At 49.7% G+C, this 210,321-nt stretch overlaps 8 protein-coding genes across 15 annotated transcripts in view; 4 read left to right on the forward strand and 4 right to left on the reverse strand.

Moving 5' to 3' along the window:
- The window catches only part of PLBD2 (phospholipase B domain containing 2), a 20,589-nt gene extending 18,460 nt beyond the window's left edge, over positions 1 to 2,129 (reverse strand). The window contains exon 1 of the mRNA XM_019493633.2: positions 1,887 to 2,129. Within this exon, the coding sequence (XP_019349178.2) occupies positions 1,887 to 2,092 (206 nt within the window). The 5' untranslated portion in view covers positions 2,093 to 2,129. The remainder of the gene's footprint in view (positions 1 to 1,886) is intronic.
- A 16,926-nt stretch (positions 2,130 to 19,055) lies between these two features.
- Positions 19,056 to 36,267, forward strand: SLC8B1 (solute carrier family 8 member B1). Of its 2 annotated transcripts, none has more exons than XM_019493745.2 (15): positions 19,056 to 19,457; positions 24,235 to 24,387; positions 24,876 to 24,928; positions 26,002 to 26,059; positions 27,142 to 27,247; positions 27,879 to 28,046; positions 28,264 to 28,371; positions 28,497 to 28,556; positions 29,017 to 29,147; positions 30,135 to 30,276; positions 31,113 to 31,234; positions 31,618 to 31,771; positions 32,583 to 32,663; positions 34,297 to 34,361; positions 34,864 to 36,267. In XM_019493745.2, exons 1-15 carry the CDS (start codon positions 19,302 to 19,304, stop codon positions 35,059 to 35,061), a joined length of 1,755 nt encoding a protein of 584 aa, XP_019349290.1. In that variant the 5' UTR covers positions 19,056 to 19,301; the 3' UTR covers positions 35,062 to 36,267. The 2 variants fall into 2 exon arrangements, with proteins under 2 accessions (XP_019349290.1, XP_019349289.2); XM_019493744.2 differs by lacking the exon at positions 19,056 to 19,457 and adding an exon at positions 19,487 to 24,113.
- Positions 36,268 to 37,951: 1,684 nt separating this feature from the next.
- TPCN1 (two pore segment channel 1) lies at positions 37,952 to 102,124 on the reverse strand. Of its 4 annotated transcripts, none has more exons than XM_006265835.4 (27): positions 101,879 to 102,123; positions 75,669 to 75,793; positions 72,803 to 72,979; positions 71,308 to 71,421; positions 69,889 to 70,019; positions 68,281 to 68,369; positions 66,139 to 66,173; positions 65,412 to 65,470; positions 64,552 to 64,651; positions 62,471 to 62,587; positions 61,720 to 61,844; positions 59,159 to 59,207; positions 58,889 to 58,952; positions 57,462 to 57,506; positions 55,787 to 55,843; positions 55,652 to 55,705; positions 54,423 to 54,495; positions 53,641 to 53,748; positions 51,629 to 51,700; positions 50,011 to 50,100; positions 49,391 to 49,506; positions 46,898 to 46,944; positions 45,888 to 45,956; positions 45,335 to 45,419; positions 44,584 to 44,720; positions 42,758 to 42,838; positions 37,952 to 41,117 (listed from the first exon to the last, which is right to left on the reverse strand). In XM_006265835.4, the coding sequence occupies exons 1-27, from the start codon at positions 101,985 to 101,987 to the stop codon at positions 40,995 to 40,997; spliced, it is 2,451 nt and encodes an 816-aa protein (XP_006265897.3). In that variant the 5' UTR covers positions 101,988 to 102,123; the 3' UTR covers positions 37,952 to 40,994. The 4 variants fall into 4 exon arrangements, with proteins under 4 accessions (XP_006265897.3, XP_019349269.1, XP_019349270.1 ...); XM_019493724.2 differs by lacking the exon at positions 101,879 to 102,123 and adding an exon at positions 81,682 to 82,138; XM_019493725.2 differs by lacking the exon at positions 55,652 to 55,705 and having other exon boundaries at positions 101,879 to 102,124.
- Positions 102,125 to 102,469: 345 nt separating this feature from the next.
- IQCD (IQ motif containing D) lies at positions 102,470 to 112,238 on the forward strand. The gene is made up of 4 exons (XM_019493634.2): positions 102,470 to 103,073; positions 107,009 to 107,242; positions 109,081 to 109,152; positions 111,399 to 112,238. Exons 1-4 carry the CDS (start codon positions 102,513 to 102,515, stop codon positions 111,675 to 111,677), a joined length of 1,146 nt encoding a protein of 381 aa, XP_019349179.2. The 5' UTR covers positions 102,470 to 102,512; the 3' UTR covers positions 111,678 to 112,238.
- An 822-nt stretch (positions 112,239 to 113,060) lies between these two features.
- Positions 113,061 to 115,541, reverse strand: RITA1 (RBPJ interacting and tubulin associated 1). The gene is made up of 2 exons (XM_059713574.1): positions 115,297 to 115,541; positions 113,061 to 114,068 (listed from the first exon to the last, which is right to left on the reverse strand). Exons 1-2 carry the CDS (start codon positions 115,503 to 115,505, stop codon positions 113,519 to 113,521), a joined length of 759 nt encoding a protein of 252 aa, XP_059569557.1. The 5' UTR covers positions 115,506 to 115,541; the 3' UTR covers positions 113,061 to 113,518.
- A 99-nt stretch (positions 115,542 to 115,640) lies between these two features.
- On the forward strand, positions 115,641 to 130,936 carry DDX54 (DEAD-box helicase 54). Its single transcript, XM_014593625.3, has 20 exons — positions 115,641 to 115,800; positions 115,926 to 116,052; positions 117,492 to 117,562; positions 117,719 to 117,907; positions 118,943 to 118,992; positions 119,591 to 119,632; positions 121,326 to 121,421; positions 121,850 to 121,971; positions 122,379 to 122,440; positions 123,198 to 123,329; positions 124,722 to 124,932; positions 125,540 to 125,674; positions 126,533 to 126,754; positions 127,110 to 127,183; positions 127,743 to 127,934; positions 128,942 to 129,084; positions 129,187 to 129,300; positions 129,642 to 129,746; positions 130,161 to 130,261; positions 130,520 to 130,936. Exons 1-20 carry the CDS (start codon positions 115,669 to 115,671, stop codon positions 130,762 to 130,764), a joined length of 2,565 nt encoding a protein of 854 aa, XP_014449111.2. The 5' UTR covers positions 115,641 to 115,668; the 3' UTR covers positions 130,765 to 130,936.
- On the reverse strand, positions 130,910 to 146,955 carry CFAP73 (cilia and flagella associated protein 73). Of its 3 annotated transcripts, none has more exons than XM_019493713.2 (8): positions 146,668 to 146,948; positions 142,021 to 142,126; positions 139,731 to 139,835; positions 138,982 to 139,182; positions 138,015 to 138,236; positions 136,346 to 136,504; positions 135,715 to 135,849; positions 130,910 to 134,404 (listed from the first exon to the last, which is right to left on the reverse strand). In XM_019493713.2, the coding sequence occupies exons 1-7, from the start codon at positions 146,877 to 146,879 to the stop codon at positions 135,751 to 135,753; spliced, it is 1,104 nt and encodes a 367-aa protein (XP_019349258.1). In that variant the 5' UTR covers positions 146,880 to 146,948; the 3' UTR covers positions 130,910 to 134,404; positions 135,715 to 135,750. The 3 variants fall into 3 exon arrangements, with proteins under 3 accessions (XP_019349258.1, XP_019349259.1, XP_059569556.1); XM_019493714.2 differs by having other exon boundaries at positions 130,910 to 134,661; XM_059713573.1 differs by having other exon boundaries at positions 130,910 to 135,849; positions 146,668 to 146,955.
- Positions 146,956 to 152,604: 5,649 nt separating this feature from the next.
- Positions 152,605 to 206,402, forward strand: RASAL1 (RAS protein activator like 1). Of its 2 annotated transcripts, none has more exons than XM_019493611.2 (21): positions 152,605 to 152,908; positions 163,273 to 163,329; positions 168,839 to 168,952; positions 170,369 to 170,430; positions 171,181 to 171,310; positions 175,223 to 175,304; positions 177,080 to 177,229; positions 178,715 to 178,803; positions 179,891 to 180,008; positions 182,598 to 182,751; positions 185,766 to 185,830; positions 186,298 to 186,410; positions 189,523 to 189,715; positions 190,561 to 190,698; positions 193,532 to 193,676; positions 195,739 to 195,911; positions 196,308 to 196,445; positions 197,593 to 197,728; positions 198,410 to 198,530; positions 199,874 to 199,953; positions 200,931 to 206,402. In XM_019493611.2, the coding sequence occupies exons 1-21, from the start codon at positions 152,844 to 152,846 to the stop codon at positions 201,062 to 201,064; spliced, it is 2,457 nt and encodes an 818-aa protein (XP_019349156.1). In that variant the 5' UTR covers positions 152,605 to 152,843; the 3' UTR covers positions 201,065 to 206,402. The 2 variants fall into 2 exon arrangements, with proteins under 2 accessions (XP_019349156.1, XP_019349157.1); XM_019493612.2 differs by having other exon boundaries at positions 195,742 to 195,911.
- The last annotated feature ends 3,919 nt before the right edge of the window (positions 206,403 to 210,321 follow it).

The following is a 210,321-nucleotide window of genomic DNA, read 5'->3' on the forward strand; positions in this document are numbered from 1 at the left end:
CTTTGGGATGATGGCGCACACAGTGACAAAAGGTTCCTGCAGAACAAAGACTCGGAGGACCAACCTACAGGTTTGCTGCCATCCAAGACCAGCCCATTGTCTTCCGGAAAAAAAGTTATTTCAAGCTGCAGATAATAAGCAACCAGGTGATCATCTGACTGAAGTCTCAGTCTACCCAGGGCTTAATAACAGGCACTTGAGGGCAGCGTTCTCTCTAAGCTGTGCAATGTGCGCGGCCACGCAGGCACGCCTGGCAGCGCAGCATGAGAGCGCCTGCGCGGCTGCACACACCACGCAGCTTAAAGGAAACGCTGCTTGAGGGTGCTCTGCATTCAAACAGAATAAATGACCCTCCCAGCTAGGCTGGCTGTAAAGGAAACCATCACACACCACTAGAACGATCACTCCTTCACAGCTTGGTCTGCAGGACACCACAGCACTGAGCCCACAGCCACATGCTGTGGCAGGACGCTGTGGAAAGAGCCCAGTGTACTTCTAGAGGGATTTGATTTGCTTTAGAGTTATATGGGATTTTTTTGCCAAAACAAAGGCCAGGGCAACATTCCCCAGCTGTGGGTCTGTGTCTATCCACAGAGATCAAAGTGCCAAGAACAGGGCATTGGTTGGGTCTGTGTCCCTCCCCATGACACAGCTGAGTCAGGAAGTCACATATGCAGAACCAGAGTCCTATGAGCAATGCTCACATTGAGAAGGCAGCCGACTCCTGCCTGCAGCCAATTAGTTCAGATTTAAGTGAAGGGCAGAGAATAAGCAGCTGAAGTTTTAAAATAAGAAAAAATCTTGACAGCAGCAAAAATCCAGGTTTCAGTTCCTTTGGGCCAGTCTTGTTCTACAGTGCAACGTCTTCAGAGTAGGACCAATCTGTTATCATGCCCGAAATGCAAAGTGTTTGGGTGATGGGTGGCGGCCTAAACCTTGCAGCTAGCTCACTGTTAACTGAGGCTCTCTGCACCCTTGTGAGGTAAATCACAGGGTATGAAACCCCAGGAGGACAAATCACTTGGGAACGTCCTTTATGTGAGCTCAGCTTGCTTCTCTGCCTCTTCAAGGCTCAGATCAAGTGTAATGGCTTCTTAACCTGGCAGGGGAAATACCATGCATCTGTGTCCAAGAAGGCAGTTTTCTTGAACCGCCTCACAGGAGAGCTGCTCTCGTGGCGTGGTTCAGGACCCACCGAGATGCAGCGGCTTGAAGCCCAGTTTATGGAAATGGGAGTCTCCTCCCTAGCTTGCTCGGAGGCCTTATGGCTGAGGGCAAGCAAAACTTGGGAGCATCCAAGCCCCGAGCCCCCGGGCTTGGGCCTGCAAGCAGGATGCCTGCCATAGGTTTTGGAAGCATCTGAAGCTGCAGGTGCGGGTGGAGGATGTTTGCCGGTAGTAGGGCCACTTACGGCTCTGGACTCTTGGATTTGGAATTAGTTTGGGCTAATTTGGCCTCGGATACAAATTATATATTAAAAAAAACAAATAAATCGGAGCTCAGCTGAGAGGCACAGCCAGGCGGCTGGCAGGCAGACCCGTGCCTGGGAGCTACACACGACAACGAGCACTCTGCATGTCGCAAGATCCCACTCTGTGAGCCCGCGAGCATTTATTCGTGCGCAAGAGGGGCAGGTTTCGTTTTCCCGTTCCTGCAGTCAGAGGCATAAACAGGCACGGCGCAGCCAGAGCGCACAGGCCGGCAGGAGCACCAAGCCTGTTGCGGGGCGGAGGGAGCCTGGGGACATAAGGTGGCAAATGAATGGGGAAATGTGATTCGAGGCCGAGGGCAGGGGCAGGATTGCAGCCAGAGCCCGTCCCGCTGCCAGCCCAGCCGCTCTGCAGGGCGGGGAGGGAGCCAGCCCCGCGGAGGCCGCCCGCGCCTACCCGACGTGCTGGATGTGGTCCGTGAGGTTGGCCCAGGCCACGGCCGCCGGCTCCCAGCCCTGCACGACCCGCAGCTGCCCCGCCGCGGCGTCCAGCACCACGGAGCTGCTGCGAGGGCCCGGCTCCGCCCGGCACGTCCCGCGCCCCGGGCCGCCCGCCGCCAGCGCCAGCACCAGCCCCAGCGCCCGCAGCACCGCCGCAGCCATGGCCCTGCCTGCCCTGCCCGGCCCGGCCCGGAGCCGTCACGTGGCGGGCGGGGGAGGGCCGTGGGCGGGGTCGTGCTTTGGCGGGATTTCGTGTCACGCAGGGGGGAGCTGCGGGAGTCCTCCTGGGCAGTTGACTACAAACAGCTCAGCAGCTGTCAGAAATGCGAACAACACGCTTAAGAAAGGAATGGTAAACAACACCGAAAGTCTCATGATGCCCCTCTGTAAGTCCAGCGTGCGCCCCCGTGAGCACAGCACTGCCCGGGCTGGGCCTGGGCCCACGGCTCCAGACACGGGTGGCAGCAGGAGCGGGGTCGCGGAGACGAGGACGAGGACGAGGAGCAGCGGGGGGGTCCGTACGAGGGGAGACGGAAGAAGCGGGGTCCGCGCGGTTCAGAAAAGCGACACCCGAGAGGGGACGGGACGGAGCGTACAAAATGTGACATGCTGCAGAGGGAGTAAAGAGGGACTTATTTAGTCTCTCACAATACAGGAACTAGGGTCACAAAATGAAAGTAGTGGGCAGTAAGTTTAAAACTAACAAAAGGAAGTTCTTTTGCTCGGGCCCAACCTAGTAAATGGCAAGTCTTATATAGATGGTAGGTTCATCTGGCCCAGCCTCCCACGTCACACCGTGGCAGGGAGCGGGTGCTGAAAGGGGGAGTGAACTGGACAACAAAATGAACATGAGCCACCAATGCAATGCCATAGCTGGCAGAGCTAACCAAACGTAGCATGCATCCACCGGGGCGTCTTCCTTCCACTTTACTCAGTCATCCTCCCACTTTACTCGGCCTTGGTGAGACCGCAACTGGAGTACTGCATCCAGTTCTGGGCGCCACGCCTCAGGAAGGATGTGGAGAAGCTCGGGAGAGTCCAGAGGAAGGCCACAAGAATGATTAGAGGCCTGGAGACCGAGACGTATGAGGAGAGGCTGAGGCACTTCGGATTGTTCAGCCTGGAGAAGAGAAGACTCGGGGGGACTTGGTTGTAGCCTATAAAGTATATCAGGGGTATACATCAGGGTTTGGGGGAGCATCTATTCACCAAGGCCCCCCAGGGGAGGACAAAAAGTAATGGGCACAAGCTGATTGAAGATCACTTCAAGCTAGACATTAGGAAAAACTTCTTTACAAGCCAAGTGCTGAGAGTTTGGAACAGGCTCCCTCCAGAAGTGGTACAGTCATCCACCCTGGTGATCTTCAAAAAACGCCTTGACGTCCATCTTGCTGGGATCATTTGATCCCAGCAGTCTTTCCTGCCCACGTGCAGGGGGGATGGACCCAATTGTAAGGTCCCTTTCAGCCCCTAACAACTGTGAAACTAAACTATAACAACCAGGTATGGCCAGGGTTTTTCCTCTGTTCCTCTCTCATTTGCAGCCTGCAGCATTTAAGGCCTAGGAGGCTCTGATTCAGAGGCGGTAGCCCTGACTCCCATTCTCAATAGCTATGGATGCCCCTTTCCTCCAACACTTTGTCTAGTCTCTTTTTTGAATCTGGGTAAACTGCCAGTTTCCACAGCGTCTGGTGGCAGTGAGTTCCACACTTGAATGACATGCTGTGTGAAAAAAAAACTTCCTTTGAAGCTTACTTACTACCTCCTCGTCTTATTCTGTGACCTCTAGTTCTTGTAGTTTTCCATCCCTTCTAAAATAGCGGTGTGGAGTGTGGAACCAGGCAGTCTGACTCTGTTTCGGCAGCTTTATGAGCCTTGATAACATGGTGATGTAATAAGCCCGGTGTAGCAGGCAAGCGAGTGTGCTGTGTGTCCCATGGTCCACTACTGTCTAGAATCAGAACTTCCTAGATGTGTGTCCTAAGTCCTATAGTGCTTGTGGTGATTCTCCCTTTACCCAAACAGATGGGGCCGGATCATTTGGGGCAGAAGGACATACTATTATGTCCCAAGTGAGGACCAGAAGTTCATGGAAGCTGTAGTATGATTGTGGTCAGTTACTTTATTTTCACAATAGATAAATGACAGCAGTGTTAAAAGATATGTGACTTTTGATGAGACTTACGATCTTACTAATTCTGTCTGTTGCGCTGTTATTAATGGAAATAGATTTGAGAAAGAAATGGCTTGTCTACACATAGGCTCCCCATGCAGATCCTTCTGCTCCACACAGACAACACTTGGTATAGTTTAACATGATCCCCTGCCAAAGTAAATTAAGGTAAATCCAGTTAATGCCCTCTAGTTCTGAACAAGAGCATTTTCAGAGGGCTTTCATGTAGTGTAGCAAATCCTGATGAAAGGTTCATTTGGATTTATTCTCCCAGGTGTTCCCATTCAGAAAAGTGCAAAGAAAGAGAATAAATTCAGACCACCTCCACAGAGCAACACTGAAGTAGCATGGACAATTTCACTTGATTTGTCAGCCTCCAAATACAAGGGTTCCTCAAACACTGCAGGGCTGAACAGATGCCTTAAATAAATAAAGAGCAAGTGGGAGGCAGCAAAGGAAAAGAGCCAAATTATCCCTGAGAGAGGGAATTAGTGAAATCCAGAGGGTGACAGGTGCAAAGCAGGAGACCCTTACATCACCAGGGGATTAAAAATGTATCATCAGATCCCTAGAATCATAGAAAGTGAAAGTTAGAAGGAACTTCAGGAGGTCATCTAATCCAACATCCTACTCAAAGCAGGACCATTTGCCTCCATTTTTCTGAGTAGGGACCTGGTCATCCCCCCTACTGGGACCCCCATAGGCCCTGTGGGAGGCACACCCAGGCCTAGGGTCAGCGAGGACCTAGTCGGGGAACTTCTAGAGGGACTGGACGTATTTAAATCAGTAGGTCCTGATGGTCTCCACCCCAGAGTGCTGAGGGAACTAGCAGAGGTTATTGCAGGACCCTGGCATGGCTTTACGAGCACTCATGGTGCTCTGGCAATGTGCCGGAGGACAGGAAAAGGGCCAGTGTGGTTCCCATTTTCAAAAAAGGGAGGACCCAGGAAACTATAGGCCCATTAGTCTTACCTCGGTCCTGGGGAAGCTTTTTGAGAAAATTATCCTGGCGCATGTCCGCTAGAGGCCAGCAGGCCAGACTATGTTTAGGGGTAACCAACATGGGTACATTAGAGGCAGGTTCTGTCAGACCAACCGGGTGGCCTTCTATGACCAGGTCACCAAATCCCTGGATGCAAGTGTCGCGGTGGATATAGTCTTTCTGGACTTTAGGAAGGCCTTCGACACAGTATCTCACCCCATTTTCTTTAAAAAACTAGGAGACTGTGGTGTCAATGCCTACACAGTCAGATGGTTCACGAACTGGCTAGAGGGCTGCACCCAGAAAGTGGTGGTGGACGGGTCATTTTCACCCTGGAGGGATGTGGGCAGTGGGGTCCCCCAGGGCTTGGTCCTCGGGCCAACATCTGTTCAACATCTTCATCAGCGACTTGGACAAAGGGGTAAAATGCACCCTGTGCAAATTTGCAGATGACACTAAGATGTGGGGTGAAGTGGGCATGCTAGAAGGAAGGAATAGGCTGCAATTGGATCTGGACAGGCTACAGGGGCGGGCCAATGAGAACAGGATGTGGTTCAACACTGACAAGTGCAAGGTGCTGCACCTGGGGAGGAAGATCCAGCAGCATACCTACAGGCTGGGGAACTCCCTTCTCCTCAGTGCAGGGGTAGAGAAGGATCTTGGAGTTATTATTGATGCCAAAATGGACATGGGCCAACAATGTGGGGATGCAGTCAGGAAGGCCAACCATACCTTGTCATGCATTCACAGATGCATCTCAAGCAGGTCCAAGGAGGACTGGAAAAGAGCCAGTGTGGTTCCCATTTAGCATGGAACAATCCCATGCACCAGAACAAGCTGGGGGCTGACTGGCTGAGCAGCAGTTCTGGAGAAAAGGACCTGGGGGTTACAGCAGACAATAAATTGAATATGAACCAACAGTGTGCAAAGAAGGCTAATGGCATACTGGGCTGCATTAGTAGGAACATTGCCAGCAGATGGAGGGAAGTGATTCTTCCCCTCTATTTGGTACTGGTGATCCTCCACCTCTATGCGACACTGGTCAGGCTGCAGTTGGAGTACCGCATCCAGTTCTGGGCACCGCACTTCAGGAGGGATGTTGACAGCATGGAGAGGGTCCAGAGGAAGGCCACCCGCATGATCCGAGGACAGCAGGGCAGGCCCTACGAGGAGAGGCTAAGGGACCTGAACCTGTTCAGCCTCCACAAGAGAAGGCTGAGGCCCCCCATCTAGTGGCCATTTACAAACTAGTCAGAGGGGACCAGCAGGCTATGGGAGAGTCCCTGTTCCCCAGAGCACTCCCAGGAGTGACTAGAAATAACGGTCAGAAGCTGGCAGAGGGTAGATTCAGGCTAAATATCAGGAAGCACTACTTCACAGTCAGGGCGGCTAGGATCTGGAACCAACTTCGAAGCGAAGTGGTGCTGGCTCCTACCCTGGGGGTCTTTAAGAGGAAGCTGGATGAACACCTGGCCGGGGTTATTTGACCCCAGTACTCTTTCCTGCCAAGGCAGGGGGTTGGACTTGATGATCTGCTCAGGTCCCTTCCGACCCTACCAACTATGAAACTATGAAAACATCCCCACCTAGATCATCACAGCTTTGTCTAGCCAGGTCTAAAAAACCTTCAAGGTTGGAGATTCCACAACCTCCCTGGGTAACCTGTTCCAGTGCTTTACTACCCTCCTGGTGAGAAAGTTTCTCCTAATATCTAACCTAAACTTCCCTTGCTGCAGTTTGAGACTGTTGCTCTTTGTTCTGTTACTAAGAACAGTCCAGTTCCATCCTCTTTGGAACCCCCTTCAGGTAGTTAAAGGCTGCTGTTAAATTTCCCCTCAATCTTCTCTTCTGCAGACTAAATAAGCTGAGTTCCCTCAGCCTCTCCTCATAAGTCATGTTCCCCAGCCACCCCTTAACCATTTTCATTGTCCTCCACTGGACTGTCTCCAATTTGTCCACATCCTTTTTGTAATGGGGCATCCAAAACTGGACACAGTACTCCAGATGTGGCCTCACCAGTACCAAATAGAGGAGAAGAATCACTTCCCTCGATCTGCTGGCAATGTTCCTACTAATGCAGCCCAGTATGCCATTAGCCTTCTTTGCACACTGTTGGTTCATATTCAGTTTATTGTCTGCTGTAACCCCCAGGTCCTTTTTTCCAGAACTGCTGCTTAGCCAGTCAGCCCCCAGCTTGTTCTGGTGCATGGGATTGTTCCATCCTAAATGCAGGACTTTGCACTTGTCCTTAATGAACCTTATGAGATTTCTTTTAGTCCAGTCCTCCAATTTGTTGAGGTCTTTCTGAATCCTAGCCCTACCCTCCAGCATATCTATTGCTCCCCGCAGGTTGGTGTCATTTGCAAACTTGCTGAGGGTACGGTCCACCCCATCTTCCAGATCATCAATGAAGACATTGAACAAAACTGACTCCAGGATTGACCCCTGGTGCACTCCAGTTGATACCAGCTGCCAACTAGACATTGACCCATTGATTACCACCCTTTGAGCCCGATGGGCCAGCCAGTTTTCTATCCACCTTATAATACATTCATCCAACCTCTACTTCCTTAGCTTGCTTGCAAGAATGTTATGGGAAAACGTATCAAAAACCTTGCTAAAGTCAAGGTATATCAGGTCCAGTATTCTCCTGCATCCACCAAGCCAATCATCTTGTCATAGAAGGCAATCAAGTTGGTCAGGAATGACTTGCCCTTGGTAAATCCATGCTGACTGTTCCTAATCACCTTCTTCCCTTCCGAGTGCTTAGCAATGGATTCCTTGAGGACCTGGTTCATGATCTTTCCAAGGACTCAAGTGAGGCTGACCAGTCAGTAGTTCCCCAGATCATCTTTCTTCCCTTTCTTAAGAATGGAGCTAGACTGTTCCCAGTGGTGACAGATGACAGAACAAGGAGCAAAGGTCTTAGTCCGTTTATTAAAGATGGACACTATATTTTCACTTTTCCAATTGTTTGGGACCCCCCTATTCATCACAATTTTTCAAAGATAGTGGCCAGCGTCTCTGCGATCGCATCAGTGAACTCCCTTGGCACCCTTGGGCACATCATATCCAGCCCCATGGACTTGTACATGTCCAGTTTTCTAAATAGTCCCTAACTTGTTCTTTTGACACTATCGGCTGTTCATCTCCCCCCCAAAATTGTACTGCCAGGTGCAGTATTCTGTGAGCTGACCTTACCTGTGAAGACTGAGGTGAAAAAGACATTGAGTACTTCAGCCCTTTCTTCATCATCTGTCACTAGGTTGCCTCCCCCATTTATTAAAGGACCCACAATTTCCCCAATTATCCTTTTGTTGCTGACATAATTGTAGAAACCTTTCTTGTTACCCTTCATGTCCCATGCTAGCTGCAACTCGTATTGCACTTTGGCCTTCCTGATTTCATTCCTGCATGCCTGAGCAATACTCTTATACTCTTCCCTAGTTGTTTGTACAAGTTTCCACTTCTGGTAAGCTTCATTTTTGTGTTTTAGCTCATTGCAGAGTTCCCTGCTAAACCAAGCTAGTTGCCTGCCATACTTGCTAGTCTTCCTGTGAATTGGAATGGTTCATTCCTGTGCCCTAATAAAGGTTTCTTTAAAATACAACCTGCTGTCCTGGACTCCCTTCCCTTTCAGACTAGGCAGAAACATGGCCATGGAGTCATCTTCAGGAAAATCACCTAGCCATCACCTGGATAAGTTATTCTCTGAGAAGCATCCACCTAACAATTGAAGGGGGCTTGAAGTGAATTATCTCATGCCTTGACCCTGTATGAGAAGCTCCTTGGGAAGTCCTAGCCCTCTGCTGGCAGAGCCCAACTGACTGAATTTCCATGGTACTTAGGGAGGGAAATCACACCTTTTTCCCCAGCATTTTTCAGGGGAACAAAGCAATGGGGAAAGCGCCCAAGTGAACTGTGGGAGAGGAAGGGCATAGTGGGAACCCAGCCAGGAAGCAACTGCTTTGAAGAGTGAAAGAGTGGTATGACTACTCTTGTCTACCTTGGTAAGGGGTGCTTATGACACAGATCCAAGAGAAGGAAGAGCTACATTGCAAAGGAGGAAGGAGCCAGCCCTCCCACAGATGTCCTGGGACCTGTCAATGTGGCCTTGCTTGGAAACCAGCAGATTCCATATGCTTTAAGGACCTGGACCCCTTATGGGAATCCCCCAGCCCCTAAAGCAAGCAAACCCAGGGAAGAGAAATCAGTCCCCAGCAGAACTTTTGAATAAATAGGATGGGCAGGGTGAATTGTGAATGTGATTGGCTGGAAGAGATCCCAGCTGGACAGGTACCCAGTGCAACCACATGGGTCAGGGTCAGTTCAGATGAAGCTGACAAACCAACAGCCACAAGATGCCCCATAGGCAGTGGGAATCAGATAGTGGTTACTTATACTCCTATGTGCCTGGAGTCCAAGGTGCCTCATGCTGATGGGACCTAGGGAGTTGTTATCTAGAAAACCAGTGGAGGGGAGAAGGGAGATGTCCTGAGTGTCCACAGCAGCCCTGCAGGGCTGTTTGGGTGGGGGAAGGTAGCACGTGGCTCAGTGGGTGAAATCCTAGCTCGTTGAAATCAATGGAAATTTTGCCTTTGACTTTAGTGGGGTCAAGACTTCACCCCAGGCTGGATCTTGCAGCTGAAGCACAGGTGGATGGTTTCAAAGTGTGCCTGATACTGCCTAGGTCAGTTCTGTCAGCTCTAACAAAAACATAAAGCAGAGAGAGGAAGTTAGTCATGTTAGTCTGAAATCAGGCAGAAGTCAAGCTAGAGGTACACCTTATAGGCTAACTGAGTCAGAGATGCATAAGCTTTCAGGAGCCAAATCTCACTTCAGCAGATGCATAATGGAAAGGCTGTATCCCTTCTAGAGTGGAAGAGGCCATAGACCAGTGATTCCCAACAGTGTGCCAGGGCACTCTAGTGTACCATGAGAGCAAGGGAAGCATGCCACGAGTTCCCCCTGTATGAGGAGGTAAATGCCCTCCTCCCCTGTCCAGCACCTTGTGCCTGCCCCGACTACTCCAGCAGCACCTGTGGCTGTTCCTCTAGGGAATTACACTATTGCTGCTGCCTTCCCCTACTTCTAGGGATCCCCTGTGTCAATCCCCCCATACTCCCAGCATTGCACTCTGCTGCGAGCAGGTGGGGTTGGGGATGCAGAGATAGAGCTGCATTTTGCAGCCTGGCTTGTCCCCTCCATTTCTCCCATCATCCAGGAACTAGCAGAAGTGGCCATGGGGGTGGTCACCAGCATTTGAGACCCCACAAGAACAGCCTCACCAGCAGCGGTAGCCCCTGCTTCCTGAGGTACAGAGAAGGGATTGGGAGGGGAAGATTGTAGAAAGAGCAGGGCATAGCAGGGTGAGGTCCTGTCCCCGCAGCCCTTCAGTGGCACCAGCTAGATCAGCAATTTCCAGCTTTTTTAGCCTCAAGGCCCCCCTCCATTTCTATTTTGAATTTAGATGTATCTCAGTGATTTTCAACTGAGGTGCTGCAAAATTCAGAAAAGTTATGGAAGGGTGGTTTGAGGCTAGAAAGGTAGAAAACCGCTGGCAAAGAGACTAATCCTTTGTTTAAAGAAAGATCAAAAGTTTGGGAATACTGCCCTAGCCACTTTAGTCCGGCTGAGGGCACATGATGTTCACCCTCTTGAGATGTCCTTGAGATGTAGCTCCAAGGCCCCCTGCTGGATAAAGTCAGTATAAGGTTGGCACCCAGCCAGGTGAGGGAGGCCAGGACTCAGCAGCTGCAGGATCTGCACTGACTTCCAGCTGGTTTCCCAGGGGAGGTTTCAAAGTTTGGTTTTAAAGTCTATGGTACCCTGTGTTCAGGTTGTCTGATTCCAGCTGTGTAGCTGTAGTTCGTATAGACACTCAAGCTGTGCCACAATACAATTTGACCAGCCCATGCCAGGCATGTTGACATGAGTTGCCCATCACAATAAGCTGTGCAGTTCTTCATAACAAGTCTGATCCAAAGCCACCTATAGTTGGCAGACAAACTCCCATTGGTTTCACTGAACTCCAGCTCAGGTCCAACATGACCGTTCTTATTCTTTTGTATTCATGTGAATCATTGACAAAACATTTAATCATACTGACCTTACAGTTGTTGTCTTTATGATCCAGAGTCATCACCGAGTGGGCGCTTCTACACATGCAATTAATTTTCAGCAATAAACTCTGGTACAGTTAATGCTGGAGTTTATTGCTCCTGGGCACCACATTTGAACGTACACCTGGGACTGCAGCAAGTTGAGGTGGGTCAGAGCTGCCCCAGCTAGTTGGGGCATGGGAGGTCAGCCTGCCAGCCTGGTGCTGCTCCAACCCAACTCAACGTGCTGCAGAGGTGCTGGCTGGGGCATGAGGGTGTCTTAGTGCAGGGCTAGCCAGCAGGCAGCCCCCAAACTGTAGCACCCTCAAACCCCAGCCAGCTCGGTCAACATCTGCATTTGTGTTGCTGCTCCCTAAAACACTCCAGAGTAAAATAGTACTTGTATTTACAAGTACTAACCTGTGCTGAAGTTCATTAGTTTATTGCAGCTTAATAGGGCCACACGTGTAGATGTTGAGACATTTACTACACAGCTAATTAGGCAGCTCCACAGTAAACATCTCATGTAGATGTGCCCAGTAATATGAATAGAGGTGTTCCGGTCTAGAGTTAATATTTTAGGCTGTCTGCAGACTTGGAAAGGTCAATACTTCAAACGTCATCTTTGGCACCACAAGGTTTAGAACTATATTTTTAAATTTATAATTAAAGTTCAATTCTGGAGGACAAGATGCTGTCATCAGCCCTTAGCTCATTTGTTTTCTGTGAGCCTTGATAGACAGACCCACCCAGCCACCAAGCCACACGTCATCACGTCATGCTTTCTCATGGAAACTTCCATTGCATTTGGTATTGTTTTTCTGTGGCTCTAAGATAAAGGCTGTGCTGACAGAAAGCATCCCTCTGCACTTTGAGCCCAGGGAGGACCACTGAAAGAGCTCTAGAGTTTATCCAGTTCATAGATTCATAAGCAGTAAGGCCAGTAAAGCCCCTTACACATGAATACACGTGTCAGAGGATTTCACTGTAATTCCTGCTCTGTTTGCAGCTTATGAAACAGACAGACTTGTTTTGTTTGCTCTCGTCACCGAGGTCCTTCAACCGTTCTTAGTTCATAGCACTGGGCAAAGTCCTAAGTGAGAAATTGGCACTGATCTTGTGCCTGCCTGGGCAGAGTGGGTTGGCAAAGGGTACTGCTAAAGCTCTCTTCCTCAGATGACCTTATTGTCACAACTGTCTCCTTTTAACAGCCCTCATATACAGGACTTGTCATGATGACCTGCATCCCTTGACTATGAAGGGGTGTCCGTGGCCACGTAGCTGTGCCCCTGGCCACAAATGTGTATCTCTAGCCATAAAAGCAGGCCCCAAGATCAAGTTAGACAATGTGGCTTTTAAACTGCCACTGACAACTGAAAAAGTGAAACTAGGAATAGCCTCAGTGGGTACGTCCAGAGGAGCAGAAACTAGGGTGACCACCTTTTTAAAATGTAAAAGTGGGACACATGTCTAACTCCTCCCCCACCCACCTACAGCAGCACAGCCAGAGCAGAGCTGAGTGGGGCAGGGGCAGGTGCAGGCTTTGCTGCCTGCTGTCCTTGCCTCAGGAGCCCCCACCAGCCGCATGCCCCCTGCCCACCTGGCAGCAGCGGGGGGCACAACTCCATGCTGGAATGCTGCCAGCCTGCAAGGGGAAAACCAGATCCCTGCATGATGCTGCAAATCTGGGACAAATGCTGTCCCAAAGTCATGAAGCCTGGGACCGGAACTTGATGATCCCATTTTGGGACTATCCCACCCAATTAGGGATGGGTGGTCACCTAGCAGGAACGTGGGTTTCTCTGGGGACAAGTAGCAGTGGAACACCCATGCCACATGCACTCTGGCATGCAGCAGGTTACCTGAGGTGAGGTAGGGGGAGCTGCGGCCAGCAACTGTGCTGGCCCCAGCAGCCTGCCCTGGGAGCCTCTAGGAGCCCCAGCTGCAGCACTCCTGCAGCAGGAAGCCTGGCCAGCAGCTAGAGTGGACTCTGGCTGGCCAAGCTCCAGTTTTGGGCAGTGCACACTGCCACTAGGTGTGCCGCCCTGCTTTTTTTTGGTATGGGTCTTTTTGGATCTCCCCGGGTCAAAACCTCCCCCCATGCTGCAAAGTAGCATGCCTGCATGTTGTACAGTGTGTGGCACCGCAGACAGGTCTGCAGTACCACATACCGCATGTCCGCGCTCATCTGGACGCACCCTGTGGGAACATTTTCTGACAAGTCATTGTGTAGACATAAGCTACAATGACTGGAGAATTTGTGACACGGTAACAAAATAACGTGGCAGGAGGGTGAAAGATGAGCAACTGCCAAGGAAAGGAGTTTTTTATCCAGACTCTCTGTTTTTACTAACCATTTAACTCTGACACACAATGAATACTTGGGGGAAAGGATATATTTGTTAAAATCACATCATTAGGCTGGTATAATTAAGGAATCAATTAAGAAAAACCAAGAGGAAGCCATTTGATATCCCTGCTATTACTAAAGCTAACAAGCAAGCAGAAAATAAAAACTTTATTTTTCCCAAGAAGAAAATACAAAAGACCAATCTTTTGTTCAAGAAGCTGGGGGAGGAGGGAATAAAACAGTTTGCATTAGCTCTACTATTATTTTAACCATTAACAACAACAACAACAATAACAGTAATAACAACAATGGTGATGATGGTGGTGATTAAGCTCATAGCGCAGCTTCTTTGAAAATAGGCAAATATTCTTTGTACAAGAATATAGCAAAAAAAAGTTCCCCTCCCAAAAAGACAGGACAGGCAAATAGTGGAAGGGGAAGCAGAGGCACATTTAGGGAAATCAATTGCCCCATTCCCTAGCAGATCAGTGAGAAAGCCACAATTAGAAACCCAGATTTCACAGCCTGTGAACCACACACAAAAAAGATGTACATCAAGATGGGAGAAAAAGTGTCATTTCCACAGGGTGCAGGGGTTATAAAGGATTTCTGGCACATATAAGTATATTTTGATGCTCGGCACATGGAACAAACAGTGTTACTTTGAAATCATACCAGTGATGATGTCTGCTTGGACATCTCAGCTAGGCACTGGTACCCACATTTACAGCTCTGAGCCCTCAAGGATATTATACACTGAAAAGATGCATTTTTCGTAGACACAACAGCACTGTGATCCTGACCCCATTGCCCTGGGGTGGCTGGGTTCACTGCTGCGCAGTAATAAACAAGTTTATTTTTTCTTAAAGGCATGTGATTTTAGTGGGCAATTTAACAGGGTGGGAAATTGACCCTTTAATCTTGTAAGGCTCTTATGTTGCTAACAGTCATGCTTCTGTTTTCTCATTATCAGCTCCCTCAGCTGAACTGAGCTGTCTCTTATTCGATCAGACCACTGTTCCATGAGCACTCTGGTAGGGTGTAGGGTGGGAGAGAGGCAACATTAAAATCAAAGCCAAGTGCAATGACTTTGCATCATGTTGAAAATATAAAAGAATCAATTCTGGAGGATGATTTTCTTCTCAGCCTTGTAAAGTGGCTGGCTGAGGAGTAGATGTTTTAGGTTTGGTTGCCAAGGGAGAAGGAATAGGGATGGCTTCAGTGTCTCCTGCTAGTATATCCAGGAATGGATGTCTTTGTTGGAAGACCTTCCTCCTTCTCATGGGGAAGGAAAGGAAGAAGGTGATATTTGGGGTCTGTCAGCTTGAAAGTACCTCCTACACCCTCCCCACCTTATCCACTGAACAGGGGTAGAAAGCTGGCCAATTCTTGCTGCAGTCCATTCTAAAGCAAAAGTCTCCCTAGGACATGGGCAGACAAGGTTCTTTGGGTAAACCTGGTATCTTTTATTAAACCAATTAAAATAGTTGGAACAATTCTTCTTTACAAGTTTCGGGTACAAACACCCTTCTTCAGGCAGAGGGAGTGTCTGCAGTTGTTTTGTGCTCTTCCTGGATGGGAAAGAAGCCAGGAGCTAGCATGCAGGAATGCAGGTCAGTGAAAATGCAAATGTGGCAGTGAGAGTCAGAGGGGGTGAGAGATAATGGGTGAGAAACAGGTGGTGGAGTGAGGGAGGGAAATGGTGACTTAGAGATAAAATGTAGCTGGTAAATGGTAGAGAGATTACCTGGAGTATCAGATGGTAGGCAGATTATAATGTCCATTGGGCATGAGCACTCACAAATACTCAGACCCAGTGGTAAGAGCTGAGGTTGGGAAATGGATCAAACAGCCAGGGTCAAGGAGCTTGGAGCATCCTGTCCAAGAAGACAGTAGCTAGCACTTGAATAAAATCTCTTGGACAACCTGCTGACTACTGCCCCAGGTCAGCATAAGTGGGGGCCCTGCTGTCCTCAGCCAATCAGGAGGTATATAGGAGTGACCAGCCTGATGCAGCACAGCTGTAATCAACCCAAGTCATGCTCTCTGTTATACCTTCTGATAGTTTCCTCTCATTGCATCCCAACCCCACTCATTGTGTAAATGGTCCGTTGGACAATGCCAGAGCAGACAACCTGCCAAGTGCCTAGATGCCAGAACAATGAATGCAGCACAGAACCGGAATGGAATAGCACCAAAGAAACCACTGGAGATGTACACTAGTGCCCCTGGGGACGAGGTCTTAGTCATTTAGTGGCTACTGGATGGACACCCAGGGGGGCAGCATTATGTGTCTCACTAGCAGGTCTTGGGACGGATGTTTCTAAGTCCACCTCAGACTGCGTGTGCATATGAATTGCCTTTGTGCAGCACCTAAGACAATAGCAGCAATGGTCTCATCAATGCCAGGTCCCTAAGCTTGGTTCTAACTCTGTGGCTTTCCAGAGATAGGATGAAACCCAGCTGTCCTGCCTGCCTGTCCCTGACACTCATTACAGGGGATGTTTTCTTCCTACCATGGCATCCCGTTCAGTTCTGATTAACGAAAGCTTCAGAGTCAAGCCTGGGATTGCACTGAACGGTCCTGTAAGGACCGGGCAGAGGCCTACACCTTGTCCTCCAGGAACAGCAAATCGGGGGCAAAGTGTGGGAGTGGGCACTGGAATGGGAAACCAGTTAGTGAAGACTCCCCAGCTGGTGACTGTACTAGATGCATGAGTATCCTGTACATCACCATCACCAAGATGGCAGTCAAATCCTCAGGGCTGGCTGAGAGGAGCCACACTCAATAAGCTGGAAAAGCTGAATGTGGCAGGGCTGTGTTGCTAACCTGGATGAGCTGGAAGTCAGAGCTTAGCCTGATGCCTGCATGTTATCCAAAGGGGGCACTGGCTCTCTAAGGCAGGTTTGTTTATACAATCAGCTTGGAGGCACCTTAGCTTTATCTATGTGAAAGATTTATCTCTGTGACAGCCACTGGAATGTAGCTGAGCTGATGCAAGCCCTTCACGGAGACAGGCAAAGCCCCTGTAAAATTGTGATTTATGCTCATAATTACCCTGCTTGAACCCAAACTGTCTAGCTATTGCCTAACTGCAGAAGACGGTGATATCATGTAATAGCAGGGACACTCCCTCCCAAGCCAGATTTCCAAGGGTAGGTATGGACCTGCAGAAGCACGAGGTATGTGCGACGTCTTATTTACATATTAAATTGCTGTAGCCGAGCACGTAAAAGATCAGAAATGGCCCTTTGCAGTGTAGTGACCCAGTTGCACAACCCCATCACAGTAACTATGATGGCAAAAGGGCACATGCAGTAATCTACAGTTGTTGCCTGGCTTAACTATTTCAGGCAGGAAGATGAGGAGATGATCTATGATCCCCAGGGCTGTGCCTATAGAAGCCCCTCACATAGACACAGTTATGCCAGCAACACTGTGCTTTGGCCAGTAGAAATTGTTTGATTTGGAAGGGAGACTGGAAAGAACTAAGCAGGGTAAAGTGCTGGTTTGTTATCAGCAGCACACACAAAGACAGTATTTTGCTAGTGTTGAGTACAGGTGTTTCTGGGCCAGCCAACTGGTCAGAGTCTTTGAAAGTCAGCTCCAGGTAGGGCTCTGCAGTAGAGTCTGAGGCTGACCATTGATCACTTTAAGGGGCTTGGGCTGGGGACCTGAGGCCAACCTCAGAGCTTCATGCCAGGAGTGTAGGGCTGGAGTACCAAGAGACCATGTTGTGTGGAGTGATTCAGCAACTCTCTAGACCTGCAGGACACAGGATAGAGTTTGAGAAAACTGGGGATGCTTCAGGAATGGAGTGGAGGCCGGGGCTAAGAGAGGGCTGAGTTAGTAACAAGCTGACAATAGCACTAGGTCTTAGTTCATTTTCTCTTCCCCAGTTTGGTCAAATACCCAAGGCAAACGATTCCCTTCACAAAGCAAGCCACGGCAGCACTAGCACCGCCCTGCTCTCTGGAAAGCACCTCCCTGAGCCTGAGGCAGAGCCCTTGAACAGCAGGTCAAGTCCAGCGAAAATCCAGCAAGCTGGAGGAAGGTTGAGAGCATAACTCTGGAGCCCAGAATGGGGAAAAAAGGCTGCCTGTCCTGAGCTGAGACAGCGGCTGAGGAACACAGGGGCGAGGGCAGGCACACGGAGGGCTCTGTAGGTTCCTATGTCAGTAATATTTTTGGCACCAGAAAGCTGTGGGTGCACTGGCAGCCACTAGCAAGCCTTCCAGGCCTCCCTCCACCCTCTTAAAGGAGACACCCTCATTTTGGCTAACCCTCATTTGGGATGACCATCCATGCAGTCTCTCAAGCACCTCTTGAGTGCTCTCTCAGTATATTTCAATGAGACAAGGATTTCTTAGGGTGAACATTGGACCAACAAAGTAGCTGGAATAAAGTTAGACAGGGTTTTAAATGTTCATCTGTTCATTAAAACGCTTGTCCAACTTTATCCCAAAGACATAGTTGGTCCAATAAAGACATCACCCTAAGAAATCCTCCTCTCTTGCATCATTTTTAGGCTATCACAGCTACAACATTACACTTGCATTACTATATTCTAATGAGACACATCGGATCTTTCTTGTTCTCACATATTTTGGCAGCGTGGCAACCCATGTATATATCCCCATGCAGCTGCAGCTACCTGTAGCCATGTGGGGTTGTGGTCCCCAGCACTACCACCCTACAAAGAGTGAGTTGTGGATGCACATGCTATGGCCCCGTGGGCAGAGGTGCCGCACCCAGCACTTGGGTGAGGTGAGAGAGGCAGAGCCCAGGTCTGCACGCACCCAGCCATCCCAGCAAGGACAGAGGCCAGGATCACCACCCCTCGGGGCTGTCCAGGGGAGTGGCCTCTTGTGCGCTCACTGCAGCTAGATCTAGGGACAAGGCAGCCAGGGGTTATAGCGCAGACGGGGCCCCAGTCTCAAACAGTGGGAGCCAGCCGTTGTGGAAGGCATGCCACAAATTAGCCCCGCACCCTTCCTGAGTGCCAGCATGGTCCCTTTCCCCTGCCTGATCTGCTGCTCTGCTTTCTGCTCCCTGTCCAATCTGCTGCTCTGCTGTCTGCTCCCTGTCCTATCTGCCTGGTTCGCTGCATGCCCTGCACAGAGGCTGCCCCGGGCTCGTGCTCTGAGCCCGTTACTTAGAGAGGGGGCTCGGGGCTCCCCTCTGCTCCCACAGTCCCGCTTGAACGGGTCTGGCCCGGAGGTCTGGGCCCCCCCTGCAAGAACACGAGGCAGCTCTGGCAGGACCTCCCCGTGCCTCAGTTTCCCCGTGATCAGAGGACCAAAGCCTGCGGAGATCATTTACTAGACAAGGGGCAGGGCCCGGGGCTGCAGGCGGCGGCAGCTCCTCCGCCCGGCCCCGTCTCCGGCCACACCAGCACGATCCTTATTCCTTCGGCACCCTCCAGCCAAAGGGACGCGGTGCCTTTAAGAGGAAAGGCGCGCGGGCCCTTTAAGAAGAAGGGGGGGGTGCCGTCTGGACACGGAGCCCGGGACGAGCCGCGGCGCCGATCGCGGAGCCCCGCGCCGGTCCCCGCCTGCAGCCGCCGCGCGGCGCTCAGCCCGCACCCAGCGCGGCCCCGCCAGCCCCAGCGCGGCCCCGACACTTCTCCTTCGCCGCCGCCGGCCGGAGCCTGCGACCTGCGGAACTGGCTCGGGGCCGCGGGGATCAAGGGAGCCCGGGCAAAGGAGCCGGAATGCCCTAATTCCCGAGATCGCGACCCTGCGGCTGCGGCTGCGGCTGCGGCATGGGCGGGCGGCCCGGGGGCGCGGGGGCCCTGTGGGTGCTGAGCGCCCTGGGGGTGCTGCGCGGGGGCGCTCGGGCCTCGGGGGCCGCGAGCCTGGCTCCGCTCCCGCTGGGCATCGGCAGAGAGCACCGCGGCGTCCGGGCCGACACTGTGGATGTAAGTAGCCGGGGTGGCCGGGTACAGAAACGGCACGATGGACAGCGCCCAACGGAGGGTCGTCCATAGCATTTTAAGGCGCTCAGGCTGGGGTGAGCGGGTGTCATGCCATAGTGTCCGCTGAGGAGACTCTCCAGGGCGTGTGGAACAGACGTTTGATCTCTCTCCTCCGCCAAGGCAGAATCAGCCCCTTGCTGGTACTGTTGAGCGCTCCCACCACCACCAGTAAGACTTGCCCTGCTTTTAAAGCACAGCGGGGTGTCGAGCTGGAAAGGACAGCCGAGACTACACAGAACAGACCGAGAGACTTTGCAGCCCCAAGACCCATCCAGCAGGTTGTATTTTGCCTGCCCCTCCCAGGGGTTGCCGTGGGAACGCCCATGGGGACACTGGCTGCATGTTACATGTATGACATCAGTGTTAGCAAAGGAAGTGAGCCCAGGACCCAGACCCATGGCAAGCACAGAGCGTTATGTCCCTCCTTTTACTTCTAAGTGGGGGGGTCCTACCTGCTGCCCATGCTCTCCCCACCCAGGGAGAGGCCTGGACCAAAGGAGTAGCTTTTTCCAGGTTCTTGATCCATACGGGTCCTGCTGGACCCACTCTCCTCTAGGCTATGGCACCAGCCCCTCCCTGCTGATTCACCTGGCTGATTTCATAAGGCTGGCAGACGGAGGGAGCTGCTGCCAGGAATCCCATCGGCTGGTTGAGAGTGCTGTAATAACAACACCACTGAATTGTGCATTGAGTGGAAATGTCTTGAAACAGGCTGCTCAGAGCAAGGCCGCAGCTTCCCCACAGCATGCCATGGCTGGGGCATTAACAGTGCAATGGACCTCTGAGCCAGGGCTTACAGATTCCCAGGTGGGCCTGGAAGGACAGGCCCTGCGCCTGGAGCCCCTCCCTCAGCCTAACTTTTTTTTTCCCTAGGGTTAGCAACTGGGGAAAAATTTCCTGATCCCACAGGTATTTTCTGCTTGCTCAACAGACTTGTGCGCTGCTGTCTCTTCTGTTTGATTGCCGTTTTGCTGGGCAGGAAGTTGCTTTGAAACTGCTGGTACTGGAGGTGAAGTGTCTTCCTTGCAGCAAGGCAGTGGTTAAGGCTAAGCAGAGCTTTCTGTTTAGAGCTTGTCAGAGTGCTCTGAAAGCCGCATGTTTACTCCGAGGGGCTTGAAATGTGCTGTCCTGAAATGAGACCCAGGGGAGGAGTAGAAGATCCAGTTTGAGAAGGGTTCCCCAGATACAGCTCACTAATATAACCACATGACACTACTAATGTGGTTCTTGTAACTTCTCATGCATGTATTGCACTGAAGGCAGCTGCAACCTGCTGGGACGGGCAGTGCTGGAGGAGCACAAGGCATTGGGTGTAGCGCCCAGCCCACTAGTTTACCTCACCAGCATAACTCTCGTGATTCTTCCCCCACGTGTGTGGGTATAACAAGCGTCTCTGGGGACACTGAATGGGGACGACAGGGTCTGGTTTAAACATTAAGTATGTAACTGAAAATCAGCTGTAAAGTTGAGAGTCCACACTGGGAGGGAGCAGAGCACGTGGTTTCAGTGGTAACCTCTGTAGTAACTTTGAGAGAGTTGAAGTGGCAGGAAGGAAGTCAGATTGCAATCAGGCTGAGGTGATGAGTTTCTCCTTGCCTAGGTTAGCAGTGAATGCTTATATGCCATTGAAAATCCCACAGCCCATTCTAGCTGCACCCCACCCCGCCCCCTGTTAGTGAGATGTGACATCTTTCTATGCTGAACTGTGGCAGAAGACGTGCTCTGAACCTCTTGACTTGCTCACTGTGCACAGTCCTGGAAATCATTCATCATTTCACCCCAGCCAGCTTTTCATGAACCCCAGCCGAAACCTGATGCACTGAGCAGTGAGTGCTTCCTTCTGGCCTTATGTTGGAGAAGGGAATTGGAAATGATGCCAGGATCCAACAATAGATAGGAGTTTCCTTGGGGAGTTTGAGGATTTTTTTCCTTGCAATTCCCTTACTGGGCTACCCAGTGGGTTCAACTTCTGTCAGTTTTCCAGCACTGGTCAGGGCTGATTACACAAAGCTGCCTCTCTGCTATGAGACCTCAGTACAACTCCTTGTGATTTGTGATGTTATATGGCTTAAAGGTCAAACCTTCAAGTTGAAACCTGAGAGCCACAGATTCAAATCCCATATAGCCTAGCTACAGGATGGCCTCATAGGTAGAATGGGACTTAGGCAAACTGTATTCTTTTCCTGACTTTGCCTGTTAGGGAACCTCAACAAATCATTTTGCCTCTTTATGTCTTGATTTTTCCCTGTGTATGATGGGAACATTGATTAACCTGGCTGAAAATCCTTTGATTCAGTTTGTCACTGAAAACTATTCATTTGTCAAAACTGAAAGTGTTCACAACACTGAACCTCGTGACTCGAAAACTTTGGTGGGAGAAAGGGATAAATATTTTGGAGTTGTCAAAAAAATCTGTTTTTAAAGCTTGAATTTCTCCTCTTCCCCGAGACAAAAGCATTCTTCATTTAGAAATGTTTGCTGAGGTAGACTAAAGGATTTTAAAAAAGAAAAAATGGGCAAAATCCAAGGGGAGCCTCTAGGAATTACCCAAGCAAAATATTTTGATTTGATCCAAATCTGATTTTTTTTTTTTTAATTTAATTGTTGGTATCTAGAAGCTTTTTTGGTTCTTGCCCCTTTGGCTTGAACATGTTGCTCTTTTGATACCTGTAAACAGGACAAGCTAATCATTTCCTGCCCAGTTCTTAGATACCCATTCCTCCTTCGAAAAAGCACTTTGAGTTTTGCTGATAAAGAGAGCAGTCTAAGAGCTTCTGGTATTGTGTTTGTCATTCTGAACTCTGCTGCTCACAACCATTTCCCAGTGGAGACAAGGTCATCATGTGGACCCTGTTCTGGAAACCTTGTTTTCAGTGCACTGATTTCAAGGAATCTTTATTTCATCTATGACTTTTCAGGACAGCAGCAAGCCTCTAAGATACTGGATCAAACAGAAAGACAGACAAAAAACTAGAACTCTTGGTTCCAAAATGATACCTTTTATTAGACAAAAAAGATATCATTTTGGAACCAGGAGTTCTAGTTTTTTGTCTGTCTTTCTGTCTCAGACCAACACAGCTATCAAGTACACCCCTAGATCAAACAAAACACGCACGATGGGCTGGCCAACGATATGCAGAGACAACATTGTACAACAACCCTTCAGAAGCACTGCACCTCAGGAAGTGTTGGGTGTGTCCAGCTCAGTGGACCATTGATTACATCTCCTGAGTGATTCTGAAATGGTATCAGCACTGAGGTCTTTAATAAGTTTATTGAAATAGGGAATAACTAGGCTGCAAGGTGAATGCCTTGTCATGTATACAGCCCTTATCTCTGTGCTATTGTGTCTAGCTGCCAGACTGCTGTAGGGCAGTTGTGCTTTGATTACACTGAATAAGTGCTGTGTCCATACTAACTGAGAGAGCCTGGGGCTTCTCTGCGTGGGGGGTTAATTAACAGAATAGTTATTTCAGAGGAGATCCATCCTGGAGTAATTAACATGCTTCAAAGCAGAGGAAGTGTTTTTGAATTAAATCATTATTAGTCCAGAATAGTTCTTGCTTTGTTGGAGAATATGGATGAATATTCCAAGGACATTAGGTACTGCCTCTGGCACAGCAGCTTTGCTGGAGGATTACTGGTCCACATTTGGCCATTGCAACTGGCGTCCCATTTTAAGATCCTCAAATGTGTATACCTGCTGCCACCACTGTAAAGGTCAGATGCCATGTTGATGAGCACAACCCAAATACACAGCATTGCCTCCTCACCTTATGTCATCAGGAAGCTGACAAAGAGGTTGGGCAAGATTGCAAGGCCCATCTGAGGTGTAGGGGAAGGAGGAATGTATGTTGATACCCGGGAGAGCAGCTTGAGGTGGGAATACTTTGGGTCCCATCAAACTTTGTCCTGGTAGGGCTTTGGTCAGTATGCCCTGCTGAGCTGTGGCATTCATGCCTCTGTGTAGTTATGGCTCATGGCTGGTTCAGAAATCTGGGTGGGAGGTGGAGGAACCTTGCTGTGAACCTCCAGGTGTAGACAAGGGACACTGCAGGGGGAACTGCCAAAGTCCTGGCTGGGAACAGTACCCTGAGGTCCAACTCCAGCCCCTGAGTCTGTGCTGCCTGAAGGAATGAGACCCCTCAGGCATGCTACAAAGGAGCAGGCCCTGGATGATGGACCATCATTCCTCTCTCTGCTTTCCCCTTGTCTGTTTAGGTTATAAGGTCTTTGAGGCAGGGCTGATTCTCTTCTCTTTTTTGGTGCTGTGGCTGGCGTAGTAGGGCTCCACTTTGGTTTGGGGCCTGTGGTTGCTATTGTAACACAAACAATACCTAGCTCTTATGTATCGCATGTTGGGTCACTGTCATTATCCCCATGTTACAGGTGGAAAACCTGAGGCACAGGGCAGTGAAGTGACTTGCACAGGGCAGTGAAATGACTTGCTCAAGGCTGCTCAGCAGGTCCATGGTGAAGTTGGGAAGAGAACCCAGGTCTTTCAAGTCTCTGTCTAGTGCTTTGCTCACTAAGCCCCACTGCCTTCTAATGATAACCCTGAGACTGGGCAACCCTTGGCTCAGCATGTGCCACTCAGCAGTGAGTCTCCTTTAGCCATTTGATTTCCAATTCAGATTGCCAAAGAGTGATCATCCCTGCCTGGCCTTCCTTGTGTTGGTGCCTAGAGCCAGCTCTCTCTGACCTATTGCCTGTCATTTAGTGCTGGGAGGTGCGGAAGCAGAACAGCTCGCAGTGGTGCTCCTTCATCCGCACCAACCCTGACTGCCAAATTGATGGTGGCTTCCTCGACTACCTGGATGGGGTCTTCTGTGTCTTCCCCTCAACACTTCTACCGCTGGCCGTGACGCTCTATGTGAGGACTGGGGGGATGGGATTGTCACCCTGTGGGATGCTCTTGGTGGGAGGTCAAATGGGGAAAGCCCAAGGGAATGGGAGTGATGAATGCTTGTTCAGGGAAATCTGGAGGGAGAAAGCTACTTGGAAGGCAGCAGGAAAGTGAGGACAGGCCATGATGCATTACATGGAGCCCCAGGAGAAGGACGCTGCCAGGGATGGAGTGAGCAGGGTAACCTAGGTTGGGCTGAGGTCATACAGATGTGGCAGAGGGTCATTCAGGGGAGCGGGGTGAAGAGAGTGGGGGTGCAGGGCTCTTTATCCAGCCCAGACCACTTGACTTGATTTCTAGCTTGGTAGGAAACTCTTTCTATGGTGGTTTCTTGGCTCTCAGTAATGACCATCCCCCTTCCCCTGCCCTGGTTTTGGGGAGATTGCCCAGAAGCCCTTGGGATCTCTTTTTAGCTCTTAGCACCGAATTGCTAATTCACTGTTGGGTTATTACAGGCGATGTGGCTGCTGTATCTCTTCATCATCCTCGGAGTGACGGCTGAGAAGTTGTGAGTATCTGTTCAGAGTGACCAGGAGCAAAGGACATCAAAAAAACCCAGAGTCTTGACCTCTGTATTCATGGCCATTTCAGTTTCCCTTGATCTGGCCTGTGCCACAAGGTTTTGGTGATGGGAGTAGTCTCTGTCACCACCTATGTGCTGGCATCCACATGTACATTAATGGACGTTGGCGGAGCTGAGCCTTTTACAGTCAAAACACCTCCCCAAACATTGCAGGCTCCCAGTCGACACACAGCTGCCAGCAAAATGCCAGCCTGGATGCAGCCCAGCAGTTGAGTTGGCAGCTGTGTGACTTGGGCACCTCTCCATGGCTTCTGCTGAGTCACCCCCTTGCATGATGAGAGCACTGGTGAAAGCAGCTGAGTGTGTCCCTGCTCTGCTGATATTAGCCACAGTGGCAACTGCATGCCAGGAAACCTTGTAGGAGAGGACTGGGCTGTACGGTCAAACTGCCTGACCCTACATTGTGGGGCTGCTGCCAACCACTGCTTTGCCAGAGCTGGAAACACAGTGCAAGGCAGCAGGAGGGGTTTTTCCTTCTGGTTTAGTTCCTCTCCAAAGGATGGGAACTAAGCTGTGTCTAGATGAAGGCATTCTGCCAGCAGAGCTAGGTCAGTGAGGGGGCATGATCAATTTTACAATATATATCAGACCTCAAGGGCCTGAGTAGTTACCTTCAGAGGTGTCGGCTTTGGGAGAGGTCACAAATGAAATTACTTTGATGGCTAAGTCCAGGATTGGGTATTTAGGGACCAGGCTTCCACTGTTTGATCAGTATCTGTTGGTTTACATTACAAAGCCAGTGCACAACTAGGAGGATGAAGGAGGGGGTGCAGGTCAGGGAAGAGGGGCACTGGCAAAGCTGTGTATGTTGGGAGGCTGGGACTGGAATAGCAGGGGACTGTAGGTCAGGATTGAAGCCCATTATGAAGAGAAGAGGAAACAGTTTGTCCAGTGATCCCTGTTCTGTACAATACAATCACTTCTGCCCATTCGTTGGCTCTGGGAATGGGGATTATTACCTACTTGACTTTTTCTTTGTCCTCTCTCTCTCTCTCCAGCTTTTGCCCCAATCTATCGGCCATCTCCACCAACTTGAGGCTGTCCCACAATGTAGCAGTATCCTTCCAGTAGATACCTTTGCAAGGAGGCAGGGCTGGGAGAATGGGCAGTGCAAAAGGAGCAGGAAGCTTCATCTGCACAAAGAGGGATGGGGGCAGGGAGTTGCATACCCGGAGCAGCACGGAAGCTGCAGGGGAGGATGTGGGGGAAGTGAAAGCAGCCTGATGTGCTGGGACTGTTCTGAGGGCCACACGGGCTGTTGTCATGGCCTTTGGATCCTCCAGATGCCTAGCTGCCCTGTGGTATTAAGAAGAGGGGGTATTCACTGTATCTGGGAATATGTGCAATGCCGCGTCTAGTAGCTACCTTGTATGTTTCCACATCCTGTTTCACTTACTGTCATTGGAACTGAAACATTTGCTACCAGAGCCTAAAAAACATATCCCCTAGCCCAGGACTGAACCTACAAGTTAGGAGCTGGCATGAGAGACTGGGAGCAGGGGCTGGATGGACTGCCAGACTATTGCTGGACAGACTGTTGCTGTTCCCCAGCTTTGGGAAGCTACAGCCAACAAGTGCCACAAAGGAGCTACTGGTAACTGTTGCTTAGAGGGAGTTTTCAAGAGCTTGTGGGGCTGGTCTGACTCTGCTCCCATCACCATCAGAGGAGCTTTGCCATTGACTTGAGTGAGAGAGAAGCCAGGCTGGTGCTTTCAAAAACCTTGTCTGCTGTTGTAGATGCTGCTCTGAGCAGGGAATGGAGCCCCCTGGGTCTGTCTTGCTACAGCAGTGTCACTCTCCGATCACTTCTCAACATATTTGTCATGCACTGGAATGCTTCTGAAGGAGGGCAGCAGACTCATGACCATTTTACAGATGGGAAAACTCGGTCATGGGGAAGTGGGATGTCTCAAAGGTCACCTAGCAGGCCAGTGACAGCAGAGAAGGGAACCCCTGGCTCCTGATTACTGCGCTAGATCGAAGTCCTGCCCACTAGCTCCCACAAGCTAGGCTGTCCCCGTGAGGCTTGCTCAGCAAGGTGGCAGGAGCAGGCGGTGGCCCTGTAGATGTGTGCCCAGGAGCCTCTGGGAGGGAGGTCAGGCCAACCTGGCCAACCCTTCCTTAACATTCCTCTCCATGGCGTCACTTTCCTCGCCTTTGGGAATGGCGCTCCAGATGTCTTCAGTGCTGTGGTGGCCTTTTCTGACCCCAGGACTGCGGGGCTGGCAATCGGGGCCCTCTTTGGTATGAAATATTCCCAGACACAGCACTGTCCCTCTCCCAAGATACCTCATGTGCTTGCTGCCCCCACTCTGTCTGTAAGGGGGTGGCTAGGCATGTCAGTCCTTCTCCCCTGCCTATGCCTTTGTCCCCTGCTGCGTTTCCCCTATGTCCATGTTGGGGTGAGGAGTTCAGAATACCACTCATGTGCCAGGCTTCTAAGAGCAGCCTCCTCATCACTCCTGGCAGGTCTCTAGCTGCCTGCGGTGGGAAGTGTGCCCTGGCTTTTCTCTCCCCAGTGTCCATCTCTTCTAGAGAGGATGGCCTCCTTCAACTTAATTGTTGGGGCTGCTGTGTGCCTTGGCCAGCAGGAAGTGCTCTGTAACCAGGATGTCTCACTGGGTCCTGCCAGAGCGCTGTGACATGGCTGGTCACCCCCTCCCCATCCCACCTCACCTCACCCAGATTCACAGCACTCGCCCTCTGTCCTGTGTCTCAGGCCTACCCAGGGCTCCAGGTTCTCCTTCCTCCAACCTGTCCAGGTGTGTCCAGGGGGATGGGGAGCAGGGAAGCCATCAGTTGAGGTCCAGGGTGCCAGATGAGGGAGCCACCTGCAAACCAAACACCGACCCTGCCTGACGGTGTCTGTCCATAGGTGCTGGCATCTTCGTGACCACCGTGCTGGCTGGTGGGATTGCCCTGGTGAAGCCCTTCACAGCAGCCTCCCGGCCATTCCTCAGGGATGCCATCTTCTACATGGTGGCTGTCTTTGTGACCTTCTTAGCACTTTACTTTGGGAGCATTTCCCTGCCTTGGGCTCTTGGTAAGTCACGTCAGCCAGTTGTGAAGGAGGAGCAGTAGGGACATGAGGGAGCCACTGGGAATAGCTTACCCTGGTGGGAGTGCTTGGAAAGGACTGCTGTAGGGGTAAATAATGGGGTTGTGGAAAGGCAACTGAGGGGGTACAGGGAAAGCCTGCAGGCAGAGCAGACAGATGGAAAAGCCAGAGAAGTCTCCACCTCTGTGTTGCTCCATGGTAGGCTACCTCGGGCTGTACATATTCTATGTCTGCACTGTGGTGATCTGCACCTGGATCCACCGGAGACAGCGAAGGGAAGGGTCATCCACTTCCAGTTCCAGAGAACCAGGTAAGAGAGCTGCCAGAGGAGAGCTCCAGCCTCACGGGACTGGCCTGACACTGTTTACCCTCGCAGGTGACCTGGCCCCTCATGGTCTTTCTGTGGCCCCATTGCCCTCTTCTCTCTCCCTGTAGAGCTTGTGACAGAGTCTGAAAATGGTGGTTCCACCTCAAGCATGAACGGTGCAGATTTTGGTAGGTCTTGCCTTGCGCATCAGGCTTAGGATGTACACAGCTTCCTCACTACATGGCATGAGGCAGGGTCTAGTGGGTGGAGAGCACTGCTGGGACTGTAGTTGTTCACTCAACTGCCATGGTCACAAGTTTTGTTGGGAGTCTGAAGAAACAATGGGCATAGAGAATGAATTTTCCTTCTGTTTTGGAAGGACTCGGCACTGGGCTCCATTGATGGAGCCAGGTGAGGGACAGATACTTACCTGCATAGCTATTGACTTGGAGAAGCAGACTCCCAGAACACTTGGTGTAGTCAGGGAACAATTCCTGACTGGTTAAACAAAGAACAGGGCATGGGCTAGGGAATGGCAGCTGAGGATGGCACTGGGGGACCCTAGGGGCCTCTGTAGACTGTGGACCCATGAAGCTAAAAAAACACAGCAGCCCTATGTCCAACTCAATCTTTGCTCGTCTCAAACAGGTGAAGAATATCGACCCCTGCTCCCACATGAGGAGAAAACGCTCCACATCCTGACCAAATCCCTGAATACCCTGGATTACAGAAAGTGGAGGAGGAAGCCCTGTTGCTGGAGACTCTTCGAAGTTTTTAAGGTAGCTTGGTTGCAGCCTTGTGACATTCCCTTTTTGTGATGTGGGCAGCTGGGCTGTGTTCCTGGCTGCAGACTGAGGCAGGCAAGTAACATGGGAGACCAAGGGAGCAGAACAACCTGGTTGTGTCTTAAAAAGAATAGGCCCATCTAGATGGGGATGGGAATTGTTCCTTCCTCTCTACCTGCCAACCCTGATACCAAGTGGAGAAATACCCATGATCACAGTCCAAGGGCTCTCTGTCTCACTGAGCAGGACCTGGCTCCAAGGCCAGCATCTCAAAGGGCAGGGAGATCCTGGAGCACAGAAGCTAGAGACCTTGCTGTGATGCCAGGAGCAGGTCCAAGTGCATCAGACATCTCTAGAGTATTGTGGCAAGGGAATGTTGCTAGGACAGGCTAGGAACATGACTGTGAAGCTACTGAACCTGCAGGCAGGTCTTTTGGACCCGACCTTAGCTGTGAACTGGTAACACCAAAGTGAGAGGCACCAGCTCACAACCTTCCTGGTCTACCTGGTCCTCTAGGGAGAGAATTGGCTCTCCACATTCTCTAGCATCCAGACCAGGTCCAGGGATGCCAGGAGTGGTTCAAACTGCTCACCCCACAAAGAACATGCCAACCAGGAACAGGCCAGGGCATAAACAGTGGCCAGACCCGTGAGACTGGACTACTGAAAGCACCCAGTGTCTATGGTCCAACACCTGAATAAATGGCCTGGCATGTTCAGAGGTGGTTTTAAGCACTCTACCCCGTTTTGAGAACAGGCCATTCCTGAGCTATTGGTGTAAGACACTGGCTGGGGTTTTGTGGGGATCATGTGTCTGACAACCTGGAGCAAAGATGTGGAGTGCCATTGGTGAGCATGTGGCATCGGAAGGCGAGGGATCTGTAACTAGGGGGGAGGGTACGTAATGTGTCTGTACAGGAGGGGGGAGTTATGGGGGTGGCTGTTGTTGCAAGCCTGACCCCTACAGCCATCTGTTCCCAGATGCCGATTGAATTTGTGCTGCTGCTCACCGTTCCCATCGTGGACCCTGACAAGGAGGACCGGAACTGGAAGAGACCGCTCAACTGCCTGCATCTAATCACCAGTCCCCTGGTCTGCATCCTCACACTGAAATCCGGTGCCTGTAAGAACCTGATGTTCACCCGGTGCCCTTCTCTGGCCCCTACCTGTGCCCAGGCATCCTGCACCCAATGCCCAGCAGAGCACAGCTTACTACTGGCTTTGCAGTGGGAGCTGCACTACACGGCTCCACTGGCCTCACAGGTGCCTGAGGCTCAGGTCATTACAGTTGCCACCCCTAGGAGTGCAGCCATTTCAGGACTGATCCTCAGCCCCTGGACACACTTCCTCCTCACCAAAGGGTGGGGGGGAGGAAGCTGGCCAAGAGCAGCTCTGTGATATCTGTGGCAGGGTCCTACTGAGCCTTCTGCTGCCATGGGTAAGAGGAACTGAGCACTCTGCAGGCTCCCGCTGGGTGTGCCTGGGAAGCAGCGGCCATATCTGCTCAGCAGAGAGCAAAAGCAAGAAGAGCGTTTCTCCCTTGTCTTTCATGGGCATGTAGCACTGCTGGTAGCTGGCTGCTGCTCTTTCCCCTCCCCCTCAAGGGGGGCTGCATTTTAGTTCTGGGTGAAGTCCTCAGCTGGTGTCCCAACCCTCACCAGGGGAGAGGGAAGAAGGCATGCACTTCAGCACGTGCTCTGCTTTGGCTGTCCTTGCCAGCAGAGCTACCCCAGGGAGCCAGCACAAGCTACATTAACTTGTACCAAGGCCTGTTAGGATCCTGCCTAGCTCCAAATTGGAGACCTTGAGCCCCCTCTGCATACCTTGGATAAAGAGCAAGCCCCCCGATTGATCCCTGAGGCTTGCTGAGGGCTGTTGGTTTGTACCATGCCAGGCTTGACCTGACCTGAGGCACTCTGTGTACTGACATTCTCCCTTCCCCATCTCTCCCTCCTGCAGATGGACTGTACAAAATCCAGGGTGTCTTCCCCATCTGGGGCATGGTGATCCTGACTGGGGCTTTCCTGGCCCTTGTCATCTTCTTCACTACAAAGAACAGGGAACCACCCAAGTACCACTGTGTAAGAACCTATCGTGACAAGTCCCCTCCCCTTCCCACCTAGTCCAGCCCTGTGCAACCCCTCCCTACTCACCACTCCCGTCTGTCCAGTGCTGTGGCAGTGCTGTCCCCTTCCCATCCAGTCCAGCTCTGGGAAGAGCTAGAGGCTGATGATGATCAGATGGTTCTCATCAGCTGGGGTCCTGAGGCTGCCCTGATGCCTCCAGCTGCCTTTGGGGAGAGGCTGGAGTCTGATTCGCAGCTTGGCCAACATTGAAGCATCGGGGAGGGTGGGTGGCCTTGCCAGGGCCCCTAGTTTCCCCAGCTATGGAGCTAGGGAGCTGGATCTCTCAGGTGCCCCAGACACATGATTACACTGCGGTGCCCCTGCTCTCTCCCTGACAGCTCTTTGCCTTCCTGGGTTTCTTGGCCAGTGCCATGTGGATTAAAGCTGCTGCTACTGAGGTAGTCAACATCCTACGGACCCTGGGTGTGATCTTCCAGCTGAGCAACACTGTGCTGGGCCTGACACTGCTGGCCTGGGGGAACAGCATCGGTGGTGAGGGGACGTGTGTGTGTGTGTGTACAGTCCAGATGTGGTAGAGCCCAGATGCCTAGAAGTGGATACTGAGGAAGACGACATTGTGGATCCTCCCTGGAGAACAGGGAACAGCTTGGCCCACCAGTGGCAGTAGCTTTGTGACCCTTATTGCCACCAGTGGCCAGAGATTCAGACATCTTCACCACTGTCAGCTAGAGAACCCACAGCTCTGTGCTGCCTGGCTCATGGCTCTGGTGCAGGGTGGGGTGGGCTCACTTCCTTAGGTAGAAACTTTATCCACTTTGGTTCTCTCCGTACCACTGCCCCTCCTTTCCTCGTCTGGCAACAGCATGCAAGGCTGATTCCCAGTCGCATATGCTGGGCTGCAGGGCAGAGAAATTGCACATCGATGGCTGTATTCGATACACATCGATGGCTTGCTATTCTGCCCCCTTAACAGTCGCTGCTATATGGAAACATGTTGACCTGGAGGCTAGGACAAGCAAGCTGCTTCCAGTGTCTTGCTGAGGATCTCCTGGGGGCTGCCACTATGTCAGGGTTTGCCATCACAGTTGGCCAACGCACACTGCATCCAACCCAAGGAGACTCCTGTAGGACGTCCTGTTAGGCATGTAGCTGTGCCCCTGTGAAACTGGCAGCTGAAAGGACTGCAAAGTCTCTCAGGAGCCCAGTTCCCAACCACAAAACCTTTCATCTTCCACAGATGATCCAATTTCACCACCTGAGCTTTCCTGGGGCAAATGTCATGAGCTGGGAGGGAGTTACCTGTCCAGAGGGGCTACTCTAACATGTTCTTTGTCCCTTGCAGACACGTTCTCAGACCTCACCATGGCGCGGCAAGGATATCCCCGCATGGCTTTCTCTGCCTGCTTTGGGGGCATCATCTTCAGTATCCTTTTAAGCTTGATCTGCACTGGACAACCTCTTCATCTGAGGCAGAGCAGCCGTATAGACTGGTTGGGGCTACAGGAATCTTGGCTCCTATGCCTAGCCCTGTCACAGACCTGAATTGACTTTAGCCAGTTCATTTGCCCCTTGTGTCTTTTGCCTCTCTCTCTCCATACCATTTATCCTGCTTTGAGATCCCTGGATAAAAAGTGGTAGAGAAGAGCTAAGTGGTGTTATTCAACTTGAAGCTGAGGAATCTGTTGCTGATTAATTCTGTAGTGGCAAAAGATGGGATTGTATGAAGCCCCAATTTTCCCCCCTGTAGATTTAGATCTTCACATCTCCCCACTGAGGGCAGATCAGCAGGGTCTGTTCAGGACTCTGTGCATAGAGGGTGCTTTTGTAGGTAGGATTGCAGGAGGTATTAGCCCTTTGTTTCCAGAACAAAGGCCAGATCAAAGAAGAGGATTCTGGATGGGATTAAGTTGTCTTGGCAGAATGGTGTGGAAAAACTTCAGTAGCCATGATTGTAACTTGCCCTTCATCACTGGGTGCATCTACACATGCGCTTTACTGCAGTTGACCAATTAGCTCCACAATAAAGTGTCACAATCTACACATGTGCTCATTTTAGGATGCAGCAAACTAATCAACTCTGCTGTAAGACAGTACTGCCCTAGTAGTGTCCTACAGCAGTGTACTTGCATGCTTTCAAATGCACATGTAGACTAATCAGGGCTGGCTAGGACATGAGGGTGCTACAGTGCAGGAGCTGCCTGCCCTCATGCCCCAGTCATCCCCTCTACTGCCTGCCACCACCTGAAACCCAGGGCTGACCCCCCCCACTCCCCACAACGCCAGGCCCCCTGCTTCGGGTCAGCTGCTCCCAGGCATGTCTTCAAGTTCCCAGATATGCCTTCAACCCAAGACCACCCCAACTCAAATTGCTGCAGTCCTGGGCACATGTGAAAACGTTATGCCTGGGAGTAGCCGACTCTGGCACAAATTGCACCAGAGTTTATTCAGGGGCATTAATATCATGCATTAATGCACCCACCGTATAGAAAGTTAGCCTTAGGGTCTGGCTTAGAACCTAAATCAGGGCAATTGGTGCCTATGCTGCATGCACTATCCTACACTGTTTCCATGGACATTTAGCAAAAGGATCATGTTCACCTATGCTCTGACTTGCAACTCCAAGTAAGGCAGGAACACAGGAACATTGCATTCAGGGACTCTAGCTACGATGCTACAACTGTAGGATCAGGAAAGCCCTCTTGTCCCAGGTAACCCGATAGGTGCTCAGATACCACATCAGAGCTGCCAGTTACTGCTGCTGAGAAGAGGAATGATCATCATCCTCAGTAGCTGTAGGTCTGCTGTCATAATGAATGAGCAACATGTTCCTGGACAGTAGCCTTGTCTCTGAGCCAGCAACTAGCTCTGCCACATCTAGGCCTTCCAGCAGTAGGACCAGCGTGACCAGCATCTTTCTCTTGCTCCTCTTTAAACAGCTTGTATGAGGTAATCCCATTTTTTAGCTGTGAAAATCCAATTGTGCTTTGCCCCAGCTGCTCACCCTCGTGGCTAGTTCTGTGTCCTGCAGGGTTTATTGTTCCTGAACTTGGCTGCAGATATCCTGGTTGGAGTGGGGTTGGGCTGCTTACTGCAGATGACAAGCAGCCAGTCTGTGGTAAAGGTAAGGCTGCCTGCAAGACTTAAATTGCACCTGTCTGTGAGGAAGAGGGAGACTTGTTTGGATTGTACTTACCTCCTCTAAGCAGTGTTAGATAGCATGGGGAAATGTGTCTATATTAAAGCTTCCACCATGACAGAGGGGGGACAGTGAAAGGCTGTTTTCCCTCAGGGTGTGAAGTCAACACAAGTCTATTTAACAAAAGCAGATGAAGTTACAGCTGAAACAGGAAGGGGAGGCTATTTCTACAAGTTAAACAGTGCCTGGCATTTGCTAGAGGGATCATAGTGGCCAGTGTGTAGAATCCCTTTTCATGGAGCCTGGCACAGTATCTGTTTCTGGCAGTTGGATGTGGTGTGGAAACAGAGATCAGTGGTGTAGTTTGTATTGTCAGCCTTTCACTAGATGGTACCACTTGCTTCTGGCCAACAGAATAAACAGGGACAGTGACAGTGCTGTTTTTAATAAGTGATAAAAACTCACTAACTCTTGTCTCCCTTCTCAGCTGGAGCCAGATGGCCTTCTAATGTGGATCCTGGCTGGGGCGCTGGGGCTTAGCTTAGTATTTTCCTTTGTGTCAGTGCCAGCACAGTGCTTCCACCTGGGCAAAGCATACGGCATCTGCCTCCTCATCTACTACCTGGCTTTCCTCACTGTGGCTTTGCTGACAGAATTCAAGGTGATTGAGCTTACCACCCTCTGAAAGCAGTGCTGTGAGAGGATGTCCAGTCACTTGATACCACCTACAATGAGGAGCTTGGGATGAGTTTCAGAGCTCGCAGGTCTCAGACCGAGTTGCTAGTCATGAAGAAGCAAGATCTGGAGGTGGGGAAGTCCAGTCCTTGTGCTGCCATTGCCGGATGCTCAACTGGCAAGTGTTTTGACATTCCCTGGCTGGACCCATTCAGTTCCTTCTCCAAATCACTGAAGGACACCCCACCCGAAGAGGACTCGGACCAAGTAACCTATCTTCCTTGTGAACACACCACCAAACCTAGCATTCATTTTCCTATCCTGAAGGCATTACGACAATCTGAATTTACTGCTAAGATGTAGCACGCTTTGGATGTTAAGCCAGAAACAACCCTTCCACCCCGGGGAACTAGAAGCTGATTCAGCAGGGGAAAACAAAACAATGCTGCTCAATCCACACATCCTCCAGCTCAGGGGCTGCCCAACCAAATAAGAACTGGGAACCACATGTCAAGCCATCTCGCTGGCACTCCAGTCAGTATTAATTGTTCCCATTCATTTTTTATGGAAAGGGATTGGTCAGAATAGGAACCATTTTTAAAGAGACTGTTTTAAAAGGAAGGTTTTGAACAGGGATCATTTTTAAATGACTGTGGTCCTCAGAGGAATTTTGCAACTGCACAGAAAGGAGTTTTACACACAGGAAAATTACGTTTTTATAGTTTTTTATTCCTTCCATTGATTTTATTTCCTCCTTCCCTTTAATACCTCACTCCAGCTTCCCCTGTGGAGAACAAAGCAATCAGTATTCACTTCACGATAATGCAAACTTGTGAAATAACTGTTTCAGTGCAACTTTGGGCATGTTTTCACTATACAAAGGGTATGTTCTTAACTTGGGTTAAAACAGCAGCAAAGAAAGTAACGTGGAATTAGGCACTTGAGTTCCCATTCAGGATCCCCGGTATGTCAATGTGAATATTTTCTCTATGGGGAAATACTTGGTACTCTATTGGTTTACACACACAACCTTTTTGCCTTTGGAATCCGAGGCTCAGATGCTGTATGAAAAAGTCAAATAAAACACAAGTCAGTGATCTTTACCTGGTGTCCAGTGCTAATACAGTGTATAGCACAATGGACTCTTGGTCCATGACAGGGGTCTTCTAGCAGTCACCGCAGTACAAATAATACTGAATAAACAGGGTTCATCCATTGTTGTTGTCTGGATTTGACTTGAACAGTCTGCAGCAGTATTAAAATACACGAGAGCAGAACATGCAACAGGGTGGTGCCAGAAACAGGCCAAATGTCACACCACACAGCACTAATTACACTGAAACTGGCTTTAGTGCCAATGGGAAGAGAGCAGTCCTCTTTTGATTTAGTAAGAGATTCCTAAAATAGCAGCCACATACGGAGAAGTCTGTCATTAAAAAGATTTCCCCCCCCCTTCTCCTGCTCAGTACAATTTCCACTGTCAGGTTTTTTCAGTCCTGCATCAGCACACAACTGCATACACTAGTCATCTTTCCTTGTGTAACAGCAGTGGCCGGAAGCCTGGCAAAATCAACCAGTCAGACCACAGGCAGCGCAAGCTGAAGAAAACAGGAAGCAGGGAAGAAATGGTTGAGCCGAGACAGAAGCACTTTTCCAAAGGGAGGAGTCCCAGCTGCTTCCACTGCTTGAAAATTAACTGCACAGTTAGAAACTGTCAGATCCCAAACGCTCACAAAAAACAGAAATTTAAGAGTGATATTTCAGGACATTTTTGGAAGCATCTGACTAGGGAGCCTAGAGATCATTTTAAAAAATGACTGAAGTGCTTGGTTTTTCTCTCAAAGTCAACAGGATTTGGGGTTGGCAGTCATTTTTATAGATGTGACTTAACTGTGTTTGAAAATATTATGTTAGTTGTCAAGGGACAGAGTGAGGTCAGAAAGAGATCTGGGAGTCATCACTGATTCTAAAATGAACATGGGCTGCCAGCATGAAGACACGGTCAGCAAGGCTAACCGCACCTTGTCATGCATCCACAGGTGCATCACAAGCAGGTCCAAGGAGGTGATCCTCCCCCTCTATGCGACATTGGTCAGGCTGCAGTTGGAGTACTGTGTCCAGTTCTGGACACCGCACTTTAGGAGGGTTGTGGCCAGCATTGAGAGGGTCCAGAGGAGGGCCACTCACGTGGTCAGGGGGCAGCAGGGCAGGCCCTACAAGGAGAGGCTACAGGACCTGAACCTGTTCAGCCTCCACAAGAGAAGGCTAAGGGGGGGATCTAGTGGCCATCTATAAACTTACTAGGGGGGACCAGAGGGGAATGGGCGAGACCCTGTTCCCCCAAGCGCCTCCCAGAGTAACAAGGAACAACGGCCACAAGTTGATTGGGATTAGGTTTAGGCTAGACATCAGGAGGCGCTACTTCACAGTCAGGGTGGCCAGGATCTGGAACCAGCTTCCAAGGGAGGTGGTGCTGGCTCCTACCTTAGGGGTCTTTAAAAGAAGGATAGATAACTACCTAGCTGGAGTCATATGAGCTTAAACATACCAGGGGTCATATGAGTCCAGTATTCATTCCTGCCCAGGGCTGGGGGTCAGACTTGATGATCTGCTCAGGTCCCTTCCAACACTACATCTATAAACCTATGAGGTCGGGGGAGAAATCTTGGCAAGGGAGTGCACAAGATGTAAGATTACAGGGCAAACTAAGGATTTTGAATGCCTCAGTAGTTAAAATTACTACAGCTTTTAGAGTTAGATGTGTGGAGGGTTCAAGTGCTAGCATCTGCCATCTGATGCAGTATGGAAGAGTCTCCCCCAATCCTGCTACTCAGATTTGGTAATAATTCAACCACAGATCAACTCAGTTCTTCAATGTAGGAAAGAGAAGTAGAGGCTGCTGTCATTACAAAGCAGAGGATGTTTTTATTAGTGTGCCAGAAAATCTATAGAACCATGTACAGACATGTCCATAAAACCATTTATAAACAAAACACCATCGTACAAAATCCTACCATACTTCCTCCCTTGTCCCTACAAAATGATTGTCTTCTTGGTTAAGAGTAAGTCTCTGTCTACGAAGGGTACGTGGAGGACAATTAGAAGGGGATGCCCCGTACTCAAACTTCCTTTTCCTTTCAGACTAAGTCATTTGGAAAAAGTAACCTCTTCGAACCTTATAAGTTCAAATAATACAGTGCATAATTTGGGGGCAGGTCAGTTTTTCAGCAATAAAGTCATGGAAAGCAGGTGTGGCAGTTTAGCTCCAAAACAGATCTCAGAGCATCAATGTGAATCCTTCAGTTCAAGGCTCTTATGGAAAAAAACTTGCCTCATATTAAGCAGGCAAATCCATGTTTCATACAGCTCAAAGCCGTTAGCTCCTTTCCCACCCAGGAGTGAAAAAAACCCTTCAGTGATCAATAAGAGAAGAGTGGATTTTCCCACACTGCCAGATTTGATTTTAACCTGTACAATTCTGGCACATTCCATCCTGCAAGAAACTGAGAAGGGGAAGCTATATACTTCCATAGCATCCAAAAATGACTAATGGAGTGTAAAACGCTGGCACTTGGGAGTCCATGTGTAGATGTGCTCAAGGATGTTCATTACTTAGTGATCTGGGTGTGTTTGGACACCAGTCCCATTCTTCACAATTAAGCTCAGAAGTAATTGATAACCCTACAATCCACTGTACCCATACAGAACGTGAAGACATTGAGCACCCAGATGAAAGAATTCAACAGTGCAGCACCAAGGATAGGTTGCACGCTCTGGATACAGGTGAACCGACTACTGTGTAGACCACCCATCCCTTAAACTGATCAAAATGTTTCTGTCCTCTACACATGCAGGAAATTTTCAAAGGACATGTGCTTTAGTCACTCACAAGTCACTGGGACTTGTGCTTTAAGTCATTAAGGCACAGTTGAAAATCCCATCATGGTTCTCAGTAGCAGCGAGACAATGGCATCTAGATGTCCACTAGAGCCACGCTGTGGAAATCTATCACCCCCTTCCCAGTACACTCCACATGTTCTTTAGTTTAGGGCAGGTGTCTTCAGCCAACAAGTGATTGCATCTGGCCTGTGCAAAGCAGCATAATTGGGGTAGATGACAGGCTCATCTCCCTTTGCTGTCCAGTTATAGTTTTTTTTGCAATGCCACTTGCTCTCTCTCTCTCTCTCACCCCCTTACTGCAGCCACCACTTCTTTTACCAAATTTGTTGCTTGAGGCAGTTGGTGACAGGGGCAAAGGGTGGAGGCTGCAGTAGCAGGTGTGAAAGCAAAAGGTCAGTCCTTGGCATACATACAGCAGGGAGGGCTGGGGCACAGGGGGTGGCAGCATTGGCTGGATCTTGCCTGGTAACCTTCCTCTGGAGCAGGCTATCTTATTTTTGGCCCAGCTGCTCCTTAAAGTTTGCCGAGCCCTGACTTAGGGCAGTGGGTTGATAGGCAACAAACTCATTCAGAGAGTGAAAGGAGAATTAACTTTGAAAGCAAACTTATGCCCTTTGGTTTACCTAGAGGAAAGAGGCAGTCTTTTATCTGGGTATGGCTTAATTTGGAGAGAGCAAAAATTAAGGTGATGGGCATGGCAGCTTCTAATATACGTTTTGCCACTACATCCAATGCGCAATACTTTCCAGAGATCCAAAAAGAGTGCTTTATTAGAAGTGACTATTCCCAATATGTGGGCAGAACAGCACATAGAGATTAAGGAAATTGCTCAGGGTCAAGAAGCAACTCGGTGACAGAGCTGGGAATAGAAGATACTTCATTCAGCCAAGAAGTCTTCCTGTATGATACAGAAAGGCATACCACACATTTTTCCCCACACTGCTCTGAACTAAGGATAGTAGGAACAGCAACGGTCCCTGCCAGGTCTCTGTCACCAGGTCAGTCAATGTTTGTCACCTTTGGGAATATTATTGCCAAGTGAGCCAGGGAAGAGTAAAGTGCCCATATGTGGTTTTGTCACAACTCTGGTGCCATAAGAACCCCTCCATCTGCAATGCCAAGGCCAAGAAGAGCACAGGACCAGGCACGGCTCTTCCATTACAAAGCGGACGGTTCAACAGCCAGGGCTGAGAACCGCAGAGAGTGCTGTGGATCTCCCATCCCACCTCATAAGACAATGAGTGTTTTGGGCTCTGGCAAATTGCTCCCAGCCCTGGACAGCCCAGATAGTCAGTACTGAACCCCAGGAGCACACTACTCCAGGAAAAATTTCTCCAGAAGTTGCATCAAGTCTTGTAATTTTTAGTCATGTCCTACAGACCTGCTAGAGTGCAATTCTGGTGCTCAGCCACCACAGAAGGGGCTGGATTAGATGCCCACGATTGGGCTGTTATCAGGACTGCCTCAAGATGCATCAGTAAGCACAGAGATTTAGACATGGATTAGTTATGCATTTAAGTGCTAAACTTTTCATCCAGCCCATCTGGCTTTATACCAGAGGGGGAAAGAAATACAAACTTACTCCCTGATTTTTTGAGTCAAGAATTAATGATTCACTGAAAGAAAAAATATTTTTAAAGAGGCAGGACTTGAATATTAGCAGGTGAGTTCAGCATTTTTTCCAAAAGATTAAGCATCCCTTCCTTCTGGTTTCTTTTTTTATTGGCATGATGAACTGTAGGCCCGTGCCTGGAAGATGGAGAGGTACCATGACTGAATACTCTGTATTAGATGCTCACAACTGCAGTAATTTGAGCTTGCTGAAGAAGGTTAAACATGATTCTTGGGTTCCAGCAGTCCTAATCCAAGTCCTCTAGGTTTCTCTTTGTCTGTTATTTAAACTCATATAGCCTTCTAAGGGAAGGGACACTTAAACCCTAAACCCAACCAATATACTGAATAGATCTATATACATTATTTTAATACATTGTAAAACAATACTATATGGTTATTGCATAGAAGAATGGCTTGCATTAGCTCGGCCTAGATGACAGTCTGGGACCGTTGTCTGAGGCCCAAAGGCTTCAGGGGGTTATTGGAGGAGGAGGGCAAAGCTTCCTGCCGCTGCTGATATTCTTCTTTTCTGGAATGTTCTTCATACCATTCCTAATGAGGGAGAAGATTACAGGCACCAAGATCAGCCTTTTGCCCACACAACACCCTCCCCACCACAGCATGAAACAAAAGGATACTGAAAAGATTCAAAAGGTTAAACAGTTAATTTCAGGAGTGAATCATATTAGTCGTGACAATCCTAGTAAGTTTGCCCCTTTACTCGAGTGGGAGTCTTCTGGTGCACCCTTCTCACTCAGCACATGGCCGACGGTACCCCAGTAACCCGATTTATTCCTCTGTAGTATCACTGAGTCTACCACTATCTGAAAAGGCTACTCATTTCTAGAACTTGCTGGCCTTTTTGATGATGAGACATTTCTTCACTGAACTGGAAACTTTTTACAGGAATCCATTAGTTTTTAATTAGGCAGACAAGGTTCCTTGGGTGAATTTGATATTTTTTATTAGACCAACCCAAATAGTTGGAGAATATTTATTAAGCAAGCTTTCAGGTTCAAAAACCCTTCGTCAGGCTAAGGAAGTTTCAGCAGTTGGTGTGTGCTCTTCCTGGATGGAATGAAAAGTTTTAATTAAACATTCATCAGGGAGAAAGAAGCACAAGCACCCCATTGTAGCCAAAAGGCTGCTGGTTGTTTGCCTGACACATGGGAGACTCCAGTTTGGGTATTAAACAGAGTAAGGACTTGAACCTTTTCTTTTCTATCCCAGATGGGTGACCTCACCATCAGGTTACTGACTATAATGGAGGCTTTGCTTCAACAGTTGGATGTTGAGTAGTTTCATTTCATATCAGAACCAAAATGTTAAAACCTCAAGCGTTTTCCACAAGTTGAATTCTAATTCTCCAGCCAGTCTTACTGAGTTGCCTGTGCCATACCTATATTTATCAGGCAACTGTCACACTGCCCCTCCAAGGGAGGAGAAAGGCACCATGACCTACTGCAGTCAGTGAACTACTACAGTCAGTGAGCCCACCTGACTGACGCGGTGGGGGGGGAAAGAAGGGCAAGAAGGATTCTGCTGCCCCCACCTGCTCACATGATGCAAGAGTACAGGGATACTGCCTATCAGACTGGCAGGGGACGCCCCTCCATCAACATGCCTCACCCTGAACACAGCAAACTTCTTCTCGGGGAAGATGGACGTTAAGCTTCCATAAGCCCTAAGGGCATCTAGACCAGGCTATGGTATTTAGCATAGCAGATACTGAACTGTCAAAAATGAATACTCATTTGCGTTCCACATATTTCCAATGCAGGCAGGGATAGTAAAATGACTAGCAGAGGCCTCCTACATTTGAAGGCTCTCAGGATCTTGCTAAAAAAATAAAGTGTTTCTAAAACTTATTCTTCAGGTGAACTGTCAAGTGGTGCTGCTGGCACCGGTAAATGTGTACCATGTTCTACCCTGGAGATTTCCTCATTTCAGTGGTGTATGCACAATCATAAAGAACAGTTTGTGATGCATGTTGATATTTATACAAATGTGAGGTTATGAATATTATAAACAGATGCTTTATAAATTGTAAACACACAGCAGAGCATTCTGCTGCACCTGTGTCTTCTGGGTAGAAGACTCTAATACTTAAAGGATGATTAAGTATTCCAATTAAGAAAGATTGTTCTGCTAACCAGAGACTTAAGGATTTTAAACGCCTTGGCATTCCCTACCTGTATCTCTTCTTCATACATTTTTATACTTAAATCGCTTTTGGTTCTTGATCTCCGTCCCAGAAACAGCATTGATGGTTGCTAAGGAAAAAAAGAGAGAAGACATGCAACAAAAAATAGGAATAAAAAAATCCCAGGTCTTCTGAGCCTCTACCCCACTAAGTCATAGTGAGCTAGTTTTAGTAGGAAGATGTGAACCAACACCTCCAGGAGGAAACTCCATACCTCATTTTCCTTGACAAGCACTGTCAAATGTACAGTTGGAGAGGTCTGTCATTTGGCCTATGGGGCTCCTAAGGGTGCCACTGAAATCTGGGGTAGAGCCCTGCTGGGGATGTATGTTGGTGGCCAGAGGTGAGTAATGGCTTCATTAACCTTCACTGCTCCTCAATGCCCCTTGCCTTGCTGCTGCGACTGGGTCCAGCTCCAACCCCCAAAAGGGCTAGGTGGATTTGACTCTCCTGCCCTAAACCATGTAATTTACTCAAAAATCCTCAATAGCTTAGACCCACTCAAGAAGAGAACAACAGCTTAAGTCACTTTATGACTGTATTAGGTTAACTGATGAAGTATTTAAAAAAACCCTTAAAGTCACCAGTTTAGCTGTCACTTAAACTGTTATTAGAATTTCTCTTTCAAATGGACAAAGTTGAGATTAGATCAGTTTTTAGACTCTGTATCTTGAAAGCTGCCTCTCCCAGGAGGCACAGTCTTCCAGATTCCAGTTCCAGATTTTACCTACATGTACATGCACACAATTACTCAGCATTTAAATGCTCAAGCCAATAAAAAGCACACTAAGCCAACTAATGCAAATATGAAGTTATTTATTATAGCTTTGTGTCCCCTCCTTAGGCAGGATGAAAGGAATTTGAGGTGGCTACTATGGAAAACAAATGTGATCTCTCTTTTTTGTACCAACATGAGGTAGATAGGATTCTCACAGCCAAGACCAGATTTCCAGGTCAGTAAATTTGTAAGCTTGATAATATCCCTTTAGTGTTAATGAAAGTGGTGGGAGAGGGGGATGGGTAAAGCTCAGCCATGGTTAAGAGAAATTTATATTGTTATGCCTTGCATAAACATTCCAGTATTGTCTGTTCCTCACTATACAATATTGCAAGGGCATCAAGACTCAAGGTCAAGGTCTGGGCCTACAGACTGGCCTCACATACCAGAACCAGCATGCGGAACTAGTCCAGTGTAGGAGCCACGTGCAGTGAGCACTCCTGACTGGCCCCTTGTGCCACATGTAGTACATGGGGCTAGAGCTGATGTGTGCAGTCTGTGGCACGCAGGCCAGTCCAGGGCATGCCACATGCTGGTCCAGTCTGAGACACACAGGCAACATCACGTGCCAGATGATAGGGCTCTGTGGGCCAGATCTAGTCCATAGGTCATGTCTTTGACACCCTCGCAATACCAGGTAAAAAGAAACAGGTCAGCTCTGATGTTTTGATGGGCCAGTAGTTTTAGTGCAAGCAACTCGTGAAAAATAAAATGCTCCTTCTAGTAAGACTCCAGGCCAGGACAAGTTTAACCAACATCTATTATGGATGGTGACTTGTCATCAGCATTCTTTGGAAGGCAGCAAGAATTCAGTCTGCAAACTGAGAGTTCAACCATCTCAGTGAACAGCAGTGTCTGTGCACTGACCCAGAGTCCCTTCAGAAGATGCAGATGCTGACAAAAAGTCAAAGATGTATAGAAAGATGCTCTCTGCATGATGCTAAAATAACTCCTGTAAATCCCAGGACTGTAGCATTGGGTTCTGCATTCCAGAAGCAAAGGAGCCTTGTGATTTGTATATCAACTTCTCTCCTTACCTCATATTTATCCATCTGCACAATGATCTTCTGAAGCTGCGCAACTTCAGAAGTGGCACAATTTATTTTGTAAAGCTCAGTTACAGCAACCATTTCCTCCTTGAAGATCTCCTTCTCCAGGACAATGCCATTGTCTTCTAACAAGGGAGGGAAACGTAGCAGTGGGCAGTCATTGAGAAAGTCAGTTTCAATCAGCAATGGCTATTATTCTAGAGTATGAAGCTCAATAAACACACAGTTGGCTGTACAAGAACAAACAAGAGTCCTGGCAAGGAGCTGCATTAGTATTCCAGAGACATATACCAACACTCTTCAGACTGATAACTGGCAAAAAGGAGCCACGTCTTCCCAATAGGTTAGAAAAAAAAATGATCCAAGAGGCAGCAAGCATGTTAGGACAGGAGGAATTTTCTAGTTCCTAAGAAGTCCAGGGACTAATTTAAAAAAAAAAAAAAATGACCTAAACTTTGTGACTTCTTTTTGTTTGGTCCACTGAAAATGCAAATAACCACAAATTGTAACTACTGTTTTTTCACATGCAGCTACCCGATATTTAAATACTGGAAAATACAGTTATTTTCCATCTACAGAATTGTAGGTGCCAGAGATGCCATTTTAAAAAAAAAAAAGAGAGGAGAAAAAAAAAAAAAACCAAAACCACAAGGCCTTTTCTGTTGCATCTTTTTATCACAGGGACAAGGAGGGCTGAGGGCAACAACAGAGTCACATGCCAGACAGGCTGGGTACTGACCTTCAGAATCTTGGTTCTTTCTCATGTAATTCATGCGGAACACAAAAGCCTCCAGAATAAAGGCTACAATGATAGTCATCACCACCTAGGAAGGAGGAGAAAACAGAAGATCAAAGAGTTGCACCGACAGCATCTCTCAACCCCAGTTCAAACTAGGCAAGAGTTAAACTCGTGCAAAAATTCTTGGTGTTTTCCTCCATGCCTTCAGCAGAGGGAGAGGGCAAGTCCTAATTCACAAGTCTATGATACGCCTGTGTGACAGTCTGCCAGCAATCTGGAGACAGAAAGTTGTCCAATATGGAGGCACTATATGAATCCAACACCACCATGACCCTTGTCAACCCAGATACTTTGCATATCATCTTCGAAAATGCTTGTGTCACAGATTTTGCTGCTTCATTACTGAAAGCCACTTGGATGACTGCCTATTTCTTGCACACTTTATATCGGAGGAGAGCTTCTCTAATATAGTCATGGACTCTATCGCCAGCATGTAGCAAAATCGCCTTTTGAATTTAATGCCCTGTTGATGGAAAATAATCTCTGGACCTACCATGGTCACAATATAGAAGGTCATAAAGTAGAGGCGGCTCCAATGAGAGGTTTCTGATGTCACCCCTTCCTAGGAACAACAGGCAGATGTTAGTGACATGCAAAGAGAAAGGAAGGTGCTATCAACTGCTTGAGATCAGAGAGCAGTACATGCTCAAAAAACAAACCCAACCCATAATTTATGAGATAGAAGTGCAATCCTTGTATCTAATCTCAGGGCCTGGCTCTACAGTGCTTAAAGCCACATCTGGCCACAGGGACTGAAGTACCTTCCCTAGAGAAAGGAACAAAGATTCCTATATAGCACTTCGATGCTTAAACACTGAAAAATTAAATACAATGATAATGAGCGCTACAGAAAACTACTTTGCTAGTTAGCAATACATAGTCTGCTGCCTAGGACAAAAAGGCCTGGGGTACAGAAGTACCTGAAGAATGAGATTGTTAACAGCATTTCAGTGAAGGCTGGCTGTATGCCAGTCTGGTCTGACACATTCAGACTGGCTCATTATATGAGCAACTAAGGTCACTCCTAAGCACGTTGTATTGTGTAGCACTGGAAAGATTGGCTACCTTTCTGCCAGGCTAAGCAAGGGCACATATACCTGTGTATAATAGGAGAGGAGGGTGGGTGAAAAAAGACTGTTCAGAAACATCATGAGAACCACATGAAGTAAATGAGCAGCATCCAGCCATCTCCATCTTTCCCTAAAAATACTCAGGATTCCTTTCTAGAAGTCATTTTGTCATACAAGAGTCAGAAAACCAGCACTGAGCCAGCCACTAACAATAAGCTTATAATAAACCTGAGAGATGTTACCAGGGAGAACAGCTCCTAGCAGGCCACCTGCATTGCCATCTCCTTACCCAATCCATTTTGGCCAAATCTGGCCATTACTCATCACACTGAGACGAGTTGTGCTGCAGATGATCTGGCACTGCAGCCCAAGGATAAAGTGATGCCAGGAGCCTGGCATTAACTATACATTTGATACCCCAAGATCTACTTACCATAATAATGTACCAGTCATTGACAACAGTCAACTCGAACAGTGTAACTGCATGAGAAAGGAGAAACCAAATAGGGCAGCCTGGATAATATGCTTATTTCAAAAACACTTATGCCTCAGTTTCCCCTGTTAACTGTGATCACACATTCTAAGGTACTTCATTTCAGTTTAGCCAGTGTAGGTTCAGTTATGTTGAGGTTAATCTGGAGTCATACCATCGATGACAACAGAAGGTTATACTGATGTAACCCACAGCAGAGTTTGGCTTGTTTCTTAGTTAAGATACCAGCCTATACTAACCAATATCCAAATAAAATCTCACTCTCGTATTTAAAGACAGAAGTAAAAAAAGAAAAAAAATCACTGCATTAAAAATTGTTTTTAATCAGAATAAGTTTTAATAGTATCATCAGTGTTAGACTCAGGAGAGTAGTGGATAAATGACCTTCAGCACCTGGAAAACGGGTTCAAAACTGGCTTAGATCACAAATCAAAACAAGTCTGTTGGCTTCATCCTGGCTTTTGGGAGATGAGTGATAATTTGGAAATTAAACAGAACAATTTTTTCACTAGGATACACCTGGGAAGATGCTGACGATTAGAAACGTCATAAGACGGGGTAGGCAAAATACGGCCCACGGACCAGATCCGGCCTGCAAGGCCATTCTATCCAGCCTGTGGGACCCCTAAAAAAATTTAGAAAATGAATATTTCTCTGCCCTTTGTTCCTGTCAAAAATAACAGGAACCAAAGGCAGTAGGACCTAGGGGAAGCCCCAGCAGGCTCCCACATCAGCAGGGCCTGCCCAGCCCTGCAGAGGCCCCAGCAGGGGCTTCTGGCCTGGGGCCACGTGGCTGCCCCCACTGGAACCAGGGTGGGAGCAGGTAAAGAGCCCAGGGAAAAGTGGTCCAGGAAAAAGCTGGGGGGGAGGGGGGCCGGGGGGCACAGCCCCTCCCCTGTCCTGTGCCCCGCGCTGCAACAGCTCACAGCCCACCTGCTCTGGAGAGCCCTGTGTGGGCTGCAAGCAGCTACAGCAGGGAGCCCCAGCCACAGGGTGGGGGAGGGGCCACTTTCCCCGCACCCCGTGTTCAGCTTTTCCCAAGGCTCCTTCCCAGTGCAGAGGAAAGCAGCCCTTCCCCTCCCCATGGCTGACACTCCCTGCTGCAGCTGCTCGCTGCCTATGCAGGGCTGTCTGGAGCAGGCACAGGCAGCCCCAGGTGGACTGCAAGTGGCTGCAGTGCAGGGCGCCACGCATGGGGCGGGCGAGGGGCCTCTTTCCCCCCCCCCCCCCCACAGTCAGTGCCACCTTGTAACCCAGCCCCCCAGCGGCTCTTGGCTTGCCCGTTGGAGCTGCTGTGCTGAGCAGCGTTTGTCACCGCCGCCTGTGGGCTGCCCAGAATGCAAGCTCCAGGCAGGCAACAGCAGCCAACATTGGCCGATGAGGCATGCAGGGGCACTGCAGCTGCTGCACACAGCCCCAACGGGTGAGCCCAGAGCCGACTCAGAGCCCAGGCTGGCAGCAGGGCTGGGTTACAAGCTGGTGCCGAGTGTGGGGAAAAGCGGCCCCTCAGTCGCTCTGTGGTCAGCGCCCCACACTGCAGCTGCTTGCAGCTCGCGTGGGGCTGCCTGTACCTGCTCAGGACAGCCCTGCAAGCGCTTGCAGCAGGGAGTGCCAGCCAGGGGGCGGGCAAGGGGCCACTTTTCCCTGCACTCAGCACCAGCTTTTTCCCTGCTGGCGAGCAGGGGGTCAGGACTGTGCACTGCCCCCCACCTGTACTGCAGGGCTGGGGGGCACAGAGTGAGTGGGTGGGGAGCCAGGGGGGAGCATAGGGCCTGCACCAGTGTCCCGGGGCCAGTGCTGGCAGGGCCCAGAGTAGTGTGGCAGGAGCACAGGGTCCCAGCTGGCAGGGGCTCTATGGAGCTGGGCCAGCTCCCCCCTCTCCCTGCTGCTGCAGCCCAACTTTGGGGCCCCACTGCCAGCCTGTGCCCAACTTTGGGGCCCCACTGGTACTGGCCCTGGGACATGGGACCAATGTCCCAATGTCTTGGAACCAAAGACATTGGTCCCATGATGGTGATCAGGGGTCAGGGCACCTGTCAAGGGGCGGGGCAACCCATGCAGCCCTCGACAGCCTGCCAAAACTGGGTAAGCGGCCCTCTGCCCGAAATAATTGCCCGCCCCTGCCTTAAGAGAACTCTGTTAGGTGGGAAGAGCAGTGGTTTCACAGATAAACTGGCACAAGTGAGTGTGTAGGGAGGGTTGCTGGAACTGGGAGGGTGCTGTGGGTTAGAACTGACATGAACTGGTAGAACTCTCAGGGCTAGGAAGAAGCACAGGTAACTTGTATGAAGCAGTGGCTCTTGATTTAAGAATCCCAACCTTACATTTGCTACAAATTCATGCAGTGTCATTCTGCATTAGGCAGAAGTAGATGCAAGGGGTCTGGTAAAATATAATCTTTCATAAAACACCAAAAATATAAACGTTTCTTACCAAAGCTGTTCAAGACGTTGTCAAAGTTATTGAGATAATAGTAACCTTCTTCCACTACTGTCTTGTTGCCAACTGTGTGGTTCAACCACCGATAGGAATCTGCCACTGTACTTGTGCTGATAAGCCAAGCCAGAACAAACAGTGAGAGGGGAGCTGAAAAACTATGCAGTTATGGATGCTTATGGATACCAGCTCATTTCAGAAGCCTCATTACTTTGACCACCACTCTCTAAAACACTACAACACACCCCAAAAGTGACACTGCTGGCCAAGGCACTGCACAGTTAAATGCTATCTGGGCGCTCTGCTAGGACACTATTATGGAAAAGTCCTCCCAGCCCAGATACTTCAGGTAATAGCAAATATAGTTTTGTCCATCACTACCAGTTTGACTCTAAATGAAGAGCAGAGTATTGTTTTTCAGTTGGAGAAAATGTGAGCTTCCATGGATTTTCAAGGTATATCCTTTCAGCTGGGCACCCAAATTTGAAATCACCCACTCAGATATAAATAAAAACAGGTACTAGGCTCTTTCTTCCAGAGAAGATATTGATTTGAGAAGCACTGCTTCTTATTATCAATATTGCAACTTTAGAGGACAGTAGATGCTAGGTACTCACTTGCAACAGTTTGGATACACAACCCCTGCAAAAAATTCCATGCCTACAATGGCAAAGCAGTAGTAGAAGATAAGCAGAGTTAACCCCAGGCTGGAGGAGAGGAACACAAAGAAATATATTTGTTAGCACATTGCTGGGACAGAGGAAAAATACAATCTCCTCAGACAGATTGTTCGGCAAATTTACTAAAACTGTATTGAATAATCTAAACTTCCTCCCTGCCGCCGTTGTTTGCAGTGTTTTGTCTACTTCAGTTTAAGCCTCAAGTCATGGAGTGCATACCGCTCCTCAGTGCAAGAATGAAGATCTAACAAGCTAAAAAAATAATTATTTCCTTACAGAGTTTATATTTCTTTCTATGAAGCAAAGCTATCTCTACTGAAGCACAAAATATTCTTCTACTTCGTTTTAACTTGGCTGGCAGTAATGATGCCAAAGCAGCTCCCCAAAACAAAGCTAGTCAGTGGCATATCTAGCTAGCTGTTCAGCAGAGGAATAGAACATTGCGTCGATGCTGTTTCACAATGATGTTGCACACTGACAACGGCTCCTTTTTTCTCTTGGGTTGAAAGAGCATTCTTTATCACTTTGCAATGACTGTGACAAGTTAGATGTCTCTCCTGTACTTAGTAGGGGTGTGTGAAGCAGGCAGTATTCAATTCAGACTTGGCCCAATTCGGGGAACAGCAATTCGAATTACTGTCCCAATGCGATTTGGCCAAATCTGAAGATTCGATTCCGATTCGGAGAATCAGTGATTCAGGCATAGACACAGCTTTATATGTTTTTTCTATGTACCTTGAGGTATCAGGCGCGGCTCGTGAATGCCGAGATGGTGGGGCATTCCCTGCACACTTGGCGGTGGACCCGGAAGTGGACTGCAAGTACTTCCGGTCCACCACCAAGCGCACAGGGGACCCCCCCCAGCTCAGTGATTGGCCACTGGGGGGGGGGGGGGAATGACGACATGACTACTCTGGGTGCCCCCCCCCAACTCAGGAGGCACCAGTTGTTGAGCTGGGGGGGCGGGGGATGGGGTCTGGAAGTACTTCTCGCCCACTTCCGGTTCCACTGCCAAGTGGGACACTCCATCCGGCCCACCATCTCAGCATTCACGAGTAGTGCCTGGTACCTCGAGGTACGTAGAAAAAAAGCCCAAAACAAAGCTGTGTCTATGGCCGAATCATCGAATCTCTCCAAATCAAAATCGGAGGCTGCCGATTCGATTCAGAGAGATTAATGGGTTACTCCGATTCGATTCGGAGATTTGGCTGCCAAAAAGAAAATCGGGCCAAATCTCCTCCAAACAGAATTGATAACTGAAGCTTCGTGCAGCCCTAGTTAGTACAGGAGGCAATATCTGGCTATATTAGAACAGGGTAAGAGGATGAAGAGACTGACTGCTCTCAAGATCAAGGCTATGCTATGGCATATGGCAGAGTCAGTACCTATGAGCTAGTGGACTGCTGCACAGAGTACCCTAGAAGGGTGGGGAGGGGTTCCTGCCTGGACTCTAGCCACAGGATGTGTTACACTGGACATGCCAGAGTCAGCATTAGTAGAGGCTTCTTTGAGGTCCTGTCCTCCTCTTCCCAAGCCTGTGTGTGTTGTTTAGTACCTGGCCATACGGGGAAACAGCTCAAAAATGGTGTCCAGGACATTTCTGTAGCGTTTCTTCAATTTGAAGAGTCTGAAACAGTAATGAAAACCTTGCAGTCATTTACACAATAATTCCATCCTGGTGTTCTCATGATTGTGTTGAATTTAGCTAAACAGATAAGCAGCTCATAGCAGCAAAACAAGGTCATGAGAGAGGCGCCTTTGGAATGCCAATTATGCCATGCCAGACCATCTCCCACTCTCAGATTAGGCATCACAATAGTCAATCTAGTACACTGAATCCAAACACTGCACACTGCAGTTTAGCTAGGGAAACACTGAAATGGTTTGGCACTTGAAAAGTGATTATTTTCTTCAGGGATGGAACAAAAGAGGAGTGATACTGAGTCTTTGGACACATTAAAGGTGAACTGACAGGTAAGATCACATAACCTGGATCCAGGCCATGTTTACTTATGTGAGACACTGGGGCCTATCTACATGAAAAGAGACTACTGGAGTAAGTAAAGACAATGTATATGAATAATGGTGCTCAGGATTTGACTTCTCAGGTCAGAAACCGTATCTTGTCTATAGAGCATCATGACATCATTATTCTTGCACTTTTAAATCACAAGATCCCAAATTATTAAACACACATCAGAGTCTGGCTTGAAACTCTTCTGAAAACAAAACGTCTCAATTATTCCGCACTCCAAGTGACAGAAGAAAGCTGCACTCTTCACACTGATTTCATTTTTGATGCTCACATCAACCATTACAAAAGAAATAGTTTGTCTTTCTATTGCAACTCCATTTAAGGATCTCAAAGTCCTATATAGGCAATCAGGACTCGTAATAGAGATGATATCTTTTATTAGACCAACAAGATTTTTGCAAAAAAAATTATTTAATTGCAAGCTTTCGGGCACAAACACCCTTCATCAGGCATTGGAGAAAAGATTGTAAAAGTTCTCCTGGGTAGAAACGAAAGTTTATATATTTTATAACATTTCACAGAGGAGTCAATAGATGGAAAACTCCTCTGAGCAGTCAGTTCATAGCCAGTATGGAGCCTCTCCCCTTCTGTGAGGATCTGTAGTGATGCAAATTACCCTGAAACAAAGGCAGGAGCAGGATTCAGGTGGTCACAGTTGCTTCTTGCTATGAGCTATGAACTGACTGCTTAAAGGAGTTTTCCATCTATTGACTCCTCTGTGAAATCCTATGAAATATATAAACTTTCATTTCTACCCAGGAGAACTTTTACAATCTTTTCTCCAATGCCTGATGAAGGGTGTTTGTGCCCGAAAGCTTGCAATTAAATAATTTTTTTTGCAAAAATCTTGTTGGTCTAATAAAAGATATCATCTCTACTACAAATCCCGATGGCCTTTTCCTCTAGACCAATACGGCTACAACCTGGATACCTGAAGTCCTATATAAATGTTTACAAATCTTCACAAGATTCTCATTATGTGGATTTGATTAAACCCATTTCATTAAGACAGAGAGATCAAAGGTTTTGATCAAAACTTGCTGTAGATGTCAAAACTAGAGTAGAACCCAGACCAGTCAGTGTACTAGAAAACAGCTTCCCTTGCAACTGGCATTTCCAGAAGTTAGTGTTCCTCACAGACGAACTGCCAGACTAGAAAACATCAGAGCTACACCTGATTCAGTATACTGTATCTGATAATGGCCAGCACCAGGCATTTCAAAGCTGCAAGAACCCCACAGCAGGGATAACCTGCCCTTATATTAGGTTTTATCCCCTTGTCTCCAAGAAACTGACTTAAGCCTAGGGCACGAGGTTTCAGATGCCTTTCAAAATTAATTTTAAATTTTGATAACTTGGGATATTGCATCACCTACAGAAATGTTAAGGTCCTTTGTGACATGGTCAAACTCTTGCAATTCTCCCTATTGTTTTCTGCCAATAAACAGATTGCACTAAAACGATAACGACCTTGGCTACCTCTATTGCATTGCATATATTGCCCATTTGTTCTTTGTGCCCCTCTGTCTTACCTAAGCAGTTGAATGGGTCGCAGAACCACGATGAAGTAGAATGGCTCCATGTTGAACGCCAGTGTCAGGAGACCCAAAAAGGCAAACAGGGTGACTAAAAAATCAAAGCTGAAGAAAAAAAGAGAGAGAAAAGCAAGGGAGTTACTAGCTTCCAAGGGAGAAGGCTGCTTGTGGTGCTTTAGCCCTGTAGAAACCATAGGGACTGGTGGAAAGGACACAGTAACTGCAAGCAGACTGGCTACTGAAAATGTAGTTTTCTATATCAATACATCCAACATTGTTAAAAAATATATGTTTCACTGGCACCTCAAAGCCCTACAATTTCAAACTCTCTCACTGGATTTGCTCATCTAATTAAACCAATTCAAACTTTGCCGCTGGATCAGATTACCACCATGATGTTGAACAAACACCAGCGTAGAGAAAAACTATTTAAGGTAAAAGACAATTCTGGCACCAGACAGACTGTTAAACTGGCTATAAATACATTTAGGCTGGAAATAACAAGAATGTTCCTAGCCGTTAGAGAAATATCTAGACCAGTCTCCAGAGTCATGGGGACAAAAACTCTAACTCCTTTTTAGAAGGAGCTTGGCAAGTTTATGGAAGAGGTCATATGATATGGTGCCTGCAACAGTAGGGTACTGGATTGGATGTCCCCAAGGAGGTCTCTTTTAATGCTCTGTTCTTAAGTAACATGGATTCTGTGCCAGAAAGCACAGGACCCTTGAGATTTATGCCAAGGCCAGCCCCCATTCACGGTTTACTAGTTGCAAACTTACAAATTCCATCCGGAGGACAGATATTCAATGGGTCCCAGTCCAGTGGTTTTCAAAAGCAGCTCCACCCCATAGACTGTAAAACAGGACCATCATGCCTTTAATCAATCAGCCTCATAACCAAATCCAAACTAAAGGCTTGCTACATGAATTGCTGCATGAACATATGGGTTTGCCGATCATAGGTTTATTAAACTCTCATTCTCCTCCTCCTGCTTATTCTCAGTGTAATGCTAAAGGACAATATTCTTCCTTCAGGTCACCAAGTATCTCCCATAGGTTTGTGATGATTTGTCTCTACTGCTGCTTCACGGAGTCCAACTTGATAGTGGGCTACACATTCAAATCACAAGGCATTATTCCTTTGGGTAGGAGCAAACTAGTCAGTCACCTAGGGAAGCTTTATGGCAAATGCTCATTCCTGGCTCCTTTCTCTGTTCTGATGCAATGAAGCATATCCAGCAATATACAAATGAGTTCAGGGGGCCACAGAAACCCAAGTGGGAAATGACAACCTTCTTATTTGCTGCCATGATGACCTTTTGTAAAAGCTCTTTGAGTGACAGCAGTTTTAGAATTGTATATTTCAGTGATCCAGGAACTTTTACAATTACCCCAGGGCAGTGAGTCAGCATAACAATACCTTAAATTAAAATGAGAGAAAGGCACTCTGCCTTCAACTCTTGTAAGAAGTATTGGGAACTGTAGCCAGATCTACCCACACAGTTAATGTAAGAGATTAGCAAAATGTTTATTGGGTTCTCTTTGAGTGTCAGTTTTACCAACTCAGGGCTTTAGATTTGATTAATGGAGTTATTCAAAGGCACCAGCAAAGAATAATCACCACCTACAGAGAGGATGCACCCACTCAGATCAGCAATTAATTCCATAGCAGCATAATGCACTAGCACTAAGTTTAATTTAGGATGAAAAGGGAAAAGCAAGATGTGTATTTGGGTTTGGGGAAAGGACATGTTTGCAAAACTTAAAACAGAGCTGTATTTCTAGTTACATCTCACAGCAGAAGGGTTATAAGTTTTGCAAGAACTTTCCTCTTCACAACCAAAAAAATACCACCATCTGGTGGTCAAAGCTGAAGTCATTGTGAAAAATGGTTACGGAAAATTAGACCTTCTAATCTCTTAAATGACTGAAATTAGAAGCAGAGAAACAAAAACGTACCCTATGTTGTTATAGAAAAGTGAAATGCAGTTCCGGGTACAGCAACTTACTTGTGAGAAACACTATGTAACTCCATGGGACATCTCTGGGGAGGAAGTTCCCACCTGCAAGACGCATCTTTTAGGAGGGTTGATCAAATTCATTAGAAATTGATGCAGTCAAGAAAAGAGCTGAATATTTCCTACCTTGTAGCATGAATGTCTCCACTAAAATCCAGATCCCATTCACTGCCACCACAGTATCTGGAAAAACAAAATGCCACTGCAGTGTAAAATTGCTAGTAGGACATAAATTTTCTATATAGAGGGTACGTCTACACATTGCCATATGGTGACATTGCTTTAGTACTTCCAAAAGGAAGTACTAAAGCGTGGCACAGTACAGGTGATTACTGCACCGTGCACATGGTGCATGGGTAATTTTGCCGCTATCTTGTTGTAGCAGCACACTATACCCAGGGAGTGCACTGCTACAGCGATGCAGCTGGCAAGCATGTGTAGACTCGCGATCACTATGTCACTGTAGTGCACTGTACAGCAACATAGCACATTGTGCAGGTGCGCTGGGAGTATGATCTAGAGTAGTGGTTTTCAAACTTTCTAAAGTCAACGAATCCTCTCATATCACTTCTTCTGTTAAATCCCTGACCCCTATCCTAAAGACTGACATTGAGTCAGGCAACCTGACCCAGCAATGGCAATGCACTGCCTCCCAGCCCACTCATCTGCTACCCTCAGTCTCCTTGAGGAACCCCAGATGACTTACTACAGAACCCCAGGTTGGACAACAGTTTGAAAACCACTGATCTAGAGGTTAGGATATAGAATGGAGGAGGGGTCAAAAGATCTGAGCTGTACTCCCAACTCAGTTAATAAACATCACTGAGTTCTACGCACAGAAGTTTTCTAGCCTATAAAACATGTAATACTTTAACTATTTCCATAAAATGCTTAGGGTTCCTTAGGAGAAAAAGTTTTAGAGTTGCTGAATCTCAGTATTAGTATTAGAAAAAGTATTAGAGTTGCCAGGCCAACATTCTCCCTGGTAAATTATCCCCTACTTCACCCTGATAATTCCTATATATAATCCTCTTTTTCCACATCTGAAGGATTGCTTCAGACTATTCTGATATCTTGTCATCAGTAGCATAGGGTGGATAGAGTACCATTCTCCAGCCTTTCCCACACCATTTTGTACCACGTGTTACTAAAGGATCATATACAGAGAGTCCAAGATGTAGGCTCTCTCTCCATCCCTTCATTCTAGCATCAGATTCAGCAAAAGTGGCATGTCTCTTACAGAAGAAAAGCAATTCAGAATGAAGGAAGTTTAATGTAACACCAGAACCAGGAGTGGAACATTCTATCCTCCACAGAAAAGCAGAGCAGCAGAATCAGCCTCCCCTGCAATGCAAGCTCCCTAGCATTTTCCAAATGCAGTACAGCACAGGACTGTTGAGTGCTAAGTCACTCCCTTGCAGCAACATCCCTCAGCAACAGAATCAAAGCCGAAAGCCTGTAAACAAAAGTGACTATGCACCTTCTCCACCAAAGCATTATTCACTAGTTGCCTTCCTTGGAAACTATTCCCATAAGCAGACTAAGAAGTATTTCTTATGAGAATTCAGCCAGGGCAGGATTCAACACCTGATAATCAAAACTGCTTTTGGGTTGGTTGCAAATTCATAACTGCCGTCCTCCCAGATGACAAACAAACAGGAATTACTTGTTTTGTGGCTTCAATCAGAGACTGAGTCCCATTGCACTTGGCACTGTACGAACACATAACAAAGAATCTCTGACCCAAAGAATAAAGAAAGCACAGCAGATGGAGTCAAAGGAATTGGACTTTCATACTCACACATGGCATACTGGAATGCTTGGGATTTCACCAGAATGTTAATGCCTGTATAGAGAAGGGAAACAAGTAGATTTTTTTCATAAAAACAGAAACATATTAAATGTGCCATCTCCTCCAAGCCTAGGAGCATCCACCCCTTTAAAAGGCTAATTTCTCCCTGGGAGCTAATTAGGTTTGTTTTCCATACCACTCTTTAGTATGGGAGCACAAAAGGCTCTAGTGCCATTACCCACCTTTCACTTTTTGGGCCTCAATTTCAAATCTTGATCTATAAAAAAAAACTCATGTGCCAGGGAACTGGCCATTCTTACCCTACTGGTGTCCTGCCTTTGCCCACATCATTGAACTAGCACACAGTTCAAAACATATGGCTGCATGAGGAACGTGGACAGTAGCTGCCTAACCTCTACCTCCACTGGTTCAAACCAGGGATCTGTGTTCCCCACTAATCTACAAAGTTTTAAAATAAATCTACTCATTCAGTTTATTCTTTTTTATTTACACACACAAACTATAGTGTGTGTGTGTGTGTGTGTGTGTGTGTGTGTGTGTGTGTGTGTGTGTGTGTGTGTGTGCGCGCGCGCGCGCGTGGCACAACTGGTCAGGTGTACGACAGTGGCAGATGTAGGGGAGATTACAAACAAAAACATTTCTGGGCTCTATTATAACTTCTCTCAGAGCAGGGATGTCAAACATATGACTCAAGTCAGATCTAGCCTGTGGAGCCCCATAATTTGGCTCCTGGTGCTGCAGCAGACTATTGCCATGCACAGTGCCCAGGATGTGTACAGCTGGCAGTACCTGCTTGGGACTGGTCCTAGGCTGTCCCACCTGCAGTGGATACTGCCTGCACTGGATCAGGCATGTGAGGGAGTCTGATTTGGCCCAGTGACCAGCCTTATGCCACTTATTTGGCCCATGGGGCTAGATGAATCTGACATTGCATCTTAGATCAGTTGTACATGCTCTGCAAACACTATCTACTCTGTGACTATAAAGACTTAGATCCCCTGGGGCTACAAAATCTACCCTGCAGACAGCTGCTGTTAAACTTGAACCTCAGAGTGTCTGCAAGTCCCATCAATCAGGAAGCCTGAGCTGAACTCCTTGGCAAACTGTGATAGAAAATGACTCAAGCTTTGGGTGGGATCAAAATTTGGCAAAAATTTTGTAGCAGACTACAAGACTTCCTTTAGTTTACAAGTTGTTTTTAGGTCAGTTCACCGAGAATATTTATGGAACTCCATTTCTAACAGGTCAGCGTACTGTAGCCTTTGAGCACATTGGAAACTTGTTACTCTGCCTGTCATGGCTATTTATCAGGAGCATTTTGTCTGTTGCCATACATATGCCTGTAGTAGCATACAAAGAAAATGTTCTTTCAAAGGGCTTCTGTATGTATGCCACATTTAAAAACAGCAGGCTACCTTTAAAAATAAGGAAGGCTGTCCGTGGAAGCTCATCAAACCAGTGTTCACGATTTCGTTTTGCCTACAAGTGGAACAGACAGGATCAGCAGGAGGTGTGCAGAGAGATCCCTCAATCTACAAAAATATTACATCCGTAAGAAAACGGAGCAAGGGAAGGAGATATGTCCTCTACTGACATCTCTTCTCTCTCTTTCTACAGTATCTTTGTTTTCCTCCCACCTTCTTCCCTTTGGCTGCTTTCCATCTATCCCTCCATTTAACACTTACCTTCCATTTTAAGCCAACAACTTCATAGAAATTGTAAAAATCCTTTAGACTGCAAGAAAATGATAAAAAGATGAATCAGATCAAAAGTTCCGAGACTCAGATTTTGCAATCAAAGCAGTGACTGTTTACTATTCTCATACACTGAATGTCTGTACACAACACATGATTGTGAGCAAGGGAATGTATCCAATGACAGATTTTTCCAGTGAAGTTCTTCTGAAATTTTATCTTGTTACTGGCTCCCATGGCTGAAGATCAACATCCATCTCATCCATTGTTTGCGTGAGGGTTTCCCAAGTGCAAGTACTCCTTAGGAACTATTACAACTACCAAGTTTCTGCAACAGGCCTCAAAGACACTGATGGTGAAACACTGGTCCCATTGACTTCTATGGGGTTTTGCCAAAGATCTCAGAAGGCCTTCCTTTCATAGAATAGAAATCATAGAAAGTTAGGGTTGGAAGAGACCTCAGAAAGTCATCTAGTCCACCCCCCTGCTCAAAGCAGGACCATCCCCAACTAGATCATCCCAGCCAAAGCTTTGTCTAGCTGGGTTTTGAAAGCCTCCAAGGACAGAAAGGTTACCCAGAGAGGTGGTGGACTATCTTGGTGCTTTACTACCCTCCTAGTGAAAAAAATTCTATCTAAACCATTCTTGCTGCAACTTGAGACCATTGCTCCTTGTTTTGTCATCTGCCACCACTGAGAACAGTCTAGCTCCATCCTCTTTCAAACCCCCATTCAGGTAGCTGAAAGCTGCTATCAAATCCCACCTCAGTCTTCTCTTCTGTGGACTAAATTAACCCAGTTCCCTCAGCCTCTCCTCAGAATTCATGTGCCCCAGCTCCCTCACCATTTTTGTTGCTCTCCACTGGGACTCTTTCCACCTTGTCCGCATCCTTTCTGTAGTGGGGGACCCAAAACTGAACACAGTACTCTAAATGTGGCCTCACCAGTGCTGAATAGAGGGGAATAATCACTTCCCTTGACCTGCTAGCAACACACCTACAAACGCAGCCTGGTAAGACGTTAGCCTTCTTTGCAACAAGGGCACACTGGCTCATATTCAGCTTATCATCCACTGTAACCCCCAAGTCCTTTTCGCAGAGCTGCTGCCCAGCCAGTCAGCCCCCAAGCTGTATTGGTGCTGGGATTGTTTCACCCCCAGCTTGAAGATCTTTGATACAGAAATTGTGCTTACTTGTATTCTTGCATGATACTGCAATGTAAATCAATTAATTAAAATGTCACCAATGTAAAGGGTCTGCATAAGCCTCACAATGAACCGACAGGGTGATCGATAACCTAATTATTATATTATAAAATGCCACTCAAGCCATAGGACTTAGACCATCCAAGACAACCATCTTAACTTGTCATTTGTCAACTGCTCCTCTCCTGCTTCATTTGTTTTTAAAATATTGTTTCAACTTCTGAATAAAAATAAAGATGGAAGGGGGCCAGATTCTACTCTACCTATTAGGCACTTGAGTAGATTTGGAACAATGCCCAACTGCAGTCTTACTGCACCCTGCTCAAGTCCCTGAAAAATCTATTAATGCATCATTTTTGGTAACAGACTCATCTAAGCCTTAAAACTATTTCCAAAAAAGCATTGAGGGGGAGGACCACCCACCTTTGGTGTCAACAGTTTTTCAGGAACCCTAGCAGCATGAAATAGGATCACACTTAAGCACAGGGAAGATCTGGCCCATAGGACTTTTTACTTATAAATGCATGTCATAAAAGGGACCCCATGAACAGTCTCCAGATCAGATTTAAAAGGACTTAAGTGAAAAACAGGCACGTAGACACCTTTAAGATGCAGATCCTTGGGACCCAACCCCTTTTACCAGACATCCAGACTCATTTCTTCCAGGAGCTTGGCTTCATGGAGAAGTCAAATTCACCACACAAATGTCAGCCTACGTTTTCACTTTGAGCTTGACTCTGCCCCCCTGCTCCCCTTCAGGTTTTCTTGTTTCTATCATCCGAGTTCTTTCACCCCTTTATATTTTGCTTGGAGTTAACTGCAACCTGACATGGATTCACCAATAATTACACAAATATTAATGCAGAGTTCTATGGTTTTTGGGGACCGAAGAGAGTTGAGCTTTAGTCAGTGAAACTCCAGCCACTGTTTATGTTTGCTAGGTGACTGGGAGCCTGAGGTTACGTTGCATATGCAGAAACCCTCCACTCTTCGCTCATTCCAAAGTCTAAGGCAGTTCCCAGTTTTCCCACTCCTCTATTCCAAGGGCCTCTGTTTTTCACTTCTGTTTAGTGGCTGCCACAAAAAAGCACTGTATCTCTACAAAGACAGAAGGGAAAACCACCCCTTCATGAACAGAATGTAAAACAGAGCAATCTCATATCTGAGAACTCCTTTAAAGCACAGGTTCACCTCCAAACACCCCAAGATGTCAAAGGCTCCTCAACCCCAGGAGCTGCATTTAAGCCTTTGTTCTGGATGAATCTCCTTCAGGAAACCACACCAACCCCTCTAATGCATGGTTCAGGCACACAGTGCCAAGAATCCAGGACACAGCAGTATTTTCCTACCTGACTAAAGGTGTATTGCTTTGATTCAGTGCTTTGAAAGTGAGATAACGATCTCTGGCACACATTCGAGGCTTGTAAAATCGTAACAGCCCTTCCAAATGCTTGAATGAGATTCCAGATGGATTCTACAAACAAAGAAAAGGGTTGCCATAAGTGAATCAGGAAGGAGGAAGCTGAGAAGCACATAAGCTAGGGCATGCAATTATCACTTAGATTCATTTTTAGACAGGATTTAAGCATCAGGATAAGAAGTCACTACTACCACGGTTAGCAGGCACGCTCAAGCTTTTATTTTAGTGTACTCAGATTAGCCCAGGTTGGTAAATTCTCCTGGGATTATGGACACTGGCCATCACAGGATCATTCTCTGTCATGTTGTGTCCAGCCAAAAGTCTCAAGGCACTATGCTTTTCATGGCTTGTTTCAGGAATTTTCCACAGCCTAATACAGGTAAGTTTCCCACATTTAAATTAATCTCTTTACTCTCTGTTATCAATCTCTTCACTAGGCTAAAAATCATTCTTTTTCCTTGCTGGTTACACCCTGCAAAATACCTGTATGCTTAACCCCCCGCCACTTCACTTGTCACTTAGCCATTCTATGTCTACTTAGCTCAAGTTTCTGATCACAGTAGGCTCCGTCATAAGCTCTTTTTAAACACAACAAATCCTCTGATTCTCTTAAGGATGGTATCATCAACCTCTTTCTAGTGGTGTAGGCTATGTTATTCCTACAGAGAAAGCCCCCATACCTGTTTGGTGATGAGCAGACGGTAGGCATGCTGGATGGCTGTGCGTTTGTGCAGCAGCAAGGACTTGAACTTCTTCTTTTCAATATCATTGAATGTGTCAAACACGACAGCCAGAAGCTAGAGAGATGAGACAAGGTGGAAGTCAAGCTTTGATCTTTAGAACATGTCCTGCTAGGCATGCAGCAATGAACACCACACATAGACACAGGCACAAAAGCTGCTAGCAGAAGAAATTCTGCTGTGCCAGTGTGAGATACAGTGGACTTGGGGGTTTCTAAGATAGCTGGACACCACAGAATTAATAAAACCAAAGTTACATTTTCCAATTGGTGCATAAGTATTTGGCTACACAGTTCTTATAACTACTGAGTCATTGTGTGACTAACTCTACAAACCTGTGCATAATTTCAAATGACATGTGGAGTGCATGATCATTTCAGGGTAGCAGACTCAAGGAAGCAGGGGAGAAAGGTATATTTTCTGCTTTTATACTTTCAATAGAAGCTGTCAAATAGGTCCCCACACAAACCAAACCTCTGCATAGGACTTTACATCAGGTGAGTCTGGTTTAAGATATGAATGTCATCAGTACCCATCAGCAGACAAGGTTCTTTGGGTAAATGTGATATCTTGTATTAGACCAACTAAATAGTTGGAAAATGTTCTTTGCAAGCTTTGGGGCACATCTGCAAAATTAAGACTGATTGCACTCCAAGGCTACAGAGTTACTGTTCCTACGTATTACAATTAATGTGTAGTACATAGGCATACAAGCACCCAGTAAAGAGGCCTAACAGTATAGCTGCTGTATAGGGTTGCATACTAGGCCTGTGCGAAGCAGCAAGTATTCGATTCTGATGATTTTTAGGGACAGTGATTCGAATCACTGTCCTGATCCGACTTGGCCAATTCGGATCTGGAGATTCGGCTGCCGAATCAGCTACCAAAGCTTGGGATAGCCTTAACAGAGATACGTTCCCAGGTGGCTAGGAAGGGAGTGAGGCTGGGACTAGAGAAGGGGCCGGGGTGCTGTTCCTGGGGCTGCATCATGCTCTGCCTGTGTTCCCTTACCCCAGCTCCTGGGCTGCGCTGTGCCATGATGCAGGCAGCTGGTGTTGGCTGCTCCCGGGGCTGCTGCAGCAGGGGCTGGGGGGAGTGACAGCAAGGGGAGCCCCAGGTGGCCTGGAATGCAGCAGAGCTTGTCTGCACTCACCCTAGCCTCTGCTGCAGCAGCCCCAGGAGTGACCGGCACCAGCTGCAACAGGAACCGTCAGTGGGTGCAGGGGCAGGGCTGGACACGCCTCTTGCTGCTCCATGCCCCCCAGGAGGGCTGCAGACTTGGGGGGATGTGTCAGGCTCTTCCCAGGGGGTGAGTGCCCCCAGATCTGTGCACAGGATTACAGCAGACTGCCGCTGCAGACCGAGGCTGGCGGTGGTACCAGGCTCATTCTTCTCGGCCATCGGGCTGAGAGCTCCAAGTGCTGGGAACAGCCCAGTGCCACCACTGGCCCCAGCCTGCAACAGCAACCTAATGTCATCCCACGCATAGATCCAGGGGTATGTGTCCCCAGGAAGAGCCCAGCAGCCCTCCAGAGGATGTGGCGCAGCAAGAGGCATGGCATGCCTCCCCCCACCCCCCCGCACAAAAAATTACAGAGATAATGCCAGAGCTGCTACAATTAAACTCTCATCAGTATTACTCAATTTAACCATTTCAACTTTAGAATTCTTTGCTAACTGTCCACCCATATTGACCAAGAGAGCAAAACACTTTTACAACATGATACATTAAGATGAGGGAACCCAGTACTGCAGGCAGGTTATTAATAGGCAAAAGCTTGAAAAAAGAAAGATACTGAAAGATATTGGGACAGTTTTTATGAATGATTACAAAAATAACTTCTTTATGACTGATAGTAATATTCACTGTCACAAGTATAACCTTTTTAAGCCCAGTAAATAATTGTTAGCATGAAAGAGTCCAACAAGTACCCTGCTACGAAAACAATGCAAAAAGTGAAGAATCCCACAGCAAGATCAAACTAGAGAAAAAGAGGTTGAGGCTTTTGGAAGAGACTTACCAAATTCATTATGAAATAGAGCTCAATGGAGAGATACACTATGAAGAAGACACAGGACCAGGGATTTCGGGCGTAAGATGGCATCATCACATCAGGGAAACTGTCCCCAAAAGATACAAGCCAATGCATCATCACCTACAATATTTGTATTCATGCAGCATTTCCGCATGATTAGATGGCTGCCCTATGTACATAGAGACTCTGTTTAGATATAGGCAACCCAATGTCCTAAAAGTTTTCTGCAGGATGTAGTGGCTTACCAAATATGCAGATTATAGACCTATATACTAGCTGTACCTAAAAAAACTAACAGGCAGCAAAGATTTGTAACATATCTACTGCTAGTTTAAAACAATAAGTGTTTTCAACAACAGCAGGACTGCAGTTCTACAGAGCCCTTACTACAAAACTATGGAAGCTTGTATCATTATTAAACATCAGAACCCCCTTGGAAGATAGGCATCAGCTCACAAGTATCATTATCCCCATTTTCTAGATGGGAAAAGTTAGGCACAGAAATATGAAGCAACTTCCCCACAGCTGCACAGTATGATAGGAGCAGACCAAGGGGAACAACTATGATTTCCCTCTTAGAACTATGCTTCAACAAAAAGGTCATCCTAAAAATTGGCTTTACCAGACTTAAGGGTGAAAAATAGCAGCTCCTCAGGGATAAGGAGCGGGGGGGAAGTGCATAGTCGTGTCTTTAAGTACAGGTTTCTCTCACAATAGCTAACTCTGTGCTGAGAAAAGAAAGTGTCACATCTGCAGACACCGAGATTTCAAAAATAAGTTTTCTGCTGTGCAAAACTCATTTGGGGAGCAAAGTAAAGTCCCAATAAAAGCAGGCATACACTTACTTTGAAGTGGTCAGAAGGACAAAAAGATTCACGAGGCTGTTCTCTAAGGTATTGAAATACTGAAAGACAATAAATTCACAACTAAATGCAAGCCAGCCCCATATTGGCATCAAGCAAGCTACACTTCCACAGTGAATCAACTTCCCTTCTAAGACTCCCTGGATCTCTGACAGTGCTCTTGATGTGCAATTGCTGATTTTTCTAAAGCCAAACGTAGAGAAGTTCTATGTGAAGGATTAAACAATTAAATCCTGCCTGCACATTCTTATAAATTACTCAATTTCCTTATCATCCTGCTATCAGACTTGCTGAGCAGGAACTTATAACTGCAAGATTTTTAAGGGGAGTTTTCCAAGACTATTTGTTCACCTATATTTTTCGCTGCAATTCCAACCATCTGCCTCCCACAGGACAGCCAGAAGCCATGGTTTGCTTTGAACTGTGAAATACCAAGGGAGGAGAGAGTGATAAATGTAGCACCCCTTTGGAATTTCCTGACTGTTTTATTTACTGCTTCCCATGAGGTTTTACCCTTAGCTAACTGTAAAAAACCTGATAAGTCTAAACCCTTTTTTATTGCTAAAGTCAATTAAGATCTGCCCTCCCAGAAATGATGATTCAGGAGCCAATGTATACCTACATCCTAAAACAGACTGTTTGGATTTGATCTTTAAAACTGATCAAATGGAACTTAAAATCTAAGACTGACAAATCTCTTGTTACTTACAGGATCCGAGTGGTTAGGAGAAAACAAATAAAAACCTAGAGAAAAATAGGAAGAGGAAAGGAGGGAGGGAAAATAAAAATGCCATTTAATTCCAAGCAACAAAAAAGGCATCCTCTAACTTCAAGCCATCTAGTTAGGTGACGTTGCTTTTATTTCATATTTACATGCAGCATAGCTGGTGTACACCAGCTTCGGAGAGGATGATGTTATGCAAGTCTGATTCTTTATCACCTTGACATCTTGTAAAATCTATGCTAAATGCGGAGGATCTGATATTACTACTGCCAATGTGAACAACAGAACTTTACTCAAATTATAAGGCCTGCAGTCTCAGACACTGATGAATCTTGTGAAGAGAACCTTGGGAAAACTAAATGACACCCTATACTGGGGTGGGCAATTATCTGGGCCCGTGGGCCACATAAGGAGTTTTGGTGAGCTGTCACTGGCTGGGTCAGCCACTCTCCCCCAACTGCTCACCAAAACTCTTTACGTGGAATGGGGCAGTGGGCTGGTGTGGAGAGGTGTTCAGGAGCAGGATAGGCAGGAGGAGACAGCAGGATCGTGGGGTTGGATCACAGGGTGGTGACAGCACAGGGCCGGAGCCAGGGCAAAGCCACAATCCTCTGACCATGCCCCTGCAACGAGCACCGGTTCCACAGGCAGCGGCATGCAGGGAGCAGATCACAGCACTGCCCCAGGCCCTGGCCCCACGCTGTCACTGCCTCAAGATGCCTCCCAGGCCTGGACACAGCTCCCCACCCACCCGCAGCCCCATTCTGTTCACCCAGCTATGTGTCCTGTCTATACGGGTCTCAGCTAGTCTCCATGAAGACCCCAGGATTGTGGGGCGGTGACAGTGTTGAGCAGGGGCAGAGCCACGATCTACTCCCTGCACATCCCTACCCTACCCACAGAACTGGGGCTTATCCCAGCCCTGCTGTTGCTGCCCAGCAATCATGGGGTGTCTTCACAGAGACCAGCCAGGAGCTGCATGGGCATGGCCTAGAGCCAGATGGATAGGATGGGGCTATAGGTAGGGGAGGAACTGCATCCAGGGCCACGATCCTGGGGTGGTGACACTGCAGGGTCAGGCCAAAACAAAGCCACAATCCACTCCCCACATGCCCATGACCACAGAACCCATCACTGCTGCAGCAGTGTGCAGGCAGAACGTGGTTGTGCCCCAGGGCCCTCCTCCCTCTTCCTGTCTCGTTCCCGGACACCACTCCCCGCTCACCCACAGCACCATCCCAGCCACCTGGCTGAGTGTCCTGTCTGCATGGGTCCCACCAGGGCAGATGGGCCAGGGCACCTGGGCAGTAGGGCCAGGTCCAGAGGCTGTGGCACCTGGAAGAAGCCACAACCACTGCCAGGGCTGTCAAGTAACAGTCCAGTTGCTGTGCTGTCCCAGTCCCACTGCATGCCCAGGGGTGGCAGGACTGGCTGCATGCAATGTGGTCTGGGCTGTCCCCCCCCCCCCCAAAATGCCTGGGCGCAGGGGGACTGGGGGACCTGCTGGAGGCCAGAGAAAATCCCTTGGTGGGCCAGATCTGGCCCATGGGCCATATTTTGTACAGTCCTGCTCTATGCTCTTCTCTCCAACTTCACACATACCTCTAAGACCCCAGTTCAGAACAGAGCAAGATTTGGCTCTGGGGATTTTCTTCTTGGATTATATTCCACCCCCTTTTTTCACTTTCATTTTTCCTTTCACCAGACAATGCTCTCCGTTCTGATTAGATTCACTCTCTCTTCCCTTTTGTGAGTCTCTACTTCCTTCTCATCTTCCTTTTCCCCGTTCTCCATCCCCAAAGCAGCAAAACAAACATCAGCTGCCTGCCCATATCCCTGAAGACCTTCCTCCATTTTCACAGCCATTCCCAGATGGTGGTATGAAGAGTCAAGAAGCCTAACCATCTTTTGTCATTCTACCAGGTCCCTTGTTTGGCATGCCAAGTGCTTGGACAGACTGCCTGACCGTAGACAATAGCTGTTCTGCTAACAAGGCATTGAACATCAGAAATGCCACAAGTTTCCTTCCACCCTGTCATGCCAAATTCTTTTGTCGCACACTGCCAATAACGGTTGGAAATTACTGTAAGAAGGTGTTTAGCTTAACCCACCATGAAAGAAACTTACCCAAGATGCCAAAGATCACCATGAAGAAAAGCAAGAGGGCAAGGATGTCGATGAAAGGAGGGAGAGACTGAAAGATCTGTCGTAGATTCCTGAAAAGGAGGAAACATTTACTCCATGTGTCAACAGTGAAATATTGTATGTGTGCGTCTGCATATATGCAGTAGAAAAACGTATGGGGATCAATCCTGCATGGGCAGGAAAATATACAGATGCACCAGCACACTGTCTTCTCACCATCTCTGCTACTACAATATGCATGTGTTCAAGGTTGGGCTGGACTGACCCCTCCAAAGTTTCTATCCCCATAACTCTTCCAGCATGTTTGCATATCTCTAGAATCCATATATATCCTATCCAAGTTATGTTAGCTTCAAGAAGTGAGTATGTCAAATTCATTCCCGAGATCTGGCTCCCATGCAGCAGCACAATGCTACGTGGCTCCGTAACATTAATTTTCCAAGACATTTCTTTTCTCTAAAGTTAGTCTTCAGGTACTACAAATAAAATTATTTCCATTATGTTACTTTCTTTGGTAGCCTTTAGGCTCTCTAGTCACTTCTTATACGATCTCCCTAAATGAGCACAGCATACAAGTTTTAGAGTACACAACATTCCCTATCACAGGTGCATTCCCCAGATCACTTCTCTGCAGTGCTACTAGTCCAAGGAATCCCCACAGTAAATCTGAAATGCATAGGAACCAACTGGATTCACAATTTTCACACAAGTTGAGAATTTGGTTGGTCTCTGTGAAAAAGCCTAGTCCCTACAAGGACTGAAATCGTTGAGCAAGCAGAAAGTGGCAGGAAGCCCTAGCATCCTGAAGCACAGGAGCAAATTAGAGGCTGAGCCCCCAACATAAGCTCAGTCCAGGAGCCAGTCACAAGGCTTGCAAAATAGCCCAACCTCCCCCTTTTTTTCCTGCTTTTCTGCCAAGCAAATGCCCAGCCCAGTGCTGCCTGACTACCCACCCACTGGGGCACCCATGTGTTTTAGCAGCACTGTGCGAGGAGCTGCCTCCCTTCCTGGTGTGTGGTCAAGCCCGCGGAAGCCATTAACTGCATCCTAGACTGCTTGCTAACACACTAATGGCTTCTATGGGCTTAATCCCCTAATCAACCCTATAGAAGCCATTAATTGACGCATTATTAAGCAGTCTAGGATGCAGTTAATGGCTTCCATAGGCTTGATCAACCCCACAGAAGCCATTAATCCCATTCTACACTGCTTAATAATGAGTCAATTAATGGCTTCCATGGGCTTAATTAGGGGATTAAAGCCCATGGAAGCCATTAATTGATGCATTAGCAAGCCCCAGTTTGAGGCTGTTTGTCTATCTTCTGGGAGGGGTGGGACTTCTGGGGCCCCTCAGCCAATTGGGGGGGGGGGGGGGGGAGAGGCACCGTGCTCTGCCACAAAAATGGCACTGGGCACCGTGCTTGGGCTGCAAAGTCAGATGGCAGCTGCCCCAATTTTGGTAGGTCCCTAGAAATGCATCTGTAAAAGAGAAAATTGTTTTTGCAGGCTGCCTGTAAAAACAAAGCTTTAGCTGGATTTCTGTTTCATGAACAACTAAGGACATAGCCAAGTAGGCAGGTAGCCAGCCACCTTCTAACTGCTCCGCAGTAACGGCAATCCACTAAGAAGATGCACCGCAAAGCTCTTGTTACTCGGACGTGTGAAGTCTGACGTACTAAGACCACTATGGCCTCTATAAACTGCACAAATAGGACAAAAGTCTGCAAGAGAAAAATCAGAGGAGAAAACAATGATTATTACAAGGCAAAAAAACAAAAAAACCACAGTCACCCTTCCCCACTGCCAAGATGCATGTCTTCTGCATGTTGGCTAGACTGTGCATTTAGCAATCAAGAGATAAAAATACAGAAGAGGAGTAACATTCAGGCCCAAATATAGAAAGTATGTCCCATACCATTCCTGTCTTATCTCCCAACAGCTGGACAACAGAGCCACATTCACAGGGCTGCGCTGTCCTAAACATGCTTCCACAAGTGAGCACATCGCACTGAGGGATCCCAACCTCTTCCAGAATTTTGAAGTAGTGTTAACAAGGGAAAGATACTTTTAAAGGCTTAATTCTAAGTGAGAAAGACTCCACAATTCATTAATGGGAAACAGCTCATATACCATATTTACTTGAATCTAAGATGACCCTGATTTTAAGACAACCCCCAACAAGTAAGATTCAATATATGGAAAATGTATATTTTAAAAATAATTTTCCAGGTATAGAATCTAATTACAAGATAGATGTTTGTCTTGAGTTCATCTCCCTCCCACTGCTAAGCAAGGAAAATAGTGGCTGGGGGGGGGGGGAAGGAATGCAAGTGACCAAAAAACACACAGATTTTGAAATAAGCATACTTGTAACTTGCATATATGCAAACTACTATGTGTACTTACAGATTTAGTTCATCCAGAATTGATGCATTTCACTTTTTTGCAAACTGCTTTAAGTTTTAATACAGGTACTCCATAAAAAACACATTTGAGCAGCACATTTCTACTACTTATACATAGTACAAACTATGCATATTAGTCCAAAGCCTTAACAAGGCTCCTGATTTATCATGTAGTTCATTGGGCTGGCTGGGCTGGGCCCCAGATAGTCAACAGCCCTTCTAGCCATAGTGACCCCCCAGCCCAGCACTGCTCAGTATGCATGTGTACTCCAGATACCCTCCCACAAAGGATCCATATGCTAATCAGCACCCCCATTCATGACTGGAACCAGGTGTTCTTGTCAGGAGTCCTGGGACCCTTCAAAAATGTATATGCAGATGAGGCATGGGGCTGCCTGATCTGGCTCTAGGCCACAGAAAGCAGGGCCACACCAGTCGCATGCAACAGGCTGAGAGAGGGAGCAACACAGCCTCTCATCATACTACTATGCAGCTGGGATACAAAAAACTGACCATCTCTATTTAACAGCCCAATACTTTATCAGTAACCAAAGAACCACACTGAGAAAGAGCACTGAAGAGGGACAAGGGATAGGGAACTTACCTTCACCATGGTCCTTTTGTGTCTGATGTACGTGTGGAAGCCTAACCATCTCATCTTCATAGATAGTTCAAAGACCACCACTACTAATGCAAACAGCTCCAGGGTTGCATGGACCTGTAATCAGACACCCACTACATTTGACCTCTTATTTTCTACTAGTAACAACCACTTCACAAGCCTCAGTTTTGTCTTCAAGAAGCTTACTGTGGCTTGTTGTCAAAGTCACATTGTAGAGGTCAGGGTTTAGTTTGGTTTTCTTTGTTTGTTTGTTTTGGGGTTTTTTTTACAGTATGGCAGGAAATCCTGAATGTTTACTGAATTTATGCAATTTTTTTCAGTGTACCATCCCCTAGGATTTAAACATTGGCAGCATGAAGTTTTTGGTACAACACCAATATCTTTAAAATGTTTGGCATCCCTTTTTAACAGCTTCTAATTAAAAAGCACTCTGACAATTTATTCCTAATCCTGACAAATCATTTTTAGAAATTCATTTTGAACTGTTTGAGTGCAGCAAATATTTTCTGTAAAATTACTTCAGTTTTTTTATCTCTCTCAGAAATAGCCTGTTTTGAAAAATTCTTAAACAGTACAAGAGGAAGACCCAAAGACAAAGGAGATTTTTCAAAGATGCAGACATGTTTTGTTTTGAAATACAATTATGGACGATTGATAAAAATTCTGGATGACTAAAAATAGCATCTTTAGCATAAATGGCAATAATAATTAGCTCTTAGATAGCAGACACAAATACATAAGGACCAGATTTCCTGTTTTCAGGTACAATCGTTCACAAATTGAAGTAGACAAGCATCCATCTATATCCATAATTAGGTAAAGACAAATTCTGCAGTCTGCACCCATAATTTGTTTGCAGATGTGAACTTTAGCAAGGAAAGGTGAACCTTCGAAAACTTATGACTGTTTGCAAAGTGCTTTAAAAGCCATTAATGAACTGTCACAACACTGAGGGGCAAGGTAAATATACCCACTATAGATTGTGATATTGTAGATTCCTTCTTTAATGACTTGCTGAAGGCCATGGCAAGAATCAGTCTGAAATAAGACTGGTGCTCCACTCCCCTCAATGCATCACAGGAGGAGGATTTAAACCATTTGTATTTTAAAGGGCTGCTAATGACTCTCTCCCTGAATATACCATGGGCAGCAGAGATGGAATCTTTCTAAAACACCCAGGAAGTGAACAGTTCTCCTGACAACTTGATGGTATCTGAACAGTTTGCAATGTTTATTCAGGATAAACAATGATCAACCACACTTTCTTCCTATAAACAATTTTAAATTAAATTCTTAAATCAAAAGGATATGCCAACACACAAGATGGAAAACACTTCTGTTGTGCAAGCACATATTTGCTGCAGAAGAAATATTGCTGCTACTCCCCCTCAACTCCCAACACAAAGCAGTTACTCCTTCTGGCACTGCTTTCTTCTATGTCCAGCCACCCAGTTCATTCTGCCCTTGAAGTACGTACGTAGATGCCAAGGCGGAGCATAGGGACAGCAGGGGCCTCACACAGAGACAGCAGGAGGAGAAGCAGTGCTGTGGTCAGTTCCATTAGGTAGAAAAGGTGATTGTGTGCAAAGAGGTAGGCAGCCAGCGCTTTGGCATTTTTGGGGTGGGTGAAGAATTTATCATTGTTTTCCCCTTCCTATTAAGAAAAACAGCAGCATTAGTTATGTTTTGCACTAAAATAGTTCTGTCCATCTAAAGAGCATTAAGCATTTTAGAAGTGTTAAGTAACACTTGCAGTAGCTCTGTGATGCAAGTTGTATTATCACATTTTACAGAGAGGTAAGCCTGATTTTTTTATTTTTTTGGGGGGGGGGGGGGTGGAGGAAGTTAGGTGTCACTTGGAAAAGTCAGAGCCAGGACCAGAACTCACAGGCTTTGACTTGCAGGGGCATGCTAGTTAGGAGGTGACATTGTGTATATGGTTGTAAACACCAGGCATGCACCTTATATGCACTGTAAGTATACTTCAGTAGTACACTACACATCTATGGTATGCCTGCTTTGAAAGCCAGCAGCCTGCAAACGAAGAACTGTATTGACATAATTTTGGAAGATAGGCAAAAACTCAGTGAATAGAAGCCCTCTGGGATTTAATTTTTTTTTTTTTTTTTTTTTTTTAAACTACTTGCACATCTTCCCAGATGAAACTGCTCACTTCTCTGGGGCAAAACTTGAAAGAATGCTGATAAGTTCAGGGCCAACTGGTTAACAGTTGTGGCTTTTGAAGGCCAAGATAAATGCTGGGACTGGCAAAAATCACTGTGGAGGAGCCACTATTTGGTAGAACACAAATACACTATGTCCATTTCATTCATAATAATTATGTAAGAAGTGGAATCCATGAAAAATTGAAAAGGTCTATGCACTGATCTGTCATTCCAGCTTGCTTAGGCCTTTTAATTTACGTAGAAAAGGTCAGTTACTACACTCCAGTTATTGGCCAGCAACTGATTAACTGCAGTGGCTTCATCATTTATGTAACCTCTAGGAATAAAATTATTCAGATTCCACTGAGCTCCCTTCCCTCCCCTTGACTCTGACAGTTAAATATCTGATTCTTCCTTAACATAGCTTTTCCAAGAAACCAACTGCTCTGGTTGTCATAGGGATTTTAAGATACTGAAGAAGGGTGGGTAGGTACTCATGGTCAGAAGGAGATAGTGAAGACAGTGCAGACAGGATGGGGAAAAACAATTACACTGCTTTAACGAAGACTTGCCACCCATTAGAAAGCGTCACTTTTTCTGCTGCAACCATTTCTTCCGTCTACTCCTACCTCACAGTATGTAAAGCTAATTTATATCCTGTGGCATTCAAGAGGTAAAACTACTGCAGTTTGGCTTTCACTTAATGCAAGATAAGGAGGACAGAAAAAACGCTTCAAAGTGGGAGAATTGTTTAGTACAGGGGTGCTCAACCTCCAGCCTGAGGGCCAAATGCAGCCCAGAGCCTTGGAATCTGCCCTATGGGACTTCCCACAAGTTAGGAAATTTGGTGGAGGGGAAGCAGTAGCCGTTAACACTGGCATCCCTCTCCATTGCCAAAAATCCCAAATCCAGCATAGCAGGTTGGAGCCAGGCTGCAACCCTCCTCTGCTAGCTAAATCAGGGCCTGGCCAAGCCCCCTTTCCCCATGCAGCTGGATCAGGGTTGAGCTGCCCCCTTCAAAAACCCGCTATTGGACCTAATGATCTGACCTCACTTAACCACCTCATGAGGAAACATAGTCAATTCTAAATAGCAAGAGTGCCCTCATGTTCTGTTTAGCTGTCTAACCAGTTTTGTAGCAAAACAGAATGGTCAGGCCAGTGATCCAGACTGCAAACAAAACAAAGCAGTGAGCCTCATACAAATGATTGCTCACTTAAAGATGGACCTAACTTCACACCACTAGGGAAACTCTCTTACTCATGCCTCACAAAACAAATTTGTAGCAGGAAAAGCAGCAAAGCAGCCCAAATTCTGCCTGTTGGTAACTAACCAATTCAAAACACAGTTGGACAGCTAAGCCCTCTTGTTCAGACAGCACAGCTGTGCCTGAAGCTGCTGTTTGACTAAACAATCTGAGAGATATTTTAAGTTATGTCTCTTCCACTTCAACGACATCATCAATAAAGCCACTGCTGTTGCCTTGACCAATAACGTGCATATCTGAAGAACTAAACCTACTATATGCATTGCAATGAGACACTATTAACTCACTGTACATTCACAGCACCTTTCCAAGTTAAAAAATGAGTTCACATTAAAAAAACAAACAAACAAACAAAAAACTTAGGAGTGTCCTGAGTAGCACTTTTGGTTTGTTATTGTCATCACTTTACTGATGAAGACCTATTGCACAAACTAAGTACTAAGGTCCAAGCCAGGTAAGCAGAAATGCTGTAAGAAGCAAAATGTTTAGCCTGTTGGGACAAGGAACAGAAAGGAAGGAGCACTTTGAGTAACTCATTAGTGATTGAATGATGGACTGCACATCCATTCTCTTCACTGGAGGGAAAACTGCTGCACTGGAAAGTCTTTTCGAGGGGTGGAGAGAAATAGAAGAGATACAAAATAGTCAGGGACCCAAGAGACACTTTTCACAGAAACAATTATATTCCAGCTACTACCTAGATCTGTGTCACAGTTTCCTGTTCTGACTGTAAGGAGACAGTCCCTGGCAAAGAATCAAGATTCTAAAATTGCAATAGCACCGATATAGTTTCCTGTATTTAATAATCAACATGATTCAAAAGTTCATTTTACCAAATTACATACCAGCAGGTTACTCTCCTCCCCAAACATGGGGCAGATGCTTACACTGCAACACTAAGCAGGGCTCACCTGGAGGTAGATTGCTGCTTCTTGGTAGTTCATTTCCCAGTTGTGTCTGGCAGAACTTTGCCGAGAGCAGCAGTCCCCTGCTGCTGGGCTGGACACATCATTAACAATATCATAGTTGCCTCCATCTGTTTTGGTAGGACAGGGTGAGAGAAAGGGAAAGGAGGTCAATTTACAATTGAGCAAGGCAAGTTTATTCAGGAAGAATGTACCAGCCATTGATCTGAAATACAAGCAGATCAGGTACCAAGTGGACAGTCAAGAGACACTGGAGCAGAAACTGACAATTTATACAAAGTCAAATCAACACTTCGTATATAGCAGTTTTCAAAAGGAAGAATGTTACTAAGACCAGCTCCACTGTGCTCTGCACACCTTATAACAGAACAAGTTATTCTATCTATTTTGGTAGAATCCAATATTTATATGGTAAGAAAGTCACCTGGCAAACGATACCAGGAGACACCATGCATACTTGAGATGGTGATAAGTGACTTGTATTATATGAGAGAGATGCACAGAAAAAAAAAATCTTTCAAAATACATTTTGGTCAAAATGATCTAAATAGAACCATATTTCATTCTAGCTTTTAGGACTCAAGTTTTAATCCTACATGTATGTTACATCTCTGCGAAACAAAACCCTCTACTACAGGGGGTGGCAAAATGCATCCTATGGGCCAGATTCAGTCCATCAGGCAATTTCATCCGACCCGTGGGCAGGTGCCTATCATTCACTGCATCTAGCCTGACCCCAGGCTGTCCCTGTTATGCTCACATGGGGCTAAGCCCTGCTCACTGCCATGGGGGCAGCATGTGCTGTGCTCCCAGGCTCACACATGGGACAGCTCTGACCCCAGTCCCACAGGTAGGGAAGTGATGGTGACAGACAGGAGGGAAGTGGTGGCGACTGGCCAGCAGGCAGGCAAATAAGGGAGTGACAGGGGAAGAGCAGCAGGTGGGAGAAGTGGTGGCAGGAGCAGCAGTGGGTAGGAGGGCAGTGGTGGTGTGTGTGTGGGAGTGAAGTGGCAGCTGGGCGGGAGTGTGGGGCCCGTGCTGGTGCCCTGGAGTCAGTGCTGGTGAGGACCCAGCGTGGGGCAGCAGGAGCACGGAGCCCAGACCACCGGGGGGCAGGTCCCCCTGGCTTCATCATGCAGGGCTCACTCGCATGTAGTTCCCAGGTTCTCTGTCTGAGCCGCGCACCTCTGGGGGGAGCCCCACAAGATGGAGCCAGTGGCCCAGCCCCACTCACTGCTACACACAGGTCATAGGAAACAGTGTGGAGCCCTGCACTATAGAGCTGGACTGGCACTGCCCCTCCCCCTGCTACCCTGACCGAGCCCCATGATCTGCACTGCCAGCTTCATCATGTGGGGCTCCTCACAGTGACACAGGGCTCAGGCAGAGAATCTACTAGGTCACAGCCTAACACGGGTACAAGTCCCACTTGGAAACAAACACACACCATAGTAAAAGTCCTTTCCCTGAAGAGATTATAGTCTAAAATGACAAAAATAAAGGGTGGGAGAAAGGAAGGACTGTTATTCACAGAAGTTTAGGGCTGGAAGGGACCTCATGAGATCACTGGGTCCAGCCCCCCTGCTCTGGGCAGGAAAGACTGCTGGGGTCAAATAACCATTGCAATCTCCCTCCACAATCACTTGCACTGTTGCACTTCCACTTCCTCACTCTTAAGCAAAATCGTGACTCCAGTCACTTTGTTTACCTCTAACCCTGCTCACTGTCATTATACAGAGGGAGAATTCAGGCATAAAGGCCCAGATCAACAAAGGTATTTGGGCACCTACCTCTCAAAGAAAGTAAGTTCAAATTTTTCCAAGAACGACAACTAGATGTAGACTTCCATTTGTGTAGGTGTTTCATCAGTACAGATAGACTCTTTTAAAGACTAGACACTAAAAACAGAAACACCTAAAACATACCAGTCTTTTTTTCAAAAAGCAGAAAGTCTTAAAAGAATTGCGCTAGGTCACACAGACAGCCTCTGGCCAGTGACTCTCAACCAAGGTGCTGCAAGATTCTGCACAATATTAGCACTGTTAGGTGTGCAAACAAGGTGCAACTCACAAGATAAACCCTGAGTTTTCAAATAGGAATCCAAAATATCCAAACCATTCTGACCTGTTGTGGTCTTTCTGAGTTCCTCTCAGTAGGATTGCTCCGTTTTGTTTTGGTTTTTTTAGCATCAAAAAACGAATGAAAGCTGAGCTGGCATTTTCCAAGGGTGCCTTTAGTCTAATGAAATTGATAACTACTGCTCTAGCAGAACAAGGACAATCTCAGATTACCAGAGTGTCAGTGTCTTAACCACATAACCATTGTTCTTCCCCGATAGTTTCCTGAGAGTGGTATGATAAGGCCAGTTCCTGACAAGTTTCAGCCTGCAAGGAAATGGCTTTCCAACATAAACAAGCTTTGTGCCATTATTTGAAAGTTGTTATGCAGAACTTCTTAATCTGCATGTTCTGAGAAGTTATTTGGGGCAAGAGGAAGTTGTAATCGTGCTTTCATTTCCTCTCTGATACTTTCACAGTCTGCGTGTGTACCACTACCAGAAAGTAAATTCTATCTTACTGCTACTCCAGATTGGATACAGACATTTTTCTCATTGTACATCACAGCCTGCTCACAATGAAACTAGACACTGTTACATTAATATCCTTGTGAACATATCTGTTCTAGCAGTGTTGCTCCTGCTAGCGAAGGTATGGTGGTGCAAGACCCTCAAATACGCCAGTGAACATGACCTTTGGTTTGGCCTCTGATCAGCGAGATAAAGCAAACAGGCAAAGAAGGAACCCGTCTTGGAAGGGCTTGAAGGTCAGTCTCTTCAAATAGTCCCAGGACAATCCTTCCTTGTTACCCCACAGCCAAACACAACATTTATTTTAGAGGTTCAGAGAAATTTTGGAGTAGCTGGAACACAGACACTAGGGCTGAATCACCGAATCGAATCACTGTCCCAAATCGGCCGAATCCAAATACAAAGCAAATACTAGCTGCTTTGCACAGGCCTAACAGACACAGGACTGATACACTGCAGGGAACAAGGGACAACCCTTTATCTCCTAGTAGCAAATGGTTCAGCAGATGCATCTTCTTACTAATAGAAGCAGCACATATATTTATCTCCAACCAACACAATTATCATCAAAACACCCATGTATAACAGTCTTACTTTACTTTACAGCAAGGGTGGGCAAAATACAGACCATGGGCCACATCTGGCCCGCCAACTGATTAGATCCGGCCCGCAGGCAGGCACCCAACAATTAACTGTATCCAGCCCTGCCTGCGGCTGCCTTTGCTGTGCTCTGCTTGGGGAGGAGTCCTGCCCCAGGCAGAGCATATTGTGCTCCCAGCCTCCCCCACCAGCAGGCACAGCTTCTGAGCAGGGCTCCTGCTGCTACCACTGCCCAGGGAACTGCTGGGCTCCCTCAGCCTCCAGCAACTCAGGAAAGCAGCTGCCACCACTGGCAGCAACAGAAGCCCCTGCAAGAGGGCGGGTGACGGACGGACACAGAGAACTGAGCCTGGCATCACCAGCTCCCTTAGAAGCAACAGCAGCAGGAGCCAGTGCAGGTTTGGCTGCAGCCCTACTGTGCAGGTGTGGGACACAGACTCTCTCACCTGCCTGCCTGGCGGGGCTGCACCAAGCGCACACTGGCTCCTGCTGTTACTCCCCCATCCTGTCTGTCTGTTCAGGCTTTGTAAGCAGCCAAGCTCCTTCATTCCCCTCCCCCAACTCTATCCACATAGTCCCCTGCCCCGCAAAAGTAGGACCAGTGAGGTGCAGGCAAAGCCCCATTCCCTCAACACTGCAGCTTCCCCTCCCTACCTGCTGCCCAGAGCACTGCAGCAGGGACAGCTGCCGCTGCCCAGGTAAGTGCGGGGCTCCCCCAACCTCCAGCAAGTCCTCCTGTCCCTGCTGCCCTCCAGGCAGCAGGTAGGGAGTCAAAGCTGCAGCATTCAGGGCTCTGCCTGCAGCTCACTCTGGTCTTGCTTGTGCAGGGCAGGGGAGCATGTGGATAGAAAGGGGAAAAGAGGGAGGGGGTGTGAAGGAGCTTTGCTGTTCACAAAGCCCAGATGAGCAGGCAGGGACAGACAGGAGGGGGAGCAGCAGCAGGAGACAGCGTGTACTTGGTGCAGCTCCACCAGGCAGGCAGGTGAGAGAAGTGACAGCAGCAGAAGCCAGCACAAGCTTGGCTGCAGCCCTGCAGGACAGGTGTAGGACAGAGACTAAGAGAGCTGGCGATGCTAGACTCGGCTCCCTGCCTCCCCTCCCCTCTTGCAGGGGTTTCTGTTACCGCCGGTGGAGGCAGCCTCTTTCCTGCCCTTTGCAGTACACTGGAGCCAGGCAGGCACCCCTCACCTGCCCCCCCCAGGCTGGGCTGTGCCACATCACATAGAGCAGGTAGGGGGGAGGCCCCCCACACATGCACAACCAACCTACCCACACCCCACACATAACCCCATGCTCCGTCACACACCCCACCCCCCTCCATACCCACACACACCCAACACTGTCCCACATACCCCACTATACACATCCCACACACATACACCCACACCCCATATATACACACACACACACACACACACACACCACCAACATACTCCAACCATACCCCACACCCCCTACATACATCCCACACATATACCCACATCCCACACATGCACCCACACTCCCTCACATGCACCCACACACATCCATGTGATACCCCAAACACACCCCACCTGCACCATAACCACACACCCACCCAGAAGTCCCCTCCCCCCCACACACCCTCCTCTTTTGCCCCCACAAACTGCATCTACTCACACCCCACATATCTCCCCAACCACACATATCCCTTACCCCCACACACACTCTACAAGCAAACTACCCACCCAGCCCCAAAAGGAGTATTTCCTGGGCAAGGGGAGAAACTCTGTGGCAAAGGTCAGGTGTTAGGGGGCAGGACTTCTGGTCACAAGATGGCAACCAGGGGAGGGGACACCTGCCAAGGGCCAGGGCTACCCTTGCGGCCTTCGACACCTCATCAATACTTGTTAAGTGGCCCTCCACCCAAAATAATTGCCTGCCCCTGCTTTACAGGTTACAGCTTCTCCACCTGCAGTCTTGTAGGTAACTGCCTTGTACGCTCTTGGCCCTTTAAAAAAAAACAAACAAACAAACCCTGGACTCACCGGGTGCTGCCAAGCGGGAGGGTGATCCCTACTGTCCCTCCACACCCCCAGACCAGTTTGATGCAAGTACTAACTAACAAATGACTGGAAAGCCAATGAAGTATTAACACCAATTTAATTACTCTAGGTTAAAATAATTTTACTATTACTATAACCTGACAGCAACCTGCAACATTTAAGAGCAGCAAAAACAACACAACAAAAAAAAAAAACCCTTAAAAGTTAACAAGCGTTTGTAGTTTTACAAACATTTTCTTTAACCCATACCATTATGTTCTTAGGAAAGATACCTTTTCTAGAATGGAATCACATCATTGTTCTTCACAAGAAAAAACAAGTCATGCTAGGTTAAGTAAAAACCTTTCAGCAGCAAGCATCCTGTCTAGAAAATGTTGAAATATAAAAGAAATGTCCCAAAGGGACTAAACTAGATAGTATGAAAACAACTTTCAGAACTGCGACCCAGAAACAAAATTTTAAATACCAATATGCCTTCTTTCTTCCCCAAACCAAATGAGTTTCTGTGCTAGTTGTACAGAGAATGGGAAGCTTGTAAGCAAAGGGTTCCACTTATTTATAGGACTATATTTATTGTACATGCTCATCCCAAAGGGGTACCAGAAGGTTGATCTAGGACCCCTAAGGCACCAGCATCATCTGGCTAATAAATAATAATAAAAAAATAATAAGTAGTTTGGCAGCCATCCAGGTAGCTAATAGCCTTAGCTGGTCCCAAGATAACAATGACAGATGAATGCAACCCTCCACTCAGCTCATCCTGTAGAACATCCTCAGTGGCATTTACCATTAGCATCAAGTTCAATTAGACAGCAAGATCTCTCCACAGGACTCTCACAATCTTCTAAGTGCATGGCAGGCAGCTCCTTCCTTTGCTTTGGGAAGCAGATGCACAGTATTTGGAGATGGTAGCAGGTGAAAAGAGAAGAGAAAACAACTGGATAGTCTCTTTCCTCCTCTTAAAAGTTACTACACAGTTTCAAGGCTCACTCAAGGGAAAGCCAAAGAATGAAAAGTTTACTTCTGACTTTTCACAAAACAAACAAAAACCCCCCAAAAACCCAAACCCCACCAAAGAACATTTTGTCCCTAAGGGGAACTTAGGTCAGGCAGTTAAAATTCTGCCTTAAATTTGTCAAAAGCAGGATGCCCTTGATTTTTCAGTTGTTTGAAGGTTGAGTTACTGGATACAGAGCCTCTGAGAAGGATTCTGGCTAGAGAGCCCTTGGTTCAGCCTTCTTTTATTTTGACACACAGCACAATCTGCTCAGTCCAGCAAGCACTAGTCAATCCTTTCCCATTAGCTGTAATGTGCTGACTGGTCAACTAAAGAAGTCCCAGCCCTCTTCTCCTCCCCTCCACACCCCCACTCCAAACAGAATATTAAAAAGATATTAGTGGAGTCCACAGTACAAAGGGTGTGAAGCAGTAAACTGGCTGAGCCATTCGCAGATGGTAATGTTTCCTCCACCCTGATGCAACTTATCCCAAACGTTCACTTTAAAAACACAACAAAAAAAACACAGCTGGCCTGCTTACACAAGTCAACCAAAATGATACTGCAGGGATTCCAACATTTCCATTCACTAGAGCACAGCATGCGCCTGTGTAAATAGTTTCCATATGCCATCATAAAAGAGAGGGATGCAAACTTTCCTGGACCGAAATAGCTCCCTTTATGAAAAAAAGGGATGCCATCAAGGAAACATTCTCTGTGGGCTGACATGGTAAGCAAACCTCTGCTGCCGAGATCTGTGGGAAAGGTGCACTGTTTCCAGAACTGGATCAACACCAACAGAGTCACGCATAATCTATCAATAAAAGGACTTTCCTCTTAGGGGGAAAAAACACTTAGAAGCAAGTCCCATGGAAATTCAGCTGGAAAAAACAGGCTCACTAGAAATGAGGGTATCAGCCTTAAGAAGTAGAGAACACACCATAGGCTTAAGGACTGCAGTGAGATGGGGCTTAATTAGGTACAAATAGCCATTTTAAATCTCCATTTCATTCGAGGTTTGTTGTTAGTGCCTGCATTTCTACTTTTTGCCAATACATGCATTTCTTTAGCCTACATTCCTCCATTAAGCTAGAATACTTCACTGCTGGGGTTAACTGCTGACAGCTCAGTAATGCTTCACTAAGTGAGGGCAAACATCCAACAGCTCCAAACAGGTGCTTAAGAAGGGAACCAATTCCAGAAGCGCATACACTTTCTGCAAGGATTCAAAGACAGAGCCAGCCAGGCACTGGTGATCATGATGGAGGATGGAAAAAAAATGGAGACATCCTCATCTTGCACTGTTGATGGCTTTACATCAGCTAATGACTTGGTAAGGAGGGAAGTGATTGTAGGAGGTAGACTTCATTTGTTTCTTTCAGAGAGAAACAGGAAATGGTTTTCCTTCTCCAGATGTCCTTACATGCTTGAGAGCCACATGCTACTCAATCCTATTGTTTAAAAAAAAATAAAAAAAATATGGAGCCACCGAGAGGAGACTGAAAAATGACTGGACCTCATAACAGATCCACATCCTTCTTAAAATATGAATACTCCAGACTCTGGGACAGATAGGAATATGTTCCACAGACCTGAATAAAAACAATTTGATCCAAGCAAAGCAGAAGCGATGGTGACTGATGGAGGGAAGGATCCTAAAGAACTGGTCTGGAGCACTTCATATCAGTATCACCACCTTACAATTATCAACACAGAGAACAGTCTCAGGATCACAACAGATTCACTTCTCCTGCACTCATCAGGCTAAACAACTGTGCCCTCTCTTCACACATGCCAGGTCACGATAGTCTACAATCAGGGCTGTCCAACTTTTGAGTGCCAGTTGGACATTTCTGGACTATATCTTTGTCGCTTTGGGGCTGGACTCACTCTGCAGGAAGATAACCCTGAAAGCCACATGGAAAATGCAGCTGATTTGATATAGATAAAGTAGGCCAATGAAAACACAATCCACTGATGCCTTACCTGCTTTGAAGAGGCACAATTTAACTGGCAGTCTATTTAAATATCTCAGGCTCCATTTTTAAAGCTCCATTACTACAGAGACTGCTTTTGTCAACATCTTCTTTCTCACTCACTGTTTATTGTGACAGCTTTGTTTGACTGGCATCCTGTGGCTAAGAGGACTCCGCTTCAAGCCAGGAGAAGCCAGTAGAAAGATGTCATCACTGAAGTGACCATAGCTGTGAAATACACTCCTACGAAGACACTGCACATTACTAGCTTTATTTAGATGGGTAGAATATGTCCATCTGTCCCCCACCCCCACCCAGTGATGGGCACTGAAAGACCACCCCCTGCCCCCAAGGGAATAATGTGCCATTACATACCTCAAGCAAACATGGTTCCTTCAACTTTCCCATTTAATACAGCTGACAAATATTTTTGAGCTCTCTATATCTATCTCTCTCTAAACCTATATCTCTGTATCTAACAATAACCAAGATTATAAAACAGCCTAGACTTCTGCTTTAGCATTTAGTCCAGAATGTAGTTATTACCTCATAAACATGAGGCACCCTCACGTTATCATCATGCAAACTACAGGGAGCTGAATATGCATGAAAGCTGAACAGATGTCCCTCAGCATGGTAAGCCACTTGTATATATAATCACCTGTTTTTATCAGCCATGTTGCCTAGCTCATCTTATCAAATACAACCCAGTAAAACAGCATGTTTAACCAGATGAGTACAAAACTCGTGCTACCATCTCTTGTGATATATATTTAAAAGCTGGTGTACTAACTTAGCGTGCCACAAATCAGAAATCTGAAAGTTATTTTCATTTGTGGAACAACAGTCCTGCTAATATACTGGTGCTGTGAGAGGTACATGGCAGTTTGATACATCTTACACACAAACAACACTTAATCAGTCTGTCCACTAGCTTGTTATTTCAAATGTCAAACTAAGACAAATCCTTTAAAAATCAAATAAACAAACCTCACATTCCTCCCGAAGTCATTTCTTTGCCTTCCATTTGGCATGTACAGGGCATTCTCTAAACTTAGATGTAAAATGCACCAGAGAGCAAGGATGAAGATAAATTTCCCTCAGTGCAGCAACAGAAGATGTGCACTTACAGACCCCATTTTGCATCTGTACTCTATAATCTTATCCTAGGCGCTGGACAAATGCTTGTTAATAGAGAATTCCATCTGCTACCTGTTCTCCAAGGGTCTCTTCTCCCCGTTTTATTCTGTCACGTGGTTTTGCCTTGTGCATTGGTTTCCTACGTTGCTCCTATTACAGGAAAGCTTCATCACTGCAGAATTTTCAAATACCTTTGATGTACGGTAAATACACAAGGCACCTGGATGCGTTTTTTCTCTTCAGCTTAGTTTGTCTAAATATCCCTACTAGTCAAATTCAGGACACTTTAGGATTCCAAGTAGTCAAGAGCACCATTGATTGAAAGTCCAGGATTCTTCACTATGGCTCAAAAGCCACTGAGTCGGTTAATATTTTTGGTATAAGTATATGAAGACCATTTGTCAATTTATAAATGCTACTTAGCATCCCATGAAAAATAAGTTACTTATCACCAATACTTTGTTTTCCAACTGCATTACTCCCAGAGCCACACCAGGAGTCATGTACTCAGTACCCTCTTCCACTAAACTTTTGTCAGTTTGGCATGCAATGCCTACAGAGACGTGTTATGGAAGCAACAACATAAAGGAGAATTTAAACTGTTATAAGCAGAGAAAGATTCAAACATTCTTAATAACTGAAAACTGTACCTGCTCCTTTTGCACTGATGTAGCTAAAGCCAAATATTAATATAATTTCAAAGGCTTTTTACTGGCTAAATACAGAGCCGCATTTGTTTCTACATGCTGGAATTCAAAAGAAAAGGCAATTTCAATTTCTTGTGCACAGTTAAAATGTCAAAAGCGCAACTAGTTTCACATCGTTCATTTTGTCCTTGACAAATCAACTTTTCTACTGCAAAGAGGATGAGCCAAAACCACAGTAAAGACAAAAACCACTTTGCAGAAATTATTGAATCTGATTTTATCAATTCTTTTCAATATTTATGATTATGTAATCTTGTTAATTGTCTGCCATAACTATGATAAGGGTATTGTATATACACAGGTAAGATTAGTTCATTACAGGAATTTAACTACTGACACACAGATTCCACAAAACCGTGTAATATTAATTTCAAACAAAACAAAAAGAATTGGGTTCAAGTTTCCAGTTCTACAAGCTAAACAAAGTATTGCCTTATGGTTTTGAACAGGAGAGACAAGCAGCCCTTAGTGAAAACTGCAAAAAGGCACTGTATCTTCTTGCATACACCACCACCCCCCTATAAAAACACAACCTTATTTTTTAAAAGATGGGGTGGGGGGAGGGGTCCACAGCCTGCAGATTTACTTTCATCTTCCCCTGGCAGAGGATTAAGCAGCAAAAAAACTGCTGTTACCATATTTCTTTCCTTATAATGTACATTACAATTCCCAGCAGCTGAATTTTGGGAAAAGGTGCATGCTGTATGCTAGAAAAATATGGTTAAAAACAAAACAAAGCAAAGCAACCAAAACCTGGAAACTTTACAGGAAGAAATCTGAAAAGCAGTATCTAAGTCCTTGAACTAATGCATTTCCTTAACACACCCTAGTGTTAAGCCTAGACATTTAATTTCCATATATGAAAAAAAAACAAACAGAAAGAAAGAGACAGGAAAGGAATGTGCCACTGTTTAAAAAAAAACCTGAAAGTGTATGATGATCATTTGCTAAATGAATCTAATTGTTTTTCCCCCAAAATGATGCCCACTGGATTTTCCTGGTAGTTTGGGAAGATGTTTGATTACACTACAATCTGGTGTTTTCTGAGCAGCAATTCTGCCAAGAGAGAAACCCAAGCTTGATTTCTAACTGCAACCACCAGTGATTGTCTGGGTGAGTGACAACATGAGTGGATGAAGAGCTTTGCTTATGCAGGGATCCAAAACAAGCTGATTGCACCACTACTATTCACCAATACATTATCATCTCTGTTACTTTCAAAACAGGCTGGCCCCTGCAAAGTGTAATACTACCTTAATTACTCTCATATACTAGCGTTTCCACAGTATATTGTCTTAAGGAAACTAGTTAGACATGTTTAATTTTCTTATGGTGACACAGCACAACGTATATGTTCATCAAATTCTTTTTTTAGACAATTGAGACTATGGCCCTCGATGGTCAAAGTATGCCATGGGCAAGCCTACCAACTCATCTCAGCTGAACAGCCTTCAAGCCACCACTAGCTTTCCAAATGGTTGCTCCTTCCTTATGGCTTTTTTGGAAGGGTGCATTCCTTGGAGTTTCAGAACAGCAGAGACTCCCTATCCCTGAAGAAGGGCGATTGCACCCAAAAGCTTGCCAAGATCTTTTTTCCAACTACGCAGTTGGTCTAATGAAAGATATCACATCTACTCAAAGAACCGTGCCTGCCTACGTCCTTAGACCAACATGGCTGCAACCAAAAATCCAGCATACTAAAGAAGAGGATCAAGTCTAGAACAGCTGCTGTTTCTCTGATCATTTCTTTTCACTAACAGTTTAATCTGTATACCAACACACACACAAACACACAAAAATCCCGTGGGAATATTTACACCAGAAAGACACCAAAATAAGTTTTTCCCCTCACCACCTCTTGGTGGGAACCACTTGTACCTATGGGGCTCACTCTACAGGAAACATTTGCTGCAATCATGTTACAGATGCCTGAAGCACGAAACACGAAACAGCACGAAAGCAGGGGGTCGACATGTGGTATCACTTTTATATCAGCAAAATTGTTCTCTGGAAACTATTTAAAAAGGGAAGAACAACCAAAAAAAAGCTGGGGGAGAAGCAAACATGCATGTTTAACTGCGTGTGTTCCAACTGCTGATGAAAAAATAAAACTGGAAAATATTAAATTAACAAAATGTAATAGTAATTTCATGGCAGAATTTGAACTGAACACAGTGGGAACTATATATATTGAATTAACTGCAAAACAGCTTACAAAGTGTGTACTACACTTATTGTAGTACAGCTTCATGATGTTGAAAAACTCAGTTCTATTCACATTCTTCAGAAAAACCAATTGTGACCATCTAGTCTGTCCTCCTATATTACAGAGGACATAGGACTTCTCTGAATTAATTCCTGCTTCAAGTCCTAAACCTATAGTCTGGGTGAGGCACATCTTTCGGAAAAACACGTAACGCAGAATCTACTACAGCTCTTCTTAAATTGTTCCAAGGGTTAATTTGGACACTTGAATTGGACATCACATTCCATTATGGGTGACACCAATGGCAGGACTACATAAATTCTCTATTCCTACTCAATATTCCTATTCATACATCCAAGGATTACACCAGCTTTTTTTGGTTAGTGTCATAGTTGGAGCTCACGTTCAGCTTGATTATCCACTACAAACTGCAAGTCTTTCTCCAGACTCACTGCTTTTTCCATTGTTCACATATAGTCAATGCTCTTTATTCTTGTTAGCACCTAGGCAGACAAAGTTCTTTGGGTAGATGCGATATCTTTTATTAGACCAACTAAATAGTTGGAAAAAAATTATTTGCAAGCTTACGGCCACAAACACCCTTCATCGGGCATACGGAGACTCTGTCAGTGTTGTGTGTTCTCCAAGGTAGAAAAGCAGCTAATTTACAATATGCAGATCTGTGAAAATGCAAACGAATGGAAATTTGGAAGACAATGGGTAGAGATGGTAGGGGGAGAAGGGAGGGAAATGTGTAAAGGAATGCAAGTGTTTAGCTGAAGGCAGGTTACCTGGGGTATCAGATGTCAGGCAAATTATAACGTGCCTTAAATCCAATGTCTACATTAAGCCCATGATTTCTTGTATCCAGTAGATTTATGAAATGAAGTTCATAGGCTTGTCTATGGAAGGTGTTTTGTAAGTTCCCTCTGAGGATTAGAACAGAGAGATCGGAGAGGGAGTGACTTTTCTGAGAAGTATTTGGCAATATTGAAATGCACTCAGTTTGTGGGCAGCTTGTTTTCAGAACTATATGGATCATGTGGTATTAGTGACAATTCCTCTTATTTACCACACAATACAAAGATCATTGGACATTATTTTATCTGTATCTGTAGGATGTTTTCTTCCATGCAAAAAAATAGAATTAAAAAAATAGGGCCAGGAACAGATGTGTAGAAATGCACCTGCTCAGTGATCATTTCCAATTTACATTTGGAAACCTGTCAGTTGACCAGTTCTAATTGATCTATTACATATCATATTTTGTTTTTACTGTTTTGGTATCAAACTATATTTTATTGAGAAACCAAGTCAAATGCCTTACTTCAGTTTAATATAGTTACCTTTAGTCAATAAAAAGTATCCTTTTCTTCTTTCTTTTGGTTTGCAACTTAGCGTGCCAAGACCTCTTTTCTAAAAACCAATATTAACTGGCATTAATTAGGTTTGCACCCTATTACTTGGTTAAGCAAGGCCAATGTCAGGCCTTCTGTCATTTTGTCTGGAATCTCTTTCAGGCTGACAGATCTATTAACTTGGGTCATCCCCTTCACCCTTTTTAAAGACTAGTATCTGGGCAAGTTCCTGAGGACTGGAAGAAAGCTAAATGTCCAAGCCTTATTGGAAATCTATATTAATGGTTCAAAGCACTCCTCAGCCAACCGTTTTAAAATTCTTGAGTGCAAGTTATTCAGATATGATGATTTAAAAAGGTCTAGCTTTAGCAGAAGCTGCTTGAACTCCTCCTTAAGTTACCATTGCAATGGAAAGGAATACATCATTTGGCTTCCCCCACCATCACCAGATACTGAACAGAAATATTTATGTGGTGTCCACTTTCACATTATTATTGCCAATTCTACCATCCAGTAATTGGTCTGGTAGCATTACTTATTACTGTAGTAGCGTTCCTTTTGTTCCTAAACCCCTTTATTGGGTCCTTAAATGTACAGGTAAGAGACTGTTCCCTGTCCATTTTCTAGTGTCCAAAGCCTCTATTTTTTTTTTTTTTATAAAGCTTTTTTTTTCTCCCCCTAGCTGCACTCTCTTCTCCTCCAAGCTATACCAGCTGTTTTAACCAATGTAGTCCTCTCAGTTGTGTTTTTAGGAATCTAATAAAACATTCCTAAGCAGTTACCATTATCATTCACATTTTTCTAGTTAAATTTTCTACCCTAGATTATTTGGTTTGTTATTTCAGTTTTGTGAAGCCAGCTCTTTGCAATGGATGGAAATACAGAGGTCCTGCCACCTGTCTCATGTTTAAAAAGAGGGGAGTATTTTGCGTGAGCAGCTATTTCCCTTTATGCTGAAACTCTGCTTCTCAATTTCAGATGCAGCATGCTGAGATGTAACTGGCTGGCTTCACAAGTTGCCAGACTGCAGAAAGAACAGAACACTTCAGTGGCACAGTACAACTGTATGGGATGCCACCCAGGCAGCTTGCAATCAATTGATCTGTTCTACCACCTCCTGCTTTGCTGGTCTGACCAACACGCTAAACAAGCTGGTTCTACCATGAAACAGTAAAAAGGTGACTAAGAAACATCAGGAATGTTTTCCAATTTCTGTGATGATTCACTGATGCCAAGTGAACTAATTTGATTCAGCTGTTTCACATCCTACAAGCATTAATTGAAAAGGCTTGCATTAACACCATGGATTGCCTTCCTCAAGGTATGTCTTGTGGGAGCATATGAACTGGGAGCTAAAACTGCTCTCCTCATTCAGACAAAGCCCAGCAACTTCAGTGCAACTGCTGAGATGAACAGAGCAATCAGGATTAGACCATGGCTCTTGTACTTCTAACTCCTCTTCAAGAAAACACCAGATTAATACTCTCAATGGAGGGCTGAGAAGTCCAGGGAGGAAAGGGGGTTGTGCTTGTGTGGAAATATCACTCCAGTCATGCCCAGCATAATTCTAATTAACTCCTTGTTTATTTATGCAAATGTATGCGATGTCCTACCCAACAAAGCACTTGCCTCTCTTGGTTAGAAATAATGCAATATTTTCTCATGATCCACAACTTCTGTAGCCTGAGCTCTGCAGCTGACAGATCACAAATCTCATTAACTCTGAAGGACACACAGAAAGTTTATTTTGCCCTCTTCTCTTATCTGGTTATTGTTTAAATGGCAATATTTTGGGATTGGGCCCTGAGGGTTTTCATTGCTCCCAGTTATGAACTATTGTACAGTCCCATTCTTGGTTTTATGGGCATCTCCCTCATTTAACAGAGTGCCTGAATGCACTTGTATATCTCATGTCATCCTTCAGGTGGGTTATGTTATCCCTCTGCATAAGCTCCCCACAACCCCCCCCGCTCCCCAATGTATTGTTGATGGTAAAAAAAAAAATCTTCAAAAAAACAAATATTGTTAGAAGAGGACCACACATCCCCAGATTGGGAAAATATACATGCATGCCATATTAACTGCACGAAATATTCAGTGTACCTCATGGTATCCCAGTGTCTAATATTTGCATGTACAGATAAAGAGAGATTAAAAATCCAGAAGTGTAAACCAAAATAAAACAAGGTCATGAATAGGTTTCACCAGGCCAGCATGGCTGCAGTAAAGAATTTACAGAATTACTTTGTCTCCAAAGTTCTTGACACAGCCAATCTGACCTTAAATTTGTAATATCTCCCTACCTGTGAAATTATCCACCATTAATATGGTTACAAGGGGTTGGAATTTTTTTTTTTTTTTACTTACGGGGGTGGGAGGAGGAATGTCAAGTGGAAGCATCAGTTTTCTATGTAAGTGTTTAGCAGTATACCAGTAGAAGCCCAGAGTTATGCCCACAGTTTACTACTAAAATTAACAGAAAGAAAGCACTCATCCTGGAGTACCAGGCTTCTTACCAAACACAAAAGGACCCTGTACAATCATATTGTACTAAGAACAAGTGGAACCCCCTACAAAGTACAGATCTAAGGTCAGAGCCTATCAAAAACAATAAAGAGACCCATCAAACTCATTCCACTTTTCCCAATTTAAGGACCAGATATTGTGTGTTCTGGCTCATAAATTCTATTCCTAGCAAATTTGAGATTAGAACCCCAAGGCAATAGGGAAAAGACAAATCAACAACAACTCTAACCACTGCACAGATGCTGCTTAGTTTATACAGCGCTTCATACAGCACTCGGATGGGTAAAATGGGATTTCAACACAGGGGGGCTGACAGCAGCAGGCAAGATTCCTCGGTGAAGATACCAAGGGCAAAGGAAGTTCTGAGAAGCATCATATTGGTTATGATGAGCGAACTCAGCATGCTCAGCTTTTGTTCATTTTAATCTGCCAGTAAGCAAGCTCGGCCATAACCAACACCCTGCATCTACAATGCCCTAAAAATCTGCAGGAGCCACAAAAATGAGGAAAAAAAACGAACAAACTGATGTGTTCCCTGGGAAGCCATGAAAAACTAATCGTTATTTGGTTCCAACTGTTGTTCCGCTTTCTGAGCCAAATGTTCCCAAGTCAGCGGCAGTAGTTGAGGAGTGACCGGTTACAGATGAAAAGTTGTCATTTCAGGATTGCCATCTGATCGTTTCCTGGCTCTTTAAAAATCTTTTATAGTTCCAGGACCACCTGTTCGAATAATGGGAAAATAATCCTCCGATGCTATTTGTCTATGCATCCCTCAACTAAACAGTCAGCCTGGGAAGAAAAATGCTTAGCTTGTTTTTCTGATCCAACACCAGAAAAAAGTGAAAGATGTACTGAAAGAAGAGACACAAAATAAGAAGGAAAACAGAAAAGGATGACAACTTTCCTACACAAAAGATGAGATGGGTAATTTGCAGATTCTTCAATCCCTCCCTGTAGTCTCCTTGATAATTTATGCTGTGCATATAAAACATATTGAATTTTATAACTCTGGCAATGCATCTACATATGCGCTTTAACGCTCATTAGCCTATTTTAATGTGCATTAAAGCATCACAAAAAATGCACATTTGCTAATACTGTACACATTAAAATAGGCTAGTGCACCTTTTTCTAGTACCTCCCAATGGAGGTACTAAAGTTAATGCACATTAATGACCATGTAGACGCGCCCCGGGTAGTGGAGTTAGGAAGAAAACAAGTTTTCTTTACAGTAGTAGAGCCCTGTATATAATTCATAATGAGACTGCCTTCACCTTGTACATCCAAACTATGTAGAAAAAGTGGATTTGATTTCTGGGCCATTAGAAGTAGTATAAGTGGGAGACAGATAAGAGGAAATCATTTATGAAACTTTTACTGTATGAAGGAATCCAATAGTGCAGCTGCTCCTTTTCAACAAAGTGCCCTATTGTGAAACCTACAATATGAGCATTAATGTAGACAGAGCACCCTTAAGACTAAGAAAACAAGGCAGGCACAACCAGTTAAAGATAAATGCAAGAAAAGCCTTCACAGAGCTTGGCTTGGTTCAGAATTACTGGTCATTAGGTACCATCCCTAGTGGTCTTGGGTCATGAATCTTTTAATACAGATGTCTTTCCATCATCTGGCCACCATAGGAAATGTAACAAGGAGTAGGTTTTTTAAGAAATCAGAAATAATCTTATTATAGCAAGCATGCATATTTATCTGACCTTAACCAAAGTACTACCTTCTCAAGGTTTCAGCAAAAAGGAGACACAGGGAACTATATACAGTATTACAGGAGTGTAAAAGATACAATCCACAGGTCAGCTCTAGCTCAAAATCTCCTGGAAGGGCCATGAATTCAGGGGTGGGCAAGCGAGGTAAAAGGCCTGCTGCTGAAATCCAGGTTTAAGAAGCCCTGTTGGGGATGCATTTCAGCTGGAGGAGGGAAGTGGGGAGGGAAAAAAAAAAAAAAGGATCAGCAGCTGCATTAACCTCCATACCACTCATCTCACTTTAAGTGGTCCTAGGTCCAGCTGTGAGGAGCCCCACAGTTTAGACCCAGCCTGAGGACACACTGATCTATTAGAAGCACAGCACAGTAGAACTGTGCCTTCTCACAGACAAGAGGATACGAACATCTCCCAACAGAAAGCACATTGAATAGCGGTGTTCACCTCCCTCATCTAAGTTAAGAAGGCTCATCACACCAATAATCAGAGAAAGAAAAATGAACAGTGCTGAAGGAAAACTCACTAATACCCTAGCTTTCCAGATACTGAATTTCTTGTGTAGAAGTTTCCATCTCTCAGCGCTACTGGAAACAGTCTTCCCCCACTGGTAACTTGCTCTTATAAAATATCCATCATGTGGACCAGAAGACTATTATGGAAGCACTAGCAAAAGTCATAAAATATAGAGTTGCCACCTTGGGGACAGGATTTTCAGAGACAAGCAGCAGTTAGACACTAAATTACTATTTGTGTTTTTGAACTCCTCCTCCTCAAATCAGCTGAAGAACTAGGAAAGATATGCATTGAAGTAAAAGAATGCATAGCACTACAAAAGAAAAGCCCTTCATAAAGAGTGAGTTAGGCCTCCTTGACTTTCTGCAGGGTAGGAATATTTCATATTTTACAGATGGGAAAACTGAGGCACAGAGTGTTTAAATGACTTGGCTTAGGTCAGAGAGGGAGCTGACAGCAGAACTTGCATTAATACTTCTAAATTGTCAGTCCTGTGCATGGTATCTGAAGCACCCTACAGAAGCTATTTAAGATATCAGTGGTAAGAAAAAGCATGTTGTACATTGTTTTCTAAAGAAAACTGAGCAGAAAATGCATGTTGGTTCTTATACCCTACTGTCAAGGATCCTAAGATTTATCAGGTCAAATGCAAGCACCCTGCTTACACTTACTTTTTTCATTACTTAAAATCACACTCATTAGTTTCTCATATATGTAATCATCTGTGACGCATGTCTGCAATGTCACCTTCCAAGTCTCTCATTGTCACTTCCAGAATCAATACCTTCATTTCATGATAGGCTTCTTTAGTTGACCACAAAATTGACACAACATCCATTTATCTCCAAAGCTAGCAAATTCAAGGACTTCCTTGAGAGTGAAACCATTTCCTCTAGGAGCAGAGTATTAGTACAAAGACAGTTTGCTTATAGCCACAGTATTTTCAAAAAGCCAGCAACCTATTCCCTATTCATTCCCCCTAAGAGTACCAAGGCATATATTGCAATTTCACATTTTTCTACCCACTCCCTACACTAGAAAAGTGACATCAGGAAGAAAGAAAGAGATGTTTTCAAAGCCAACTCATTGTTCACATATGATGGCACTACTTACTGCAAGAGAATCCTTTTCTTTTCACTGCTTGTACAAACACATTCTTGAAAAAGAATATATACAAGAGATGTGTGCATTCCTTCAGGTGATATGCCAATTTTTGCCACCACTAGGTAGGAGTTAAACATCCCTATTCTGCTAAATGCAGAAATGTTCAATGACAGCCATTCCTTAGCCTGATCCTCTGGGAGCACTTGTGTACAAGTAGCTAAATGTTTGGATTATTCCAGTTATAATAAACAAGTTGATTTTGAAATGTCCTTACTCCATATAGAGACTTTGTTCTGTTCAAAGAATCTCACCATCTACTGCACAAACAACAGCTTTGCTTAGAGCCTCCTCACCTCATTCTCCAACTTACTGAAGGAGTATCTGAAGTATAAAAAACCAGAGTGCCTTAACAAAAAAGCTTCCTTCTTTATTCCCAGATGTTCCTGGAAGCATAGGACCCAATTCCATTACTTTGAGAGCTGTGATGAACCCTCATAAAAGCTGTTATTGAAGCACAGCTTCCTAAGACTGGAACCTGGACTCTTCAATCTTGGTGCTGAAGGGCCACCACCCATGTGACTGCAAAATATCAGTAGTTTCAACTTTATAGGTTCAGACCATCAAAACTACTTTGACTAGTCTGCAAAGACCAAGTTTGGAATGATTCAACAGAAGTGTGAATATACTGCAAAGATATGATTGCCTGAAAACAAGAAGTTATACTTAAAAAAATGTTTTGCATACACAGTGGTAGTTGCCACCCACACTTATGCTTAAGTAGAAAACACAGTTGTTTTCTTGTTCAAACCAAAGCATAAAAATGATTTATTTCACTTGTCATAAGCCATTAGTGAGAAAACTACAGAAATACAATGCAGTATCATTCCTTACATAACACTGCACTATATTACCAGTCCTGAACACATGGGGACTCCACCTGTTGCAACTGAAATTTCCAGGTAGGAGGCAAAGGCATATATTCTATAGGAACTAATTCATGGGTTGTAGGCTATAATTCCCATCAGCTCAATGACAGGTACTGCCCTAGACATTCAAGGCTGTACATGCTGTACTTTGGTATGAAAAGGAAGATATGCCTTACACCGAGAAGGGATGGTAACATTTTTTAAAACCAGACGAACCTGGTCTACTGGTTAGAGCAAGAAACAAAGTCAGGACGCGTGGACTATTTTTTTTTTCACCATCAACAATAACTCAGTGCGACTGGGCAAGGTCACTCCATTAGCATCACAATTTTCCCCACATATAAAATGAGGTTAATAATACTTATTTATTAAGTGTTTATACAACACTTTGATGTCCTTTGATGAGATGTACTAGGAATGGCAACATCAAGGTAATTTCTAAGAACAATGAATTCAAATGATTATGACATAATCGGCTGCAGGAACCTTAAAAAGAAAGGCAGGCAGGCAGGCAGGCAGTCCTTGTATTCAGACTACCATCTACATACACCATGAAGAGGATGTACTATTGCGACGAGCAGACTCTAAACTCTAGTCAGAGCTGCAAGATTCTACTCCTTGGGTGAAGTAGAAAACGAGTACCCTAGAACAACATTTCTCAACCCATAGGTTGACACCCAGAAGTGGGGCACAAGAATAGATGAAAGGGTTGCAAACTAACTTTAAAAAAAAAAATTAAAAAAATGCATCAACAAACTTTAAAAATGGATTCTCCTTTAAAAGGAGAAAACCGTGGCTTTTCCCTTGCAGGCTGGCAGAGTTCCAGCATGCAAGGAGCTGCTTGGGGGCCCCCATACCTCACACACATCCCCCTCCACTCCACACACCCGCCCCCTGCTCCACTCACTGGGGGATGGGGGGCAGTGGGAAGTGAGGGGCACTGTGTTGGGACTGGCCAATGTTTATAAATGAGTCCTGGCACAAAAAAAGGTTGAGAATCACTGCCCTAAAAGGTGTGATACTTTAGCACAGGAATGTCAAACTAATTTAGCCCTACAGGCTGGACTGGGCTGCAGGACACTGTTGACTTACTTCCATCAGAGGAGCGAATGGTATCTGCTCAGGAAACCACATGGGTCAAAAAAAATATTGCTGCTGAAATAAGTTCCCAAAGGGAACCCACAGTCCCCAAGGCTCCTTGCTACACCAGTTCAGAGAGCTGAGGGAGTTAACGCTGCTGCCATTCATCCCACCACTAAAATTTAAGTTCCTTCAAGAGCCCAGATGGCCGAATAACACAGCTCTATGGATCATAATTTGATATCCCTGCTCTAACACTGCATAAAACCCTCCTTTAATACCAGCCATTATAAACCTTTAAAACACTCCTTGTTACCAAAGGGCCTTTACCTATTGATTGCTTCAATGGAGGGAGAAAACTTTCCTTCTATGGAAATAGTTAGCTTGATTTTCCCATACTAAATAAAGTCAACTGTGCATTTCAATTCCATAGCATTAAACAAAATGCTTAGATGCATGAATCGAGGTAGATGTCATGTACTTGGATTTTAAGAAGGCCTTTGATATGGTATCTCACTCTAGTTTCACAGATTTACGTTACAGCCATTCAGTTTATGATTACACGGTCAGGTGGGTGGCAAACTGGCTTAGGGGTCACACTCAGAGTGGTGGTGGATGGTTCAATATTGACCTGGGAAGATGTGAGCAGTGGAGTCCCACAAGGCTCAGTCCTTGGACTGGTGCTGTTCAATGTCTTCATCAGTAACTTGGATGAGAGCATGGAAAGCACTCTGTCCAAATTTGCAGATGATACCAAATTATGTGATAAAGTTAACACATTAGAGGGTACGGAACAAATCCAAGCGGATCCAGACAGGTTGGAAAACTGGGCGGAGCTGAACAGGATGCAGTTCAACAAGGACAAATGCAAGGTGCTGCACCTAGGGAGAAGGAATCACCAGCATGCTTACAGGCTGGGGAGGTTCTCAGCAGCGGAAAGGGATCTCGGAGTCATTGTTGGCACCAAAATGAACATGAGTCGTCAATGAGATAAAGCGATCAGTAAAGCTAACCGCACTTTATTATGCATTGGCAGGTGCATGATGGACAGGTCCAGGGAGGTGATACTTCCTCTTTATGCGGCATTGGTCAGGCTGTAGTTGGAATACCGCGTCCAGTTTCGGGTGCCGCACTTCAAGAGGGATGCAGACAACCTCAAGAGGGTTCAGAGGAGGGCCACTCGTATGGTTAGGGGCCTGAAGATTAAGGGCCCTGGATCTCTTCAGCTTCTGCAAGAGAAGGCTGAGAGGTAATCTTGCGGCCACCTACAAATTCTTCCGGGGGGGGGGGGGGGCAACAAGGAAGAGATGCTCTGTTAACCAGGTCACCCCTTGGAGTAACTAGAAACAACAGCCACAAACTGACAGAGAGCAGATTTAGGTTAGACATCAGGAAGAACTTCTTCATGGTAAGGGTTGCCAGAATCTGGAATGGGCTTCCAAGAGAGGTGGTGTTCTCCCCTACCTTTGGGGTCTTTAAGAGGAGGCATGCACTAGGGGTGTGCAAAATGGGCCCTATTCAATATGGATTCAGCCCAAATAGGGGACAGTGATTTGATTTGCTGATTCTGATCACTATCCCCGATTCAATTCAACTGAATCAAAATCTCGGAATTAGCATTGAATCTTCAAAATCAGCTTTAAATGTTTTTTCTACATACCTTGAGGTACCAGGTGCAGCTTGTGAACACTGCGAGCCGAGGCAGATGGAGTTTCCCACAGGAGCATGACGCCCCCCCTCCCCGTGCTCGGCGGTGAACCCAGAAGTGGACCAGAAGCACTTCCAGTCCACTTCCAGGTCTGCTGGGAAGCGCGCTGTCCCCGCCCCCCCATGCCCGCTTGGCTTGGCAATCGGCCACAGAAGGACCCCGGGTGCTCCCCCAGACCCAGGAGTCACCAATCGCCAAGCTGAGGGGGGCCCCCCCCAGCATGCTCTCCGGCAGACCCAGAGGTCAACCAGAAGTGCTTCTGGTCCACTTCCAGGTCTGCTGCCGAGTGAGCTGGGGAGCCCCTCCTGCACTCCTGTGGGACCCTCCATGTGCCCCAGTATTGCAACACTGATGAACTGCCTGCTACCTAGAGGTATGTAGAAAAAACATTTAAAGCTGTGTCTATGTCCAAATCGCTGAACCTCTCCAAATCAATTCAGAGGGTTCCGATTCGATTCAGAGAAATTAAAGGGTCCTCCGATTTGATTCAGATTTGGGGATTTGGCCGCCAAATCTGCACCAAATTGAATCACGCCCTGAGCAGCCGCCCACTCTTTGCAGCCCCAGGATTGGTGCTGAGCTGGCAGGGCTCCCTGCACCCCCATGCAGCTAGGCCCCACCCGCGCTCCCAGAGACTTTGCAGCCAATTTCGACCTGGTTAGGCATGAGATACGCCAGAAGGAAAAATCCAGAGACTTGAGAGTTTGAGGTGAGACTTGAGATGCAAGATCATGAGTCGAACTTAATTTTACTTAGACATTGCAACTCTCGCGATAATTTTACGAGAGCTGGCATTACTGTAAAAGACACACAACAGAACAGAGAGGTTTATACATCAAATCACCAAATTTGACCACCCAAATTATCCAGTAAAGTCACAGAATGCTGGGGGACTAATATTAATACTCTGAATGATATCTAAGCAGAAAAACATATTACATTACCAGAAGCAGCTAACAGACAGCAGAATTGCAGAAGGAAGGCTAGCTCAATTAGCTTGCAAATAAAGAACTTTTTCTGCAAGCATCTAGTTGGTCTAATAAAAGATATCACCTCTACCACGCGTTCTGATTCCTTTTGCCTCTAGACCAATACAGCTACAACCTGGATACCTGTCACATGGAAGATATTGAATTTTAGCCTATTTTAAAAATTAAATCTTCATAATTTTACAAGGAGGAAGTTTTACCACCTGAAACCTGAGACCCTGCTCCTGCCATTGTTTGAGATAATTTGTATCATCACAGAGCCCAGCTTACCACAAAAGAAATTCTTGCTCAGAAGAGCATGCCATCTTTTTACTCTTCTGTGAAATATGAAACATCATAAGTCAGAAGGAAATATGACTCTACATCCTACTTGCCAAAACTTGGAGGTAAGCAGACAACTCCAACTTTTCTCTGAGCCTAATCTACATAAAATGAACTGTTTCAAACAGGAGATTTTACCACACCTTCAACTCTCCTATGAAATATGAACTTTTATTTCTACCTAGAAGCACTTTTACAGTCTTTTCTCCTATACCTGAAGAAGGGTGCTTGTGCTAAAAGTGACAAGTATGCTGAAAGTTTACAAATAAAGACATTTTTGCAAACATCTAATAAAGAATATCCCCTCTACCATTAGTTCTGATCTTTTTGCCTCTACAGCAGTGATTCCTAAACTGACAGATTGCACATCACCAGTGTAAAAATGATACAACCTTAAGTACCACCAGAACATTTTTGTCATATAAAGTAATTATAATAAATTTGTTAAAGCAGACCACGGACAGGCTGTTGGAATACCAGTGGTGGTATACGTACCACAGGTTGGGAACTGCTGCTCTAGAGCAATACGGCTACAACTTAGATACCTAGTTTAATTAGTGGAACATCAAGACCATTAGAAAAAAGAAAGAGTCCGTTAACATCTGTGGAATCAAGAGATTAGAAGGACTTGGGTAGATATGAATTAGCCATGAAGTCAAGTGACTCCCTCAGCACTGCTGCCACTAGAAATGCTGCTGCCACTTTCAGGCAACTAGTTTTAAATTTGGGGGTGGGGAACAGGAATCAAAGGGATTTGCGACTGCATCCGTGCACCCCCCGTGGGTCTCCCCCCACTTGTGCGTGTGTGCATACACATACACACTGCAGACTCAGGTCACAATGATATATACAGAAATGTGCGTGTGCATATAAACACACAGGACTCCTAGGAGAAATGATCTCTTTTATTAGACCAACAAGATTTTGGCAAAAAAAGTGTCTTTAACTGCAAGCTTTCAGCCACAAACACCCTTCATCAGGCATTGGAGAAAAGATTGTAGACATTCTCCTGGGTAGAAATGAAAGTTCATATTTCATAGGATTTCACAGAGGAGTCAATAGATGGAAAACTCCTCTGGGCAGTCAGCTCATAGCTGGTCTGGAGCCTCTCCCCTCCTGTGAGGATCTGCGATGATGCAAATTACCTCGCAAGCTTGCAATTAAAGATTTTTTTTTGCAAAAATCTTGTTGGTCCAACACAAGATATCATCTCTACTATGAGTCCTGATTGCCTTTTCCCCCAGACTAATAGGGCTACAACCTGGATGCCTACAGACATGCGCATACACGCATACGGACACACCCCCCTATGGGTATATAATCATCTGTGCCCCGAGTGTGCAATGCCGCCGTTCCCATCCCTCGCTTTCACTTCCAGAAAACCAACACCGACGTCTCCCGATAACTTCATGGTCAGCCGCCTGCCCCGCCCGGACGCAGCACCGCCACTCGTCACGCCAGGCAGCGCCGCGCGCGCGAGCACCTCCTCGCGGGAAGCGGCGCCGCACTCCGCCACCCGCCGCCCCGCCGGGCGCCTGCGAGGAGGTCCCCACTCCGCACAAACGCGCTCAGGAAAGCGCCATCTCCAAGCCCCGGGCTCCGGACTGCGGCACCCGGCCCCTCTCTTGCACACACGCAGAGGCCGGGGCACAAGGTGCGCCCGCGCCCGCCCCCGACGCGACGCGACGCGACGGGACGGGACGGCAGCTTACTGTGGTCGGGCGGCCCGTCCCCGGCCGGCGCGGCGCTGGGGGCCGCGGGGCCGCCACCGTCCTCCAGGGTGAGGATGAGGGGCACGTCGTCGTCCGGGCTGCCGGCCATGCCCCCCGCGGCCGCGCTCAGCGCTGCGGGCCCCGAGCGCCGCCCGCGCAGGCTGCCGCCACCGCCACCGCCGCCCGGGGCATGTCGAGGCAGGCGCGGAGCGGCCGCCCGCCGCCAGGGGGCCCCCGCGCTCACGTGAGCCCAGGGGGCGCCTTGCGCCCGCCGCCGCCGCCTCGCGCCCCGCGCATGGCCCCCGCCCGGCCCCTCTCCGCCCGGCGCCTAGCCTCAGCCTGCCCCAGCCCGCCCCCCTGCAACACCCATTGGCTGATGCCCGCAAGCCGCTGGCTGATAGGCTCTCGGCGACTGCCGGCTCGCCAATCCCCGTGCGGCATCTTCTCTGCTCCCGGAGGTGGTCAATCTGGGTTCCTCCGCCCCCCCATCCCGTATTGGCCTTCCATTGGCTGCAGGTCGCGCTCATCATAAGAAGCCGGCGTCTCCCATTGCCTAGGGAGTCCGGTCCCGCCTCCCGGTGAAGAACGAGGCGAGCCGTTGGGCGCGCCGTCCCCTAGCAACCCAGCGACGCCCATGGCGGCCGCGGTGCGGCGGCAGCGCGGGCAGATGCCGGAGGCCGCCGCGGAGGCGGAGGCAAAGGCGGAGGCCGGGCCGCGGCGGGGCACCATGGAGACGCGGCGCGTGATCGCGGTGCTGGACCAGACCATCGCGCGCGCGGAGCACGTCAGCCTCCTGCCGCACGTGATCGCCAACCTGCGCGACCTGTCCCGCGCGCTCGGGCCCACGCTCAGCCGCGCCCTGGCGGAGCACGACGCGCTGCGCCGCGCGGGCGGCCCCGGCCGGAGCCTGCAGCGCTCGGGGCGCTGCATCACGCGGCTGCTGCAGGCGCAGCCCGGCGCCGCCCAGGCCGTGCGCGACGAGGTGTACGCCCGCGACCTCACGGACGAGCTGTTCGTGCGGGCCCTGACCGAGTTCCGCGGCTTCCTGCTGGAGCGGCTGCTGACCGGCCCGCGGGAGGAGGAGGCCCGCGCGCGGCTGGCGGCCGACGTGTCGCTGCGGGACCAGCGCAACACCGAGGCCGTGGCGGTCCTGCGCGCGGATCTGGCCGCCGCCCTCCACAGGCGCGACGAGGAGGTGCGGGGCCGGCTCGGGCTCGGGCTCAGGCTCGGGCAGAGGAGTGGACGGCACAGACCTCCCTGCCTCTGCCCCGGGGGAAACGGCCCCTCAGGAGCAAAATAGCTCCCTGCAGAGCGTCTCTGGGGGGCCTCCACCGTCCCAGGGTGCTTTGCTTCCGGCCCCGCGAGCGCTCGGGGCTGGACGATAAACGGCGCAGCGCCGAGGCTGCTGTCCCAGGGCCCTAGATGCCGCAGACTTGCTGCTTGACCTGGGCCGGCCTCTGTTAAGGGACTGATGTTCAGTTTCTCCAGGGAGAGTCTCTGTTCTCTACCAGGAGTGTACACAAGTTTGTAATTCTTTTTTTTTTCTTTTCCCCAGAGTAAAAGTGGCTGCTCTGGGACAGGAATAACTTGGGGACAGCCCGAGGGAAATGGCTCCCAGGAGACGGCACTTATGTACGGGCAGCCAGTGTGCTTTGCTGCTTTTCCGTCCCCCTCCCAACCAAGCAGGGGGCAGAACACGCCCCCTGAGTGCTTCAGGCTGAACAAGCCCAGCCATGAAGCACTTGGGAGGCATGTTGTGCTCCTGGCTTGTTCTCTGCCTGAATTGAACTGCAGCACTTGAATGCAGGCAAGCATAGAAGCAGATTTTCTTGGCTAAGGGGAGGGTGGCAGGGGAGGCTGAAGGACTCTTCTATGCAGGGCATAAAGTCCCTGCCCCTACTTTTTCCTGACCCTGCCGATCCCTTCACTTAAGGAAAAAAAGCCAGCTAACTTCTCTCCTGGACTGCGTGCTCTAGGGCCCCCTGGCTGCCAGCATCATCGCTGCAAGCTTTTTGCTTCTATGAAAATCTGTACAGGTCATTTTTTTCCAATCAGGAAAACAAACCTGGGAGAACTGGCTAGCAGCACACCGGGGCACTGCCAGGAAACTGGTTAACCACAAAGCTAATCCACCCATTGCCTCTCATAAAGGGGAGGTTGCTGGAGCTTACAAGGCCCCTGGTATATGTTATATAATACAATTTCCTGCTGAATCGCACAAAAAATGTAGACCATCCACATGTGAACTAAGGGTCACGAAATGAAATGAGAGAGTAGTAAGTTGAAAATGAACAAAAGGAAGTTCTTTGTCACATAGTGGGCACATATACACATGTGCATTTAATGTGCAGTATATAAGGCACATTCAGGGGGCGCATCTAGACGTGCGCCCCTTAACGCACCTAAAAATGGTGATGTGGGGATATTCAAACCTAAATTTGATACCTGCATAAAGTGGGTATCAAATTTATACATGAATAGCTAAGTCGCATTAGCGAACGCAAAGACATGCTAATGCGCATTAATGCGGTGTGTACCTATTGACTTGGGACTAACTTTAGTCCCAAGTCGGTCCACACACCCACGTTAACGCGCCTTAGCAAATGCATGTGTAGACACGCACCTAAATCACCTTAATGTGTATTAAGCTAATGCACATTCAGTTTAGGTGTGCATAAAAGCACATGTAGACATGCCCAGTGTGTAATTAAAGTGTGGAACTCATTGCCACCATATGCGGAAGCTGACAGTTGAGCCAGATTCAAAAAGGGACTGGACAAATTCTTGGAGGAAAGGGGCATCAGTAGCTCGAGCACAAGAGTCAGGGTTACAGCCTCTGAATAAGAACTTCCTAGATCTTAAATTTTGGAGTCTGCAAATGGGAGAGGAACAGTGGGAAAAAAACTGGTCATACCCGGACAGACAAGGTACTTTGGCTAAATGTGGTATCTTTTATTAGACCAAGTAAATAGTTGGAAAAATTGTTCTTTACAAGCTTTTGGTACAAACACCCTTCTTCAGGCACAGGGAGGGTCTGCTGGTGTTTGTGTACTCTCCTGGGTGGAATAGAAGCATAAGCCAATATGCAAAATGCAGGTCTGTGAAAATGCAAATGTGTGGCAGGGAAGATCAGAGGGATAGCAGTTGAGAGGTACAAGACAGGTATGGAGGGGGAGGGGGCAGGGAAGAGGGGAATGTTGCCCTGGTGATAGAATATAGCTGGTAAAATGTAGAGAGTTACCTGGGGTTATCAGATGGCAGGCTAAATATAGACATTGGATTTATGGCACATTATAACCTGCATGACATCCGATAACCCCAGGTAACCTCTACATTTTACCAGCTATAGTCTGTCACCAGGTCAACATTCCCCACACCCCATACCTGTCTTACACCTGTTAACTCCCATCCCTCTAATCTTTCCAGCCACGCATTTGCATTTTCACAGACCTGCATTTTGCATATCGGCTTAAGCTTCTGTTGTACCCAGGAGAGTACACAAACACCAGCAGACTCTCCCTGTGCCTGAAGAAGGGTGTTTGTGCCCAAAAGCTTGTAAAGAACAATTTTTCCAACTATTTACTTGGTCTAATAAAAGATATCACATTTACCCAAAGAACCCTGTCTGCCAATGTCCTTAGACCAACACATCTGTAAAACCACCCCTGCTCATACCCAGTTCACTCTTCCTTTCAATATCCACTGTCTGTCCCTGTGTGACATAGGACACTGCACAAGATGGACATATGGTCTGATCCAGTAAATAGCAATTCTTATGTTCTTAGGTACATGCAAAGTTAGGCTGGCCACAAGTGCAAAGTAATTATCACACAATTAACTTGTTAATTGCCCAGTACATTTAGACTAGCCACCTATACAAAGTAATTATGACATGATAAAAATGGCTATCCAGCTGTAAAAAGAGCCAACGAGCTATAAAGGTTGTGCTTGAAAATATGTAACAACTCTATAGCTGGTTTATATCCAGCTTTAATTTGAACATGTAGTAGGGAGGGCCCTTAGAAATAGCCAGGAGATTTTAAAGATAACCACAAAGACTTGTTAGGTATCTAATGTGTGGCTTTAAATGTGGTTCTAGTTGGTTCTGATCATCTCTTCTTTGGCCAGTTAAATCAAGTTGAGGGATGCTTGGAGTCTAAAAAAGATTGGGAACCACTGAGTTAGACCAGTGGTTTTCAACCCTTTTTCATTTGCGGAACCCTAAAAAACTTTGAATAGAGGTGTAGACCATTTTGGACATTTCAAATGAAGGTGTGGACCCTTTTGAATTGTAAGTGTTGGTATTCACATACTTTTGATCATAGTAATCTTTTGCGGATCCCTTAGATGTAGTCTGCAGATCCACAGATTGAAAACTACTGAGTTAGATAAACGTTTGTATATGGTGGTAGAACAGGGCTGGACTAGATGATCTTCCACCCTTACTTTTCTATGGTTTTGTCTATCTCATGAGCACTACTGAATTAAGTTCCACAACCTTCCTTAAGTTATATAATTTCTTTATTTTACAACTGTGGAAAGAGAGGTGCAGCTAGATTAAGGATGGTACCTCTCATCATACTAGTGCTGGTGTAAGATTCATGAGAACCCGGAGGACAGACTAAAGGCCGGGACACTTCCTTCTCTCACACGCACATTACACAACTTGCACCCTCAGTAACTTCATCAGGCTTTGGCATGTATGGGCTGCAACTGTATGTGCTTCCCTGCACTGCACTTCCAGGGTACTTTGATGCTGCCCATTCAATCCCTGGCCTTATTGCTCAGACAGCCAACAAAGGAGCCAGTGAGGGTGGGATTTTTGAAAACATTCAGTTTTAGTCTAGCACTACTCTCTTTGAAGTCAATAGGATTTCCACCATAATTAAGAAATGGGTTGTTCAGAGTTCTGTTTGAATACATTGTAAGTACCCACTGCTACTGGGGTCATGGAATCCGAAAAGGGACCTCACTAGGTTATCTGGTTCAATGCCCTGCTCAAGGCAGGAATGTGGTTCCTTCTCTAGAGTACTGCCATCTGTGTAAGTAACCCTTCATTCTCCAGCAGATTTGATTTGTTGAGAACCCAATCACTTCTCTAGTCCTGATGGTGCCCTTCCCCTGGTTTAGATTTGCAAGAAGAATGCTGTGATCCGGGATCTCAAGACCCACTTGCACCATTTGGCAAAGTTCTCTGAAAACCACATCCTGCGCAGCAGGCAGGAAGCAGAAAAGCAGCAGAAAGGGGAGCTGCGTGCCTCGCAGGCAAAGTGTGCCAGGCTCCAGCAGGATATACAGCAGCTACGAGCACAGCTCAGTGCGCTTGTCGCCGAGAACCGCGAGTCTGAACTGGCTCTCAGAAAGGTACCAAGGGGGGAGTGGTTGGGTAACAAGGAAAGCTATTAAACCACTGGGAGTTCTTAATCTTGTCTGCAAGTGTAACCACATACCAGCTACCAGCCATTCCTGGCAGGATGCACCTGCCATACTTCTGAACATCCCATCTCTGACCTAACAGTCCACTGATTTCACTGGAGAGCGCCCCCACAGCTGTACAGTGGCAGCCATCAATGAAGCCTCTCCACAGTAGCACTCTCAGCTCTCTGGAGGTCACAATACACTGGCTGTCCCCCCGTCACTGAAAAGACTTTCTTCTTGTGACACTGCTGTAAAAAGTCAATGAACCAGCTGGCATTCATAAAAGAATGGGTAGTGCAAACTGCAAGGCTGGCAAAGCATATTTTGAGAAGCCGGGGAAGTAACAGGGGATCTTCAGAGCAAACAGAATATTGGTTAGATAGTAGACAGTTTCCTTGTTTCTCTTATTTGTTGTGCAGTAATATCTGGGGGTTCCAGTTATGGAGGAAGACCCTGTACACACACTTTGGACTATTTTTCCCCAGTCACAAGCATCCCAAAACCTTGAAACATGATGCTTCCAAACATAGGGTTGGACTAGATGACTCTTGAGGTCCCTTCTGATCTTCTTTGTGACTTCAGTGTCATTGTTCCTAATGGAGAGTAGCAACATTGTGCAAGAAACATCTATAGATTTAAAATGAACAACCCCTCTATTTTTTTTCAGCCAGTGCTGTCTCTAAATGGACAATGACCAACTTGCAAGCAGAACAAAGATCTGTTTAAGAGATGTCTACTTTATATATCCTCTCTTGCTCTTTCAAAACACTATGAAGTACAAAGTAAAAAAAGGCTTCATAGTATAGGGTCACACTGAAGTGAAAATTATCAAAGCAGTTTGGAATCCACACAATCTATGAACCCAGCCTATGACAGCTTCCATTAGAACTGCTTTATTATCCAGCTTCTATTCAAGCTGAACATCACTTCTGTTTTCTATTATAAACTGCTCAACTCAATATATTATACATACTGAGAGAGCAGAGGGAAGAAGAAAGAGTGGATTTACTCACCACTGCAGTCTCCTCTCCCTTCCTGAAAGAATGTACACTATCCCCCAAGAGCCAAGATTTTTGTAGTTCTTAGGAACCCAAGTATAAACAGCTAGGAATTGTCAAAATCCAGGCCACCTGAACAACAGGCAGGAAGCAACCATCATGGTCTGCAAGCCATATGACTGACTCTTTGTGATGCTTGACAGGGTATACCGTTCATTCTAAAAAGTGTGGTCGGAGAAGGGTTCTGATAGTAGGGAGTAAGTTCAGTGAGTGGATGAATTAACTCGATGCGGTTCTATGACCTGTGTTGTAAAGGAGGTCAGATTCCATGACTGAAAGTTCCAGTCTGGCTTTAAAATCTACGAGTAGGTCCATGGAGTATAAATACCAAGCATGAGAGAAACAAAGCTTTGATAGATCTCTTTACAGCTACCTTGGATTTAGTCATATGCTTGCAGCAAGTCATTTTTAGTCTCTTTTCCAGTTGTGTGTTTGGACAGCACCTATCATTAGAGTATGTAGATGCTGTAATGGAATCCTGGCTCCCTGCTATAGACTGAGCCTGCTCATTTCTGCCCAGGGAAATGATGTCTGTTTGCTTTAAGTGCTGAAGTTAAAGGAAAAAGCACCCCATACTGAGGAATCTTTCCAAAAAGAACAGGCATTCTCTTCAAGCATATTAGCTCCTAGGATTCAAACCTAAAGCCCCTTTGGTCCTGGAATGTTATAGCATGTTACAAGTGTATATTCAGTTGCCTACAAATACTTTTCCGTATGTTATTTCAGAAAAAGTACAAAGTGGAGATGGAAATCGAAAACTGGATCCAAAAATATGATGCTGACATGGGAGAAAAACAGGTATCCTCACTAGTTAAGATGGGGTGGCCAATCTGTAGCATGAGCAGCCTGTGTGTGGTACATGGCAGATCAGAAGGGGACAGGCAGCACAGCAGCAGACAGAGCAGGAAGCAGAAAGCAAAGCAGCAAACCAGACATGGAGCATAAGGAAGAAATCAGAGCAGATCAGGCAGGGGAGGCAGATCAGGCATTTGGGGAAAGTATGGGGCTAAATGGTGGCATGCCTGTACAGCAGGTTAGACCCAGACATTTGTATTGTCTTTGAGATGTCTGGTCCAGGTGAATCCATCTCAACCTGTACATAAGCCTCACTCAAGAATGCCAGCAAAAGGTGTGCATGCACCTTGAATGAGGTTCATATGAACAAGCTATCTAAAAGAGGAACCACCATCAGGGGCGACACGTACAGGGTGCGCACAGGTTCATGTGCACCCCCTGAGCGTGGCGGTGCATCGTTCATGACAACAGTAAGGCAAACAGTTGTTCATTGTCCTACCTTTGTATTCAGCAGCTGTCTATTGCTGACTTTAAGAAGGGTTGTGCCAGCTTGAAAAATCCTACAAGCACACTTAACACTTGATAACTGTTCTGCCAGTCTGTCAGATGGGTCCCTCTGCTGCCACTGAACAGGGTGTTCAGCTTTCCTTCAATTCATCTCTGCTGGATCTATCTAGTGTATGGATCAAGTTATGCAAGAAGCAAGGATTTCTTAGGGCCCCTCTACACATGCAGGTAAAAGGTGCTATGGGATCTAATGTGCAATCCACACAATCGAGGCACAATTGTGGGATCATGCATTAGGTCCCATTGAACCTTATCACCAGACAGGGCTCAGAGGTTGCAGCAGTGGCAGCGGTACCCTGTGCTGCCCACACTAAAAGCCCCATACCCCAAAAGGCTCCCAGTGGTGGCAGGCTCCACAGCCAGGGAGGCTCGCAGACAGCCAGCATTCTGCCTGCCAGAAGCCCTACAGCTGACAATACTGCCACCACTACAAGCCTTGTCAGCTACAGGGCTGGCAGCAGCTGGTGTACCACTCTAGCTTCGAGCCCCTCAGTTGATGGAGTTCCCAGCCACAGGGGAGCACCTGGCCTCATGTTCAATTAATGGTGTGATTAAAATAAGCTACAAAGTATTACATATTTTTTGTGGAATAACTTTGTAGCTAATTGCTTGTTTTATATCACACCACTAGTTGGCTGGGTCACAACTTAAGGCACAATTACTTGGTTAATCATGCCTTAAGTGTACACGTAACGGGGTCCTCGGAGAGATATTTGTAATTGGACCAACTATGTACTTGGGATAAAGTTAGACAAGCTTTTGAATGCAAGGCATTCTTCATCAGGTCTTGCATTCAAAAGTTTGTCTAACTTTACCCAACTACATGGTTGGTTTAGTAAAAGATATCGCCTTAAGAAACCCTTGCCTCTCACATAATTTCTGGACCATCACAGCTACAGCATCACTCTTCTACTCTTGGATTCATCTGCTGTTTCTACCTCTCTTGCCAGCTTGTTAGATAAATAATTCAGAACCTGGAGACTGAAAGCAAGTGTATCGTTGCTCAGGTTTTCACAGACCTGAAGCATGACCACACTTCCAGAATCTGCTAATTCCTCTGATGTTTCTGATATTTTACCCTGATCAGTACAGGTAGCTTAATTAAAAGCAAAGTGCAGGCTTCTGGAGACAGACCAGGAAGAGTGCCACTGTCATAACAGTAGGTCCTTGTCAGCAATGTAACAATGTATTAGGAAGCCAAACAAACTAGATACCAAGCTCTGCATATTCCCAGCTGCCCTTGAAGCCATTGTCATGCAAAAAGGCAGAACTGGATAACTTGGCGTGAATGCAGCTGGCACAAGTGCTGCTGGTTCTCCTCATCCTAATCTTTGACCATGTTATCTCTAAACAAGGCAGCAGAGGGCATCACAGTTAGAGTTGTGCTTACATTTTCAAAGTGGCTAAGGGAGTTTGGCAGCTAAGGGAGTTAGGCTTTCCAGAGCCCACTGAAATTCACTGGATGTTGGGTGCCTGACTCCCTTTAGGTTCCCTTGAAAATCACAGTTCACCGAGGGCACCAGCTCGCCCTTCACACATTTGTGATGGATAAAACCATCAAAACCATCACTGCATATACCGCCGGGGATCTTTCTGAATAAAAGGTGCAACTTTCAAGTAAAATAGGGTGACATGGTACCTGCCATTGATAAGTCTATACCTAATACTTGCCATTCCCTTAGATGGAGTATGAGGAAGTCGACACTATCTACACTGAGGAGAAGGCCCAGCTGGCTCAGCTGAAGGAGATATATACTGTGCTTGAACAAGAGTATTCTCAGATCAAGGAGGAAAGGAGAATAGCACAGGAGAAGAAGGAAAGAGCGGAGAGGGAGCTGGCTATCATGATCCGTGCAGCCACTCGCATCCAGGCCTTCTGGAAAGGCTACTTGGTCAGATCACTGTTAAAGTCAAAGAAGAAAAAAAAAGGAAAAGGCAAGAAGGCAAAGGTCAAAAAATAAACTACAACTCCCTTTTTCTCTTCCCTTCTCAACATCCCAGACACTTACCCTCAGATTTCAACTACCCCCCCATGTTATCATTTACCCTATAGTATGTATTTGATGGACAACCTGTTCAGTACAATAGATAGTTCTTGTACACAAGTTTGAGACTGTAGAAGCAATTCTATCATAAATAATTTTCAACCAACATTTTAGACTCCATTTCTGGGTAGAAGCATCACTGGTCTGAATTTAAAGTGGAAACTTGTGGTTAAGAGACTGGACCAGGAACTAGTCCTGACTGGATTCTGTCAGTTAATGGAAAAATTCTCAGTGGGCATTGAGTTTGTGCATAGGTCCTTAATGTCACTCAGTTTCTCTGTCTATCACTTAGGGATAATTCTCATCCATGCAAGGTGGGGGTTGAGACAGTTCATTAACAGTCGTTTCAGATCCTTGGATGGAAGATGGGCAAAACATTATTTTCTTTTGAATAAAGAAAATGAATTAGTTTTCTCTAAAATAGCCTGTCTTAAATTCAAGTTAAAAAAATAGTAAAAGTCTTTCATATGCACTGAAGTTGTGTCCTTATAAATGTGTCTATATTTGCTGTGTTCATTTTTTCTTAAACTGGGAGTCAGAATGTGTGTACATTTTAAACTCGGGGACACTGTACATTCAAAAGAATGTGGTGTTATCCATTTTGTCCTCACACTCTTAACCATCATTGCAATGATCAGGTATAAAGTTTTTGATGATTAAAGCAACCAATCATGCTGCAACTCTGAAAAGCCCCTGACTTTGTCTCACATGCACAGGATAAACCAAACCCTGTTTGGGTCATGTCCATCTTAGGCCTGAGAGCCCCAACAAATCCCAATTTTAGACAAGGATCAAATAGACAAGAGGGAAGTGGCAGAACCCTTTTCACGCTCTTCCCACAACTGTGCTGGCCAAAATGCCAGCACAGCAATGTGCAGGCTAGAGACAAATGCATCCTGGTGTTTCTGGCCATCTACATTCTTTGGGCAAGAATAGGGAAGGCAGCGCTGATCCCTTCTGAGGACCAGATTGTAGATGATTTCCCTGCTCACTTTCTAGCCTTTTGTTCCAACCCTGGCTTTGGAGCCCCTTCAGTTGCAGGCCTCCTGTTCAGCAGAGCTGCTCCCATGGGATTCAAATACATCAAATGCTGTCTTCTGTTTCCTTGGAACCCTCAAAAAAGGAGATACTCTTCTTTACCTACAAGTCAAAGACTAGAGTGAATTGCCTCCAGATTCCAAGAACCAGCCCAAAGATCTCTACTGTACCTGGCATTGTAATCAAGGCTGAAACTGAGCCAGAGAAATGGGGTGTAGCAATGCCCATCCCCACCCTAAAAACTGCAAGAAACATGGCACATTTTTTTCTGCTCCTTCATTTATTTACAAGCATTTAGCACAAGGCTGATACAACAGCATGCCACAACACTCAATATAAATTCGCTCTTTCAACCTTCAGCTGTCTGCTCACAGCCAGGGCTGGATCCAAACCCCACTGAAGCTATCAGGCCTTCCATTTGCAAGATGATGCTTTAAAAAGTAGGGCTGCACCACATATTTCAGGACACCCAGAAATCTTATTCCTTGTCCACTTGCAAATTGTCTCTTTCCTTATCCTGCTTGAGCCAAGACAACCCCTCGCTGGAACCTAACAGGAAAGATAAGGCATGATTTCCTGCTGCCCCAGATCAGGTAAAAGGAGGTTCCCCAACCTGCAGCCATAACATGAGGTTCAGAGGAGACGCATCTCTCATCTTGCTATATGCACTGTTGGTTGATGAGTGTATTTACATATATACATATTTTAAAGCAGTAAATTCATTTCCAGGGTGGTTTGGGCTGGCATAAGGCTGTTGTCCTGGGTACCCTGGCAGAGGACATTCCTAGTACACTCTTAGACCGAGCCCTTGGCAGAGAACCCTGGGAGGCTACAGAGGCTGTCAGGGAGCGCTGGTTTTGATGCTTGCCTGTATTTGGACTGTCTGCAGGTAGCCAGAGCTGATCAGAAGGCCTGTATACCTGGGTAAGGGACTGAGAACGGCCCCGGTTGAGGTTGCCTGGACTGACAGAGTCCAGACCACTCTCAGGCCATTTCCAGAAAGAGGTTTTCCCTTCTGTCTCACAATGGCCTAGTCTCTGAGATTTGGGGGTCTTTGGGTGAACAGCTCTCAGAGGGGTCCCCTTGGAACAAGAGGTAAGGCTTGAGGAAAGGCTTGACTGGGTCCTGGGAACAGATGAAGGGGTCCACAGGAGGGAATGGAGTTTAGCTATATCTTCTTTCTTCATCCGCCGTGCTGCCCAGCCTGGCTCGTCAGCCCTTGAGCCAAACAAAGATTCATCACAGTAGGATGGAGAGTGACTTTTCAACCTTCATTGAGAAAGAAAGGGGTGGGATAGGGGGAAGAAAATAATTACTACAAAGAGAATATAGAGTAGTGGCCATTGCATGCAGAGACCTAACGATCACTCAGAAGGTGCAATTAGCAAGTGAAGCACACTTGTCCTACTTAATTTCCATGGGACTCCTAAACTAGATACTTTTGAAAATTCCACCCAAAAACTTCTTTTTAAGGAAAGAAATATTAGGCAAAAAACCCCTTTATGGTATATTTCTCATCCCTACACCTAAAAAAGCTTCACAAAGAGAGAGGAGTCATTTCCATTTTACAGATGGGAAAACAGAAGCCTATCCAGATCAAGCAACTTGCCAAGCAAAAACGGCAAGTCAGGGGCAGAGACAGGAATGCATCCAGATCTCCTGTCCTCACACATGGCTGTGCAGTAAGTCAGACTAGAGAGCCTCTCACCAACCAGGATGAGCTCCCTTGCCTCCAGCTATCCTCACTGGCATCCTCGTCATCCAAAATGTGGATGTGGATAACCTGGAAACGGTTCAGAGGAGGGCTACTTGTATGGTTGAGGGGCTGCAGGTAAGACCCTATGAAGACAGACTGAGAGATCTGAATCTCTTCAGCCTCCACAAGAGAACTGAGAGGTGATCTCGTGGCTGCGTACAAACTCATCGGGAGTGGATTCAGATTGGACATCAGGAAGAAATTCTTTACAGTGAGGGCTGCCAAAATCTGGAACGGGCTTCCAAGGGAGATGGTGCTCCCCTTCCTTGGAGATGTTAAAGAGGAGGTTAGACGAGCACCTGGCTGGGGTTACCTAACCCCAGCGCTTTCCTGCCCAGAGCAGGCGGTGGGACTTGATCATCTAATAGGTCCCTTCCAACCCGAGAAATGTATGAAAATCCAGCTCCCCAAACCCACGCTGCCCTTCCCAGCCCTGTCCCTGCTCCCCGCATTTCTCCAAATGCCCCACCGTTTCCACGCTCAGCCTCACAGGCCGGGGCGCCCGCCCAGTCCTCTCCATCTCGCCCCTCTGGCGGCTCGTCCAGACCGCGAAGACGGGTCACGCTCACCACGCCCCAGGCCCAGCGAGGCAGGGGGCCAGGCCCCGCAGATCACCCAGTGCACCGGCCACCCGTGCAACAAGCGCAGGCAGCAAAGCACTTATCGCGCAACAAACGTGGACTGGACACACGTGCAAAGCAGCTGTCATGCAAGTCACGGCGGGGCCCGGCACCGACTCACCGGCCCGCGCAGGGCAGCGCTCGCGGGGGCGCCGCCCAGGGCGGCTCGAAGGCGGGCGGGGCCGGGCGGGCCCCCGCGGGGCGGCCGAACAACGTCTCGTCCACGAAGGACGCCCGGGCCCGTGCCCAGGTCCTGGCCCTGGTCCTACGGCCGCCGCGGGCCGCGCGGGCGCCGCTCACCGCCAGCTCCGAGCCCGCGGGCGCCACCATCTCCGCCGCGGTGGGCGGGACCTATTCCCCCCGCAGCGGCGGTGGTTGCGCCGGGGGCGGGGCCTACTCCCCCGCAGCGGCGGTGGTTGCGCCGGGGGCGGGATCACGCGGGACGCGCACGTGGTGCCGGCCGCTTCCGCTTCCGTTTCCGGCAGCCGTAGCCATGGCCCAGCCGCGCCGCCGGCGTCGGCGTCCGTGCGTGCGGGCCGCCCCGGGCAGCGGCAGCGAGGAGGAGGAGGCGGGCGAGTTCCACGTGGAGGCCGAGGCCGGGGCTGAGGCGAGCGCGGGGCTGCCGGTGCGTGCGGGGCCATGGCTGAGGGGTCGGCGGCTGCCCCGAGTAGTGGAGCGGGGCGGGCTGAGACCCCCGCCCCGCCGGTCTGTCTTGGCCCGGGCACAACTGTCTTGTCTCCCCCCGAGCAGGCGTCCGCCAAGATGCTCCCGGCCTTCCCCACCCCCGATTGCGCCTCGGACGTGGAGCCGGACACGAGGGAGATGGTGCGAGCCCAGAACCGGAAGAAGAAGAAGTCGGGGGGCTTCCAGTCCATGGGTGAGCGGCCCCGAGGCGGGCAGGCAGCAGTTGCCCTGGGGTGGAGCAGGCCGTGGGTGCCTCGTGGAGGAGCCAGTGGTACCAGCCTGATTCAGGCCTGTGCCTTGTTGGCCTCTGGGCTGTTGTTTTTTATAGAGCTGCATTATGGCATTTTTTGTTAAGAGAGCGGGCAGGCTCATAGCAGGGTACAGTTCGAGCCTCCAGCATTGCCTGGCTCCGCAGACTCATGAGTTCTGGTCCAGAGAAACCTCCATAGGCCCTGCATTCACCTGAGTCCAAACCATGTTCATGAGCTTTTATGTACAATTATCGGGCCTAGATGCCTCTTGTCGGTAGGAGCCAGGGTCACCATCTAGTCACTGGACTCCAGGCACTGGAGCTTGAAAAAAGAAGGCCAAGTATTACAGGGCTTGCACTGAAGTCACAGGAGCTGTCTGTACTGTGCTCTTGGTCTGCAGTGGGCACTTACTTATAGAATCATAGAAGTAGGGTCGGAAGGGACCTTGCAGATCTTCAGGTCCGACCCCCTGCCTGAGCAGGAAGAAAACTGGGCTCAAATGACTCCAGCCAGGTAGGCATCAAGCTGCTTCTTAAAGACCCCCACGGTAGGAGCCAGCACCACTTCTCTTGGAAGTTGGATCCAGATCCTAGCCGCCCTGACTGAAGTAGTTCTTATGGATGTGTGATCTAAACCTACTCTCCAACAACTTGTGGCCATTATTCCTTGTTATCCCGGGGGGCGCTAGGGGAAACGGTCTCCCCCAAACCCTTCTGGTCCCCCCTAGTAAGTTTATAGACAGTCACAAGGTCCCCCCTCAGCCTTCTCTTGTGAAGGCTGAACAGGTTCAGGTCCCGTAGCCTCTCATTGTAGGGCCTGCCCTGCTGTCCCCGGATCATGTGGGTGGCCCTCCTCTGGACCCTCTCAATGTTGTCCACATCCCTCTTGAAGTGGGGTGCCCAGAACTGGACACCAGTACTCCAGCTGTGGCCCGACCAGTGTCACGTAGAGGGGGAGGATCACCTCCTTGGACCTACTTGAGATGCACCTGTGGATGCACGATAGGGTCCGGTTAGCCCTGCCAACCGTGACCTCACATTGTCAGCCCATGTTCATCTTGGAGTCAACAATGACTCCAAGATCCCTTTCTGCCTCCGTGCGCTCAAGAAGGGAGTTTCCCATCTTATAAGTGTGCTGCTGGTTACTACTGCCCAAGTGCAGCACCCTGCACTTGTCCGTATTGAAACGCGTCCTGTTTTTGTTAGCCCACCCCTGCAACCTATCTAGGTCTTTCTGCAGTCTCTCCCTCCCTGCTAATGTGCCCACCTCTCCCCATATTTTGGTATCATCAGCAAATTTGAACAGGTTGCTTTTCACCGTGTCATCCAAATCGCTGATAAAGAAATTGAACAGTGCTTACATGATCATATTTGTCTTCTAGGCTTAAGCTATCCTGTATTCAAAGGTATCATGAAAAAGGGATACAACGTGCCAACACCCATCCAGAGAAAGGTGAGTGACAGGTTCTCAGATATATGGTATGTTCACTGGCTTCCTTAGGTTGCCTCCACAGACTTGTCCAATGTCGCAGGTGGAGCAGGTTCCCCAGCACATCTGGAATGGATTCCATAGGGTGAATCAACAGTGTTTCTTGGTTTTATCCTGCAGAGCATCCCAGTGATATTAGACGGGAAAGATGTGGTGGCGATGGCCCGGACGGGCAGCGGGAAGACAGCTTGTTTCCTTATCCCGATGTTTGAGAAGCTGAAGGCACATAGCGCGCAGACAGGAGCACGTGCCCTCATCCTCTCACCAACTCGTGAGCTCGCCTTACAGACCATGAAGTTCACAAAGGAGGTATGGTCCAGGAAAAGCAGCCCCTGCTGAGATGGGGGCTAGAATAGCTAGGAGCCCTCGCTGTCAGGGCTTGAGCACTTGTAGTAATACAGGGAGGCAATGCGCTGCAGCCATGGGTGAGGGAGGGCTTCTTGCATGACACTTAACCTCATTGCCATGGGATATCATTGAAGCCAAGAGCATAAGAAGATTGTATAAGTAGAGTAAGAATGTTCACAGATACCGTAGTGAGGTTGCCCTCATCCTTTTGCTTTACCTGTGGGTAATTAAGGTATTCTTGGTGTTTTGGTGTTGTGCCTGCCCTTTGTATGAAAAGGTTGTTCTCAGTGTCTTTAAAAACAGTCAGGCAAATGCTTGTCTAGGATCCTGTCTGGAGCAGGGGATTGGACTAGCTGACCTAATTATCAGGTCCCTTCTAGCCCTACTTCTCTTTCAGTTGTATGGGCATGTAAGAACCTGAATAAGGCAGAACTAGATTTAAAAAAAAGAAAGAAAGAGGGAGCCACTTTTATGAGCAGGGTGTTGGGCAACTATCTGAGATTAAGAGGGAATTTTTCCTTGTAGGCCAGATATTCTGTAATTGTCCACTCTCTGACCCCCTTGCAACATCCCTTTTGAAACATTGGGTGCTGGCTGCTTTCAGAGTTCACTTGCTTAACAAGGATCCCAAAGGCCCATCTTTCCTTAGCCTTCCTGGTTAAGCAGGGCTTGGCTGCTGCTGCCATTTCTCTTGAGCACTTCCTGGAGTTGCTGTGTGGGCATCCCATGAGTGACAGGGAGTGTACTTGACCTCTCTGGCAGCCAGGGTTAAAGCCAGACCAGCCAGTGCTCAGAGAGAGAGAGCGAGCAGATGGATATAAGAGGAACAAGACCAGAGGGAGAAAGTAGGCAGCTTGATTGTAGTTACAGTCAAGCCACCTGCACCCTGGGGACCTCAGCAGTTGAAGATGTTTCATGGGCTTGGAGAGGAGTAGGAGCAATAGGTGGTTTGATATCAGACTGCGCTTTAACTCTCTTTTGCTTCTTATCCTGCAGCTGGGCAAATTCACAGGCCTGAAGACTGCGCTGATTCTGGGAGGAGACAAGTAAGCCCATCACACTGCAACCAAACTAATAGCCCTGGTGGAACTGCCTCAACCCAGGCACTGGTGGGGCCAAGAAATGCCTGCAAACACTTAACCTAATGTTTCTGCTAAGACTCACCCAAACTGTAGTAGAAACTTGTAAAAAGTTGGGCCTGGCTCAATTCTAGCAATGCATTGACCTGGGCTAAGGGTACAGTGTATCTAGAGAACTAGCAGCTGGCTCTGGACTGGCATCTGATATCCCCTGCATGTAGGATGAACTTCCCCCCAGCCTTGATCTTATTTACATGTGTACAAACACACAGGGTGAGAGCCCCTGCAGGCTAGGTCAGGGGGAGTATTCTGCTGGGCAAAGTGTCACTCACTGCTGAGCTTGTTCCTTCCAAGTGATCCCTGAAAGTCTGACTCCAGGCTTGCAGCAACCTGTCCTTAACCAGTACCATATAACTGAGGATGTGAGGCTCCATGCAGTATGGTACACAGCCTCCAAGTGATGCTCAGCTGGGTGCCCCTTTCTTGCCCCAGCACGGAGTCCTGAAGCCATGGGTGCTGTGGTGCATTCTGCTGGCCATTATTATCCACCCCTTTCTCCCTGCAGGATGGAAGAGCAGTTTGCAGCTCTGCATGAGAATCCTGACATGTAAGTTGGAGCAACAAGGGTGGGTACTGTGTTCTCTAGATGTGCGGGCAGGAAACGGTAGCACAGGCTGGCACTGAACTCTGACTGGGACTTTTCCCAGTTTGGGAGTGCTGAGCTCTGAGAAACATGTCTGCCACCCACATGCACTCCTGTGACCTCCCTTGCTACTGCATCTTCCTCAGGAACTTACCTGGAGTGAGTGAGGCACAGGGGGAGACTCAGCTTGAGCTGTTGCCATGTGTCCACCTGTTCAGGGCTCTTCCCAGAAGTGTGGCCTTGACCTTGGCCCCTGAAAGTCCCAGTTACAGACTCTGAGCCTGTTATGCAAGGTGCACAGCAGGGTCCAAGAGTCGGTGCATCCTCGGCATGACTACACTCACCCTGGTGTGGGCAGAGATGCCCAGTGGAAGCCAGAGGAGTTATGCACTCACTTTACAGGCCATCTGTCAGAGTTTCCCACTAGGCCTGTGCAAAGCAGATAGTATTTGATTCGGGGGACAGTGATTCGATTCATTGGTTCAAATCACTACCCCGAATTGATTCAATCGAATCGCCCTGGCTGCCCCCTAGTTTCCAGCACTTTGGGGGGGGAAAAAAAAAGCCCTGACTCAGCAGGTGCTGCTGGGTGGGGGGGTGATTCCCACTGCCCCACGCTGAATGGGGGGCTCTGCACAAACCCCCCAACCCCACCCCCCCATGGCTGCCCCACCCACTGCAGTTCTGGCCCTTTAAGAAAAAAAACAAACTGAGCCCCCCCATACCTTCCTGTTGGTGGGGGGAGGAGGATCCCCACTGCCCCACACCATGTGGGAGGCTCTGCAGGAGACCCCTGAGGCCACTGCAGGAGTGGTAAGTCCTGGGGCTTTACCTGGGGGAGGTTCTTCTTAAAGGGCCAGAGCTGGCTTGGGTGGGGCAGCTGTGGGGGGGCTGGGGAAGCAAGGGGTGGGATCAGGGGGGTCATGGCAAAGCCTCCCATGCAGTGGGGGGCAGCAGGGATCGCCACCCCTGCCCAGCAGCACCTGGTGAGTAAGAGCTTTTTTTTTTTTTTTTAAGCACTGGGAGCTAAGGCAGGTGGGACAGCCATGTGGGGGCTAGGAGAGCAGGCAGGGGCTGGCAGGGGTCCCAGCCCCCTACTTACCAGCTCCAAGTCTGGCTGCAGCTCCCTGCTGCAGCCACCAGGGACTGTCTGAATCATCAAAACTCTCTAAATCTTTTCTGAAGATTCAGAGAGCTTTGAATCGATTTGGACCTTTTAATTGGTCCCTTGATTCGATTCGGAGATTTGGCCACCGAATCGAGCCTAATCTCTGCATCAAATCGCCACCCGAAGCTTTGCTCAGTCCTACTGCCTGCCATTCAGCACCTCTTTAAACACAGCTTCCCATGCAGACTTCTGGGAAAGCCCTAGCTCTCCACACCCAGGACTTTTCTCTTGGGAGGGACTTGGGGTCTGAATTTTCCCCTTATCCTAGCATGTGGAAGGGGGGTAATAGGGAAGACCTGGTTGGTCCTACCGCTACCAAAGCAAGGTCCCATGTGGAGAGACCTTTCATTCTGACAGTTCCATCCCTCTGTCCACCATGAGAGCCAGGTTTTGGGGCGTGGGTGGTTCCCTGACACTTGCTGGCAAAGAGCTGTGGGCTGGCTGGCTGCCAGGTGTCCCAGCTGCACTCATGGGGGCTGTCTGTTCCAGAATCATCGCCACCCCCGGACGCTTGATGCACGTGGCTGTGGAAATGAACCTGAAGCTGCAGAGCGTAGAGTATGTGGTGTTTGATGAAGCTGACAGGTCAGTTTCCTGCCATTCCAGCAAGGGAGAGATTTTTCTTTCAGGCGTGTCTTGACTGTTAGTGGATACTCCCAGGGTCAGGGTGGAGGGTGGTTGTGCTGGGACTCTGCCTCACAGGGAACACTAGGTTGTGGCAGCCTTGGAGCAGCCAGCAAGGGGCAGAGGTGGCCAGTGAGGCAGCACAGACCAGCCCAAGGGTCCTGGGAGAGCAACCAGCAGCCTCCCATGCAAACCCCATCCAACTTAGGGACAGGTGTGTGGGGTTCTTGGGTTCAGGACCTTTGGAACAGTCAAAGGCTGGATTTTGAGGCTTGCCCCTGTGCCTGCGGTGTGCAGGACCCTTGGGGCTCCTCTGGTATGGTGGATCAGGTTCTCACTTGCCTGTTGCATGGTTGCTGACGTTGCATTGCTTCCCTCCCCCAACCCAGGCTGTTCGAGATGGGGTTTGCGGAGCAGCTGCAGGAGATCATCGCTCGGCTCCCTGAGAGCCGCCAGACTGTGCTCTTCTCTGCCACGCTCCCCAAGCTGCTCGTGGAGTTTGCTCGGGCTGGTAAGGAGCAGCTCTGGGGGTAGGAGGAGAGGGGTGGGGTGGAGGCCCCAGAACAGGCTCAGTGGTAGCAAAGCATGGGATTCCTGGAAGCATGGGATTCTCTTGCTGGCCAGGTCCAGCTAGGATCCTCAACATCCCACCCTCCTTGGTTCAGCACTTTGCTGAGGACTTCTGTGGATCTGGTTTTAGCTGTAGTGGAAGCAAGGGACTGACCAAAGCCAGGCACACACAGACTTATCCCACCATGCTCTGTCCTAGCCCCAGGCCTGCTGGAACCAGCACGTGGCCCAGAGCCTGGTGCCTCAGCCCATTCCAATCTCGTACAAAGTCTGGTCTCTGCTAAGCCCCACTTTCCTGCGCCCTTTCATGGCTCTGCAGCTCATCCTCTCCTTGTGCCCATTCTTCAGGTCTCACCGAGCCAGTGCTGATCCGTCTGGACGTAGAGAACAAGCTCAGCGAGCAGCTCAAGGTGTGAAATATTTGAGTTGGCAAGCATTGATCAGTCTTTGAGCTTGACTAGAAGAGTCCCTGTCTGAGCCAGGCCTCAGTGCTTTGCTGTGGGCTGGCAAGGGAAGCAGGCTGGGTGGCAGTGGTAGTAATTGGAAGCCTGTCTCCTACTCCCTGAGCTTGATAGATGGTGCTGTACACATGTCCCTGTCCCTCTCTAGTAAGCTGCATTTCTTAGCTTCCACCAGTGGTCACCACTGGTAACTGCTGCTAGTGACATACAATCCCCCTGTGAGTCTTGTCTCGCAGGTGCACTGAGGAATCACAGGAGCACTGGAAAGAAGTGCTGTTACCTCCTTCTGCAGTCTACCCCTGACAAGGACCTGAACCCAGGACTGGCAGAGATGGGACTCTGCAACCCTCTTGCCTCTCGAGTCCCACGTGCTCACCTCTGAGCTAGCCAGGGCCTGGCACCAATTCCCTTCAGCCCCTGGGGATACAGTTTGGAGATGACCCCCTGTCTGTGCCAAGAGCGCCCTGGGTGCTTTCCAGACAGGCCAAAGCCCTGACCTCCTAAATGGCCAGGGTAGGGCATCAGTCATACACCAGCAACACCAAGGAGCCTCTGATCGGGACCCAAGCCCCTTGTGTCTGGCTCTGTACAAACCCAACCATGATAGTGGTCCCTGTCTGAGGCTGAGCAACTGGCTGTGCTAGGCCTGACATCTATCTGTGCCATGCCATGCAGCAGGAGCCTCATTCCCCCTCTCCCCTCACAGCTGGCCTTCTTCCATGTGCGTGCAGATGACAAGCCAGCCATCCTGCTGCACCTGCTAAGGAATGTAATGCGACCTCAGGACCAGACAGTTGTCTTCGTAGCCACCAAGCACCACACTGAGTACCTCAAGGAGGCAAGTGCAGCTTGGGGCAGAAGGTGCATCACAGGCTTGGTGCTGGCACCACTGTACAAACTTGGAGCAGTGGGGCTGGGCCAGGCTCTTGTCTGTTGTGAGGGCACCCCAGGGGCAGCCGGGATGAAGCAGAAAAGGAGTCTCCCCTGCCCAGAAAGAGGTGCTGTCGCAGGTGTTGCATTCCCAGCCAGGGCTGCATGGGTGACTCTGCCCCAATGGAGCTCCATTGAAGGCCCAATGGGGACAAGGACAAGCACCTGGCAGTGCTCACGGGCACTTGGCCTGGGGAGATGCCTGCGTAAGCAACTGTGCATGGTGGCTTTGGTGCTTCTTTTTGAGGCTCTTCCTCTCTGTGCCACCAGAGGGCAGCACCTAACTGGGACTGGGAACCGTAGCCAAGAAGGAACCTTCTGGGCCATGGGGACCAGTCCTCTGTTTACAGGCACCCCGGAGCAGCTCCAGTGCCTGGGGGAGGCATGCAAGACCAGGGGGCTGAAATATATGGGCCTTACAGAATAGGCACGGGTCTAGTCAGAGATCTGACACCTGCCATGTGGCCTTTGGCTCATGCCTCAGGCTTTGGTTTCTATGCCTTTACCACAAGAGGGGAAACCTGCCATCTCCCAGGACTGATGTGCAGCAAGCAGTACTGCAAGCTGGATGACTGAGCAGCAGGAGGCTATATGAGCAGCCCACCCAGCCCCCACTCCACAAGCTTGTGCTCATGTGCCCAGCAGATCCCAGAGCCATCCCCACCTGGTGGGAGTACCAGGGCTGCAAGAGAAGCAGGGTGTGGATCCAGGCTTCCCCAACACACAAGGCACTTCAGGTCCCCTGGTTCTCCCCTTACGCTCCTAGGAGTCCCTTCCACAGAGCCAGATGTCACACGTCTGTGCAGTCTCCCTGGGATCCATCAAGTCCCCACCCCCTGGTGCTCTGCCATGGCTCAAGCCAGTGCCCCAGCTCACACAGCCCTTGGCTCCAGCTTGTGCCCACCCCAGATATGACTAAATCACCTGCGACTTCCCTGCCCATAGCTGGACTCCTCACCTGGGGAAATGAGTGCAGCAAGTCACAGATGGGCCTGGAGCCCTTTTTCCCCCTTAAAGGGTCAGTGGGGAGCCGTATTGCTACCAGGGTCCTCTAGATTCATGTCAGCCTAGAAGTTGTATGTGGTGGTGGTGGTGGGAGCAGCCCCCAGGGGATTTGGGGGGGGGGGGGGAGGAGGTGTCTGTGAGGCAGGGACTTTGCTGCTGCTCAGCCAGCTTCATTTGGGGTGGGGCAGGGCTGCGAAAGGGGGGTAACTGGGGAGACTGCTTGGAGGAGGGTGGGTCCCTGGGCTTGGCAGGGATCTAGGTCTGATTTATGCACATCCCCTCCATCCCCCTCCAGCTGTTGACAGGTCAGGGTGTGAACTGCACCTACATCTACAGTTCCCTGGACCAGACTGCCCGCAAGATCAATATTGCCATGTTTTCACACGGCAAGTGCCCAGTGCTGCTCGTCACGGATGTCGCAGCCCGTGGGCTCGACATCCCCATGCTGGACAACGTCATCAACTACAGCTTCCCTGCCAAGGCCAAGCTCTTCCTGCATCGTGTTGGTGGGTCCCAGGGCTGGGCAGTGGGGGCATACCCTAGCCAGCTGGCTGTCCTGCCCCAAGAGCCCTCACTATGGGTGACTCCAGTCAATGGAGCTGTTAATGCAGCCCAAGCTGGAGGGTCCTGGGAGTGGAACTGCTCTTCCAGCCTCATTGGGCTGCTAGGGGCTAGGCCAAGCCAGGGGAGGCAGGGACAGTGGTGGCTTCCATCCCACAGCTGTCTGCAGGCTCTTTAGGTGAGCCTCCCAGCAGGGGAAGCAGCTGGGCCAGGCATTGGGTGTGTAGTGGAGGGGCATTCACTGTGGTGGCAGGGCCACACAGCACTGGGTCCCCCATTGGTGCATGGCCATAAGCTGAGACTTGCCATCAGCAAGGGGTAAGAGGTGAGTCCCCTAGGAGCTCCAAGCTCCCTCCTCAGCCACTCCCCTGCTCCTGGCTGAGGCTGGCACAGAGGGCAGAGTCCACATGCTTGGCTGCCCCGGAGGCTCTGCTTCCTGTGATTGGTGCCATGTTCTGCCCCAGCCCTGCAGTCTAAGCTGGAAACCAGCAGGACTAATTCATTGAATATAGCTCTGGTTTAACGTCTCGTTGCCTCTTCTGCCCCTGCTAGGCCGTGTGGCCCGTGCCGGCCGGAGCGGCACTGCCTACTCACTGGTGGCACCAGATGAGACCCCATATGTCTTTGACTTGCACCTGTTCCTGGGATGCCCGCTGACCATTGCCAGCCCTCATGACAAGCCTTCTGGTAAGGTGCAGTTGTGTGCTGGCCCCAGGTGGGAGGAGGAGGCCCCTGCCTGGAGCTGGGTTGTGTGTGGTGGCAGGGGTGGGGTGTACTGAGCCCAGCCAGCCTGCTGCTCTCATGGTCTGGCCAGGCAGAGCAGCTGCAGTGTTTGGGGGGTGGGGAAGGGGGAGTGCACTCAGACTTCATTCTGGGTACACTGTTCTTATTCACGGAAGTTTGAGGCCATCATGGAGACCCCAGAGGTAGTAATAGATGCCAGTGGGGTGGTGACTGGAGATCCAGCCCTGTTGCAACATGGTTCTGTTCTGCTCCATAACCAGGCTTGCCTTCTGGGTGCCAGGCAAGGATGCAGGTCTCCTGGCCCCAGGCTTCAGTCTGGTAAGGTACCATCTGCAGTGAAATGTAATAGCTGCCCTCCCCATATAAGAACTAATATAGACCAGACCCAACCTTCCCCACCCACCTTTCAATGCTGAACAGGGACCCTTTTGTCTGCTGTGCTTTCTGGGAGCCGTCTGCCCATACTGGCAGTTCGGCTCAGCCTGGTTTCTGTCCCAAGTGTAGGTGTGGGAGGGGCTGAGATTTGTAGCAGGGATTCATGCCAAGGCCACGTTCAGAGTGCAGGAGCAGGATGTGGCCAGGAGAGGATCAGCTCTGGGTGGGTTCTTAGTTGGGTTCTTCCTCTCCACAAACCCAGAGGTTCACAGCAGTGCCTGCAAAGGTTCCTTGCCAGGGCCCAGTCCCCTGCGTGATCTCTGCTCCCCCAGCCAAGTAGTTACACGGGGGGGGGGGGGTTGAGCTGTGGCTTGGAACGGAGGTGGGGGAAGGCAGCAGCAGCTTTGACATGCTTTGCTTCCCCAGACGTGGGCGGGGTGTTTGGCCGGGTGCCCCAGAGTGTGGTGGATGACGAGGAGTGCCTGCTGCTCACTGACCACGAGAGCTCGCTGGACCTGCAGAGCCTGCGCAGGGTGGCAGAGAACGCCCATAAGCAGTACCTCAAGTCCCGGCCCAGTCCCTCCCCGGAGTCCATCAAGAGGTCGAAGGAGCTGGACTTCTCCCAGCTGGGCATCCACCCACTCTTCAGTGAGTACCCACCCAGGGGGCAAAGGACCTGCAAGCATTGTCACCACTAGTGCCCTACTCACACCTTAGTGCAGGAGTCCTGGAGTCTCTTGGGGGAAGCTCCCATGGCCAGTGCCACTCTCCTTGGTGTGCTGCTCCTCCAGGAAGAGGCTTGGCCTGCATAGCTGGAGGCTTTCCCAGCAGCCAGTGCTTCTGTGCTGTTCTCAGCAGCACGCCCTACTGGCCGAGCTAGCATGCTGCCTTGTGCCCTCTGGTGCTTCTCCTGACTTAGGCGGGAGCCTGTATAAACAATTTTGCTCTGCTCTAGTTAGAAGGTGATAGTGTGTGCATGTCCCTCTCTGCTGACCCCTCCAAGGTTCTCGCTTCGAGGAGGATGAGCTGGAAAGGCTGAAGCTGGTAGACAGCATCAAAACCTACCGATCGAAAGCGGTGAGTGAGGGCCCCATCCATGTTCCTACCCCCACCTCATTCCTGCACCCTGGTTTGCAGAGGCCTGGCAGCTTGGCCTGTTGGCAGAGAAGCTGCCAAGAGCTCTGCAGGCTGGGCCTCTCCCCAGTGCGGTGCTTCCTGGTCCTGCTGGACTGAATCTTGGCTAGTCTCCCCTGCACACACACGCTTCTTTGAATGGGCCTGGGTAATAAGGAGGCTTACCGGAGACTCCACTAAGGCATGGGTAAGGTGCCACTTGGTCATATACCTACATTCCAGCCCAGCTGCCATGCAAGATCATAGCGAGGAGGGGTCCCTGCCCCTCTGTCAGAGGTCCTGCAATGAGCACAGATGCTGCCAGCTTCCCAAGACCTCCCTGCAGCAGCATTATTACAAGGCACCTGAACAGCCACTTTGACTGTTCTGGCTGTAGCCCATGTAACGGGCTGCATGATCAGCTGCCCCTACATAGTGTTCCAGGCCTGGCAGACCACTGGGCATTTTCGGGTGTTGCTGCGTGTGGACCCCCGTCACTCGCAGGTCACATGTCTCGCCCTAGACCATCTTCGAGATCAACGCCACCAGCAAAACAGCGGCCAGTGATGTGATGCGAGCCAAGCGCAGCCACGACCATGCCCGCATTGACAAGTACCAGCAGGGGCAACAAGAGAAACGGGCTGCAGCTGCTCTGCGGGGCCGTGCCCAGAGCCCACCTGCCACAGTGCCTGAGGAGGAGAACGGATGCCTCCAGGTACAGGATACAGGTGTATTAGTGCCCCCGGCATTGGGCATTTCTGGCTTTCTCCTTTCCTCATGCGCAGCCTGCCTCTGCTCCCGCATGCCTAGCCTGCCACAGGCCTTGTACTGTGCAGAATAGGGCTGGGACATTTTTGGGGGTGGGCCTTGGAGGAGTGGGTCATCTGAACCTGCTTAAAAGTAAAAGGTCTGACTGTTCAAATCCCTGGACAGACAACCCATTTACTCCAGTGTCATGAGCCTTGTACTGGAAACCAAGAGTGGCAGATGGACAATGGAACCCTCTGAACCAGAGTGGTTTTGCCCAGTGTGGTGAAAAGTTACCTCTGAAACATTCAGAGCTAGACCTCTACTGTTGGGGTAGGTAGCATCTGTCCACGCCCACCCCAAGGTAGCTGCTCAAGGCCAGTGAGCCATTCTGCTCCCTTTCCAGCTGGTGGCAAGGCCCTGTAATGTTAGCTGCCTGCTGCATATATCTAGACCAGCATGGTGCTTTTCCATCCATTCTTGATCCTGGTATACTTTGCATTGGCTTCCAGGACCCATGAAAACTACACTGAGGTACCCAATCATTGGTCTGTACCCCAAGAGAAGTGTGCGAAGCTCTTAGGGCTGGCCTAGTTATGTACCAGGGGTGGCATTGCCCAACTGCTTCTGATGAAGTGAGGGCCAACCTTTTTGGCAGGCATGCCACAAATTAAGCCCTCTGCCCTCCCTGATTGCCACTGTGATCCCCTTCCCCTGCCCAATCTGCTGCTCTGCTTTGTGCTCCCTGCTCTATCTGGCAGTGGTTTGCCTGTCATGCACCCCCTCATCCCGTGGTCTGGCACAGTTGCATACAGAGACTGCCCATGCCACTTGTAACATGTGCCTCAGGGTGGCCATATCTGCTCTAGTCCATCAGTGGCCCAGATGGGCCTGGCAGGGGAGAAGGGGGAGGATAGGGTACCTGTATGGTCACTGCCCATATCCCGACAGCTCTGCTGTGCTTGGCTTTCCCAGGATATATTCTCCTCTGTGGTGGGCAGGAAGCGGAAGCAGTGCCAGACAGGGGACACTGTCCCAAAAAAGAAGCAGCGGGAGGCATTGCGGGACAAAGAATTCTACATCCCCTACAGGCCCAAGGACTTTGAAAGCGAGAGAGGGTGAGCTGGGGGGTGGGGACTGGGCTGCAATCTCGAGGCTGGGTAGCAGGGGGTACCCTGGCTCCTGGACCCAGGGTGACTTCTAGGTCCTTTCCCACATAGGCTGAGCATCACTGGGGAGGGCAGTGCCTTTGAGCAGCAGGCTGCCGGAGCCGTGTTGGACCTCATGGGCGATGAGACCCACAACATGAACAAGAGCAAACAGCTGCTCAAGTGGTGAGTGCCTCCTCTCCCTGGCTACAGGGACAACTGCCCTCACACACAGTGCCCCTTGCCCCCACCCTGAGTACCCTGTGCAGCAGGCTGGAGTTTGCCTTCCTACCCTCCTACCCCTGCTTTGAGGGCTGGGGGTAAGGGGAACTGCAAGGGGGATGAGTCCCAGACTGGCCCCAAGATCATAGCCCTCTACCCCCTTCCAACCCCATCTGGATGGCAACTCAGGGTGCTAAGCTTTCCCCATGGCATGGTGGGGCAGAGACCCCCTCGCTCCAGGGGCTCCAGCATGGCCCCACTTGGGGGGGGCAGTGAGCATGTGCACTGAGCCCCTCCTGTTCCAGGGACCGTAAGAAGAAGCGGTTTGTGGGGCAGACAGGCCAGGGGGACAAGAAGAAGATCCGCACGGAGAGTGGCAGGCTCATTGGCAGCTCCTACAAGAGCAACCTGTATCCTTCATGGCTGGGACAGTGCCTGTGAGGTGTGGAGGCTGCTGGCAGCAGGCCAGAGGTCAGAAAGGGAGCCAGCTGTAGCGGGTAATGGGACACGATGAGGCCAGACCTGCATCGCCGCCCTTTCTGTCTGAGGCAGCAGAGCATGTCTGAGTGCCAGGACCAAGTATGAGGGACTGGAGGAGTCTATGGGCACTGGGCAAAGGCAGGGGTTGTTCCAGTTTGCAGTGGGGGGAGGGATCACTGCCCTGCATCTCTCCCTAGTGGACCCTGTTCAGCATTGCAGCTCAGTGGGCTCAGGAATGATCGTGGATGGGGGTGGGGAAGGGAGGAAGCAGGGTTGGGGTGGGGAGAGGTCCAACCCCCCTGCAGAGGGCAGATCCCAGCTGTCCCCTTAGCCTGCTGCCCCAGCTATGAGAAGTGGAAGCAGAAATACAAAATTGATGAGAGGGACTCTGAGGAGGAGGGAGAGAGCCAGCGCAGAGGCGGCAGGCGTGGAAGAAGAGGGCAAGGTGAGTGCCTGGGATGGGGGGCACCAACCCTTGCTATCTCACTATGGTCTTGTGGTGGGGGGAGGGGAGGCAGGTCCTGGTGCATGCCCTTCTGGTATGCTCAATTTATGCAATGTGTTGTCAGGGGCAGAGGCCCTACAGCAGTGTCCAGTCCTTTGGCCACTTAATTCTTGGCCCAGCATCCAGCACCGGGTCTCTGCATCTGCAGGGACTGGAGACCCAGAGCTCTGTGTAACACGGCTCTATCTTCTCATGCAGGCACCAGGCACCCACAGCCCTCCCCAGGTAGAGACAGAGCCCCACAGGGGAAGGTGCGTTCGGAGCTGAGGAGCAAGCAGCAGATCCTGAAGCAGAGGAGGAAGACAACCAAACAGCGCTTTCTGCAGGCAGGCGGACTTCGGCGGCTCAAGGCCAAGAACCGGCAGCGGGTGCAGGAACTGCGGCGCACAGCTTTTGGGCGGGGGGCAGGTGCTAAGAAGGGCAAGATGAGGAAGCGGCTGTAGGGGCTGGGCTGGGGAAGGGGCTGGGCACACGACGCTCGGCCTGCTGGGCTGTTCTGAGCCAGGAGCCAATACCCAGCCCATGTGCCCTATCTCTGCTCCCCTCCCCCAGCCACATTTGCAGTACAGACTCTGGGCTGAGAGGAAATTAAACAACACAGTGGTTGCATTTTAATTTCTTGACTGTTCATCTTGAATGCAGCTTATCAGAGCAGACAGTGACTATGGGTGCAGTGACTTGGGCAGTATTCTGGCCTGGAGAAAAGAACAGCTGCCCTTTAATCTGTTCAGTGCCCCCTGAAAGCCTCCAGCCAAGGGAGAGCTGGACACAGCAGGCCCAGGCAACCTTGGTTGCCAACCTGCAGCATCTCTTATTTCATTGTGGCAGCATCTCAGGGGTGACTGTAAAAAGGCACTTGGGAATGGCATATGACAACTGCCAGCAAGTAGGCAGCTCTGGTACCACCTGGTGCTGCCAGAGGCAGCAGTGTGTTTGCATCCCGTGTTTGAGTGGGGAAGGCAAGGCAGTACCTTGCTAAATGCATGTAAGGAATAACTCTAACCCTCCCTTTTTTTTTTTTTTACTGGCCCTAGCTCTGAGAGAGCTTACTTGCAGCACAGTGCCCTGCTTCCTAGTTGTGTAAGCTAGGGCCCAGCTATGCTTCAGAGATTTGGAAATGGACAGGGCCCAGGCCCCGACATTCCTGTTACCAAAATCAGACCTTGCCCAGATACCCTCAGCTTCATCTCATATTGAGCTAATTGAGTTAATGGACAACGTATCAGCCTTCCCCTCCATAGGAAGCACTAAGCCCTATCTGGAGCCTTGTTAAACTTCAAACCAAACTCTCTATTGCCCTTCTGCAATTCTGGTGCCATGCTCACTTGCTGACCTTAAAAGCCCCAATTTTGGGGGGGAGCAAAGGTAACAGAAGGGAGAGAAGTTATATTTCTTTCCATGGGGTGACTAGAAACTTGTCATTTAATTGGAAATCACTTCAGAAGCTCTGGCTGTATTCCAGTCAGAGGTTTTTTAGTTCCAAAGTCAAATGGAGGAAGGGAATTTCTCTCATAATTCCCTCCCTTTCTGGTTCAGTCGGGTTGGGAATAAAAAAAGCAGCAGTTGAGAAATAGCACAAATCTCTTAGTTTCTTGGAAAACCCAGACTGGCACGAAAGGCTCCACAAAAGTTTCACTTTGCATTCTGCATGGAAGCAAAGCCTCCTGTCTGGCTTCCTTGTTAAATGTAAGGGCATTCCCTACCCTTAAAGTTTCACTGACCCTTCTCAATACCCATAGGAAGTTTAACTGTAATCCAGCCTTCCTCTTGGCTCTCACACACCACCCCCTCCCCACTATAATTCTGTCCCTCAAGTGTTGAAGTTTCCATTAAAGAGAGCTAAATTAAGATCAGCATGTGACTGAAAACATGCCTTGTAAAAAGGCCACCTTTTAATGAAAAGCCCCAGGCATGCAGTGAGTGAAAGAGCTAGGAATCCAGCATAGACACTCTGCAGAGAAGCAGTAGAAAGTAACAGGTGCTGCTTCCTCTGTTCTAAAGAGATATCTTCTATGCCAGTGGTTCTCAACCTTTTTTGTACCAGGGCCCACTTGTAAACATCAAGGGCTAGTCCTGACCCAGTGACCCTTACTTCTGACCTGCTGCCCCCACCCCAAGCCCCACAGTGTGTGGGAGAGCGGGGCATAGAGGGGAGGCCCAAAGCAGCCCCTTGCAGGCTGGGAGTTTGCCAACCTGCAAGGGAAAAACCATGATCTCCCATGTTTTTCTCCTTTAAAGGAGAATCTATTTTTAAAGTTTATTCACATCCCTTTCATATATTCTTGTGACCCACTTTTGTGTTGTGACCCATAGGGTGAGAAACCTAGAAAGCTGCTCTATGCTATGCACAGTCCATGGGGAGCTGTCCAGATGAGCAGCTCTCCCAAATAAAGGAGAAATCTACAGCCAGTGCAAACTGAGATTCCCATCTTAAATGATAGTTTGAGATCTTTTAAGAAAAATCCAGCCTCACCTACAAATCAAGCTTGCAGGAGAAAGGTGGCCTTCTGGCTTTCTGAGTCACCTCCATACACTGAAGGAACTTCACCTGCTTAAGGTTGCTCCCTGGGGCCTGACATCTCCTTTCTCCCAGTACAGTCAGACAGGTCTGCAGCTGATCAGAGCCTTTCTTTTTTTGTATAGTCTTTAAACCTTTCCCTGTTGAATTTGAACCCAGGCATAACAGACATTTTCCCCCTACCTCAATGAGCCAGTGCTTCTTTCTCTGCTACCAGCACAGCACCAGCAAAAATTGGCTTTGCTTTCTGGTACAGTCTTGTTAACATGAGGATGTGGTATCAATGCAGAAAAGGGATCATTCCTATAAAGTGAGACTGTTGTATCTCTAATTCATCTTTCCTTCATGGCTACAGCTGCTTTGTACATCAGATGTACTGAAGCTTGGAAGACTCCAAGTTGCAAGAGGTTAACAGGACAGCAGTAGGCAGAGGTACTGGAGGACAGGGTCTGAGGTGTACAGTGAGCCCTGGCCTGTGTGTATCAGGATTCACCTGAGCATCTTGCAGATAGCTGGGGTCCTGGCCCTGGCAGTCCAGCATGGAGATGGGCTATCAGTTTGGGCTTCTAGTCTAGCCAAAGGGGCATCATGGTGCTAGGGAGATTATGGTCCCTGCCAAGGTTTGGTCCAGGGAGAGGGAGTGGCAATTCCAGGGACCTGGAACCTCTTGCCATCACGTGAGGCTTTGACCCAGCCACAGGGCTGCCGGGGAACCTACAACAGAGATGGCAAATTGATGATGATGCCCAGAAGAAGCTTTGAAGGGCTCTCTGCTTCCTGCCCCACTGAGCAGGCAGGCCTGGTTAGGGCCTTCAAATGCTACAGAAACAACGGCTATTCCAAGGGTTCTCATGGGTCATGCCCCACCACAACAATCGTGAAAGGAGTCAACCACATTTCAGATGTGGGCCTTGACTTGCAGTCAAGTCCTTTGCCACTGAACTGGCCCCCTCTGTTAAAAGCAGAAAGAATCCCTGTGACTGCAGCATATGTGCCTGACCATTGATGGGATTCTGGCTGTGGAGCCAGGTGCATGACCACAAATGATAGTCCACAGACAATAATCACCTGTGGTATAACAGGGTTAACACACTGGGCAGTGTGTGTTCTAGGTCTCGTGCTGTAGGGGACAGGAGTGTTACAACCCCGGCTATGGAATCTGGGCCCTTTAGCTCAAGGTGGCTGCGTCTACATGAGATGCTTTACTGCGCAGCAAGTTGGCAACAGCAGCAGTCCCTCGGAGTCGAGGATGACGTCCTCAGGTTATTAAGGAGCCCAATTCTGGATGCGCACATTCTTTGGCCATGGAGGCATGTTGTTGTACAGGAGAATGGGATCCACAGCCCCGAGTTGGTCTCCTTCTGCCGCTGCCATTCCACCTCAGAATCAAGTCATTAGGTCTCAAAGTGGTGGGTGCCTTGGTGGACCAGGTGGCACCACACTGAACGGTCAGCAGCTTGCTCCTCCCAACCATTGGTGTCAATGCCTCTGTGCTTGAGGGTGACCTTGTGTGTGTCTTTGTACCATTTCCTTTGGCCGCCCTTTAAGTGTTGGCCAACAGAGAGCTGGGAAAAGAGAATCTGGCAAGGGAGGCGGTTCTCGGACATCCAGCCACAGTGGCCCATCCATTGGAGTTGATTTCTCAAGAGTAAGGCTTCGATACTGGTGGATGCAGCTTAATGGAGGATGCTTGCACTGGTCCGGCAGTCCTCCCATTTGATCCCCAGGATTTGATGCAGTAGACTAATTACGCAGTAAAGCGTCACCATCTACACATGCACCATTTGCTGTGCAGTGAATTAGTTTACTGTACAGTTAGTACCTGTAAATACAGGTAGTAAACTAACTGCACAGTTACAAATTTGCTCTCAGTCAGTCTCAACACTAGGGGACCACAGGGGACAAGGAACTCTGTTCTGGCGCTGCACAGCTCTTGGATCCCTGCGGGAACTGAACAACACCGGGGCTGGGGAGCTCTGCTTTCCCAGGCAGCTGGCCTCAGGCTGGCTGGTGATTTACCCATGTGTGGGAGGAGGGGAGCACGGTGCAGGCTGGGAGCTGTCCTGCTTTTGGGGCAGTTCCCAGCCAGCTCCAGGCTGGGTGGGGATTTCCCCACACTGCCCTGGGAGCTGTCCCAGAAGCCCAGACAGCTACTTGCCAGCCCCCAGCCATGTAGTGAAGCTTCTCTGGGCATGGGGCTTGTCCTCATGCAGAGCTCTCCTGGTCCTCTGTTCATATCAGGACAGTGACCCGGTGCTCCCTACCAAAGCCCAGGCTAGCATCCCAGGGGAACCAGAAGCTCCCCCTGGCTGCTGCAGGGGGCCAGAGCAGGGTAGGAGCAGCCCTGTGCTGGGCTGGTCCTATTGGGAGCAGATTTCCTCCCAGCAGGGAGCATGTGTAGATGTGCTCCCAGGGAAGGCTTACTGCACAATATTTTACTCTTGCAGTAAGCCTTTATAGCATTAATAGGACAGGTAGATTCACCTGGTAGGTGTGTTATGCCCTGGAAGGCTCCAGGTTGGTCCCATGATGGTGGCTAAACTAGTGGTTGTCCCACTGGCTCAGTGTTGTGGTTGACTACAGTTCTTATAATGCAGGCTTTGTCTGCAGCAGGATATTGGGGGAAGCTCCTGCCTTTTCATTAGCAGGTGCAGTCCTTAACCCAGCTGAGGAAAGCTGAATGCCTCTGGGGCAGGATCTGGGGTGATTTGGAGGCTGCAAAGCCAGCAGCATCCTGAGCCTTAACCAGGCAGCATAGCAGGGCTGCTTTCATAGCATGACACGGCAAGGTGTGTTCACTACAGCAAGCAGGGATGCAGCAGGGGGAGCAGTGGAAATCAGGGTTGGCCTGGGATAGACCCAACGCCAAACTCACCACAGAGATGGCCATTCTGGAAGACTGCCATGTGGCTTAGCTTGTAGCAGGGGGCAAAGTCTGAGGGGTGAGCAGGGGCCCCCCCTTGCGGACGTCAGCAAGGATGTCAGACAGGTCAGTCATGCAGAGTAGGACCTGATGGAAACAGGGCAAGGTCACCGCAGGAAGGAGCCCTGCCTGGACAGACCCCAGTGGGTTGCTTCTCAGGAGCCATCTTCCATGTTATGTCATGCCCCTCATTACTGTAGGGAATGATGCGTCCTCACCAGGGAAGGCATGAGTGTAGGGGAGCCCCGGCTACTCCCACCGCAGGGTATGATCTCAGGAACAGGCCAGAAGTGCCAAGTATGGGGAGGAAGCCCCCAGCAAGTGGAGCAAGAGTGCTGGGAAGCCCTGGCTAGTCCAGTCCTAGCCTCTCCCAGCAAGAAGCGGGGTAAGGAGTTTGGTGTGGCAGCCTCAGCCCCTCCTCGCTTCATCTGGGATGGTGTGGAAGCTCTGGCGGCAGGCCACACTCCAGCCTGCAGAGCGAGCATCTCTGCACAGTAACAGAGACTGCTGTGCACTGGGGAACCTCTCAGCATTTGAACTCGGGCCTGGGGGACTGTAAGAAAAGGCCAACCACAGCTCTGACCTTGTCAAGCTGAGCTTCTGTGTCCTCCAGGGGTATGTCCACCTGCAGCTTCATCTGCTTCGTCACCATCTGGAAGAGGTTGAGCGCGGCCATCTTGATCTGTCCCAGCTCAAGGGTCTTCTTGGCAGCCGTGGTCTGGATCTCAGTCCACTTGGACTCCTGCAGTAAGGCAGGCTCAGAGAGTTACCTATTCCTTGGCCTCAGGCCGTGCACTCTCCCTCCCAGCTTGCACCCTGCAAGCCTCTTGCCCTGGCGCACAGCCTGAGTCTCTGATCCCTGCTCCAGCACCCTGGATGCAATGTGTCAGCCCCTTCCACCTGTAGGCTGCTTGGTCAAGTCCCTGCTCATTAACTAAGCATCCCTCTAACCCTGAGAGCCAGAGGCATTGACCCATTTCACCCATGACAAAAGCAATGTATCAGAAGGTAGAGCTGCCAGCTTGGGAGCTGCTGCACACCAGTGGCAGAGCTGAGAGCAGAACCTGGGAACCCAAGCTCCTGCCCCACTGCCACGCTGCTAGCTATAGCCCAGTGAGCACCATCACCCTGCTGCAGACCTGCCCCCTAGCCCCGGTGGCTGTTCCAGTACCAGGTGGAAGCCACACAGCATAGCCATTCCATCTAAGCCCTGGTGCCATCTGGGATCCAGGGCAGCCCCTGGTGTCCTGGGCTAGTTGTTACTTTTCCCTCCCACCAGCCCTGAGTTCAAATCCTGGAGGGTCCCCAGTGCTCAGCCTCATTCCCATCCCCACAAAACTCTTTCTGCTCTGTTCCTGGCAGGCGATAGAGACCCCCAACCCCCCATGATAATCAAATAGGGCTCAGCAGACCATCTTGCTTCTCAGCTGCCTTCCCATCCCATGGGCAGCAGAGGGGGGCTTCCTAAAAGATGACCTAAGCCGTGTCCTTGTCCTTTGAGCTCCCAGGAGGGAGGGATTTTTGGTAGCTCTGGGAGTTTCTGTGGCACCCTCTGAAGCTTTTTGCGGGGTAACACATGGGCTTACAACAGCACCAACAAGAAGCAACCCAGGCGCAGATGGAATTGACCTCACTGTCCCGCTTGCCTTGCTCATGCTACCCCCCACCCTCCAGCACCCTCCTACCAGAGGCTACCACACCAGCTGTACAGGCCACCCCCGCTGCTATGCTCCAGCCTGCCAGCTGTGCACATGGCACTGCTGCCCACATGGGTGAGGCTGGCGCCAGGCCCAGCTTCCCACATGCCTGCGTAGAGACCCACACACTGCCTGTTTAAGGAACACGAGGGAGGGCAGTAGCTGGTGGGGACAGACCCCCTGCCCTGTGGCTGACAGTAAGCACCTGGCTGGGGAGGGAGGCAGCAAAGGCGGAGAGGCACTGATATGTCCCCTCCCTGGGGCACCATCACTCAAGGACCCTTGTCTCTCCTTGGGTGGGCTCCTGGAGTAGGCAGTGCCACCAAAGAGGGGATACTGGGGCTGACAGCTAAGAGGAATCCCTGGACAGGGGCAATGATACTGAGCAACCAGGGACAAATAGGTCAGGCCTCCCTAATACAGGGACTCCTAGGAAACCAACCCACAGCCCATGTTCAAAGGCCCCACAGTGGAGTACACGCAATTTCCCAGCCCACTGACCATGGTCCTGGGGATACCACCATGGGACCCAATGGTCGCGGCCTCCCCACCTACCCACTGGTGCACCCGGACCCGGGCCTGCTCCAGCTGGGTCTGTAGTTCAGCCAGCCGGTTGTTGCACTGCAGGACCTTGTTGTTGCTCTCCTCCAGGTACCGCTGGAGCTGGGCATGTTCCTCCTCCACTTGCTCTCGACTCCCCAGTTCCCGCTGCACCAGCACTGCCTGTGTGGCCACCAGTGTCCTAACCCGGTCAATCATTTCCTTGATCTCCTGGAACTGAACCAGGCAGGGCAGGGAGGATAGGGATGGTGCAGGAGTGGGGGACAGAGATAGGAGGTAACAGGAGGCAGAGGGTTACAGCCCTGCAGCCTGGGACCTGTCACATTCACAGGTGTCTTAAAAGCACAGGGTATGGGATTTTAATCTGTGCACTTATCCCACTGTCACCCACAGTAAGATCTCCAGCAGTGGGGGAGGGATGGGGGCTTCCCACACCTCCTGACCCTTCTCTTTCTTGCAAGGGAACTGGATCCTGCTTGCCCTGCTGCCTGACCACCCAGCCCCTCCTCCTGTGCTTCATGCCAGGTCCTGTGCCACTGGTAAGCAGCACATGCAAGTCACAGGGAGGCACCACACCCCAGCCACACCAAGGGAACAGAGGCAGAGCCTGCTGCCTCCTGTCTTACTCTTCCAGGGCTGAGTCAAGGCTCCTGCCCCTGGACCAGCAGGCCAATAGTCTGACAATAGTTGAGAGGAATCCCTGGCCAGGGGCCACAATACTGACCAGGCTGGGGCAAAAAGGTCAGGCCTTCCCAGCATGGGGACCTTGGGGAACCAACCCAGGGCCCAGATTCAAAGGCCCCCCCAGTGGGCCACGCATGAGGGAGAGGTGAGGGGCTGGGAAAGGCTCAGCTGGGGGTGGTGCAGAGCAGGAGGCAGAGACCTGGGGCTCTTCCAGGCTTGTGGATCAGGGGCCTTGCAGTGGGCCTCACTGCTCCCTGCAGAGAAGGGTCCAGCGCACCTGCTCTGTTTTCTCTATCACCGTCTGCAGGTAGCTCCGGAAGATGTCATTAGCTTCCAGACGCCGCTGCAGCTTGTCCCTCTCCCTGAGCAGCCGGGCAATCTCCTGGCGCAGATGTATGGCCTCCACGTTGCTCCGTGCTGCCTGCAGCCGCTCCCCGCTCGCCTTGCGCAGTGCCCTGTGCCGCTTGGCATCATTCTCCTGCCACCCATCCCAGAGAGGAGAAGGGTCATGCCCAAGGGCCAGGGCCCCACCACACAGCTGGCTCATGTTTACTGCCACCACACAAGAAGGCTGTGGGCTAGTGGGGGGCCAGCTCTGATGAGGATAACAGCCCGTGACTAGTACCCAGCTGGGGAGCTGCTCCCTTAGATCCAGCTGATGCTTGTCAGTCCCAGACCTACCCAGCTCAATCTGCATGTCTGCTACAGTCAAAGCAAAACCAGACCCTCCAGCCTACAAATGCCAGGAGTGTGAAACCAGCCTGCAGCTCAGAGCAGGGTTCAAAGTGGGTCTTTGCTGTACATACCACACCTGAAGGAAGAGGTCGTACACAGTGTCTGAGAGGCTGGGTCCCAATGGGATGGGATGGGATTTGATCAGCTCCTCAACTGAAGTTTCCTTTGGCCAGATGATTCCTTACCAGCCAAACCTGTCTTCAGTAAAGGAAAACTGCACCTCCCCACCACCCCATTCTGCTACCCCACAGCCTGCTCCATGCCCCTTCTCCTCCCCCACAGCATGCTCACCTTCAGGAACTTGTCAAATTTGAAGAAAGCCTCCTTGAGTTGCTCCTCCTTATGCTCCAGCTCCTCTCGGCGCTGCTGCAAGCTCTCCATCTTCACCTGGAACTCCTTGGGGCAGAGCAATGCCATCAGGGAGGGAGAAGCCTGTGCTGGGCTCCCTGATTTGCAGCAACTAAAGGCCTGAGAGGAGGCTCTGTACATGGAAACACAGCAGTTCAAGGCTGCCTCCAATGCAATGTGGAAGCAGCGGCAGGCCCATTTTAGTGCTGAAGGAGCCGTTCAGCACACTGCAGAACAAAGGTAACACACACTGCCAGAGTGTAGGCCTCTGTCCCCCTTTAGTGAAGCGTCCACTTAGGAGGTACAAACCTACTACTGCTTGTGATGGAGGAAGCTCTCTTTTTAGTGTAAGCAGCAAAAGATCATGCTTTAAGCATTGATAATACCCAGTTTCAACCCTGCTGTCACCCAGGCAGGATCAGCCAGTCCAACCTAGGGAACTGAGCACTTAAATAGCTCCTCTGTGTCAATCCCATACAGTTTAGTAGGTCCAGTCCCCTTTGTCTAATGCCCCTCTAACTCCATGTCTATGGTTACAGTGCTGCGTGTACCTCTGCCAGCCCATTCAGTCCCAGTCATCCTCAGTCACTCTTAGAGGTCACAGGTGAATTTATGATCTGGCCGTTGCACCCGGGGACTACAGGCAGATCACTGAGAACAGCTGGTTTGGGGGGAAGGGGGGAAGATCAGTGCCCAAAAAAGTAGAAATCAGATAAAAACATTCCATTTTAGCTCGTTCCACATCCCGTTTCTTTCCGTTTCCCCTCAGCAAAACGAAACCCCAAGCAATTTCTTTTTGAATCATTCCACTTGGTATAATATGTTTCATTTTGGGCTGTTCTCATTTTTAATTACATCTTTCTGAGTTCCTACATGAAATGCCATTTTGAAACAAAGCCCATGTAGATGTTTGACTTTGGACATCTTCACTTTTCTGAACGCTTATCTCCATTTTCTCCAAAATTTGTTGAATTCAACTGGATTTTGTGAATAGTTTTGATCTTTCCCAAAACAGCACTGTTTTGGAAAAGAACAACTTTTCTGGAAAAAATGGCCCAGTTCAAGCTCCAGGCGCACACATTCTCATCACCATTGCCTTAATTATGGTAGCGCCTAGGAACTCCAACCGGACTTATTGCAAGGGGACTGTACATAAATAGAACAAAGCTGCCATGCCATTTTTGGCTACGCTGAGGTATTTTGCCTTCAACAGAGTGCGTAATGACAGCAGGATAGATGGTGAGGGGCTGGGTAATAAAACCCCTTGCAGTCGGGACATAGCATTTGATAAGACAACATTGTGGGATATCATCTGAGATGCTTATGGAAACCTCCATCTTGACAGTCAGGAGCCAGTAGTCCTCCCATCTCGGAGGTGCCTTCTCCTCTGCGGCTGATGCCTCTCACAAATCTACCTTCCACCTCTTACAATCATCTGAAAGCGTTCCCCCCTCATCTCTTTCTCAGCCCCACTCTCCTGCAGCTTCTGAGAGCTTCTGGCATTAAATATAGCTCACTTATGTAATTCGCCAAAATTAACATTTGTTTTACTCTTTGCTATTTAATTCTCTACCTACAGTGCCACCTCCAAAACATTTTGTGATATCTCTAGGCTCATATGTGGACTCACTCTACTTCTGGGGCACACTGTATAATGCTGTCAGGGCACAGTTTGTGAAACATGCAGTGCAAGACTAAGCGGATCATCATGAGGGTTTTTACTCCAAAGGAATGCAAAGGGCTTGACAAACCAGAGATGCAAATCACTTCCTCTGCCAGCGAAGAAATGCAACCATCTGTAGGGTGGAGCTCAACAGCTACTTAACAGCCCAGAGCAATTTGCGACAGGAAGTGAGACATGAAGTGGAAACCACAAAGGTAATCCTTGGTATACAGAATGGAACTGTCCAGATTAAAAGCGGCCCAGGTTAGTTTTAACAAACCTCCACTGGTCCTAGCCTGGTGGCTCTAGATGCCTCAGCTTCAGGAAGTCTCCACATTGACCACATTGGGCTACTTCTCTCCTGCCCTTGAGCTCTCAGCAAATCCCCTCCCCATCCTGCCACATAACGCACACACCAGTCTCAAGAATTTACTCCAATCTCAAATTCCTCAGATGAGGTTCTGATGGCCCTGCACCATGCCCACCAGGAAGGGAGGGCCCGGAGACCCAACCACTTTGATGTTATGATGACCTTTCAGCTGAAAAGGAGTCCTCTGCTGTTGCATTTACCTCTCTCTGGGCCAGCAGAGCCTGCTCCACCTCTTCCATTTCCCTCTTCTTCTCCAAAAGGCGAGCCGCAGAAGTCAAATAGTCATCCTCTCTTTCAGGCATTTTCCTGTAACGGAAGAACAGGAGAGTGATGTTGCCAGCTTCAGCCCTGGGGGATCTCCATCTACTGCACTGCAATCTCCACTGCCACCCATAGAACCATGCCCAGGATGCCAGAATTGGTATGGAGCCCACTGGGAAATAGGGGCACTAGGTCCATTCTCCTTGGACTTCCTTGATCTGGGCCGTGTCACGGCAGCTCCACTAATGCTTCTTCTTGATGGCCTCCATCCTACACTCTAGAGTTAAAGCCTTCATTTTAAGGAACACATGGTCAGCTTGGAATCTAGTCAACTTTAGGGCTGGCACTCAGAATAACCCACTTGGCTATTCTGCCAACGGGAAGCCAAGACCAACAGAACTTCTAGGCATGGCCCAATCCCATGGAGAGAGAAAATCCAGTATGTACATGGAGCCCAGCAAAACCACATGTGTGCATCCTCAGCATTTGCACAGTGTCTTGTGAAAGCATTCAGATGGGTAGAGACTGGAGAACAACTCCCTTGTTTCCAATTGTATTTCTGATCAATCCCAAAGGACAAGGAGTAGTTTCTGCACCAGCACCTACACTGCTGGCTGGCCCACCCAACAGTTGGTCTGGTTTTACAATCCCATTGTCCAGTTTTTAAATTGTTTTTCCCTTGCCTCCATGTTTCCATGTTAAGAGTATGCACAATTAATATGGGGAAAGAGGTAGCTAGTTGTGTTAGTGTATACTGTAAGGTACCACCTTACCTTGCCTTCTTCCTGACTTCAGACTATCTCATTCAGAGAGGAATAAGTTTTTTTTAGGCTACAGCCTACTTTGGCAGATGTTATGAATGGACACCATTCATATATAACGCACTGAACAATGAACAAAGGGAACAACAAAAAGTTAAAATTGTGGGGGAAACTCTTTCCTAAAACCTTTAAATTACAATAAGTTTAAGTGTCATGGATATAAAAAGATGTCAAACTTTTCAGAAAGAAGTAGGATCACTAAAATAAATAAGTTTCCAACAGTTACAGTGGCCAAGAATAGGAACAGAGAATAATAACTCAGCTCATTGCTGTCTGCTTAAGTTTGGCAGGAGCCTGCAATGATTTCTGTAGGGCACACAAGCTGATCTCACTCATTGCATTTGGGTGTGAAATGATAACTTAAAGGCCAAGATGATTAATGATTTTTCACCTGATCAAAGTGTAACCCACTGATGGGTGTGCACAAATGGATACAAACTGGCTAGGGACAAATTTAAGCTCAGCAGTCAACACATGGGTTTAAATATTTACAATCCGCATGTTAGAGTCAACAGGGAACTATCTCTGTGCAGTTAATGTCAAGGGATCCTGGGCTTCAAGGCTTCTGCTGGTCACCTGTAAGGGCCAGGAATGAATAGTTTTCCTCATATATGCTTTATTTGATTTGGGGGGCATGAGGACTGCTTTCCTTTCAAACACTGGACACGGCTAAAGGAGGGATCATGGACTGGGATATGTCAATTCTTTTGATACTCAGACATGTCTCAAGTTCCTGGCTGGAAGGTCTTGCTCTTCCATTCCAGGTCAAACCAATCACCAGATGTAGGGACAGGAAAGAATTTCTCTCCCAGGTCCGAATGGCAAGGACTGTGGAGGTGTTTGCCTACCTCTTGTAGTATGGGGCAGTGTTTGCTTCCTAGGATCTTTCCTGGGCATTGCAGTGGCAGGGCATTGGCAGTGCCTTGATTTCCCCTACTATTATTTTGTACCTTATAGGATGTTTCTAGTTTTGTTTCCATAGTGTGCTTTACAGCTGTGGTGTGTGAGGGGTTGGAGTAAATGATTTTTAGGATTCTCTGGGTAAATGGCTACCTGCAAGTACAGAGGACTAGATTCAATGACCCAAGAGACCCCTTCCAGCCCTAAGATCCACTACAGGTCCAATCTCGAAACAACAGGGGTCTATAACCCCTGCTACGGAACTATAGCAGTGCACGCTTTTGGTTTTGGAGGTCACATAAGCATGCAAAAAAAAAAAGGAACAGCCATATTACTGCAGTCTGCCCAATCTAATGAGGCTGCAATCTAGGCAAACAGAGCTTGGGAGAGGTCCAAAGGGCTCCATCCTCACCCTCTGCCTCCAGTCTCAGTGGGAGTAGGCTCAGGTGCTGTATGTCACCTAGGGATCCTGCTTGTGGCTGGCTAGGGTTTGGAAATCCCAGGTCAGCCCTGCTTTTTCCTTTCCCCCTATTTCACAGCTCTCTCTCTCTCTCTTTGACATTCTACCAACCCGATCTCAGTACTTGCAGGTACAACAGCAATAAGTGACATTTTAAAAAACCGCTCATTGCTTGGGTAACAGGTTAAAAAGTAAATAGGCCTCTGTATGTACACAACACAGGATTTAGTTTTTACCTCTTGTTATCCAACTCTGTGGCTACAAGCTGCCTCCAAAGTCCTGATAGAAAATCAATTCACCTGTGAGACTTTATTGATATGACCAGCTAGGCAAATACTGCCAAAGCATAGAAAAAGAAACGTATTGTGTGTGGGTACTACCCACGCAGAACAGAGGTTATGTTGTGTTTCAGATTTGATTCAACCTACATTGGCCAGTACTGAGCTCACCATGTCTGGGGAAGCTGGTTACAGCACAGCTGCTTCAACAGAGGGGACTATAAGATCATTTAGTCTCATCTCCTGTATAGCACAGGCCATTACATTCCCCCAGTTATCCCTGCCCTAAGCCCCATAACTTGCATTTGGCTAAATCATCTCTTGCAGAAAGGCAGTCAGCATGGATCTGAACACATCAAGTGATGAAGAATCTACCGCTTCCTTCCAGTGTTCCAATGGTGAATCATCCTCACTGTCAAAAATATGCACTTTAGTTCTCATTTGAATGCATCTGGCTTTAACTTCTAGCCATTGGCTCTTTTCAGGTCTTTCTCTGCTAGATTAGTACCTGGTATCTTCTTCCCTGTGAGAATACTCTGGCAGCATCTTCAAATCACTGTTTGATCTTCAATTCAGATAAGCTAAACAGAACAAGCTGCCTAAGGACTTGAACATCAGATACATTGACACTGATGTAATCAGCTTTCATACCAATGTGAAGAGGACCAGGGCTGAGCGGGGGGGGGGGGGGTGTAGACACATGATCTACAATCTTACACTGCTGTCACTTGAATCCAGTATAGAATTACCCTTAGGAAAAATCAGGGGTAAAACTATACTGATGTAAATTAGACTGGTGTAGGTGTTTTGTGTCCACAGTTTATCCCAGGGTAGCTGTTTGCTTGAGGTAAAAAGGATTCCATCCTGAGTTCTGCCATTAAACTGTGTGTGAAGGTAGGCAAGCCCCTTCAGCTCCCTTTGCTTCAATTTCTCAAGCTGTTAAATGGGAAAAATGGGATCCCTTTATTTTGACAGAGTGCTTTGAAACCTATCCTGGCAAATGCCACATATTGGTATGACTTAGGGAACTGTATAAAACACTACTTAGTATGAGCTAGGAGTCACGGGCAGACAACAAATAGGATCAGTAGATTCCTCAATCTCACTTTCAACTTTTGTAAAAAAAAAGCCTCCTGGCAGAGCTGACTTCACAGCACAGATAAAGGCTCTGTCTCAGTGTGGTCATATATGTACCACTTTCTCCACAGCAAGAAATTCACTTCACATGAAAGCAAACTTGCTTCCCTACTCTGCCCTTCGCCAGTTTTCATTTCCTCTGTATTCTCCATCCCAATAAAACCCCAGAATCACTGAATTCAGTGTCTGGGGGTCAGCAATGAGGGCTGCTTGGGGAAAATCCAGCAAACCAGTGTTTTATCAGAGCTTGTCAACTTGGCAAAACTGGAACTAGTGGTGATGAGGGGATGGAGAGATTTTGGCCTGGCTTCCTGCCAGATGACCCACCTGGTGGCTGTGGGGGAAGGCAGGGTATCCCAGATCTGTAGTTCCTGAACCTTGGGGCATGAGGATGAGAACAGCCCTGGGGCCAGGGAGCAGAGACAATCAGAGTCCACACCAGCTCCCATTTCAAAATGGCTGGTTTCTGGTTCTAATTGCAATGACACCCTGAAATCTTGCACAAATCAGAATTACCTTTCAGGGAACAGCTTTACCAAGGCCCTGTAAAGCTGGGCCTGGCAGAGTTGCGGCACTGATCAGCACGCAGCTAGAACAAGCAGGTGCTGCTGTGAATCACTCCAGGGAGCATCTGCTAATTTTTCTCTTGCTGGCAAAGCCCCATGAATTACCCAACCTTCAGCTACCCAAATAAATACACCCCCTGCTATTGTGAGGCAGCAGGAGGCCTCATTTTCCTCTGGAGCTGAGCCAGCGAGACCTCTGATGTAACTTGTGCTTGGGGCAGGATCTCATGGCCATGCCTCCCTGCCCTGCTACACACATGGTGGTGATGGCACTTGCGCTCCCACCAGCTGTACGTGGGGGCGTGGGGGTTGAACTGGTTGACACCCAACCGGTTGAATCCAAGCGGCTTCCTGCGGCCAGTCTGAGCCCCAGAGCCCAGCCCGAGGGCTGCAGAGACTCCTGCTGGGAGAGGATCTTACTCACGGCAGCAGCAGCAGCTTGTCCCGGAAAGCTGCCCGCACGTATTCGTCCAGCTCCGAGGCCATGCTGGCGGCGGCCGGAGCAGCCCCCCGCAAGTTGTTGCAGCCCCCGGTGCCCAGCGCCTGGAAGGGCAAAGCAGGGCCGGCCCCGGGAGCGGCACCAGCCCCCGCCCGGCCGTCGCCAAGGAGACGGACAGCACAACGTTCTGTTGCCATGGTCACGCGTTCGGGATCCCGGGGCCCTTGCGCTCCGCCAGAGCCCCGCGCAGCCACGTCCAAACCGCACGGCTCATTTGCAAGCGAGGGGCAGCGGTGGAAAGCCCCGTGTCCCCCCCATTTCCTGCCAGCCCTGGGGGCGCGCTGCTACTTCCCCTTTACGCCTCCTGGTTTGCTGATCGTAGCGCCCGCGTTCAAACCTGGTCCGCAGCTGCGAGGCCTCTGGGGCAGCTTCTCTCCCCACCCATACAGCACTCCCCATCCCTCCTCAGTGCCCTTCATGAACCCATGTGGGCAAGCTCATGTAGATGCTGCAAGATTTGGAGCAGCTCCAAGGACTAACCGTGGGCCACGCACATGCCAAAAACAGCGAGGCCCTGGTCTTCCAATTAGCTTGATTTGATAAGACCTGGCTACCAGGGCTGAAACCACGAGTGTCAGCCAAAGTCTGCTGGCAGGGTCCAGAGCTGGCTGTCCAGCCTCATTCATACCCCTCTAATTGTATTATCTGAACAATTCCCTAGAGTGGGATGTGCCCCCTCACCAGGGAGGTAGGGCAAGCTTATAAGGACCATTCTACAGAGGAGAATGGAGGCACAGAGAAGCAAGGCCAGATTTTTAAAGTTATTTAAAAATGAGTTCATTGATTTCAATGTGTTAGGTGCTTGCATGCCTTTAAAACCTGGGGCCTCACTACCATGCCAAGGGTCACACAGGTCATGGTAAAGTGGGCTATGAACTCACCTCTTCCAAAACCCAGGTTAGGCTCTTACCACTAAGCATCCTTCTACCCCTAATGACACTGACTCATTCTCGGCTTTGCTATTTGCACGTGCCTAGGAGCCTAGCTACAGACAGGGACCCCTTAATCATTTCAACACAGGTGTAGGGTTGCATATACAGAGCACATCTAGCCAAGGGTTAAAGACCTTTCACTGCACCCTGAACCATGCTTGATTTAGAAACCCTTTCCATGTGCATTGTCACATGCTGCCGATTCTTCAGCCCTTGTTTTCTTACTTAGCACAGTTGCATGCAAAGGACCAGAGGGATATGGATAACCTTCAGAGGGTCCAAAGGTGAGCTACTCATGGTTAAGGGCCTGCAGGTAAGATCCTACAAGGAGAGATTGAGGGACCCGAGTCTCTTCAGCCTCAGCAAAAAAAGGCTGAGAGGGGATCTTGTGGCCATCTATAAATTTATCTGGGGGGCAGGAGGGGGCAGGAAGGAAAAGGAGACACCATTCTGTTTACCAGGGTGCCCCTTAGGGTTACTAGGAACAACAGCCATAAACTGAGTGCAGATTTAGATTAGACATTGGGGAAAAAAATTATTTACAGCAAGGGTTGCCAAAATCTGGAATGGGTTTCCAAGAGAGGTGGTGCTCTCCCCTACCTTGGAGGTCTTTAAGAGGAGACTAGACAAGCATCTAGCTGGGGTCATCTGATCCCAGCGCTCTTTCCTACCTAGGGCAGGGGGTCAGACTCAATGATCTACTAAGGTCCCTTCCGACCCTAAAAATCTATGATATCTAAGCAATGTTTACCTGCCCTAACCATCCACAGGCTCTCATCCAATACATTAGTTCTGTTGAAAAGACACCACCCAGTTAAAAAACATGCGTCTTTCTCCTTGTCTATGGGGGGCATTTGATTGTACTGGAAGAGGCAACTCCAAAACTTTCATGTGCCTCTTTGTGGATAGCATCAATTGCTCCTCTTGACCTCTGCTGCTGCTATAGGAGCTCATGGGGCTTCCAAAACAATCAGCTCCTTTGAGGCATTGAGCTTCATGCCAAAAAGTCCATCTGGATCTAGTGGCTGCTTTTGAAATTCTGGTCATTTGAGTACGATGACCCGGGACAATATTGATGGAAACTAGCTAATTTTTAATAAAGCCCCAACAATTACGGAGGGCAGATCCAGCCCAAAAATAACTCCTTTTGGCTACTGATTAGATTTCAAGTACATGGTGGCACTGACTATCTTCAGAGTAGGCAGAAGAGGAGTGCAGCACCAACTGCAGAATCCTGAAGGGAAGAGTTGCATCTTGATGGATCTAACCCAGAAAGGAGGGGTAAATGATTCCACATTATTCAGCTCTGACTCTGGCCCTCTGACTCTTGGAAAGGAATAATATGAAGCATGAGAGAGGGAATGAAGAAAGAAGCATCCTGATCCCTTAGTCATAATTAGTTACCATGTTAATTGCAACGAGCCCACCCTCATCTCCATAAAACACACTCTGCCAGTCACTTCCAACCAAAATATCCAATTTCTCTTGAGGCCTATTCAGAGGCTTTTCTGTTTCCTTCCTCATTCCTGCTGACAGCAAGATACCTGTGTATACATAACTTTAATCCTTTATAACCCAATTGTTATACCAACTGAGGATATTCCATTATTGTAATATCACACCATGGCAGCAAGCTGTGATGCAACTGTTGCAACATCATTAGAAGCTAGGCCACTGACAGTCAATGAAACCCCATCCAAAACTGAGGGTCAACATGTCAGTAAAGACTAGGTGTGCATGTTTTAGTTCACTCACAAAAAGCAGTCAGGTGTTTTCTATCACATAGCTAGCAAAAGTACAGTGTGTGCCTTACCTGCGGCTGCTGCTTCCAAAGAGGGAATTCTGAGTCGTTTCAAGGTATAATAGACAGAACACCAGTTTATCACTGTTTTGCAGCAAAGCACATTGTTGTACCTAAGTTCACTCCGGCTGCCTTTGCTTCTTGGTCAGGCCTGGTCTCAGCTCTCTTCCATGTTCCCTGGCAGGAGGATGAAAGCCTGGCAGACTCAAGTGGGAAACCCAGAATAAGGGCATATAATGACATCCCCTGCCCACCTGGACTCCACAGCAGTTGTTCCACTGAAGCTGTACAGAAGATTTGCTGCATGTCAGGGTTTGCAGTAAATCAGAAGCTCTCCAGAATATAATCCCCTGCTAGGATTGTGGCTATAATCAATCTTCCAGCAGTGCTAACTCCCCCTGAGTACAATTTATGACAGCTGCCGTGTAGTTAAGGAAGTGATAAAGGGCTGCCAGGGGTCCTATAGGGCTTTTGCATCCACTGAAGGGGCAGTCTCTTGAGCAGGACCTTTAAGCAGAGAGGTTGATCTACAGGGTTGCATGCCCACTGCCTCCTGTGGTAGAGAAGAGATGGGGTGAACCACACTTAAGCATGCAAAATGGCAGAGCTATCCCAAGGGGTGTGCAGGACCCAGGGCATATCAGCTTGTGTGGGGCCGAGGGCTGGCAAGTGGCTGGAGTGTAGAGGAGGTGGGTAAGGGGGGGTGGCAAGTGGCTGGAGCATGGAGCCAGCAGCATGTGGTGGCCATGGCGGGGCTTGTTAGGCACTGTCTGTGGGGCCCCCCAAAGTGCAGGGCCTGGGGCAGTTGCCCTGATTCGTGTGCCTTCCCCCACCCCAGGACTGCCCTGCAAATGGGACAGAAAAAGTTTTTGGTGAGGCTGGTGGGTTCGCTCTGGCTCCCAGACTGATTCATGTAGATGCTTAGTGGTATCACACATGCTCTCTGAAGGTCCTAGCTTGGAATGGATCTGGGAAGTATACTACAAGTTTCCCTTGCTTTATGCGGGTTCTGTATGTGCGGATTCGCTCTTATACAATGACCCTTTTAATACCAAAAATTAATTATATATGAGGTAAATTCACTCTTACAAGATCCGTGTGGTGGAAGCCCACCGTCAGCTGTTTTGTGCAGTGCATTGTGGGACTGATGTGCACCAAAATATAATTTCCTGTGTGGATCTGTGCTTTTTATATATATATATATATATATATATATATATATATATATATGAACATTTTTTGTGTTCCAAGCCAAACCAGTCAAATCAATTCCAAATCTGTGAGTCACTCAAGAACCGTAAGTGGCCCTACTACCAGCAAACATCCTTCACCCCCAGCTGGGGCTTTAGATGTTTCCAAATCATTTGGAAGGCATCCTACGTGCAGGCCCACTCCTGGAAGCTTAGGGTTCAGACGCCCCCGAGTTTCACTTGCCCTCAGCTGTAAGGCCCCAGGAGCAAGATAAATATAGTTTCCTGTGTGCATCTGTGCTCCTTGCTCATCTGCAACACGTGTTTCTGTAGGTGCCACCCCCATTATGATAGTGCTTGTGTGTACTGTCTGCTGTTGGTGAGTCCCAAAATTGTCTTGTAAAAGTGGTAGAAATGGGTCTGGGGGGTCAGTACTGTCAAGGTCTTGGAACCTATCCCTATTTGTTACATTGTAGAGTGGGTTCCCTTTATGTGAATTCAAGTTATGTGCCATTTCCCAGGAATGCATGTATACCATAAAGCGAGGGGAACCTGTACACACTTTGCAGCCTCTAAAGGCCCCCCAACTTTTCCTCCCTGATGGGACACTCCACCAGGTCAGCCTCTAAGGTTTTGTGCTCCAAGGGCTCCCTGCAGCAGCCCATGTGCGATCTACCTGTTAAGGGGGAGAGAGTGCATTCAACTCTTCTAGGTTTTCCAGAGGTCCCAGCAAGGCTTTGCAGGGGGTTCCCTGTCCAGAATGTGCTCTGCCCATGAGACATCTGAAAACTTCTCTGGGATGACAGGTCACTGGGACAGTTGGGCATCCAGCTGCGGTCCCAATTTATTGCTCTGACTTGTCTATATATTCATTGACTCAAAACTCACTGGAGATCCTTTTATTGATCTCTGTGGATTTTGAAGCAGGCCTTTGCTAGGCAGGTGCAAAGCTGCCCAGCCAGTCAGCTCCCCTTTCCAGCACACCTTTCATGAATGACTTTCTGGTCCCCCTCCTCTCAGCTTACAAACCTGATACATGGGGAAAGAAGAACCTAAGTGCTGACACCTGAATGGAGACACAGGCCTTGATTCCCACCTCCATCCCCTGGTGTACCCTAGCACCATCCCCTCCCCTCCAACATCCATACCCCCCAGGAACACCAAGGCAAACAGCTGCAGGATCCAGGCTGTGGAGTCCACCTGTCACTGCTTAGCTGTTCCCCTCCAAGTGCAACAGATGGCAGATCTGGGGAGAGGAGCAATTCTCCGGTGAGGATCAGGTACCCAGGTGATGTGCATGGCAGCAGGAAGGCTGCAGAAACCCTGCTCTGCACACTAGGGGAGGGGGGAGCCCCTTCCTCCACCTTGGGCCCAATCTTGCTCTCAGTTACACCTGGTTGAAGCCAGAGGCACTTGATTTCACTGTCCCCGAGGACAGGAACCCAGGCCTTTTCTTGCAAAGAGAGAAGAGTCTTGTGACTAAAGCCTGGGGATCTGGGTCTGCTCCCCACACTGCCCCTGGGTACCCTGGGGTTAAGTCACTGCACTGCTTCGTGCCTCGGTTTCCCTCTTGTGACATGGGCATGAGGATCCCACCCCGGGGATCGGCTCGTGCCTGCAAGGCCCCCCGTACTGAAGGGGCCAGAGAAAGCACAGGGTGATTTGACACCCCGTGAGCCGGTTCCCCGGGCAGAGCCGGGGGCAGGGAACAGCTCCAGCGCCCTTCCAGGGCGATTAGCCCGGTGCCAGCTGCCCTCCGACAGCGCCCGGGCACCGCGCACGCAGCCGGCCGGCCAGCGGAGCCCGGGCCGCGCTGCCAGGCGTGCGCTGCCAGGCGTGCCCAGCCCCGGCCGCAGGCACCGCCCAGGCTCGGGCAGGTGCCGGGGCGGCGCACGGGGCGGTGCTGCGGGCTGCGGGCCGCCCCGCCCCGCCTTGCCGCCTCCCGCCGCTCTCCCCGGCCAACCTGTGGCTGCAGCCGCGCTGCTGCGGGAGCTCGGCGGGGCGCACCCGGTGTCTGCGGCTGCCCCGTCCCGAGCGCGGAGGAGGAGGAGGAGCGGGGGTCCCCGCGCCCGGCCCGGCCCGGCCCAGCAGCGGCTCGGCGGCCGGATCCGCGCCCGGCAGGTGCGGGGCGAGGCGAGGCGAGGCTTGGCGGCGCCCCCGGGCTGGCTGCGGGCGGGCATGGCCAGGAACACGGCGCTGCACTTCCGAGTGGTGGAAGGGAGGCACCTGCCCGCCAAGGACGTGTGAGTTGGGGCGAGCGGCTCCCGCGGGCTGGTGGCGCCCGTGCTGCTGCGGGAGGAGGCGGTGCTGGCCCCTCCCGCTCTCCCCGCCGGGGGCATCCGGCCGCGGTCGCGGGCTAGCCCGGCTCCCAGCCCCGGCCGCGGGGCGCGGTGCTGCCCGGGGCGCGCTCCCCGCTTCACGGGGGTGCCCGACGCTCCTGGTGCTGCCACAGGGCGGGGAGAGGGCCGGGCTGGGGTCCCCGGGCTCTGGGCACACACGTGTGGCTGTCGGGGACCGGCTCCCTTTGGAGCTTCGGCGCCTTCATGGGTCCCGGGCGGCGGGGGCAGCTGCAGTTTGGACTCCGTAGGTAGTCCCCGGCAGATCCCGGACTGCCCCCGAGCCCCTGGTGCCACCGGGTCGCTCCCACTCCGGCCACAGCCACGTGCGCTGCCGCCGCAGGCTCGAGCCGTGGGGCCGGGCCGTGCCCGGCTGCGGGGAGAAGGGCAGATATGAAGCGGCTCTTGCTGGAGTTCAGCAGACTCAATCGCCGGCTGAGATGCCCATTCTTCTGACTAGTAGGGATCAGGACATCATGGGATCGCGGCTGGCACTGGCTGGCCCAGGACCCGAGCTCGGTGGTGCTGTGCTGGGTCCCGGGGCACTAGAGGCAGGGAGGATTGCGGCAGAGGGACTTCTTGGTTCTAGTCCCGGGGCTGTCACTGCATCACGTGTGCACAAATAGGCTCTGTGCCTCAGTTTTCCCACCTGGAAAATGGGGAGAATGACACCAACTGCCGTTGCAGGGTGTGTGGGGAATAGTGGCTGTGTGTGAAGCCTGCTGTGTTTGCATTCCTCAGCTGGAAGGCTATAGGGAAGGACAGAGCATGATATAGGTTACCTCACATCAGTCACCCTGGGATCTCACTGCAGAGTAGAAGCTTCAATTTCAGCCTTCTGTCCTGGATTTTGGCACGAAAAGACCCAAGTGAGAAGGTGGGGCAGGGAGTGATAAGGCTCATGTGCTCTATGCTCAAACGCCTTTAACCCCGATGAAACTGTTTACAGGATGCTTAAAGCAGCCACTTGCTGCCAAAGCAGCCTCGCTGTTCTGGATGGGGACCTGGGGCCAGCAGGAGGCTGTGAGCACCACTCCCAGCACTAAGGTCCACGGCCTTAGTCTGCCTCCCACCATCAGTTACACTGAATGCATCTTGTCTTCCAAAATCTGCAGACCCTGCCCTTTGTGGGGCTATTGGGAAACAAGTAAAATACACTCCAGCTCTCACCCCTCCACCTACACATGTCTATTTGTGTCTTCCAGAGATCATGGGCCTTAAGGCCCGCCTAGTTAACTAACTAGCCCCACATGGTAGTAGGGGCTAAGTTTGTAAGATACAGCTGATAATTTATTTGTTTATTTTGGTGGGACAAAGGAAGAAAAGGGTAGGAGTGAGGTGGGGTTCATAGGTTCAAAATGTGAAAAGAAGTTCTCTGGAGGGGGACACTGAGCAGAGCCCCCCAGGCCGCACCCACTGGTTCTCAAAGGCATCCAAGGAGCCGGTGGACGCTGCCCATTGTCCATGCATGTTTCCGGGCAGAGCAACAAGTGAGAGAGGAAAGCAGCCCCGCAGTCTCTGGGCACCTTCCCGGCCAGAGCCTCCTTCCTGGTCAAGTACAGGACCCACTTGGCCAGGGCCAGGAGGAGGTTGACCAGGAGGTCCTGGGACTTGGTGGGGTTGTGGATGGGGTGACCCAAAACAAAAAAGTAGGGGGTGAAATTCAACCAGAACCTCAAGAGGAGGTTCTGGAGGTAGAGATGGAGGGGCTGCAGCCTGGCATACTCAAGGGTCATGTGCACCCGTGTCTCCCTCTGCCCGCATCCATCTACACCTGGGGGTGAAGATTTACACTTCCCTTGCTCAGAAGATTTCAGGCACTGGTGGACATTGACTTTTGGCTGCAAGGTGAGTTAAGGCTGCCCACCAGGCTTATTCTCCTCTTGTTTGAATTCATTTAGCTTAGGAGTGACTGATCTATGTAATCCTGGTTCTTTTGTGGCTGTTTACGCTGGAGTTAAAGGACTGCAGGGCTGCCAAATGCCACCTTTTGGATTTTTGAGCTCCTGTGTTTTCTTCCAGCCCCAGCTCTTGGAGTCAGGTGATTGTGCAAGACAGGCAGCTTTTATTTAAAGAAAAAAGCACTTTCTAACCATGAGGGAAGTGGAGAAAAACTCAAAATAAAAAATACTGGGAGCTCAGACTCTCAGAGGCAAATTAAAAATATATATACACTGAGGTTGTTGGTTTGGTCATGTTTGACTCCCTTGGTTTGGAGGGTAAAGTCATGATTTTCAGATCTTTCCATTGGTAGTGATGAGTTTTTCTCCCATTGTGCATGGATGCAAATAACCAGTAAATGGGCTGGGCCAGTGTAAGATCAGTTGCTATGCAGTAAACCTGGTAGGAGAAGAAAATTAAGCACAGACTGATATTTACAGAACCTGCCAACCTAAACTAGGGTTTCATACCCACCATCACAGTATCTCGGCACCTTCCCTGTAAATTTGGTATCCACAGGCAAGTGCCTATTGGACTTCATAGATTTTTTGGCATTTTGCCCCTTTTAGAGATCAGATCTCTGTTTGGTTGATTTTAGAGAGATTGATTTTTTTAGGATTCAAGCCAGTGTCAGGATTGCAAGAGTCATTCAGAGGTAGAAAGAACCTTTTTTGAAAAGGTTTTGTAGCATTAGTATGGAAGAATCATAGTTAGCAAGAGGTTCCAAGGGTCACCTAGACCAGTGGTTCTCAACCTTTTTTACACTTAAGGTACCCTTCAGTAGATTCATGGCACCCTGCAAAAATGCCAGCTCTTGGCTTTCGCACACTTTTTGAGTAAGGGGACATAATAGGGCAATTCTTCTGTTGCAAAGACCTCAGAAAGACCATGGTGGAACCAAATGTTTTTGACGCTATGGATTCCTGTTTGAAGTCTCTTGTGAATCATGTCTGCATGCCTATCAGTGCTAACACTGCATGGCACCCCCTGGCACCCTTTAAAGGATCTCATGGCACCCTAGGGTGCAATGGAGCCCTGGCTGAGAATCACTTCTCTAGACAAGGGTGTCAAAGATCTGGCCTGTGGGTCTTGGACTGACCCCATATGCTGCATGCAGTGCTCTGGCCCTGGCCTCTGGGCCCACAAACCATCCCTGCATGAGGGAACCAGCATGCAGGCTTGGTCCAGCATGGTGCTGCATGCAGCATGTGTCCCATGTTGGCCCTGTATACTGCATGCAGCTTGAGCCTTGGATTGGGACCAGCACGTGCTGCATGGGCATGCTGGCCTGGACCCAGTGCATGCTGCATGAGCTGCCCATGATGGACCAATCCTAAATGCTGGGTCTGGTGCATGGGGCCAGGCTGTATGTCTAGTCCAGCCTGCAGACCAGCCACACAACCCTCACCCAGCCCACAGGATTGAATGAGTTTGCCGCCTCTGCTCTAGACCAACCCCCTGTGCAGATGCGCTGTTCCTAAACAATTCAGGACAGGTGACATTGTCGTAAGAGGGTCAGAGCCTGGATTTATCTAGCCTTTGACATATCATTCCATAGCTGAATCCCTTTGACCAAGAGTGCTTTGTGGTCAGCCCTCACATTAGTTTTGAGCTCTGTTATCCCAGAGGAGCACAGCTGTGCAGCTGGGTCCTTAAAAGAACAAGGACCCTGCTTTTCCTCTCACTTACTCTGGTGTATATCAGGAGTAACTGCCTTGTGTTCAGTGGAGTAACTCAATAGAGTAGGACAGCATAGTGCAAAACAGATGTAATGCTGAGAAGCCCAAGGTAATGAAGAATGAAGAGCTAAATATTTGGCACCACATAAGGAGAGGGAAAGGTTGAAAGAACTGCATTTGTTTAATCTAGATAAGAGAAGAGTGAGGAAGACATGATAACAGCCTTCAACTATGTTGAAATTTCATGCAAAGAAGGTTCTATATTATTCCCAGTGTCACTGGTGGTAGCAAAAGAAGTTCTGGATTTGAACTGCAGCAAGGGGCTTTTAGTGTGGAGATTAAGGAAAGCTTTCTAACAGTACAGAGAATTAGGCACGGGAATAGATGACCTAGGGAGGCTGTGGCATTTCCATCATTGAAGGTATTTTCAGAGGAGGTTAGACTAACATCCGCTGGGATTGATTTAGGGATAGTTGATTCTGTCTTGGGTGACAGAGATAACCTAGATAACCTCTCTTTTCTGGCGCTTTTTCTTTATAAGTAAATTCCGAATTCTTAACCATTTTAGGTAGCAAACATCTGAGTTATAAGGCACAAATCTACTTTGACAGGAAAGGACTTTTTAAGGGTGAGATCAGCTGCTTGGTTGAAATAAAGTTAGACAAGCTTTTGAATCAGCTCTGCAAAGGGAAGCAAGCACGGCAAAAGAGAGGAAATAAATTCTTCTTCATTATTAGGGATTTCATCAAGTAACCAGCACTTCAAGGCACAGTAAAAGGAATCTAAATTATGAGTACATGCTAGTGATATTTATCAGTATATGCAAATTGCATATGAACCTCCTTTGATTGTTCTTTATTAAGTGTTAAGATACATAAAGTAATTTGTTACCAAAGAATTAGGTAACTATTATGCAAATAATCCTATCATTAGTAAGTAAATACTTTATCTGCAATGAGCTTACTGCAAACAATCAAAAACCACAAGTCAGTAGCCCTCCACTTCTCACTCAAATAAAAAAACCCCCACGTGGCCTGCTAAGATAACAAGTTCTAAAAATGAATGGATCTTAAGTTCCTTGATATGTCTTCTGATTTTTTTGATCATTTAGAGAGTGTGTGTGTGTGTGTGTGTGTGTGTGTGTGTAAAATGTAATTGGGATGTTTCATGTAAAAAATGTGGAAATCCTTGGATCTTTTGAATGTATTCTAACTACTTCCTTTCCTTGCAGTAGCATGACATGGATAGTGCTCTCCTATTCTCTTGCCTGACCCATTGCAAGTTAAAGGGTGTTTTTGATGTTTCCAGCATTGCACCTGATAGTTTTGTGTAAGAGTTTGTTCCCAAAGTTGTGAAGAGCAGATCAGACAAACGCCTATCTAGGATGTCTTAGACAAGGGTGAACCTGCCTTGGGCAGGTTGTCCCTCCTAGCTCTGCTTTCCTATGATTCCATGGAACTAGATAGTGTAGCTTTGTTGGCTGCGCTAATTTAGCAAATTCATGATACTTTGGACCAGTCAAAAATAACATTTCTCAGCAGATAAAATCTGGGGCTGCAAACAGACTCCTTGCTGTTGTGGCTATTGCCACAGTCCACTGGCAACCCATTAATGGCCTTTTCAGGGGAATACCTCATGACCCACACTGTATGTCCTAATAAAGACCAGTTGCTTCTATGAAGTTAATTTTTTCTGCGTCCAAAGCACTGTGTCAGAGTTTGTTTCAAACACTCTGGAATAAAGTAATCCGCATATTAGTCTCTCACATTGGCTGGCTTTACTGTGGTCAGTGGACCTCTGCTGATATATAGGAGCTGGATATGTAATTCTGTGGTCCTTTTCTGGGTGGTCCTAGGTCTTTCTTATCCATGTTGTGTCTAAAGTACCTTTGCCATAGATGTGCCAACTGCCAAGGTCAATGTGAGCTGGAGTGAAAAGCCTCTGACAGGTTCCCCTCTGTGCCTAGGATGTGAGGGATCTGAGCCAGGCTTAATTATACTGGTGCAGGTGGGAAAGTACATATTGTTTTTTATGTGCATTTTTTTTTCTCCAGGTTCCAAGTCTCGGCTGCTAAGTGTTACTTAGGCTGGGCTTAGTCACCTGCCTTGCCTATGCCAGCCAGGGGAGGAGGGTCTTTGATCAGAACTGTGCTGGAGTTGCAGTTATCATGAACTACCTCCATGTAGTGATGGGTCTCATCACTGAGGCCTGGTCTATTCTGAAAAGATCACACCCTCTAGCTGGGTTGGGTGTCTTGGCCAACCCTATCTGCTTAGCTTCTGCTGTTCAGGGTCAGGGTATAGATGAACCAGCAGAAAAAATACCCTTCTTTTGTCTTTCAAAAGCCCTCTAGTAAGGGGCTCTGCTGCCATGCTGTACTGACATCGTTGAGGCGGCAGTAGCACCTAGAGGAACCAGCAGTGGCCCCCCTCCTGGGATCAGGTCAACATAGAGATTCGTTCCAACCTGGGGTGTTGTGAGGCTTCTTGCAGGCTAGAGGTCCAAATCTGAGGATGAGCTTGCAAGACTGGGGGCTTACATTCTCCCTTGGATGTCTGATGCAAAACACATGTCCCTGAGGACAAAGAGGAGATTTTGCTATTTCAGTTCCATGCAAATCTCTCCCAAAATGTATAGTGAGTATACCCAGATTTTATGGCACTTGCCTTTGCAAAAGTGGCAAGAAAAAGAAATATTAGCTCTTGTTTAAAACTCTCCGTGACTTATGCCTCTCTTACTAACATCACTGCAAACACTCAAGAGTTCTTCATGCTTAGATAATTCCCCTTCCCTAGAGGGGCTTGAACCCTGGGCTTTTTGATACTGACAGCATAGACCTCTGTGACTGGAGCTGAAGAAGTCACAAAATGAACGTGCAAGCAGGAGTGGGCTTGATGTGGGTCTGCGACAAGAAGGACACAAGACCGTATCCTAATATGGGCACTGTAAACTTTCCGATTGATCTAGTCTTGTAGTGAGATGTTCAAGGCTTTTTTCTTTTACACGTAATAAAGGAGAGAAAATCACTGTTGACGTGGGAGCCTGGCTGTGACCTGAACTGGAGCGAATCTACCTCACCACAAGGAGTGTTGGCTTGTTCTCATATGTTTACACAGGAAATAGCTCTGAGTAGTTTATTGCTGTGCTATGGGGCACCGTTTTAGGTAACTCCCTTGTCTTAGCTCCTTGTTTCTTTCTTCTCTCTCTCACTCTTTTTTTTTTGTTTTAGCTGCAACATTGTGGTTGCTCAGGAAACTGCCTTGCCCTCAATGCCAAGAAAGGGTTAAGTCCAGGTAGGCCCCAGGCAGTTGAGAGACTCTCATCATGTCATGGTGACACAATGTGTGTCCCGGCATCATGACATTGGGAGGTGGGTTGCTACAGAAACTCTGTGGGCTGGTGTAGTGACAGAGCCTGGGGATTCTTGGATAAACCCTTTGCCAGAGAGATTTTCACATGGTGATGCGAAGAGCCAATATGCACCTTCACCTCTGGGGTAGAGCAGGTTATCTGGTGTTATATGCAGAGGGAAAGGGAAAAATAGTGTTGTCTGATGGGCTTGTTGGTGGAAAAGGCAGCAGAAGCATATATACATGGATGCTGGCAGATCTCCAGCTTTCATCCTAAAGGCCTCCAAGTGCTTTATGTTCTAGAACCATGCGGCCATGCCTGGGGTGGCAGGGCAGCTGCCTGGATATAAAACAACATAGTTCATTGGGAGGAGGGTAAAATGTTAGTTGAGGGAACTCTGACTCTTGCAAGAAGTGCTGTGAGATTTTTCAACAGGGCTGGACATTGGTCAAATTCTGCTCCCATTGAAGTCAATGCTACTGGCATAAGCCAGTTCTGGTTGCTTGGAATCCGGCTCTCATTGCCAGTGTAGAGCAATGTTTCATCTGCTGGAAAGGACAGAGCTGCCCTGTTAGGGCTGAGGCTGCTGTAACCAGGATTTGAACCATTGTCACCCAGCAATCTTGGCATATAAACCATGCACTGAATGTGTACAGTGCCTAGCTCAGCACAATCCTGGTCCATGGTTGGTGCTCATGCCAGACAGCTAAAAAATATGGTAGTGAGACTTTCCCCTTGTTATAGAAACGGTGAGCTTAACCCTTGAGGTGCATGTCCCTGGCATATTCCAGAAGGAATTGGAAAGTCACTCTGGGGGGTGATGGGAGCGAGGAGATACCATGGCTTGAATGGCACTATGTGGACAGCATTGTTTGCTCTGGTTAATGTTCTGTAGCACTTGGGTCCCTGAACCTGTGGATTAGAATTCATCGGCTGCTTGCCCGTTCGGAGAGCTCAGAGGAGCCTTATTTCCAGAGTCATTATAGGTGTCAGGCTGGCTCTGCAGGTAGCATTTCACCTCTGAGGGCATGTTCTGCAGTTAACCCTGGGCTCCTATCCAGGTTGTAGCCCAAACCTCTCCCTATTGTTGATGCACATGCCAGCCTTTAGCTGTGTTTGGAGACATTTGAATTCGAGGTGAGCTTATACAAATTAAGGGGTCAGCTGTAGCTGGGTCTGATTAACTTCAGGCTGCAACTCACTCATTTTGTAGTGAGGGTGCCAAATTTAAATCACTCAAGCAGTGACAGTCCTCCACTGCCTTCCCCCAATTCCTCCTGAAAGGAAGACTAGTCCAGCCATGATGGGCTGGGAAGGGATCCTAGAAGATCTCAGCACAAAGGAGCAAGCTTATATCCCCAGGCAGAGAGGGGTGAGCACAAGAACACCAGGACACACTAGCACAGCAAGGGCACTATTTCCATGGATCTTTATCTCTGAAAAGTAGCAGGTTTATCCTGTGCTTCTCAGCCTTTCTTACTTCCTCAACTCAATACAGTATTTTTGACTGGTCTTGTGTCTTTAATCCTAAATACCACCCCCTCCAAGCTCCTCCAATGGATATGATACCTACCTAGACTCCTCCATGCCCATGTGTGGAATGCAGCCACCTCTGGGGTGGGCCTGGGTTGCAGCTTGGAGCAAGGCAGCAAATCTTTGCTTGTCTCAATATGTGTCCCTCCAGAGGACAGCTTGGGACAGTGAGGGGTGCTGGGTCCTGTGGAAACTACAAGGGGAACTTGACTCTGGCAGTATGTAACTAATGTGCAAAGAGATGTAGTTACCCATGTTAGTCTGAAGTCAAGTAGAAGACAGGGTAGATTTGTACCAAAGTAGCCTACTTTGGTTAGTCTAAAATGTGTGAATTTAGCCAGCCGTCAACATGTAACTACCTATGACAAACGTGTCCTGAAAAGCAAACCCCTGAGACTCCAGGTTAATGATCTCAATGTGGCCCATGTACAGAGGTCAAGAAGCTTGCATTAGGTTTGGCTTGCATAGGGGGCTTATCCTGAACAGGCAGCAGAGGCTCATGGTGTAGAATCGAGGCTGGGGGTTTGATCCCTGCTTCTGAAGATCCCCTGGTGGCCCTTCCAGTCCAGGGCAAACCCTGCCCGGTCCCACTCAGTGGCTGTGCCCTAGTTCCTTTGATGAGTTATTGTCCCCATCCAGCATAGCCTGCTGCCAGCCTTGCCCAGACTCCAGACTTCCAGTCCTCTCCCAGCTGGTCTCACTGAAGAGGGAATCTTCCTGCCTTCCATCAAGCAGAAAGCCTTGCCCTGGCTCTCCAGGGTTCGTTACTCAAAGGGGAACTGCCTGCTGCTAACAGCTCATTCCCTGGGTCAATATCCCTTGGCAGATTTGATAAAGCAGAGGTTATCCTTGATCCTGTCAGAACAGTGACTCCAAGCAAATCTGGGGAACCCCACCACACCAGTTTGTCCAGGGGGGATGAGAGAAGGCACATTGAGAAGCTGCCTGAGCCCTTGGCAAACACCCTTTCCCCACTCCCACTATCAATAGCTTCCCTTTCAGGACCAAATGGTCCTTTACAGTTCGGTCATCATGGACTTGGTCCTGGTTCAGCAGCCCTCAAGCACTATGAGAAAAGTTCTCCCTGTGGGATTCCTGCAGACACCAGGGGGCTGGACTGAAGCCTGTGGGCACTATCTTCAATAGAAGTTGTTGCTCCCTAAAATCCTTCCCTACATGGGCCTTTTTTTCTTTCTTCTGTACAATCACCAATATAAACTGCTGCTTCCCAAAGAGTCATTTCTCCCTGTAAGAAATAGCATGTAGGCTTGGCATCTAGGGTTAAAGCAGAGGGGTCAAGGTGCCCAGCTGGAGCAGATGGGCCCAGCAGTGCAGCTAGGGTTGAGGGGTTTGTGACTGGAAGGTGTATGTGGAGATGGGCATGGGGGGGGGGGGGGGGTGGGAAGGGGAAGGGAGCCTGTCTGAAGGTGGTTTGCTCAGGGGAGTGGGGGGGATAGCATTGATTCAGTGATCACTTTGCCCATCAGATGTCCTGTTTAGGAGGTAGCTGTTCCAACTTGCTGTTCTCAGGGGGCATCCTCTGGGTGCAGCCTCTCCTCTGCCAGGGCAAGAGTACCTGACTCCATACACCAGAGTGACTGGTGCTGCACACCGCAAAGCCACTTGGCCTCTGCCACCAGGTGAAGTCCTGCCAGAGCCTTCCCCAGGCTCCTACAGTGCTCACCTCCAGTGCATCAAAGCCCTATGGGAGGACCTGCCTCCTACCAGTGCCCCAGGTAATACTGAATGTTTGCCTTCCCTCCCAAGGTCTGGTTCCAGTGACCCCTACTGCATCGTCAAAGTTGACAACGAGGTTGTAGCCAGGTGAGTGCCTGTCTCCAGCTGGGAGCGGACCTGGGGCTGAGCTGGGAGGGTTCCATGGCAGGGGTTAGCTGTTGGGTGTAGCAGAGACCAAAGTGCACAGCAAAGTGCCCCTGTCTGGCTCATGTTGTGTCTGCAGGCCAGGTTCCTTTGGAGTTTCCAGGACGTGACACAGACTGAAACTAGTGGCACTGTGGCCATCACCACCAGCCTGCCAGCCTGGTCCCTGCAAGCAAGCCTCATAGCCAGTCCAGTCCCATCACAACACAAACAGCTGCTGTGTTAGGCCTGGAACTCAAGTCCTCACCACTCTTGGAGCTGCCCAGCCAGCTTTGTGGTGCCAGTGGGGCCTTTAGCCAGCTGGACTGAGTGAAGACATGCTGTGCCAGGAGACTGAAACCACATGCTAAACCTACCATGCCAGGCAGCAGTACTCTCAAGCACCCTGTGCTGCCCTGCCTTCTAGATGGGGAGCAGGGGGTCCATGTCCATGTGGCGCCACAAGCAGGGTAATTAGTGTGGGGTGAGGTAATTTGCACACGATTAGCCCACCTGAATCACTGCATGGGTATAGCTATCCTGCCTCCAAATGCAGCCTGCGTGGAACAGCATTGTGTTTGAGGCCTGCTACCCCCTGACATGGTAAGTTTGCTGTGTAGACATGCTTATTTTAAGAGGCTGTATCCCAGCCTTGCATACTATAGAACCAGGCTTCAAAAAGGGACTTTCATGTGCCAGTGCCCGGCAATCAAACCATGTGGTAAACCACCCAAGCAGGAAGGATGTAGAAACATGGCCCTGAGGCCAGTGCAGCAGAGAATTGGGGATCTCCATGCACAGAGAAATGGAACTTAATTTGCTTGTTGGACCCATGCCAAGGGGTTTAAAGCCTGCGGGAGGCATGGTGATCAATCCCTACTTTGGGGACAGAACTGATGTAGGGTTGCATTCCCCCAACCTTTCCAGAGGTCCAGGCAGGGGCAGGGTTAATGTGTCTCTTGCAGGTGAATGCTTTGTGAAGGTGACCTTCTGGTTAAATCTCTCTAGCCTTTTCTCCTTTTATACAAACTTCCTTACTACAAAATACTGTCTTGGCACTAGCCACTCGAACACTGGCACCTCTCTGGCATTGGGGTTTTGGCAGTGCTCGCTGTGTCCCAGCAGTGACAAGGCTTCTTACCAGCTGGTTCGCTCCCTTTCTGCCCTTGGAAGGTGTCCTGTTGTCCTGGCTTGCAACCCCACTTGGGCAAGAGAAGAGGGCAGGGCAGGAGTGGGGACAACAAGGGTGGGACAGAAAGGAAGTGGAACACAGGACTGGACCCAAGAGCTCAGGGATCTCATCCCAGCTCTGTTGCTGATTCTGTGTTTGACTTCGGGCCAGGCACTGAAGCAACTGCTAACTTTAGGTCATTCTGCTTTGGGTTCCTAGTTTGAGGCATCAGGGAGTTTCCTACTGAGAAGTCAGACCCTGTTGTTCCAGCTGAAGGTGCTGAGTGCTGGGGGTCACTGTACCTCTGGCAGTCAGGCCCTGGGCCCTGAAAATGGGAACATCTAAAATCCCCTGCCCCTTCTGAAAATGAGCGACTTCATTGCACTGTGCCTCTGTCTTTCTGTGACTTGGAGCAACAATGCTGACCTCCTAGAGTAGAGGGGGTGTGAGGTGCTGTTCATTAGGATATGCAAGGGGCTTGGGGGGGTCTCAGGTGGAAGGTGCTGCTGCCAGTCCCTGTGATGGGTGCTCCATATTGCTCGCTTGACAAGTAGGTGCCTCTGTCTCCAGCTGTCTCTACTGCCCCTGAGCCATCCTCAACTGGGGGAGTTGTAGAGCATCACACTTCACTGAGGAATTTGCGCTAGGCCCAGTCTGCTTTACCAGCCCTTGCCATAACTCCACCTGCCCCGGGCTGGCTTCCCCGAGCATGCATTACTGCCACCCCCCTACCTGGATGGGCACTCTTGCCCCTCAGCTCTTCTGTCCTGTTCCCTGAGCCGCCTTTACAGCTCTCCCCATTGCCAGCTGCCATAGATGGCAGGGTACGAAGGGCGTCTGGGCTGTCACCATGGTGCAGCCACCTACCTGTGTTGTCATGTTGCATCTTTAATGTCACATCACCATGCCACATCACTTGTGGGTGCCAAGTTCTCGGGGGGGGGGGGAGTGGATTGAGCAGTGCTGGGCCACTGTACAAGGCTCTTGTGTGGATCCCCAGGCTGGCTTAGGGCACTGATCAATTCAACTTGCTCCTACTGAACCTGAACACAGTGGTCCTGAGTCTGAATGCAGCCCTAGGCAGAGGGAACACTCTGGTGCAGGTCAGGGTTGGGAAAGCATTGCATGGGCTGGGCTCATTCCCCCACCCCTGCTGTTCCCAGTGCCCCAAGCCCCTCGCAGTGCAGAGAAGCTGCTCTGGAGCTGTCTAGTGATGAAGTGGTTACTATGGAGAAGTCCATAAATTATTCCCCCTTCTGGAGAGTCGGCAGCATCTCCCGTTTCTAGCCAGCTGCCTGGGGGCTTGCTTAGGAGAGTGATGGGGATGGGGAGAGAGGCCTGGCATAGGGGCCTGGGGCAGGTGGGGTGGGCATGGCTGTGAGTGGACCCCATATGTTCATCCAGTGCCCCTTTCTCACACAGTCCTATCACTCTGTGCTGCCCTTCTCCTTTGCTCTTCTGTTTCTATCCCGCCCTCCCTTCCTTCCTCTGGAATTCATTTCCTATCCCATGTGCACTCCCACCTGGCACAGCCTTTACTGGGAACCCTCCAGTTGTCCTGCCCCTGAAGCCCCAGGTGCAAACAAGGGCAACCCTATTATCCTTTGTACCATGGTGATAGCCAAGCACTTGAGATGATCTAACCATGACACTTAAATCAGATGCCTCCTGTGAAGTTTGGGTCTAGAATTTTTTCTCTACTGTGTCTGAATCCAAACAGTTGGAGCTAGTTAGTTCCAGGCCCAGTACTGGGGTCATTCCTGCCCGCCCCACTGGCAGTAACATGCTCTAGTGTGGATGCTATGGGACCCTCTCGGAAGCCTTCCTCTCCCAGGGACTCCCAGCTCCCCCTCCCCCTGTAGCTCTTTTTTGTTTGCAAGGGAGAAATTTTCAGGCTGGAGGTCAGCACTAGGTACGAAAGCCAAAGGGGTGGGATCTTCCTGCCTGTCAAGGACCATTCCCTAAAAACACCTCTGGCACATCCTTTCTGCTGCACATGGTGCCTGGCTCCTCATTCATCCCCCAAGCCTGCCCCTTATGAAGAGCAAGGTCCCTGGCATATGTGGTTATCAAGCAAGGATGCCAAGGTGGCCCAGTTGGGAGAAGCCAGCCCCTCCATCTCCTCTTACCCTGGAGGTCTGAATTCCCAGAAAGAGCTTGTGTCCTTGGCCTCGGGTGTCTCCCCAGGAAGGGAAGGGGAGAACAATCAGAAGTTCTGGATGCAAAATGAAGGCAGGAGGGAGCTTAGGGAATCCCTCTGAAGGTCATCCAAAGGATGCTGTTTCCCTGCTGGCTGAGATGCCACTGCTGTGTGCCCCAGGGTTGGGAGACCCAGGAGAGGGGAAGTCCAGAGTTCTGATCTCTGACTTGCTGGGTGCTTTTATGCAGGTCCCTTCATCCCTCTGAAGCAAATTAATTCCTGGGGTTGTTCCCTTGATCACTGTGCCTGTAGTTGATCCTCTGTGCCTCAGTTTCTCCCTGTCTAAAACAGGGCTAACAATGGTTTCCAGTCTCCTGTCCACAGAGGTGATTGGGAGGGCTGATTGGCTTATCTCTGCCTGGCACTTTAATGCTGTGAACTGCTTCAGCTTGCTTTATTCCCCATTATATGGGGTGTGAGGAGCATAGAGCCTGTTGCCATGTCCAACTGAGCTGGCTTCCTTTCCCTCTCGCCCCATGCACAGTGATGAAGGCACCAGAGCAGCCAGGCTTGGAGGTTCCCTTGGGTATCTGGGCTTTTCTTACCTGGCAGGGGAAACACCATGTATCTGGGTCAAAGAAGGCAGTTTTCCTTAAGCGTTCCCAGGAATAACTGTTCTTCTGGCACGGTTTAGTACCTGCTGAGGTGTTGGGGCTTAATGCCCATTATATGGAAATGGGAGGCTCCTCCCTAGCTTGCTCCTGCAGCCAATGGCTGAGGGCAGGTGAAACTTGGGGGCATCTGAACCCCAGGCCTCTGGGCTTGGGCCTGCATGTAGGATGCCTGCCAAAAGATGTTGGAAATATCTGAAGCCCCTGGTGGGGGTGGAGGATGTCTGCCGGTTGTAAGTCCACTTGTGCTTCTGGACTGACTTGATTTGGCTTGGAACATGAACAATTTCTTTAAAAAGAAAAAAAAATCTGGGCTTTGCTGTCACTGGTTCAACCCCAGTCCTCCCATCTCTGCTCAGATATTTGCTCTTGAGAATGTTAATGACATTCAAATGGGTTTGAAGAGAGATTGAGCTGAGAGGAGTTATCTCATGCTGAGTAAACTATTAACTAGAGGGGTTTGATGGGCTGTGGGTCTGGCACAGGGACAGCTTGGGGCTCTTGGGATTAATTTACAAGCCTGTCTAAGCCTCGTTTCCCCAGCAGCAGTGAAATAGCAATACAATCAGTGCCCCAGCTTCCGGCTCCATGTGCTACATGCACTGCTTGGCTCATGTCAGTGTCCCCTCATGGCTACCCCAGATGACAAGCAGGAGCTGAGCAGTACCTTTCCATGGGGCATGAAGATGGGAGCTGACTGCCCCCGCCTCCCCCACTTCAGCTTCTCTTGAGCCAGGCTTTGCAAGCTGAGTGGCTGTGGTCCCTAGCAGATGGGCCAGGTCTGCAATGCTGCCTGTGAGGGAGCATGAGATAGTGTTGTACAACCCTAACTCTGCACTTGGCAATAATTGCATGCTCCAGTGTATGCTGCTAAAGATGTGCGCACATGCATGTACTTATATGCTTGCATGCTGAAGACACATGCACGGTGCATGTTTACTGCCAGGGGCATGGGTGCATGCATGTGCTGTTGGGGATACATGTGCACATTTGTTGCTGGGACATGGATGTCTACATGTGCGTGCCTGCTGTCAGCCGTGTGTGTGTGTACTTGCATGCGTGTGCTGCAGGGGAAGGTGTGTTCCGCTGGATGGGACATGTCAATGGCCATGCTTTGGCATTTGCATGCTTGGTGTGTTGGCTGGGCATAGGCATTAACAGCAGGATTCCCACGTGGTGGGAGGGCTGGGAGGTTGTCCATAGATCTTTGCTGTGCTCTGGGTTTAGTTGGCTGCATCTACTGGAGTGTGTAGCATCACGTCTGGGTCCCTAACATGGTTTGACCCCTTGGAGCTGCAGGTTGGGAGATAGCTTTACCAGGCCTGAGGTGGTTCCTCAATCACAAGGTTTGGCCTGCCCCTCTCCCTTGCCTCACTGCACTTGACTGAAGCCTCTATTTCCTTCCCATACCCTTGGGCTGAAGCTTCTGGAGCAAATCTACAAGTGCCCTTGGCATTGAACCCCCTGCTTCCCCCCGCTCTGTGCTTGCAGGACTGCGACGGTGTGGAAGAACCTGAACCCCTTCTGGGGCGAAGAGTACACCCTGCACCTGCCCCTGGGCTTCCACGGCCTCACTTTCTATGTGCTGGATGAGGACACCATTGGGTAAGGGGGAGGCGGAGGGGAGCTCAGAGCATGGACAGCACCTGGCACTGGCTCTACTTGGAGTACTATCAGTGGGTGGGAAGAGGGAGGGGTTTGCTGAGGAGAGGCTGCTTGGAGCCAATAGATCTGCAGGCTCCAGCTCTCCGTGCCTGTCCCCATTGCCTTCCTGAGCCAGAAGCAAACAGGCAGCAGGATTGTTAATTGATTTCCTTTCCCTAATGCCCTGGCAAATGCCCCCTCCTGACCCCTATGGCTCCCCTGCAGCCTTCCAGGGTCCCCTGGGTTGGGAGGCCCGGATGAGAGCGCTGAAGGCCCTTTGTTGCTAGGAAGGATGTTCCAGCCTGCACGTCTCCATAGCAACGAGATGAGGAGCATTGCACTGTCCCTTTCATAAGGGCATGGGACTTGGGAAGGGCCTCTATGGTGACAGTAGTCAGCACTGGCTGTGAGCCAGAGAGAACCACAGTGTATGCCTATATCTCACAGCAGCCAGAAGAGCCCCCCACATCCCACAAAGATGCACACAATTTGCATTCACTACATCTAATTCCTCTCCTTTCCCTGCCATGAGGGAAGATCCCAGGTCAGGAAACACTTCGCGTCATCTCTGCATGGAGCTCACCTGGGACCTGGAAGCCCTCACGACCCTTAGGGGAGAGGGGTGAGATGTGAGGAGTAGCCAAACCTGGGGCAGGGGCGTGCCAGGAGCTCCGAGCATTGGTGCTGGCTGTCCCGCGCCCTTTCCAAGCACGGGGTGTAAACTGCAGCCAACACAGATCTCGTTCAGTGAATCGGACCCTGGGCTGGCAGAACCAGGTCTGGCTGGGACTGGGAAGTCCTGGCATACTCTTGGCAGAGCTTTCTTAGCAGCTCTCTGGCCCTTTATTGACACATCAGTCTTTTCCTCTGGAGCTGAGGGACTGGGCAAAAGGGGTCTCTGTAGCAAGGAGGTGAGGCAGTATTAACTCTGAGCTCCTGGCTGCTGGAGTTACCAGAGCTAGGTCCTTCAGTGTGTGTGGTAAATCTACAAATGAGTGGGTATATGTGGACATGCGATTGTCCACTTAAATCCTCCTGGCTTCTGTAACATGGACACAGTACTTCCTTAGCTCCAATGGGTGCAAAGCCATCCCTGGTTATGGGCAGTCCTGTTGCTGCAGTGATGGGCTGCATGTTCTCAGCACCTCAGTGAGGAAGAGGCTTGGCCTATTGGGGACCTGGGCAGAGAAGATGCCACACTCAACAGTGTGGAGGGTTCAGTGCCTCCCTGGCTCAAGGGAAGCTGGTATCTCCAGGCTGGGAGAGGTGAGCGGGCCTGCAGAGGTGGTTTGTCGACTAGATAGCGTGTCCTATGTCCATGCAGGGAGGTCTAATTCTGGGGTCTCATAGCTCATCCTTGGCTCTGGTTCCTTGCAGACATGATGATGTCATTGGCAAGATATCACTCAGTAAAGAACAGATTTCTTCTCACCCACGAGGTAAGTGCTGGGGAGGAGGGATGCAGGGTTATATCTCACCATCACAGTGACTGGTTCGTAGCAGGCATGAAAGACAACAAATGCCAACGCAGTAGCCTCCCTGTAACCCAGGGACCTAGCTTAAAATGCTAGACTTTTCCAGAGAGCAGAGACTGTGAGTACTCCTGGGATTAACACTCATGGCCCCATGGAGAACTCTTCTAGCAGCACTGTGTCCCCTATTGCCCAGCATGGAGTGAGAAGGTGTGTCATGCCTTGGCTAAGAAGGGGCCACCTGCTCACATGTAGCAGGATCCCTGATCCACCCAGACATTCACAATCCTATCCTGCATCTTGTGGTTTCTGGTATCATAGCTCCAGCTCCTGGAGCCATGTAATTAGGGGGCACTCTCAGGTTTTCATTTTTAAAATAAAAGAATGTTTCTGGCCTTTATGATGGTGGAGTAAAGCCTGGAAAAGTGACTACAGAATCCTCTCTAGGCTCAGAAAGCAGATAAAGAGATGCCCTCATGTATTACTGTGTTCATTAGTCTTGTGATTCAAGGGATACCCAACCTGTGGTGTCTGAGTGGTTGGTGTTACTGATACCACCGCTCAGCCCTCTCCTCGGGCAGGTGGTAGGATTGGCAAGAATGGCATGTGACTGTCAGCACCATTCGAATTCCATGCTGTGATATGCCCTCCTGGCACCCAGCACCCTGAGGTGTGGTGGGCCAGATGGTACCGACCCGATCTTCTCCACCATTGTAGGCATCGACAGCTGGATCAACCTGACGCGAGTTGACCCCAATGAAGAGGTGCAGGGGGAGATCCATTTGGAGCTGTGGGTGCTGGAGGAACCCCACAGGAGAGTGCTACACTGCCACGTGATTGAGGCCAGGTAGGAGCAGATGGCTCCATGCACTCCATCCCTGGAAAACCCCTCTCTGTAGCCTCTTCTCAGAGCCATCTCCCCTTCTCTCTCTCCTAGCCCTGTTGAGGAGATTCCCCCTTCTAGGAAGGAGCCACAGGTCCTTGAGACTAACTCAGCCAGTTGGTTACCCTCCAGGCAGGAAAAACAGTGTTAGAGGCCAACTTGGGGAATCAGTTATTTTCCTGGAAGTGATGCCAACACTCTTCCTCCTGCCCTGGATAGGACTGTGCCACCTCAGGAGATGCCTGCTGTGTCTTGACTTCAACCCAGGGCCAGGCAGCTGGAGAGCTAGACTGCTTGAGTGCTACCGCTTCGTTCTGTGCTTATGCTCTGTCCTCACACTCACAGCTTCATGGGGTTGGGGTAGAGGAAGCAAACAGGAGAGAAGCCATTGCATTTGATAGGCAGAAGCAGGTAGGCAGCTGGACCTGGCTTGATCCTGTGTTCAAGCAAAGCCACCTGTGTTTTCCAGGTTGCTGCCTTCCCCTGATTGCTGTGGCTTCTGGTGTTGGCTGCAGTTGCTGACTCCTATGCTATTCAGTCCACATTTGATACAGCACAAAAACTGTGACTAAATTTCCTCCATTCCCTACCCATCTGGCATAGTATCTGGAGCAAGAGGGAAGAATTGCAGATCCTTTCTAGCCCTGGCTTCCCATCTGCTTAGAGGCTTCAACGGAGACTAGGCCTCATTGTGCTAGATGTGGAACAGAGCCTGTCCCAAAGGGTTCACAGCCTAGATGGAGAAAAGGGACAGAGGAAGGGCCAGTTTATCCCCATTTTACAGGTGAAAAACAGGCAGGGAGAGATTAAGTGATGCAGCCAAAGTCACACAGGGGCCAGTGACCTTATTGGGAAATGAATCAGGTGAACACCTTTCCTCTCTAGAAGTGTAAGAAGATAAACAGGCACTTTTCAAGGGCAGGGGCAGAAAGCGTTAATCATTTTCTTTTCTTTTTATTTCATTATTTTTGTTCAAGTCCCTTTGCCATTCCATTTTCACTACTAAGCTGGTGAGAGCTTCTCGCCAGAGCTGTGAGCTCCCAGGGGTGGCTGGGAGGTGTGAGAGCTTGCCCAGGAGTGTGAAGAGATGAGGTGTTGGGAAGCAGAAAAGGCAGCTCTGTGAATGTTTCAGATAATGACCCCCCCCACCCTTTCCTGTCACAGTATGAGGAGGTTTAAACTTTAGAGCTCTACAAAGTGGGGGAGGGACTGGGCATCGTGTGGGCAGGGGTTACATAAGCTCCCTCAGCACAGCTCTACCCATGCTTCTCGCTCAGCACCTGCAGCTCCGCTGTTGTTACTCCAGGTCTGGGATTCCCATACAGCCAGCTCTGCCCATGCCCCTCAGTCCCAGCTCACAGCCCAGCCCACCTGCAGTCCCAGCCCACCTGATTCACTTCAGTCCTGCCTTGCCAGCCTTGCCTACTAGTGCAGACCTGAGCTTCCCATTTAATCCGTGTCCCAGCTCTGGGCTCCGTGTGCTATGTGCACTGCTTGGCTCATGTCAATGTCCCCTCATGGCTGTCCCAGATGGCAAGCAGGAGCTGAGCAATACCTTTCCATGGGGCATAGAGCTGGGAGCTGACTGCCCCCTTCCCTCCCTCCCCCTCAGCTTCACTTGAACTGCAGCTCCGGGCTTCATGTGCTTCCCATACAGTGAGCTCTGCCAGTACCCCTCAGACCATACCCCTGATCCCACACTTCACTGCTCCAGTCTGAAGCCCCTTCCCATAAAACTCTGCTGTTCCAGTGCTGGGTGCCCATACCCAGCCCTGTTGGTGCCCCTCAATCCTGCCTCACAGTCCTCCTAACTACCCCACCATTCTAGGCCCTTTCCCAGGGCAGGGGATGCTAGTCTGGGCAACACTTCTTTTGATGTGGTTGGAAGTTTGATGCTTCTCAGGTTAAGACACCCTGCCACTCCCTCACTCCCTCCCTCCCTCACATGCATGCACACGCCAACCCATCATGTCATGTGACTCTTTGAAGCTGGGTAGTGATGGTGCTCAGGAGTCCTGGGGGGAAAGGATCAGTGCCCTTAACCCACAAATCTCTTCACACAGTAATTGATAAAGTGACTCAGTAGCTTCATGGCCCTGTTTCCAGGCTGTGAGGTGATGCCATCCTACTGATTCTTTATAGCTTCCATTTCCAGCCCTCTTTCCATTGCCTGCAGTTCCTTCCCAGAGCATGAACACCACTTGGCTCTTGCTCTTTGTCTCCTCTTACATCTCAAAGCACTTTCAGAGGAATCGGGTCTCATCATCCCCACTTGCTGATGGGAAAAGCTGAGACACGGAGTGGTGAAAGGGTTTGTCCTGTGTCATGGAAGCTGAGCCAGGACTAGACCCCAGGCGTCCTGAGTTCTGCTGCAGTCTTAGCTCTTCTTGCCCTAGGAGGATGGAGTCTCAATGTGGGGAGTAAATAGCAGGGTGGGGTCCCAGATGAAGGAGATGTAATCTTGTGGCTCTGGCACAACCATGCTTACTGCTACGGGAGGGTGGGGTACCAGCCCCGATGCGCGCGCGCGCACACACACACACACACACACGAGGCTGTCAGAGAGCAGCGATGTGCACACACACAACAGACAGGAGGCTGTCAGAGAGCAGTGCCAGGCAGAGAAAGCATCCTGCTGCCCTAGCAACCATAGTGGGCTCCTAGGCAACCAAGTGGCCACGAGGATGCGTCTGTGGAGGATAGGAGTGGGCAGGAGCCAGGAGAGAGGGGGTGTTGTTTTGAACAGCTGCCAGGAGCCTGACCCCCCCCTCTCCCCCAGAGAATGCGCTCTGAGGAGACAGGGGTGGTAGTGGTAGGGTAGAGGGTCCCTGAAGCAGTTCCTCATAGAAATGGGTGTCCATGTGCTACCTCCTTATGGGAGGTAGCTCTCTTTCATGAGATGTTTGGAACTGCGGGGCTCACAGAGGGATAGACATTGGTTCCCACTGCCTAATAATGAAAGCACCAGGCAAGCCCTGCCACTGCCACTTGCATCCCTATTGGGCTCTGATCCTATGCCCTGCTTTCAGCCCCCCAGCACCTCTATCCCCTGATGTGGTGGAGAGGGTGAGGATCCTTGCTTGGGCTGGAACTGGCAGCTGCAGTAAGTACTAGGCTGGACAGTCCCTTTTGCTGCCTGTGACTGACCACTGCGTGCACACAACAGAGGGGGAGCATAAGCATCAGGACAGGAGCTGGAGGCTAACCACGTTAACAGAAGGAGGTTGGCTGAGCGACCCTGGCCCTGGGGGGTGAAGGATGGGAAAGGAAAACAAGCAAGGTATGTGGGAAGGCAGGTAAAGGCCCAGGGAGGGAGCTCTGAGGTCTGAGCTGTGGTTCCTTTCTAGGATCAGGTTGTTCTCCCTTTCCCAGTTGTTCCTTTAGTTCTCCCTGCTTTCACCCCACAGGAGTGGTGCTTTGGGAGCAGCCTGGGGCATGCAGGTCCTTTGTGCATCCCTATTCTTACTGCCCAGAGCCCGTGCTGCCCTACATCCCTTGCCTGATGAGTGATGGGGCAACTTGGGTTTCTTCCCCCCTCCCCTTTGGTTCAGGGACAGCCTGTTTTCCTGAACCCCCTGAATGGCTGCAGCTTGTTCACATCCTCTGCAAGGAGCACGTGTCCCTGGGAATGTGAGCATAAGGGCAGGATTTTGTCTGTGAGGTACAAAGTCATCCCTCTGGGTCTAGCCCCCTTATGGAGGGCTATGGTTCTAGTGTCAAACAAATGCAGAACAAGCTGTCAGTCTCTGTCCCCACAGGGTGCCCCGCTGAGCTGGGCAGCCTAGGTCAACTCCACTGACACCCCCAAATACTCATGACCTCTATCTTGGTACCAGACACTCCCCTCCATCCTTCTCTTATTCCCTCTTTCCCCAGGGATCTGGCTCCCCGGGATATCTCCGGCACCTCAGACCCCTTTGCACGAGTGTCCTGCAATGGCCAGACCTTGGAGACAGCTGTGAGTAGAAGGGTCTCACTCTGAATCTGTTTCTCTGACCAGGCTGCATGTGTGGGCTGCAAAGGTTCTTTGATCTGCAATAACTGAGAAGCAAGGATAGGGGTCCTGGGTGGATCCTAGGCATCCCTATGTTCCTTTGGAGCTCCTGGATATGATGCATGAGTGGGAACTGTGAGAGCAGTTCCCCAGTGGTGAGTGGTATCTATCTCACATGCATGCACATGGTGCTTGAGCTCTGAACATAAGCAGCTACGGAGGGAGCAGGACATGTGACATGGCGTGAGCAGTGCCCTTGGGTGACATCTAAGCAAAGGGAACGAGATCTCACAACTGACCTCCCTGCATGCAAGAGCTGAAGGGACCAGCCCCCTTCCCCCAACCCTTTTCACTTCTTCATATCTCATGGAGAGAAGGGACCTTTTGAGGTATCTGTAGGTCAGGGCAGAAGCTGGGCTGCCAGGGATTGTGGGAAGTGCCTGCAGGGTCAGAGCCAGCCAACAGTGATGAGGTGAGAGACTGTCATTGTGGATGCCTAGAGGTACCCTGGGCTCTAGCCTTGCTCCTCGATGCATTCAAGACTGTTCACCCCTGTAACAGGTCTCAGGAACTGCGTAGTTTGGCCTGTCACTGAAGAATGCTGCAGTACTGGTTTGTGAAACATCGTCTCCTGCAGGACAATGCTGCTGGCTCCCGTCACCCCTTGTGGTTGGCCCAGGGCTGTGGCTCAGCTGGGATTAGGGCCTTATGTTACACCACCCAACTGTTTGCCAAACAGCCTTTGGATTTTTTCCAAACATTGCACTTGGCTTCCGTAACCCTCCATCCTGCCAGGATGAGCTTGGGCAGCAGGGCTCAGGGACACCTGTAGAGACCTCAGCAGTCACCTGTAATCTCCTCTGACCTTGGCATTGGAGGAGGGAAGGGGCAAAGAGCTGCCTTGAGTGGCCATCCCCTTCCTGCCCCCCAGCTCCTTCAGTGTCAGCTGGTAGACTGGATTGCTCTGCTTCAGGGGATCCACTGAGGAAAAGAGCTGAGGGAAGTGGCACCAGGGCTATGAAGCCTGCACAGCCCAACCTGTCCTGGGCTGGAGGACTTGTGTTACCATACGTCAGCGTGCTTCCTGCAGGTCCTTAATCCAGCCCCCTCTAGTATTTTGCCCAGATGCCATGGTGATGGATGTTCACAGAGGCAGGGGAAGTGGGCCTTCAAGGAGGTGGACAGGGCTGACTAGCTATGCAGTGCCTGCTTCTAGCTGAACTCCCTTTTAGCATCTCCCCCTGGAGATGGGACAGGGCTGAATCCTGACCAATCTCCTCTCACATTCATTATGAACTGAAGGTGCTCAGCACACTGTGGAATGAGGCCTTTGCAGCTGCTGTTGGACTGAAGGTGGCCCCAGGAGTTCTCCTTGTGAAAACCCCCTGTGAGTCTATGTGCCTGGGGTCCTGAAACCCACAGCAGGGGAGCAAGCAGTGCTGAGATCAGAGGAGCTGGGCAGAGCAGGGCCCTCCATGCACGAACCAGGGGCTGATGGGGTTGCCTGTGCTGAGAGAGTTAATTTCCCCTCCTGCCTGCTGTGTAAATGAGGGAGGACTCTGCTTTCAATAGAGACAGAGGCCATTCCTGCCACCCCTCTCTTCATCTGTCTGGGGCATTTGAGGGCTGATGGAGAGATGCACATGACAGGAGCAGGAGGTTCTTCCAGGACCTGCTTTGCCTTCCAGCCTGTTTGTTTGGTTTTTTTAATTACTCTTACCTGCTCTGTCCTCCTGCAGATCATTAAGAAGACTCGGTTTCCTCACTGGGACGAAGTGCTGGAGTTTGACCTGGAGGAGAGGGAGCTGGAGAAGGAGACCAGGGGCCCCCTTCTGAGCATGGAGGTGTGGGATTGGGACATGGTGGGGAAGAATGACTTCCTGGGACAGGTGAGCAGCCCTGGCAGTGGCCTTAGGATGCAGGGAGGGGAGGCAGCCAGCATGCTCTCAACAGGGTTAGGGGGTGATGAGGGGCATGGGAGAGAGGAGGCCAATGACTGAAAGGACTGAAACCTCCACCTTCAGACATGTGAGTAGCAGGGGTCCCTGTCCCACCAGGGCAGTGCTGCTCACGGTCAGGGCAGGATGCTCACAGGGGGAGGAAATGCCCACCTGTAATGGCATCCAGTGAGCCTAGCTCTGGGTCAGCTCTCAGAGGGCCAGTTCCATGCACTTTAAAGCTAGTTTACTCTCCCAGAAAGACATAAAGGGCCCTAGTGCAAGCAAGAATCAGGGCCCCAGAGAAGCCAACACAGACATAGGCTAATGGTTATGAATCAGTGCGCGTGTGCTCTCCAGGGAACATAATGTTGTGTCCTGGCAGCAGACAACACAAGCCAGCAGCAGGGACCAGACTGTTGCCCAGTTCACCTGACCCCCACATTGCTGCCTGAAGGAGGAAGGGAGCCCACATGATTACCATTTTGCTGGGGTGTCTCAACCCAGCCAGACTGACACTAGCCTCCTGCCAGGGAAAGAGCCTGGGGAGATGGGAACTGGCAGAGAGAGCTTCCCAGCTTTGGGAACTGAAGGGATTTTGTGGAGGGTCTCTGGAGGTGTCTAGAAATGGGGTGCCTTTTACTAACTGGATCCACAGAGAGGCTGTTGCAGGTACTGGTGAAAGGACAGCTCCTGGTACTCTGGAGAGGGAGGCTTGTGTTGTTAGAGCTGATGGGCCCTGGGGACTAGTTACAGCATTACTCCCCACCCCACCCCCCACTTTGTGTTTGTGAGACTGTAACCCCAGGCTTGGTTACAATGGAAGGTAACGGATAGCAGAGGTCTCAGGTCTGAAGTCCCCCCAGGGCTGTAGTTGTTCTGATGGTGGCTGGTGCTCTGAGGGGCCTGGAAGAAATGACTGCAACCTAGCTCACTGCACTGTGTCCTGACTGGCTGAGCAAGCAGAGCACAACAGGGAGAATGCGTATCTGGGCCCTGCTCTGTATCCTCTTTGGATTTGATTCCCACAGCCCTGATCTGCCCATAACCACCGCTCCTCTTCATGGACAGCCATGTGCCACTCTGGGGAGCAGTTTGCCCTATTCTAGTGCTACTGAGGGAGCCTACACATCTTTGTGGTACAGAAGAAGCATTCAGCCTCCTGTCCCAGGGCTGGAGCATGCTGGCTCTTCAAGGTTCGACAGGTGAACATAGGAGTCAGTGGATGACTCTAGAATGGCCCTGAGAATGGCAGCAAAATGGGCACGAGGATGAACAAAACTGGCAGCTACTCAGAGGGCCTGTGTGTCCCCTGGGTTGGGGGACAGGCAGGAGGGGTTGGCTAGGGTTACAGTGTGAACTGTCCTTGCTATGCTGCTGTGTTGTTCCCTGTGAGTTCCTGTTTCTTTACTGTCCCCTCTCTCTCTGCCCACACAGGTTGAGTTCTCTCTGGACACCCTTCAGAAATCCCCCGTCAAAGGCTGGTTCAGGCTCCTGCCCTTCCCCAATGCTGAGGAAGATGCTGGGTAAACAGTAAAAACAGTGAGCCTAGGGTGCCACCTTTAGCACCTGAAGGAAAGATCAGAGAGAGAAAGCATGGGTTAGGGTCCTGGCTCTGGTTAAGGTGGAGCAGGGGTTGGCACTTAGGACTCCTGGGTTCTTTGCTCAGGTCTGGGAGGGGATGTGTGGTTCAGGATCAGAGCACTGCAGTTGTCAGTTGTCTCCCGGATCCTGTTCCTAGCTGCCCTCGATCCATGTTCTCATCTTGGGGGAATCATGTCTCTGTCCTGTGCCTCAGTTTCCACAACTGTAGAGTGTGGCTTTCTGACACTGCCTGCCCTCAGAGGAGTCATTTATCCCCAGAGCTTCTGTCACCTTCCCATACATGCTCAATGGGCACTGAAGAGGTGAAGGAGCTGCCTTTGCATTTGAATAGTGTGTGAGTTTTGCTTCTTCCCCCAGTCTCTGGGGTCTGTTAATGTAAAATGACCCTTGCACCTTTGCTCCTGACCTAGCAGGAGCCAGCCAGACTGCTTAGCTGTTTTCAGATAAGCCCATGCTGGGTTGGAGCTTTGAGTCTGGAACGGAGCAGACCCAGGAGCTATCAGGCAGCAGCTCTGATCTTCCAGCACATACTGAAATGCTCCAGTGCTGAGTGAACTCTGAGGAGCACCTTCATTTTACTGCCATTCATCTTGCCTTAAAATAGGAAAGTTAGAGACTTGGAGGGATGAACGGATAAATGGCTAGATGGAAAGGTCACTGGGTGTCTCTGTTGCTTCTTTAATGCCAGTGTGACTCACCAAAACAGGGTCCTTGCTGAAAGGAGGGAGTGGGGGAAAGGGACTATATCCCTCCCTTGGGGGAAGCACACCAGTGCCCAGGTGTTGCGCTGTAGCTGGGGCACTGATATCAAGAGGCACAGCATGACCAAGGGGAAGCTCCCTTGCCATGGGGCAGGGGCCAAGCTCTGCTGGAGGATTCTTGGCTTTGGTTTTATGCTTCAGCCTTGAAGGTATTTGGGTATGAGAGGTAGGGCATAGCCTTGTTTGAAGATGAGCTGCTCACTGGCCTGGTTCAAGTACAAGGGTGATGCCCCTTGTGTCATTGCAGAGGGAAGCTGGGTGCCCTGAGGCTGAAAGTCCAACTGGCTGAGGACCGGATCCTGCCCTCTATGTACTACCAGCCCCTCATCGAGCTCCTCGTGGAATCCATCCTGTGCCCGGCTGAGGTGGGTCCCAGCTGCCTCCCTTGTTTGGTGTCATCACACAGCCATGGCTCTCTGAGCCACGTGCTAATAAGACGAGCAGGGGGGATGAATAGCAGGGGTAGGAAGTGGGCATGGTGGCAGGGTGCAGAGCAGTAGGTGCAGGGGATGGGGACCTTGGAAGTTTCTTACTGCTGCAGTATCTGTGCACCAGCAGGAGCTACAGGGTGCCCTTGCCACAGTGCCCCTGCCCAGCAGCCCTGCACAACTCCTACAGTGCCTATAAGGAGCCAGGGAAGTGCCCATGAGGTGAAGTGCTGCCTGCCCACCCACCTGAAGCAGAACACAGGCATCCCATGATGAGAGAGCCTCCATACCTCATAGGAAAGCAGGGCTGGAAGAGACAGTCATCTAGTCAAGCCACCTGCTCAAGGCAGGAAGCCTGCCTAGGCTCCCTGGGAACTCTCCCAGCTTCCTCCCAGGTCCTTGGACCTTCTTCTCTGCCCCAGTTTCAGAGGTCTGAACTAGCACCCACCAGCATCACAGGCAGTGTTTCCAGTGGATGCAGGGCTCACTGGAGCAGCCTGGCAGTTGTTGGTCTCCACTCTTCAGCCTGGAGTAGGCTCTGAGGTATCCCTTTTGAGCAGGGAGATGGCAGCCTCATAGGAGTAGGAAGTCAGCAGTGACCCAAATGGCATGGGCCTGAACTTGCTCTCTGCCCAGCCCAACCCAATTCAAATCATCTCATGCTCATCCCCATGTATCTCTTCTGCATCTCTTTTCCCACAGACCCACCCAGAGGTCTCCTGTATTATACTGAACCTGGGATGTGGGTCAGAACCAACCCCCACCCCCAATATCCTGTGGACCTGGTACACCCCCTTTAAAGCATCCTCACTCCAGAGTGCTCTGCAGTGGGGTATCCAGATGGCAAAGGGTTAACCCCAGGGAGAAATGAGGATTAAAAGCAGAAAGCAGCTCTTCCCCCTTGCCCTGGCTGCATGTATGAGCACAGGGAAGTGCAAAGCCTTTAGAGTGATGATTGCAGACAGATAAGTCTCCAGCTAACAGGCTGCCTGTCCTCCTCTCCTCTCACATTCAATAAATACATCCATGCACTGCAGGGGGGTCCTTGCCTTGGGAATGAACTAGGGTCCATTTAAAGCCCTGCCTGGCTGGAAGTATGGGGCAGTTGGGGAATGGGAGTGGGTCAGGTCCATACAGATCTATGGTTTGTCCCTAGGCAGTGTCATGGGATTGGATCCACGGCTGGCTGTGGGTGTGGGGTGCACCAGTCATCTCTGGATGGCAGGTTACTTGCTCTAGATTCTGCAGCATAAGGACCTAAGGGTTATAGTGGACAATAAGCTGGATATGAGCCAACAGTGTTCCTTTGTTACCAAAAAGGCTAATGGCATACTGGGCTGCATTAGTAAGAGTGTTGCCAGCAGGTCAAGGGAAGTGATTATTCCCCTCTATTCAGCACTGTTGAGGCCACATCTGGAGTAGTGTGTCCAGTTTTGGGCCCCCCACTGCAGAAAGGATGCGGATAAATTGGAGACAACCCAGTGAAAGGCAAAGAAAATGGTTAGGGAGCTAGGGCACTGACTTCTGAGGAGAGGCTGAAGGAAGTGGGTTTATTTAGTATACAGAAGAGAAGACTCAGGGGGGATTTGATGATAGCATCCTTTAATTACCTGAAGGGTGGTTTCATAGAAGATGGAGCTAGACTGTTCTCAAGGGTGTCAGATGACAGAACAAGGAGCAATGGTCTCAAGTTGCAGCAAGGGAAGTTTAGATTGGATATTAGGAAAAGCTTCCTCACTAGGAGGGTGGTAAAGCACTGGAATGGGTTACCTAAAGAGGTGGTGGAATCTCCATTCTTGGAGGTTTCTAAGACCCGGCTAGACAAAGCCCTGGCTGGAATGATCTAGCTGGAGATGGTCCCGCTTTGAGCAAGGGGTTGGATTAGATGACCTCCTGAGGTCCCTTCCAACCCTAATTTTCTGTGATTCTGTGAACCTGGAGGCACAAGCTGTAGATGCTTCCAGCCCAGGGCTCCCCAGACTCTTGCCCTCCATGGGTCCAATTGCTGACAAGAGATGCTTCGCTAGGGCTGAAATGAGGTGCAAAACCTCAGGCCCAAGGAACAGCCCCAAGCCAAACCCCCCAGTAGTTCCTACCCCCACCCACTCCTAGGGGCAGCACAGTGCAGGGGTGGCAGTGACCACACGCCATGGCAGGACTCCGCAGCTGCTGCTGCGTCCTGCTGCTGCCAGCCTCTTGCCCGTTCTGCAGCTCCTGCTCCTGGCTGCCCAGTGCCAGCCAGCTGCCAAGTTGCCCAGTGCTGGGGGTTCAGGCGCCCTCTGCTGGTTCAGCCTTGAGTTGCAGAAGCCTAGTAGCAAGTGCAGGCTTCCAAATAAGATGGTGAGACCTTTGCTGCATTGAGTGGCACAGCTGGAGAAGGGGCAGAGGAGGTGGAGGAACATAGCCAGCCCTTCCTGAGGTGGGGCAGAGAGGGGTGGACCTCCCCAAGGCAGCACAGAGCCAGCCCTTTCCAGGGCATGTGGCGGAGGTGTGCCCATCCAGCACTGCTGCCCTGCTGTGTTGCAGGAGGAACACGTCACTCCATTGGCCATCCTGGAGGAGATCAGCTCTGTGGAAAGCCGCCAGGATGTGGCCATGAAGCTGGTGAAGATCTTCCTGGGACAAGGCCTGGCTGTGCCCTTTCTGGACTACCTCAACCTGCGGGAGGTGACCAGGACCAGTAAGTGCTGGCCCCTGGGCCTCCTGAGGGCTCTTGGATCCCAGGCCCTGACTGAAGGGGACCCAAAGGAAACCACAGCCCTGCCAAGCAGGCCTGACTTTGTAGTGTATGGTGGGGTCTCTTGATCCCTGACCCAGAGCACTGGACATCGCTTCTCTTAGGAAGCTGAGGGATGGGGTCAGTGTTAGTAGACCTGAAGTCAGCTTTGAACTCATTGTGGCTCCTTCCCTGCTTGCTGCTTCCTTGTGCACTTCCTGGTCACTCTCCTCTTGCTACTGCTGGGAACACAAACCTGTTGGAAATCAGAGCAAGCCTGTGACACCACCTCTTGAATCCAAGTATATGGGCCCCAGGGTTGGGTGGGGAGGGGGAACCTCCTACCCTTTTCAAGCCACAAATACCCCTTGCTTCACACTGGGACCTGGCAAATCATGTCTCCCATCCTCACCCATCATTGACTGCTTTCCTCAGCTCTACTGGTGCTTCTTGTTTGGGCCTAAGGTACTCTTGTGTTTCCATAGAAACCCCCAGACTCTGTGGTGAGTGGTGGGGACAGGAGAATGGGTCATGGGACCTAAGCACTGAGCACATTTGATGCAGAATTCAGGGTAGATGTGTACCTTATAGACTAACTACATCAGATATATAGAAAGCATAAGCCCCAAACTTGGCACTGTTTGACAGATGGAGATGGTGAGGTTTGAGGCAGGTTTGAAGACAGTTCTGGTCTCCCTCTGGGAGTCTGTGGAGCAAGGAAGGCTTTGCTGGGCCAGCATTGTGGAAGCCAGCCCAGGTGCATCTCCTCTCCTCGTGAGAAAGAGCTGGTGTGAGGCCAGTGTGATGCCAGGCTGGGTGTCTGGGGCCCTGGGCTGGGAGCCAGGATGCTGGGGTTCAGTTCCTCCTTCTGCCACTGATCTACTGTGTGACCTTAGGCAAGTCAGTTTTCCCCTCCTCTGTCTTGTATCATGACATGGTAGGTTCTGTATCCTACAGAGGCTGATTCCTTATGTGTCTGTACAGTACCAGGCACGGTGGAATCCCAGTGTCAAGATCTAGACTACCAAAAACTAAAAAATAGGAGTGACAATGCCATCTCCCCTCAGGTACTTATAATCTAGTTCAGAAGATCATGATTGCCCTGCCTTTGTAGTGGGCTGAACTGGGCTCTGGATCCAGGCACCCCATCTGTGGTCCAGGTCTGGATTCTGTATCCAGCCAGTTGTAATCTGTCCCTAACACTTGGTGAGCACTTGCCAAGGGAATATCCTATCACCTCCGCACCCATTGATAGCAGTGTGTGGGTGGTGCCAGTGAGCCTGGTGCTAGCTGGTGTTAGTACCTAGGTGGCGACAGGCACCAGGCCATAGCGGGAGCTATCTCTAGGGTTGTGCAGCTGGGCAGGGTGGTCATGGTGATCAGGGTGCTCTCTTGGCTGCCTGCCTGACCCTGCAGGATGAAGCCCATGGGCAGTGCCTGTCCAGTGAGGGCCTTTGTGTCTGCCTGAGACTTGGTACATGGTGGGGATGAGAATGGATGACATTAAGCCCTTGTTCTCACTCATGCCTTTCCCTCCCTTGAAGTAGGGCTGAAGGGAAGCTCCTGGTGTCTTTAAGGTAGCTGTGGGCAAAATACGGCCCATGGGCCAGATCTAGCCCACCAAGGGATTTTGCCTCAGCCCCACCTGGTCCAGGCATGGGGGAGGGCAAACCAGGCCATGGCTTCTGCAGCCAGTCCCACTGCCCCCAGGTGTGCAGCAGGGCTGGGGCAGCACGGCAGATGGACTTGCTTCCTGGCAGCCCTCACAGCAGTGGCTCCTTCTGGCTGTCACTGGCAATCTCTGCCACTGCTGGATCTGAGCCTGCTCCCCGGGCACCCCAGCCTGTCCACCCCACACCTGCTGCCGGGTGTACCGGATGGAGCAGGGCATGGGCAGATGGACAGGGTTGCAGGCAGGCAGGAAGCAGCATCTGGGAACCAGACAGGTGGGTGGGGCCAGGTCTGGGGCTGGGGCCAGGATCAAGATCATAGAACAGTGAAAGTGTGGGGCTGGGATCCAGGGCAGAACCTAGATCCACTACCCACATGTCCTGGCGACGGGTGCTGGCTCTGCAGGCAGGGGTGTGTAAGAAGCAGATTGTGGCTCAGTCCTGGGCCCCAGCTTCATGCTGTCACCACCCCACAATCCTGGTCCTGGTCCTGGCCCTGGTGCTGCCTGCCTGTCCTGCTCCCAGACGCCACACCCCACTTGCCCACGGCCTCATCCCATGCACTCAGCTGCACAGTCCTGTCCATGGAACTAGTGCCCGTCACAGGGAATTGCAGGCAGTGGATCATGGCTATGCCTCAGGCCACAGACCCACATTGTCACTATCCAGCGATCCTGATCCCAGCCCTGCCCACAGCCCTATGCACACATCCAGCTCCTGAATGCCATTCTCTGCCCACAACCCCATCCCATCCACCAGGCTGAGAGCCAGGCAGAGCCATCTGGGGAGTTTTGGTGAGCTATTGCGGGTGGAGGGGGTGGGGAAGGTGGTGCTGACCAGGTCCGCAACAGCTCACCAAAACTCTCCAAGTGGCCTTCCAGCCCAAATAATTGCCCATCCCTTCTTTAAGGTGTCTTTATATTCCAGGGCCTGCCCAACCTCCTGTGAAAATCAGAGCTGCCTCAGGGTTGTTCTAACATACTGTTCCTCATATGTGCTGGAGCCTTTCCAGTCTTTGAAGACCCATCTGCTGCCCTTTGCTGGCTCCTTTCAGTATCTTTCTCTCTCTCCCTCTGCCACTGGCCTACAGGCTGAAAGCAGTGACAGTTTGCCTCAAGGTACCTTTGCTTTTGCCCATTGCTGCTGGAACAGTGCCTGGCGAGGCTTAGTCTTGCAGCACATTGTGGGATGGAGTCAGCGCACAAGGCACTGTGGTGCTCAATGCCATGGAAGCAGTCAGTCCAGTGTGTTCAATGATGCCCAGGTTGCTGCTGGTCTGGAAACCCATCTTGTGCTCTTTTCTTCCAGCTGACCCAAACACACTCTTCCGCTCCAACTCGCTGGCTTCCAAGTCCATGGAGCAGTTCATGAAGGTAAGCAGACAAGAGAGCATCCCAGCAAATTCTGGGAAATCTGGTGTTGCCAATAATAACTCCCATCTGTGCCATCTCATTGAGCCAAGAGTTTTCTAGGAGTTTATGACCGTTGCTCTTGGTTTTCCCCTGGGGCACTTTGATGACAATGATTTGGTGAATAGTTGTTCGCCTAGCCCCTGATGCTCTCCCCTGATATATTTGTAAGCTGCCACCAAATTCCCCCCAAGTTTTCTCTTTTCTAGGCTGAATAGTCCCATATCTGTCAGGCTTTCCTCATATGGCTTGCTCTTCAGGCCTCTAATATACAAGTGGCTCTTCTCTGGACTCTCTCAAGCTTCTCCCATTTCATTCTGGCTTCTCTTCAGCCTTCCTTCCTTTTTCTCTTCTCTTCCCTTCCTGGTCTCCCCTGTCCTTGCTTCCTCACCATTTCTTTCTTGTCACTGGACCCTTCTTGCTCCCTGCAGGTGGTTGGGATGCCCTACCTCCACGAGGTCCTCAAGCCAATCATAAACCGCATCTTTGAGGAGAAGAAGTATGTTGAGTTGGATCCCTGTAAGATTGAGATGAACCGTACCAGGTGAGTGCAGGGGCTGCAGAGGTCTGCGCTTGTCTAAACTTGAAGTAACTTCACTGGGTATGGTGCACTGGCTCCAAATCTGTGCAGCTGTGGCCAGGAGCAAGGTCTGTCTGTAGGATCATCCGTTCAGAGGGAAATGCGCCAAAGAGCCAGTTGCAGTGGCTTCTCCATGATCACTTTGCTGCCCAGAGGGAAATCCCAGTGCACCCTTTTCCAAACATCTACACTCTCCCCAAACCCCTGGAGAGGCAAACTTCTGAGGTGGTCTTGCATATCCAGTGACTTGGGTCCAAATGAGGGGATCACCATCTGAGTTTCCTTCAGAGAGGTTCCTACTGACTGGGGACGGTTCGGATGCTGACAGCACCTTGCCTGCTCTGGCAACTGTAGAAAGGTAGGATCAGTCTTGAAGGCAGGCAGCTCCTCATTGCACTATCAGGGGTGTCCACCTTGAGAGGTGTGTTCTGTGCGTAACCTGAGATCCATCTGGGCTCGATGGAAAATGAGCTTTTTAACTGACTCTGTTCTGAGGAAAGCCTACATTGGCATTGGAGGTGGAAGGGAGCACTTTTATCTCTGCTGAGATGGGAGCAGGTCCACCAGCCTGAGACCTGCTAAGCAGCAAATTGAACCTGAAAAAAATACAAACCTGTCAGGGGAACCCTGTGCTGTGCTGTGATTGGGGTTCCCATGGGGATAGGATGTGGGGTTAGAAGGACGGCTGCACCAGGCATTTGGACATGCTGACCCTCCCATGTTAGAATAACCCGTAGGGAGCACGGTCATGCCAGGATAGCTGGAAGCAGGATGGTTTCTCTAGACTGGGGGTGTCTGATTGGACTTTCTTCCATCTGTCTCAAAGGAACCATGAATCTAAGACAGTGGAGGAGATCACTGGAGGCAAAATCAGAAGGGGTCAGAGAAGCAGGAACACAGATGTCTCGGAGAGGAGAAGGGAAGAGATGGGTGCGGGAGGTATCTCAGGGCAGGCATGGGCATGGGATCAAGATCCTGCATGCCCCAATTAGATGTAACAAATTAGTAAAACAGTGACACATGGAACCCAGCATAATTCACAGTTACTTTTTCCCACTTAACTGTGCTAATTTAAGCAGAGAAAAGTGAGTCTGGCAAGCGATTTATACCTCTAAAAATAACCCAGTGGCATGCTAATGGCCTCTGCAGGCTGGATCTGCAGGCTGTGGAGCCAGGGAGCCTTGAGGTTTGGGAAGCAGGCACCCGTCACCACCGGCAGGGAAGGGGAGAGGATTCTGAACCCTGGGGTTGCAAATCTAGGATCATTCTCTGTCCACCTTCTGCTTGTCCCAGACTGAGATGGGGCGAGGGAGGGCAAGGAGAAAAATTAATCCCCTGTCTCCAGTGCCTTTGGAATACACTCCCCTTCTTCAGCACAGCTGCCCAGGGAACTTGGGAGGGCCCTTCTGTGGCCTGGAGCTAAGCCCCACTGAGATGATGGGTCCCAGTTTTGAGTGGAGTAGTTTTCATGCCTGAGTGTTGGCTGCTTGAGTTCAGTTCTCTTCCAGTGAGGAAAGCTGTTCTAAGTAGGACAGAGCAATGTATGCTGTGGTGTGTTGCTATGCCAGGATGCTGCTGTGCATGGAGGCAAATGGGCCAGCAGGTAGCTCTTCTCTTCTTGGTCACTGCTTTGACTCCCTCACAGTCACTACCAGCTGCCTGGTGACAAGAGATGGGCAGGTTGGTCTCAGCATGGTCGCTAGAGAGTATGCATCAACCATTATAGTCACTGCTAACTGATCTCCATGTTGTTCAGCTCAGCAGAAAAGTGCCAGTTTGAATGGTCCTTGTAAACTGAGTCCCCTCCCTCCCCAGAGGTGTTGCCTCCTTCTAGCCTTGAGGAGGCATCAGGCAAAACACCCTGTCCTGCTCCTATCCACAATGCACCTGTTCTGCAGATGATCCATATAGGTTCTGTAGGTGATCCATGCTGCCTGTCAGCCCAGTCTTGATTTCACTTGGTGCATTTGAGAGTGAAAGACTAGGTTAGGGACTATTTAGAAAAGTTGGACATGTACAAGTCCATGGGGACAGATGTGATTCATCCAAGGGTGCTGAGAGAGTTGGCTGATATGATTTCTTGAAGGGCACTGTGAAGATGAGTCAGGCCCAGCAAACCTTTCTAGTTGGAAGCCAGTATTTGTGGGTGAACAGAGGATCACTATGACCAGAACTGTAATTTGCACCTTGCATGGGCTGGAATTTACTCAGGGAGTTCAGTGTGTACAGCGAGGGAGTTCTGCACAGTCATGGGCTCATTTTCAAGGTAGTTTCACAGTCTTTGGGCCTGCTTAGTGCCGAATTCTAGCTGCTAGTGAGTCCTGCTTTTCAGATCTAAGGCTGTGTGTATTCTTCATCCCCCAGAACCACCTTCCCCATGGGACTGTATTCCAGAATCTAACCCCAGAGTCACCTGGATTTCAAGTATCCAAGCACCCCATGTTCCACTGAGAGAGGCCATGAGTACTCATTACTCCAGAAAATGTGGTTATAAGCTCCCAGCCCTTACTGATCCAAACAGACCCTTCCATCTGGAGCCTGGCACAATACCTTTGACACTGACAAACTGCCCCATTCATCCTAATTGGGCATTGAATCTGAAATCTGCAATTGAAATGACAACTTGTTAATTATTTCACAATGGTTTGTTTTAGCCAAAGAATCTAACCCACACTTCCAACTGACCTCTTCTCCCTCTGCTTTCCTCTACACTGATGCCACATCTCCACTCCCTGCTGGATAGCAGTGCTCTGTCAATGCAGACATCTGCAATGCAAAGAAACTAAGGGATAGCAGAAAATATATGGAATAGCCCAGAAGCTACTATGCTGATTGCATTAGCAAGGTCATTGTACCTTTCTTCAAAATGTTGTTTAAAAGAATGGGCCCAAAATTTGAGACTGAAATCTTCAGTGTAAGACAGGAGTTTACTGTGGGATCTTGACTTGGAAAACTAGGCAATCCACCCACCCTGAAGTAGGGGAAAGCTTTGTTTATTAGCTTAATAAAGCAAGAGAGACCATGCAGTGAAGGCTATTAGTGGGTTTACCATGCATCACTCTGGGTTTCCTTCCAGGCGGATATCCTTCAAGGGTTCACTGTCTGAGGCCCAGGTGCGGGAGAGCAGCCTGGAGCTCCTGAAGGGATATCTGAGTGACATCATGGAGTCCATCATTGGCTCGGTGGAGAAATGTCCACCAATCATGAGAGTGGCCTTCAAGCATCTACACAAACAGGTCGAGGACCAGTTTCCAGAGGCAGAGCACGAGGTCTGGCAGCTGTGAAGGGGGTGGTGTGAGTAGGGTGGAAGGGGCAGGGATGGGGTTACAAGAGTCAATCTACAGGCTTGCCCATGGCTTTATAGCCAGCCTTCAAGGATTGGACAGTGATTCTCAACCAGGGGTTGGGGCACCCCAGAGTGCCATCAGGTCCTTTGAAGGGTGTCACAAAGTGTGAGAAGATAGTGAGATGTGAGGAGATAAGCAGATGAGCTAAGCAAGTAAGCTGGGCTTGTCTCTGCCTAGATAATCCCCCACCCCTACTGCTTAGCCCCTGTTTAAGGAGATAAACACTATAACATATAAATTAGTTTTTGAAATTGGGTGCCACTAAATTCACAAAGGTTATGGAGGGTATCTTGTATCCAGTGAGGTTGAGAACCATTGCTCTGGTGATGGACTACATAAGCGGGTACTGCCCTGCTGCTGCTACCTCCATTGGGGAGAGGTCAGTTGTTCAAGTGGTAGAAGCCTCTGCTTTGGGATTAGGGATCCCTGCTTTGGTTGCCAGTGGTGGCCAGCCAGGGGGTCGTTACACCAGGATCTCATAGTACTTTAATTATCAGTGAATTAGGGCTCATTGCCTTCCCTTTCAAGTGCATCAGGGAATCAGTGGCAGAGCTGTGAAGAGCACCCAGGAATCCTATATCCCATAATCCCCATCATACTCTTGATAGCTTGGTTCTGGTGCCTTCTACCTCACTCCAGTGCCCCACAGCTTGTCTGGCCCAGCCATCCTTCATTGCCCCACTAAGCCTATGTGAGCATGGGGAAGGGGCACCATTCCCTTAATGGTGACAGCAAATCCCTGGAGACATAAATTCCCATTCCCTCAGGATGTGAAGTACATCGCCATCAGTGGCTTTCTATTCCTCCGCTTCTTCGCTCCTGCCATCTTGACTCCAAAGCTGTTCAACCTCCGGGACCAACATGCTGACCCCCGGACCAGCCGCACGCTTCTGCTCCTGGCCAAGGTATGTGCTCGGGGAAGGAGAGAGGATAGGTATCCTGCTTTTTTTTATCACCATGGCATGTCTCTGTAATGTGTGTTGGGGATCCTGGCCCTTTGGATCACATCCTCTCCTCAGAAGTCCACCAAAAGAGCTAGAGGTGCCAAGAAGCCAGGCTTTCGGCTTGTGTAAATTTGCATTGAGTTCAGTGGAGCTATGCTGTTGGCTGAGGATCTGCCCCAGACATCCATTGCCTATATCTAATTATAGTGAATAAACACCATCACAGGGAGGAAGTGCCCAGCACTAACGGGCAGTGGTGGAGAGGAGGCCACAAGTGGTTGGAAGCGGAAGTGTGACCAATTCAAATGAAAATCGGGCACATTTTTTTACAGCAAGAATGATTCCCCAAGGCACCAAGCTACCAGGGCAAGTGGTAGCTTCTCCACTGATGGACCCAAGACTGGATGTCTTTCTAGAAGATGTCCCTTAGCGAAACACAAGCTAATGGGCTCAGTGATGGGGCAGCTGTGATGTTCTATGGCCTGTGTTATAGGGAAAGTCAGACTGGACCTGATGGTCCCTTCTCACCTTAAAATCTGTTAGAACAAGTGCTGCTTGTATCACAAGAGGCCATCTGACCTGCCCCTGCAGAACAAGCAACATCTGCTTGTGATCAATTGTGCAGATGTGTAATGTCCATAAAAATAAAGGAAATAGCATAGTGTTGGTTGAGTTGTGCCCTGGAGTATTGATACAGATGCTGGGCAGAATTAATGTTGGCCTCAAATCAGTGTTGGGGATGTAGGGGTTGGGAGCGGTAGGGGTATATATGAGGGAACCATTTACTGGAGCATCTTGGTTGGACCACCCATGGCAACCTTTCCTGTAGCATCCTAGGTCTGATTGTTCGGGAAAATCATCTGTGCTGGGCTGGGCTCCCCAGGAAATGTTCTGTATCCAACCTAGATATGGAACCATGTGGTGTATGTACTGAGAGCCTGATGACTGTTGGAGCTGGCTGATTAGAGGACCTGTGTGAGAGAGCCCCTAAGTGTGCTGTTGTACAGCGTGCTGCAGTTAGATACAGCAGCAAGGTGGGAAGCGATTCAGATCTCTGGGCCACATCCTCCACTAAGATTAGTGCAGCCCCTGATGCCACTAAGGCCACGTTGGGATCCGACCTATTGGTTTTAATCAATAGGTCATATCTCGGCACTCAGATCAAGAGTAGTCCTATGCTTACCTGGCAAGGGAAACACCGTGACCACTGAGGCGGTCTTCCTAGTCTTACCCGGGGAAGACTGCTGTCCTGACACAGGCATAGTACCTGCCAAGGTAATGTATAGTAAACCTCTCACTTAGCTGCTGGAGTGGGAAGGTCTTAGCTTTATGCCCACTTTATGGAAAGGCAAGACTCCTCCCTAGCTTGCTCCTGTGGCCATATGCCTGAGGGCAAGCAAAACTCAGGGGCATCCAAACCCTGAGCCTCCAGGCTTGGGCCTGCAAGTAGGATGCCCGCCAAAGGATTTGGAAACATCTGAAGCCCCAGATGGGGGTGGAGGGTTTTTGCCGGTAGTAGGGCCACTTGTGGTTCTGGACTGACTCACGGATTTGGAATTTGATTTGGCAAATTTGGCTTGGAATATGGAAATTAAAACAAAAAAATGGTTTTAACCACCTCCTGTGAGTGGAAGAGGGAAGTGCTGTGTTGGGGGGGCCTGATGGAGAAGGAGAACCCATTCTTGTTGTCCGGCATGGTCAGTCTGATCTCCAGTCAAGAGCCTCCCCTCCCTGTCTCTCCTCTGAGAGCATCCCTGCTGCTGGAGGGCTACCAAACCTCCTTGCTGTGTGGCCTGATTGGCTTGGCACCTGGAGTGGAGCCACAGGCTCGGGCAGTGGTCTGAGGGTTACCTCTAGGATTTTGAATGTCACCCCCCTGCATCCCGTGAACCTTTTCATAGACCCACCCAGTGCTCTCTCTTATGCTTTTGAGTCTCTGGGCTTGGTTGTGATTGGCAGCTCCTCTGTGCTGGCACTCACAAGGAATGACTAACCCAGACTGGAGGCTGGCACCCATCCCACTTCTCCATGTACCAGACTGGGGCAGGCCACAGGGGTAGGGAGGAATAGGATGCAGGAACTTAAACTGACTGTAGCAAGGAATGAATGTATGGCACCACACGTGTACTGAAAGCGAGGTGTAGGGAGGGAAGGAGAGAATGGTTAACATGTAGAGAAGGTGTGGTGAGAGGAGAATGGGGAGGAGGTATCTTTTGCCCTTCCCTTTCTTCCTGAGGCCTGCCCAAACCACCCCCAGCCAGGGAACATGCAGCTGTTTGTTTTGCTTTGAAAACTTTTATCATGCTGCTGCTGTGGGCCAGAGTCAAGGAAAGTCTCCTCTAAATAAAATGTGTATTGATTTATTTATGCTCCTTGGGCATTACCCAAGTGTGAGCCCCTTTCCAGAGAGGTCCCTGTTGCATAGATCACAACCATAACATTCAGGCCACAGAGGAGCAGGAAACACTATCTCCATGGTCTCTTGGGCTTGGCTTTACAGAAAGGCTCTTGGCCTAGGATTGTGATTTCGGGAAAAGGCTGGTCAGACATCGGTTGGGGAAGGATAAGGAAAAGTGAATTCTATATCTGTTGGACTAAGTGACTGGAGATCCCTTCCAGCCCTGCAGTTCTGATGCTACACTGTCCCTACCAACAGAGGCACCTTGTGTAGCAAACAGGTTCTCCTGCAGCCACACAGGCCCCCAACAGAGAGGAGGGAATAGAGTTGGGGATGCTGCAGGGAGAGGACCCAGCCCCACACTGTGACCCTCTCCCCCTTCTTCTCTTCTGCCAGGCAGTGCAGAGCATCGGCAACCTGGGCCTACAATTGGGGCATGGCAAAGAGCAGTGGATGGCTCCGCTGCACCCTTTCATCATTCCCTGTGTCAGCCATGTCAAGGACTTTCTGGACAAGCTCATTGATGTGGACAGCGAAAACGGTGAATCCTCTTGTGCCCAGGGGACTCGTGGGGGTCCTCTGAGCAGCTACAAATATCAGAATTGTCCTGAAGCATCTCCAGGGCTCAGGTGACATTAACGCCAGGGGCTTTGGTCTGGACATGTGGGACTGAGAAAGGCAGCAGGATCCCCTGGGTGACACTGTCCCTTTACAGCGGGCATCTGTTTGCTGATATACATCTTGCACATTCAACATCTCCAAGTCCCAGTGGTGGTGAAATCCTATCACTCAAGTTTTTCCTAGAGGCTGGTGCACAGTGGGGTAGGGACAAATTCACTGACACAGCTGAGCAAAGAGCTGATGTGTTTCTTGTGTGGGCCCAGCTTTCATGAGGATGTAACAACAAGCTATCCTCAGCCTCAGCACCAGCTTGGTGCTCAGATCCCCCTTGGATCCACCTGGGCCCCTAGTGACTCCAGACTTGTCCCATCTTTTAGAAGGGTTAGAAGTGGTTCCATCCTAGAATGAGGAGCCTCCTGGTAGCCCCAATACTGCCCTTCAGGGGCCCATCACTCCACTGCAATAAAGGAGAAACTTCTTTCTGAACCCTATTTCTGAATCTGAGAGGTAGGGCAAATGGGCTGTGCCTCACACCAGAGGATATAGCTTGGGTGTGGGTATGTGCAAGGAGTTGCTTCTGGGAGTCTCCGACATGGCCAGACTGGACAGCCACTCCCCTATTCCAGCACAGCAGACTCATGCTGTTGCTATCACAGCAGGGCCTGGTGTCAGCAGGATCTGCTCAAGCACGTTTGGGCCTCGGAGGGGAAGAGCAAGGGAGAAGCTTGGTGAGGAGACCCGGACAGAGCAGGGATGTCCATTATGGTGCTGCAGTGTTCCCATTCCTGACAGCCAGAGGCTTCTAGCTAGAGGATCTTGCCCCTTTGCTCAGGGTCAGGCCGATTGCTGTGAGGTCAGGAAGGAATTTTACCCCATGGTCATATTGGGGGTTTTGGCTTTCCTTTGTATTTGGGGGTTTGGCCCTCTACCTGAGATCTCTTGAACAACCAGGGAGGCAGGACAGTGCTGCAAGTGGTGACCCCACACTCAACTCAGCTGCCCCCACCAGGGTGAGGGCAGGGCTTGGTCTTGCAGCCTGAGCAGATCCACATGGCTTCTAGCCACATCCCAAACCACACACTGGCTGCAGCATGCATATGTCAGGGCTGTTCCTGTCTCTGCCCACAGCCAGGCAGCTCCCTCTGTCGCCCGCTGTTGAGTTATAAGATCTCATCATAGCACAGCATGATGGGCTGCACCAGGGCACTAGGAAGCTTGAGATCTTTCTATGATGAGGGGTGACAGCATAATAGGAATGGGGACAGCTCCCAGGCAGCGCCAGCTTTGCCTTTTGGTTCATGGGGATGTAGTGCCCTTTTTTGGCCAAACCCAGTGGCTGCAGAGCTGGAGCAGCTGATTAGGGCTTCTGCAAGTTCTTCTGGTGTTTCTCTTACCTGTGGGACAAGTGGGTCTAGCTCCGTTGGTAATTGACCCCCTTGCTTCTCTGCTTGCCGCAATCAGAGCAGAGCCTAGGTCAAGAAAGGTGGGATAACAGGTGGTTTTGCACCCAGCTTTGTGCACACGCTTGAAAACAGATCAGCAAAAGTACCCGAGAGCAACTCCTGAAGGAGCCAGCCCAGTTCCAAAGGGCCATGGAGTTGGGAGAGTCGTGGTCAGGTGAGATGGGCACAGCCGGCATGGTCTGGTTCTGCTCAGAGCTAGGAGCCAGGGACAGATTGCACACATGAAAATGTAGAGGTTTCCAGAGGGCTGGGCTTGGTAGGAAAATAGCAGCTCCTTCTGGAGAGCACTGGGTTTGGGGCCTTTTCTGCCTGGCTTTGTGGGCACCCTCAGCAGACCTCACCTTCTTCTAGCCCTAGCTTCTGTCACTCTGGCACCAAATGCAAACCCTTTCTGGGTCCCACAAGTGGCCTGAGTGCCTGAGCTGTGCTGTGTGGGATGGCAGGCACTGGGCCAGAGGGACTGGTGGAGGCTGGGGGTGGGCAAGCTGGTTGGGTAACTGCTCCCCCTCCTCCCCACAGCAGGTGAGGCTCAGCCCCGGACGCTCTTCCACCCATCAGCCACTATCAAGGAGGGCTACCTGCACAAGCGCAAGGCTGAGGGCCTGCACCTGGTCACACGCTTCACCTTCAAGAAGCGCTACTTCTGGCTGAGCAGTGAAACCCTCTCCTACTCCAAGTCCCCTGAGTGGCAGGTAGGGCCCTGCCCTACTCCCCTAGTGCCCTTGGACTCAGGGACCCCTGACAGAATGGGGCCTCTGGAGCTGCTGATCACTAGAGCTGCGGTCAGTACGGGGAGGGTAATGCTGGCCAGGGTCAGGCACAACAACGATGGGTGCCCTGTTCTGGGCTCCCCACAGCTTCCCTCAATCCCACTTTGAAGCCCCCTTGTTCCCAGCCCTGGGCTCCCCCCAGCTCTGCCTTCCAGTCCCCGCCTGTTGCCCTCTGCTACCCCTGCACTGACTTCTCCCAGCTCTGCTGATGGGTGAGGAGGGGCTGAGGCCTGTATAGAGACCCCTCCTCCCACCTCCCCTGCTGCCCCCAAGGCACCATCTCACGGCAGGGGGCTGGGGGGTGGTTTCATCTTGCAGGTCCGCTCCTCCATCCCCATCCAGCGGATCTGTGCTGTGGAGAGGGTGGACGAAAATGCCTTCCAGCAGCCACACATGATGCAGATCATCACGCAGGACGGCGAGGGGCAGCTCCACACCATGTACATCCAGTGCAAGGTGAGCACACACCACCAGGGGGCAGTGGCAGTGTGGCCCCTGGGGCCAACCTGTGTGTCCTGTTGTGGATGTGTCATCCTCTGTGGCTCCTGTCTTGGGGACTTAGTGTGTTAGCTCAGCCTGCAGGGGCTCGTACTTTATCTCTGCCTTGCCTGGGTTTGATCCCTGGAGGATGACCAAGATGCCAGAACCCCAGGGCGACCGTGTGTGTAGCAGGGGGCAGGTCAGTGCTGCCAGCCAGTGTGTTGGAGAGCCAGCAGCAAGTATAATGGAAGGTGCTGCCTGCTTCCTCTGTCCACAGGTAGGGCTGGATGGCTGCTGGCTTTGCCCATGTGCATAAAAGAAAGGGGAGGCCAGGCATGAACATAAAGGTGGGGATTCCAGTGGCCCCTGCATGCTGCCTGCCATGGTTGCAGTTCCCGGGTGCCAAGGCTGAGGGAAAGCTGGTATCCTGTCCTTGTAGGCAGAGGCTGCCTACTTGCATGCCCCAAGAGCAATTGGCTCTGGTGCACAGGGAGCTCTGGGTCTCAATCTAGGTAAAACTCCTTTGCAGTACCCCACTGGTGTGGGCCTTGCTTTTCAGGCTGACCCAGCCCTGCATCTCCCCTGCTTTGTGCTGCCTGTGGGTGACCCCATCCCTGAGAGATGCAAATAGCTGGTGCTCCTGGACCAGCATGCACCCTCCTGCCAGAGCACAGGGGGCAAGGTGCTCCCAGGCCCCTCACCCCTGGGCTGTGATTGCAGCCAAGAGCCTGGAGTGGGAGCACTTGGTAAAGGTGATGAGGGCTGGGGGCACCCACCAGTCTCCAAGGGGCATCACCCTGGTGCCAAATTAACCCCCATGCCTAGTGAATGCAGGGGTCCAGCCTGCAGGGGTCCAGAATGCAGGGGACCCAGGCACAGCCTAAACAGCCTGTGGGTGCCCAAAGAGCTATGTAGTGATGGCAGTGGCTCTGGGGGATGGGAGACAGTCGGGCCTCTCAGTGCACCCAACCCTGCCCCAGCCTGCCACTGACTTGAAGTGCTGTCTGAGCTGATGGAACCTGCTGTACTGGCAGCCACAGGCCACACACGGTGGGCATACTGCTGCCTGTGCCATGCCACAGGGTGGGTGGGACCAGGTGCTGATGCTACCCTGTCCCCACAGAACGTGAACGAGCTCAATCAGTGGCTGTCAGCCGTTCGCAAAGCCAGCATCTACAACGAGCGTATGCTGCCCTCCTGCCACCCTGGAGCCTTCCGAGGCAGCCGCTGGACCTGCTGCCTGCAGGCTGACCGCACAGGTACTCCTCACCTTTCACCAGTTTCCTGCCTGGCAAGTTCTGGGTGGGGTCCTGGGCAGAGGGGAGGCAGCATTGGGGGTGGGATTGCCTGCAGAGTCCCAGGAGAACCCTTGATGCTGCCATTTCTCAGTGTGGGACGTGGGTGGTCGTGGGGCGAGCGAGGCCAAGGGACTCCTGCCCTATCTTTCCCAGCTCATGTCTGGTGCTCTCTGTTAACAGATCTCAAAGTGCTTTGCTAAGGAGACTGGAGTCATTGTCCCATTTCACAGATGGGGAAACTGAGGCACAGGCAGGGGAAGTAACTTGCCCAAGGTCACCCCCAAGCCGGGGGTAGAGCTGGGACCAGAATTGGGACTCCCATGTCCCAGATCAGTCTGCTAGGTTCCACTGCCGGCAGGGAGCAGACACCTCATCTTAGTGCCCCCTCCCCCTCCTTGGTGGCTGAGGCACAGTGAGAGGCCCTGGAAGGAGCCACATCCATCCCTGTCTGGCTGGAAGGCTGGGTCTCCCAAGCCCACTGCCACAGCACTGAGGCCTGATTTACAGCCAGGCTTCAGCTCTTCACCACCAAGGTCCCTGCAGGCTGAGGCCCCTACCCCCACACCCAACTTGGCAGCCCATCCTGCCTCCCCTTGGCTGCGGGATGTGCTGGACCAGTCCCCCACCTTGTCTTGCCTCCAGTACATGGCTGCAGCCGGACTCACTCTGCTGTGACCCTTGGGGACTGGAGTGACCCCCTCGACCCAGATGCCGAGGCCCAGATGGTGTATGGGCAGCTCTTGCTGGCGAGAGACAAGCTCAGGTGCATGTAACTGCTGGTGGGGGACAGGAGGGACCGTGGCATGGGAGGGAAGGGAGGTGGCCATGGCTGTGTGCTGAGGAGGGGAGCATCACTTCACAGCTGGCATGGGGTAGGAGTGTGTCACAAACACAGCTGCCCTTGTGGGCTGGGAGGGGGGCTATGCTGTGGCCAGGGAGGGCAGTTAGCTTTGTAGAGGCACCAGCCTCAGGTCCTGCTCCATGGGATGGGGGCTCCAGCTCTGCCTTCTAGCTAGGTGTCAGGGAGCAGGGGAGGGTCTGATGGATTCCAGGGCATGCCTTTGGGTACACAGTGGGTCCTGCTGGCCTTTCAGTGTTCCTGATCACTCCTCTGCTCCATGGTCACTGGTTTTCTCCCCGTGTGGGTGCATTCATCCATCCTCACCCTCCAGCCCAGCTGTGGCAGGGGGCTCTGTCTCTGGCTCCAGCTCTGGCTCCTCCGGCCCTGCTTCCCAGAGGGGTTTGATTGCACAGATCGCCAGCCCCATCCCTCATGGCAAAGGCACCAGTGTTGCTTGGCATCAGGCCTTGCTCAAACAGGCACCCCTCTTTCCTGCCTCCTGCGGGGGGGATGCTGTCCCCAGGCCAACACATGCTTGAAGGTCTTAAAGGAAGTCACCATTAGGACTTCATTGCTGCAGAGACCGGGGTCAAAAAGCAGGTGGTGGCCCATTTTTAGGTCTGTGGTTGATATTACCACATGCCACCACGAGGGGTCTTCCTTTCACCAGTTGTCACACTTGCTGCCTTCAAAGAAGCCTGTGGCCTGCAGTCCAAAGCAGGTCCCTTGGCAATTCATTCCCTGCATGCCCAGACACTGCTTCTGCCTGTCCTCAGGGGTCCGAGGCATTGCCTGCACCCCAGGAGCCAAAGCCCTCACAGCAGGGAGGGAGGTGGAGACTGAAATCCACATGGCCTGATTCAGGGACATGAACTGCTCCAGCTACCAGACCCTCAGCCAGTCTGTCGCAGGGGCATCTCTTACTGGGGTGGTTCAGCTGTGTATAATCCATTAGGTATTTACTGGAACAGGAATGGGGTGCTGGTTCTCCCACTCCCCAGGGAAGTGTCCTGATCCATGGGCCGTGGGTCTGTCTGGGTTGAGAAACCAACTTGGTCAGGAACAGCAAACAAGGATGTGGCACTGTGGGGCTGGCCAGACCCTTTCATCCAGAGGCCTTCAGAAAGGTGCTCTGAGCACTCCCTTCTCTCCCTGATTAAATAACTGTCATGTAACACCTGCCCACCCTGTCTGGGCCAGACCGTTGTACAGACGGGAGCGGTCCCTGCCCCTGAGAGTTCACACTTGCCTTCTCCTCTCCCCAGGGAGAAGTACCTGGAGTTGTCCGAAGCAAGGCTGGCACTGGAGCAGGAGGAGGGGCAGGAAGGCAGCTATACCAAGGAAGGTATGGACCTGCTGCTCCACAAAGCGGCCAAGGGGGTTTGGCAGGAACGTGCCAGAGGGATGACATTATGCAAGCCATGAAGTGGGAGCAAGCAAGAGCCTCAGCCCCTCTGGAGCCTTCAAGTGGTGCCAGCCTGGGAAGCAGACAGCTCATGGGGCATTAGGCCCTGGGCCCAGGCAACCCAGCTCACTCCTGCCACAGGCCAAGGACCCACCTGGTAGGCCAGCCGGGCCAACAGCAGTCTTCCCACAGTCCCATAGAGCCTGACTGCAGTGTCAGCCTGGAGGAGGAATGCTGCCTCTGAGCTCATGCCCAGGCGAGCAGGGAGGGCAGAGGGGCCTTTCCCTCTCTTAAAGCTTTCCCTGGGCTCACATGGATGGCAAGCAAATGGGGGTAACCAGGTGACAGAGAAGATGGTGCCTGTCTCCCCCTGTCTCTTGCTGCTCCCTGGGTTCATGGCCACACTGAATCACCATCAGATCCCGGGGGTGAGCAGGTGTTGCCATTGTGCTCTGTGAATGCTCTCACCTTCCAGCAGGGGACTAGCACTCTGCTCCTCCTTGCCAGACTTGGGAGTGGGGATCCAGTGAGTCCCCTCCATTCCTGTCAGCACCTGGGGCTCCCTCCCCTGAATGTACCAGTTCCTGCTTAGGGGTGGGCAGAGAGCACTGCAGGGATGTCCCTTGCAAAGTCTGTGGAGACCCCAAGCAGGAGCTTCCTGCCCTTGCTGGCCTTTTCTCATACAAACAGGCTCTCTACCCTCCATTGGGAGTCATTTTCTCGCAGATGTCAAGTGGAGCAAGTGGCCAGGGTGGGGCAGAAATCGTCTGCTCAGCCTGGTGACGCATGCCTGGTGGGAGCTGGGTGTGGTGGGCAGCAGGATGATGGGCCTTCAGGTGCTTTTCTGCACTGGTCTGCCATGCCCTGCCCTGCCCAGGTGCTCAGAGCTGTCTGCATCATCTCCCTTTCTCCTGCAGACCATGAACGCTCTTTCCAGGACCGCAGGATGGCTGCCACTGCCCGCCTGCTGGATGTCATCCAGGACCTGGAGCGTGCCCACAGTGCCTTTGAGCGCCGGGAGAAGGAGGAGGCGGCCACTGAGTCGTACTAGGCCTAGGCAGCCTCTGCCCCCTGCCCTGTGCCACTCCTGGAGCCTGGGCCTCCATCAGACTGCACCCGCCTAGCAGCAGCATGTGAGAGCCAACCCTGGTACCAGCTCTGTCCACCCATCGGGCCTGGCATTGTGGTCTAGAGTGTGTGCAACTGAGGCAGGTCCTTGCCCTGCATTGAAGGCCAATAGGACAGGAGCAACAGGGTCACAGTAGAAGACAATACCAACACTGGCTGGAGGTGGCCCAGCGCTCCTTGCTCTCCCACCTCTGCATCTTGATATAGTGCCCACATCTGCCATCAGATGGCACCAGGAACACTCTGTGTGCCCAGACCCTGAACAGGGGCAGGCAGCTGCCTGCTTCCCATGGGACAGAACAGCAAAAATCCACATGTCCCAGCCATCTCTGCCAGTGCCCTGGAGATGAGCTGCTCCTCAGCCCTCACCTGGGCCAGTACTCAACTCTGCTAAGCCGCATCTTCACAGTAAGCCTCAGTCCATGCGTGTCTGTCCCTGGGAACTCCAGACTGGAACCTGGAGAGCTATGGGGACACTGGTCTCTGGGTGGCAAGCTGAGGAAAGCAGCAGTACCAGGGTTTGAATTACATTTCAACTCTTGTGGGGGGGGGTCTGTGGTGTTGGCAGCTGGAAGCCGGAAAGAGCCACTGCCTCAGGCACGGAGCAGGTTGGGGGTCTCATCTCTTATGGAGGAGCTCTTGCCTCTTATGTGGGGGCTCGCCCCCCACCACTCGAGCTCCTCTGTAATTCAAACCCTGGTGATACCACAGAGGACAATGTCTTCTTATGGCCTGGTGACATGGTAACTGTGGCTTTGATGCAACATAGAGACTCCGAGCTGCCTGAGGCAGCACAGTGCAGTGCTTTGTGGTACAGATCACCCAGTCTCACATGCCTGTAAGTGAACCATGTCTTAAAGCAGAATATGGCTTCTTCTGGTTGGCCCTTGCCCCAGGAGAAGAAGTCACCAGTTCCCAGGGATGCTTCCCTCCTCTGTTTTGTTATCACTGTGGCTTCATCTGTGTGTGTGGCAGGTGGGAGGGAGGGACTGGATCTTGTCTTCTCTGGTACCTTGCTGTGGAGCTCAGCTATACCAGGGCATTGAGAGGAGGCTGTGTGGGAGATGGGAGGGAGGCCTGGTGCGTGGGTCTGCACCTCATTTCAGCTGAAATAACCGTCCTCTGGAGCTCCAGCCACTTCCAGACTCAGAGCCACAGGGATGTACCGCTCAGCCTGTGGTGATTGCTACATTATGTGTTGAGCCTCCAGACTCACTGAGACATGGGCTGGCTGTGCAACCAGTGCTGAGGAGAGGGAGGACCCCTCAGGAGAAGATGGAAGGAGTCCCGTATATCAGAGCCCCCCGGGGTGATGAGAGCTGAGGCAGCCCCTTGCAGTGCCCAGCACACATTCTGGGGGGCAGACTAAGGGCACAGCTGCCATGAACCCTACTCCCCCTGCTAGTCCACTGAGGTGGAAGTCTAAGCCCTGGTGCCCCCTGGCCTTAAGTCTCTCCCCCTTTCCAGGACTGCTCAGTCTCAGCTGAGATTATCCATAGAAGAGAGTAGATGAAGTCCACCTGCAACAGGAGGAGAGTTACTGGGGTTAGGAAGGTTGAAAAAGAACCATCCAGAGAAGGCACATCCTCAGTGTACTGTGTGCTATTAGCCCATGGCTCAGCAGAGCACAGGGGCCCTGGGCTTTTCTCATACCCTGCCCTGACCCAAGTGGAAGAACTGAGATGGTTCCTCTGTGGACCACAGACCAGGTCCAGAAGCTAGAACTGCCCCCCACCACTTCTCGGGACATCTTATCCAGGGCCCAGGAGTGAGGTCTGGAACCTGCCTAGATCTATGAAGCTGGTGATGCCCTCCAGGGTAGGGAGCAAGGAAATGCCCCTTATGAGGGTAGGGTAAGAACCAGGATTTCCAACCACATTGACTCAGGGTACAGCAGTGGGGAGACCATGCAGCAAAGGAGATTGTGATGGGGTGAGAAGGTGGGGACTGTGACTGGAACATGAGCCTCCAAACCAGCCCCTAGCTTCAGGGCAGATGCAGGTAAAGCCCAGCCCTGCTGAGCAGCCCAGAAGAGGGGCTGGGAAGAGGGAGATCTCATCTTCTCTCCCCATGGCAAAGCCCTGCCTGCAAAGGTGCCAGCTGCCCAGCTCAGCTTGCCATACTCAGGGCTAGTGATATCACCTGGATAGATATCCCAGCCTGGAAGGCCAGTTGTGGTCCCCTGGATTTTAACTCAACAGTGTCCTCATGCAGTTCAGTGTTGTGTACATCTCTCTAGATGTCTTACACACACAGCCTGTGCTTTAGGACTTCTGTTTAGGCTGTGAGCTCAAAAATGAGGACCTGCCAGCATTCAGGTTGTCTATCCAGCCTTCATTCTACCGTGTGTGTGTGTGTGTGTGTGTGTGTGTGTGTGTGTGTGTGTGTGTGTGTGTGTGTGAGAGAGAGAGAGAGAGAGAGAGATATGCAGGTGCTAATTACATGATCACATAGCTTGCCTTGCATCCCACCCCTGCCACATTCAGTGTATGGAGCGATGGTGCACACAGAATGAGCTGCTTGCTGATGTTTTTACTTAACCTTGTTCAGCATGTGGCTCCAGGCCTTTGTCATGGCACCCTGCTCTGAAATCAGTTTATTTGCTGTCTCCTGGGCTGTTCCATGGCTCTGTTGTTTGAGAGTTTCTAAGAAGCCCTGTTTGATGAGGCTGTCTTGTTATCAGTCCTATTTTACAGATGGGGGAAACCAAATGCCAAGACACAGAGAGATGAAGCACAGAAGTGCTCAAGAAGCTGGAGTGGCCAGTTGGAGATGCCAAAGACCTTATTTTTTAGCATGCTTAGCAACATATAGGGCTCCACGTGTTACAGCCCATCTCCCTTTGGCTTTACAGTAGCTATGGGTGTTGTGCATTCTTCAGATCAGCCCCCAGGGATGCAAGTGGGACGCCCAAAAATGAGGAACATGGAGTCAGTGAACATCCATGGAAAGGCTGGTTTAAATGATTTGCCCGTGGTTACACAGGAACCCAGTGACAGAGGCAGGAACAAAACCCAGTTCCCCAGGGCAGCATTAACTGCTGTAATGGAGAGATGTTTTTTTGCTTCCTGCTATGCCCTGCCTCATGCATTACACACCTTTCACCTGCAGCAGGAGTCTGTGACAAGTTGCCTTCACTTTGAGTCCTCTATAAAGTACCAGCCCCTGCACAGAATGAGACAGGGTTCCCATAGGAAAAATAGTACATGATCATGTCATTATAATAAACTATATCATGTGTACACACATGGGAGCTACCTTCAGGCTGCACAGGTAACCAACGTCCCCTAAGTTCTGTGCGCTTCACTAAGCAACCTGCATAACGCTCACTTCACAGAGGGTTTTTGGGTGTAATTTCCAGTTTGTTTGTTTTTTAAATGCACTTGAATTTCCATCCTGCAGCATCACATTAGTGCTCACACAGGGCATCAGCAGGGTTGGAGTCAGATCCACTGCATGGGCCTCTGCCACTTGAAGTTCTGGAATAACTTCTAGCAGTAGTAGGTTGTCATCCTCTGCATAGGCCTGCACTTCTGGGGGAAGGCCCACTTTGTCAGTAGGTTTTACTGAGACATGCAGACGGCAGAGGAGGGGGCAAAACTCAGAGATCTTGGTTTCTATTCCAGGCTCTGGCAGGACATGAACTGTTGTGGGTACAGATTCTTCTGTCTGTTCCCCTCAAGTATGTCCTGTTCAGTCTTTTCCCTCCTGCCTGCCCCCTGACGCTGTCCCTTCCCCATGCTTTGCTCCATGTCCAAGTCCCATTTTGCTCACTTAGCCCATCCCAGCCTCTGCTCCTCAGGCTTCCTAGACAAGTTCCAGTCTCCTTGCCCAGCCTTGACTTAACCCTTCCCCCACCAATTCCTTCACCTCTCACCTACCAGGCTCCTGCCCCATCCCAGAAGGTCTGGCTGGTTTTACCCCCAAATCAGACAGCTACTTTTGCCCAGAAACATGGTCCCAGTGGGTGCATCACTGTGAGCACAGAGGAAACAGACTCTCTGTGTTTAGTTCAGGTGCCTGGACCCAGACACAGCTTGCACTGGTCCTGCTAGCCCCTGCCTGGAGCATGTCAGGGTGAGTTGAATATTAATGGAATTTAGCTGCCAAAAGCAAGCGAGTCTGTACTGAACATGTGCAGGGCAGTTTTTCTAAGGGTTACACCCCATTTCAAAGCCCTGCTCTAAAACACTTCTCAAAATGTAAGCCACCAGAATGTTTTGGAATGGACTAAACAATACTTCCTCTCTGCCGGTTTTCAGCCATGGTTGATATTTTCCAATAAACTCCAGCCAGAGGAAACAAAATCCAGAGCATGGAAAATCTCAGCTCCAGCAATTAGTCTGGCAGAGTTATAAGCAACTGACCACAGCCATATAATGCCAGGTGACCAGTGACCTTAGCAATAGGGCTTTTGCTTAGACCAGTCTGAGCTGGGGGCATCACAGTCATATACTGGGCTGCTTGGCCCTGAACAGGAAGCATGTTGGATTCTTTGAAGTTTATCACCACAAACCACTCTGAGCCTTGTCCACCCTGGCTGCCCAAAGCAAGTAGCCCTGTGACTGTCAGGGGTTGACAGCCTGTGCCCAGAAGCTGTAAGTACAATGCACTCCTCTATTGGTAAAAAGGACCAACATAACAAATGTCATTTACATGAGCTGCCTGCCCTTCATCCTCTAATGGTATTGGGGAATCACCATAACTGACATGAAATTGGACTGGGGATCAGGGGACTGCCGGAAAGACCAGGGGAGGACTAGGATCCAAGACTTTGTGGAAGATTCCCAAGCATCCTGGACTCTCCTTTGCTGAGGACTCTGTTCGAGAGACAATGCAGAGGCCTCCACAGTACAGCTGCTTTAGACTGTGCCATAAGATAAGGCCCAGGGGACAGAGGCTGAGCAGAATGGGCCCCAATGCCAGCCCAGCACCCCTGTTCAGCAAGATTGTGAAGCTGAGTGAAGAGCAGCACCCAGGGACCCTCAACAGACTTGGGATCAGACACCCACCTGTGAAGAAACACCTGGGCTGCTGCCGCTTGCTGCTCCCAACCGTGAGTGAGGTTATGCAGGTGAGTCAAAGGGACATCACTGCCAGACCAGGCTTTCCAGGGGGTGGAGGGGAGTGAGATGGACTGCTGCCAGGGAGGGCCCCTGTCTGGGAGTCTTCTTACAGCTCTGTTCTCTTGTGTGTCCCATGTTTGGACTGTGCCCCTTTCCCATAATAAAGTTTCTCTGTTTGTATGCGGTCTGGGCATACATGTGAGTGGGCACTCAAGCTGATTCAGTTGTTTGCCAACCATTGTTCAGCCAAAACATCTCAGCTGTGTTTGAGGAGAGGGCGAGGGGGACTATGGTTGACCCACCTGAGCTCTGGTGTCTTTAAAAAGCTCTACTTGGACCCTGCCTTGTAAGCAGAAACTTGGCAGCCAGTGGCCTTGGTGTCAGGGATGGGTCTTTTGCCAGCCCCTGAAGATCTGTCCAGGCTTATCCACACCGCAAGCCTTTGGAGAGTCACAGCCGCACCTGCTCAGGGACCCACAGAGTTAGCGGCTAATATTCTACCCACACCAGTGGCAGGCTGCCACTTGGAGCAAAACAGGACTTCCCTTGCCATCATAGCACTGGGCCCCAGAAATGAGAGCAGGGCGTTGTTCTCACCTGTGCACTCAGCACCTGGATCCTGTTGCTGACCCCGCCACAGAATCCCTGTATGATGCTGGGCAAGTCCTTTGAACCAAACTTCCTACAGGTGGTCACTGTACTCTTGCTCACTGGGCACCACTGTGATGCTCAGGGGGTCTGGTTCACAGAAGTGCTGAGGGCAATTGAAGTGAATGGGAGCCAGCTTTGGACCAAGGAGGCTAGCTAACTACCCATTTTCTGAGAAAGCAGGTCCCAGGTGTCTCCACTTGGACACCCCACATAAGTGGAAAATTCTGATCTTTATATACCCGGGTCTCAGCTCCTGACCTCTAGAACTGGGATATAGCTTTAGAGGGGGTGTCTGTTCCCGGCAGTAAAGCATCCAGAGGCTGTAGCCATAAGCTCCACTGAGCAGCGTGTGAGGAAAAGAATAATCTGGCCTCAGCACGGGGTTTGAACAATGTGCAGTGACTAAGCTCCTGGGCCCCATGCTTATCCGTGAGGGTGTCTCAGCCCTGACCCGTTGCTCTGTGAGTATGCACAGTCTATCTTGTGTACTGGGGCCCTACCCCTCTATGCCACTGAGATCCCCGACCTGAAAGGCAGTGGCAGACCCCACTAGCCAGACTTGGGGCGCACTGGCTGGCTGCATCTCTGCAGATGAGATGGCAGCTTTGCAGCACTAAGCACATTCCCCTTGGCGCCGGCAGTAGCAGCTGCAAGCCTCTGCTCCTCAGGGGAATGGGCCAAACCCAGCAGCACAGCAGCAGTAAATAGCTCATCATCAATCACGGCTCAGCCCAGGTTACCTGTACAGCCTCTTTGTGAAGGATGCATGGCCTGGGGAAGGGCAGGAGGGGACTCCTTCTGCTTCTTAGCCCCCTTTATGAGGGGAAGTGCATTCCCTCCTGCTCCTGCCATGCTGAGGTTGCATGGCCTGAAGACACTCTGGTGAAGGGGGAGCCATTCATTTGCAGGCTGCATAGCCCAGTCTTGTGTCCCTTGGTGCCCTAGACAGTGCTATGATAAATGGAGCCTGCGTTTAGGAAACACTTTTGTACCCAAAGAGCTCCCCAGGCACAGATGCGAGAGAGAGAGTTGTAATCCCAGTGCAAATGGCCAGAGATCTCAGCTTTGTATTTCCCTGAATTGAGCAGCAAATAAACACTAGTGTCTTTTGTGCCATGTCCTACTACAGCACTACATCCCTGACTGGAGACCAAAGTGGGCTGAAGAGAGGTGTCAAGAGAGCTCAGTCCCTGTTTTGCTACTGTTTCCCTATGGGACAAGTTCAGGCCCAGTACAGGCACCAGAGTAACCTGTGTCCCCTCCTGGGGGTGCCAGGTATGGCCTGTACCGCAGCTCCTTTGGAAGTGCCTGTCCTCTGTTAGCACCTGCCCTTGCTTGCTGCCAGAGATCTGTGTCCAGGCCACAGAGACAGAAAACAACTAAGCAGCACAGCATGGATGGGAGAAAGGTCATCAGTTACGTGCTTTACATTGTTGCTCCCTGTGAGGCACGGGAGCATCACCAGGGCCCCCAGGCAGGGGACACAGGATCTGCCTAGACCCCACATGTACACTGATCACCCCCATTGGTGCTCCGTGTGCATGGGCAGGAGAGGAGAGATGCCTGGTGGCACCAGGAAGCTGGGGCTGGGCGTGCGTGAGAAAGAGCAGGAGACAGGTTTGGGGGGTTGTTTGTGTTCCTGTGTGGGCAGGGCAGGCGAGTGGGTGTTGTCCCTCTGTGTGTGCGAAGGCGAGGGTGTGTTGTTCCTGTGTGGGGAAGGGTATGTTTGTGTGAGAGAAAGGAAGAGGGGGGTCATGCGCCCTGTGTTTGGGCAGGGCTGGAGGGTGTCACGGGGGAGGCAGCTGTTCTTGGGCAGGGCTGGAGGGTGTCACGGGGGAGGCAGCTGTTCTTGGGCAGGGAGGTGTTGAGGTGGAGGCGAAGGACCCCTTGCTGTGGGTGGGTGGGAGCAGGAGGGACTTGTAGGAGGCTGTGCCTCCCCAGGCTGAGGGTGAGGGGTGCTGTGCATGTGGGGAGGGAAATGTGCCTTGGGGAGGGTAGAGGCGTGTGGGTCTGTACATACTGCTGTGTGCCCCTGCCCAAGCCAACAGCAGTGCACTCGGTGTCCTGGTGAGCTCTGTCCTGTTCCCATGCGGGTGCAGTCCGAGGAGAGCCCAGCCCTGCCACCCAGCTCCAGACCAAGATAGTTGCTAGGTAGAAGAGAGAAGATTTATGTCCTCAGCTCCTCCTAGGGACACACGCGTGGCTGTCCTTTCTGGGCGATTAGCCCGGTGTTAGCAGCAGCCCCTCTCTGGGACCACAGCTCAGCACAGCGTGGAGGATGGATTTCTCGGATCTAACCCAGGCATCCTGCACCCTGGCAATGACACAGGGGCTTTGGGGAGGCAGAGGGTCGGTGCCTCCGAACCACAGACCAGCGTCACATGTGGCCAGTGCAGAAAAGCCCGCATGGGGGAGGGAGCTCTTCCCCCTCCCCAGCAAGAAGCTCTGGCCACAGGAATCCTCTTGTTAGCTCTTCCCATGCTTCAACTGTCTGCCTCCCTGGAAGCCTTGCCTCCCATCCTGGAAACACTGCTCCAGGCCCTGAGACACCTGCTCATGCTATGATCACTGCTTCCCTGGGTAGCTGCCCATAAGATGCTACTTACAGCTTTAATGAGCACCAGCTGGGTTGCTGAGCAAGCGACAATCCAGCAAGTCCTGCAGACAGGCAGGCATGGCTGGCAGGAGCCTGGTTCTGCAGCATCAAGCCCTCAGGTGAGGGCCCAGACAGAACCCACCAACCCTCACCACTTTGCAGACCTGGCTACAGGGAGGAATGGAGATTAATGCCAACCCCAGCAAACTGCTAGGCTCCTGGTGCTGCTGGGCACAGGTAAGGCATGGATTAAACATGGGATTTAACCCCTCTTCAGGAGTGATCAGGACCTGGGTCTATGAACTCCCAGCAATGGGAAGGATTATTGGCAGGCTGTGCCTGGCTGATTCCCTTTACATTCCTTAATTCTAGGGGTGCCAATAGACATGGGGATGGTGTGGAAAGGCTGCAGTAGCAAAGCCCTTTCTGTCGTCATGAATAATACAACACCAGCACTGCCTAGCTGGATCCATCGTAGGTAACACACTGCTGCTGTTTGACCTGGCGAGTGTTTGCCGCCATCCCCCTAGGAGAGACTCTGTGTGACCCATTGCTTGGCATTGACTGGTGTGGTCAGGACTGAGGCTCACTGGTTCAAGGGGATGAATGCTCCCAGTTAAAGTCACACTGATACCAGTTTAACTGCACCTAGTTTGGGGCCTGTTCTTGTTACTTCAGTCTAAAAATCCCACCTCTACCAGCACAAAAACCAGTGCATGAACCCAATGGCATGGCTGTACCACAGTGGGGAATGCAGACACACCCAGGCTAGCTTTCAGTGAGCCAGTGCAGGCAGTGGAAGAAGCCCAGGCACAGTGGCACAGAGCTCAGTGGGGGCAGGACTTACCTATGCAGTCATCTGACAGT

Source organism: Alligator mississippiensis, chromosome 10 (genome assembly GCF_030867095.1).
Source record: "Alligator mississippiensis isolate rAllMis1 chromosome 10, rAllMis1, whole genome shotgun sequence".
Lineage (NCBI taxonomy): Eukaryota > Metazoa > Chordata > Crocodylia > Alligatoridae > Alligator > Alligator mississippiensis.

Coding starts and splice junctions, on each gene's coding strand:
- DDX54 (XM_014593625.3), top strand. CDS start 115,669: ATGGCCCAGCCGCGCCGCCGGCGTCGGCGTCCGTGCGTGCGGGCCGCC. Junction 121,972..122,378: donor CGTGGAGTTTGCTCGGGCTG/GTAAGGAGCAGC, acceptor CCCATTCTTCAG/GTCTCACCGAGCCAGTGCTG. Junction 122,441..123,197: donor AGCTCAGCGAGCAGCTCAAG/GTGTGAAATATT, acceptor CTCCCCTCACAG/CTGGCCTTCTTCCATGTGCG.
- SLC8B1 (XM_019493744.2), top strand. CDS start 23,955: ATGACTTGCTCAAGGCTGCTCAGCAGGTCCATGGTGAAGTTGGGAAGA. Junction 24,114..24,234: donor TCAGCATGTGCCACTCAGCA/GTGAGTCTCCTT, acceptor CCTGTCATTTAG/TGCTGGGAGGTGCGGAAGCA. Junction 31,772..32,582: donor CTGGGGGAACAGCATCGGTG/GTGAGGGGACGT, acceptor TGTCCCTTGCAG/ACACGTTCTCAGACCTCACC.
- RITA1 (XM_059713574.1), bottom strand. CDS start 115,505: ATGGTGGCGCCCGCGGGCTCGGAGCTGGCGGTGAGCGGCGCCCGCGCG. Junction 114,069..115,296: donor GCGCTGCCCTGCGCGGGCCG/GTGAGTCGGTGC, acceptor TTCTCAATGAAG/GTTGAAAAGTCACTCTCCAT.
- TPCN1 (XM_006265835.4), bottom strand. CDS start 101,987: ATGGCCGGCAGCCCGGACGACGACGTGCCCCTCATCCTCACCCTGGAG. Junction 61,845..62,470: donor GTCTGCTCATCACCAAACAG/GTATGGGGGCTT, acceptor CTTTGTTTGTAG/AATCCATCTGGAATCTCATT. Junction 49,507..50,010: donor GTGTATCCAAACTGTTGCAA/GTGAGTACCTAG, acceptor TTGGCTTATCAG/CACAAGTACAGTGGCAGATT.
- RASAL1 (XM_019493611.2), top strand. CDS start 152,844: ATGGCCAGGAACACGGCGCTGCACTTCCGAGTGGTGGAAGGGAGGCAC. Junction 163,330..168,838: donor GACAACGAGGTTGTAGCCAG/GTGAGTGCCTGT, acceptor CTGTGCTTGCAG/GACTGCGACGGTGTGGAAGA. Junction 186,411..189,522: donor ATTGAGATGAACCGTACCAG/GTGAGTGCAGGG, acceptor GTTTCCTTCCAG/GCGGATATCCTTCAAGGGTT.
- CFAP73 (XM_059713573.1), bottom strand. CDS start 146,879: ATGGCAACAGAACGTTGTGCTGTCCGTCTCCTTGGCGACGGCCGGGCG. Junction 142,127..146,667: donor GACAAGCTGCTGCTGCTGCC/GTGAGTAAGATC, acceptor CTTCCGTTACAG/GAAAATGCCTGAAAGAGAGG. Junction 139,183..139,730: donor AATTTGACAAGTTCCTGAAG/GTGAGCATGCTG, acceptor GATGGGTGGCAG/GAGAATGATGCCAAGCGGCA.
- IQCD (XM_019493634.2), top strand. CDS start 102,513: ATGGCGGCCGCGGTGCGGCGGCAGCGCGGGCAGATGCCGGAGGCCGCC. Junction 103,074..107,008: donor TCCACAGGCGCGACGAGGAG/GTGCGGGGCCGG, acceptor CCCCTGGTTTAG/ATTTGCAAGAAGAATGCTGT. Junction 109,153..111,398: donor CTGACATGGGAGAAAAACAG/GTATCCTCACTA, acceptor CCATTCCCTTAG/ATGGAGTATGAGGAAGTCGA.